This window comes from Melospiza melodia, chromosome 1, assembly GCF_035770615.1.
Source record: "Melospiza melodia melodia isolate bMelMel2 chromosome 1, bMelMel2.pri, whole genome shotgun sequence".
Classification (NCBI taxonomy): Eukaryota; Metazoa; Chordata; class Aves; order Passeriformes; family Passerellidae; genus Melospiza; species Melospiza melodia.
Genome location: NC_086194.1, coordinates 128,583,900 through 128,872,257, shown reverse-complemented (window position 1 = coordinate 128,872,257; position 288,358 = coordinate 128,583,900). Strand labels below are relative to the sequence as shown.

General features: G+C 39.2%; 1 protein-coding gene across 1 annotated transcript; it reads left to right on the top strand.

Annotated features, from left to right (window-relative positions):
- The first annotated feature begins 139,879 nt into the window (after positions 1-139,879).
- CDH2 (cadherin 2) lies at positions 139,880-255,634 on the top strand. Its single transcript, XM_063167915.1, has 16 exons — positions 139,880-140,039; positions 151,950-152,061; positions 217,366-217,592; positions 219,420-219,566; positions 220,651-220,806; positions 222,175-222,319; positions 223,375-223,547; positions 228,431-228,568; positions 228,930-229,115; positions 231,030-231,286; positions 232,623-232,765; positions 233,957-234,190; positions 234,510-234,743; positions 235,980-236,119; positions 246,972-247,136; positions 254,214-255,634. Exons 1-16 carry the CDS (start codon positions 139,965-139,967, stop codon positions 254,418-254,420), a joined length of 2,739 nt encoding a protein of 912 aa, XP_063023985.1. The 5' UTR covers positions 139,880-139,964; the 3' UTR covers positions 254,421-255,634.
- Positions 255,635-288,358: the final 32,724 nt, after the last annotated feature.

Below are 288,358 nucleotides of genomic sequence, written 5' to 3'. Positions count from 1 at the left end.
CCACTATGCATCGTCACTGTGAATATAGCTTTGGATTAGATTTTTAGGTCTCTTAAAACACAGAATGGTAATGTGCAGGTCATTAGAGATGGAGACAGATCAATACATCACGTGTTAACAGGTAAAGTGGAGTCAAATAATTCCTTCCACTTGAATTTGATATTAAATTTATTACTTCTTTTCAAGTTCTAAATACCATTGACACAAATATAATTAAAAATTTTTTGATAGTACAATGGTTTTTAACTTAACAGGAAAAGGCAAAACATGATTTGAAGGCTGGAACTCCAATGAGGCACAGAGACCAGTATTCTGCACATGAAGAAGGGTGGTACAGGTCATAATGCTACATTTGTGCTAAAAGCTGGTATATTTTTACAAAAAAAAAAAAAAAAAAAAAAAAAAAGAAAAGAAAAAATAACTGAATTTCATCTCTGATTTTGTCAACAAACTCCAGCGTCAGATAAGTGAAGTCATTCATGTTAAAATTTTCATAAATGACTCTCCTAATTTCTAATTTTCTGAGTAACCATCTTAAAAACATTGAGCTTGTTTTTCAAAGGTCCTGAATAATTAAAGCCATGGGAAAGACACATAGAAAATGCTTTAAGCATGCTAAAGTCTTTGAAAAATCAATATTTTGTGATACAATGTTTTCAAGTTTTAACTGCAGCTATTTTGGTACACACCTTGCTCATATGCAAATGGAGATTATCTTCTTACATTACTTAATAGGCATTTCAATAATAAATTCATTACACATATAAGGCAAAATTTCTGCAATACTTGGCTACCTTAGAAAGTCAGATGGAAAGCTGGTAGTATTTTTTTAACACATCATGTGCATTCAGAATTCACGTGCATTTCCCTGTGGCTGCACGTGAATTCTGTACTTGTATGTCTCCTCACACAGCAGTGACATGAGAGAACAAGTTTCAGACCTATTCCATCTCTACTTCATTATTTTTTTCCATTTTTTCTTTATACACTGGTTTTCATGGAAATTTATTTGAGCTGATCACTCATTATATACAGTAATCATCACGTAGTGTTTAATAGCTTTACATAACTCTGGTGGTGCTTAGAAATTCAGGAAGGCATAAGGCTCTCCAGTTTCATCAGACATGTTCTGGGCAGACAACAGTGTGTAGTTAAAAAATATGATACTGAAACAAAGAAAATTACATTCTGTCCATTTTTCACTTGAAACAACAGCCAAACACATTGCTTATAGCAGTCAATTTGGACATTTCTAGGGCCCTGAAGAGAGATGGGAAAGCTGTTGGGCAGAGCCATCAGGTGCACTAATGAGATAAGGGAGCTGGAGAGATCCTTTGAAAATAGTTGTTGGAGAGGCTAGGAGGAGGGAGTTTGGAGGTTTGGGTTTTTCATTTTGGGGCCACATATGCTCCAGGAAAGATTCATATTTACTATCTCAAAGGAACACACATAGCATACCAGTAGGAAATACCAAACAATCATAAGCAGTGCCCAGCAACTTCTGCTCTCAGTGGATGTAAGTACAGAGATGATGAAAAGGCTGCTAAACACCAAATTTAATAACACTGACTCTAAAATAAATCACAGTACTCAGTTCAAGTGTAACCAATATTATCCACATTCTTTTGGCAAAATAATAAGAAATTATTGTCAATTCTGCACAGACATTTTAAGACAATGTTGCCTTTCCTTCACTTCTAGAGGAGGAAAAAATGGTGTGGAGATTGTTTAAGAATATTTTTTCCTTATCAGACATTCCATAACTGACTAACCTGCTTATTCTCTTGGAAAAAAAAATAAACCAATAAAAACAATTAGTTGAGGTGAAATTATATGTTTGACAGTTCAGCATAAGTTCAATTTTTTCCAAAAGTGGATATACTAAACTCTGTGGATGAGTTTAAGTAATCTAGATTATCAATGCAAGCTAGAAATTACTCAGGAAAATAGACATTTTATTTACAGAATTATTTAATTTTTTTTCTCTTATGATCTCTACTTGCTTAAAACATACACAAATTGTTCCAAAATCATACATGACTCAGAAAATTGGGATCTGAAAATTTTTCAGTATTTCTTTTTAGTTTGCAACCTTTTTCTTACCAGTCAGTTCATGACCATTAAATTTTATATGTATTTTCTTCCACTAATGATGACAGAAAACTGATTCAGAAAAGTAATTGTGCTGGATTTCTTCAGTTTTGAAGAACATTTCCACTTTTCATATGAAAAAAAAAAAAAGAATATGAAAAAAAGTCACACATGCTCTTATGTTGTTTCAAAGTCAATGCTCTTTGGATCTTTTGTCTCATAAACCTGTGGGATTTTCTGGAAAAAATATTTACACAAATAAATGCTTTGCATATTTTAAAAAATAAAAATAACTCATTATGCTTTTTTATGACTATGAGATAATCATATCTCTTTTGAAACATCTCTATGCAAGTGTAAACTACAAAATGCTCTCAGATCTTTAGGAGATCAAAAAGCTCATAGCTTTGAAAGTCAGTCTCAGTTAACTGCAGAAACTTCTACACATTTGGATATTTTATGATTGTTAAAATTTTGAATATTTAAAGACAGGACTAAGATTGGCAGAAAGTGGGGTAAGGTACTTCTTGCATGTGTTTGTGCTAAGGTACTTCTTACATGATTTTGTGTTCAAAGGAGTCTAGTATACACATCTGCTTGCAGAAGAATTAATTTTGGAAATCTTAGCCAGTAAGAACATTAACCTTTTCAGGCACTTTTAAATAGATTTATTCAGAAATTCTTTCCCTAATGATCTCACCCAGGATTTGCTTTGACGTAACTGGGGCTTGTGTAACGAGCTGCTGAAGATGACTAGATTTGCCCTCATTCTATCTGAGGAAGAATATTTCCTCCTTCCATCCAAATGAGGTCCTCCCAGACCAGTCTATTAGGCAATGAAAGGAAGAATGGGGTCAGCTAAAGATGGCAGAACACCATGGAAAACTAATGTCTTTTGAGAATAATGCATTACAAGATCTTCTGATGAAGGAAAGAATGGACCAAACCCTTTTCCTCTCTTCTCTTCTCTTCTCTTCTCTTCTCTTCTCTTCTCTTCTCTTCTCTTCTCTTCTCTTCTCTTCTCTTCTCTTCTCTTCTCTTCTCTTCTCTTCTCTTCTCTTCTCTTCTCTTCTCTTCTCTTCTCTTCTCTTCTCTTCTCTTCTCTTCTCTTCTCTTCCTAACAGAAAATTAGATTTAATAATTATGTATTTGAAATGCAAAGGCAAAAATCATGTCTGTCATGTTATTTCACTTCTAATTTTCATCATGTCTGAAAATTACGTCGTGTATATTTTTGTCAAAACTTGAATCAACACTAAGGGCCGAGGACACTATAATTGACTAACCCAGCAATGAACTTATCTATTCTTTATTTTCCAGATATTATCACCTAAGAAAAAAAGAAAACCTTATATAAAAGGAATACAGAATAAGAATATGGTAATGGGAAGAAGCCAACATAAACCAAATCAAGGATCAGCACAATATCTTAGAGTTATATTTAGTCACACTCAGCTGGGACATGGAAAAGGAGACTAATTACAAAGGTTAGATGGGTCAGAAGTTAGGAAATTAACCTTAGATTTAGAAGACTCACATTCTATTCCCTACTGTACCACAGACTTCCTAGGTGAAATTGGTCAAATCCTTTTACTTCTGTCTTGATTTCAATTCTTCACATGCAAAACTGAGGATAATAATACTTCCCCCACACATTCTGTTAATGATTTTCATTATTTGAGTGTTACAGTGGTTTAGATTGTAGAGATTCGGGTAAAGGCAAAGAGAAGGACAAAAGAAACGGTGTTTTTCTGAGAAGCTGAACTGCCTACAGAGAAAAAGACTCCAAAATAATTATAACCATTAAGGCAAACTCTGCCTTCAATGGGTTGCAATTCAGATAGCTGAAATTTATGCTGTAATGTCATTGTAGGTATTTATTCCCTTAAATCTCCTCTTTGTTTAAATCAGAGCCCTACCATTACTTTGGCCCATTTTTTTGTGCTGAAATAGAATGGTATTTATTAATAGGTTGTTCTTTTAGTTTAAGTCTATAATTTAAAGTAACTATGAAAGTCAAGATTCAGTTAAACCTGCATCCAGAAGTTCACAGAAGCTCTGGTAAGGGTGGCACCTTTCTTGAAAGTGTTCCTAAATTATATCAATTGCATCGTTTGTGGTATTATATACACTTAACAGTTTTCAAAGAACTAGCTGACAATTGAATCTGTTTCTGTACATTCACTTAATTTAAAATATATATTTTCTCTGTCTTATATTTATTATTTCAATATAGCTGATAAACTGCTGAGGCTGAAATATATCAGGCCACTATGAATCCAGTATAGCCAGGACAGTTCATAATTGCATCAAATTGCATGATTCTTCCTTTAAAAAGCCAGTCCATGAAAAGACATTTCACAGGGAAAGTTAAGGATAGCAAAAAAAAGACCAGCCAATAAATTAATTTATATGCACACCCACAGACTCTTTTCTACAGCAAATAGAGAGACAGCTCAGCTATCTACAGCTTTCTCTCACCTTTTCAGTACCTCTGTGTATCATTTATCCACATGGGTATTCCAAGGGGTAAATGGGAGTGAGAGCAATTAACTGGGCAGTGCAGCCTAATGGAGTTGTGGCCCTCGTTGTGTTCCCCTTATTTGTGTCCCCTGCTCCAATTCTGCTCCTGCAGAGGCACCTGCCCAAGTGCACAGCACTCTTCCCTGCTTGTGCAGGTAATGCTCTTCATGTGGCCTCTTAAATGGAACAATTATCCACAGGGAAGTGTGTCACACTTCAGTTAATGATGATGCTGAAGCTGGTAAGGGACAATGCAAAGGTTAACATTAACATTTTGCAGCCGATATATTAACAGTATCATCCTGTTTTCCTGGGAAAAGAGCAGTGGTTAGCTTGGTTGTGGTCACTATAAATTTCTGTAAAATGAAGAAGATCCAAATAATAAATTTAATTCAGTCAAGAACTCACTAAACAACATCCAAAGACAGGGGAAAATATTTCCAAATTTCAAAAATTTATTTCATCAGGTGTTGCGGTGTGTCTTAAGCTTCCGGGTCCCTTCCCCAGGTGTGCCAATATCCCCCTCTCCCTTCCCCCTCACGCCATGCTGAGTGAGTCCTGTCAATCAGGCTTAACATTCCAGCAAGGCGTGGTGTGGTTGGTCAAGTTCAAAGGATGCCCCTCAGGCCTGGGGGTCATTGGCCTGTCTAGGTGTCCCTCGTCCCTTGAGACCCTGCCCCTTCCACCTGGTTGGTGGTTACCTGTCCCCTCCCCTCCCCCTGTCCCTGAGCTTAAAAGGTGAATCGAGCCATGCGGTCCAAGATTCTGTTGGAGCAGTTGCTCACATTCAGACCTCTGTAACCATGGAATAAACCTCTGGACATTAAACCCTCCAGCAGAATCCTCTCCTTTTTCTCTTCACCATCGCCTGAAGCTATTCCTCCTGAGGTAAACGGGGCTCCTAACAAGCCTGGACTTGTTCAGTGCCCAGCTGCAACCACCAGCAAACCAAGGTATCTCTGGGGTGATACACCGCAGTTGCTGCCTTTGGCCCAGCAGCGAGGGTCAGACTGGCCCAGGCACAATCTAACTGGTAATATTGGGATTCATATTCCAACAATCAGGTATAAATGTTGATCTCAATTTGATAAAACCATCCCTTCAATCCACCCCCCAGAGACTCCTCATGTAAATCAACTATGATTTACAGCTTGTGCAATACTTTATGCCCCTCTGATAAAGTCTAAGAGTTACAGACTATTGAAATCAATTAAACTACTTTTCACTCTACTTTAGAGTAGGCGATAAGGACAATGCAAAAGTTCTGAGATTAAGTTGTTTATTAAAAGCAAGAATCAACAGAATTAATATGTAATTTATTTCCAAATATTATGAAAATGCCTACATACATAATAATTACAATGGTATTATAGGTTATGTCAAAATGGTATGAAAAATCTTAGAGATTAAACACATCTAATCAAAGATTTGTAACATTTTATAATAGAGATCTAGCAAATTTCCATTAGTCTATAAAGAAATCTATAGGTAGGATTTATAAAATACATTCAATTTTCTTTTCTGAATTCATGAGTGTCACTATATAAGAGTTTGCATCTTAAATGAAAATAAAACACAGAAATTCAACCACACAATAAATATTGCAGAAACGAGACCTTTTTCAATACCTGTGAAAGCCTACAAAATAAGGGTTTTAATGTAATATTCTGCATACTATTTGATACTTAATTTTATTTTTATTATTCTTATTATATATGACAGAAAATTCATTAATTTAGGGTTTCTGTTGACATTTTTGTCTTTTTTTTTCACTTTAAGCAGCACTCTTGCATGCTGCTCTGAGGAAGGTTTGAGAGTTTATGAGTCTTGGGTTTTTTTAATGAATATTTGAAAACAAACAGCTTCGAGTAGTAAATTTGCAGACAGATTTGCTCAAAATATCTTTCCTAAAGCATAAGAATAGATTGTTTTCCTTGGTTGTTACTCCCAACTCCCACTCCAGTAGCAGATCCAGCATATCCTGAAGACAAGACAGGACCCAAGTGGAAGTACAACCAATATACCAATGACAAAAGTTGTAGTTCAGAAAAAAAAAGCTGAAATAGATCTCCTTTGCACCTACACACCTAAAAAATAATTTTAACCCAGTTTTGCCATCTGAAAATACTTTCCTTCCCCAAATACTTTTTCTTTTATTCTTTATCTCATACAGTTTTAAAATAAGAAAGGCAAATCTCTGCATTGGATTCCATTGCTTCCAGGACTGACTTGGTGTGAGTCAGATCTCAAGACCTTGAGTGACAGCAAACATACCACTCAACACAGCTCATATAGCAAGAACTGACCAGGTGTGAGAGTCTGTCAGAATTTTCCCTCATCTGCCTCACGATTGTCCTTGGGAGACCACTGAAGAGAAGACCCCCCCCCCCCCCCCGTCTATACCTGGCTCTGAAGGAGAAACATCACACGCCACAGCCCCTGAGACCTGAAAGCTCAGTGTTGAGCCATTGTTTTCACAGGTGTTGTTTGCTGTATGCTAAGAAGAGGGCACCGTGCCCCATTTGCAACAATAGCAGCTCTGGAAGCTGTCCCACCTCGTGGCCTGGCTGACTTCTCCCGAGTTTCAGGTGGTCTCCCACTGAAGACCCTCATCTGTTTTACAACCACCATGACAGACAGACTGAGATGTGAGAAGCCTCTTCATCAAGGACTGAGACATGAAACTCCTAAAAGGCCCCTCTGCTCCTTCCAAGGACTGGGACTGAAACCCCCAGCCCGGGGGAGGTGTGTGGGGAGGCAAGCTGACCAAAGCGAGATGTTTGCCTGCAAGTTGTGACCACTGAACCAAGAAAACAATGGCTCTCATTTACTGCTGAGAACATAGACTACCTGTTACATCTATCAAGCTCATTTACTGCTGAGAACATAGACTACCTGTTACATCTGTTCCCTATTGTATCTGTTTCCCCTCCCTCACAATTTTCAGTCATAAAAACCTCTGAGTTAGCTAGAGCCTTTGAGATCTCCCCAGCGCAGCAGGCGGACCCTCGGCTGGACTGCGCCAAAGGACTTCGTCTCTGCGTTGGTAGCTATATCCCCTCTCTCTCTCTCTCTCTCTCTTTCTCTCCCTTTTTCTTTCCCTTAATCCCTCTATCGCATTTTTGCTGTGGTTATTTCAATAAAACTGCATTTGTTTTGATTATCACTGCAAACTCCCTTGTACCGTGTTGGTTTTTGCACTCTGAGATCATTCCTACAAACCATCAGGTCATCTGTCCACTAGGACGGACCCTGACACCAGGGCCAAAATCATCTTTCTAGTTGAGCTCATGTTGATTCTGCTTTGTAAAGATTTTGTGTACAGAACCAAGAGAGCAAGGAACTTAAATACAACAGATGGCATGAAACCTAGCCCAATTTTAACTTAAGGTACATGGTGGAGTAACCCAAATGGAACATTGATGAACCCCTCATATGCTGTGTGACTTGCAAAGGACCAAAATCAAAGCCACAAATAACTGTAATTTCTTAGGAAGATCCTTAACATTTACTCCTAGCCATTGGGGATTTTGTGCAGCTGCTGAAACAGTACCTTGTCCGGCAATATTCAAACTGACAGCAGCCATCCACAGCAGTAATTGCATATAGCATTCCCTACAACAGAATCAGAGTTGTCCATGTTTGACCCTGGCATGGAAGCCACTCATAAACACACAAACCCTCGTTTAAGCAGCAGAGGGATCGGGAGGAGGGGGAAGCTCCCAGCTTTACTCCCGCCAGAACCTGGCTGTGCCGCTTGGCTGTCGGATTTGGCTGTGCCAGCTCCCACCAAAGGGGAGAGAGACAGGTAGTGCTGCCCTGTGACTGAGAGTGCTGCAGTGCAGGTCTGGGTAGCCCCCTCCAGAAGCAGCAAGATCTCCTCCTGTACCCTATGTGCAACAGTGGCTGCCAGGGCAAGGTTCTGTCTACCTACCCCAACACAAATTTACCTATAAAAGGGTTCTTGAAGCCATCTCAGAGCAAAAGCTGTATTCTCTCAACATATCCTTCCTCCTTTCCCTTGGTGAAACTCATTTTTCTGAGTTAAAAGGGAATATATCTTATGGTGTAAATTGGAATCCAGACTAACATCTCTCTAAAGACGCTTATAATCAAATAGCATAAATCATATAGTTAACCTTTTGACACAGCAATTTTAATTAATACATTTTTAATCACACATGACAAGTTGTATCTCCTAATGAGTGATGACACTGGCTAGAGAAAGAAGTATGCATTGGGTCTCAGAAATTTTGCATTAGGCATGGCTGTGTGGATTTTAACAATCACCTTACTTCCCCATTCAGGAAAGCTCCTGAGCCAAAGCTTCAATACAAACATATGAGCTGCCTACGGACATTCTAAAAAAATCTCTTTGAATCAAAGTCTTCACTTCCAGGTAGCTTTTTTCTCAATATGGACAATAGAGACTACTTAATCTAATTGCACTCTCACAAGAACAGAAGGATAATTCCTAAACTCTTTGGGGCTAAAAGATGTCACTCGCACTTTCATCTTGAGATAGTATAATTACTAATCTCTACAGACGGGTTTTTCTTCTTAAATGCAGTGAAGGAAGATGCAGGAAAAAGTTTTTATTTCCTTGTAATGTTAGTGATGTGTTTGATGGTCCAGTTCACTAGAAGATCAACAGCATGTGAAGATTTCCCCAGAGACCTTCATCGTTACTGGTGTAGATCTCACCACAATTCAACACATTTATTGCTCTGTCTCTTTTCACAGATGGCTGTGACACTAGTTTTCCTTCTTGGCTTTTTTTAGCAACTGTACTTTAAAGAAAACAAGCTGGACTAACAAATCTTGTTAAGATTCTAACATAAAGCACTAAAAGGGTAGGAAAAAATCTCAGTTAAAAGTGAAATGTACCATATGCCCTCGAACAACTATGCATCATTTAGAACGGCCTTTGTGACTGTCTTATTGTCCCCAATTGCACCTGGATGTGTGTAGAGATAAAACTTTCACTACAAGCCGTAAATATCTTGCTTTTCATTATTCTTTTTGTCAGTACAGAAAAATACTTCTTTTCATAGTTTTATTTCTGAGAGATTTTATATACAAAAGCTGTGCAACAGTTTCATAGATATCCTTTACTATGAACATTTTTAGTTCAAGGATGTAAACTAATTTTAATTAATGGGAACGAGTTTTTAAACTACTTCCCTTTTACAGGACTTACTAAAGATAAAAATGATGTATGGAGAGTTGCTCTCTGAGTGTGTTATAACCCTTATTTGCATAATAGAAGAGACTATGCATAAACTTAAGAGTAATCATAAATGTATATTAATGAAGACATTTATAGACACATGAAAATGTATACCACATCAAGAAAAAAAATCTAAGATATTAATGTTGACAGATTCAATACAGATGATGTAATGTATGTTAATATTATTATAAACCCTTATTGTTATTCATAGGCTTATATTAATATTGTCATTATGAATCATATTCTGTCAGTTCCCATGAGAAAATAAAAATACATGATGGCAATACACAGTGGCAAAGTGGCATTGTCATGTTTATATTAATGTCAAGTTCAAATTAAAATTAGTTCTAAAATTAGTGACAAAGACATTGTTTTTGCATTTAAAAACAATCAGCATTCATGTTAATGCTGCTAATAAATTGATATTGAAATAACCAGCTTCAATAACTATAGATTGAATGTGTTTGTTGTCAAAGTAAGTGGAAATATAAGCTTTTGAAGTTGTCATTACCAAGAAATGAAGAAGGGAAATTATGTGCAGACTCTTTGCTTATGAATATGATGGTCCCGATTCTTTTTCCTGATGACATTTATTTTGCCCTAGAGTTGGTTTACGGATGTCACCCTGTTCTGTGGGGTTTTTTTGCTTATGCCACAGCAGTCAGGTTCAGGACTTGCTGAAGGGCATATATGGCTCTGATATCAAAACAGAGGGTAGTCACTGGGTATCATAGGGTTGACTGAGCAGTACTTCACCTTCCTTCACCTCAGTTTCAGCTTTGGACCACATGCAGTGTTGAATTATCTTTGGTCCAGCCTGCTGCAAGAGGAATCATGATGCTTGTTTGCTCCATTCAGTTTGCTAGGAAACATTTAAATGGGAATTTATGCTAAATATAGGGGGTTTATTAACATGATGATTGAAGTTGTTTCACCTTTCTTCTTCAGCCCCGTGCCAGTGAGGAGTTGTTTGTTGTATACATAGTATAGCCAGCATTTTTGTTCACTGTAGGCACAGATTGTGGTAACTGGGAGTGGGGCTGGGGCTGAGCCCCATTCCCAATGGGCTGTAACTGTGTAGGGCAGGTGAAGAGTGTTGAGGGCAAGGAGGCATGGAGTGCTGAGGTGTCCTGAGCAATCACAAAAGGGGAGAAAGGGCACACAGGTGTAATGCATGTAAGAGAAAGGGTGTAAAAGGTTGTACTGAAGAACAAGAAAGTGCTGATGTTTGACTTCTTTGGTGTCAGTCATACCTCCACCATCAGTTCTGTTTACATCAGGTAAAATAAAGTACCCAGGGTTTGCTAATACGAAGCAGAAACCTGATCCTTTCACCACTTTTTCTCCTATATTTTATTTTCCTTAGGCCAAAAAGAGATAGAAAAAATTGATATACAAATAAGACTTGGTATATTATCATTTCCCAGACAAAAGCTAAAACAGTTGTAATACACCAAAATATATAATGAGCACCACTTGTGAGAATCAGAGTTTGGATTTAATTATGTGGCTAATTTGAAGAGGATTTAAGAAAATCTAATAATTGATCCTTTGAGAAATATGGTATCTATACAGGGAGAGGTTAATTTTGAAGTTGAGTTGTATATAGATTTTCATGGATACAGCATACTTTCTGTACCAAGCAGTACTTGCAAATGAACATCTGTATACACAAAGGACTTTGAATGCATATAAGAAATTATGTCTTTATACAGTAATTTAATTTTCTTGTTTACTTTCCATAGATACTTCACAATGTAGATAGAACTTTTCATATTATTCTACCTATGGAACTTTTCCTTGTTTTCATAAATATTTGGGCGTAACTAAGGATACAAAAATCTATACAATGAGAAACTATGCACAAGATTTATACTTTAATTTTCTATCCATCTTTCTATTCCCTGACAGGTTACATTTCATTCAAGCTATGCATTACTAGTGTCACAGGGGTATTGATAAAAACACAAAAAACCTGCATAGATGAAGCAACCATACCCAGTTGTTATCCCACTTGAGAAAAAATATCTCACTCTCTTTTACATGAATGTAAACTCTCTAGATTATTGCCTTCTCTGAGTTGAACTGAATTCTGCAGTCACACTGGTTAAAACCTAATTTAATCTGCATGGGAAAATTTATTTCAAAATGTAGGCTAATTAGTAGTCTGCACTAGTGTACAGATGCCCTAGGTAGTAAGTGCTCAGAAACATTTGTGAAAGATGAAGAATTCAAAAAGATATAACTTCAACTTAAATAGATTCAAAATGAGAAAGAAATGTTACATCAAATCCACCCAATAAGAACTGATAATTTTGTCTGCAAAGCCCTAATCTTGTTTCCTATTCAGGAAAAGATGACCTCAGTAATGCATAGAACCCTGTTTCAGACAAGTATTTTATTGGCATAATTATTTTAATAATGGAAATTATCCCACTAAAATATATTTACAAAATCAGTGAGTAAGATACCTCAGAGAGCTTCATCCTTCAGTCTCTTTTAGAAAAGCACTCCTTTTAGCCTAGAAGCACAGATCTTTGTATCAATGTCTTGGCAAAAAATAAAAAAGAGAACTGTATTCTAAAAAGTATTTCTGAGTTTAATTTTCTACCTAATGTGCAGGAAAACAATCAAGGTCTTTTCTTTAGGTGTATTTTCAGACTGTCTTGATTTGTGTATGGATAGCTCTCACATTACTCAGTGATGGTGCCACATTTGGATCATGCCTGTTCTGATACCATCAAAACTGGAGAAAAAGACATCATTCCCTCTCCTCTTTTTTTTCTGCCCATCCACCTTTCATTTCTAGGGGATGAGAAACCATGGCTAACTCAGGGAAAGGAATGAAGCACAGACAAGCTACACAGCAATCTGCAGCTTAAGCCTGGCAAGAGATCAGCCTCTAAAGTGCTCCCTTTCAGAGAAGCAGCTTACCTACCTTCCATAAGTATGTGAAAGTCTGTTTCTTTTCTACGTTTTGTCAACACTTGTTTATCTCATCCTACCAAATCTCCTTGAATTGAGTTGTGTGTCTGCAAAATGAATCCAAAGCTCAAACAAGCCATTGACATTCTCTGCTCCCACCCAAGAGAAGTTTCATTTTTCTGCTGGCAATGATCCATGACATTTAAATTCTGTCTCCCACAACAGGCTTATAGAAAACTGCAGAGAGAACTACAGGGCCAGTGCAGGAACCACAACTTTATCACTCTCTTTTAAAGGAACTAGCAAAGCCGGTCAGGATAATGTGAATTTTTGTTTACTAGCTCATTTCTTGACTTTTTACATGACTGACTTTGGAACGTGCTGTAGTATTTCATTTTCAAGATCCAGGCATGGTCTGCAGAACAACAATAATCTCCATGATGGTGAAGGAATAACAGCCTTGAGACTATACATGAGTTTGTCGAGAACCAATTTTAGACCCATTTTAGCAAGGCCAGCAGCTGCTGTTTTAAACAGAAGTGAAAAGGGTGAAAAACTCCCCCAACCAACCCTGGCTCTCAGCTGGCTCCTGCCTGGACATGTTCATGCCACCACTGGTCCAAAGGGACTCTAAAACAGACGGTCTGGCTGTCTGGTGTATTTCTTCTTGCTAACTCCTAATGTTAACTCAAGGCAAAGCTTCTCTTTGATGTGTCGCCTTACGAAAGCAGCATTACCAGAAAACTTGTCTCTGGGGTCTACAGAAATTCAAGTTGTAGGGAAAATAAGTCCAGACTTCTGGAAAATTAATTTCCTTGAAGAGATGTCCCATTCAATGTCACCTGATAAAGCTCCTATGATTTCATGGCACAAGTCTGAGCATTCAAGTCTTCTTCCCACTGACCTTTAACTCATGCTTTGCATTCCATATTTTTCCTTTTACATCTGACTAAAAAGAAATTATTTCTTGCAATAATTTATGAATCTGATGAGGAGCATATAGCTACAACTTTTCATCTTTCCTGCAACTCACAATTTCCCTACCTCTTATATTTAATTGAATATTATTTATATAATAATAATACTAATGAGAATGAGAAAGATATGCTAAATGCATTCTTATTACTACAAATTCATGATTGCTCCCTGACATATGCTCTCCAGGGTTTTCCTCAAACTTGCTGTAAAAATGTTGGCATTCCCATGGGGAAAATATTACCATGAAAAAAAATACACTGTTTTCATATGCAGCCTATATTTATTTAACCATAGTTAAGCTCAGATATTTTTCTCATCCTGCTTCATAATTATATTTGTCATGTATGAGTTCAATTATTTCCACATTTGCTATTGGGCTGAGTAAAATAGTAGGGACCTTTTCAACGTTCCTCATCTTTAACTCACTCTCTCAACCACTGCAACTCTGTATTTATTGGTACCCTTCTGTAGGTGGAGGAACAATAGTGCAGGTGTGATCTGGCCAGAGAGGTTTAACCACAATGCTGCTGTGCAAGTAATTGTTCCATTGCTTTACTACACAAGATCACTCTGCTTTTTATTGGCCCTGCAATGCATTACCAGCTCCTTCCCACCTATTTGCTAGCTGTCAGTCCCAGATCGTTTCCAGCACAAGGCATTTCACATATCTCCTTGAATATCTGGGCTTTGGAAGCATTTTGGTTCTGTTCTACAAACAAATTGCATTTTTCTGCCTGACCATGTGTCAGAGCATCCACTCATAGGAAAAAAAAAATCCCAAAACTTTTAGTCACTACGACTAGGGACATGAAAAGAGTAATATTTTCTCTGGCCAGTACTCTTCTGGTGAGATTTACTTGCTTTTCTCACCATTCTGAAGAAGGAGAAAAGTGTTATGTTCCATATTTCCCAGACCCAACAATCCAAAGAAGACATGTGTGGCCTAATTAGCACTCATCAACTCCTTATAAACACATGCATTAATTATCACTGAAAGATAACTTGATACCATAGAAGACCTCGTGCAAATTAGGCAACACTGGCTTTGCAGTTAACCTAGTCATGAGTTCTGTCCACCTTTCAAACTCTTTTTTCTTTTCCAAGTATCTAAAGAGTTTTCAAGAACAGAAGGAAAAGGAAGAATTGTACCAAGAAACTTGCTGACCCCGAGTGATTCTGAAGACAGACAAATCTCTTTTCTCTTGGTTCCTATGGAAACATCCACCTCTACTCTCCTTTATCACCATATACATTATTTCTCATGTCTCTAGGTATTTTCTTTCTGCTTCCCAAAATGCTTGAATTAACTATACTCTCCATATTTACTCCTTATGTGATTTGACACTTCCCTTATCATCGATGGAAGCACTCAGCAAGATTTTGAGATAATCTTTCACCCACCCATTGGCAAAAGCCCCGTGATTTCACTAGAGGAAAGGATGGACTGTCAGAATTTCTACACAAACCTGTTCCTATTTTAGATGTGCTTCTTCCAAAAAGACCATGGGTGTTCACCACTTAGGTGAACTGCTGAAGGCCAATCTACCGCAGTAGGATGAACTGCTGAAGGCCATTTGCACCTTTCTTCACCATCAAAATCACATCTTGCCTGGGATATTAACAAAGGTAATAACTGTAAGCACATAATTATGTGCATGTAGAAATGTGAAATACAGGTTGGAAAGACAATGTATTGCTTCTTCTTCTAGAGCAGAGTGGTGCTTTTGATAGGTTCACTACTTTAATTGTACCTTTAGGAAAAACACAGTGTCAGAAGAAAACATTACAGACTAGGAGTGATATTACATACAAATCATTAATAGGTCATTTCAGTACTGATGTATTTCCTATTAAGTTTAAATGAAGGGGGCACAGGAAGAAAGAAACCCTTTTCTGAATGCCTAAGTCTGAAATAGTGTTATCCTGTATCTACATGTGAGTTTTTACATCCCCTGATGAAAAGCAAATTTTATCTGACTTCAAGATAAATGGTTCTTCAAGTTTTTTGTTTATAACACTACTTCTACCTTCCCTAAAGAGAACTGTCTTTACCAAGGATATATCATCAATGAAAATTACATTGTGGTCTCATGAACCATTTTTTCAGCAACAGTGCCTGAGTGCAAATAAAAATGTATGGCTGTGGATAAAGAGAGAGAAATGTTTTAAATTAGTTCTAATAACAAAACCGATTGCAACACCAAGTCATGAAATTATCACTAAACAACAGTGATGGAACTGAATACTGAAGTGTGATAAGAAAGCAAGCTAAAGAGCAAGTGTTGGGCATATTTCCAAAAAAAAAAGAAGGCCCAAGTAACCTTCAACTTCCTTTCTTTTTGCACTCTTTGCATTCTTACTAGATGATGTGCAAAGATAGAAACATTCATCATTTTAAAACTTGAGAAAATTTCAGAGAGGGCTTGTGTTCGGGGGCACATAAGTCTCAAGGTTGCCTTTTTGCCAATGTGCTGTACTGTTATTACACTCAGGGTGCCCTGCTGACAGTCACTGTTCTGCAAAAATGACAGAAAATAGGGAACCAGAGTAAGCAGTTTCGCTTCTTGCACACAAAATGTCAACTTAGCTGTTATCTTATGGCCTAAGTGATTAGCAGAAATACACAATCATTTCTGAAGCTGTTTACTGTATCTGCCACAGAGGCAGCCAAATTCCCAAGCTATCTGAAATCCTCTCCTTCCAATTCTCAGGGTTGCTTGCTTATATTAGCGATGATGCCTCAATCTCTCACAGTGATTTTGCTGCCAAATTTTTGTGTGTTGCTGCATTATTTTCTAACTCACTTCCCTTTAAGTCATGTTCTCTTTTACCAGAAGGTTGAAGTGATCGGGCACTTTTCAGTACAAAGCCACCAGTCAAATGTTTGTTGCATGATTTAAACGTGGTGAGGAAGAGACTACCTGTATAATTCCATTGTGTTGTTTACTCAACATACTGAGATAAAGTCCCTAAAGGCACTGCAAGCATTAAAAAAAAAAAAGAAAAGAAAAAAAAAAAAAGTTTTTTTCTTTTCTCATTCTCTTACTCCCTCATTACTCACTGGGCTTTCTTCCAAAATTCTGGAGGTCAGTGTGAGGGGTTTTTTATAACTTAATGCTTAGAATATAAATCTACACTTGTTTTTTCTTCAAGGAAAAGAAAATAAAATGCAAAACATTTCTCTCAGTTATAGACTTTTCTGAAGAGAAAGTTGGATTCTTAGCTCCTGTGGGAATTACATTTTCTTTTCTCTCTTCAAAATGTGTCTGGTTTTCATAAGGCCTTTAATTATCTAATATAAAATTGCCTGATTTGTCTTTTCTAATGTCTCATTTAAAGCAGAATGGCCCTTCTGACAGACTGTAGCTAAAGTAATATTTTATTTTTTTAATTCTGAGATAATTTATTACGATAAATAAATTACTTTATTATGGTAGTGAATTGCATTCATAATTGCTGTTTTATTGGCTTCAGGGCTCATTAAAAATATATGTTTCTGTTGTAGTAACTATTTTGCACCAATGCATCTTAGTACTGTGCTTTTTAAAAATATATACTATGTTTGTAATAAAAATACTGAATTTATATACTATTATTCACCTAGGTAGAGACAAGATCATCTACAATACATACTTGTGAGAGACTCTGCAGAGAATCTTAGCAAGAAAAAAAGAGGGTTAACATTCTTTGGGTGGACATGGGACAAACTCCAGTACAAGTCCTCTGACCCCTTATTCTTTCTATGAAATTACATCCAAGCACCGTCTTCCACTAAAAGACTATTTGGAAATTGTATTATCAAACTTTAAAGAAAAGCTTTATCTAGAGACACCACATATGTATCAACACTCCAGGATTTCTGAAACTGTCATCTGTGGAAATCACAGGTTAAAAACATCACCACACCCTTCTTTGTAGTGTACACATTTTTTCATCTGTTCATAGTAGGGATATGATGGAACAGGCAATAAATCAGACTCTAAAAATGGTGTTCTATAGAAAGGGAATGTGTTTGCTGTTTATATTCACATAATGGTAAACTGAAAAAAGGGTGTCATCTTGCAGAATTTCTCTCTCATAAGTGTGTATCACACTTAAGAATTTTATGCTGAACCAGAAGTATCTGTGAGAAAAAGGCTAAAAACACTCCTCCAACTTTTGAGCTTTTTTAAAAAAGTCTTTAAGAAATAGTTCACTGTGTTTTGCTTCAGTGATAGTAGAAGAAAAACCTCCGTGCAGGTTTACCACTGAACAGCCACAGTGGTATTTGTTCCAGACTTAGGTGTGCTTCCCACTGACTTTGATTGACAAAGGAAGTCAAAGACGCCTAAGACTTTTGTTCCTCATGGGATCGACCAAAAAACTTTGATATATCTACGTTAGGCAGAACAATGTCTGTTCTGAAGAATTTGTCCCCAAATGTATCATCCAAAATCCCGAGCTTTGAGCTGTGCTCCCTATAAAATATGAGAGAATCGAGTGCCTTAGATATATGATCCAAAAGCTCATGCCCTTACCTTGGGAAGCAATCAGACAATTAAAATAGAAATCCAAAGGTGTACATTCTGGGGTTTTCTCATCATATTGATGCCTGTCGGCCAGGACTGCCCATGACATAAGGGTAGTCATGGAGCATTGCTTCCCTCCTAACACTTTGCCTGAGCATGGGTTTGTGGGGTGGGATGTGAGAAGTCCTTTTGGGCCAGTCAGTTTTCATGTGGACAGTTTTCACGTGGACATCTCCATGACATGCAAAGGAGTAGTTATTTAATTGCCTTAGCCAAACATGGAACCAGATATGAGGTGGTTTCCACACGAAAATGGTTGGGGATTACACTGGACCTGAAAGTCGACATATTTTGCTGTGTAAGATCTGGAAAACTCTTGGAAGTAACTTATTCACCCACAGAGAGCAATGTGAGTACCTTATTAGTCACCTCCTGACCAATGTTCTTAACCAGAGCAGTGGCAGAGGCCGTGCTTTTAGCTTTGAGGAGAGTGCCGCTGTACAGGTTTGGGAGCTGAGCTGAAGGGCAGCCTAGCTTCATTCTCAAAGTAAGAGCTAAGCAGCAGCAATAATGAGCAGGATACACTTGTCCATCAATGGCAAGCTAACTGCAATCTTTTTAGTGACCATGTGTAGTGGCCAGGTCATGTTTCCTGTCACCAGAAGGCGAGAAAAAGCACTCTACAAGTCCTGCTCTGAGCTGAACAGTTCTCAAGTAGCTCAGGCTGCAGATTGCTGCTTCCTTAGCAATTACATTCAGGAGCGTTCCCCAATTTCTATCTTAAAAGTCAGCTGCCAGTTCCAATTGCCAGTTCTTCCCTTCCACAACTTTTCAGTTAATGAACTGATTTCTGAACTGACCTGGGGTTTGCTTAACCATAATAAGAAAGTTCATTCAAAATAGAATGTTGGGCCATCTCTAACTCAGCTGATAAAATCACTCCCCTTGCAATGACAGAAACATCAATATGTAGAGAAAGTAAGGAGAGATTTTAGTGTTATTGAAACATTAGCCTTGGATGCTGGGTTTTGGTAATAAGAAAATTACTCTCTCCCTAGCAGTGTTAGGGCAAAAGGTATTCAACATGATTACATTGCCAGCAAGAAAATTGACATAACAAGGTTTTCTGGCTTTATAACCTGTGTCCACTAAAGCAGGTAATCGAGCTGCTAGCCTGGTGAAAATTACCTGTTTAGTGATACTCAGTGGTAGCTGAATTCTAATGTAAACGTTTATTTCAGTCATTAGTTTCAATATCTTTCCTATTTGCTTTTCCTAGCGGTGACGATTTTGTTTGTTGAGTTTTTTCATTATCCTTTATTCCAAAACTTGAGTCTTACCAGGCCAGAGAATCTCAGGTTAAAACAATTTATGATCAGATCTCATCACATTATAACACCTCTACCTTTCTCAAGTTTCCAAATTTACAGACCTAGAAAGAGATGGTCTGAAAGAGATTAGTTGGATTATTAGGAGTCCAGATTTGCAGATAAAAAGGCTGGGGTTTCACCCTCCCAACCCTCGAAAGAGATCAATTCTTCTAAATCATTTAGTAGGAAAGGGATTTAACTGAATTGGTGTTCTCTATGATTTTACTTTATGGAATCAGACCAGTGGAAGAAGACCTATGTTACCAATATGGATTTAAACAGTTTAATGACCATATAAAATTCCTTTACACCATTTACATAAATAATGCTTGGGCTTAAAAAAAAAAAAAAAAAAAGAACCCTAATAAATATTAGAAAGAAACAGAAAAGGAAAAAAAATGCAGTTTGCTAAAGTTATCACTGAATGTAAAACTGAGATTTCTAAACTATAATTTTCAAGTAGCATGTGCCACTGATCCATTAGCATGCACAGAGTGCAGGTCGTCACCACGTCTTAAGGCAGATATTCTTACAGGAGATTTTCACTACAGCCAGTCTTCTGATGGAAAATTTTGAGTTTTAAGCACCCATTCATTTTTCCTTCCTTGGAGACTCTGACAAGTAACAGTTTTGTGATATTTGTCTATTTGGAACCTGGTAGAAATTAGCAAGATCTTTCACACATATCACATAGTTTAAGGCAAAGATTTATTTCCTGGTATTTTTGATAATTCAATTGTGCTAAATTATAAGGTGAAGTTTTAATGACACAGAACTCTATTCAAGTGTTGTCAATGTTGTTGTTCTCTTCTTTGCAGTTAATTAGGGTTAGCTTTAAAATCTCGTCAAGGTCAAGTATTTCTGATCAAATTTGAAAAATAGATTGACAGGCAGTACTGGACTTTTTAGTAATAGCATTCTCTTGCTTTTATATGATTTTGGATTTGGAGATCATTTTTCCACATGAAAAATGACATGGAAAATCAAAAAGTTACACAGATCTCTTTGAAGTTGCTGTTTATATGATTTCCAGCTATATCAAAGACACCTAAAGGATACTTTGTGAAAAATTCTTGGTACAAAGTAGCTAAAAGATTTTGGTGTAATGGTCAACATTTTGAGATGGTGAACGAACTGGTAAAGCAGATGGTGGCTGATGTGAGAGGCAGCTCCAGCACATATAAATGTTGAAGTCATTGAAAAACATGAGTATGAAGGGGCATGAAGCTTCTACTTTATAAATATATAAATTTCACTGACATTGTAAGAAAAAAGTATTGGAACAAATTTGCCCTCCCCAGTAACCCTCCTCTGTGATATATACCTTGATCCACTACATGAAACCACAAGACCAGGTATTAAAATGGAAAATTTCCATTAGATGTGATTCTAAATGGCTTAGAAGTTCTTCAAAAACTCTTCTGCAAGCCTCATCTAATTCTAAATTAAAATCCATGCTTGTCTGTCTTTTCACCTGAGATGAAGGACATTACACCAATTATTAGGCATCTCTGGCCTCCAAAATAAACCTTCCTAGAAAAAAGAGATAGGTCTTGTAATCTGCTACACCATATGAAAATTAAATATTTGCTTAATTTTGAAAAATAATTGGCATTCTTCTTTTTAGAAAGATTTTAGCAGTGCTGGAAATTGCTCCTGTAATCTAAAGTAGAGGCCAGAACCTCAACTAATGTAAAAGATTTTCAGTTCCATCAAATTCAAAGTTGCAAGCCAGTGTACCAATTCTGAATCCAGTAAAGCTGTATGTTAAGCTTCATTCTATTTGTGGAAATGAAAGGATGAATATATGATGTAGCCAGATTGCTCCTTCCTAGCATTGTCAAAATTGTACTGATGTTGGCAATACAAGTCTGACCAACCATCTTAACAAAGAGAGATTTGTTTAAACCAAGTATGTGTGTGCCTTGCAGGCCTGTCTCAGAGAAGATAGCAATTTCCTCTTGCCCTTTTTCAGTACTCTTTATACATAGTTTTATGAAAAGCTATAATATTCCCAGAGACATAGAAAAGATCCAGCCAGTCTTACTTACTCAGAACTGAAAGTTTTAAGGTTAGTCTTGGGGGACATTATTACACTGCAGGTCAATAATGCCTCATAACCTTTGCCGTGCCTCCTGAGGGCAAACACACATATTGTGATACCCCATCCTGCTCTGCTACAGATGAAAGCCTTTGGAAAGGCTGGCTTAAGGTTAGGAGCTGCATGAAGGAATGCCCCCAAGGATGCTCTGTTAGGGCACCAAGCTCCTGTGAACAGCAGCAAGTTTGCCTCCCCTGAACCTTCCTCTGTGTACCACTTTATCTTTGAAGCAAAGGCACTAAAGGAATTCTTGGCTCTAACCGGAGATGACAAAATGTTTTAGATCCATGCTTCCCAGACCAGAGAAGCATCTGGGGCTTCTCTGCTCATAAACATGACATTTCAAGGCTGAGAAAGAAGACACTGGGTGGGAGGGTTGGTTTGGGGTAGGGAGGCCAGTTTAGGTGGGGGTTTAGGTTGGGGAAGATTGAGTTCTATTCAGTTTAAGATTGACTATGTTCTACTCCATTTTGAAGTTTGTCAGATAAGGATAAAAACTGCTTTGGGAATTTTTCAGTGGAGAAACATTTCCATTTTGTAATGTACTTATTTCAACAACCTTATCTTAACCTCCTGAACTAGAATGGCCATTCTAGATTTTGCTTCAGCGACAGGCTAGCGTGATAAACTCAGTTTTTAAGTTACAGTCTATTGGATTATAGAAGTGAAATTTAAAATAGCCATTTGACTTATTGAATCATAGCTAAAGGACACACTTGAAATCTAAACTACATTTATTGTGTTTTGTGCTTACAGTTTCCTTCTTATTTATTGTGCATTTTGGTAAATCAGGATGTCATATTTCCTTTCCAGTTAAAAATGATTCCATTATATTGAAAACTAGAAATTATTTTTGAATTGAAGGGAGCAAAAAAAATTCTGCCTTGCCTCACAAGTCCATAGAAAATAAAAGTAAATTAATATCCTCTGTCTTCTGCTAATAGCAGAAATCTTGCTGCAAAGTTAACCTTCCTATGTAGGCTGAATTGCTTAAATTCTAAAACACTTGGATCATGGGTCCATTTTCACTTATAGGAACCACAAAAATTAGCAGAGAAAATCATATCTTCAGCTGACATAAATAAATTGCACTGAGCTGAAGTCTGTTGTTCTGTACTGATCTGTACAAATTTCAAATCTGGTCTTTTAATGTGTAGGAGGAAAAGTTCAATAGTTCAAGAAGTTTATATTGCAACAAACCTTTCTGATTTGGCTGTAAAAAATCTGTTTCAGAACCAGTCTGCTTCTAACTATCAAAGTTTGACCCCAAAAGTTAATAACAGTGCATTGCACGCCCAAAGTAGAGGGTTTAAAAATAATTAATCATTTTGAAGGAGCACTGTTGCCATATTTTTGCAGGGTTTTTTTTTCCCATCTACATTTCCTACCAAAGGATTTTCTTTCAGATTTGGAAGAGATACAAAATCTAAACTACCTTTTTGTTTCTCTGGTGTTGCAATGTCCATTTCCTTCTTGGTTAAAGTAAGGTGCAGCTTTAATGCTTTCTCTAGAATCAAGAGAAATCCTTGCCAGCCTCACAGAAGTAAACACAATAAGGATCATACTAGGAAACATGGACAGAAGATACCAAGACATGTTGATATGGTGTTGCATTTTCTTGTCCAACTTTAAATAAGAGACAATTTGCTGTTAATAATATGTTTATTTTCTATTAGGATTAATTACTTTTGTCAAATTGTTTTTCGGCTCACGAAGGCACCTTCTGATTTTCAGGCTGCTAAGCACTGAACCAGGACTATTACATCTCAAGTGCCAAGTGTTTGTCACCTAATCATCCCTTCTCCACACAGTTCTAGGACTACACCTCATTCAGGAATTTGGAAAACTTGTTCCATACTCTATATAAGCCCCATCTCCAAACCAGTCCTTCATTTCACAGCAGAAGCCACTGCAGGTAGAGTCTCACACACCAGAAACTATTAAACTCAAGTTTCTTTAGTGGCTCCGTGGGACACAACTAGGCCCAGCACTTCAGAAAAGAAGGCCACTTATTTAATCACCTAAATGTAGAGTTAAGTCCCTATTGTTGAGAATCTAGGCTGCAGAATATAAGCCATTTTCACAGGGACACCCTGGCCCCTTTTTCATTGCTCTAGCAAACAAAGCAGCTGCCAATCCAGCTGGGTTTATGGCTCTGTTGTATTACTGGAACAGCAGAAAGCAGCCAAAGAACACTAGTGAACGTGCCCATATATATAAAATACCTCAACATTGTCATTTTTTAACTGTCAGATTTTTCAGATGAATAAATTTGTACCTTTAATGTTGATTGTGTAATGGACAAGGACAGTTAAGGAAGAAATTCCTGCTTTCTTTGCCTTTCCACTACAGAATCTTGATTTTTCTAGCAAGAATTTGCTTTCCTGAGAGCTACCTGTCTGGAACTTCTGGTTGCAAAATGATGCCAATATATAAATGATTTTCACCTTTAGGAGTGTGTTAGAATAGATAGCACAATAGACACTTTCATCATCACCAGTCAAAGAGCAGATAGAGAGTAACACTCTGTACTTTTTCAGCACTAGGAACGGTGCCTGTGTGAAGGTATCACAAAGCATTCTGTGATGGAGATGAAAAAGCAGGTCTGTCACACAGCTGAAGGTTTATTCAGCCATACTTAATGTCCTTCCTGTGATAAAGGGTGTTCATGCACACTTATATGTGCTATTCATATGGAGTCACACTCTGAGAAATAATCTGTCATTTTGCACTCGCTTGAACATCTCTCCATCAGTTGTTTGCAATCATTTAACTATTCCTATTTATTTGGCACACACATGGGGGCTTAATTTGATAAATGTATTCACAGCACACACAAAATTGCAGGTGAAAACTTTTAATCTGATCAGACCTTTGCCTTATTGTATATCACAGCTGGCACACAGCCCTGCCATTGAACATGTCAACTCCATAGTTAGAAACTAGTTAGGCAGTAAGCCAAATCACAGAGCTATACATTGAATTGCAATAGATATATTCTGACTACATAATTGGTATATTCTGTACTGGGAGCAGTCACTTCACAGTTACTTCATTTTCCACTTTGAGGCAACAATTCCCTAAAGAGTATTTCAGTGCAAATATATTCACAATAGAAAAAAATCATAATAAATAACAAGTAGTAATAAATCACATATGAAACATTAAAAAAGTTTTAACAAGTTGTACAATTTTCTGGAAATGTATTCTCAGTGCAATATACTGTCAGAGGCATTAAAGAGCTAAAAATCTATTTATGCTAATTATTTTTGTCACTAGAAGGGAAGCCAGCTGGGAATAGTCACAAACATAGATATGGCTTGTGTTTTCTCCTCTAACAAAAACATGCAATGGCCTTCCCAAGGGGCCCAGTACGTCACCACAACTGCTAGCAGCAGCCAGCACATACACTCTATGAAAACATCCATGTCTTTAGCTATAAATCATAACTTTTGTATTTGCTTCTATTGCAAGCAGGATGTTTCCACTTGTTTTTAAAACAAATACAACAATTTGAATATTTTACTTCTATAAGAATCAAGCAGTTTTTCACTTCAGCAGAAAGAAGTTGGTGCACAGCCATGACAGCATCACTTTTTGATAATACCACTACAGCTTTCTGTCCTACTTTTGCACTTTTCCTTCAACTAAGATTTGCTGAAACTCCTTAAGCATACTCCCATTTTCATTCTTTTTTAAGCCAAACCATCTCTTTCTCTGCAGATGAAAGAAGGATTTGTGTGAAAATATTTACAGCTCCCTCAGCTGCTCTGATAATTTGTGTTAGCTGCCTTTTCATCCATCACTGACCCAAAGAGCTGAAATCAACAGAAAAAACTTCCTTTTATCATTCTCCTGGCCATGCCTCTGACATGTCTTCTCTACCAGAGGCAGAGATAGTTCCCTGGGCAGAAGATGGACATCTACCAAGGGAAGCCCAAAAAAAATAGGAGTACTTACATAATGCAGACAGTAGGAAATGTGTGAATTTCAGTATCAACACACAGCAACCAAATTTCTGGGTAAGTAGTAAGTGCCAATATAAATGACTTAGTGCTGTGTGCCAGCCACACCAGACACCAGTGATAGGTACTCTGCCTTGGCCATAAATATCACTGTGAGGTGGCAGGGTTTGGTTTTGGAACTTTGATTGACTGAAAAAACTCTCAAGAGGCAGAGCAAGAACAAAAGGGCATTTATTAATATAAAAGTAGCATTCAGTGGTTGTGCCAGGACCCCTTCATTTATTCAAAGATAAACAAGAAACAGTTCCTTCCCCACAGATACGGTAAGTTATGGTCCTGATTAACAGCATAAATGGCCACGTGCATGTTTTTGTTCCACTGTAAATGTGAAGTTCCAAAGGATGAAGAGGGGAGGATACATCCTAAAATTAGCTATATGTTCCAATATGAGTTGTAGGATATTTTTCTTCACCTTGAATAATATTTTATTGTTTAAGTAATACTGCTGGAATGCAAATACATTGCTATAATTTGGAGACAGACAGATAGATAGATAGATAGATAGATAGATAGATAGATAGATAGATAGATAGATAGATAGATAGATACTATCCACACATGAGCAAGCCAGCCCAGTTGGAACACAGGGGAAAAAATTGTGCCAGCTATAATTCCATGAGCTGTATTCAAGATATCCATGCTATTTTGAAAACTCAGCTATTAATAGCTATATGTATATTTAATATTATGCCCCTGTTAGCATATGTTAAAAATTCCAAGTCTTCTTTTTGACAGTAAAATTGTCATAAATTTACTTGTTTGACTTTAGGGAAGGCTGGGGTCTGAAATAGCAGTGGTGTCACAGGTTAAATCTCCTCCAGTGTGTGCCTGCTAGCTGGGTCTTCTGATCATCAGCTGAAATTCTGGGGACAGGATGAATGGTGAATTGAATTTCTTTGCTGTCTTTCCCTAACATATGTGTGGCATCACTAGTTATATCCTGGGTAAGGTATTCAGTGCATTGAAAATGCGCCAAAAAGATAATGCTGATAAAAAAACACTCAGAATAACTGGCTGAATAAGCAAATCTAAACTCTTTTGGGGAAACATTATTTTGGACTTTAAACATTTTCAAAATGTTTAAAGATTAATCTATATAATTTCTTAATTGTTTCACATTATTTAGAAACACAACAAGTACAGCGTACAGTGGGAATAATATTATGTCTAGGTGTAATAAGAATAATATTGTATAATTCTGTAATATTTTAAAATATTCTATTTATTGTTTTATTGCCTAAGTTTTGATAGCTCTGATTAGTTGATTTTTTTGTTTGTTTAGTTTTTTTTTAAATCAAGACATCCTCAGTCTTAAAGTTTTGGCTTAAAATTTGTGATAGCAAATTCCATTCCAAATTTAAAATGAGAATTTTAAGAGCAAGTTGAATATTCATTAATTTTATGGGCATATTTTATAAAGCAGAAAAATACTGAATATTCAGAATAAAAGAAATTATTTTTTTCTTGCCTTTTCCTACTTAGAATGAGGATTTAGGAATAACATAATTATATATTTTAATATAGTCTGTTACAATCCCAACCTTGATATGATACATACATAATGCTTACTGTACTACAACTCTGATTTTATGATAAACTGTCTGGCTTTTTCAGCTCTGATATGATATGTGCTAACCACTGCTGGGAGAGGTTGCCTAAAGGAAAATGCATTTCCTGGCAAAATCATCAGGAATTAGCCTGCTAAAAAATGGTACATGAAAAGATGATGTTGGAGGAGAAGTGGTCTTTTTGTGACAAATTCAGCCCTTGAAATACCTTGATAAAATGTAGTTTTCAGTGAAGTAATCCACAGCCTTGACCTTCAATGTTATTCTATATTACCCCCTAATATGCATAATGGCTCTATGTTTCATCAAGAGAAGTTAGTCTGTTCACAGCAATGCATGCACCTGAGTACTCCTAATTTGAAGGGATGTCTCTGCTTTTAAAACTCACAGTCACCTTCTCCTGCAACACATGGGAGTTTTCCAGCCTGAAACACGTGAGTGGCAACATAAATAAGTGTTAGCATTAAATTCAGATGTCTCTGTTCCAAATGTCTGAAACTATGTCTAGTTCTCTGCTTTACATCTACACATGCTAAATTTCTCTTATGTACCAATGTTTATAATAAGAACCTTTCCTAATCATTGATGATCAGAGCACAGGGCATTCTCCAGGCTGAGAGACCTGGGCTTGTTCAGCCTGGAGAAGAAAAAGCTCTGAGGACACCTTAGAGCACCTTTCAATACCTAAAGGGTCTAGAAGAGAGCTGGAGAGGGAGTTTTTACAAGGGCATGTAGTGACAGGACAAGGGGAAGCAGCTTTAAACTGAAATGGGAGTAGGTTTAGATCAGATATTCGGAAACTTCCTAGTGGAAACTTTCTCTGCCCCTGGCAGTGGAATTGGGATTAGATGGAACTTTAAGGTCCCTTCCAACTTCAATCATTCCATGCTTCTATGATTGTAATTTTCTGTGATTTGGGGAGTTCATACAGTTTACTGCCCCCATCCACTGAGGTGGTTTTACTACAGCTGTGATGGGCAACTGGCAAGGAACCGAGAAGCTACATAGCCTTATTTGATTAACTTACATTGCAGGAAAGCTTTGAAGAACATAAACTTTCTTTACGTTTTTAAAATCCAAATTAAGCATTGTACTGACAGCTTGAACATTTTCAATGGATGTCAGTTAATTAACTACCATGGCAGTGAGTTGACAAAACCCTGTTTCCTTTAACAAAGAAACTTTAGAAGACCCTTAGTGCATCTTACTGCCTAACAGAAACATCTGCATGAATTCTAAGCCATCTATCAAACAGGCGTCTGAATGCTAGCCACAGTTAAGCGAGCTACATAAAAATGTTATACTATGATTATACTCATTCCATGACAGGAAACTTGTTTATTAATATGGGCTTTTAAATGCCACTCCACAAGTTAAAAGCTTGATGCACATTAAAATACAGCACATATTTCTACGCTGGATTTCAACATATATTATTCAGCACTTGTTACCTAATAAAACTTAACTTGTTTCTTCAGTGAATGTCTTATTCTCTGTAACTACAGATTTTTGGGTTTGGGAGAAGAAGAGAAAATAATGACAGACCATAAGATATCTTAGTGCTAACTCATGAAACTTTTAAACAATACTTTCCCTGTTATAAGGGCCTTAAAAAAGGAAAATTCTTAGTTTCACTGGTAAAATCTTGAACAACATTCAAGTTAATATTGAGCCATGTATTCTTTTTTTTCCCTTCGTTTCTCTTCTGCTCATTTTTAGTTCTTGAATTTATGATAATCAGCTCTGTTTCTTTCTTTATATTTGCATTCTATTTTTGTAAGGGATGCTGTCTTGGAGCACTGATGTTCAGAACTGAAGGGTGCCAGACCCAAATCCCACGCTGTGCGGTAGTCTGAAAGATTATCTTCCACATTACAGTGATTAAATTAGACCAGACAGTACCACAGACCCTGATGTGCATGCAGTTAATACTTTGAAAGGACAGAAACTGTTCTCAACAGCTTCAAAATTGTCCAGCACAGAGTAGCTGCTGTGTGGGCTTTTATCCTCCTACAGATAACGTCAAGCATATCTACTGCTGTGTGCATTCTGCAGCCTTGATAAGAGGAAGAAGAAAACTTTTCAGGACCACAAGACATAGTTAAAACTAGGGCTTTCTCTCTGGCAGATTTTTGGGATTAAAATAGTATTTTTTTAATTTTATAGATATTGAGGCCATAAAAGCATTTGGATTTGGTTTTTTTTCTGGAGTTCCTACTAGAAAAGTCTATGGAGCTGCAATGCATTTAATAATTACATTAGTATTAAACAACTAGAAATACAACCACAGTATATAGTGACCTTAGAGATAGGACAGATAATTACTGTGCAGTGACAGAGGAAACTTCAGACAGCAAAGTTGTCTTTACTGTTAGTGATAATGCAGCACATTTAAGTTATGTAACAGATTTATATGTCAAATTAATCTTTTCCTCAGCACAGTCCTAGGAAAGCACCTTTGTTTCTATGTACCCTCTAAAGTACCTGCCTCTGTAAATCATGAGTCCACGTTATTATTAGTCTTCTGCATTTACTCTGTAACATTTCAGAAGGTGGCTTAAGCAAAACGACCTGAAGCACTGCAATGCATTTCATGGACTTGAAAACACCACTGGAGGGAGAGGAAGGAAGCAATCTATTGCAAATGCCCACCTATCCTTTTTTCATTATTATTTTGTTTTGCTTTACTTTATTGGTTTTGTTTGGGGGGTTTTTTAATGTAGTTTTCACCTAAGGAGATGAAGGCACTTTGATGAAAAACATTAACAGGTTACATAGTCTCAAATTAAACACATGAAGTGAGTATAGCAGGAAGAGGAATATCTGTATTAGGAGGCTAAAATCCACAAAGAACCTGTCTTGTGACTGCTGCTTTGTCTTGATCCAGTTTTCTTTGGCAGTGAGGGCAACTTAAGTCCCTCATGTTCCCAACAGTCCTCACAACAATTAGATATATTTGTTCGAGGAGATTTGAAAGGTTTGGGAAAACTCTTTGCTGTTGTTTTGGCATGTATTTTTTAACCAGCAAGGCCTCATGAAGCTCAGGAACCTCAGGCCTGCTCAAGAGCCTGGCGCCCCAGCCTGCAGCAGCACAGCTGAGGCAAAAGTTGAACAGAGAGGCGGCAGAGGACAGAAAAGGTCAAGGGAAGAAGAGAGCTCAGCTGAGTAACATAAACATGTAGTTACAAGAGAAGTCTATGGGCTCATTTTTGGCAGCCAGTGCTTGGCCCTGAGGATGCCATCAGGCTCTGAAAGCTCCTCTCACCCAGTGACTCCCCACCTATCCTCAAAGTCAGTGCTGACAGGGCACAGCCACCCTGGGACCAGGGATCAGGATACTGTGAGAGGGCTATACAGGATGAGCTGCTGGTCTCCCCTCCTCCCTTTTTGCTCCAGAGCTGCATTTACACTCAGGTCCTTGCCTGAGCTACTTGTCTGTGTGTCTGCACTGGCTGTGTGTCTTGCTGATCCCGACCTTGATTTATTTCCAGGGTTTCCCTGGATCTATCACAGAGGGATCTGAACTGGGGCTGACCCTGGTACTGTCACTGGATCTGTTCTGCTCTTCTTGCTGGGGTCCCACAGGGCTGCATCCTGTGTGTGTGAGGGCACTGCCACACTGTCACCCCCACACACAGCTCTCCACTGCTGCTGGTGCATCTGGCTCTGCTGTTCCCTGATATCCTGCTTCCCAACTGCTCCAACAGAGGCAGCAGGTCTAAGATATGTCTGCTGAAGGCCTGCTCTTGTCTGTGCAGTCCTCTCCTTTACCCACAAACTATGGTACTTTTCTAACTCTTATAAAGCCCCTCATCCAAGGCAGCTCCAATAAATCAGTGGTTTTATTGGCTTGTTTTGTTTTATTTTGGCTTGGTTTTGTTGGGTTTAACCTTGCTTTTGGCGTGAGGGACAAGATAAAAAGAAGTTATTAAGGCCAGCAAGTCATTTCTTAGATCCCCTTAGCTGCAGTGAGAACAATCATTTAAGGCTGAATGAAAGCTCCTATGCAGGTATGAAAGTTATTTAGTCCCTAACCCAGCTTAGTCCTTAATCACAGAAATGAACTGAAAGAAGACTGACTGAAGATTATGGTACTTCTGTTCAAATTAGTATTTTATTAGTTATTCAAAATAGATCAGCTGCAACAAGAGTTCATAAACTAACTCTGTAATACATTTAGGTAGAAGGTTAGGGCAGTAATACATAAGCAAAGACAGCTGGATTAATAAATGCTTGTGAAGAGAGAGAGCAAAGTCTTTTAAATTAAAAGTAAACATTATTTTCTCCCCTTTTTTTTCTGCCAAACCTCTAACTAAACTTGTTCTAAACTCACAAACTATTCCAGTCAAATTTGAAATTATATTGTGCAGCAAATAAAAAATAATTCATTTTCTCCTCTGTATTTTCAAGGTTTCAATGCTGCTGAAATAATCCTTTGTAGATACACCTCTCATAAGTGAGACTTTCTCACCAGCAGTAGCTGCAGGTGGCAGCTGTGTTAAACCATTGGAAAGGACTCTGGTACTTGATTCTTTCCCAGGTAAGCTGAGGAACTTATTTCCCCTGCCTCTATCCCCTGCCTCCCCTGCAAAAGATTGTTACAGGGGCAGCAGAGAAAATAGTATGTCTACTCCTGAGAGCAGGTCTACTCATAACCAAGGGAAGCAAGTTAACTTATCACATATTCCTGTTTTAAACTTCCAAGCAAACATATCCCTTGATGAACTGAGGCAGTAACTTCAGCTGGAGCTGGTACCTGGGTCAATAATCTTTCCAGTCACAGTTCCCAAGTCCAATACAAGTTCTGTAGGTAGGGTAGGATAACTTCACATCATCAAGTAAGCTGGCTAAGAGAAGGTAATGCTCTTCATGTGAGATAGGCACTGATCATTTGTCTACTCCTAGCTAGTTTTCAGTGGTGTTCAAGTTAGCTGTTCTTATTTTGCATGGGAAGGACTTGGGAACTTCCCAGCCCTTGTGGGCAACCACCAGACTTTCAGCTGAGGTTGCTGAACAGCACAAACCAGAGAAGACAATGACCTTGTACGCTCTGCTGTGCCAGCACTGCTCCTTGAATGACTGGAGAATAAGCCAGTAAAGACAGTCAAAGTAGCCCTTTAAAAATAGTAATAATTTAATAAAAAGCAAAATGTTTAGAGTGATTTTTCTCTCTGAATGTTTAATCCTGAAGTGCATACAGGTGCAGGTGCCAGTGAAAGAAAAGGAATGGAAACATCTTTCAGGAGCTGCCAATAAAGGCAGAACCACGGACACGCTGAGTTAGACTGACTGAAATTGTCCCCTCTGGGGACACTAATTTCCAGCTGCAGGCACTAGTCTCTTAAAAAACCATACTTCAGTCACTTGTGATTCTGTGACCATAACCTGAGGTTAATGGCTGACATTAACTGAGTCATGGTTAATGTCATAACAGAGCTGGCATTCAGTGTAAATGACAGCAATTTTAGGCAATGTGTGTTCGAGGCAAGTAAACATTTCCAGACCAGGTCTCGATTAAGTTTCTTGTTTAGTAGCCATGATAAAACACCCTCACATATTTATTAATGAGGCTGATGGATATGAGCATTAATGAAAATGGACAGGTAGGTAATGAGGGAGGTACAGTCAGAACACAGGATTAAAGTCAGGTACAATTAGAGTTCAGCTCCCTAGTCAAACACAGGCTCCTTTGGGGCCCTAAGTAAATCATTTATGCACAGCCTCTCAGTTTTTAAAGAGAGGATAATAATATTCATTATCTTCACACACACATCTTGAGAGTATGAGCAGTTTTACTGTATTTTTTTTCCTTAATTCTCAGAAGTGCCCAGTAGATTACCAATATCATGATTACAATACTGGGCAGAGCTGGAGACAAACAAATGCTGCATAAGTTTCTTCACAGAGCTCTAACAACATATTGCAGACATCTTTAGTCCTTATCAGTTATGCTATTCCACCTTAAGCTTAAGACAAGCTGCCAGGAAAATACCTGCTACCTGTAGGAGTGATGCCACATCATGAGACAAGGTCTAATGCAGAGCTGCCTTTAAAGACCACATCTCTGGGAGTGACTTGAAAGCCTCAGCAGACAATGGCAGCACAAATGTCAGATATCCTGTAAAGGAGAAAGCAGAATACCTGCCCTACCAAAGGTTGTAAAACAGAACCAAAAATGCAGAGAAATTGCAGGATAAGGAGAGGAGGGAGGGAGTTAGTGAGAGGAGAGAAACTACTACATCAAGCCATCTGGATTAAAACCAGATCCATCATTCTAAATTGGTGCTTGAGTGCTGAGCAAATGAGCTAAAGGAAGAAGAAAATCAGTGTGTTTGTATAGCTGCATCGTAGGGCATCAAGGAAGTGCTGGTTTACATTCTAGGCAGAGGAAAGTCTGTGCACAATCTATTATCTCTGGCTGATATTATGAAGCTGTTACTAAGAAGTGAAGTGTATTTTGGGATATCCCTATGCACATGTACTGCTGACCAAGGTCTGCATTACAGCCTATCCAGAACTTAGGCAGCAGTTAGTAATTAAATCTTAATGGTTATCTGCTGAGATGAAAACACTTGGGGCAGAAGAAACTGAAGTTTAAGAGGCTCACTATTCCATAGAAAGAGAGTTTGGAGCCAGGAAGGGTTACCACAGCCAAAATAAAGATATGGAGCACAGAAAAAAAAAAAAAAAAAAAAAAAAAAAAAAAAAAAAAAAAGGGAAAAAAAAAAGAAGCAGGGTGATAGTGAAGGAAGTAAAGATAAAGAAAGAAGATCCCTGTGGACAAGCCAAACAGGAGTTAACACATGAACTGCAGAAGCAGCTTAGGTTGTCACAGAATGAAAAGAAACTCACACTGGGAATATAAAGAGGAGTTGTTATTTTAGGCAGGTTTGAAGATTTTCTTGCTCTATTTAGCAGAGAATAAAGATAATTTGTTTACAGCACCACATGCACCTGAGAAATGGGCTGCAGCTCAGCATGTTCATGCTAGATAAAAATTGGGAAAAGGTAATCAGAAGGACAAATCTCGAGGACTAAAGTTAATCCTAAAACTATACAGATTTTGTTCAGATTTCAAGGCTTAAGGCACACATATTTTAGTGTCTGGTCAACGTCTAGCCAGGCAGCTTAGCCAGATCTAAGACACAGGGGCTATTTATATAAATACATGCCTTAAACAACTGAGCTTGCACGTTTCCTTGGTACAGCATCCACTGTAACAGAACTGTCCCCCAACCATGCTTCTTTGTGTACCAAAGTCTGTCCAGAAAACAGGTGAATCCCTGTGGACAACAATCCATTTCTCTTCTTTCACAGCATTTTCTCCTCAAGTAATCTGGCTTTCGGTGATAAACCTGTTGGTCATCTTTTAAATGCAAGAAGCATCAAATCAAAGCAATTCAAAAACTTTTTTTGCTTTGTTTTGTTACATCTGCAGCATTATTCCAGCTAGAGTGAAACTGCTGTCAATTCAGGTGCTTAGACTCAAGTGCCTGTGAGAAGAGACCCTGGAAAACTCACAGCTCCAGGAACAACAGTAGATCACAGAATAGCTGGAGTTGGAAGAGACCTCTGGAGTCCATCTAGTCCAACCACCTGCCAAGGCAGGGTCACCTGCAGGCGGTTACACAGGAAAGCATCTGGTGCGTTTGGAATGTCACCAGCAAGGGACACTCCAAAAATGGGAGGGAAGGTGTTAATAAAAAGCATCTCACTCATCAACCACCATTCTAAGACTGGAAAGGGATGTGGAGGAAATTTTTTTCCCACAAGGATAGATATACTTACCTTTGTGAAATTGAATAATTACTGCTTCAGATTTTTTACTTTACTGCCAAATCTGGTTGAAATTACCAGCAGGTTTGAAAGTTTGAGAGAACGCTAGTACACATTGCAGCCATGTAACCTGTACCGCCTCAGAAATCTGTATACAATATCTTGAAATTACCTTCTCAAGGATGTACATAGAATCCTAACTCATATTCTTTTTTCAGTTAAACCTGTATCAAAATAATCTGTTTTATGGTAAAGATTGCTGCTTTGTTCCTTGCTCTAGTTTCTATTTCACTTAGCCTACTAAGCTCAAGGAAAGCTCAATCCACTTACAGCAGAAGTTAAAAAACACCAGGTGTTTCACTATCTTTGTTCAAACTTGTTTAAGGAAGAAATAGTTCGTGCCATATCCCAGACTAATCCTTCTCAGGAAAACTATTTGTTTGGTGATTTTCAGAGATGCTGAAAGGAAAAAAATACTTAATACTTTAAAAAAATACTTTGAGCAAATTGGTTTTTCACTTAAAATTCCGTTACTTCCTTCAGAAAGCAGCTCTTAAAATCAAAAGAAGAATCAGCTTCTAAAATCAAATTGGAGACAGACCCTGCTTCTGAACCTGTCAGCTTGCAATATCTCAGAAGTTGAAAATCCTTGCAGCCCCAGAGTCATTATATCATTCCAGCTCGATTCCCTCTGGAAGCAAGGCTTGAACAGTTCCACTGTGTACAATGTGTGTGTACACATTTGAATCCTGTAGCTCACGTCAACTGTGAAGCAAGGTGGAAAGCACAAAGATAATTTTCTACAAGTTTCTCATAAACTGTCAGCAGAGAGAAACTCTCTGCATGCTCTGGCACATCCGAGAGACCACTTCCAACATGAAAGCTCACTCTATCAGACTTCCAGAGTCCCCACTGCAGGACCACTGCAGCAAAGATCCCAATCAGAGCTCCTGAATGATTAGAAGATACAAAATCATTAGCAAAAAGTCCAGCACTCTCAGAATAACTTGTTAAAAGTCAAATATCTCCATAAATATACAGTTTGAGCATCCTCTGCTTCCTTTCCCACTGCAGGTTGGAGTACTGCCAAAAAAGAAAAAAAAAAGAAAGATGAAGACCAAAAAACCTATATAAGGACTTCAAGCAGGTTCCACATTTGTGCTTTTGTGATTTGAAACAATGTGGTGCTCCCAAATGTAAATAAAGATATTTTTAACACTATGTTTTATTTCCTTCCTCTCAAATGTGATATAATAGTAATGGTCAGAGTCTATAAAGCACGTGCAAATTTTGGAGCCATAGGGAAGAGCATGGAGCTACTGGAAACTGCTGGTCAAATTACTTTGTTTAGAAAAATACATCCTAGACAGATGCATGACTCATATCCACCACCATCTGTTAGACGGAAATAAGCCATCTTTGCCTCATTAAGGTAGAAATTATCCTCTTTTGTAGTCAAAGATGACCTACTGACCTGGACCCCAACAGCTCAGATCAAGCAGGCTGGGACAGTTGATGGTATTAGGATCATTTCCTTGCCACTCTAAAGAAATTTAATTTAACCAAATTTCCACCCTCTACTTCTGAAATAATTCCTCCAGGTCACAGCATTAGGATTCATAACCCTCCCTTCTGTCCTTGGTTGAAGGCAACTAAATGGCATAAACTGTAGCAGAGCATTCCTAATCACAATAAATCCTCATCTCTCCTGGAGCCTGGTGAAAATCCCCTGGATATGGGAGTGATGTGAGGTGAGATTCACAACATCTGTGAGGCCTAAAGACCAACTCTGTGGGTATTTCCAAGGTGTCAGCATCCAGACAGCAGGTAAAACTGTCGGACCCATGAGGAACAAAGCCAGAGGATCACCTGCTTTGCAGCTCTCAGCCAAACTAGGGACTTGCCAGAACCACTGACCTTAGGAAGCCCATGGGCTGATGGCACAGAGATGGCTTTTGCATCCAAGAATTCAAATTCAGATTCCAATAAAGGCATATTGTGCTTGCAGTCTGTGTAGGTGAGGGCTAATTTTATGTGTGTGTGCACAAACTAGAAAGGGTTGTATTTCTTGACCTTCCTCAGTCCCAGCACCGTGTTATCATTTTGTGAAAAAAAAAATAAATAACACAAGATGAGTGCTGTTGAATGCAGATATCCAGCAAAATTGCTAACAGCAACTGTAAGCTGGTAGAACTACAAAACAGTCAAATATACAGAGAAGGATGAAGTTAAGGTTTCTATTCCAGAATTCCAGTTGTTTTACAGTCTACTTTCCATTTGTGGACTCTAGTTCCAAGCACAGACTGTAGGCTGAAATACTAGAAAACACAATGGCTGAGCTGGGACTATCTCGAAATTATGGACTTTTCTATCATCAGAGGTACAGCATCCAGTTTTCATAACATCAAATTGCTTCAGAAAAGGAAATATACATTCTCTTGTTGCAAATTCTGCCAAGATTACCTCCCCCCGTAGATCAATTTCATAGCTATGGCCACACTACAAAGAAGATTTGCCTGTCTAATTCACAGATAAAACAATTGAGACATTATAAATAAAAGGTATCTAATCTTTACAACCTATGACAATTTAAATGCTGAAACATGAATCTACCTTCTTTTCTCTAAGACTGGTGAATTATGAGACCAAAACTTTTCTCTCATTCCCCACCATCACCAACCACCATCTCAGGAAAAAAAAAGGTTTAAACCTGCATTATACAAAATACCTGAGCTGTGCTGGAGTGTGTCTGACTTGATGCAAACAAGCAAGCACAGCATGATTCCTGCTTCCTAGCAGTGTACAGCCTAATTAGATGGAGACCCAAAAGTTCTTGTCAACTCCTGCACCAGGAGAACTTTTGTCTAGCTCTTCACAAAGCAACAGCATTCCTGTGATGCCTTAAGTTTTAGTTCTCATATTTTTCCAATTCTGTACTTCCTTAGTATGTAACTCTGAAATTCATACAAAGTGTTAGCAAGTTCTCTTCACAGTTTAGTTCGACAAAACAATCCTTTTCCAGCCTGAGAACCAAGGACACCATTGCAGCTTCAGGCCCAAAAGTACAAACATTGAATTGAGGAGAGTAAACCGGAGGATGGGACTTCATGACCTGAAGCTGTAGTTAGACAATTAACCCAAGCATGTAAATGGACCAAAACTTAGAAAAGTGTGAAAACTCATGACCAGGAGTCCATCTTGGGTCCACATTGGGTAGAGCCATGGCCAGGCTCTTGTACTGCCCAAGGTGTATCCTTTGAAGGCCTTTTAACAAATACCTACTTTATTCCTTTAACACTGTTTAGCCCCTGTTCCAGTTACCCTCTCAGGCATCACCTGCACACCAGAAATGCAATTAATTAGGATCTCTGTAAGTATGGGAAGAATGGCCAAAAGGTTTTGAAAGCTCAGTATTGCATGCAAAGATATTGAATACAGCAGGAGACCCAATGTGGTTGAAGGTTTTGGGATTTTCACCTTGCTTAGGCTGGAATTTGGAAAAAAAATGGGATGTGAATATCCCAGAAAACCTTGGGTGTTTTTCAAATAGAAAGCCCTTCAAAAATGTTTGAAGAATTGCCAGGGACAGTTCCACTTTTCCTTTACTGTCCATCAGACCTTTCCCATTATTTTCTGTCAGAAGGTGAAGAGAAGGGATAGATGGATAAAGAAGCCTTGTGGAAAACACATTTACTTGTTTTGTTTTACAAAGTTGTTATCATGTTGTTAGAATTAGCATAATTTTAATTAGGCAGAGACAGGAGTCAGAAGCTGGCTTCCAGCTGTGCCTGTGCGCTTGCAGGGACAAGCTATACCTGCTAACCACAGGGGATTTGCACGTGTGTGTGTTTGGAAATGATCTGCAACATTTTTGAAGCCTTCTTTCTCAAGTCTGACATCCCTGCAATGATATCCAAAACAGAGGCTGAGTTAGCCTGAGCCTGGCGGGACATTTCAGTGAGATGGATGAAAGCTATCTTGGCTTAGATGAAAAATCCACAACTGAGACCGGGAGGAGACTTTTTTATGAACTCCTATACTGATTGCTGATACCAATACTAATACTCTTTTTCACTATTATTTTCCATATTAGAAAATCTCTCATTTTCTTCATCTCATAGTTCTTTGGGTTCACTGTTCCAGTGCTGAGCTTTTTTCTTCCATGTAAGCATAAATTGTTGCTGGCTGACTGCAGTCACATCTTTAAAGCTCACTCCTGCAAATGCGCAAAGAGCTAACTGCTCTGAATACCTGATGTTCACGGGGGTTTAGGTCTAAACTGGTTTTCTAGCCCTTTAGGCACAAACATTTGAAAAATTTGTTCCTAAGAATGTCCTTCTAGTTGAATAATTTTAATCACAGAGTTTGGAGTAGGTTTCTTTTATTATTTCTTCTCTTTTTTCTTTTTACCTCTGTTTTTTCTTTTTCTTCTTTTTTTTTTTTTTTATTGTATAAACACTTGTGCGTGTGTGTGTGTGTGAAATGCTACTGCTGTAGAAAGTGTGACATACAGTCTAGTGCAACTTATCAAATCCAGGCTGTCTGGCAGTCAATTTCCAGCACATCGTGTTTGTCTCATGAGCTGTGACTGCAGCCCATATAGTTTTGATTTCTAGATCTCGTGACTGACCACATACAGCTGCTGTTTACAGAACTGTCATATTTAGGCAGAGGGTGTTAAAGCAAACCTTCTTACGCTATAGAGATTAGCTTGCAAGAGTTTAATGAGGGAAATAAAACAGGAGCAGACTAGAAAAAGTGTCTAGGTACTGCAAAAGCTCTGTGTTAAAAAAAGCAATAAGCGCATATACAATACACCCACACACTCAGAGAGGTGGGTGCAATTATATACTTAGGTGCATATATAGAAGCACATTTCTATGATCATTGAAAAAATAACTTTAATACTCATGAATTGTATTCAGTAAATAGCATTCATATTCAGGTTACAATCTGTCAATTAAGAAAGTTATTCCAATATATTTTGCAGTCAAAGACATATAAATCTCACTTGCAAACAAATCCCTCTTTTATTTAAGAAAATATTTAAGAGCTGCTTCTTTTACTGAACTCTTTTTCTGCCAACGCTTTTATAAGAGAAGGGTACAGTAAGTATCCTAAACTAAGAATTAGAGATGATGACATTCTCTTTCATTATCCAGGATAATAACCAATTTTCATTCCTTGGAAACAAGCAAGCCTTCAACATATAAAAAGATGCATAATAGGTGCTAGGATCATCTAATGTTTCTCCTAATTTCCCTTTTTTTATGGATGACAAAGTTACACTGTGGATAGAAGATTATTTAGAACAGAAAATAAGATATCTTGCAAGTAAGATCTTTAATTTGATTTTAGAAATACTATTATGCTTTCAAAAAATGATACTGTCTTGCATGTACTGTCAGAAGAGGTATTGAAATTTGCAGTTCTGGAGGTGTGCATTTGTTCCTTTTTAGCTGATTATAAAAGCATCTATGACTCGGAGCCCTCACCTGAAATTAAACAGTGCCTTTAGCAAGCAAATGTTACAGAACCAAGAAATATTTTTTAAAAACCGAAAAATGCACAATAAAATTGTGGATATATAACATTACAATCAATTTTATCCATTATAAAATTTATTATAAACATCAGTAAGAAATAAATAGAAAATAATTCACTGGAAAAGGATAGATGGAAGCGGCTAGTTGATTATTTTTATAAGTCTCTTACCCCTGTGCAAATTTGCTTTAAATAGTAGCTTAGTTAGAGCCAAACTGGCAGTCTAAGAACATCAAGATGACAACTCATACACTGTTACTGCTTTTAGAAGAAGACAGAAACTAATTTTAAGGGGTTACATGTTATACAGACTCTGTCTGGTTTGTCTCCCAGAACCAGGTAATTTCTTCTCCTAACCCATTTCTGATGCAAGCCCAAATTCAGGAAAGGATTTACAATTCATTTTAAATAGGTGAACAGGGTCCTTTGAAGGACCCTTTGAAGGACATATTTGGTTTCTTTAAAGGAAGGAGAAGGCTAAAGGACTAGGAATGGATTTACCAGAGTAATAAAAATGTCACATCAGTGCTTCCCTCCACCCTCTCACCAACCCCGGATAAACACTTTAGTGCCATCTGAAACTGTATGCATGACTCCAGCTGTGCCATTCCTCATCTCCATGCATAATGGTGGCCTCTCAGTACCTCTCTGATTTGAGACATTTGTTCTTTTGTCCTCTGTGCTAAAATTGCAGGATGTGCTTCCTCCTTCCAGCTTTGCAGCCACAAGCTGACGTGTAGAAGAACTGAGGCATCAGGTAAATTTCAGGACACATTATCACCAACAGGAAGAGGAGACATCATTCAAGAACTTTTCTGCATTTCAGAGAACATGTGCTTAAATGACATTTGCCCATTACCTAAGTATCCCAGCAACAAGTGAATAAACCCTGTGCCCTTGTTCCCAAACATGTATGTCCATATTACATGAAGCTGGTCATATGAGTGTAAATATAATTTGCAGACATAAATAATAAAAAAAGGTAAAAAAAGAGAAGCCCCTCAAGAACCAAAGGATAGGGGGCATATTTCTTTTGGAAACAGGTGTCAAATCTGATAGGGAAGGACAAAGAATAGATTCAGGAACAGGATCAGCAGAGATGAAAACTCTGGTCAAGAAAACAACAAATACTATAAAAGCTATCAGATGCACTGCTTCTAGTGGTGACAAAGATAAAATGAGTTATTTATTATGAATTTCACATGCATCTTATGTTTGTTGCACACTTAAAATCCATCCCTCTACTCAATCATATCTCTTTTGAAACACAATTTGCTCAGCAACTGTTTCCTACTATTTTCCCCAAATAGTCTAAAAAAAATTCATCAGAATATAGGAGCCATACAGACTTCAGTATATAATATGTTCTATTAAAACACAATGTTTTTTTGGCTTTGACAATTCACTGGGTGTTAAATTATTGTTTGAAGTAGCTAAAGGGAATCTAAAGGTCTACTCAAGAAAAGTTGTTCTTTTGTTGTTGTCAATTGGTAAAGGACACTAATAATGGAGAATTAAAACAAAACAGCAATTGAGAACAATAAAAATACATACACCTGTTCTATCCAAACTGAAATGCTGCTTGTCACTTAGCAGAAAAACAAATCACAGTACTCACAAAATATTTTCTTTACTGGTATGATGAAGAACCTTTTTTTCAAAGGCAGATGACTGGGATAAACATTTATTCTGGTGAGCCTAGTGTAAAATGCCTAGACTCTTTAGAGAACCATTAAACAACTAAACAGACTGTGTTTCTTTTGAATTTGAAAAATTAGAAGACAATTTAGAGTCTGCAGCATAGTAGCTGCAAAGTAGGACTATGCCACATGTAGGAGATAGACTGAAGCTCAAAACAGGAAATCTTGTCCTGGAAGCATTGGAATTTATTGCATAGCAGTGGTTTACACAGCATTCTGCTACTCAACACCACATCCTTAGCCTGTGTAAAATATTTGGAGGATTTGATAGCCCAGAGCTCTGACTGATTTTATTCTTCACAACTGCAGGGCTGTGATCACAGAGAAGTAGTGGGATGTCTCCTGTGCCTGGAGTGTTGGGAGGGAAGGATGCTTTGGGAAGGACAGGCAGGGGAAATGATGAAGGAGTGTCACCCTCTACATCAGAGATCAGCTGGAGTGCAGAGACCTCTGCCTTGAGATGGATGGGAAGACAACAGAGAATTTCTTGGGTCAGGATCAAAGGGAGGGCAGGGGCCGGTGACTTTACAGTGGGCATGGTCTACAGGCTGCCAGCCAGGAAGACTGAGTGCCTGAGGTGCTCCATAGACAGATAAGAGCAGCCTCACATTTACAGACCATGGTCCTAAGGGGGAACTTGTGTTGGAGGGTCAATACAGCAGGTCAGTAAATCCAGGAGGTTCTTGGAACACAATGACGGTAACTTCCTTCTCCAAGTGACAGAGGAACCAAAGGGGAGAGGTGCTGTGCCAGACCTTGCTCTCACCAACAAGGAGAGGGACTGGTGGGGAAGGTGAAGCTCAAGGACAGCCTTGGTTGCAGTGACCACAAATTGGTGGCATTTGAGATCCTTACAGCAATGAGGAGGGCTCAAAGCAAACTCCCTATCCTAGACTTCAGGAAAGCAGACTTGGGCCTCTTCAGGGATTTTCTTGGTAAGATACAATAAATCCCTGGAGGAAAGAGAGGCCCCAAAAAGCTGGTTAATACTCCAGAATCCTCATCCAAACTCAGGAGCAATGTATCCAAACAAAGAGGAAGTCAGACAAAATCTAGAAGGCCTCTATGGGTGAACAAGAAGTTCCTGGACAAACTCAAACACAAAAAGAAAGTTTAGACAGGGTGGAAGCCAGAACAAGTAGACTAAGAAGAACACAGTGAAATTGTCTGAGCTACCAGAGATCATGTTAGGAAATTTAAAGCCATGATAGAATTAAATCTGACCAGGAATGTCATGGGTAACAATAAAAGCTTCTGCAGATATGTCAGTGATAAAAGAAAGATTAGGGAAAATGCTGCTTGTCTCCAGAAGGAAATGGGAGACCTGGTTACCTGGAATATGCAGAAGTCTGAGGTACTCTGATTTTTTTTTTGCTCAGTCTTCACTGGCAAGAACTCCAGCTACACTGCACAGGGTGAGAAGACAAAGGCAGGGACTGAGAGAATGAAGAACTTTCAGCTGTAGGGAAAGATCAGGCTCAAGAATATCTAAAGAACCTGAAAGTGCACAGTGTGACCAGCAGGTCAAGGGACACAATTCTGTCCTTGTATCCTGTGCTAGTGAGACCCACCTGCAGTACTGTGTCCAGCTCTGGGGTCCCCAGCAAAAGAAGGATGTGGACCTGTTGGAACAAGGCCAGAGGGGGGCCATGAATATGATCAGAGGACTAGAACACCCCTCCTGTGAAAACAGGCTGAGAGTGCTGGGGCTATTCAGCCTGGAAAAGAGAAGACTACAGTGAGACCTTACAGAGAAATTGTGAACGTTCCATTCCTGGAAGGGCTCAAGGCCAGGTTGGATGGAACTCTGAGCAACCTGGTCTAGTGGAAAGTGTCCCTGCCTATAGCAGGGAGGCTGGAACTAGATGATCTGTAAGATCCTTTCCAATTCAAACCATTCTATGATTTTATGATTCTATGGGAAGTGACTGGTTTTACAATTAAGTAATTCCAAATATTTCAGCTGCTGCAGCGGTTAAGATCTGTTCTTTATTCACCAGGTAGGGCATAGTCTTCACATTTAGACTAACATCTAAAGGGAAAAGGTATCAAACTGCATGACTGAAAGCACTACTAATCATTTATGCATACTGTTTGGAAACAATTCTCAGGTCTGAAAAGTGCCTTTCGAATAAATACAGACCAAGGAAATGTAATCATCAAAAACGACTTAGACATCTCACTCTTCAAAAGGAACAAATTATCATCATGACATGTAATAGCTCTTGAACAACATTCACATCCCTGTCAGGGGTTTTAAAAGATTGACAAAACGAGATGTGGATATTATTTTTTTTCCTAAAAAAAATACACATACACGATAACAGTTTCCTGGCAAGCTGAACTTCACAGTTTTGTAATTTTTTTACAGACTGTCTTGATTTATAGGAAGTGTTATCTCCAGTATGCAAGCTACAGTGCAAGGGGAAGTGCTTTCTCTGGCCATGCACAACTGACCCAATTCTTTACATGTGGAGATTAAAAGCAAAGACTCTGGAAAAGATTATGTTGACCCCCACATCCGGGTTCTGAAAGCTTCACAGCACTCCCAAGTTATGAGTCCCAGAAGCCAAAGCTTCCCTGGGACTAATCTTTCCCTTTGGTATCTGTTAAAACAAGAATGAGACCATTTCAGGAAGCTGTTTGTTTCATTCCATATCCTGAGGCTGAAGCCCTGGGTTTGCTAGGGGAGCCCTTCAGCAAGCAACCTTGGAAGAAAAAGAACTATGGGAAATTCTCTCCTCCCTCTGGGAGACCACCCACACAAGGTTGCCCCACTGATCCGAGGTTGAAAGGCTGTGGTTCCCCCCTCTGCCACAGAAGTGTGTCCCAAAAGTCACACCAGCAGTCCCAGAGCTGGCTGGTTCCTCCTCCGCCGCTCCAGGCAGCGTGGGAGACAGGCCACGACTGCCACGGCCTTGCTCCTCCCTCAGGCAACTTCGTGCTTCTCTTTTCTGTTTGCTCGTTGGCTTTTCTCCCAGTACCAGGGGCAGCTCTGAGTTGTCAGCAACTTATCACAAGACAAATATCGGGCTTCACTTCTCCTACTCCCACCCCGGCTGCTTCTGCTATTCTGCCCTGGTTCCCAGTGAGAAGGGGAAGGCATGGAGGAAAAGGAGTATCTTTTACATATTCAGTGCTCTGACCTTTGCTACAAGCTGGTTTTTGCTTGAATAATGTGGATAAGCTATCAGCACAGTGTTCCTCTCCACAGTGGTGGCCAATGCCTCAAACCCACAGATATCCCCCTCTCACCTCAAACTGAAATCTGCATGCAGCATACTGAAGGGCAATAATAACAATGGATGTATTCCTCAGAGTCAGTTTTCAAAGCACAGAGAATGAATGAAATCCCCATCTGTTGCTTTATATCCTGCTGCTTTAATCCCCTGAATCACTAGCAGTGCGACAGGAACTGCTGGACATGTGAGAGAGCCATCCCATCTCCTTTCAGCCACACTGCCACGGCTGCAGGAGGAAAAGCCACTCAAGCTGAAAAAGAGGGTGGTGGCTACAGAGAAGTCTCTGTGAGGAGTTCTTATCTCTGGAAAGGACTCACTGGTCTGAAATAGCCTGGGACTGTTGATCTCCAGGGCATGCTACAAGAAGCATTCCTCTGCTCATACCATTGATGACCGTGACATCTTCAGAAAAAGAATTTGTGCCAGGTCTGTGACAAGTGAGGGAAGAATGTTGCCTGCTGTAAGTGTTGACAGCAAATTGCCAGGTTTTCTTACTTTGTCTTTATATGTTGTATTGAAAGAACCTTTGTGTACATCCCAAAAAGGTGACATCCCCAATGTGCAGACAAGCAGTGACTGTTGTGCCTCGGTTTCCCCCTGCCATCCTCCTGTGGTGTCACTTACTTTTCAGTTGTTATTTACTGGAATTGTGCAATAGGCTCATGTGTCCTTTGTGCAGGTATATCCACAGCATGGACACCACCTGTAGCCATAATACTTTCAGCTCAGCTTTAGCCTTTAGGCACTAGCAGCTTTTCTCTTTAGTAGGGCTTGGAACAGGTGTCCTTTGTTCCCTTTGCTTTAGTGTGGAACCTGTGCTGCAGGGAGGGACATGAAGGAAGGGGATGGAAGGGTGATTTAGAAGTGAAGCTGTTAAAAGGGAGACTGGTGTCTCCTCTCAGTCTCAGGTGGATTTCCTTTTGTTTAGTCTAACAGAAGAGAATCATATTTCCTGCTCTGCATGCACTAACAAAAATATAAGAAAACAAAACCCCTGAACAAAGGTGTTGAGAGTTGTGGGATTAGTGGGTAAAAAATGAAACAGGAACAAAACAGCCCCCCTCACAATCCCAGCTTCCTTGGATGGCACGAAACATCATAAACAAAGTTCTACAGCTAATGCAGTGCTGATATGCAAGGATATACAGTACTGCCCATAAAATTAGTCATGTGTTATTGCACAAAGTGGTGTGTTCCATAAGAGCTGCCTATTTAGCAAGCTTGATCAACAACATTAAATATGAAAATAAGAAGAAAACATTTAACATTGTTGAAAAGTAATTAAAAATATATTTCACCATATGCTTCCCTGCCATTACTTCATTTCAGCAAAACAAATGCCTGGAGCATTTATTATCCCCCATCATTTTTTAAAGAGGCCTAATGTTTCCACTTGGCACAGGAGACATACAGATAAAATGAATCAGCCCTGAAATGAATTGTGTGAAATGCATTTTTCTGAATTCAAAAAGCTCCTCTGTAGTGAAAACATGCAAAAGTATTTCCATTTTCTCAAAATGCATATCTGGAAAATAACTATTTTTTGCTGGTTTTGCATTGTAATCTTTGACACAAAGGCAAAAATTCTTTTAGCTTTATTAGGGTTCTGCTCCAGTTAGAGTCAGTTTTACAAAGTTCAGGTTACTAACACAGCCTCTAAACAGCCTTAGTATTAAAAAAATAAAACAAAATAAAAAAAATAAAAATATAAATAAAGTACAACTATACATCAAAAAGCTTTCAAAGCACAACTAAACTCTTGAGACTAAGTTCATCCACTGTGCAATTATGCTGTTTCCTGCACTGTGATGCCAGGCATAAATTTGACCACAGGGTTTTAAAAGATAGATTATATGCAATTTTATTTTAATTCATGGTGGACAGAAGAAAAAGGTATCTTCTTTCATAAGGATGATTCAAAGAGCAGTAGTTTGCAGGGATGCATTTTGAGATTTATTTTCAAAAGTGATGTATCTCTGGCCAGTTAAAGGCAGGGAGGGGAGGGCAGATATTATTCTTCAGAAGAATAATGGATTAATAAAACAGCCACTTAAAAAAAAAGTCCTTGTTTGTGTCAAGTGATAGGAACAACCATAATTAATGAAAATAATTTATAAACGCAGCTGGATAAAGATGCTCCTGCTGTGTAGTTGATGTGCCAGTTTATTCATTACTGCCACTGAAACACACGCTGTGCCTCTTTGTCTTTACACCAACTCCTTTTGAGCGTGTGAAACTTGACCCCTCAGCCTGTGTACCAAAGCTCTGCCATGCAGGACAATTCACTGGCACTGACCTGGCACGTAGCTGTGAGACAAGTGACCTGAGACAGAAATCAAACACAGCCGGTTCTTCCTGGCTGACCGGAGGCAAGGAATGCATTGGAAGTGATGTGAGAAAGCCCTGGGATGCCCTGAAATGGTCTGTAACAGTCCCTCCCTTTCTGGGAGCAATGAGGGGAGACAGAAGCAACTGAGGAGGAAAGAGTATATTACATTAGTCCAAAAGATCTGGCTTCTTCTGTCACTTCAACGAAGGAGGCACAGAGAAAAATGTGGTAGGAATCAGGGAAATGTGGATAAGGGCTTTGGGTCTTTTAGTAGACTCAGCAGGAGCAAACTTTTCCACAACACCACAAAGCCCATAGCAACTTTTCCATAGCAAATAACAAGTCTTTCCTTCTCCCTTCTTCTATTCCACCCAATAATGTATTTCAGTTCAAACACCACATTCTGTTCTCATTTGAAAAAAAAAAAATAAATGAAAGTGCAGCACTGGCTTCAAATGATATCTACAAATGAAAAAGCTGGATTGAAATGTTTCAACTGAAAACCACAATGGGGCTTGGTAGCCTGGAAACCCTGGAAACTCCCAAGTGAATTATTATCCTTCATTGCTGACCACCATTAAAGAACATGACCGGGAGAAATGTCTAAATATTATCAGATGCATAGTGAAATCATGATAGCTAACAGAAGAGTGTGCTTTGCAGCAGATGCAATTTTGTTTTGGTTCCACATGACAGAAGCTGGCTCTTCAATCCAAGCTCTACAGATGGGTTCGTTCAGCTCTGGAAATCCCTTTTTAAGCAGCACTTTATCAGGCAAGAGTACAATACTGATGCAGAGAGAAAAGGTGATGGAGCTGGGGAATGTAACAGATTTCCATCTTTACCAAGTGACCAAAGGCCTATGCTGATCAATGAATCCCATCAATAAAGTAATGTATTTTGAGCACAAGGGTCATTTGTCCTTTGCAGAAGAAAATAATCTGGGCTTGAATGAGCTTCTTTAGCACTTCCAGCTCATGATTTGATCTACTCTTAAAAGTTTTGCTAGCATTACTCAGCAGAAGAGGAGTATGAAAATAAATCACCCTTAAAACCAGAATATAGAGACTTAGTTCCTCAAAACACAGATTTTATTCTCTACTGAAAGAGGAACAGTTTTACTAATGGAAGTTGCATTTACACTTAAGAAACATGCTGGTGTCAATGGGTATAGCTATACTGGTAGACCATTGTAGATGTAAACAATCCCTATGAAACAAATTAAGAATTTAAGTACAGATCCTAAGAAGTTTACTTAATATTTGCATAATGATGTGAGATCTCCAAGTGAAAGGAATGCTTAAATGCTGCCAGATTGACAACTAAAAAAAAAAGAATATTTGCTAATTATTTATTTGCTAATTATATATTTGCTAGTTATTTGAAAAATCTTCCAGTATTTTATTATGTCTAAAATAATCCATAATCTTCTAAAGACTCAGCATGCTGTATTCATAGTACAAAGCTGAAAAGCAGAGGAAGGGGAAATGTCAACAACACTCGGCATGGCCACTCCCCATATTAGCTGCATATGCCTAGAAAAGGCATTCCCTCCATACAGCCTGGATAGAAGTAATACATCCTGGGATGTATGTCCCAAGGGCCTCTCAGCTTCCAGGGCCCTGACATTGAATAGTACAAAACAGCATCATAACAATGCTATATCTATTCCCCAATTAGTGTGCATACTATAGATATTAATGGAAGATATATTTTAATTAACTAGTTTTTTTAGCTACTCAGAATGACTGAAGCTCACTTTTCTCCACCAAGGACGTATATTGTGTTAAGTATAAATTAGCTCTATTTTGAGCTCAGAAACTGTGCATAAGACTGCTGTCGTCCATATTTAAAAAAAAAAATTCTGCCTGAAAGAGAATGAATAAATAATTGTCATCTCCTGAAAAACATAAAAGCAGAGGAGGAAACACATATGTGATTTGGAAACAGGATTACTCATAGATTCAGAAGTAATAAATCCAATTACCTTGCTTGATTCATCAATAAATGGGAAAGTAGTATTTGTTTTATTATCAAATTAAGTTATTCTTTGGAAGTAATCCACTTAAAATAATTGTTTCCTAGCATCAAGGAAAAGTAATCAGTAAAAAGGAACATAAAATGTCTTTCTACTGCTTTCTGTAAAAGGCTTTTTCACATTTTTCTGAGCACAAGATAAGTCCATTATAAACAGTGGAAGAGAAATTCAAGGAATCCAGATAAGTAAATGCTGCTTTTATGACATCTTTTGCTCTAACTGCATGGCACAGTATTTAAAAGCAGAAGTTCTCACACTCTAGATTTAGAATAAAATGGTCTTCTGGGAACTCTGCAATTCAGCTACTGTTGAATTTTCTGTCCTCAGTGAAGCAATGTTGGTGAAACCTTTGACTGCCAGGGCTGAAGTATTCCCAAAAGCATCTTCTGCTCACAGGACGTTACTCTCTGTGTGCAGAGTACAAAAACATTGGCAATACTGGTTCACCAATATTGGCACAACAAATACAGGTTCACCTGTCTCAGGAGTAATGACTTTAGCACAGACAGAGGGAGATGGAAAAACCTACAGCAAGCTATCTGTTGTGGCTAGAATATACTCCTGAATTTCTTGTCTTATGTGCGTGGAACTGGCAAATGTAATATAAGGAGCAAAAAAGATAGAAAAATTCTTAAAATCTTAACCTTTCTTTTTCTAAATCTCCTTTCTGCAAGGCAGCAATGTCCCCTACAGTCTTTGAACTCTCAAACAGTAAGCCATCTAGAACACTGTCTCATGTTCAGAGTTTGGTATGCAAAAGAATAAAACATCCCTCTGCTTATTGAAAAGGAAATCATAAATCCCACCAATGCAGAAAAGGCTTTTATTTGTCATCAAAGAACTGATTCATCTCATGCAGAGTGAGATTCAAAACTTGGATTACAGAGATTATCTGGCAGTGACCAGAAGTTTTTGCATTCACTGTATTCTAGCAAGACTAAGTTTTTTGTCCATCTGCTAGGGAAGCCTTCACTGTGTTTCTTTGTGAAGAGGTGAATCAACTTGCATTGCCATGCTAGACACACCAGCACAGAGTTTAAGACAAAGCTGTGGCTCACTGATGATAAATTAATTTTTAAATGAAAAGTTTTCTCACTTTGTACAAGTCACAGTCTGGAGCAGCCTTCTGACAGTGTAAGCTCCAAGCAAATGGACAGTTGCAAACAATAAATAAAGGTATTGATTTATGGCAATGTCTGTGGAAAGCACCATGGTGTGAGAATCTGTTTCCATGACCCAGACACTCCTTTTTCCCCTGTATCCCATGCTCCTAAATTGCTGGGAGCTGCAGGGATGTACCAGATCACAGTTCTCCAATGAAAGCAGCCATTAACCCCTCAGAGATGCAGGCTGTTCAGCTCTCTACTCTTGCATATATTCAAGCTGGGACCTAGCATAGTAATGGACAAGCCGCTGAATCCTTTGGAGTTAATTATTTCAGCTCAGCAATCTGTTTCTGAGTGTCACTAATATTAATGTGGAAGTTGTATGTTCTTGTCTAGGACTGTATTTTTAGCTGGCAGAGACCCATCTGAAGGCATAGTTGGCTGTCTAGGGTAGGAACAAAATGTCAAACCATCCAACATCTAAAAATATTAATGTAATTGCATGCTGAAAAGTGATAACTGAGTAAGTAAATACAAATGGATGTCAGCTTCAAATTGTGAAATATGCTATTCTATTTTTTCTTGCAATTGGCATCAATCACTTTAATTTTTTATGATTCAGTATCCAAATGTTTTTTCATACAACAGTAAAATATTTCAGCTTAACTTTGAATACCTTATGAAATAATGCATCTGAATACTTAACCACAACAAAAAAACCCAAACAAGCCAGCATCCTAACACATTGTAATATTTGTAAATATTTACATATTTTAAAATAATAATTGTATCTAAAAATACTAAGTTCAAAATCTCATTAAAAACTCAGGTGCTAGCATAGGGATTGGATTTGCCACTATAAACATTATAGGAACATTATAACTGCACATTCTGCTTCTGAGATAGTTTAATCCCATATTTCCTTTTAATGATACTCATTCTCAAATGAGATTCCTATACTTTGAAATTTTAGGGAGCCTGAATTCAGCGGAGAACTGTTTAGATCAGAATAACCAATGATGTATCAGAACAAAAATCTAGGATAGTTAAAGGGAGGGAAAACCAACAGTGATTAAAATAAATGAACAAAGAACAAAACTCATAGATATAAATTAAATCAAATACCTTTAGGCTCCTGTGAAGTCTGAAGCATATCATTACAGTCTAATTTCAGGGAGAAAAATCCGAAGAGGAATTCTGCAGTGATTCTAAATAAAATATACTGTGAGGACAAGGATTAACCACAGCGCACTACATAAAATATTAAGCTATTTTTGTCATCTGGATTCTATGATTCCATATTTTTCAGTTCCACTATAGGAGCAATTGTGATGTTTTTTCTCCTCTTCACTACACTTACATGATTTTTCACTGAGAATTCATTTCAATAACAGATCAGAAGCACCTCTGGCGTGTGTACACGCACAAGAGAGTATGAGCAAGAAGGAGTATTATCCCTTGCAAAATTCTAAATTCTGAAATCCTCCATTATTTCCTCACATGAAGTCCATGGCTCTCACTCTTTAAGTTATGCTATAGACAGAACTCAGTGCTGAGGAGGGTAGCAAAAAGAGACTGAATCTAGAGAGTGAGGACCTGGGTCCCTTAGCACTTGAGGGACAAGGCTTGATGCATCTCTGCTAAAGGAGCTGGGAGAGCTCTGTAGTCCTAAATCTTGTTATGTTCCTCACCTGCAGGGGAACTCCAAACTGAGTTCTGGAATACCCAGACTGCTCTGCAACTTTCCCACTCCTGACTTCCTCAGAAAAGGAAAATATAGTTGTGACTGAGGTGAGAACTACTGAATGTTTCAGTTTGTGTGCAGAGGGGGAAATCAAAGGACCAGAACCCAAAGGTAGAGCCTATGTGACAGGGCAGACATTGAACCAAATAATTAGAATTGCTTTGGGCAGAAAAATCTGGCCCTTTCCCACCTTATCCTTAAAATCTGAAATCCTCTAAAAAGACATTATTAACCTAAAAAGGTTAATAATGTATTTACTAATATTTCCATTATTTGGACTTCTGCTAAGACACTCTTATTTGAAGCCAATTAGCCAATTCCCAACAGTGTGAGTGATCTTAGGGCTTCTCATCCCTAGCTTGTCATTTCACAGAACTGGGCAAACAGAGCAGCAATTAATCAAATATGGGATTTATGCTTGAAAGGAGAGAAATTATCAAGGCAGACTCAAAATGCACAAACATTTTTGTTAAACAGCAGTTTACAAAACCCTGGGTCATACACAGAGCAATGAGTTTTCCTGCCAAAGGTAAAGTTCTGGGTGCATTCATCAATTCAGACTTCATTATTTCCTAAGTACTTTGTGGGACAGAAAAAAAGCCTGCCACCATTCGTCTGAAGAAGGCCCCCTACAAGGGTGGAACTCACGCCCAGAAGACATCAGAAACCTTAGAATCTCAGTGCTTTCAGAAACCCGTGTGGAACTTGTCTTTTGCACTCTGTCTTTCCTCAGAAACTCACACAGAGCAATCTCATTTTTCCCACCAGCATGGAGAAAGCAGATAGTCACAGAGATCCCTTTCTGTCTGTGATGAACAGCTGCAGGTCCACAGATGTTGGGTTTCATTTGGTAGAGCTCACCATTGTGTCCTCTGTGTTAAAAGGTGCTGAGCTGGGGTTTGATGTGCTGTTGTTAAGTGGCATAGCTCCATTTGCACTTCTTGGAGGTCTGGACCGGTTTCTCTGTCTGGGTTTGTCCTTTTGCTAGCTGAGCTCAGTGAACTTAGGTTCATACAGAGAGCACAGGCTTTGAAGTTATCTGAGGCAGGTGTCAATGTTATCATCAATAGCACTTCTGACACATGACTTCAGCTGGGATTTTAACTGCATTTTTGCCAATACACAATCCTTTAACTTCCTCTAACTTAGCATAATTGCATTACAGGAATTTCAAGGAGTTCTTTGAACCAAGGTACAATTAACATCCTTTCAAAGAACATTCCCACCCAGCATTTACCCTAGGTAAACTTCCTTTCTGAATAAACTCTCTGTTTAAGTGTAAATCAGCTTTTTCACTTGTGGAAACAGTTTCCAGTCTCTTCTCAAATACACTTTCACACCAAAACCAGTCTGCAAGGCTTTGCATGTTACAAGGTACATTTTTAGCTAGAAAGCAGGTAAAAAAGTCAAAGATTATTAGAAAATAATCTTTGCCTCTAGATCATTTCCCCATGAATTCAAGCAAGAAAAGCTACAGACAATGGATTCCTAGGTAAAAAGATACCAGTGGTCTTCCACTTTTAATGTAATTTTCAAATTGTCCGGAGAAATCCTTACTGCAAGCTTCAGTTCACTGGAAAACAAACAGCAGCTGTAGAAGACAGAGGAAAACCAACCTGAATGAAGCAAAGACAGGATTATCCTGTCTTCTGTCCACTGCTGAGCAAAGAGGAGACTTCAGCCTCCAGAGCTGTCATTTTAACACCTCTGTATAGCACTAAAATATAAGTTAAGAAAAATCCAAGTGTATTAATCACTACACAGTGTCATTTAGGGTATCATCTGACATTAGCTAATCACGCACATCCTCTTCCCTTCCCTAAGTCAGGCACTGCTACTGAATGGGAGAAGATAAGAACCCTGTTTTAAAAGGATTTTTTAAATGACAATGTTCAATTTTATCATTATTTTTAGGAAAGAAAAACCTTTATAAGCCTTTTAAATAACAATCCACAGCCCTGTGGTAACAGGCTGGCAAATGTAGGTGAGGGTACTGTGCTATAAGAAGCTTTGAAATGTCATAACAAATTCTCTCCTTTCCTTTGCATCTAATCATGCTGTGCTCAAGCCATGTAATTTCTAGAGGCAGCCCATTCATGTGCTGTGAACATTTATGAGTTTATACATCATATAGTATTTATTAGAATTTGGATAGAAACCCAAGAGTTTTAATGGTGGAGTTGTATCACATTTTGCACACACACAGAAGAGCTTGAACGACTGCCTCTATTTTTTTCTCTTGGATTATCAAGGATTAACTTAATGATTTCTGTGGTAAAAAAAATCCTCATAAAAGGAAAGAGAAGGAAAGGAGAGTTTTCATCATATTTAAACAAAAGAAATCATTGCTAACAGCTAAGTAGATGTGATGAAAATATAATTTCCACAACTTAGAAGTTCAGGTTGTTTTTTTCCTGAGCCAAACGTTCAGCCTTTAAATGTCTTTGCATTGGAGATCTAATAAGCTTCATCTCTTCTCAGAAATACCTGATGCTATGATTAAAATACAACCTCCTTCAACAAAGGTCTTTTAGTCAGGAAAACACTGTTCAGGGATAGCACATAGCCACTTATGGATCCCTCAAAACACCACTTACCTGTCAAGCCAGGGTCACACATTCGTTCCTGGACTGCAAGGGAAGGTGGGCACCATTGGATAATCCATATCCAGAGTTCAGGGCCTGGAATAAGAAATCTTAATGATCATTAACTTCTGAGTTTAGTGGCTTACACTACATATTGCGATATTTCTTGTTTGGGTCCAAAGCAATGAAAGTGCTTATAAAGTTCATCCTACATCTGGCAAATACACAAATCTGTGTTCCGGAACTAATTCTGTCAAAATGGAGTCAAAGGAGGATTTAGTCAAGTGGAGTTAATAAATTCACCAAGCCCTTATGATCACTATAGTCATGCTTTTAGAAAAGATCACAAATCTCAAAGACAGCTGCTCTCAAAAAAAAAAAACAGAAAAAAAACAAATAAAGCGGAACAAGCTTAAGCTCCCAGAAACTTGTTTCTTGCTGTGCTAGTCCAGATTGTGTCTGGGGTGAGAAGATAAAAAGCACTGGATTCACACTGCTCCAAAATTGAAGGAGAGCAGGGGTGAATCAGGCCATTAAATTTGTAATCAGATCTGCTGATTGTCTGTAGTGCTTTTAGTTCTGCTTTGTTTTAAAATAACTGGAATTCTCTTTCAAAAGAGAGCATATACCTCAAACAGGCTAGCAGTCCTGGAGAGCTGCTTGAAAAAGATAAATCCTCAGATTGTCAGATAATTTCTTAAAAATTTCTATTCAAATTATTCCATTACAAAATCCATGTCAAAACATTCCTGGGAGAGGTTTCAACCAGTGAGCATTTCTTTCCCAGTGAGATCAATGTCTTCCAACCTGTTGCAATGGGGAGTGTTTTGGTTGGGTTTTTGTTTGGTTTATTTGTTTTCCATTTGCACTGTCAAATCACACCTGCTGGTGCTTTCTTCCTTCCTTCCCAGGCAAAAAAATAAAAAAGAAATACCCTAACCTTTCTCAGAATTTATTTAGCCAAAAGGTTCAAATTTTCCAATGAAATAGAATGGATTTCATGCTAAAACAAATGTTCATTCACTTACCTTCTCTCATGCTTGTTTCCACAGTCATTTCTTTGTCAGAAAGACATTAAAATAAAATTAGTATTTTAAATTACTTATATATATATATATTTATACATAGATATGTTTACATTTGTAGACACACATGAGTTCAGATATGAGGTTAAAAAGTTTTTCAATTGCAGACATAACATACATTGGTAAAATTGCCCAAATAAGCACCAATAACAAAGTTAGCAAGTCCTTGCTGGGAATAACCTTAAACAACACTGCTTTAGTCATTTGGTGGCCAACCTTGGAGTGGAGACAGAGAGCATTATGTATTTCCCCCACAGCTATGGAGTCATTTGTCGTGTACATTATGAGTATATGGAAAGGACATTCTTTAAACAAAGGCAGCAGGAAATAAAGTCATCTTCAATCACTGTCACGAATATTCTGCTTAATTGCTGACGACTCTTTTCACTGCATTGCAATACCCAGTCTGCTGTCTTGCAGCCAGGCATTGCAACAGATCAAAAGCTGCAGTGGGCTCTCACCCTTCTCCAGAGGTCCAGAATCAAGAGCAGAACCTGCCAGTTCAGACCAGTAACTGCCACGGGGCGATGACGGTGCTGCAGGAGGAAATTTCTCCCTGAGAAGGCACAAGACAAATACCCTTCCCACTCACTCTCCCGTGATTGAAATGACACATTGCTCCATCTTTCTCTTACACATGACTCTTACAATCACAGCTCATTATCCTTGACCTGTCCTTAATGCTGTAGTAAGGGCTGAATAGACTTTTTGACTGCCCTGTTCCCACATAAAACTTCTGCTTTTCCTGTCAGAAGCCATATAGGTTTTTAATGTGTCTACATTGACAATTCCAAGAGACCTTGGCTGTATCAGCAAAGAGTTCTGCTCTTTTAAAAGAAATATCCTCTAGCCTTGACAAGAAGTAAATAGATGACCTAAAGCTACCTCTGCTTTTCTCCTGTGTTGGACATCCAAAGGGAGATCCAGAGTCCGTGTCTGGTTGGCCATGGAAGAAATGGTAATTCTGTCCTAATAAGGATAATAGGCAATTCTGGAGGGAATCCAGTCTACAGGGAGAAGAAATCAAATTCAAAGACCATGCTGTTGTTGGTTGCGACATGCTATGGTTTTCCTATTTTAGAAAATTCCACATTCCTTTGAAGCACTCACAGAAACATCTGTGGATTTGTGGGTTGATCCTCGTTAAATGTTAACTACTTTATGCCACAGAGCAGGATCTCTCACCAGACCCTGTCATCCATTTGAACAAAATAGTGCAAAAGAAGCAGGGTAAGTTTTGAAAAGATGTCTATCCAAAACTTAGTAAACATAAATAATATATTTCTTCCTGGCCTTGGTCTGCTTTAACACAGCAGCAAAGTAGCAGCCTTGCCATTGCAGCTGAGTGCAGCTAATGGTCTTTTTAGTCTAAATTACAGTTGGTCCCTCTAAAAGTGTGTTTCCTGCCAAGTGTGGTTTCACAAAATGCTGAGTCAGAGGAGCTGGGGGAGGGACCAAGAGCAGCAGCGGCAGCTGGATCCGGGCCCATGGCATTAGTGGCACTTCTAAAAGAAGATTAGGAAACAAGAATGTTCCTGGGTAAAGGTGCAAAACTGGAAGGCAAATAAACTGTAAGGCAGGGTAAATTACAGTGTGTCATTTCCCAGAAGGGGATGCCATACTATAGTTGCTTGATGACATATAGACTAATGCCTTAATATTTTGGAGTTGGTCCTTTAAAATATTCATGTGCTTCCTATCGGACTAAGGACTCAGATGCAGGTCACCATACATCACAGTGGTCTGCCCCAGGAAATTTGAGGCAATTTCCCTTAGTTCAGGGTTCTACAAGAGAGACTTAAGCAAGGCAGCTCACTTTATTTTTTGCTTGAGGACACACACATTTGCAGCTATTGTGCTCCAGTTGATAAGCTGTGGGCTGTTAACTCACACACTGTTAGTATCCAGTGAACACCAGGTCTTGTGAGGGTGTTGGCCAGTCTTCTGTCTTCCAGCTAGGATAAGAAGCTGGACCTCATCTACACAGACTTGCCCTCAGCACTTCCACCCAGAACCATCTCTGAAAGACAGAAGACAACAGGGGCACACAGGCAGCAATGGCAATGATGAGATGAGATGAAATATCATTTTCTTTTTTGCATTTCATGTCTGAAAATGGAAATAGGAAAACGGTAAGTGAGTTGGTGTGAAAAGTAGTTTAAGCAACTTTCAACTTCTCTGGCCACTTGTCCTTGTTCCCTGTCACCCTCAGGTGTTGTGACTGCCCAGCATAAGTGGGAGCACAGAATGAACAACATAAGGGATTACATGCATTTGCAAATTAACCCCCACCAAAACTCCTTGTTTTCCACCCAGAAAAGTAATTTAGCTCCATGTACAAACTCCAGGGTCAGTGTAACAAATAGGGCAAGAACAAGTGACTGCAGGGCTGTTTCAGTCAGCACAACAATGGAAAAATGTCCATGTAACCACAACCACCTTCTTAACTTTCAATGTCTTTTCCTGCTCCAAGCTCTAATCCTAGCAACCCGTGACCTGATCTTGTTTCCACTTCAATAAACTGTAAATTTGCCATTAACCTTGATATAAGTAAGATTGATTATTGATATGTAAAGGATATGATTTTCCACATTTCTTCAAGGGTAGCATCAAGGAGTACATTGGCATTAGTGAGTCCAGGGCCTCTCACTGGCTGCCCTGTAGCAGATACTTGGTCCCCGACGAATCAGAGGCCAAACTCCACAAGCCCACCCAACACCACAGCACCAGAGAGCCAGGACTCAGCAGACTGCAGGTGATCCCACAGAGGGACACATTACTCTTCTGCAATGTGACCCTTGTTTTAGGGCAGAAGGTGTGTCTGTCCCATGCACAGGGTGGGGTCCCACAGCAACTACTGCCAAGTGGGGGCTGTTCTGCCCAAATCCTTCCACAAAAGAAGGGCCACAGAAGGAGGAAGGGAAAGACCACATCAGCAATCACAGAGAGAGCCTTCATTTGCAGTGAAACCACATGTGTAGGCTACCAAGTTCAAAGCAAAAAAAATACAAATTTGCTTGCAGCTTTGCCACAGGCAGGGTGCCATGGCCAAGAGGACTGAGCCTGGCTTAGCCCTGCAACCTAACACAACTGCTGAGCAAATTCTTTCCCCAAAGCAATGAAGAGGCACAAGTGCCCCTTATTGGTCCTTTTCATCTCCATGAAGAAAGTAATCACAGCAAGACCTCCTTTTTACCCGGGTCCCTATTGCCTCCTGACCTGTTTCTCAACTTTGAAAGGGGTTAGAGCTTTCAGAGCAACCTGCTCTTTCTGTTTCTTTTTTTCTCTCGTTGCTCATACTTTAAATGGATTGCTGATGCAGATAAGCAATACAAAGGGAGAAGGCACTCCTTATGTTCTGTTATGCATCTTATGTTCTTCTCAAACACCATTTGTGGAACAGAATCACCAACACTGACCTGGAGAGATGGTTTGAGCAGCCACTAATAGACTGATACAGTGAAGGTTCAGCTCTGATGTTGATGGGTCCCTTTTGGAGCCAGTTATACAATGAAATAATAATAATAACAATTTCTATAACTGTTTTCTGTATCATACCTTTTCTTTCAGAGTTCTTAGGTTTTGGTTGGGCTGCTTTTTTTTTTCAGGAGATATATTTGTTGCATTTAGCTGACTCTTGGCCCAGATTTTCACTTGTAAAGAATGTCACAATCTAACAGCCTAAATTTATTCATGCTTGGTTTATTTATTTTCTCTAAGGAGACATTTTGCATATCAATGGAAAATACGAGGGTGTTTCCCTCAAACCATTTATTAGAGTAACTGTTAAAGAACACTGTTCACAGTGCACTGAGGAAGCAAATGATACAGACCTTTTGGGCATTCAAATGTCAGGCTGGACATTTGTGTGCTGCAGGAGCAACCTGTGGGCTTTCTGCCGATGGCTCAGCTCTATTTTACATGTACTTTTTATCACTACATTTTATTGTTGTTCACAGTAGCTCACTTATACATTCCTTTTCATTCCTTAATATTTTTCCAGATGAAAATCTGCCTGAAGCATTTTATGTACTGATAGATGTTCTCCTTTCTTTTGCTTTAAGTTTTATTTCACTTTTTTGTAAGAAAACTAGACAAAACTGGTAAACTGGGGTATATAAGGACAACAGAGATACAAACATCTAGAGAGAGAAGTGGGACTATGGCTCAGGAAGGGAATTCAAGTTTGTACAAACACCAAGTGAAGCAGCCTTGGAGAGTCCCTCAAAAATGTAACTGCTTAGTAAGCTACTTTGTCTGCTGCTGGCTCCTTTACTTCTCTTTCCTGTGCATTTCTAAGTGTCCTTCCACATGTCTCCCTCATTTTTCCTCATATCCTATCACGACAGAAAGGTAACAAGGTGCAGGGTCTCCAAAGCGAACAGACAGATTTGTGCTGCTTCACAGCTGTCAATTTTGTTTGGATTGTGTTTTTCTCTTCTGTCCAATTTTCAGCCCTAGCTGCTAAAACAGTTCAGAGGAGCTGACAATTGTGCACTACTCTGTTAACAGGGTGCAAGGGCTAAGAGGAAAACACCCATTTTTCTGCTTCCAAAACTGGAAGGCACATTGATAAACATGCAACCAGTGCACTGCTACTCACAGAAACCAGTTACAAATGGACTTTAAATCTCTTTGCTGTCTCACTTCTTCTAGAAGTGTTAAAGATGTAGCAATGTAAGACCTGGATTATGCAGAGACACTTGGAAAAGTTATGGCCTCCTAATAGCCCATTTAACATGTTAAATGAGCATAAATAAATGTAGGATTGTGTGTTTCACAAGATTTAATTTTATGCTAGTTTCTGTTCTCATCGATTTTCCCCTTTTCTCTCCTTGAAGAGCACCCATAAAGTGATACCCTATAGGCTCAACTTCACATCCTCATAAGGATGCACAAGGACAGTTGACTGCTTAAGCCCCTACATTTTCAGCTTTAAGGGAAAGCAGGACTAGAATACCAATGTAAATGGACATTATTCAAAGCAGCTGCCTCTGGGCATAGCAATCCTGCCTCTCTGCAATGAGCTCCCTCATTAGCTGGCAGGTAGGAAGGGGTGAGGTTGGGAGGAGAGGGCTAGCTGGTGACTATTGGCTGGTGGAGATGTCTCCCATGGGCTCTTTTGGGATGCTGGTGGGGGCTGCTGCTACCTCAGAGGCACTTGAACCTTGAAATGTCAGAGTTTTGTCTCATCTCATTTGTGGACTGGTTAGCACCTCTGGTAATTTTCAGTTAGTAAGAGCAGATAAGGGGACGAAGCACAAAAGATCCATTTTGAAAAATAAATGTGGAGTTTTAGTCAGAAGGAAGGATTCGAGTAATCATATACTTGTACAATTTTGAGATGGCTGGGCTTGGTGCAGGGTCAGAGATCATAGTCCCTATGGCATCTCATGATGGTTCTATATTGGCAAAAAGTGGTTTGGTTTCTTTGCTTGTTTGGGTTTGGTTTTGTTTTTTTTCTTAAGTAACTCAAGATTTTCCCTGGACTGACAAATATATGGGTTTGACTTGTTTCTCAGTAACACAGATTAATGATTAGTGGTATCAGCTAACTTCAGTAAGTAAGTTTAATATATTTGAAATCTGATTTTCTTTCTGAGGTTGTTAAGAGGTTAGTTAAATACCATGATGACTTCTTAATAGTTTGTTAATACCATGCTGCTTTCTTAATATTAGACCTTACAGAATAGGTGTCAGCATAGAATAATATCCATTCTATGCTGAAATCATAGAATCATAGAATTGTTTAGTTTGTGTAATCACGTTTTTTTGGACAACTCCTAGTATTCCATAATCCTTTATGGAGAGTGCACAGAGTTTCTTAATAGCAAACAACATTTTTTATAGCTGGCCCTGATCTGGAGCATTCCAAAGTCTGATATTTATGGGCAGAAGAGAGTTTGATGGTGTTCCACTAAGAACCAGGACAACCTCTAGACATAAACCTTATTTCACAGACTGAGCCACCTGCGTGTTATATTTTGTGTTAACTTTGAAACCAGTAGACAATATATTTTAGGTAATGTGTCATTAAATGTAGTACCTTTTCAGATTAATAGTGTTATGCATTCCTCATTTTTATGTCAGGGTTGCCCCATTGATCTTAAGCATGAAGTTAAGGTATACTAGGGCCAAATTGACTCTTGGCATTCCAAGATACTTAAAAAAGCCTTGTAACAGCAGCTGAGGATTTCCACACAGGTTCTTTCACGCGCTGCTCTTGTACAGTAAGAATGAGGTAAATAGAGCAACTTCCTTCAGTGATTCAAATGGGTGGTAACTGCCCCATGGGACCACTGCAAATTGGCAGAGCAGACCAGACTTGCTCCTCCACCATTGCCCACAGGGTCTGATTTCCCTTTTGCCTCCTAAAAATGGAGCTTTTTTTTCTGTGGAAATGAGCTGGCCATAAAGTGCAACAAGGAAATAAAAGGGTGACAGGATGCATTTTTTGATTGTTGGATAGCTGCATTCATTGCTGTGTTTCAGTGTGGCTCCAAGAAGTGTTAGTCAGAAGACTGGTGCTCTAGACGTGGCACTGCCAGCTGCATTCATCAGGCCTCCAAAGAGGCACAGAAAGCTTCAGTCCAGAAGTATTAAACAACCTTCAGACCCAGGGCCTCACTAAAATTAATGAGCCAAAGTCATCAGCATGCTCTGGCTGTTCTGCACTGCCCCAGCTATAGAAAGAAGATATAAAACTAGTCTGATAGGTCAGACAAACACCATTTGAGTTTGCTTCATATTTCTAAAGAAGGACAGAGGAGCTGGAAGACCGGACCCAGGATATTTCTATATATATATTCAAAGTCATGGTGGTACTTAATTACTAATGTTGCCAAACGTATTGCAAAATGTAGTAATATGGAAACCATGCAAAAATAACATATCTAGGTTGTTCTCTGCCTTAGCCTGCTAATATGGGTTATACTTTATAAAATATGTAATTATGTTTCTGTGCATGGCAGTAAAATATAGTGACAAGTTTTCAAAATCATACATTACAGTGACATGAATATTCTTGGTTTTTGAAGGAATTTGGCCATAAAATTACCTTTTTCTCAATAGAGATGAAAATACAACTTGCTAGATCCACAAAAACATTTAAAAGCCATTGGTCAATAAAAATCAATGAGTAAAAGAGTTTAAATGGCTTTGTGGATTCAGCTAGTAAGTAAATTACAGAAGTTTCACTTCTTCTAGACTCCTTATTACAGGTGGAAAACAACATTGATTGCAGAATCTGTAAAATATCAAGAGGACAAGAGGAAAACCTTCCCATGTTGAGATTTCTGGTATCCATAGCATTAGGGTTATATCTCCTAAGTAACATAGTTGGGTTTTTGAAACAATTTCTCCTGGTTTTCAAAAAGGAATTTGTGCTTTCAGAAGCAAAGCCTTCATCATCTGATTCCTCAGTTCATTCAGGAAAGCATATGGAAAATACACACATCAATATAACAAGCAATGGTTTGAAGCAAAAGTAAATGTTATAATTGAAGTAGATGGACAATTGAAATCTTTTCTGAAGTTTTCACACTTTAGGAAGAATTGATCTCTCCCTGAAGTATTTCCAGCCCCTGTGGATTTCAAAATGGCTTTTAGATACATGACTCCATTGTCTTTATTCTCCACACACATGCACAACTTACCAACATTTTTATTAAAATGTTATTCACATGAAATGGAAGGAAAAAATATCTCTTTGTCTGCTCACCTTTTATTTCATACAGAGAAAGTAGAAAGCTATGCTTACTAGGTTAGGAAAGACCTCATTAAGTCAAGGCACTGAAATATCTGCAGTTTAACCTGTTATGGAAAAGGAGGACAAAATGCATTCACAAATAATATAATCATCACATCAAAAAGAGGTTGTCAGATAAACTGTCGCAAACAGCAGACAGTGAGCTCTAAGTTTGAGAAAAAACTCCTGAGTAAAGGATCTGTTTTTTTCCCTCCTAACAATACTACAAATAAAAATAATTCTGAAAGTTCATGGAATTACACCAAAATGGGATAAGAAAACATCAGATTAATAAAATGCCCACTGCATCAGCTCAAACAAGAGATTCCAGATGGATTAGGAATAAAGGCACTTTTGAGCAGACCTCGCCCAGATTGCAGGCACATTCCTGCCACTGTATCTGTAACATGCCCTGCTCTTTTCAGCAGCCCTTGCAGTGTGCTGCTCCTGCTCCAGGTATGAGGGCAGCATCCAGCATTTGGCTAGACCATCAGAGCAGAAGCCAGAGCAGCTTCCTGCTGAGCAGACCTGAATAAAATTGTCCAGAGGACTTTTGCAAAAATTAGTGATCTTCAGTAAAATTACACAGCAGACCTTGGTAAAAATTAATTGTATAGTCTAGCCTAGAGCTCAAAGGAAAGCAGTACCAAATGAACAGCAGCAGAGTTTGGCCCACATTGGAAAGAGCTGATTTTAATGCTGGTCAAAAAATAAGAAGGATGGTGGGGGGGAAGTGGGGGGAGCCTGAAATTTATTTTGTTACTGATTCCAGCAGGAAATGAAAGCAGATCTTTCTTTTAAGGCTGTTGTTGAGTCATACTCTTCTGAAATTTTCTTCTTTGTATTTCTGGGAATTATAAGCAGTGCCAGAATACCTTCTTGTTTAAACAATGTTTTGGATTGCCAAAGTGGTGAGGAATGTGTGCCACGTCACACGGTTTCTGTAATTCTGCATAAAGAAGTAGATGAGGCTGGTTTGACCGCTGTAGAAGCCTCAATTATAATGAAGGTTCCTTGTGTTTTGTAGCACTATAATCAAAAGGTTCTGTATAATTCAACATCACTAGAATAATGGCTGATTTGAGAAAGTACAGGGATACAAGTAGGAAACTGAAGAAATTAAATTCAGCAAGACTCTGTAAGACTTTAGCGGGATTATGGAAAACACAAAACTATTCAGGCAGCAGGCTGGGTTGCCTAGAAATGGGTAATTGTTTAAAGTAGTTAAAAAAAGAAGTCATTTACACTCCTGGGGCCTTTATTGTTAACAGACTGGTTATCTCTTAATTTTTTACCTTTCTCTAGGTGCAGGTGATCTCCACATAGTATAACCAAGTCACATCACTCTGTAAAATAATATTGTTTTGTGCAGTAGATACCCACATTTCCATGGAAAGGGATTCATTTTTCAGAGAATTATAGCCTTTGGAGAGAGAAAAGACCTATTAGGTCATAAAATCTGTCCTTCTGCCAGCACAGGATTTGTTGCATCGTCTATGTATATTCATTAGTGTTTTGTTCAAGCTGTTTCTCAAAGAAGCAAGGGGACTTCAGTGCTGAACCAGGGAAACAGAAATGTGGCTGAGTTCATCTCACCAGACAGTCACCCCTTATATGCTCTCTCCCTTTACAAGTTTTATTATTTAATACAGATTTTTCACTTTCAAAAATGCTTCTGTACTAGCCAAATGTTTATTACAATTACATTTTAACTTAAATTAAAAATTCATTCTCTTTAAGACAGCTTTGTGTCTCTTATTTAGGCAAAATTGAGGTTACTGAAATTTAGGAAAAGAAAATCATTCCTTTCTGAACTTTCCCATGTCTCTGAATATGGTAACCAGGGTGTAGGGGTTGGCAGGTGAAAACTTTGAAGAAAAAGCCATGTACGATATATCAACATGGCTTTTTCATGTTGCATCAACGATGCAACATTTCACCTGACTGTGTCTTATCTGAATTTCAGACAAATCTGCATTATAGAAATTTATCTTCATTTTTGAAGAAGCTTCAACTTATGCTCTAGAGCAAATGATAAATTGCATATTATAAAATCAAGCCCAAATAAGGCTCAAGATCAAGCATGTATTAAACTGTTGTTAAATACATTCCTAAAGGAACATGAGAGTTCAAGAAAAATAGAATGATATGTACAATTTCTTGTCCTCATTCATAAGTGCTTTTCAATATAAAAACCTACTAATTTCCTCAAAATCCAAATTTCTTCCATGGAACTCAGCTCAACTATGCAAATATAGAAGGATTTTTTAATAAGCACATAATCATAAACCTCATCAAACAAAATCACAAAGAATTTCACATAATTGGATAGTAGACACAAGTCTTACTTTCTGATAGCTGAACTCAACATTATTTTGGCCTTTTTGTAATTTTAAAATGGGGTTTGCATGAATTTCCGAAGTTGTTTTCAGGGTTTTTATTTTTCCATTTTTTCCTACAGTTTTGGATGATGATAAAATTAATATGGTCTCACTGATCTAGTGATAATCAAAGTCCCCCATGTCCACACCAGCCACTCAAATCGTCTTAGAGATTACAAGGGGATAAAATTGCTAAGATAATTTTCTTGGCTCCTTGTCCACAGAAATAATATTTTTGTAAGCCAATTTGTTTTGTGATCTGGCCACTTTGTGTTGATCAGTCCTCCTGGTATTTTAGCACCTTTCTAAGAGAAAAAATCCTGTGCAATAGTATCGAAGAGTGTTGGTTGTTTTTTTTTTTTCTGGTGAAAGAAGACCGGAACCTACTGCCATCTTTGGCCACTACACTTTGTCATTTGGCTTTGTGAAAAAAAGGCAAACATTAGCAATTTCAGCCTGACCTTGCTGAGTATAATACAAACATATTCAGCTATTGAAAAATCTTTTCAGTGGCCATCTAGAAGGACAAGCAGGAAAGATGCCTCCTGTGTGTGTGCTCATATATAGGAACATACCATACCTCACGGGTCTGCATGAACTTTCAGCGTGCTATTAAAAAGGTTGCAAGGTTTATAAGGCAGAGGTGCTTCTAGATGGTATCATATTGGCCAGTCACACTGGTGCTGTAATCAACAAAATTGCTCAGCCTGGAGCACTTTCAGCATAAACAGAAAGGTGGGACTGACAAGGTGTTTTCAAAACCCTCTGCTAGGAAACATATATTCCTGGTTATTGAAAAATCAGATCTGTCAAACTTTTGGCTTCCTACATGTCTGTATTCCCCCAGGCTTCCAGGGGCAGGTTTCCAGCCAAGATGATGAAGATTGAAGGTGGTTGATTGTCTTCACAATAGCTGGTGGATAGACACTCTGCTGAGGCCTGCCTGTCACATTATTTTTATAGGTTCTGACAACAGCACAGTTGAGTTTATGAAACAGATGATTCATCCTATGTATAGCTTTTTCTGTGCCTGAGATATATATGCATATGCATTAAAAACATGGTGGGAACTGTTGTCACAGAATATGCCTGCCTGAAGAGAGACAGTAATTCTTCTTGAAGGGGAGAACCCACAGAACAGAAGCAACACGCTGGCACTCTGAAATGCCGAAATGCCATTCTAATGAGATAAGCAGCATTTAAAATTTGTGCTCCACTGTATTTTCAACTGGATTATTTTCTGTGCATCTAAAACTTTATTAGCGGTGCAAGGGTTTGTCTGGGAGTAACGTGTGTTTATTGGTACACTTTTTACAGAAGGAAACATGTTCAAAAGCCCCGGCAGTCTGTTCTTTGCTGAATGACGGTCATGCGGGATTTACAATCGAATTGTAAGGACAGGAGGACAGGAAGAATACAAGTGACAAATACAAGAGTCTCTCTGCCAGCAGGGAAGAAGAGCTGTAATGAGCAAAACTCCCAACTTGATCTAATTTAGAGCCAAGCAGAGCTTCAAGAATGTGTGGGAATTAATCTTTTTATTTATCCAGAATGAAGGAGGAGAATTAAGGGTAAGCGGAATAGCACTGAAATGGACAGATTTGTATTCCCTCCTGAAAAACATTGCATCTAAGTGCCTGGCAGCTAAAGTTCATAAGTGCAACAGCAGATTTTTAAGAAACTGTAAGAAACTGTTTGTTCTTTCCAGATGGGGGATGGGAAAGAGGGTCTGGATTTGACCAATAATGTGATCATTGTTGAAAATCTACAGCAGTACAAGAAATGAATGGAGAATTTAGTCTTAAGAAAAAGGAAAATAGAAAAGTAAAAAAAGAAGAAAAGAGTAATGAGTTTTCCTGACTTAGGCCCCAGCGAAGCAAAATGTCTAATCAGAGAGCTAAGGATTTGCAGTGTTTGGCCTCTCAGCTTGAAAAGATGTGATCAGCATGCTAGCATGGTTGTGGTTTCTGCTCATCTGGGTTCCTACAGCTTCCAAACAGCCATATCAAAACTCCACTTCTCTGCTCAAGCAATTCAGTTTCAGCCTAAATAAAATTAAATATATGAATGACTCATAGAAATAATTCCATGTTGGGAATCTCATAATGTCACTACTGTTCTTTGATATAAGCCGGGTCACATAGTTGGACTTAGCTTGCACATAAACTCATTCCTATATTTGCTGGCTTTTTGCACTCACATGCATTTTTATGCCCCCTTCTCCACAAGCTTCTCTCATCTTTCCTTTTGGCAGCTTGCCAGTATAGTAGCCAGATCCCCTATTATATGCCAATTAATCCCCTCTTGATGAATTTGAGTAATTTGTATTTTATTGTACACAGTACGGAAATACATCAGGGCAAAATGTAGTATAAATAGGGCAGGGGTCAGTCAAGTATAAAGGCTTTTTTGTCCTCTACTAGATGCGTATTTATCATTTCAAATTAAAATAACCAACATCCTGCTACAATAGCCTTTTCCATTATGTTTTAAAAGCTTTTTAATATTTTTTCCCCCATCAAAATGCTGAGCGCAATTTGCCATGTTTTGGCTTTGAAACATAGAGATGAGATGTAGAGTTACTATACTGTGCAGGTCTTACAACCAGAAGTAATTGTTTAGTAGTAGTATAATAGTCTGCAGTCAATAAAAAGGCAATTGTCTCCAAGGAGGATTCTGCATACCTGTGGCCTCTGCCCAGAGAAGAGCAGGTTTGCTCCTATTAGCAACAGACCAGGAGAGTTGTGTGCTCACACCAAGGCAGGGGCACGTGTGTGAGCCACAGCCAGAAAACATTTTAATTGGATGCCCAGAATGGATTGTCAAATCCACTTCTGCTTAAAGCACATACATAAATCCAGCTGAATTTACTGACACTGCTCCAGTGAGGTAAACAGGGTGCTCAAGCACAGCTGAGCTGAAGACTTTGGCATCCTCAGAGCACACTGTGACTGAAGTGACAAATGGTCCACAATGCGTGAAAGAAAGATTTTGCCTTAGCTTTTCTTTTTCTTCCTTCCTTCTATTCCCCTTCATGCTGCTTCACTACATATTTACCCTCTCCCATCCATTTCATCAGATTCTATGATTGGTTGATCCCTAGGAAAATTCCTCCAGCTTGCTTTACAAACAGAAAAATTGCATTTTTCCCAGATTGTGTTCTGCCATTGTATTTTGTTGAGGTGCTGTGCTGAGCTCCATCACCAAAGCCAGTACAAGGTGGGTAACCAGGAGTAAGAACAGAAAAGAGCTTGGAGGAAAGGTAGGGTCTTCACCCTCATAGCAGCTGACCTTAGTTCGTATCAGGTTGCATTAGGTACTCTTTAAAAAAGTAATGTAACTTCTGAAACTGCAACATAGTGCCACCTCTTTAAATGCATTTATGTTTATAAGGACATTGGATGAACTGATCTTGTTAAGTCCAGTTCCAGTTATAAAACCCTGTAAAGGCATTTCCTTGCATAATATTATTATGATGCCTAGATGCTTTGCTCAAAAGTCAAAAGGAATTAAAGATCTGTTATGCAGCAAAACTGTGTACCCAATTAGAATACATAAATTGTTCAGACAGAAATGTCTGTATGTTTAAGAATAAGAAGGATTTAACTTTTAACCAACCTTAGAACACATCCTTGTATGTATCCTTTACTTGTTAATCTGATTTTATTTAGTTCTAAAAAGGGGCTTTGCATGCTAATTCAGATTAATCAGGTCTGACTGCATGTAATTAAAAATTAGTAAAACAAAGGCAGACCCTAAATCAGTTCTTAAAGAACATCTTCCTTCAACTACAAAAGATTAGACTTTATGCATGAGTAGCTCTGAAAGGAAAAATAGTTATTATTGAAGAGTATGCTAACATTTTATCATTAAAAAATGAAGCACGTTTGCCTAACAAAATTAAATGATCCAGACAATAAAGCACATTTGCTGAGATCGAGAATGATAAAACCAACAGTAGAGTAAAATCCAATGCAAAAAATATTAAAGCCCATTACTGCAATGAGCTTTTGGCAAAGGACCTCTATGCGATAGAGGTCATATAACATTTCAGTGTTTGCACTGGATATAGCCCAGGGAATTAATTCCAAACTTACAGTGGAAAGAATTTTGGTATTTTTGTGTCCTTCATAAAAAATGCAACCTGCACCTTAAATTGGATTAAAATTAGGAAATTTTCCTTAATTACCTATTCTTCTTTTTGAATCCAATGAATTTAATTAATTAATTGAATTTTTAAAATCCATTTTGAAATTGAGAAACCTTTTTCACCCAGTGTAGTTTACTGCAGTTGGATGCTAATATCACAGCAAAATACTAGAATTTCCAAAGCTTTTTTTATAATTTCTTTAGATTTATTTTTAGAAAAGAGAATATTTGAAATTCTTACCAAAAAAAAATTGCAAATTTCTGTAAAACAAAAAGCTTCATTACAGGGACAATGAAATGACAAGAGCAGACACACAACAGTTTCTTTCACAGCTAAAGTCATGTCCTTGGTTATTTTATGTAAAAGGAGAAAAGGAAAGTTAAAATTCAATTGTCTCCACAAACAGTCCTTCTGCCCTTTGCAAGTCCCATTTGTGTTACTAAACATCTTTCAAAGGAGTCTTCAGCCTGCTCTTGTACGCAAACAAGAATTCCCCTGCTCCCCCCATCTCCGCACAGGTTCCAGGGCCAGAAACATCAGCCCTGGCAGCTGCTCTGACGGCCACAGTGAGGTGAAGATCATATTGCCAAGGGAAGTGCTGCTCTGGGACCTGAATAGAAACCACTGTGGATATTGTGGCCCGTGTAGGATCCTCTCCAGGAGCGGTGAACCCGCATGCTTGGCTTGCAGTGGTGTCTCCTCAGCAAATGAAGAAGTTCTCTGGTGAAGGGTAGGGCACTTGGCAGTCACCTCCAGCAGCTGGCATTTATTTGCCACAGCTGGGAAGGATACTGCCCACCAACTCAGGGGGCAAATATCCCCAGAGGAACAAGAAGGGAAGAGAGGCAGTTACTAAATCATCCTTTGAGATCAACCACAGAGTGTAGGCCTTTTCCCATAATAAGTATCTATTGATGCTAAAAGTCCTGCATTTTCACAAAAACAATGGAATTCAATATATTAAAATCAGCTCTTCATCCAGTCTGGAAAAGTATTATTTACTTCTTTGGAGTCAGTATTTTAAGATGAACACTGTCTTGTCCATGTTACTTTCCAGTTATTAATGGCTGCTGCAAGCTTTTGTCTAACAAGGGATTTCAGAATGCGACACAGCTACAGTTGCACATATGTTAAAATACAGAGCTTAAATTTATCTCAGGACACATAAGACATCCTCTGGGAAAGCTGCACAATGCAACCATGCTTTCTATTTTTGGCAATAATTAAACTCTGTGAAGAGTTATTAGACTAAATGACACTGTAAACCCCAAAAGCAAAATATCTAACATCACAATATGATGTTCTTAGTCCTGTCTCATACCTCATTCTTTTCAGCTCTACTGCAAATGAAAATTAGAGTCAATGGAAGCTAAAAAGGTATTTTATGCATGGAATAACATATCAACTCAGTGAGAAAATAAATCTGTTTACCTTTTTCTGTTTAAAAATGTAAATTCTTCCTGTTGCACAAATTTGTAAAGTAAAATTGCTCCGTACTTATACATCTCTCATGCTTATCTTCTAAATCAACAGTGATAAAACCAGATTTTTGAAAGTAATAGAGTATATAATAGGAAATTCCCTTTGTCACTTGCATTAACACAGTGCAATGAAGTCCAAAATATAAAATATAAACTATGATTCTGACAATAGTCACTTGGAAGATAAACTTATTCTGGATTATATATCTTCTTTTAAATAATGCATCACACACTTTTCTGAACCACTGCAGTTCCTTCTCAAGGTGTTGTAAAAGCTGAACAACCTGAAGCATATTTATACAGATTAAGTGGTTTCTAATACTCCAAAGAGCACTTAATCTGCATGAATGTGCTTCGTGTTGCTATGTGCTTCTAAAGCCTGAACAAGGAGCCTAAGTGATTCTGAAAATCTGCTGCACATTCGTGTTTTGATAAGTCAAACAAAGGCAAAAATGGAAGAAATATGTTAATTGGCCCTGGCAAGCAAGACAAGCAATTGGCAATCAGAGGCTTTCCAGACTGAGCTTCTTATTCTCCAGCCACGTCCTTAAAATGTCTCAAATTATACTAATAATGCAAGTTATTATGCTAATATAGACTCAAAAATGGGATAATGCTGGAAATGATGTATCCTCGATAAAAATGTTCCATAATCACCATGACTAATGTTTATTAAAATGCTGCCCTAGAAACTGAAGCAAAGGCCAGCTGGTTTACCTTAAGGGTTCTGCTGTGGCATTTTTCAAATATGCTGTGTTTATCGCTTTTTCTAGCAGACAATCTAAATGAGAAAACCGTGGTAAAACACTTGGCAAAAAAACCTTCAGATTCTGACACCTTCCTCTGGCAGAGCCCTGAAATGGTTATTCAATAGACAGTTAACATATCTATAAGGTATGCTGAATGTGAAACACACATAAAGAGAATTTCAGCATAAAACCAACTGATTCGTGTATCAGTTCCAAACTTTGCCCAGTGTTGACTAAAATAAGGGGAAGAAATTACAACAGCAGAATCAGCACAAAACTGATTGCTCTTCCTGACTAGCGTGGGGGGACAGAGTCAGTGGTGCATTTTGTTGCAGATGTCCTTCCTCTACCACTGTTTGAGTTAAGGACACAAGAAATGTCTTGTGGTGAGCAGAAGGAAGATATTCTCCTACTCTATTTGCTTGTGGGAGATGAAGAAACTTGGTGGTAGGTAGGTTCTGAAGGCACTGTGGCATATAGGAAAATTTTTAGTCATGTAATTCAGGCTGTTATGGAGGCTAACTTTGAAAGACTATCAGTATGAGGTTCACTGTTTAAGTTTAATCCAAAATAAATGCAAAGGCATCAGCATTTTTTTGTTGTTGTTTTACTCTATGCAAAGTAATTGTGTGTAGGATCTTGTAGAACATGTAACAAATATTCAGTACAAACTACTTTTCCAGCAACTGGGTCCCAGAGCTGTATAAATATCTCCAGAAAGCAGTGCCCAAGGCTTTAAGAGTATGTGAAATGAAAAGGATACATCTGTCAGCTGGTGTGTAGCACAGGAGGCAAACTGCTGAGTGAATTGGCAAGGGAGAACAGAAGATGATAATGAAGACAGCACTAAAGTCACTGGAAGAGATGGAAGGTAACATTTGCTGGTCTTCAGTTCAGCGTGGTTCAGGGCACTGGATCTTTTGGAATAGTTCATTGATTCCTAAGGCAAAAAGGTACTTTCTTCACAGAGTATTTGTCCCAGATATCTTCTACTGACACCTGTCCTGAGAGACAGAAACAGTTTTCCAAGCTAATAAACAATTCACAAAGTGCTTGCCACAGTAGAGCAAGGAGTCTTTGGGGTTCATAAAGGACTAAAGTAATAGCTGTAGGGTGAAAGAAAAAGCAAATGAAAAATGATGTGTGGCTCAGAGTTGACATTTCTTTTTCTTGTTTATGTTTTCTGTTAGTTTATTTACTGTAATCCTAAAACAGCACAATAAGCTGACCCTAGGCTCAGGGGGAAAGGGAGGTGTGTCATAATATCTTTGGAAAGGAAAGCTACAAGTCAAGAAAAATGCAGGCAAATAAATGGATGCTTCAACCCAAACAGGCTACAATACTGAATAATTTACACAAATACATTTGTGTGGAATGTGCCCTAATTCCAGCTGTTCAGAAACCGCCATATTGAACAAGGGACAGGATTTTCTACCCTGACACCTTAAAACGTTAGAGGTAATAACATCAGTGCAATGTGCAAAGCATGACACATACCAAACTGCCTCTTCCTCACATTTGTCACTTTAATGAAGCCATAAAACTTGGGCATGCAGTGTGGATGAAGGAATCAGTGGTGTTTCGGTTTTTTTTTAAATACTTGGGTGGAATGTGGCTATTTTGTCATGAGGCTGGATAGGTTTATAGGTGCAGCAGAACAGACAGATCTCCACCCTTTTTAGTTATTCAAGAGTTGGATGTTAGGATAGAATTTGGAGCTGTAAAAGAGTTTTCCCTGCAATCATTAGCACCATCTAACTACTGTTGCTTGAAAGTTTTGATATGCCTTAATATGACCTGTCCCAGTTTAATTCTGCAGGGCAGCCAATTCCTAGTAAAACCTTTGGCTTTTGAAAAAGCAAGCCTAAAAGTCCAGTGCCATAGAACTGCATTTTATTTGCATGCTGTAGAATGGCTTCTTTTGCATTTCCCCACACACTGGTTCCAAAAGAAATTAGACCATATGGTGAGCAATTTGCCCATGTGCACAATTTACCAACTTTGCCCCTAACAGGTGGGGATATCACAGCAGGAATGGACTAATGGGATTTTTGTCACTCAGCTGTTTGCCTGCTGTGAAAGGGCACCCTCCCTCACTACCAGCCTCCATCACTCCATCCTCCAGACAGCTGAAGTACTAAGTACAGCATGTTGCCTGATGCTTGCCCATCTCTTCTATGCCACCACTAGGTTACTTTTTGACCTGGTCTTTTCAGTCAGTTGTTTAAAGCTTCCTCATTATCCCTGTCATTCCTGTCTTCTAAACATACCAGACACCACTTCTGCATGACCATGCTTCTGTTCCATTATCACCTCCCACCTCCACAGGCTCTGGGCCTGCCACCCTGCTTTCCAGCGGTGCAAACACCATGATTTTCCTTCCAGCGAGCTGTCAGGGCCAAGGGGTCCTACCAGATCCCAACACATTCGTGAACTTTATTTTTGAGTGCCTAAGATTGGCAGTGGACACAGGGAGCAGAAGGTCCTCGTACAGCAGGGAAGGATCTCATTGTCACTTCTCTTTGTGTGCACCTCTCTTAACCCTGGGAACAGATCAGAGCACAAAAGGTGTTCAAAGCAACAAGAGTGCTGAGTTCACCAGTATTTTCATAGCATAGTTTTGTAGATTATGAATTTTTCCAAAAAATTCCCCCTTCTTCTCTTACCTTGCCTTTCTGGTTGAAGCTCTGCCAAGCTAATGAATCCAACAAAAGCGAGAAAAGCAACATAATAATCCAACCGAGACAAAGTAGTTATAAATGATTACAGGCAGCTCCAAATTCAATCTGCTGTTGTCCTGGTGACTGACTGGGAAGCAACAATAATTTTTTTGTTTCTTCTCAGGCTGCAAGATGTCACCCACAATAGTCTGTCTTCCCTCTCCCCCTTACTCAGCCTTCCATTTCTAGCCCTTGATGTTTCTCCTTTCTCTCAATCTGTTTTCTAATGATACACCGCTGGAGTTAAGCAATCCTTCAACTTTCAGTGCTACCTGCTACTGTACCTTTTCTTCATTGTTTCATTTTTTTATAAGGAAAGCTCAGAAGCACTGGACCTCTGAAGAGTTCCCTGCTCCCTGCAGTTCCTGCATTTCCCTTTTTACACACTGTCATGCAGCCCTGTGTGACATTAACTCAGTCCAGGAGCCAGTAGGCCACTTTGTCACCCTGCTGCTTTGTGCTCCTTTGACTCCTTTCTGCCAGGCACACCAGTATTTCTACTGCCCAACTCTGACTCGGAGCAAACGAATAATGAAGCTGACCTCATCTCAGAAAATAAAGCAGTCTTATACCAGGACACATGCTAGCAAAGGTTCTCAGAACTCCATTTCACCTTGGCTTCTCCGTTTCACTGCTTCTTTGCTCCCTCTTTTTAATTTTCACCCATCCTGTGCAAAGAAGAAATTTTCTAATATATATTTTTTAGAATCCAAACTTATTATCTTTGTGACTTTCACTCTCTGCTATCTAAGAATTTTTTTAAGTTTTCATGTTTCCTGTAGAACACATAGAAGTGAGGCAGTTTGCTTGTTCTTCAGTTGTAAGAGCAATGATGGACACTAATATATCACATATTTACTTAAACTATGTCAGTACTCTGTCCTCCATCAAGAGGGAGTATAGAAATTTTCCTAGACAAAGCATATATCAAGTATGAAAAATTGCAAATAGAGAATGTGTGCACATTTGATGCCACAATATGTTAGAGTAAGGTATTTATAAAAGCAAACAAAGATATGCAATTCCTGTTGACCTACTTAGCTGCCTTTGTTTCCTTCAAAAATTTCCTCTTTCAAAAGTGAAAGCACTATCCAAGAGTATTAAAACACACTACATTTAGGAATTATCTGCAGTGGTGGTGTAACACTCCTGTAAGGCAACATTTCTAAAATTTGACATGAAGAAGGCACAATGTTCTTTATAAAAGAGGGCTGGGCAGATGTTGGTTCAAATTGTCCATTGCAATAGGATCTCAGTGCCACGTGTTAAGACAAAAAAACAAAAACAAAACACCAACCAAACAACAAAAAAACAAAACAAGAGCAAGAGTAAATTTCTTGGAAGTTCACAGTTGGGATTTTAAAATGTCTGACTCCAAAAATTAGTTGCACAGTTATAGGTGATTACTCACCTTAAACAGAGAGAAATTGCAAAGATGGCTAAAATTCAATTCAGCAGAGTAAATACTTGTAATACAGCTATATATGGAATAAAGTTTTCTTTAAAATTCTCCTGAAATATGTGTTTGCCTGAACACATATCAAATTTATATCTGAGATCAGAGACAGACCCAAGAAAGTCATGCCAGTCATATTCTTGGCAGCCATCAATAGAGTAATGCTGTCAAATATGGTATAAATTTCTTATTAACACATTGTACATTCTGCTCCTCTTGCCTCACCCACGGCCATGCAAACAGGAGTGGGTGGAGGCTGGTGACAGCTTGGTCCCCAGGCAGGGCCAACAGGTGGCTCTTGCACATCCAACAGCACTGAATGTGTCAGAGGCCCCTCAACAGAGGGGCAATCACTGCCAAGAAGAAACAAATGCAGGAGAGGACTCCTTCAGCTAGTGTAACACACCAAGGTGTCAGAGAACAGCAGGAATAATCCCACGGCCTTGGTGACCATACCATGAAACACAGCTGTGAGCAGAGGATCCAAAAAAAGAGTCTGGCAAAATGACAAAGAAGGGAAAAAAGCCAAGGAGCTGCATCCAAGAAAAGCGGCAAAAAACTAGGTGGAGAATCAAGAAGAGATTTGTTGTCATTGATGTCAGCAATTAATGGTACACTCTGCTAATATTACTCTGCTAATAGCTTTTTGCTCAGCAACAGTGAGGTTTAAAATGATTTTGAGAATTCCCATCTACCTTCCTTTCCTACTGCTATTTTTCCACACCACACCCTTACTTTTCCGGGCACTGTTGCTTCTTGAACCCTGAATAGAGGAGTTGCTCCCACTTGAAATCTTAACCAGCATAAATGACAGTGAAAAGAAATGCTGTTGTGGAAAGAAATAAATGAAGAGGTGATGATTGCTCAAGACAGCACTATTAGAATGTGAACTTGCCATTCTGTCCTGTGTGCCTTCACAGTTACACTTCTTTCCCCAGTACTGCTATGCTCTGCTCTGATCCCTTGAAAAGCTGAAGTAGAAGGGTATAATCAAATGAGTCACCCCTGTACCCTCAAATGAGGGCAGGCAGGGCTCCTCAGGGAGCCCAGAGAGACAGACACCCACCATTCAGGCATCTGAGACCACCTCTGCTAGTTGCTTCCCCCAGTCAGAAACCTGATTCAGCAGGACAAGCCGGAAAAGTCGATGGAATAGCCTGACATTCCCCTCTACACAGACACACAGCTTCAAAAGCAGAGAGGAAAGGCAGCCTCACCTTCCTGCTTCCCTCCCCAGGGGCACCTAACCAAGGGGTTGGTTGTTAATATACTCTTTGGGAAACTGGGGTCCTTAAAAATACACATTAAAAATGAAATGGCCTGATTCACATTTTGGAAGGTGCCCCTTACAGCTGATACAGATTGGTGTGCATCAAGAGCACTTTCAAATAGAATGCAGTAGCTGTTCCTGGTTTTGGGATTGCAGGTGGGCCAGATGCCTTAACTGGATGCCTACAAAAGCAGATGCTGAAAGCTGAAAAGAAAGCAAACTTGTTCCAGAGAAATAACCCATTGAGAAAGACCACAGAATCCACAAAGTTCACCCCTATCACCCATCATGGTTTAACCCCAGCTGGAAACTAAGTACCACACAGCCACTCACTCACTCCCACCCCATCCCCTGGTGGAGAGAAGGATCGGAAAGAAAAGGTTAACTTTGTGGGTTGTGATAGGAACAGTTTAAAAATTGAAACAAAATAAATTGCAGCAGTAGCAGTAGTAATAATAATAATAATAATAGTAATAATAATAATAAATTTATAATATATGAAACCTAATAATAATCATAGCTATTAAAAAGAGAGAGAAGAACAAAACCTTCCCCCAAAAATGATGCACAATACAACTGCTCACCACCTGCTGAGAGATGTCCAGCTCATCCCTGAAAAGTGATCAGTCCATTCCAGCCAACTTCCCAAATTTATATACTGGGCATGGCACTTCACGATTTCATAGTGTGGCATATCCTTGGGCCAGTTCAGGGCAGCAGCCCTGGCCATGCTCCCTCACAGCTTCTTGTGCACCTGCTTTCTGACAGAACAGGGGAAAACAAAAAGTCTAGGACATGGAGTAAGCTCTGCTTAGCCACAAGTAAAACATCAGCATGTAATCCACATTATTCTCATACAGAACCCAAAACACAGCATTGTACCAGCTCATGGAAGAAAATGAACTCTATCCCACCTGAAATGGAACAAGGACTGCCCCATCACAGCTAGACAGCCCACTAGCAGTTCTACATTGCACAAAATCCACCAAAGAAGCACCTTCATTCATTGTTGGCCCCAAAATCCCAGTTATACCTATATATGGCTTCAGGTTTTTCCAAAAATCCAAGCTGGATGCAGCCTTTCTGAGAAACCCTGTGTGCACTCTGTATCACAGGAGCTGTCCTGGGCCCTGACCTGGTGCATAAGACAGCTATAGGACAGGCTGCCTTGTGGGTCACACTTCCAGATAGTCCTCCAGAGCAGGTGTAGGTGGTAGCATAGAAGGGAAATGCGATTTAACACAAAAATTTTGTCCATGAATTTAATAGGAACAGATCTGCTCTTTGTAATAAGTATTTCTGCTATGCACTGATTAGTTCAGATATGTGCACACATACGTATTTACGCGCACGTGTCTATGCAAATATACATTTATACACATTTTATATTATAACAATTTCTTATGTATAATGTCTTTTCTAAACAGATGGTTGCACAGAAAGATGCAACGAGTTTGTTGGATAAGTACTAGACCTGTCAGTTGACACACAACAATATTTTTTATTATACATTCATCTTATCTTGCTGTAGGTTTGAATCGTAAACAAAAGCTAACATCAACCTGTTCCAGAGTATCCTAAATGGGAATGATTTAAAGCTACTTAGGAGAAGGATCACTCACTTTTTGTTGTGCCCCCACCTTATTTGCAAGTTAATGCACACAGCAGACCTTAGGCAGCCTTAATTTAGTTTGGTCTCTTAGCTCGAAAGTCTCTCATCTGTAGACTGCCATTCAGCACAGCAGGGGTGTCAGGTTCTCAGACCAGAGCAACTCCAGTCCCTCTAATTATTGAGTGAACTTTGTCTTTGGCTTTCACTGAGGTAATGGAGCCCACAGGGAGCAATGATCAGGTCTGAAGTATAATGAAGGTCATTCTCATCAAGATATTTATTTCTTTAAATTAATAAGAATGCAGCAAAACACTTATCCTGAGCTGTAAAGACACTTATGTTGTATAAGAGAGCTACAGATAAAATTGTACTGCATGAAGAAAGACTAAGAACTTCTGAAATGGAATATAAAGAAATCTGCATCATCTGCACTGCATGTTACCCATAAGACTCTCCAAAGTCTCATTTTACCACTAGTGTATCCCTGCTGAGGTGACTGACATTCAGCCTGTGGAGTGGGATAGCTGCTTAGAGTTTCCCAGGTTTCCCAGGTACAAGCATAGATAAGCAGACAGAGAAGTTTGAAAGACAAACATGGGATAAAAAGAAAATCTTTGCGAATCACATTCACTCTAGCTTAGTCAGCTGGGGAAGATAAATCAGCTGTACAAAACCTGGCTGCATTTGTTGTCTAGACAAAGTTAAGCTGGATGAAAAGGTATATCCTTTCTTCTTTTAGAGAAGGGATGTGTTTGTGGAAGCTACCGCTGAGATAACCCTGAGGGATGAAATCTCCCCTTTGCTCACAGTGCAGAGAGCACACATGGAGTAAGTGGAATTTTTGAGACTCCCATGCTATGGGGAGACCTCTACAGTCATAAACTCAAGGTTGTGGACTGTTAATCACAAAATCTAACAGGAATATGAGCATAGGGAATAAGACTTTTATTTTTTTTTTAAGACTTGGGGAGCAATGATAGAGAATGTTATGTTTCAAATAGTTAGGGTCAAGAAGCAGGTGCATGGTTAGTGGTGCTAAGGACTGATTAACTTTCAAAAATCTTCAAAAAGCATCAGAACACAATTCCAGTTAGGGCTGCAAATCCAAGCACTGCTTTGGGGGCTATTGCAACTGATACCAAGGTGACTTTGTGTTAAGTCAATATGCTTTAGCAGACTCCTCTAATGAAAACAAACAAACAAGCCAACAAACCGGCTGCTAAAAATCACCGCAAGGAAAATGTCATTCCAAGGAAGTCGAAAGGGTCTTTGTGAATGAAGTTTTCTTTCACAATATTAAAGACATAACATGCCTCTAAGGTCTGAATGGGGCACATGGCAATGAAGTTGATCCTGTTTTCTTTTGTTGTGGATTTTCAGAGCTCTACTTAATTATTCTTTCCTCTTACACTGAATAAATGAGGACAAAAAAGACCTTTGTGTGTTCTAAGTAATTGTAAGATAGACAAGGAAAACATGGCATGTAATTTCTTTCAACTCTTAAAGGCTCCTAAATAAAGTACATCTTCCACAGTGAAGGATTCACAGTAGCAATGAAAGACCTCTCTGAAGGACCCAGCTTTCTTCCAGAGAGGATATCATGGTCTGTTTCCATTCCTGCACCTTTGATTCAATTAGATATTATTCAGAGCATGCCAAATCTCCACATTTTACTGTAATATTAAAATATCAAGCTACCAAATAGTACATTAACTTTTAAATTCTGCCTTTGTCTTTTTCTTTCCTTTTTTTTTTTTTTTTCCTGTTACAAGGGGATTTAAAACTGATTTTTGGTTTGGTTATGGTGGTCTTTTTAACTGCCTGCCTGCTTGATTCCTAATCACAATCCTGCTCACATGACTTTTGGACAAGCTGACCTTCATGTCCGTATGATTTCATAATTGCAACCTATTCTGATCCTTCAGACAATGCATCCTGACTGCGTCATGCAAGCTGGGAATGTTTTCCTCTTGTGCATCTCCTAGCCCCCTCCTCACAAACAGAATCTTCTGCTCAACAGAAGTACATCCAAGATTTTCTTCAAAATAAAACATTTTCAAATTCATTTTTCTGCCTGGGGTTTTGAGATAATTCTTTTCCTCTGTTACTCAGAAAGTTCTGAAGATTCCTTGTTTTACAGATATAAATATAGGTGGATTTCTCTCTCTCTCTTTCTTTCTTTTTTTTTTTTTTTTTGGTAAATCTCTTCTATTTTGTTTCCTTCTAGTGTCTCTGTTAACTATTTAGGATATTCCTTTGTAGCCTTTTTGAAATGTGACAAGCATTGTTCTCTCTTCACAGCTCAGAATTGAAAGTAAAATTTCAGTACTCTATTTTGCCACATATCTGTCACTCATAGAAAGTAAGGTAGCTGAGATGAAAATAAGTGCAGCTCTATTGGAAAACTCTGAACACCCTCCAGTCCTACTAATTCCAAGGGAACTGTAACCTATTAACAGCTCTGAAGACTAGTTTTGTTCATGCAGTCCTTTGCTCCCCTGCAAAGCACATATTGAATGCCATCACAGTGGCACACACTGAGTGACATGTGCTTCACTTAGAGTGGGTTTAAAATTGTCCCTTTGATTTTACTTAGCAAAATCCTGTTCATAATGTCCTTTTTTGCCTAAATTTCAATTACTACTTCCTGAAGTCCCTACTCTGTTTAAAGAAGGGAGGACTTTCCTCAGATTTGTGAAATGGACAGCTGAACTATGATTTCTGCAAGTCCAAAATATTGTTTTGTAACCCTGACAAAGGCTAAAAAACATCTTCAAATCAGTTTTGAAAACAAGCTATTCTACTGAATGTTTTTAAATATAATTTCATGTAGCTCTTGTTTCTATTGCATCTTAAGGTTCATAACTAACTCTTCAGATGGTTTAAATTCACATTTCTGTTAGTTCTAAAGAGACTTAGCTACATTGCACTAATTGAAAATCTGGTAATTTAAATATATAGCATTAAAAAAGAAATACATATCTTTTATGTTCTTCTTTTCTGCACTATCAACACTTCCTATTAAATAACCACACAGTGTTCTTTCGACTACAAAAGATGCACACATCAAAACCAACCAAATCAGTGAAGAGTTTTATTTGCCACAATATCTTTATGCATTTGGACAGAAAGGAACTTATTAATACAATATAATTCTACACTGGAAAAAATCAGACTTGAAGCTATCTAGTTTTTCAGGACCAATAATGGTAGTGTTAAAGTCGAGATAACATAAGCAATTGTCATCCTTTGACCAAGCTTTGAACTTATGCCTGCTCTATGGTCTTCCACCTTGGCTATACCAGTGGAACAAGATAAAAGAATATGTTTTCAAATAAAAATGAATGTTTGCAAAATGTACCATTGGATTCAAATACTTAGCAAAACTTCTGACCTTCAGTCCTGCTGAACTCAAAACACAAAGGCAGCTTTGAAATGCTGCAAATTGGGCCCAGCTGACATTTAAACATCAATTCTGAATGTGTCCACACCAAAATATCGATGCATCAGAACTGGGGCTATTGATTCTTTTCAACATGTTTCAGCCATCTGCTTTCCTTCACTTGGTTTCGCTTCTGTCAGTTCTTACAATGAATAGACTTTGGTTGGGGATTCACATGCAAAGAAACCTCTTGTTTGAAATAAAAATGGACCAAATAATAGTGTTTCCCTGAAATTGTTGCCCAGACCTTGTATGACCACAGTTCTAGCTCTGCTCACTCAGCCCTGCTAACAGGAATGTTCTATAAAACAGCTGTTGCCTCTGAAACTCCTGCATGGAAAGCCCTTGCCCTGAAAAACGGGTAGAGTCCAACCCATGAATTGCTGGGTCCCTGGGATTCCTGATTTTGTGTTTTGGGGCTGTATGGAGTAATAGCAGTGCATGGTTTAGCCTGGGCTTTTGTCTTCAGAACTTCCCAAGCCATCACTTTGGACAGATCACTTTTCACTCCTCTGCCAAGTCAAGCAGGATACCTTAAAGCACCTTGGCTCATCTTCCTCTGTGGTCATAAGGGAAAGGAAAACTCTCCTGGACAGAAACATCTACAAGTTTCATCAAAATGTCCTTTTTGCCCTCCTCAGCTGTTTGATCCCTCCCTTCTGTCTCTTCAGATCTTGGCCTCTCTGTCCCATGACACAGAAGTTCAGTGCTGAGGACAGAGGCTGCCAAAAACACTCAGGATTCACCTTGAATGATCTCTGAATGAGGCAAGAGCTCAGGACCAAGTCAAATCCAAATTCACATGGCTGGTGATATTTTTCTCTCATTCATGCCTAGTGCATAATTCTTTAAAGAGATTTTAAACATTCTGGGAGGGACCTCTGGAAGGGGAAGCTGAAAAAAAAGCAGGAGAGCAGTAAGATAGGCACCTTAGGTTGTAGGTCTGAAGAAGACAACAAAAGCAGGGACATACTGGAGTAGTACTGCAGGTACAATTATTATTCTGCCAGTACCGGCAGGTGGGGTGCTGCAAGGGAATGTTTATTTGGCCACGCATTTCTGAAATCCATTTTGATTATTAGTGCTAAATTAAGCCTTTAATTGCTGTTTGTTCTTGGGGCTTTTGGCTTTCTTGTTGTTTTTGTTGGGTTTGGCCTTTTAATAATTTAATCTGGCTTTTTTATCTCTGAATGCTGGCAACCTGTCTGGCCATATGGCATTGGAGAACAGTTCTGTTTGGATCCCATTGTGTCCTGCCACTTTGCAATCAGATATGCCCAGGTGTTCTGAAAAGATGCAGGCAGATCTTTGTCCCCATTTTATGAATGAGGAAACTGAGAAGGAGGTCACAGGGTTTGCTTGGTCCTTCTTGGGACACAGCTCCTGGAACAGAGCAGCCACCCCTTGGCACGCTCCCGGCTGGAGCAGCACTGTTGCCTGGGATGGCAGCATGAATGGCACAGGTGTGGGGGAGCCAAAGGTAGGCACAAGCTGTTCAGTTTAGATTGCCATCAGGTTTTAAGTGCACCCTCCACTTTGCATTTGAAAAACTAACTGATTGTGCTATTATGTTTCTCCTCACTTCCAGATGCATGCAGCTGCATTTCTGCTCACACCAGACAGTAAGGAACACAATCTCCACAAATCCTAAGTGTTGGTACTTGTCACAGAAAGGAAAAATACACTGACTCATTTTTTTTGTTTGTTTGTTTTTTGCTTAACTGATTTATGTGAAACAGGTAAAGAAAAGAAAAGGAAAAAAAAAGAAAAGGTGGACGGAAACTTTCAGGTAAATTAAATTATGTAGAAAAACAACAAAAAAGAAAAATGAAACCTACTTGTAAATCTTTGAGACCTGGGATATAAAGAGATGTTTGAAGCCAATGGATAGCCTGATGAGTAGGTTTCACTACCTGATCTCCATCTCTGTTTTTAACCTATTGTCCTAAACCACTTCATCTGAAAAATGATTCAAAGAATAAACACATTCCTAGCTTTTGCTGTTATGGCCCAGTATATTTAGTCAAAGAAATTGGGTCAGAGTACTTTTTATTTTCTTTCCATTCTACTAACTCAACAGGATACTGGCCACATTCCAAGCATGCTGAGTCCCATTCCAGATTTCATAGGCACTGAAAAAAATAATACCAATGAAAAAATGGACTGTGGATGGCTCAGCTGACACAGCCACAGGCAGGAAATGGCTGGTTGTTGCAGCATATTATCCACAAAGCAAGGCAGACTGTAAGTTTTGTTATTTTACATTTCATCCTGCCAACCATATCTATTGGTTGTCGCAATCAGAGCTGCTGCTGCTGCTGCTTCTGCTGCAGGGTAGAAAGCAAAAAATAAAATAACAAAGATGGATCAGCAAAAGCTTCTGCTGGTGCTATGAATGCACACAGTGGAGCAGTATTGGTATAACCTGTTATTGGCTTGATTAAGTAATTGGTCTCCGATACTTATTTTATTGTACCTTTTTAGGTAACAGTAATTAAAACTGGTCAATTGGAGAGAAGAAAGTTTTGTGACATAAAATAGCTTGTGAAAGAGACATTATGAAAGTCTTTTTGGTGCACAGTGGAGAGGCAAAGGAGCTATAGCTATATACATGTGTGTGTGTGTGTGTATATATATATGTGTGTGTGTGAGAGAGAATATATGTATGCATGGACATTATGCATGTATATACATATACGTATATATGTGGGACTAAAAGCTCCTGAAATCTAAAAGCATTTTCCAAATATTATCTTCTCTCCTTAGTCATCTTAATATGATTATATAACTAAGCAATTTCACTATAGATGAGGAAGCATTGTACACCTACTCTTGGCATAATGATAATATACAGGAGGGTGTTGGAAAAAAAATTAATAACTAATTAGCTTCACAATATCACTCCTGAATAAAAACAAAGGTGTCTTTTCATTTTGAATCCCTTAGAACGATTTATGTGAAAGGAACAGCTATTTAAAATCTTCCCTTTTTTTCCCAATTGTTGGGATTTTTGGCAATTGTATTTTTGGTGTGTGTTTCTGTCAGCCTGGACAAAGAAGGCAGAGAAGTTGACAGTCTAAAGAGTGTGTGTGAATGTATGTTTGTATATTGGCTCGTGTAGGTGGGCTGGAGGGGTAGACAAAAACAATGGGAATATTTTAAACAGATTGGATATTTAATTAGGAAAGATTCAAAGAAGTTCAGATGCTGCAGAGAGCCTCATAAGATTCAGTTGCTCATATTGCCTCAGCATCCTCCAATGCTCCCATTTAAACCATGGAGAAAGCACCCAATAGAGCTGGGACAGCAGTGACTCTCAGTTTATGCACAACATTACACACCAAGACACAGGCTGTAACCTTCTGTAGAATCACAGTGTCTCCAGCTATTGCTTGAATTAGTTGAATGACTGATCTGCCCTCAGTAAGTGCAGAGCAACTTCATGTTCAGTGAAGCAGCAAACAAACCCAGGGATTTTCCTGGCACTCCTATCAAAAGGTAAGTAACGCCATTATGCGGGTAAAACTGAGGCGCTGGGAAATCCCAAAGTAAATCACAGACACAACTGGGAATAAAAGCTGGACTTGCCAGTTCCCAGGCTTGTGCAATAACAAGTAGAAATCTCATGTCCTTTTAGTCAGTGGGGAAAAACAGCTGAATTCCCATGAGGGAGCTGGGAATTACTCAGTATAATCCCACAATTAAAAGCCAATACTTTTACTAAGATAAATCCTATTGTAATACACTCAATCTGCAAAAATGAAGCCACAATGAAAGAAGGAACCCAAACCAACCTGGTCCATTGTAAATGAACTAAGGTTGTTAATGGTTTATTCACACTTACTGGGCTGGTGTCAGACAGCACCCCTGTTCTGGGAAAGCTTGTTAGGACAATCTCACAATCATTAACAGGGATACACCTCCAGCCTCCCACAAGAGAAGCACTACCTTATCAGAGGTAAAATGGATTTAAAATAGTTGTAAGCTATAGCCCGTGAATGCTGCCGGGAAATATATAAAATCATTTTGGGATTCATTTTTCTGATTCTTGTTTATTCTTTTCTTCTGGAGTAAAAAAATATTCTGTATAACCAAACATGTATCCAGAATGCACTGCCTGAAGTCAGGATGTTTTTGGCAGAATTTGGAATACAACCCTAATCCCCAGTTCCCGGCACTCTTTTATCAGTGAAGAATTGCAATCAAGGCCTTGTAGCAGCAATCAAACAGAAGTGATTGTCATGAGAACAGAGCACATGGAAAAGTAGGAGAAAATTGGATGGGACTTAGGACGAGTAAGAGATAAAGAGGTGTTATTGAATAAAACCAGTAGCAAGAATTCCTGACCTATTTATGGCAATTTGATTAAGAAGGTGAGAGGTAACTATCAAAGTGGGGAGATGATAGCTAACAACAGATTATGGGAGGGTAAGCATTGACACTGCGTGACTCTGCAGTGGAGTACACTAGGTGGGACTTTTCTCTGTTTTAAAAAGCAGAAGCTTTTTTTTTTTCCAGGCTTGGGGTTTTTTTGGTTTGAGGTTTTTTATTTTGTTTTGGTTTTGTTTTGTTTGCGGTTTTGGGGGTATTTTTGTGGGGTTTTGGTGTTTTTTTGGTTCATTTGCTTGGGCTATTTTTTTTTACTCTTTTTCCTTCCAGACCTGTCAAAAGAGTGATTCTGCTACCTTATAAAACCAGTGACATTTGGAAGCAAACCAGGCACTGAAAGGGACAGGTTTGGTGCTTCCGGCTCAGCACCCTCAGCATAAAGGCCACAGCCTGCGGCATCACCCATGCGGAGAAGGTGATACACAAGGTCTGGGGGACTCAGTCACCTGCCTCTGAGCTTGCATGCAGCTGAACTGGCATTCACCCCTTATCAGTGCTCCCTCCACAAGCCCCGTGTCCAGGTCAATTAGAGGGCAGGGTCGGAAGTAACACTCACCAAGCCGAGGGCTGTGCGATGACTAACCTTGAAATCAATCAGGGTCTGAGGTTTTCCTGAGCTACCAGCCACTTCAGCCTGATGCAGACTGAATCCTAGTTCTTAGGAAAGAAAAGAAGGAACTGGTTGGCCAGCCCAAGCCAGATAGTTTACAAGTAACGTCAACTGGGTTTTGCACCAGCATTGTAAAAGAGCTTTCCCCACTCACTTGTATAGAAACCAAGCATTGTGCGACTGTATCCAGGAGAAACAAAGCTGCTTAAGTCAAGGAGCCATGAGTAAAAATTCAGGTTGCAACTTATCCAAATGCTAATATTAAATGCTGAAATCAGTTGTCTGTAAAGAAATCAGGGCAGTCCTTCACGAGTGTGACCTGAATTTTATTTCTTAGCTTCAATATACTATAAAACACCTCCCTTCCAAATAGAGTACATACTTTAAAAATCACACTTAATTTTGCATTTTCACAAAATCAGAAAAGGAATTACTAATGTTCAACATATTCAAAAGAAGTAACTCTTCACAGTCTGTCAATTATAGCTATAACAAGAAACTTCCAAAAATAGTTATTTGGAGGTGACTGTATTTCTGTGGTGAGAAAAGCGATTCCCATTGCAGCTTTTGCTCTTTGCAGGAAAGTAAAATATTCCCTGGAAACACAGATTTCTCCTCCTTTTTGGGTTTGATGGGTTTTTGCACAAACACATTTATCACGAAATGTTCCTGGTCAAGAAAATTTCAGCAAAACAGTCACAATGTGTTTTCAGTCTCTGGTAGATCATGCAAATTACAGGACAGCTTTTTGGTGCATTTTTTGAGTTACAGAATAGGTTGCAGGGAATCAGACACATGATTTAACATATGTTAGATCCTGCAGACAGATTTGAGCTTAGCAGTAAGCATGTGGCTAGTCTAATTTAGAGGAATTATAAAATTAGGCAGGACTATTTCTAGGATTGGGTAAGTCATTCATTTTTAGACTCACAGCATTTGAAGAATCTGATCGCTACTTTATTTCTGAAGGATAATTCCCTTCATTTTGAGGCATTAACTAGCTTACACCAATCGGTTCCTCAGTGTGAAAGATAAGTGTCTGCTCAGGACAGCAGCCTGGGCTCCTTAATTCCTCTGAGTAATGAAATAGCAGCAGATGCAAGGCCAGCAGTGAGACAGGGGTATTTGTAAAGCATGGATCCATGTTTTGCACTGTATCCCAATACACCTGGCCAGACACCTCAGCTGAGTGCCACTGTCTCTGACAGAAAACAATTCTGTTCTGCTGCTACGGCAAATAGGAGCAGTTTCTGCATGAAGCCATTGACCACTAATAAACATCTAAACAATCAAGTGGGTCTTGCTTATCCCTTGTAGCATCTTTACTGCCTGGGTGGTTTTGCTGGTAAAGCTTCTGCTGGCTTCAAAGGGATCGGTATTTTTTTTCTACATATTTAAAGTCATGTATTGCATACACACTGTGTTTATCTAAGAAGCACAGGGAAGGGTAGCACGGCATAAATCTGCCACTATTTCATGGATAACCTTGGATTAACCTTGGATGATATTCCAATTTATACAATTTTACAGGCTGAAATTGCCAAACAAAGACATGATTTTAATAAAAATGTTATTAAATCCTTTTTTCGCTTTTTGTCTATAGAGTATACATTGAAAATAGAATCAGACCACTTTAGCTTAACCTTTTACAAGCCTATACCACAACAGAATAAAAAGGCTTCATCACATGTGGAATTTGGCTTTTATTTATAAAATGGAGCTTAACAGTGAAATAATCCTACACAATGTAGCATTTTTGCCAGCAAGATATTTTATCACCTTCTCTTGAAGCTCACAATAGAGAAATGACAAGGTGAAAGGGCAACTGACAACCATCTTTACCACAGAATTCTTCAATCATGCTTTATCTTTGGTGGTTTCTTGTAAAAGAGAAGTATCAAAAACTACCATGCAGATTATAAACCTTTCTGTGGACTACAGTAAACAGACTGCTACCTTAAATGCAAGTGTTAACAAGTGTCATTTACTATACTTCTCAGAAAAAGTCTGTGCTTTTCTGATTTTTCTTTTCCAGTTTAAGCTGGTTTTTCCTTAGGGGCATCAGGAATAAGTTGTTGCTGGTGTATGAGAAGAAATTATTTTGTTGCTGAGCTCAAGCTCCATTTCACACTGCTAGAAGCATTACCCACTCTTTCTGAATCATAAAACATGACAACCCCAGTTTCCTAGCATGACATTTCTCCATGAATAAGGTTTAATTGCCAACGAGAGGTCCATAACTTCTACTCATCAAAAATTTTTTCATCAATTACTGCTTCGTGGAACAAACATTGTCTAAGCTTTTAGTCTAACTTCCATTTGAAAATTGCTTCAGGAAAGTTAAAAATGTCACAAGTTAGTCTATAATAAACCCACAGCTTTGTATGTGACAAGGCATGACAACTCATTGCTGTAAAGAAACTCTGAACTAGCACGTTCAAAAACACATGCCTGCTAAAAGAACATTAGATTTTCACCACATGCTTATACTGGTTCTATACCATTGCATAATTTTTCTTTTGCTTCTTCTTCTGTTTATATTCTCTAAATATCCTTCCTCCTTTTCTAGAACTTCATTTTCCCAGACTGGCTTCTTGAACAAGCTCTCCCTTACCAAAAACTTGCACTAGCAAGAAGAGAGGAGAGGCATAGGCAGGGGGAAAAAAAATGGTCAAGTGCACTCCCCTAACAGAAATATCTGTCTAACCCAGACTGTGTGATTACCTGATAAAAAAAATATTTGTAAACAAACATCTCAGGTTTTTCAAAATGTCAGAAGTAGACACTGGGTCTAACATCAGGTAAGAGTGGTTCAGCATCAGGTAAGAGTGCATTAAAGTAATTACATTTAACACTAGTGCTGATATGTCAGCTGATATTTCTAGTCAAAAACTTAATTTTTCCAAGTGAAGTCTAATAATTTTGGCATGAACAGATTGATCTAAATACAGCTTCTGTAATTCAATAATGTTCATGATAAGAAATTAAGTTTCCCATTGGCTTTGCTAGACTGATGAGATACAAACTTAAAGTAAATGGAGCCTGTGCATCACTTTTGGCATGGTTTTCTCCTCTCTCGCACTGGCAAACCCCACAACAAAATTGAATTGGAGGATTTTTTCATCCACCTGAATGGGATGGGACTGGCAAACCAAAAGGTTGTATAAAAATGTCATAGAAAGGAATGAGGATAATGAATCCCTAATGTCCTAAAAGCAATAGGTTTTTCAATATCCATCTGGGGAAGTTTGAATCTGAGGTTTTAGTGCTCGACAAAGAGATGAATCACCTAAGGATACGTGACAATCAGTTTATCAGCTGGACTAAAAAGCTGAATATTCAACAAGGGCAGGCACACATGGTTAAATAACTCTGCTACTGCATGAACATAGGGCCCTGTTATACGCCATGATCTGAGGTTATATAAACACAGACATGCTCAAGCATTTGTTAGGGTTTTTCATTTTTTATAGCATTACTGGAACCTTCCCGAGAGTGCGGAAACAGCATTTGTTGGAGCCTCATTAAAATAAATGACAATGTTGCTACTTCCTCAGATAACTTTGCTCCTGTCTCAGCAAAGGTAGACTGGTTCTATTACTGGGAAGCACTTTCTGTTGCCAATTCTGTGGTAGAGCAACGGCATTCTAAATTTAAAAATCCTTTGCTATTGATCCATGTTTATCACATAATACTACACTGGCTTGCATTAAACACCAGAGATACATTTTCATCCCTATGAAGGGAATTAAATGCCCAATTCTTATTATTGTTAATAGTTGTGTGCCTAATGCCCAGCGTGCCTGCCTGCAAACATACCCCCTTAATTGCCTAATGTGCAGTCTTGAGAGAAGCAGATTATTCAGCTTTATGTTTCTGCATTTGCAAATGTACTGAGGAACTGGTGGCTGTGACACAAAGAACAGATTTGTCAATTTGTTTATTTTCAAAACAGGACGGCACAGGGTCTTTGTTCTAGCAACTCTTGGCTACAGAGCTGTGAAATTCTGTAAAAAAAAAAAAGAAGCATTTTAACATATGGATTTCTACAGTGTGGGAAGGCTTTGCTTTGCACTCAGGACTCTTTCCAATTAAACTGAACGTTAGCTCAGCCCATTTAAAATGCATATAAATTGTGCTTACGGGTTTCCAGTTATGCTTACCCTCTTTCTGAAAGATACCATGAAGGGCATGAGCAGAAATGCAGAAATGTTTTAACCCTGAAGTTCACAGCTGAGGTTTTGTTACTGGGTTTTCTCCCTCTGGATAGAAAAATATAGATACTTAAAGACCGTATTTAACACTGTTTTTTTGAAACATTTGAGGGAGTTGTATGGTGAAAAGCATATATCCTGAACAATTATTGTTATTCAGCATCACACTAGGGTTAAAACAATTTTGGCTATGTTGAGTAGTCCCCAGAGAACGTCATTAGCTTCAGTGGCACTAAACCTAATGCCACATTACTTCCCACAATGACAACATGAGAATTCAGTTGTATTAGGTGAAACATACCATTAAGAATCGTATACTTGCAAATACACTCCAAGGTTGGGAATAAATCTGAAGATTTCATGCACATGATTTCATAGTGACTGTATCTATTTTGGAATCCAAGGTTTATTGGAGTCCATAACACAATAAGTCACTGTATTCTTGGTAAAATCTTGTGGCTGAAGTTTTCTCTTTTAAAATAATAAAGACATTTCATAGGTTTCTCACAGAAACTGTCTTGAGATTCATTTAGTGCAGATCAATCTGTCCACATTATCTCTATTCACACATTCCAACCACCTCCACTGTCAGAAGGGAAAAGCGCAGCCCAGAAAAACATCTAAACAAATAAATAAATCTCTTTTCCTGTTCTTTGAGAAAAGCAGAATGATTCCTTCCCAGAGAAGCCTCAGAGAATTAGGTGGCTAATGGAAGAAGGATACATCAGCCAGAAGTCTCAAGGGTAACAGGGATGATGAGTTGCTTCCGCAGAGGCAGGCAGAGCTACATCCTGAAACTTTTGGTGTGTCTGAAACCAGCAACATTCCTGTTCTTTCATCTGGGGGGAGTGTTTTGCACAGGGAAGCCCCCTGGGTGCCTCAAGCCACTTCTCATCAGGCTCTGCCTAGGACAGCAGCTCTTGGCTGTATTCTCTCCAGGCTGCTCCCCCTGGGTGTTGATCTCCATGCAAAAAGGTCCCTCCTGCAGCTCACAGCATCAGTGTCTTTATGCTGTGATAAGGTAGGGAGGAAACCATTCTTAGCTGCTTCATGTCATCAAGGCTGAGGCAGGGCAGAGGTTTACAACTCCTCATGTTTCCCATTTGCTTGAATATTTTTTTCATCTCTCAGATGGGGCAGTAGCACACTGAGAAATAAACCTCTTTGCTCTGCCATATCCCTGTAAGTGATATATCCTCATTAGCAACTGCCTGAGCCAGTCAGTCAAGGTTTTCCCAAATGCTTCTTAGCATCAGCTAAGTCCCATAATATTAATACCACTGATGTCTGCTACATCTGCATGGGATTTTAGTGAAGAGAGCATGTTATTAGAAGAGATAGTGCGGCTTTCCCTTCATTTGTTCCTACCCTATATTTGTTAAACCAGGAGCAGTTTTTCAAGTCACACCAATCAAACACAAACATCTAGGACCTAATGTTCACCGTCAGATGCAGAAATCCAGTCCACACAAAGCCAGATGGGTGCCTGGAAGTGGTGTAATGGTACCAGGAACATTAGTTCCAAACCAGCTCTCAAAACCAATGCTGTTGTTACTAAGTGAGTTGTCATTTCCTCTTCACTTACCATGGCAGAAAAACCATTATTTTTTCTGGCACTCATTAGAGGCACTGTTATCTTCCTTGTTATGAATTCCCAGGTTGTCCTGATCCCATAAGACCCATGCAATTCTTGGGAAAGCTCCAGCTTCATTGGTTCAACTGGAGGGGATTTATGGGTGGGAAAGGGGAAGCATAAGATGAGGCAACATATCTCCATGTGAAAATAAATTTATTCTGCTGCACAGGAGTGAAGCGACTCAAAGCTGCCTGAGCAAAAGCTGAAGACTCCTCTAAGCTCCTCATACTACTCTACCTCGACAGGATACAAAGTGATAATTTATCCAAACATTGAAGACAGAGTTCCTCGGCTAGCATAAACAGGAGTTTACCCATTGGCTCTGGCCCTCCTGAGAACAAACTCCCATTGACTGATAAGTGATCCTGAGGATAAGGCACTATTGTTGGGCTGTTTCTAAGAGCTGGCCCTCATAAACTAATCCTTTCATGGGTGCCATAGGCACCACATTCTAAAGCACTAAATTCACTTGAGAAATCTCACAATTAGAAGGCAAACTGACTCACCAATTTCGCCTGTAAAGGTCCTATTTTGCCAACCTATATTTAAGAGGGCACGATATAGGCATGATAAGATTACCAGTGCACAAAAAGATGAAGAAGAGGAGGGGCTACCCCAATGTATTTTCAAATCAAATTTACAAAGGAATTCTGTGTGCTCAAGGGCAATTATAGTCACGCAACTGTAGGTGACAGAAACCCATGACTAATAAAAATTAAATTGACCCAAAATTAATCATATGCAGCGGGACTGATTTGATTCAACCAGATTAGCTGCTAAAATGCCTCGAGAGGGTTGGATTAGCAGAAGATATACCCTTCTATCTCAAGGCTCAGGGAGTAATATCTTACAAAGGCAAATTAACAATAGAATATATTAGTTAGTCCTCTCTTGATCTCTGCAATGAAGAAGAAAACAAGGAAAACATAACTGTATGTGTTGGGTTGTTCCTGCATTTTCAGTTCTTCCATCAAACTTACTTCAGCAGATGCTGCAATGCATGGTTGATAGCAGACTGAGTAGAAAGCAAGAGATCACTCAGTGGTAAGTACAGAACCCCAAATTTTGACAATAAAAACTGGTCAGTCAGGACAGATTTCTAATATTCAATATAAGAATAAGAATCAGATCAAGGAGATGGGCTAAAACCAGCTGGTCTTTTCAGATTCCCTCCAACCTTCTCTTCCATTATCTGAGCAAGTGTTGGCCAAACAGTCTCATTCATAGTAATTTAATTTACAAAAGACCAGGAGACAAAATGGCAAAGCAAAACAACCTTGGATATCCTTACTACCTTATTCCCATCTCTAAATCTAGGATTAGACATCCAAAGGGTTCTGTTCTGATTTATCTCTCCCTAAAGTATTAGTGGTTCAAAAATATAATAAGTATAACCAAAATGTAAAGGGAAAAAATTATTCTTCTCAGTTATCTCAGAAAAAGTAGATACATTAACTCTTGTATATATAGGCTAAGTATGAGTCTGCATGTATCCAATAGCACTTTCAGAGACTTCCTTCTTCCTCCCAGGCAATGGTATGCAGCTGGATTTCTATCAGAGTAAATGACACTGTGCCCTTGGCTAGCTTTAAACATGGAGAAAGCATAACCCTGATATCCCATGGTTTGCTCTTGATTTCTTGTGTTTATTTGTAGGGACCACTAGGGCCTCCCTGTATCATGTAAATAAATAAATGGACGGAATAATTCCCTCCTGCAAAATACAGTTCTGATCAGTATCCATCAGTCATATTCATGTAGCTAATCAGATAAAGTGGGGAAAAACCCCAGTCAAATCCCCACGTTTTCTAAAATGCTGCCAGGATGGAAATATTGCACTAAATAAGCAAAATGTGCATTTTGTTTTCTCATCAAGTGGATCTAGCACTGTAGGAATTTTTCCTTCGGCTGATATAGACTAGAACACCATCCCAAATTCCTGCTCACAAAAATCTTTTAGTCCACGCACTTGTACAGGAATGACACCAGTTCCATAACTCTTTCCCTTCTAGAACATATAAAAATAATTCCTGCAGTTTTCAAGTGCTAGTTAGGACCTGTAACTCTAATGAATTTTTTTTGTAATGTAGCTGGCTAGGTTGCACAATGTCTGGTCACTGTACTGGAAGCTGTTTTTAAATTTGAACCTAACGCGAATTGACTGAATTCCAGGGCCTCATTTATCTGAACTCTGATTTATAGTAAATAGAAAATTTCAGGTTTCATTTCCATAACTCCCTGAAGATGCATATTCTACATAAATTTACTTGCCTGATCTTGTTCTTTTTCATAAACCTAGGAAAAGACCATATTTCCAAGAATAACTATTGGAAATCTTGGGAAAGAAAATAGAAGTGATATGTGTAGATGATTTTTTAATGTTTGGGAGGCATTTAGTTCAAGCAGTAAACACTTATATTTTTATGAATAGTATTATTAAGGATATTTCATGATATTAAGAAAGCTTCATTATTATAGCTTTCCTCAAATTCTCTATTGAGTCAAATATAGCTGTAAAACCTTCAGTGTCTTTGGTACTTATGCTTGAATCATCTTTTACATTTTTCATAAGTCTCAATCCAAAGAAAGTGAAAAAAAGATTAAGTCCCCATAAAAATTATGTCAATTAAAGTAATCTTTTTTTAATCATCTTTCTATGAAGATCAAAATATGTCCAATGTGAGCATGATCTCTGTCTTCTCCTACAGGAATTTTTAGACAAATTTTTAAGCCTTTAGTCACCAATTGAAACATATGTACACTGTATATGGTACACACCACTCATTACAGAGGATTATAGGGAATTTGGAAGAGGGCTCTGGGCATGACCTAGTCCAAACCCACACTCAGAACAAGGCTAGTTTTGGGTGGGGGTGCTCAGGACCTTGTTCAGTCAAGCTTTGGGTGTCCAAGGGGTGCGAGATTTCACAGCCTCTCTGGGATCCTGTCCCAGTGCCACACCACTCTCTCAGTGAAGGATTCTCCCTTTAAACCTTGCTGCACAGTGCCATAGATGCCTTGGCCTGCTGGCTTGCAAAAGGCCTTCTGCCTGCAATGATGTAGATCTCCTTTTCTCATTTTCCCTGCCTAACTTCAATCCTCTTCACACCAGTGCTTTCCAGAGCCTCTGCCATGGTGCCTTTATTTTGTTGCTCACAAGCTGCTTCATGCTCCTTCTCCCAAGCACCTGCAAAGAGTGAGAATGTTGTTGTGGCAGGGGAGGTGGTTTCTGCTGGTGTGAGAGTCACGCCTTCTTCCTCCCCTTCTCCCCTTTTCCCTCCAGCTGTAGCATTTGGATTGCATTAGAGAACCAACAACGTACATCCACAAAGCTCAGCTACCAAGCAGGGCATTGCACCTGCCAATCATCAAAGCACTCCCCAGGCAGTGCTAATGCTCCTCAGCAGGAGCCACCAGCCAGGAGTTTGAGCAAGGGCTGGAGGAAACTACAGAGTTACTGTGGAAAAATTGCTAAAAGGGAACCCTGCTGCATAGGAGGCAGGAGGGTGTTCCTCTGGGGACCCTCATCACTTCTCTTCCCAGCTGGCCCATGAGCAGTTTACCACCACCTTCTTTCTGTCTGTCTGTTTCTTCTTCTCTTACCTTCTTCTTTTTCCCTAGAAATTACTCTGTACACCATCAGCTATGGATGGACCTTGCTGATACACCTCCATGCATGTGAATCTGTCTCAATGCACTTCGTGTTGAGAATATTTTAGTCAGAATTTCCCTTTCTGCAACTCATTGCTGTCATCTTTCATCCCCTTTTAGTGCATGAAGAAGAACCGGGCTCTGTGCTGCCTCTAATGCTTCCTCAGGTAATGAAAGACTGAAATTAGATACACAAATAAAAATGTAGATTTTCCTTGTATGTCACATCCTCCAATCTCCTCAATGTCTTAGCAGCCCTCCTCTGGACTCATTCTATTCTGTCAACAACTCTTTTGAGGTGCCCAAAACTGGATCCAGCACTCCAAGTGTGGTTTGTCAGTACTGAACAGAAGGGAACATCACTTTGCTTAGCCTGCTGAATATATTCTTGCTAATGTACCCCAGCATGTGTTTAGCTTTCTTCCCCTTAAAAACACAGTGTTGACACATTTAACACTACCAGGACTACAAGGTCCATTTCTGAAGAGCTGCTTGTACACCAGTAAACTCCAGCTGGTGTCCATTCATGGGTTTATTCCATCCCAAGCACAGGAATTTACCTTTGCTTTTGTTGAACCTCACAATGTTACTTACTACACACTCATCCAGCTTGTTGAGGTTCCTCCCTGGCCAGCCCTGCCCTGCAGCACAGCAGCTGCATCCCCCAGACTTGTACCATCCATGACTTGCAGAGGACTCATCCATGACAGCCCATCACCCAGGCTCTTAATGAAGATGATGAACAGGATCAACACCAAGGTCAGATTCCCAAGAACACCAGACTGCTGCCAATTCAGCTTCCTGCCATTAACTACTACTGCACATCCAGACCTTATCTCGTCAGTGAAGTTATGTGGATGTTTTTCCAGGGTATGTCAAAAGATTCACTAAATTTGAGGCAAAAATCCACTGCTCTCCACTTATCCACAGAGCCTGCCATTTCACCACAGAAAGAACCGAGGCTATTCAAGCACAAATTGCTTTCAGTAAACCCTTCCTGGCTTCAGAACTCTCTCAGGATTTCCCAGCTGCTTTAGCATGGTGTCCTTAACCACACATTGAAAAAAACCGCTGGGATTCCTCATTTTCTATATTTAATATTCTAGTCTGAGCAATTTTAATGGTATTGTGAAAGCATATAAAGATCATAAAACTTAATGACTTAACATTTCTTAAATTTTCTACCATGACTTTTTAAGATGTAGAGCACAGCACTTTCAGAGGGACATCCTCTTTTACAGCAGTGGGCTTGTAGTCTGCAAAGCACAGATGCTTTTCTTTTAGTGGCTAAGACTATGAAATAAGTGAAATCTTAAGGGCCATATCTTTACTTATTTACATCAACTCATGCATTTTAGCTGCAGTGTAACTGTACTAGTTTATGCAGTTTATGCCAAAGGAGGATCTGGGCTCCAGTTTCTATTTCCAGCTCTGTTTTGCTCATGTGAATGCAGCAGTTAATTCAGAACATATGGAAGAGGTGGGGGAGGGAGCTCCTGCTCTCACAGCTCATGCAGCTAGATTGATTTTTGCTAAAACTTAAAAAAAACACCCCACAGCGCATACCACGTGTGACAAGTCACCATCCTGCATTTCTGATATGAATTATACTGTATAACAAAGTGTGAGTGTAAAATTTAGTAGCACAGCAGTAATGCCACGCAACACTTCACCTGCCTGGGAGTACAGTTATTTCCATTTTCATAGTAATGGGCCATTGTATCCCAAAATGTGCTGAGAGAAAACACACTAATAGGATTTTATGTGAACACTTGGAGAACAAATTTATACAATGGAACTGGACGGGAATTATTTGATTAAATACAAACCATTAATGTTGTAAACAACACAAAAAGATAGTAAACCTAAACTGAATGTGAAATAATGAGAGAAAAATGGGCTTTATATTGCTTAAAATGCACAGGTCAGATCATGCAGCTTCCACAATATCTGCTAAGGCAATTTTACAGTAAAAATGAGAGTTTTCTGGAGCAAAAACAGCTCCATTTGATTGACTGGGAGAGATGTATTGCAATACTGAACATGGGCTCTAGGTTGAGAAAAGTATTTATAACTCTTATTTACCTCCTTCATTTCCCACTGAAATCAACTGAAAGTATGAATAATATACAATTTTTAAATCCAAACTATGTGACTTAAATCCCTTTTAAAAATGGTCTTGAGTTGGAAGTTTTCTTTTTCCCAGAAATGAAAAGAATGAGTATATCACAAGAGGAAAGGAAAGGAAAGGAAAGGACAGCTTATATTTCACAATCCTTGCCTGGATGCAGCCCATTCCCCTGCTTCCACAGATAAGAGAGAGTGTTTAAACAAGCAACATGGCAAAAGCTGGAAGAGACTGGAGAGCCTACAACACAGGCAAAAATACTGCAAATTAGGAACGAACACAATGAGGACAGCAGTTAAGTGCTTATAAATACCCATTTCCTATGGCAAAGCTGTAATCCAGATTCAAAACTGCTCGTTTGTGTCTTTTACTGAATTTTCATTGCATCTCCAGAGGCAGGAAGGCAGGGAGGAGAGATGCCAAAGCGACACTGTGCCCTGAAGTTTCACTACAGCTCTGTGTTGGGTTGTTTCAAGTGGAGTGCTTGAACTGTAAAGGTGCAAAACACAGTTCCCCTCAGGTACTGCTCGCATTTGTGAGAACTGCAGATATGTGACCACCTTAGGAAAGATTGCTTTTTTCTTTCTTTTTTCTTTTTATTTTTTTTTTTTAAGCACTGTCATTCTAGATTCTCGATTTAGATGCCTGACTTTGGACACTAAACAAGCTTTAAGATGTCAGCTTTCATGCCCAGCTTGAATGGGGTTTTTTTGCAATAATATATTTAGCTGGGTCAAACGTATCCCTGAAGTAATTTGGTCTATTGTGCTTACAGTCTGCGTAACTTCTATTTTTTGTTTATTTCTTCTTTAGTTTACCTTTGTTTTTCTACCCTGTGGCAAATAAACAATCCCTTTATTGAAGATAGCTGGAATTGAATGTGAAGACTCATATGTATTACTCACTGAGGGTGCCTTAGAGCAAAGGGAACTACCTTACTTTTTCTATTCCCTCACCAACCTCTCTTGTAATAGCACAGAGCATTGTTACTATCATGGCATGACTCAGAGAAACAGCCAAAGAGACATTTTAGCAGACAGGATAAACAGCTTCTGAGGAACTGGGGCCCTATTTCTGTCTTTTATGCATCCTTTTCAACCCCTTACTGAGCTTTCACCAGATGCTCTTTTCAAATCTCATGAGTTATGGGGCTTCCCTACATAAGAGGGAATGCACTTCTATCTTTTTTCTCCAGGAGACCCTGGAACACATAAGATTCAAAGACAATATTCAGCCAGACACAAATTAGTTTGGGGTCATTTTGAGATTTGGCTTGATCACTGAAGGAATTCAGACTGCATCTCCTGCTAAGCCAGGTTGTTCATCTCTCATTTTAAACTGTAGGTGCTTTCAGTAGTGTGGTATGTACAATGCATCCTGTCAAGCTGATATGAAAAGACTTTCATATGTGAAAAACATTTAGATACAAAATCACCAGGAAATTTGGGAGATGGAAAAATTCCAGCTTTACAATATCCTCCCAGAAGGATTTGCTGCTAAATTGAGATCTATTTGTTTATTGCTTTTTAACTCTCTGTGGGAGACACAGCACTGGGACAATGAGACATACAGATAATGAGCTGGGCAGAAGAAATGCTGTAAGAAATATCCCCAGCTTCAGGGGTTATAATCTCTCACCTTTTTATTTTTTAACTTATTTTTCCTGTAACTTAAAGAGCACTGAATTTCCAGCCCTTAGGACATGACTACTACCTCTACTACTACTACTATTGCTGCTGCTACCAATTATTATTATTGTTGCTGTTATTGTTATTATTATTGTTGTTTTTGTTGTTGTTATGTTTTATCCCATAAGAAGAAGAAGTTATGAAAGAAGATTTTCTACGAGTCTCTTCTTTTGCCCTCATGTCCATGTCATTTCAGGTGCCCCCAAGAAATCTCTGTCTTTTGTGATACTTCTAACTTGAAAAGGATGATACATGCCACAGTCACTTTGGAAATAAGGTCAATCAAATAAGTTTAGTACAACCATAAGTAAATAAACAGAGAAACATGCTTAATACGTAGAAAAAGTCTTGAAAGAAGAACCTGGAGTAATTTACCCCATCGAGGTAAGTCCGATCATTCACCAGCAGGACCTATCATACCAGCAGGAATAATAATCTGCATAGCAAAAATATGAGCAAGTAATAAAGGTAGGTTTTGAAAATCTAGATCTACTTTGATCAAGGACTGTTGTATTTAAAACACTGTCAGCTACTAAGACTTAAATCATTGCTGGAGAAACTAAAGTAAGGTCAGAGCAATTGCACAGGAAAAAGGCTGATTTAGGAAGTCAAGACCACGTGAAATGGAGAAGCTTCACTTGTAAAGGGAAAAACCTCCATTCTTGTCAGACTCAGAGTATAACCTCAATCCCACCAGGACCAACTCCCTTAATGCCTTTAATTTAGCAGAAAACATCCGTTTTTAGCTGAGACAATGAAAGAGACACCTCTATAAATTCTATGGAGCTGATATAAATTCCTACCTGCCTAGAATTTACAGCCCTAGTATTAGCATGGATATGCAGTATTTTTATGAATCAGAATTTTGCCATGGTTTAATCATGGAAGACAGGGTTAGTCCATGGTTAAAAGTCATTGAGATCCAACAGCAATTAGAAAAGCCGATGTGGAAGGTTAATAGTGCCCTACTTGGATCTCTAAATTATTTTAAAACTTAAACATAGGGTTCTCTGTCCTCTTCAAAAACACACATCAAACAGATTTCATAAACTTGTTACAGGGCTGGGAAAATCCCTATTCCCTATTCAAATTCCTTTTGGAAGTACTTTAATTTCTGTTTAGCTTCCAGTATCAGAACCTTGTGAAAGCACCCTGCAATATGCATATCTGTAATTCTCTTTTGATTCTAGTATTTGTATTAAACCTCAAGTTCTTTACAAATTCAACACTAGTAATCCTAAAATACATCTGAAGTTACAGAGGACAGCAGCTAGCTTAGAAATACACTGGCATTTTCAGTGGCTTTATGACTGTCTATGGAAGTGAAACCTTTGTTCTTTTTGGATTCAGCAATTATTTATCTACCTTATCTAATTTCTTATCTAACTTATCTCTCTCTAACTGAGATTCCAGTGGGTGGTGTATGGTCATCCAATGGCATTCTTTGTACACTTAAAGTTACATGAGAGTATTTGAATGATCACTCAAGTTACTTTTTAAAATGCTGATGTCACGCTTCTCTTCCATGTGACAGCATGTGTAATACTGAAACAGTAATCAGGACCTAACAAGATATTACAAAACCAACCCCTTTCTCTTTTATCATTTTATGAGAAATTGCTTCAACATGTAGTTGTGAAAGATTTTTCCCAGACCTTTATAGATCTGTTCCTTAGGCTGCAGCTTTTTGCTCTGTGTTAAAACATTTTCCCAGCATGTCTGAATGAGAAACTCTTCTCTTTTCAGCCATCACAGAAAAAAAAAAAACCCAGCAAGTTTCATTGATGTTAAACTTGGAAAGGGTTAGCAGAAAAGCAGTGCTATGAGTGATTTTTTTCTTTTGTCAGATGATAAAACAGAAATACCCCAAATGGCAGAAAGTCCAAGACTGGATTTCTGATTGTGGCAGTTTCCTCTGAAGAGTCCAGTATAAAAATAATGTCATGTTCTTCATGGACCTGTTGTCCCACAATCATGGCAGTCCTTGCAATTGTTAAGATGTCTGTGTTCAGTCAACATTCCAGATGAAGCTGGTGAAGAAAAGTGTAACTGTTCCTAAGTAACCATTTACGCACTGCAGAGTGTGCATTTGTCAGCCAACATATACATACCACGTGTAGCCGAAGAGCTTTAAGGCTAGGAACATTTTTGAGTGCTTATGGATAAAAAACTACACAACTGTACATGCCAAGGTAAGCCCAGATGTGGGTCAGCTGCACCATGCACAGCAGGGCTCAAGCAGGCATCAGCTCTGTGATGCAGGAAATCATCACATGTTCATGGGTTCACACACATGTAACCGTGTCAGTACAATTGCATTCCCATCAGCATTTTTGAATCACATATGCACTGGTTTTGATGCTTCATCTGACTTTGGGAGACACTGCTTTCTCTGAGACATTCAGATACTTGGTCTTTCAGGCATTTTGTGAATACTAATATTAGTATCACATCTTTGACTCATTCCTCAATTTACTTTTTCTCTAACTAACCTAAAAATTGATAACTTTATGATAAGTATATGCCTACACTAATTTTTTCCCTCCAACTCACTCACCCGTGCATGAGGGGCCATTAGCAGCTGAAGCAGCAAACATTAACAGGGAGTAGCTTTTATCAGAGGAGGGCAGACTTCTTATTTACTTCATATACAGCAGTGCTGTTTGTCCTAATGCTCTCACTTTTATTGCTAACAAGAAAAGCTTAGGATTGACATTGAAGGTAATGACTGACAGAACATGCCAAGTTAATACCAATAACTTAGAAGCAGGATATAAGCAGGCTGGCAGGCTCTAGCCTAAAAGGCACACAACTCCTGCTACAAATGGTAATACTCTCTCTCACACAAGGGAGCCACGCCCATCATTCTTACATTATGTCTTTCTTGGTTTCTAATTGTACTGGCATTACATGACACAATTCCTTCGCTCCAAAAGCTGTATTTTAGATTCTTTGTCTGTCCAGAAGGAACCAGTTGAGAGATGAATATTCTGGTATTCTCTTTCACTGCTGCCATGACTTCATGAGAGATGTCATGTCAAAGTCACATACAAGCTGTGCTCCAGCCCCAGTTGCCTTCATCTTTCCATCCCCTTTTAAAGCCTGTAGTTGTAGCAAGACTGGAAAGTCTTGGGTGGCAGAATATCCCTTCCTATGTGCTTGTGCAACAAAGAGAAATGGGCTCCTATCCCAGCTGAAATCTCTGGATGCTGTTTTAGGCCACAAAATGCTTTTGGATCTTGGCCCAAAACAGATAGCAGCGTACACAGGGCTATAATAGCGCAGCTCTGCCTTGTTCTTTTTCACATGTAGCAGTTTCCTTGACACTAGACCTGATAATTATTGAATGAATGGCCTCTTCCACTCTCAGCCCACAGCAGCCATTATCCTAATTACAGTCAAGCTGGAATCAGGAGACAAAATCCCGCAAAATCAACATCATCAAGTTATACCTTCAGCACACAAAGCTGCAACCACTTAATTCGAGTCTGGGGTGCGGTGTAAATCACCTCAGCGTATTCCACCTGGGCTTTGGGCAAATTCCACTCAATTTTTGTAAAAGCTTGAAATGTATAAAACATGTTCATTAGAATGGGGTTATTAGCATGGCAAAAATCACAGTTTACTGGTGAGAGGGGTATTTTAAATCATGGCTAGGCAGAATTTTTCTTTCAGCAGACAGTAAGTAACTCAGAATCCATTAACTTCTGAGGACTTGCATCTTAAAAGAAAGTTACACATGAAAAATGAAGAGTACTATATAGTCTGACAGATTTGGATTCATATGGATATTTTAATTTTCCAGCAAGCATAAGAAAATGGTTAGCAGGTTGCATACTTAGGCTTCCATATTCCATATTTGCTGGAGCAGTACAGACCCAGATACAGCACTATTACATGGTTTATTCTGACAACACAATATGTAATGAATGAAAGAACTGTTACCAAGGAGATAATTGGACTTGAACAGTGAGAATGTCTCAATGTGCCAATTTTCAACATCAGTTTTTCCTTTGCTGGGGCTGTGAATTGTTGCTGGCCACATTTTTATAATAGCAAACTACTGTCTTTATCTTATTTTTGTGTGGCAGATTCCATAGTCTAATATACTGCTCTAACAGGGATTTTATGCAAAGCTTGATGTGCTATGTATTAGTAATCTTTAAATAAAAAAAAAAGAAAAAAGAAAAAAAAAACACAATTAAAATAAATTGAGCATCAGTAAGGAAGGCAAGTTTGCAGACACATAAAAAAACCCAAAGTAATATTAGTCCAGATATCCTCACAAGAAAAATGGAGAGTGTATAGACAATATTTGCAGGAGGCAGGAATGGTATATGTTGATGCCATACACTGAAAGGAATCTTGCCTACCTGTCTGGCCAGCCTCATTACCATGTTATTCTCTAGTCCAATAACTTTAAATTCTATTACCATCTACATACAAATATATTTTTCTAGGCCTCTCTGATACTGACTTTTAGCATATTATCTGTAAATGAAATCTCTTTGACTTTTTTCTTTTTTTTTTCAAAACCAGCTTCAAAACAACAATCTTCTGAGACATGCATATCACACAGAGTATAACAAATTGATTAAATTGCCTTCTTCTCAGTCTATATCAAAGCACAAATACTAAGCTTATATGACAATTATTTTTAATCTTTACTGATGTTTGAAATTTGGCTGTTCACCATGCAGAGGGGTGTCCCCATTTGCCTTATTGTTCCCTGTCCTACTTGTTGAAGGTGAAGCAATCAATACCACTGTTATTTTCATTATCAACAGTAGCCTATATCCCACATCTCAGTGTTCCTAAGTTTGTGTATCAATAATGCCTCCCACACATGCAGCATTTGGGAATAACTGAAGGGGCCAACCCAAAGGTTTGTCTTTAGTTACTGCCTTAAAAATTTTCTTGCACCTTGCTAAAGTTTCTAGTAGTGTACTTTTAAACAGACATTTTAATTATGTCTATTCATGATCATCTTCCAATACTAGCAGTGCCACCATTTCCTTCCTCAAAGGCTCCAACTGCCCCCTTGAAGACTGACAATCCTTCAGATCCAGGGGACAAAATGTTCCTGCAAGTCTTCCTTAACCAGCTGCAGTCTGACTATGCCATGCTGGTAAATCCTGGTGAAATGAGCAAGATATCCCACCTCCTTCTGGCTGCAGAGGGTAGGCAGTGCTTCCAGGAGCAGCTGCCAGATGGTCTGTGACGAAGCAGCCCCTAGAGAAACTTGGAACTCAGGAGCAGCCACATCAGAAGGAGGAGCAGAGGAGGGAAGTCTCAGTCAGTGCACCCCCTTTCACAGTTTGCCCTGTGCTGCTTCTCCCCATGCTGGAGTCATTCATTCACATTGCTTTCCAGCCTCTAGAAAGTTGCTCTAATTTTCTGAAGTCCAATGGTTTGTTATTCTCTTTTTCTGAGGATTTACTGGCAGAACTAGATGCAGAACTAAAGGGGCCTGTCTCCTCTGTTCAGAGAAAAAACATCCATACATTCTTCAAAGTGCCACCATGCCAGAAAAACACATGGAATGCCCAATCTTCTTGAATACTTGTTTCTCACTCAGTTTCCCCCCCTCCCATAGTTTCAACCAGTTTCTTTTCCCTCCTATAGTTTCACAGATTTTCTCTCTGCTTCCAGCTTCCTCTAATAAACCAGTGATACCTTTTCTAACTGCAAGTACATGGTTAATTATAGGAAACAAGGACAATTACTTTGTGAACCATAAAAAATCAGTAAATAGCTGTGGCTTTCAACACAGGGGCTGCTCTGTCCTCTCAAGAAAGAAAAAGCAAGAATAAGTAGGGAGCATCATTAGGTTCACTCACAACAAAACCCCCATGTGGTAAAAGAGCAGCATGTAGGGAGAGCACATATAGTCTCTATAGGTTTACTGGAGGCAGAACGCCTCTGTGTGCTCTCTGCCCCATGTTTGAGAGTTTGTCCTGTTTGACAAGCAGTGGGTATAAAGCTGCTTTACCATTTGGCTTAGTTTGGCTTGATATCCTATTTTGTGTCAATTAGTGGTGGGAAGTGCTTAGTGTGGTCTGAATGCAACAGAGGAACCAGAGCTAAGCACAGACCTCCAACTTTTTTCCTGAGCCTCCTCAGCTCTGTGAAACTGCCCTACTAATACTCAAAAGTGATGCCCACATCTCCTTAGACCTTGACAGATTCTCTTTATTTTACTTTTAAACTCGTTAAAGCGGATGGGACTAAGTTCCTTGTCAAGATAAAACCTGTTAACTGGGGTCATTCTATCACTGCTTCATTGTCTTGGCTACCCACTAACCTTCAAGAGGCTTCACAAATGTGTCCTGCTTCATAGCTATTGAAATTTAACCAGTGAGTCTTTGAGTGATACAGATGGGCAAGACAAAAACTTATATTACTTCTTTATTTTTCTCTCTCCAGATTCACAATAGTGAAACTGAGACAAGAATTCAACTCAGTGTAGCCACTTTATTTTTACATTTTTCTAATGCAGGAAGTTCTCCTTTTCATCAGGCCAAGAGAAATAGATTGTTGATGTACTTATGAGAGAGCTGCACACAAAGTGTATTCTGATATCATCTTCCAGATTCACCAAAGAACATTTGTCATCACTTCTGATGGAATTAAATTGTGGTTGCATCCAAGGCATCGGTTGAGGAATAAAAATGTGGAAATTCATGCAGAAAATACTAGTATCAACATTAGCATGCTGAAGAATGTAATGATGCAGAGACTTTGTACAGACAGAAATACAATATAATCTCTGCAGACAACTCTTATTGTCCCCATGCAAATTAAAGGGAGATCAGAGGATTTTATGGTATGGAAGTAACAGTAAAATAAGGTTAGCATAATAAATCTAAATCCAAAATGAAATTTGGGAAAACTTGGGTACTAGTAAATTTAAATGTTTTACTTCATAAAATAAATTAATTCTGATTTTGGCAAATTTTTAGGTTTTGTTATCACTAAGGAAAAACAAGCCTCAAAATGGAAATGCGCTCAATTCCCCTCTGATTTCCAATGCCTGGTCAAACTGCACTATTAAAATTTTGGCCAATCAACAAGTATCTCTTCTCCCCTCCCCTTCTGGCGTCTTTTTTCCCCAAACCAGTAATTATGCTGTCAGTTGCCTCCCATTTCTCTCCTAGGTATTTTCTCAAGGCTTGTCCACAGTACGGAAATTTATGATACAAAGAGCTGTGCTGGGCTTCTAAGGACGCTTGTAAAACACTTCACATCCATACGCCAAAGTGCTCCAAGTGGTTTGTATTTCTGCCAAAAAACACTTGGACTTTTCTTGTGTTCAGCAAGGGCTAAACTTGGCTTGAGGCCAGTAGGGACAGCACTAAAGGAGATAGGATGCAGCACTCATGCTGCAGCCCTACAGAGGCACTCTGTACATTCCCAGAATCCATCCCCTGTCAGAACTACACTGGGAGCTGGGAGATGGCTGCCCAAAGGGCTCTGCAGCTGAAAAGCCTTGGGGATGTAGGCAGAAATGCTCCTATTCAGAGCAGCAGTCGGCAGGATACCTCTGGATATTACAAATAGTTAGCATTTAAATCAAGGAACTGAGATAAGCTTAATAAGAACCCTTCTAATTATCAGGGTATTAGTAAGGAAGTGAGAAAATGACACAAGTAATAGAAGGGATTGCTGCTGCTCACCCCCTGCCCTGCCTGTCGTCCTTAGCCGTGCATGCAGTGCTCTCCCTACTTTCCTTTCAGTCAGGATCTAGAGAAGCAACATGCAGAAAGGAGGGAGGAGGGGGGAAACTCACATTCAAAATAGCAGCAAAGAGCTCTTCTGCAAAGTGTGTCTGGAGGTACAAAAGATACAGCTGGCAGCTTGCACTGCTTTACTGAAATAATGAGAGTAGAGTTGTACAAACAGCTACCTAAAATGGGCATTATTAGTTTTTTTTATTAGGGACTGGGCGGGAAAACAAGGACAAGCAGCACTTCCTTGTGCTTTGTTCTTGTCACTTGACAGCTTTTTTTGTCCTTGAGATATTCTCTCAGGGGGCAGGGAGTACACATGACTCCAAGTCACTCCAGGATTGGGAGAGGAGGGTGAAGCTCAGCGTATCAAGGAGCATGTGTCTGCAGCAAATTTAATTGTTTAAAATAATCTAGAATAATTTTGCCAAGAAAGTGAGATTTAATTGTAGAGAAGAATTAAAACTAAAATTAGAAGGGATTTTAAGTGTCATTACTTAATTCCCTACATAACACATTAGGCATAGGACAGGGAATCCTGATTTAACCTAATGATGTGCAGACTGACCAGATTTTCAAAGTGAAATAATGGGGTTCCTGTGGGGGGGTGAAGGAACTGTGTTCAGCCACAGAGATTTGGAGTAAAAATCAGTGCAAAAAAGGAAAAGACAGCCTGCTTCCCTTCTACCATGCTGTACTGCTCTACCTGTCCTCTGCTCCACTTGTGAGCAGCACAGATTCCTCAGTGGACAAGCCCCATGACAGCAAGTAACAAGCAGTAATGTTGATGGGGCAGCAATGCAGGGTTTGCTGTACTGATGAGATTAACTGGAAAGCAGGCAGGGCTGAGCAAGGATCCAGTTTGCCCATCCAAGAACTCCCTGTCCAAGAGCTGATGGCTGCAGTAAGAGGGACAAGACACACTGGTAAATACCTTTACATTCACACATATCCACAATGTACTCACACAGAGTCAGACCCACCTCCTCACTGTGTTGTGCAGGTCACTCCACTATAAAAGCCTTATTTCACTCTCTAATGGATTAATCATATTCTTTCAGTGATAACTATCAGAAAGTCTCCATCCTGTGTGTGCTGACATCTCATGTCAATCTCAACCACCTTGAGACTTTTTCAAAAAGCAAAACTGTTGGGTTTTGTCCAGTCCTCTGACTCAGCATCCTTGCCTGAGGGCACAGGACATCTTCACCTTAGCAGCAGCTGGGACATTGTGAGGGGCTCTTCAGCTCTCTGTTCTTTCATTTGAACCAAGGCCTGCTGACCTAGCAGGTTGTGTGTTACCTTAATGAATCATTCTTCAAAGAAAACTTTCCTATTTCTCTTCCCTGTACTCCCTTTCTCAGATGAGCCTCTCTTCCCAGCTCCTCAATTACCATAGACGTTCTCGTTTTCTCCAAAATCACTGCCCTTTGTTCTGCCCAGGAGACCCCTGTCAAAGTCCTGGACTGGTGGTGGTAAATACCTCCATATGCTTTACAGACCTTATACTGTCTGTCACTTGAGCTGTTGCATAGGATATTTGTACATGCTGGTTGATAAGCTTTTCCCAGCCAGTAATGAGAAATTTTTATGTGTTGTTTTTTTCCCCCCTCTAGAATCCCTCTTTTGCACATAAACAATGAAAGCACTAAAGCCTCCACACTGAACTGGGGCAATTTAATATCTAAAGAAGAATAAGGTCAGGCTTGAAATAAGGCTTTCAGTTTCTACAACAGATGTAAAACACATGGGGGACTGATGGGACAAGCTGGAAATATGCTATGATGGTGAGCTCACAAGTAGGTAGCACCTCTGAGACTCATTTGGTATACAATAACACACCAATGCCATCCTAGAAAAATACTACCGGGGTATTTAAAAATGTACTTAGACACTACATTTTGCTGGCTTGTTTTGCCTTCTGTTTGTAAAATCCAGATCTTGCTGCTCTGTTTCCCACAAACACAGTACTTGGTATCTTTTGCCTGCTCAGGCAAATACTAAAAACAACAACAACAACAATAATAATAATAATGATAATGGTCACAGCAATAACAATAATCATCATTACATTTACCAGTTCAAGACTTAATTACTGTAACCATACCTTTTCTGATCTCACTAAAGTCCATGTTACTTCTATTTACTTACAAGGATGTTACTGCTTAAATCATACTTGTTTACTCCAGTGGTGTAAAACACTGGTGTTTACACCAGGGCTGTACACATTCCTGTTTGAATGCATTTGCCTCCCATTTCTTTGCTACATGGACTCCCAAGTCTGCTTCCCACGGTTTTATCTGACTTCAGTATTTAGCCACCATTTACTCTGAGTACTTTATATAAGCTTTGGAAATCCAGAACTCACATTATTTTCACTGCGCGTGCTGTAATGCTCCAAACACAGACCAGGTCCAGGCAGGGCTCTCTCAGAGACTACTTCTTTCATTTAAGTTCTGCTGGAGGTTTCTTTTAGGCAAAAACATGGACTTGGCTTGCTCAGCCTGGGGAAGGGAAGGCTCTGGGGAGACCACTGAGCAGCCTTCCAGTACCTAAAGGGGACCTGCAGGAGAGCTGTAGTGGCATCATATAGTGGGCATGTCGTGACAGGACAAGGGGGAATGGCTTCAAACTGAAAGAAGGTAGGTTTAGATTAGATGGTAGGAAGAATTTTTTTACTGAGAGGTTGGTGAGACACTGGAACTGGTTGTCCAGAGAAGTTGTTGATGTCCCACACCTGGAAACGTTCAAAGCCAGGTTGGATGGGCCTTTGAGCAGCCTGCTCTAGTGGAAAGTGTCCCTGGCCTGGGCAGGGAGGGTGGAACTGGGTGATCTTTATGGTTTGTTCCAACACAAACCATTCTATGGTTCTATGGAAAAAGTTGTTCTGATTCAACAAGAGGAAATGAAAAGCAAAAAGAAAGAAAAGACCAATGTTTTAGCCTGCACCAGTTGCTCCCTGACAGCAGATAAGACTCACCCAAATAAGCTGCTGATTTCTCCCACACTTTCAAAGGCAAAATGTCTTAATGAAAATGCCAGTGAAGACCAAGCCTGTATCATTTCTCATCCAATTCATCACTGTCACAGAATGGTGCCTAATGGATACAGAAGGGGTAAGCAGGTAGAACTCTGTGTTTTAAGCTGCATTTTGAATATCACTTGACATTATAAAAGTTGAAACATTTGCAGTAAACATTTCTTCATATTTATCTGGAGATCTAGATGAAAGAGAAGGAAACATAATCAGGACACAGGACATTTCAATGTTCACAGAATCAAGGAATCCAGCTATGGGAATCTGACCCAGGGATGTGAAAGCATGAGGTTAGAAGAGAAATTAGACCAATATTTCTGTGATGCACTGCAAAATGTCTAACATTAACAATTTCACTACACTTCTTGAAATGAAAAAGTTTAGATTCAGAATTCAGACAAAAACACTTTTCTCATTGAGAATAACAAGGATATCAGTGTAAAGATGCCATATGTTCTTACATCAGAAATGCCTCAGAGACTATCATAATTTTCAAAAATTCTTCCTAATAGACCATTAGAGCAACAACAGCTTACCTCAGCTAAGTACAAACTTGTCTGCTTCTTTTTACAAGGGAAACAATATGTTTCTCAGAAAACATTATGCTGTTAGTATAGTTTCCCTGAAGACACTCTGAGGGTCACCATGAAGGATGTTATATTGATACAACTGTCTTTGTAAATGTTTTTGAATCTCCAAGTGTCCCAGGCAAATTCAATATTTGATTAAGAGAGAGACACTCAGTTATTTGCAACGTTTGCTACTGCCTGAGTAAAACAAAACGCCACAACAATATTGCTGCAAGTACTGAAGGACTGCAGAAATACCTTCCAAGGACACAAGAAAGATCAGCGGTCCTCAGAGAAGCTACAGGCATAGCTCTCATTTTACCATCTATTTTTCAAAAAATTTCTCCCAATTTTGCTGCTGAAATTAGAAAAAAAGAGGCTGTTTCTTGTAAACTGAAACATTTTTTCTGATTTAAAAGGATACGTTTCACTTGGGTTTGGACGTTCTCATTAACACATTTTGCATTGCTATTTTTAACTTATGTTTTAAAATAAAATGTTTAAGGCAAAACAAAATAAACATTTACCAAATATTAAAATATTTTAACATTCATCAAATAAAATAACAAGTCAAATTCAGCAGAACTTTCTTTTAGCCATTGTCCAAAAAGCATTTTCCAGCAAAATTTGACAAGCATTCTCAACTCATCTCCATTGCTGTTTTCTGAGCTAGCATCACTGCGAACACCAATTCACACATTATCAGATATTATGAAACCAGAGATGCCCAAAATATCAAGAGAGATTTGGTCAGTCTCCCTTACTCTTCAGCTGGCAGCAGAGGGAATCCAGCCACAATGCATTTGGGATAACAATAGATTTTCTGCTGTGCCAAAGCCCTGGAGATCTTCCTGACCGCTGCTGTCACTCCTGCTGCTGAGCGGGTGCCAGTGGGAGGCCAGGGGTGAAGGACACAGCTTGTCCCCTCATCCATCGCAGCAGTGAGCCTCCCTCCCCGTGGCCACCCTTTGTCCCTTCTCTGCCCATCCTGGGGACAGGAGAGGACGTTGGCCTGGCCCCATTTTCCCCTCTGGTCGCATAACTCTGTTTTTGCCATGCAGCTGAGAAGCTGCGAGCTGGCGCTGCGCCAGGTGTGCTGTATTGCTATGCTTTGGAGGTTTTCACAAGGATGAAAGAAAGCATTTAGGGAGGTTCCAGAAACGATGCTGATGGCTGCCATGCTAATGCTTGTAATGAATTCTAAATTGGTAATGGGACCACTTATGGATAACTAAAGGCTTATTCACTCCTCTGGATATCTGTTTTTTTTTTTTTTTTCCTTTACTACTCTTTTCTGGATTTAGTGCCACTATTCGCTTGGCACTTTCTCTTCTCCATTTATTTCCAGTTCTTTTACTTTTCTACTGTCATTTCTCATGCTGTGCTATTCCTATAAAATTATAATCTTTCAGGCTCTGCACTTATTCTAGTGGCCTTACTGCAGCAAATCTATGCCCTACTAATCTCTAGGTACTATTGCTAGTTCTCTTTTCCCATATGGGACTTATCCCTCAAGTTACATGATTTTGAAAAAATGCAGTATAGATAATAACATTTCTAGGACAACAAAATTTCATTTTATTCCCACTGAAAAAAAGAAAGCAAACTTCATTCATACCACCTAGGGATGGGTGATATAATGACAAGAGGTAAAATAATAGGTGGTACAATAACAAAGGATTGCATTAATGGGCAGCAATCATAACTGACACAGACCTGTAGTTTCTGGCTGATGCAGTTTTAAATGATGTTAGTGTTGATTGTGGTGTGTCTTTTTGCCTTAGGAGATGCGTGTTAAGTATAAAGGTTTGCAGTTAAAATTCTGTGAGGCGCAAGACTCCTCTGGAACATCTATCATGTCAGCAGAACTGCTAAAGTGTAACTCTGGTCAAAAAAAAATGACACTATAAAAATTACATCTATCATGTACCCTATTTATTTTCCCTTGGTGATTTCCAGATTAAATCTGCTCAGTTTAAAAATAAAAGAGACTTTTTAAAACTTCCTTTTTATCCAGCCGTCTATGTTGCCTGCTCAGCTTCTGCCTAAAAAAAATGAAACCATGTTCCTTCTATCCCATACATCATTTTCCATCCACTCACAACAAAAATTCTCCAGCTAAAATACACGTTATGTTTAAACAGATATGAAATGAATCAGAACAAACCATATATCACTCACCTTTCAGATTAAAGTAAAACCTGGGGGGTTTTTTCTAACCAGTAAACCACAAACATGTATAGATGACATGGAGTGATCAAACTTGTCATTTTCACAACAGCAAACTGTAGACTGTTTCACACTAAATATATACCTAACTCAAGCTACACATTTATGCCTCTCTCTATATATACAGACACATGGGTATGTGTTATGTATGTATGCATGTAATATACACCCGTGTATTTCTACACATACATATTTGGATATGCTTTCAAGCATTGTCCTAATCATAGGCTGTCAATGCTATTCAATATCCCTAAAATACTTGTGCTGACACCTCCCTAAAATGTCCTTCTACAGGAAAATTTGGGAAAAGGACAGTACCAGCCTTTACCAGCACCAAATGACTGCAGCCCTGCACTACTTTGTGTGTGTTGAAAAGCATTAGGATTATTTGTATCATTTCCTACCCCTTTCCTACGTCTCCTATTTACTGACATATTTCATTAACTCTCTGTTTTGATGTACTGAATTGTGTCAAACAGTGCATCTTTTCTACTTACAAGAGATAATACAGTTACCTAGTCCTTGTTATCTCTCCATAGAATATGAATAATCATGTTATAAAACGTGTTATAGCACCAAATTCATTTGGCTAGTTAGCAGGTATTTTTTCCCATGGCAAAGGAATATTATTTGAAAAACAAAATAAAATAAACAAAAAAACTACTATAAAGAATGCTGCATTTAAAATACCTGGATTATGGAGAAAACAAGAAATGCAGGGTAAAAGATGGTATTTCAAGAAAAAAACTAACTCTACTTCATCTTCAGCATTAATGGCTAGAATGGCAATCAGACTATCTCATTTCATGAATGAAGTATAGCCAAATGCAGATGAATCAAAGCAAGGCAAAGGTCCTGCAGGTAAACAGAATATAATTTGTGGAGTGTGCTTCGCCATGCTTAAGTTCATTTTGGCCAGAAGTATGTGTGTGCTGTTCAACCTGACCCAGTTTTGGAGGAGTACTTTGCTTGTACCAGATTTCTCCACAACTTAATTTGTGAAATGTCTTTTCTATCAATACTATTTAATGATGTAAATGTGGTGGTGGTTCATCCCTCCATCACAACCTAGAGGAAAATGACACCATCATCCATTGTCTCGTCTCATCACAACATTATTGCAGGAAGTTATCTGGCCAGGAAATTATCAATCCAAAGAAAATAGTAATAGCAATAGTAATGGTAATAGTAATAGTAATAGTAATAGTAATAATAAATCTTAAGCACATGTTCTCAATAATGTAACCTACCATATGTACATTCAATCTATTTTTCACTTCTTGTGCTGGGTTACAGTCTTTATTTTCCAGACAAGATTTGGGGTGGAGCCAAGGCAACTAAAAAATCACCTAAAGCTCTCAAATAATGACTAATGGGTGGTAGTATTATTCTTCAGACACAAGGGCAGTTTTATGACAGAGGTAAAGCTTGTCTGTGCAGGAGACACAACTCTTTAGGGGTACCTGCAGGACTATCAATTAAGCTACCACATGAAATAATGGCCTTTACAAATCTTGCCACTTTCTTCTACAATTGCATGTGATCAATGTTAATCATTTCATTTAATGTAGTGCTGGAAGGTGAAGGGGAGAACAGGAGCTGAGATAGAATTTAAGCCTCAATTTGTCTATATCAGTGGTTGGCTTACAATATGGTCTTAATGTATTTGTGTCAGTTAATAAATTGCTATAAAAATTTACTATAAAATTGAGTTAACGTTGACGGCATATATCTGAAATCTATACTAAGACATACTCTTACACTGTTAAAAATTAAAACTGTATAGGAAATAGTTTAATCATCATGAAAAAGGTCAAGATTTTATAATCTCTTCCCACACCAAATCAAGAAAAAAATTAAGATCTCAAGAATACTCAGTACAATGCAGCTCAATTTAAACAATCCAACAGTGCAATAAATTTCAATAATGAACTTATTTAAAAGGTTTAAGTGAAACATTCAATTGAAAAATTATTGACTCATGAAATTATTGATTCTATTGTTTTATAGACAGAGCTTTGTTTTGCAATTTTTTAAACTTTCAATTTCTTGCCAAAACAGAATCTTCCACAGGAAGTGGTTCTGCTCGAAAATCACGCTCAACAAAGACCTCTATGTTTTTCTGCCCAAAACTATCGTACACAATATAGTCAAAATGGAGCTTAGAAGTTCGACATGTATAAAAATAGAAAACCCTAAACATTAGTTCTAAAACCTAAACATCAGCTATGGATGACAGAGAAACCAAATCAACTAATTGCTGGTCTATGATGTCCAGTGAAATCGTGAAATAACCTGAAGCCATGACTGATGCATTCATCTGGCTCTTCACCTTCAGTGGAATATTTATTAAAGGAAATTACTCCCCAGAATACATAAAAATGCCTTTTTCTTCCTCTTTCTGGTGAAACAGGAGCCCACGTGGCTGAAGTGTCCATGCTAGATTTCCTCACCACTCTGTACCCTTTCGGCACATCCCCAATACTTGCTCTCTTCTGCCATAAATACTCTCTCAAAGCTCTTCTCAGCACTCCCTATTTAAATGCACACCTGCACTGCCACTCTTCCATATTCTGTGCTTCTTACCTCTGCTATTGTTTGAAATATCAATAAAAACACAGAGCTGAAACTTTCTTTCATTAAAAGCAGGTGCCTTTTCCTAGGGAAAAAAAGAATTATTCCCTTTCAAAATGGCTGCTGCTTCCCACTGCCTCCAGCAATACTGATGGTAAGACATGTATAAAGACAGAGGCTTCCTACCCTGAAAGAGGAAAGGGTTTTTGGAATGATGTTCGTAAAAAGGAATTAGATGTAGAAATGTGTATCTGCTCAGATAAGTGTAGTCATAGATTTATCCTGGCTGTACTCCAAGCTAGGGAGTTGTGCGTGTGCTTCGGCTTGGCAGCCAGAGAGGCAAATTAGAAGAGTGTTAATACACTCTGCTTTTCAGCTTTCTGCTCCAGGTACAGCTCTAGACCAGGCTGACTCATATTTGGGAAACTCAGAAAGAAAGATGAGAGAATAGTAGGAATATCTGGTACAATTTACCCTCAACTATGAAGAAAAAGATCAAGAAACAAGTTCCAGAATTAAAAAAAGCCCCTGATCTGGTAGTAAATTTATGGCAAACCTCACTGAAATGCACTTATTCATAAGCAGCAGCATATTAGCATTCATAAGTAGTATGACGTTAATATTCATAAACAGCATCATGTCATCTTAAAGTAATTAAAGGAATTTAAGTGGTGAAATTCTTAGTTTTAACATGTTAACTGTGAGACAACTTAATGATAGCAAGAACTGTGGCCCAGCTTTGATTGTCAAGCTCTGAGATAGTGAAGATGTCGCTGCACGTGCAAGTGGACCATTGGTGGGACGTGACTTCAGAGGTGACAAACAGCAGCCTCAGAGTGGCCAGTGCTCTTAGTAACCTCCAAGGTAACCCCACAGAGACCCATCTAACATCTACCTTACCTGGGTGGCCTCTAGCTTCATCCTCCTCTCCTCTTCCAGTCCTTACCATGAGACATGGAGATATGTGAGCCCTCAGATCACTATTCCTCACCTGTTCCTTGCACATCCTCTTTTCCTCTGCTACATTAGTTTCCATGGACATAGAGAATAACCAGCAACTCTTTACATATTTGAAGTTTGCAATCATGTCCTTCCCCTGTCTCTTTTCCTTATGGAAAATATCTCATGATGCAGTCTTGCCTGGAACTTGAGTTGTTTCAAAATCTGCATTACATTCATTCTTCTGCTTTTACACCCAGAACTGAACTCAGTCCACTATCTAATACCCTATTTTCATTAAAAATACTGTCATTTTCCAAGTATGTACAGCAAGATTTCAGTTCTTCCCCCACCACCTTTATTTTTCTTCCTTTGCATAATGCATGTAGATTTCATGATGTTTAAAAAGAAAAGGACTAATTATGTGCAATGGAACTCCAAATAACACTTTCCCTGATTTAAAACTCAGACTTGCATTCTTTAGGAGTGATGTCCTCCTGCGTTGTTGCTAGTTGGGATGCTTAACCTACCTCCTACTTTTAAGATTAAGAGGCAGCCAAAGGTACACCCACTACCTGGATGGAACAGTATGATGAGCAGCTGTAAGCATTGCTCAGTTTAATCATCTTGACCTAAGGCTGTCACTATATCACTGCAGTTACACCTAGCTAAATAAAGCACATTGCAGAAACTTAGTTTATTTTTCCCAGACCAGAACTGGGTACAAGTTGGTTTACCAAGCATTGAAAGTAAAGACTAAGAGGTAGTTGAGAGGAAATGTGGGTATATGCCTAACCTTTTATCTTTTTCCTGCTTTTCTATGTTCTGTGAATGAATGCATGAATGCATGAATGAATGAATGAATGCCTACAGTTGAGTAATTTTTACCAAGTGTGCTGATCATAGGCTCTTTGACAGGAAAGATTTTGCTTTTACTGTGTATAAGTAGATCCATAATGCCAACACTGTTGAGAATACAGTTATGGGACTCCAAGGCTTCATCTTCTGTGATGGGTGAGGGAAAACAAGCCTGTCATTTAATGGATATCCTAACAGGATCTAAAGCACAGTTTGTCATGCAACCATACCAACACACGGATTTTCTGTGCCAGACACTTAAAAGAAACCTGATCTAGTTTGTACGTAGTCCACAAATACCAGATTTCGCAGGAAATTCATAAACATCTTTCTGGGAGCTACTTGCCAGTGTGGTTTTGAATAATACAAACAACTCAGGTTAAGCACATCAGATGCAAAACCCTTCTTGGTAGAGGGATAAGGGTGTGATTTGAGAGCAGTCTCAGTGCTGTTTCAGAGCTGTATGCATTATGCAGCATCACTGGGTGGGCCATAGAAGCAGATTAGCTGCTAGAGGCACCATGCTCCCCTCTCTAGCTAACACACACAACTGACACTGTTCAATCCAAGAAATTGAGCCCTTCCATCCTCTCAGCAACCTTCCCTAGAGATTGTACGTCTTATATTTCCCACTGACAACAGATTACCTCCTCAAGTCCCCTTCTTTCATGTAATATTAGAACTTTTCAGGGCATGACAACCTATAAATGCATCATTAGAAAGAAAAATAAGATAGAAAGAAAAATTATTATGCACACCTACCTGATCTCCAAACACTAACAGTTTTGGTTTTGCAGTTTTCTTTTCCCAGAAAAACACAAAATTCAGTTTTTGCAGTTGCTTCTGTGGGTGGAAGGATGCAAAAACACAAGTAAAACTGGCTTTCCAACAAATGTTCTTGAGATTGGGTGTACTTTAATCTTTTTTAGAAGTTAGAAATTCTCCTAAATTTTACCTTGTTGTTGAGCAATTCATGTTTTTTTCAGTACAAGATGAAATGATGTGAAAGTCTAAAAGCAAAAGCAATGTACAGAAAAAATAGTCTTTAGAGCTGAGTTTTCCTGCCTCAGCCATCTTGAGGATGCTGTTTTATTTGCCTTTTTAATGTATTAAAACTTAAAGGGCTATTATTACTAGCAGCATTATGAACATGACAACTTGTCTGTACTGCAGTTTTATTCGTAGAAAATGTGAAGATGGTTTTGGCAATGGTTGAACAGCATGTTACTGGACAGCCAGTACAGAGATATGAGATATTGGCAGCAGCTAGAACAGCAAAATGGCCACTGAAGCATCCAATGATAAAAAATGTCTAAGCAAATAGATCTTCCAAGAATCAATGATCATTAAGTTCAGGCATTTAAAAATCAACAATTCAAGAAAAATGTCTGGATTTCATATTTTTCAAAGGAAATCTTATCGCTGCTCTGTATAGAAATTAATTTCTGCATTGAAAAACAGGACTTGTGAAACTTGAAGAGAGAGGACTTCTGATCACATTATGGACCATGTGACAATATACTGGAAGTAGAAAGGAGAATAATTTTGCTGTTCATCCTGCCTCAAGTTTAGAAGGAAAGAGTATCTACTTTTGATCCAGTTGTTTGCTGTTTACAACTAATATTTTTTGTAAAGTTGTACTGCATAGCAGAAAACTAGAAGAGATGTGAGACTGTGTGCTTGTACGGGGCAATATTAGCTCATTTTTTAAAGACAAATCCTGTGACTGAATTACCTTCACAACTTCAAAAAGTAACACAAAATGGCAGGAGTTTCTAGACTCTACATCTCTCTCCTTCAGACCATGCTTTCCACGCCATAGCTCCAGCTCAAACATTTACATTTGCTGCATGAATGCCAACAAAATCCCTGACAAGTCTGGTGATGAGATGGGAAGAATGATTCAAAGGGAGACTTCAGTGTTTTGAAGGTGCTAGTATCTACTGTTAGCTCCTCAATTAGAAGAAGACATATTTCAGTCAAATTGTGAAAACCAATTTAATTGTTTTGTCATTATAAAATTTGTTTCTCCTCTATGATGGAAACCTGTCCATTATTCCAGTCCTGTGAACAAAGGGAAACAGGAATTTTAAAATCTTTTACGCTCACATTAAATAGCAGGTATGTGGAGTAAAGATGGAAGAGATACTGAAGATCTAACAGGCTCACATGTAACTTAAAGAGCTGAGATTAAAGTGGCCTACTTAACATAAATTTTACAACAAAGTAATACAAAATTGTAGCAAAGGTTTTCAAGATTCTTTATGAGTGTTCTTCTGTATTTATTCACTTAGCCACCAAAAGCTTTTTAAACAGATTTATATGTAAGTTATTTTTTTTAATAAAAAATTTTATGGCAGTTCCAAGTTGTCTGGTTTTATTTAAACCTCATCAGAGTGTTCCAAAAATAACTGTAATGTAAGTACTTATCAGAACTCCAACAACATAAGTCAACATTTATTTCAAGTACTATGTAATGGTGGACTGCTGGAAAGGCCTGTATTAAGTCTTATTATTACTCTAACTTTTCTAAAATTTGGGATTTATGAAATTTGAGAATACACAGGACATCATCTACTCAATTTACAGAGCCTCCTTTCTTGGTTGTCTTAACAGATTTGTTCAACCATAACATCTCCTGTAGTATCAGTCTTAGCAGGCCAAATCTTATCAGGCCTGCTAAGATTCTTGAAAATAGAATCAATATAGTCCCTGTTCACCATCCTTCTTGAAGATGAAGAATAACTTCCTACCTTCACTCCCCTTGTGCAGTATAAAGATTCTTCTTTGTTTACACAGTGCTCAGAACAAAAAGGCTCTAAACTCAGCAAGGGCCTGGTAAGTGTGCCAGGAATAAAGGCATGTCAAAAGGCATTTTGGAAAGTTCATTATTAAGCTGCGCTTATGTTCCATCTTCCATGGAAATTTTGTATAGTCTTTTATAACTTTTGGATATAAAGAAGAGCGGGAGGAGGGGAAATCAGCCCACAATTTTATTTGTTGTTTTATCTAATGCTGAGTTATTTTGATTTGAGTATCTTGAGATTTCACTGCATTACGAATATACAGTGTAGGAAAGAGAGAAAGATGGAGAAAAAACTGCAGAGAAGAAAAAAATGAGAGAGTGTGAACACAGAATATTTACTGAACGTGAGCTTTTTTATCTGTTAAATTGTGACCAATTTTCAGACTTGAATCAGACTGAAGAACTGATTTTGCTGTAAACACATAGATACACAGACAGCATAAAGTGAGGCAATGGCTTCTTTCCTTGAAGTATGCTCAGACTAAATAAAGTTCAGTTTGGTAACACTAGAACAGTACAAGAAAGCTTATACTTTTCCCTTGAAGAATTAAGCAGTCCAAAAAAACACTCCAGGAGGCCTGAAGAGACCCCCAAGTCTACATACTAAAATAAAAATCTCCATTAATGTTTTCATTTCTATTTCTTAATCTAAGAGGCAAGGTTGGAGGAAAGGCTGGAGGCTAGAACATTATGTCTTATTCAGGTTTACAGCATCTACAGCAAGAAGAGACCATCTTTGGAAATGCACAAAAAAAGAGGTTTTTCCCTGGTTTCTTTTTTTTTAACCTGTTAATTAAAAGGTGTCCCAGTTTGTGAAAAATTTGGGAGGAAACTGATTTTTTTTCTCCTGGAATGAGATCGCAGATTTGCATCACTGCAAATTATTGTTTGAATGTGAATAAGTCCTCTTGAAAAAAAACCAACATTTTAGCTAAGCAGCTTGTTCAGTTTTGGTCCACACCTTGCTTGTAACACTACTTAACCTTGGTTTTAATGCAAAGCTAGAATATATTGCCTACTTTTATCAAAAGCCAAAAATAACACAGCACTCTGTATTTTTCTGTGCAAATATTGTTAAAGCTGGGGGATGAAGGGAAATAAAACTGACCTGAGCAGAATGAAAAATTGTGCTGCAATTAAAAAGACTCTGCTGTGGCAGAGAGAGAAAATAAGAAAAGGAAAAAATACAGCCGCATGTAAGAAATAAACAGCAATTAGTGAATGAGACTATTGCTGCTTAAAATTGGTATTTAAAACTTGGAAGAAGATGAAGCAACTTTCTTGTAGCATTCCTACATTAACATGTACAATGAAACTTCATATCAGCAAATTGCAGCATAAAGACGTTAACGTGTTATGCTACCATAAAATAGCATGAAAAAGTCTTAGAGGGGAAAAGAAAGGAATCTGGGGGAGAAAGGTTTCTACAGTTACACAAAATTATTTATTTTGTCTCATGTGTATTTGGCAATGAAGATTTAAAACTTAACAATGACAAGTATTGCAGCTAATGTTCTAAGCAGAGGTATTTATATTACTTAGGTTTCTTCTTATTAATGTTAGACCTCTGTTATTACATAGAAAAAGACAAATCCTGTAGAATAACAATAAGTTTGCTTAAAGAGTGTATTTTTGGTAAAACAAGAATGCTCCTCTAAGAGTACTTTATTGACTTTTAAAATGTTCAAAGTGCTCTCTGTTTTGGAGGTAGAAGTTATATTAATATTAATCTAAAATCTTCCTAGTATTTCTTTTGCTTAAAACAACAAAAGTTGGAAGAGTTCAGTTACTGTAATGCATAATAATACACCTGTCTTCAAAATGTCTTTCAAAAATGTTATTCTTTGAGCTGGCAAAGCCCCCACTCTCTCTGGAAATTGTTTCAAACCCCATCCTATGTGAAGGCCTGCTTTAGCTGACATTTATGTGATTTCCTTCGTGGACATTGTAGGGAGGTCACAGACCAAAATCCAAGTGTTTGTTTTTCATTCCTAATAGCAGAAACATTTTAAACATAAAGCAATCACTCTCTTCTTCAAGAAAGGTAATTTATCTCTTCCCTTAGCACAGTCAGATCCTGGAGACTTGCCACTTCAATTCTCTGAGATTTTATAACCCACACTACAATATTCAAATAAAATTTTATTGTATTGTGAAAAGGGGAGGGAAGAAGAAAAACTGTGTTAGCACTGATTGAAGTTGAAACTTCAATCTGTGAAGGTCAGAGAATTCAAAATAGCTTCTTATATTATCTTAATCCAGCTTCAGTGTGTGAACATGTAAAAGTTTATTTTAAGACATCTGTGTGTTCATGGAACAAAATACCATTTTAAGTAGTCTGAAAATAAACTAATTTCAAGGTGATCAGGATTTCACTTTCAAGAAAAATGTGTAAAATGTAATTGACTTTTCCTTATAGATCATTATGGTAAAGCTGTGGGCTCCTTGCCCATGTTGTTTGACAGGCAAAGTTGGTGTTGCCCAAAATAACTGACTCAGGAAAACTTAGACTTGTTACCAAAGGTATTAACAGTATGAGTTCCAGTAAAGCCTGGAAGCCAAGACTGTGAAATCCAGACAACTTATTTAAAATGCACCCTTTTCAACTGTCAGCCATCAATTTAAAAGGCAGCTAAACTGTCTATTAAGTCATCAAAGCAAATCAAATGCCTACTGTCTTAGCATTTCCAGTGTTTTCCCTAAAATTAAACTTTTGTACATTCTTTAAAGACAACAGTAATCATGTCATTGCTTTTGGACATAATGTCCAAAGCTGAGCATGTTTTAAAAATTAATCCTATTATTCTGTCAGACATCTCTCTCCTTTCATCAGTTGAAATAATAGCCTCCTGTAGAGAGTCAAATCTTTTTTTTTTATCATTTCAGTGCTAGCTACAATTAACTTTGTTATTTTAAAGAACTTACCCTCTTACTGAAGAGGCCTGAAGAAAAAAAGTCTTCAGTTAAAAGGACACCTACTGTCAGAATTGTTAGTCTTTTATGAAAATTGCCTCATGTTATGCCTTTTCAATTTAATTTTTTTTTGTGAGTACAGTATGTAATTCATACACACACATGTGAGTGACTGGATCACTGAATAATAAATATTAGACTTTATTTTCTGCTGTAAACAAATTGATTGCCTATAGCAACATGTCGCTTCTAGACTGATTAAGAAAAAAATAACTACAGGAGTCTTTAACACAGAAACTTCAACACCAGCCAGCTGTCCAAGTCTAATCACCTTGGCTGCATTTGTTTAATAATGTAGGAGAGAGTTCCTCATGCTCCATTTGCTCAGAATGTAAGAGATACTTTCAATGGAGCTGAATGAAAATTAGGCTGAATTTAAGGAATTAGGATAAATCCTGGCCATAGAGGATTAAGGCAAGTGAAGGAGCATCTAAAGGGCAACTAAAGTGCAGTACAGTAGAGGGCATGCTGTTCATTCCCTGCAGCTGGGGCCAGAGAAATGGCAGATCCTCAGGTCGTGACCAGTTTAAGAAAGAAATTTAACAAAGTCCAGGACCCACTCCTAGCAGTAAATGTTACTTGAGCTTCACCAAGGAGAAGCAGAGTTCAAATGTGACCATTTGAGCATATGCTCAAAATATTCACCTCTCCTTTTTCTTTTTTTTTTCTTTTTTTTTTTTTTTTTTTTTTTTTTTTGTGGTGACCTGTGGATTTTATTAGTCAGTTCATCCTAAGAGTAGGCTTCTTCTGTGAGTCAAAGAAACTGCTATCTCAGTGCCTAATTTCCAGGGCATTTAAAATGTCTGATTTTTTTTTTCACTATACGGTGCCTGATTTAACACGTAAGGAAACTTAAAGCTTTTATAATAGAGTATTACCAATTGAAAAATTTTGGTCATAAAGGTAACAATGTAATGGAGGTGCAGATTCTCTTATCCAAGCCTGAGACCTTTCCAGCTTCATGGTTATTAATTTTTATGGTGATTACAGAAGTAGTTTTGTTATTTCCATGTTTGAACTGTTGGCAAGACACTCAAAAAGACATTGCTTAATGCCTTTAGTATAACACAAATAAATTTTTTTTTTTTTCTTTTTGGGAATTTATTTTAAGATTCATTTGCTCTTTAAGGACTAATATCTTCATCTCTTTTCCATGCACTTCTCCACCAATAAGGAGTAACAGAACTGATTGTTACATGGTTAGAGATCTATAAAACTATTACGGTTGTGTAGATAGATGACTGTATTGGCTGGCCAGAGTTCTATTTCTGATTCTTCTATCCAACAAAAACAGAGAGTAAATGGGTTTGGTTTCTTTTTTTTTTTTTTAAGTGAGCTCTTTTTTTGGGGAGGGGAGGGAGGGAAGAAATGTTTGGTTTTGGTCTCTTTTTGTTTTATTTTGGATTTAGATAAATCATTACCTGGGTGGAGTGCCTCATGGTTACAGTATTACTATTTCATTTCCATTTGGTTTGAAACAAACAAAATCCTTCATTTCCTTCACTGATATCATATTCAATATTTTGCATTAGGTGTTTTCTTCAAGCCCAGCATGACATCAAGAAAATGAATGCTGTCCTTCAGTTGACACTGGCAATATTTAAATTTTTTGCTAGGATTGTGCAAAGTGTTCTTAAACTGTATTGGCACCATACTCCATCATGACTTCATATAGCTAGGATAATGTACATTATTTTGCAATAAACACTGACATAATTCTAGTCAATGGGATTTTGCCTTGTAACAGTACTTAATTGGTGTAAAACCACACTGACTCCAACTGCTTAAATGATCTCACTAAGTGGCATTGAGGTTAATTTTAATCTTGATTCTGTTCTTCTGTGGTTTATGGGGCTGTGCCCAGTTTTTAGAAAAGAATGAGCCAGGAGAGAGCCACAGCAGTCAATAAAATAAACTTTCTCAGTACTACAACAATACTTCCTGGTACAGATCTTAGCAAACTATAGTGGGTAAAAATCATCTGAAGAAATGCTTCACATACACCTTTCTGAGATTGCACCTGCAATTGACCATACACAGCATGGTCAATTAAAAACCATAAATCAGTTTCAGCACAGCAATTTCACAATATCCAACCCAAGTGGGTCTGGGTCACTTTAGGCACCAGCCTAGAGTACTCTCACTGTAATGAGACTATTTAATGTTAACTGCTTTTTCAAATGTGCCCCTCTGTAGTCTGAGGAAATGCACAATGGTACGATGTTCCACCACATACCTCTATCCTACATGTTTGGGTTCTCAGTGCAGGATAGTCCCTGAAGACAAGAATTTCAAACTTTGACTCAAACTTACACTCTCCTTGTTTTTTAGATACCCATTACTTTTGTCATTTCTGTTTTTGAATTGGTTTCAGGACACTTGACAAAATCTTGAATAATGCTATGAATATAAATTTTATTTATACAAATAGGCTGTGTCTTCACAACAAGAATTTTATAGCACATGGATACCACTGTGCAGTATTGTGTACCTGCAGATGTCATGGTCATCTGGCTCATGGAAGAGGAGCAACAGGCTCCCTATGAATTGCATTGTATAGTTGCATTCCCAATGCAACTATATGACTTGTAGAGGGATGTACATGACTAACCTTTACATGGTTTCAAGCCTTCATCTTTCAAAATCTTCATATACAGGACAAAATATTTTTTTTCATTTTGCCACAGGGCCTCATCAGTTATTAAGGAAGGTCCCCTAAATTAATGTGGAAACATCAACATAGCCAGGAACTGGGGGGTCATCTTCAACAGTGTTCAAAGGAAAATCTGTTCTTTGGATAATCTAGATATTAATGTTGCTGAGAATTCACACCTCACTAGGGAATATCTGATTTATTTTCAGTTCCCCAGCATATGGTGCTTTCTCTGTGTTCCACAGACAGCAAAAAATAATAGTTTGGCTTAATTTTGCTCAGTTTAAAATTGGAAAATGTTTTTGGCCCACTTATGGTTAAATGCTGTATTTTTCCCAAGGATATGTGGAAAGAACTGTTTTATTCAGAAGGAAGGAAAGGAGGATTAAATGATTGCTGTGGGAAGGTCCTATAGCCAATGCCTGAAAAGGTTCTCCCACTAGTGACAGCAGCAAAGCTTGGGGACATCCTGCCCAGCCTTTGCTGAAGAATTCCATTGGGATAATTTTCCATTAATTTTTATCTGACTCTTTTTATCCAGTTTGATCCTTTGGTCCTAGTGTAGGAATCTATTTGCTTCTCAGTTTTCTCTTTATGGCTTTCTTAGAGCAAATATAATAATCTCCCAAACAGATATTTTCTTCTTTCTTTTCCTGTGGAGATGTCTACCTCTCAATGGAGAAAAGTACCCCCCCTTTATGGAAGCAGCAGCATGAAAGAAACATCCCAGGAACTTGGAGACCCCTCTCCATAATATCAGTGCCAACAACATAAAGCAATCCTTTTCCCACTTTCCCCTCAGTTTTTGGGGAGCCATTCCCGGCTATTCTTCTACCTTAGCCTTTCATTTGACATCCCTTGAGAGGCTGAACTATGTTGGAAATCATTTTCTTCTTCCTAAACCTTCTGTGACAGCAGCCGGTTGTTCAACCAGGGATGTGTTAGACTGGGGGCTAGGCAAAAAAAAAAAAAACGTAAAAAGTAGTCCTAAATTTGAGGGTTGCTACTACCCTTCAATCTTGTTTTACTTTTAGGATGTTACCCAGAGATAAGACTTTCCTGACAGATAGAAGGATCTTACTCAAAACAGACAATGTATAAACTGGATAAACTGGAAAGATGAACAAGGGTGCTCGTTATCATGATCTTTTCCTCACCTTACTCTCAACCATAGATACACTCTAGATGCTAGGAAGAGTAAAGTTAAATGCCAAATATCTGAACAAGCACAGGAGATTTTTTCTTCATTGGAGTCTTTGCCTTTAGTTTTCAGTTCTTTTTTATTATACCTGCAAATTATTAGCAAATACACTGTAAAATTAATAGCATTTTGCAATAGCTGTATGAGGCCAAGCAATTTTCAATGTCCTACATGTCTGAATTTTCTCTGTAATGTGATTTTGGCTGTTTATGTTATGGAGCACATCACCTTGAGTGCCACCATGCAGCACACACAGGCCAACCAGGAGATCAGGCCCAGCCAGCCTGAGTTCATGAAAGCCAGGTGCTGCTTGACTGCCCTGATCTCCTGTTATGACAGAGTGACCCACTTAGTGGATGAGTAGAAGGCTGTAGATGTTGTCTACCTTGACTTTAGAAAAGCCTCTGACACTGATTACCACAATATTCTCCTGGAGAAACTGCCTGCTCAGGTGCCGTTTTCACTGGGTAAAACCCCAAGAATTGTCCAGACAGCCAGGCCCAGGGAGTGGTGGTGAATGGAGTTACATCCAGCTGGCAGCTGGACTCAGAGCTGGGGCCAGTCCTGCTTAATATCTTTATTGGGACTGAGTGAATCCTCAGTCAGACTTAAACAATTCCACGATTCTATTAAAATACTGTCTCCAGCAGCAAAAGTATTGCCAGAGTTTTGTTTCCCTAGCACTCCTCGAGAAGAGCCAGTACTGTGAGCAGAGGTGTTGAGTCATTATATGGATGTGTATGGAAAGTGGGAAAAAGCCACTGAAGGAATGAACCATTTCCAAAAGTTCTATGTTGCTCCAGTCCAGGCTGAAGTTTATGGTGTTTACACAGTGCCCTGACTCTAGGGAAGTAACAGCACTGAGAAGGAACAGATGTAAAGCAAAGTAATATGCATAAACAAATCTCCAAACCAACCCAAGGCCTGTAATTTTATGCATACAATGCAAAGTTACAGTCAAGGATCATATCAATTGTGGTTTTGATGGATAACTAAACAGTACATAATTCTTTGGCTTGACTCAACTAAGATCCAGACTCCTCACAACTGTGGTACATTCATCATCATAAGTCCTCTTCTGTTTTTCTCATCCTTCAGTTCTTTTGTTGCAATTTCTTAGCCATTGACACAAGGACTCATATTTGGAGGGATTCCGTCACTAGTTCTGAATGCCTTGTATATGTTTACAATTTACTGACTCATCTCCAGGTGGGATTAGACATTCTTCACTTCAGAAGCTTAAGATATGTTCAAGCAGAATCAAAAGGGACATGGCTGCTTTAATGGATATGGAAACTCAACATTATTTATCAGCACTCCTGGCTTCCCAAGGATATTTATTTGCAAAGGCAATCTGGTGATGACTCCAAATCAGTGTCAGGAGAGAGTACGGAGAGATATAAAGTGATGAGCGTGGGATGGAAGTGGAAGACTGCCAGGAGTGGAACTGCAAAGAATGTATTTACAAAAGCTTCAGTGCAAAGGAAAATGAGGGTTCCTCCTGGCCCAAGAGCAAATGCTGAAGGGTGTGTTTCTCAGCAAAGGATATTATTCTGGGAAACTGGTTCTGATGGGGGGTCATCTGGTAACCCAAGCAAGGGTGTGATGCAAGGGTTAATATGAGCACTGTATCTGCTAACATGGGAGCACTGAGTAGGAGTCTGGTACATGTATTACTTCTGTTTTTCAAATTACTACAGCTGGTGGTAAAATACAGCATGCAGTTCTAGTACCAGCATTTCAAGCAGCATGTTAAAAATTAGAGGGTCAGGGGAGAACTGGAGCATTTACTAAATTATTGGGAACTATGTATTTAATGAAATACTCAAAGACTTTGATTTAGTTAGCTTAATGAGGAAAAGTTTCATCTTATCAAAGGTAACTGGTCTGTTCCAATACAGTGAAAAGACACATGAAAAAGTTAACTCTCTCGGTGCTGAAGAAAGTACCAAGAGTGAATGCCAAGAAATTACACAAGTTAGATAAACATAGCTTACCCATTACTTCCCTGGAAGGGCTTAAGGCCAGACTGGATGGAGCTCTGAGCAATCTGGTCTAGTGAAAGGCATTCCTCACCACTACAATGATGTTGAAACTACATGATCTTTAATGTCCCTCCCAACCTAAACCATTCTATGATTCTATGACATTAATCTGTAACATTTTTAAAGAGAAGGGTAACCATCCACTTAGTACAGGCAACATCAGCAATTTTTAAATGAAAATTGAATTTTTTGTAGAAAATAATAAATGTCTAATTAGGCAGTAACTTCTGCTTTGTTTCCAAAGTAACAATTTTAAGGCAAATCACTAGCATGCATAAAGAATGCCTGACAACAAAATCCTGTTACAACAAATACTGAAAATAAATACATTTTCAGTATTTATTTTTCTCCAAAAACTATTCTTGGCTATGCAACAGCCGTGGTACAACGTAGCTACCACGGCAGTAGTACAAAGCTCAGCGCTGGATGCAAAATCCTTCTGCAAATCAAAGTGAACACTTGGGTGTTTTAGTCGGTGCTGAGCTCCCTGCTGTTGCCTGCAGCTCGGGAACTGTAAGCAGACGAGGCTGCAGCAGCAGCTCACAGTGCACCCTCTCCACAGTGGTTCAAAGAAAAGCCTAGGTGGAAAAAGTGGCTGTCCCTGACTTGTGAAGCAAGACTTCTCACAAAAGAACTGCATTTCACTAGGAAAATATAACTAGCAAGACTTGCCACTCTAAATCAAGCTTCTATGTCTGCCTCAAAAACATCCCCTTGCTCTGCACAAGTTCTTGTCCTTGTTAGGAAAACTACTAGGCAATATTTTTAAGCCTGTGCTTTGATGAAGTCAAAATAAATTATTAAAATGGCCCTTTCTGACTTCAGAAAATATAAAAAAACCAATGAATATTATCCATTAGAAGCAAAGAAAAAGATATTTTATTTTAAAATCAAAGAACTAAAGTCATAGATTTTTTTTATTAGCTAGTTGTTTTCAGAATCTGCACGTGTACTGAACTGTGATCTTTAACACAAAAAATAAATTAGCGCTACAGCTAATAACGAAAAAAAATCAGTTCTTAACTTCAACTCCTAAATACTTTCTTTAAGATTCTGGGAAAAAAATCTGGACCAACTTTCAAAGTTGACAAGCCCTCAGGAACTCATTCTGATCCTGAGGCGAGAAGCAGCAGAGGGGCGTTTATAAGCAGGAAGAACACAGATTTAAGGTTTTGACAAAGGAGCCCTGTCCCATCTTGCCATGACAGTTGTTAACACCTCAATCCAAACAACCCTCCCACTCTGCAGCCTCAGAGTCACCATTACTAATCACAGTCACCGTGCCATTCTCTAACCCAGTGCCTGGCAGCTACCGGGGCACCGCTCAGCTCGGCAGCTCATGTCGCTGTTGGAGCATCTGAACCGACACACTGGTGAAGAGGGGGACAAGAACATGTTCCCCTCAGCTCTGAGGATGGAGACCTCTTGGGAAGAGACAAGGTGGGCAGCTGTCAACAGTAGCAAGCCACGGTACCACAGGAAAAAGCCCCCTTTTTTTTTTTTTTTTTTTTTTTTTGTCTTTTGGTTTGGTTTTGTTTTGTTTGAAGTCGCAGACACAGCTGTGCCTGCAGAGATGAGACTTTTCACAGGATATACCTGGCACTCTGAGGACAAAAACCCAAGTCTCCAAGCTGCCAGGGCTTTAATATAACCAAAGGAGAATATTTTTCCCCTATGAATAAATCTTTAGAGACTTCCTAAAGTTCAGGTTAATGATCCGGTCTTGTAAATTCAGACAGCATTTGGGGATGATTTAGGCTTGCATTGCTGCAAAACATATAGAAGATCTGCAAAATTTCATTTTAAAGATGAAAGCCATTTTTGAGTCTTACTAATGTAAAAATGATTCAAAAAGTAGGAGGAATTTTTTAAAAATCATCAGATTTTTCTGCAAGTATGTAAAATATTTCTCCATGGCTACTTCACTGCATGTCTAATTTTAACTTGGACTGAATTTTTGCAGACAAATTGTAAATGCTCTTAATAAGAGAACTACTATTATTAATATACTGGTCAATAAAACCAATTTTTCAGATGCTTGAATCCACAATTCCCTGACCTTCTAACTGTTCTAAACTTCTTAATCCTTCTGCAATTTTTGAGAACATTGTCTGAAAGGGGAGCAACAAATTCATGAACACAGACAGCACCTACTCTCTCTCCCATGCTTAATCCAACAGGAAGTATTGTTGGATTAATCCAACAGGAATTTCAGAGCATCTCTTCCATATCCAAAATAAGGGACACTGACTTATTCTATGAAGATGGCTTGCTTGCACAATTTTTGCAAAACAGCAGTTGTTGGGGGAATAGGAGGTGTATTGGATGCAGATGGGTATGTCAGGGGATATGGCTGTGAAACTCTTCTGAACTGTAACAACATAATTTTCAGATCTGTAAAAATGCCAGATTTTGGCCAACTTCAACAGCAATTGAAAAAGGCACAACCTCAATGTAAGGATCGTGCTCCTCCTGAAGTTAAGCTCTCTGCTTCAGAGCCTGGAGTAAAACACCTGAAATGGTAGCAAGAATTTTTCAACAAAAATAAAATTACATAATTTCCCTGATCTCATTCTTCTAAAAGGACAAAGTATTTTTTGAAAGCTTTCAAAAAGCATTGGCTTGAAACAGAGAATTAAAACTTATTAACTAAAGGAAATAATACAGTAAATGAAAATAAGATTTGGTGGAAAATATTAGACATATCTAAATATAGGTTCTATTTAATAATGAAAGTGACAATCCACACGACAGCTCTTACAATTTTATTAAAGCAAATTATTAAAATTTCATTAAATTAAATTATTATCTGTCTATGCTGGTTTACTACAAACAACTAGGGTTACATTTTCTTAATTTTTATTACCAAGAAGTCAGGTACAGTAAGATTTATCTTTTGGAAATTTCTTTGTTTGTTTTTGTAGGTGTCACATACCTCTTCATAGAAGTCAACAGCTTCATTCACACCAGTGAATTAAGGTTATGGCTAAAGAGGGAGTCTGGGACTCTGCAGACTGCATAAATCAGAAAAAAGTCAAGACTTCTGATTCCAAGACAGTAAAATTAATACTTTATATTGTTGGAAAGCAAACCAAGAAAAAGGAAATACTTCAAATCATAAATAATTTTTAAAGTATTTACTGAAGCTAGCTTTTTAAGAAGCAAGTTCACCTCTTCCTACTGGCCTGATCAATATGAAGCAGCTCTGTGAAACTCTAAAACTTTCTTTTGCAGAGATTAGAAATCATCATATGCCCTTGTTAGAAGTCATCATCCTTTCAGTCGATCATCACTTACAGGTCGATCATCCTTTCTCACACCATATGATTAAAGCCTTGTTCTGGAAAAGATTTTTTTCTTTTTTTTTTTTTTTTTAAGATATCCCACTGAATAGAGATGCTATGCTGATCCAAAGGTTTCTATCTTGATTTTCAATAGAAACTCTCCATGCCAAACAGCTTGAAGGCAGTGGGCAGTGATGCTGAATGAGATTCCTGAAAGAATGAAGCACAAGCAATCAGCTTGAATATGTTGATCCCAGACCTTCACACTAAGGGTATAAACATGAAGCCAATTACACAATATGCAAATATATTGTATCACATCTGGATTACATATGCTCAGTTTCTTCTCTGTAGAGAAATCCTTTACAAAATTCATTAGCAATTAACAGAAGTATAACTATGGTGACAATTTAGCTACCAGAAAAGGGAAAAGAAAATCCCTTTCTACAAATAATATATATATATATATATAATATATATATGTATATGCATGTGTATGTGTATACACACACACTCACTTATGTATATCTTAATAAAAAGCTATTAATGCTGCTGAGGCTTGCTAAAGCAGAAACAGATCTGCTGTATGCTACATTTTTCTGTCCTAACCCAGCTGATTTTCAAATGTGAGCATAACAGTACACGAATGCTGCAGCTCTCGTCACCTTTCCATGTCTTTCATTACCTTGATTTAAGAAAAAACTGGAAAAATATGTAGAGCTATGCATCTTAAGTAATGATAGGGCCAAAAAAGCCCACCAGGAAAAACTGTTCAAATTCTATAAGGAATTACAAGATACAGTCAAATAAATATTATTTACTTACAGCTAAGACCACCTTTCCCCCCTTCTTTCTGAGAGTATGTCCCTAAATAAAATGACAATTAGAACTTTTTGGGGGTTTAGTTCACATAGGTGATCAACATGAAAAAGCATATTAAAAAACCTGAACACTCAGACCAAATAATTCAGGGCCACACTTATTTTACTGAAGTTAGAGAAAGACAGCAGCACTAACAATAGCATTTAAATTATTCTAATTTTAAAAATATTTAAGCTATTTTAGTTTCTGTGCCACTCAGTTTTTCTTACCCACTTGATGCTATCTATATAAAACTTCATTCTTCTTGGCCATACATGATTATTTACTTCCTAAAGCGATAAATCATTTTCATATGGTGCCAACAACTAACAGTCTTACTACTCAGAAAAACCTCCCTCCCCTTAGGAATTTCACATGTGTGAAGTTGCTACAGAGAATATACAAATATGCTTTTTCCCCATTGCCTGTCACAGACTACTCAAAATAAATCTGGAATCGTAGGATGACAACAGAATCCAAGTTTAAAACCACTGTTTTAAAAACTTGGATTTTTGTTAGTACTTCTTTCTTTTCTGTTAGGAGAATTTATCTGGATTAGCTGATGGTGCATGCAGCCTTTGTGTCATAGTAAAAAACATTCACTGCACTTTCCACCATTGTGATAAAACTCATTAACAAGCACTGGACATCCTCAGACCCATTAATTTTGTGATTTATTTTGGGGGTTTTTTTCTAGACAAATAAAAGTATTTCTTCATACCCCATGAAGAATACAAGAAAAGTGGACAGAAACTAACATGCCCTTAGTACTTTTGCTCAATGCATTTACACTTCCATCTTGTAAATACTTAGACATAGAAACAGGAGTTTGCATGTGTGCAGCGTAACTCACTAAAATCACATGCATACATGTCAGATAAGGGCTTAAACTGTCAGTAAAGTACTTAATTTGCATAATTTGAATCGAGGAGAGAAGTAGTAGTGGCAATACCTGGCAGATTAAATACAAGAATAGATCCACAAGGGAAAGGGTCTCCTTTTCCAAAATATTTCAAGCCATGAGCAATCTAGTAGGTTCCAAATTGAAGGCATTCTTTTTTTTTACAGAATTTTTATGAACCTTAGGAATGAAAATTAATTTGGACAAGTTGAAAGAGAAATTCAACTCCATGACTAACATGGGAATTACCCTAATCCTCTCTTCAACTCAATCATGGAATTTTAACAAGTTTTTCTGGAAGCCCTTGAGATCTCCTAGCTTGAACATTAACTTGTGTCCACTATTTTCATACTAGTTAAAACATATAAGTGCAATCTGAGGCTGAATTAGGAGACCAACCCTTTGAGTTCTAAATCACTTGTTTGAATCTTAGCCAGAAATTGCCAGCTGGCTGGCTTTTGCATGATATACATGAAAAAAGTTGACGATCTCATCTTAGCAGCAGTATGAACTCTGAATTTCCATCTATGCCTACTTAATGCTAGATTATTTCTGTGTGGAAAAAAAAGAGGTGTTCTCTTGGTCTTATGCCACAGATTAAGGATTCCCTGAGGAGTCATTCATGTTTGGAGACAACGCACAGGTTTCTCCTCTGCTCTGCTCTCCCAAACAAATGCCTCTCACCATAAAGGGATGTGGTGCAGAGATTGTACCTCAAAAGGTACTACCCACCCCTTTTCTCTTACCTCCTTATCACAATACCCAGAAGCAGGGAACTGTGAGCCAGAGGAAACTTTGGGTTTTAAGTAAATGAGGGAAGCCCACTACTTTATTCAAACTTGTTCAAGGCTAGAAGATTCAGTAAAATGATGTTGGTGAGAGCAATTTTTCTGCCAGTCTTACTAATCCTGCCAAGTAAATTTAAAGGCAGCAGTAGAACCATAAGAAGCATCAGCCAGAGCTCAGATCTGGTAACTTTCCAGATATGCTGCAGAGCCTTTAGTTTTTCAGGCCTTTAGGGATGGATGGGTTGAAGGATGTGAGGGGGCAGGCTCATTTCGGTGACAGGTAATTATTCTCATCGGACAGCTGGTTTATGGAGTAGTTCATAATGTGTGCTGTGCATTCTGTAAAACACTTGTAAAAGTGAATAAATGCTCAAATACAGCCATTAGCAAATGCTAATATTTTGCCTACTTATCAGAAAATACAAACAGGAATCTGCTACCCAGGGAAAGTTACTGTTTCATAAGCAAATCCAAGCATTTCTCCTTAGAACTGCTAAAAAGACTGAACACATGCTCCGTCAGGTGCAAAACCGGGAAACTCGTCCTTGTTACAGGATATAAACATCAGCGGTGCCCTTCTTGCTTACTTTCCCTCAGGCTTTGGCTAAATTTTAACCCAGAAACTCATGACCAGCCGTAGTTCCCTCCTCTCATCGTTCTTCACAACTCTTGGGATCGCGGCAATTGCACGGGCTACAACTTTAAAGAGGGCGCGGGGAGGGAGGGAAGGAGGTGGCGGCGGGGGCTGGCTGCTTTGCTAGCTGAGGCCGCCTCTGCTCGGCTGAGGCTCGCTTGGTGTCTCAGCCTTGCAGGTGGCGTCTGGCTCGGCCGGTGCCCGGGCTCGGCTCTGCCCCGCGGAGGCGGCGGGCGGCGCGGCTCCGGCTGCGGGCACGGGCGGGCGGCAGCGCATCCCCGCCGCGGCTCCGGGGCCTGCTCCGCCTCCGCCTCTGCCCTGCCTTGGGTGCGCAGCTGCATCGCAGCTCGCCAGTGACCGCTACTTTCAATTCCCCGGCTAATGAAATCAGCATCGTAAAAGCACGTACTTACCCCGCCTTTCCCCGACAAAAACACAAAGGCAAATCCGCTGTTTCCTTTCAAAACATTGAGCATGACGGTTTGCGCTATTTTCTAAAGGAGGGGGGGCGTTGGGAAGAGTGTTTTTCTTGCAAGTTCGGGTGTAAAGATGCTTTAAAATTAATAATGCACCATTTTGAATGAACGCTTCATGAGATTGCTAGGGGCCATACGAATACCTACGAAGCCTCCCCTTACTATATCCCAGGATGAAAGCTCTGATGCATAGACACAAAACAACTTTGCCGACTGGGCGAGCGAAAATCCGTGCCAGCTCGGCAAATGACCCAGCACTTGGTACTCGCTTCTCTAACTGTTCGCTCAGCCGCACTCCCCAGCTCCGTTTCGCACGCTGACATTTTTGGACCGGCGGACTGCGGACCCAACCAAGCTTTGGAAAACATTAGCTAATAAAATTCAGCAGGTAGTTTAGAAAAAGAAATATGGAATGAGGGGGACGGAAGGTGGCTAAAGGAAAAAATAAAAAATTAAAAAAAAAAAAAAAAGAAAAAAAAGGAATAAAAAAGAGGAAAGCTAAGCAGTAACAGCTGAGCGGAACTTGCCGAGCTGCCACCACCGGGCAGGGCCGTCCCACGGCACCCGGGCTGGGCACCAGCGGCGCCCCCGCAGCTTCTCATTGCACCGACTGTGCCCTACCGGGCACGGCGGGGACGGGTTTTTCCTTCCCCAGAAAGTTCTCGCCCCCCAAACCATTGCAGTACACCAAGTGTGTGGGTTGGAATTTATTTCTTTCCACCGCTCTGTAGCTGTTGGCGTTGCGGGGTCATCGGGCGCTGCCGCCTGCCCCGCTGCCCCCAGCGCCCGCTCTCCGGGGACCGAGGAGGGGCAGCACCATTCGCAGGCACAGCGGCGAATTTCCCCGGCGCTCACTGTGCCGTGCCGCTCCCATTGGCCGTGCGGCCGGGGAGCGACGGGAGGCGGAGAGGGAGCTGCCAGCAGCAGACAGGCAGGCAGGCACCGGGCGAGCGCGTAGACAGGCGCACGGCAGGCAGAGGCTGCTGGGGTATTGTTATCATTGTGCTTCGGAGGAGAGCTTTGCCTGCAGGGGGAGGGGTGGAGGGAGGAGAAGAAAGAGGGAGAGAGAAAGTGCGGGGCGAGCATGCAGCAGGGCTGGGGCCGGCGAAGCGGCGGAGCTGGCGTGCCTGGGCTGAGGCGCTGAGAGGAGCCGCCTGCCCGAGCTCGCTGGGGGGCACCGGCGGGAGGAGCGAGGCGGGCACGATCCAGGCGTGGGGAAGGCTGCCAGCCGAAAGGAGCCGCCGCCGCACCGGCCTCGCAGCAGCAGCAGCGACTACTTCTTTCTTATCTCCCAGCCTTTGTTTGCCCATCCTCCTCCTCCTCTTCCCTGCCCACCCTCTGCACCGCGGAGGGGGCTCGGCCCAGAGACAAGCAGGCTGACCCAGAGCTGAGTTTCACCCATCCTCCGCCCCCCGCGCTCTCTCTCTCCGCTGCATCGCTGCCCATGAGCTAGAGCGGCAGCCGGCTCCGGCAGGCGGGGGCAGACGCCGACCGCAGCTCCCGGCAGCTGCCGCTGCCCGACCCTCCCCGCCGCTCCCCTCGCCCCGCTCCGCGGGCTCCAGCCGCGCTCCGGAACTGCTGGGGGCCGCCCTGCCGCCGCCCCTCCTCGCCTCCATGTGCCGGGTAGCGGGAGCGCCGCCGCGGATCCTGCCGCCGCTGGCGCTGATGCTGCTGGCGGCCCTGCAGCAGGTAAGCACCGCCGGCGGGGAGCGGGCCGGGCTGCGGCTCTTTGTTCCCCCGCGGGCGGCGATGCCCGGGGAAGGCGGGAGAGCCGGGGGGAGAAAGGGGGGGGGGGGGGGATAGAGCAGGCAGGCTGCGCTTCGTGGTGGGGGTCTCGGGGAGGGTGTAGGGGAAAGCGGCCCCGCTGCCAGGGTGCCCCGGGGTGGCTCGTGGCCGCTCGTGCAGAGCCACCTGCTCGGGGCAGCCCCGCCACCGGGCTCCGCGCCGCGGGGAGAGAGAGAGAGAGAGGGGGGGGAGCCCCTGCCCGGGGCCGGCTGAGGGAGAGACTGGTCCCGAGACGCGGGAGGTGATATGGGGGCACTGATCTCCCCTCATTCTCGGGAGAGCAGGTGCCGCGGGACGTGGGGGGGAGCTGGCTGGTACCCGTGCGCCTGGCAGCACCGCGGGAGCGCGGCTCCGCCGCGGGCGCGGGGGACAAACTACCGGAGTGGGGGACGGAGCGAACATTCCCCTCTCCGTCCCGCGTGATGAAGGGCGGGCTGTGGAGCCAGAGAGGTGCGGGGCAGAGAACAACCCCCGCATCTTGGCTATCCCCAGCTCTCTCGCCCGCTAATCCTTTCTCCGGGAAGAATTTAATCAGCCTCCGCCTGGGCGCTGGGCTTCCCCACCCCCTGCCGCTAACGGGAATTTCCACTGGGACGGGCTCGGGCCCCGAAGTGTTTAATTTATTATTATGAAAGTCCTGCTGCTGCCTCCCCCCGGCGGCCTTGCCGGGCGCTCCGGGCGGCTGACTGACGGGGTCCCGGGCAGGTGGTCGCGGAGCAGCGCCGGCACCGCTAGCCGCGGTGCGCTCCCAGGGGGTGCAGAAAGTGGAGGTCTGGGGCGAGATGGGAGTCACCGGGATGGTGTGGGGAGGACGGGGAGACGAAAAAATGGATCCCGTTGGGGCAGCAGGGGCAGTGTCCGCGGGGTGATGGTTGGAGTCCCCTCGGGCGGCGAGGAGTGTGCGGAGCGGCAGCGGAGCCGGGGCACCCGGTGGGTTCCCCGTTCGTTTTGTGCTCGCTGAGCTCGTATCCGGCGCTGCGCCGGGGGTGGAGAGGGCGGTAAGTCCGAGGGACAGATGGCGCAGATCATCGCCTCTTAATGGTATTTACGATTGGGGCATTTCTGTCGGGCCGGGGAGCGGGTTGAGGCGAGGCCGGGGTGCCGGGGCGGGCAGGGCGCCCTCCCGCCGCGCCCGCAGCGGCTGGCGCAGGGCAGGGGGGGCGGCAGGCGCAGCCACTGTCCATGGTGCGGCCCCGCTGCCTCCGCCGCACCGGGGCGGGAGGAGCCCGCCCGGCCTCCGGCTCCTCTCCGCTTCTCCGTGTCTCTGACGCTCCTGTCCCCTCACGGGGTCCCCGGGCAGTTGCGTCCTTCACGCAGTTTCTGAGGAGCTCTCAGGGGCTGACGATTTGCTGAAACGCCGCTCCACGGCAGCCGGGCATTTTCCCTTGAGCCCCAGGAGGACGCGCCGGGTGGCTGGCGCGACACGGGAGCGTCCGGCTGAGCATGAGCGGCTGCGTGTGATAGCAGACACCCTGTTCAGAAACTTGTGTGTGCCACTTACCGGCTGTTGTTGTGTTGGGTTGGTTTTTTCGTGTGTGTTTCTTTTTTTTAAGTCCTTATGTGCTGTTTACTGTATGTGCTTTCAGTTCTGTTCAGTCTTCCTATCTCAATAAATCTTTAAAGCACAAAATCTGCAGTAAGCTTTTATTGCATCTTTTTTTTTTTTTTTTTTTTTTTTCCTTCTTACCCAAGGCAGGCTTGAAATTGAAGCACAGGCTATGAATTAAGGACAGGAACTAGCCGTGTTGCTTTTATATATCACTCAGTGTCACTGGCACGTTATGGTTGGGGAATCCAATTTCCCCCTTGTTTGGGTATCCATTAAATCAGGTTAGGGTTGATTTTTAATAGCGTGTAACAAAATTGGAACTTGAGTATGAAATCAGATTTACAGACCTGTATCTGTACCACACTTTCATTTTAAGAGCTCTTTTTTTCCTTCTCCCTTCTTCCATCATGCATACTGCAAGAACCTGCACCAGCTAGATGCATTGCTAACTTTTTCCCCTGTTGTCACACCTCCTACTTTTGGTTTGTAGGAGGTTATTTGTATCAGGTTCTTCTGAAACGTTGAACCTTTTCACTCAGTTTTTCCTCTCTGCAACACGGCATCTGTCTACCTTTATTTTCTAGAGTATTAATCAGTTTGTTAGTGGTATAGAAAAGCTGTCATTATGGAATTACTTGAAAAATTGTAACTGGAACCAGATTTTAAGGCCAGATCTGTGGATGTTGTTTGTGTAGAGGAAATACAGCTTAAGAGTTTTGGCAGTGTGTAACCTGCACAAGAAAGAGAGGAATGAAAACTGCACTCTCTTTTGCTGGTTAGCATATCAGTATGAGTCTGGGAGTATTACATGAAAAAAATTCTGACAGAAGATAGGATGAAAGGAGTGAATCTTGTTTTTCTGACTAAATCAACAGTTCCAGTCCAATGACGGAATGGGAAAGCCAGTATGAGTTTACTATTAGAAATAAACTGGAACACAAATTAGAAATGAAGTGCTCAAAAAGGAAATATGTTTCTTTAAATACAAGCTGATTGAATCACTATACATGGATGTTGTCTGTTTCTAAATCAAAAGCAAGTAAACAATAAAGCAGGTTTTGGAGGCTTTTGAGCTTAGGTGACTGGTTTGAATTCGAATTATGATGACAGAGGACGTAAGTTATTACCCTCTGCAGGCAATTTTGGTCTTATTCCAGGTCTTAGTGAATGTATCCAGGTGATAAAGCTACTACTCTAAATGACACTCCTGTTAAGCTGCCTCAGCTGAGAATCCAGCAATGGCATTTCTTGCTAGTTCTACCCCTGCAGTAATTACCCCCAGCAGCAGTAGTCTCTGGCAGAATTGGGGTGAGGAATATTAATGTAGTTTTGTGGAGAAACAAGCAAGATCTCCTATTGGGGGTAAATCTTCTGTGTCTCGCAATATACCTGTGTCTTAGACTTACTTTTTTTTATCTGTATAAGCATGAGTTTTACAGTGTCTCTGATAAATTACTCCATTAATAGACACCAACACCATTCAAAGTACACTGATTGTAGTGAATTGAAGGCATTTTGTGACACATTCATAAGCCCCTGACCAGAGTAGTTATGTGGGGTATCTCAAGCTTTTTCAGTGTAGATCTTCGTGGTCTGGTTTTGTTTTGTCTTCAAAGATTCCATTGGAAAAGTTAAATGTGGCAGGGTATTGCAGCAGAGAGCTCTCCAATCCTTGTCTCTCTTGTCTAAGTGATAGTAGTAACACTGACACATCCTCAAAATTCAGATAATTGCAGAGCTAAATTTCCTTAGATATTAAACTGAATATATTATTTAAATATATTTTGCTAAAATACTTTTTTTAAAAACTCCTTTTTACATCTATTATAGGGCAGATAAGGTTGTGTAATTCAGTGAGTTTTTTTTAATTTAAGTCATTGGTTGACAGAACAGGAGATAATCAGAATTTTTTTAATAAGCAAAATTATCTGGACAGATATTCTAGCAAGCTCAGAAATACATACTCTGCTTATGTACCAGAGGGCATATATTCTTATGCTGTTGATCTATGTATTTGTGTTTTCTAGAGAACCTTTGTCATAGTTTGACACTGACACAATGCCAGTGCCCCCATGAAAATACTCTCTCCCTGGTGTCTGCTGTGAGATGTGACCAGGAATAAGCAAAGCAGGCTCTTAGGAATAAAGAAAATTTTATTTACTAAACTACAAGGGAAAGGAAAAAAGAAACACACACACACAAGGAAAATTAAAATTTCACAAAAACATTTTCCTCCTCCCCCCACCAAATTTCCAATACAATACATCTCCCAAATCACCAACTCTTGGTCCGGCACCACCCTTTAGAATACTCAATCCTCAGTTTATCAAGAGGAGGAGTCCTTCTTGTGCCATGGGCTTCATGTCACACGTGGCACAGCCCGGAGATCATTTGCCATGGTGACATCTTCCTTCCATGCCCAGTGCTCTCACCACTGTGCATGGACCAGGGCTGCTTCCAGGGTTCCTTTTAAGGATGCCTTGTCTCCTTCCAAAAAGGCACAGTCCCAACTTTGGGATATCTGTCCCCCCCATGTTTTTTGCACTCCCTGGGGCCGAGGGGTACCCACACTGAACCCTCCTGGCTCTGAGGCATTGCCCCCCCTGGAAGCAGTCTCTGTATCACAAGGAAACAGTCCATGCCTATACAAAAAAAAAAAAAAAAAGAGTCCAGCAAAAAATGCCACTCCATCTTCTCCATTCTTCCAACATCTCTCTCTCTGCCCAGACCTTCATCACTCTTCTAGGAAGGGTTAATGTTCTGTAAATTTTCATTGTCCACAAAGGGGTTGAAAGCTCCCACAAGCGGCTGGACCCATCTCAGCCCTGCTGCCGCACATATTTATCAAGTTTCGAGGTAACTCCCAAGCTCTGTCTCTGTCTCCCAGAAGGTGGAGGGGGAATACCTCTCAGTAGTTCTTCCATGCTTCCACCCTTGGGCCCCTCAGGGTCAGGCCCATCTCTCCCAGGCCGCGTGGCTTTCCTCTCCCCCTGCCCAGCTGTGGGGAGGAACAGAACTCTCTCCCGCTGGAAATCCAAAGAGAACCTTCCAGGGGGGAGCCCTTCTTTTAACCCTGTGTGTTCTCAGAGGCGGATCCAAATCTCAGTGGCCAAACCAGGTGCCAACATTAAAATCTGAGCACCCATTGGTTTGACAACAACCTCCCAGAAAACCTGTTTCATGTTAAACCACCACAGCCTTCTACTGCTCTCTCTCTTCCAGGGTAGTACTGCTACCTAGGCATGCAGCTCAGTGTGCTGAAAAGATGAATGTATAGTTTTGATACCAGCTTTTAAAATATTTACCAAAATTATCACATTTTTGAGCTACATCGAGTCAAGAATGTGTAATTCAAAAACTTCCTGTTATTTTCCTTTCTGTTTCTAGAAGTTGAAGGACTTCCCAGAAACATCATTGGACAAACCCTGTCATGTTCTATCTTACTTGGTTTCACTGATGCTTTTATATCAATAATGTATTTTATTACTTCTTTTAATAACTGAGCACTAACACATGAGACAGTTTAGTTGTGACAGAACTGCATGTTTATATTTAAAAATAGCTTGAGGAAGCTGTGAGTAAAGTTATTTTTACTCAATACAGACAGTATTGTGTAAGGGACTTGTCATGTGGTGAGGAAGAGGAATTTTTGAATGGCTTTTCCTGCTTAACAAAATCATTTACCAGTTAAACTCTGTTTTTCATTGGTTTTGTAAGTGTTTTTTTAGGTTAACAAAAAAGTTCAGAAAGCTTGCAATAGTTTCAGTAGTCAGCAGCATTCCCATTAGAATGAGAGTGTAACTTACCTCAAACAACGTACACACACAAAGCACAAGTCTATTCCCAAAGGCTGTGCAATCTCTAATGTTCCCTGGATTTTTTTATTTTAAATTCTTGTTATAGAGGGTCTCAGGATGAAAGCTGGGAACCCATAGTGGCCTTATGGAGTAGCCTGTGTGCTTCCATTAACCCAGTAGCCCCAGTTGTGTGTAAGGTTCAGTGAGACAGATTGCAGAATAAGCTGATGATCCAGTAAGGATCATCGAGTCCAGCTCCTGGCCGTGCACAGCACCATCCCCAAGAGTCTCACCATGTGCCTGAGAGCATTGTCCAAAATTTGGATGGAGAATAATGAAGGCAAAAAGAATACTTGACATCCTTTGCAGGAGCAGTGGTAAAGGACTTCTCACCTGCCACAGACTGAGACTCTCTCGTTGGCCAACATTGGCATACAGTGAGGTGAATCCTGAGAGGAAAGAAACATGAACATTATTGCAGGATGAGTTCAAGGAAGATCTGTATTTTCCTCAAGTGCATTTGTAGTTTGTGAGTGAGCTGAGAGGGACCTTTTTCACCTGGGTGTTGAACCATGTTGGTGTTCACCTTGAGAGGTATATAATCCAAGTGTGCATGATTCATCATTTGATTTGATCCTGCACTTCTTGCTGAAAGATCATGGGAGCTCTGTCTGAATAAAGAAGGGAAATTAGGCTTTCTATTTTTAAATGACTTATGAAAACAGATACAGTATCAGCAGCTTCCAAGATGGAAGGTGATTCGCTGCCAGATCTTTTCAGCATTTCACTTAAAGTATTTGGTTTTAGTCATTATTCATATATTTAATTAAATACCATGTTTCCAAAAAGTGTGTTTATCCTCTCCTCGAGGCACTCCTTGACATATTTAAAAATATATATTTTTACCAAGACTCCTCTAAGGACTCTCCCATTCCTTTTAATTAGCATATAATTATCACCCAGCAGCTGAAGACATAGTTAAAATTTTGTGATCCCCCCAAAGAGGCATTTCTAGGCCTCCCCCAAAGGTCAGAAAAATGCAGCATCCTCCTGTATAGAATAGCAGCAGTTTTATGGACTGAAATGTTCAGTGTGAGCAATACAATGGGTATTACCAAATCAGAGAGATGTCATTTCTTGTAGAGAAAGTAGAATGTGTGGTCAAATACCAGATAAAACTTTTTAAAGTTATTATTAAAACAATTACTAAAACTTAGACATACAGAAATTTTAAGATATCCTTCTCTGAGCTGTGGCTTGCCTGAGGAACCATGTGTTTTGGAAGAAGCAGCCCCTCCCATGTTCTCCTAGTTGAGGGAGCGGGAAAATGCAAACTTGGATCATGGGTTTGAGCTATGTGGGGTATACTAAATAATTGTCTTAATTTTTAGTAGAGCAAATGAATATTGTCTCTCATTTGGGGTTAACAGGATAGGTAGGCTGTGAACATGGTTTGTAAAACTGAGGGATGAACAGATGCAGAGCAGGGCTCGGTGGTGCTGGTGGATGGGAGGCGGGACATGACCAGGGAGAGAGACTTTTCACATGCACATGTAGAGATAGGATAAGTAGGAATGGCACAAACTGAAAACAGTGGGTTGAGATCAGTTACTCTTCCGTGGGAGGGTGGTAAGGCTGTGGAGCCAGTTGCCCAGAGAAGCTGTAGATGCCCCATCCCTGGAAGTGTTCAAGGCCAGGTTGGATGGGGCTTTGAGCAAGTCTCACTGGCTTAGTGGAAGGTGTCCCTGCCCATGGGCAGGAAGGGTGAAAATAGATGACCTACCACCCTTTGGTGGTTTAAGCCAAGTTGCTTTAAGCCAGATAGTAGCATTCAAATTGTGTATTCTCTTAATTTGGGAAGGTGCTTGAGAGCTCTAAGTGTTGGTTTAAGAAATTGGATTTTCTGATCTAAAATTTTGTGGTTCACAGCGTAGAGCACTGATTAGAAGTGAAGATGGTGTAACGAAAGCCCTTTCTGCTGTAACTGAATGACCTCTGGGAGGATGTGGCCTGGCACCCACTTTGGGAGCTTTTGGCTTCCAGAACAACTTGAATGAAAGGCACTTTTCTTTCTCTCTGGTTGTACTCTATGGTTGAAAACAAATTGTGCTTGACTACTTTTGCTGAAGTACTGAGTACTGTGAGAGTATAAACTGTTGGCAGCTTTGTTTGCAGCAAAGTTGGGGATTTGAGAGAGTTGCTGAGCATTTTGAATTCTAGTATCTAAAGCTTTTCAAAGATGTTTCTATCATCCAGGGTATCTTTCTTTTGCCTTATGACAGTAAATAGAAAGTAGTTACTAAATAATACCACCTCGTACAGCATATCCCATTGTGTCAGATAATGTCTATACACAAAACTAAAAATGGACAGAACAATCTCTAGTTTTTAGAGTTCTCTAGAACCTAAGTTGCAAGTGAGTATTGCGTATCATCCTGGCTTTTAAATTAATGAAGAAACACCCAGTCTTTAAACAGTCACAAATGTTTCTGTGATCTGTGCTTAAGTTGAATATTACTGTGGTAGTTGTGAATGAATGTTGGTTATTAAGGAGGAAGAGCTCCAATACCCCATTCTTGCTTCATCATACATATAATTATGTCAGACATTGTTTTGAACTTCACACAATAATGTCCTGTGATTTGGCTAGACTTGGCAATTGGTAACTGTACTGTGTTCAGTTATACTGTGTAGGATGATATTTTCTTTGATACATACCCTGCTTGGTTTCTCATTTTACTACCTAGACTTCTTTTTCTATAGGACTAAGTTACAATATAAAAGAAAGCAATCTTCCAAAAACAACATGCCTTGTTAAAATTGTTGTTAAGAAATCTTGTGAAGTAGTACATGTAGATGCAAAGTAGAAGAGACTTTGATATTTCAGATTGATAGCTACTACTGAACTGCAGTGGTGTATGGCATATGCAGAGGAGCTGGTGAGATGCATTTTGAAGTACATGTTTCTTTAAATGGATATTTCCAGATATTTGGAATTTTAAATGTGTCTACTTTTTAAAAACAATGGAAATTGGTTATGAGTCCAGATCTGTCAGTACTACTGAAGAAATTCTGCCTGGCTCAATGCTTGTTTCGGTTAGAAACTTTTCAAAACTTTGAGGCTTGTTTTGTTGGAAGACTTTTACTGGTGGTATTACGAAAAAGATGTAAATGCAGATCCCTTAGAATTATACACTTGAAATTGTAAACAGGTTGCTAATGGTATTTTTGGTTTCAGGTTTTTTTTTGGTGGGCTGTTTTATTTTTCCTTTTTTTTTTAATCTAGCTAGAATACAGCTTTGGAATTAAACCACAGTTTTCATATCTAGGGATGAAACTAAAGTAACAGAGGAGCAGGATGTCAAAACTTCAGGTTTAACTGCCTAACTATATCAAAATGGTGAATTCTTTTAATTGATTGAATAACAGTTTTGACAGAAGACTTCTAATTTACATCATGTTGCTTCATAATTGCCGTTTTCCTGTTGCATTTATATTTGAGATCTACAGTACTGAGTTTATATGCATGATTTGATACCATGTGTGACTATCTCTCTAGCATCTGGAGATGGTAATGCTTATCACTCATTTAGCAGTTAAAAATGGCTAAACAAGTCATAAAGAATGAGGAAAGCAGAATAGTTTTTCAGAAGTAATTTTATTTTGCCATCACAAAGTCTGGTAGTGCTTGAGAGGAGACTTTTCCAAGTGCTGAGCTTGTTTAAAACTCTGTGACTCCACTGAGCAGGTTTTATGTGGGTACAAGCTAAGGTAATTGCTTTCTGTCTTAGAAAGATCGAGTTTTTTTAAAGGAGTGTCCTTCTGCAGATGAATGTACAAGTAATATTATCTTAAATTTGAAAGTGTCTTGGGAATTGTACTAATCACACAAAATCCTGTAAATTATAATAATGTGTCCCATAATCTTCACTAGCTTTCGCCTTTTGCCCCAGATAAGGGGATAAAAATATTTCGGCATCCTTCTTTTCTTAGAGTTAAAATGGTTTAAGTCTTGCAGTACTCTCAGGCTGAACTTAATGTGACCCAGTGTGTCTGAAGTTGCAACTTCTACTTAATTCAGAATGCTTAACACAGGGCGATTAAGAATTGCTGAAAATTCGAATTCTTCCTTCCCTTGTGTTTTTGTTCTGAAACAATCTTTACAAAGGGCTGTTTTTGGAGGGCAGAGTACAGTCTTTTGTTTCTGGATAAAATTGATGGCTGCAAATGAAAGAATAAAGAAGGCTCTCTATTCATGTTCCCCAGCCTTTGTTTCAGTGGGCATTGTTTCAGTTTATAAGAGCTGTTTAGTACATATAGATTACTGGAAAGGCTGAAAGATTCCCAAACACATCAGTGCAGTCTTGCTGAAAATCCTGCTATCTCCTCAGCTGCCCAGCCAGTAGCTCTTGGTTTCAAAGATACCATGGAAGACTTTATTTCCTTTTCCACCACATTTCTTTGAAGTTGCCTTTTCTGCAGTAGTTTAAATGAGTCTTACTCTTTTCTTTCATCCAATGGAAACCTTATCAAACCTGTGATTTGAGTTCTAAAGCTGAGGAAACTAGCTGGTTAAAATTTTAGTTATTTTTGATTTGCCATCTTTTTATCTTAAAAACTCAATATATAAATAGACTGTTGGCACATAGCTACAGATCTTGGTTCCAGTTTTGTAGGGAACATAGTTCCATGGTAGCTAAATTATTGCTTTATTTGCTTTCTCTTTAGGGTCTCCATATAAACATAATAAACTACTTAAGCAATTGTACACAGGTGAGATACCCATGTAGATCTTAAATCACAACAGTTTAAGTTAATCTGAAACTTGATAATTACAAGTTCTGTTACTGAGGGCATACCAGGATAGTGCATTAACTTGCAAGTTAGTAAATTTTAAGTTGTTTTTGCTTTTGTAATGTCAGTGTTGAGCTGCACAGTTAGGATGCTGTTGGTGTAAATGCAATGCAATGCAATTTACAGATGCCTCCTTGTATTAGTGATAAAACTGTTCCAACAGGGCTTGACATGCTGAGTTTGGCCATGTTTGTCAGTGGAGAGATTACATTTCCACCTAGTCCCTTTTCCCTGAGGAAGCCCTTGTTGTTTGAGTTGCTCCTGTCCCACCTCTGCTTTAATGCTCTTTCCCTGAGGTTAGTAGGGTGAATGGGTGGAACACCATAATCTTCTCTTTCTCCCTCCCTTTTTTATTTTTTCCTGTAGGGCTTTCTTTGCAAGATGCAGGGATGCTTAAGTGGCCTTGAGTCAGTCTGCTTGATGGAAGCCCATCTGGAAAGCAAACAGGAAAATCTAATTTAAGTCTTGATCAGATTTAAGTATGATATAATCACACAGTTGCTTGTGCTGTCCAAGGCCATATATACTACATCTGGGCATGCATGTGGATAGGCCTTCGTTTGGCATGTGAGGTGTTGGAGGTTGTGTGGGAGCTGTCACGATTTCTTGGCTATATCTCAGCCCAGGCTGCAGTGGGAGCTGACCTCTCTGCTGTAGAGTGTGAAAAGGGGTTTGCCAATGTACAGTCATGTAGCCACATGTAAGGTGGGCCATTGTCTTGTGCAGTACTAAAATGAGACAAAACCAATCCACTGAAAAAAAATCTTAATCCGTTGCCACAGAAAATGTTTGGTTTTGGTTTTGTTTTTTTTTTCCAAATAGGCAACAAGCTTTCCTGGAAAATAGCTTTGCTACCAGAACTATTTTACATGGAACATGGAGAACTACAGTACAAACAAGTTTCCAAATGCTGTATTATATTTCTTAATGGAAAGGCATTTATGAAGCTCTTTTAAGAATGTGATTTGAGGGTAAACTTTTTTAATAAGTGAGAGAACAAACAGTTTCAGTGGCTCAGCTCTTCCATTGTGCAAATTTAATGAGCTGCTCTCCTTTTAACTTAATGTCCCTTTGAAATAGGAGTTGCATTGGAAACATTTGGCTTTATATGGTATCTCTTTGAACACTAACACAAATGTAAGTTCTCTTAAGTTATTGCAAATGTAACATTTTGTCTGAGTTTACTTGTTCTGGTGCAGCCTCACGTAGAAATATTCTATATAAAGCATTTTACCCCAGTGATCCCTTCCAAGCAATCTGGCTGTGAAAAAGTTGAGATGTGTTTTGTGCAACATTTATTTCCAGAGGAAGGAATGTTTTTGTTCCCTTTATGATTCCCCTTCAGTCTAGGTGTCTGGTTTAGTGGAAATGTTCAGTTGTCAGAAGAATCAAGATGGTGTATTATTTAGATCTTACCAGACAAGTGGGATTTGTTCCTTCCATTCCAGTTATCAGAAAGATTAACCCTTTGCCCTCGCAGTCCTAATTGCAGTCGTTCAGAAACAAAGATTCTGCTTGTACAAGACAGCAGCAAAGTGTAGTATTTGCCAGCTGGAATGTTTCTCTGGTGAGTCTGGGTTGCAAGTATTACATACATTTTGTTTTGTGTTTCAGGCACCAATAAAAGCAACCTGTGAAGATTTGTCATGCAAGACTGGATTTCCTGAAGATGTTCACAGTGCAGTAGTCTCAAGGAGTGTACATGGAGGACAGCCTCTTCTCAATGGTACTGTTAGAAAACATATTTTGAACTTTTTTGTTTCTTCTAATTGTAGCCATAACTCACCCCGGAGCATTTTCATCCTTAAACTCTTTTAGGAGAGAACATCAGCTGCTCTGTGATTATTTCTTGGTCACTATCATAGGACTTGGAAAATCAGTTGGCATTAGGGGAAGCACATGCACCTGTGACTGTAATTTGAGAGCACTGTGTGTTGTAATACTTCCCATTATTATCCTCTAATTCTTGGCACAGCATTCCCAGTGACGTTTCTTACTACCATTGACAGCGTGTATGCCATGAGGAGGTAAAGAAAGCTTCCCTTTCGCTTTACCTCTCGTAGAAGAACTGCAGTTACAGCCAGTGCTGGTGCTCATGTTAGTGCAGAGATAGTTCCCTTACTGCCTTTCCGTGGCAGTCTGAGGAGAGACAGCAGTAGGAAGCAAGCAGTGGGCTGGGCAGCAGCACGAGCGAGTGCCTGGTTGTCTGTGAGCCCCTGGTCAGTGACCGCAGCGCTGCAGGCTCTGTGAGCAGGCGTGCCAGGAGGGGCAGGACCGAGCCAGGGCTGTCCCAGGGACAGTGCCCTGCTCTCTCACCCTGGCACCTGCCTGCGTCCAGATGGCACCGTGCCCAGGCTGGGGATGGCCTGCTCCGTGAGCACGAGCCCTTTCCTCCGCCAGGGATGCCCTGCAGTCAGTACACCTGCCCAGGTTTGTCCAGGCTGGGAATTCAGTTCGCTGTTCTTTTTGTGTCTCTGTTTTGCAGGGATAGAGTGGGACAAAGAGCCAGATGCTCTGAATGTTTCCTAGATTTCCCAGCCAGTTAAGTTTCAGTGTATAAGCTTCCAGAAGTACAACGTTTTTAAAAAATTTGCATTAATTTGTCTGTTTTCTGAACCGCTAACATAATTTTTTAAATCTAATTTGGAAATTGTGGAACTAAGAACATCAATTTTAGACAGTTTCAAATACAGCTTAAATAAGGACTAATTTAATTTAATTTGTTGTTTCTTTCACATATAAATTTGGCTACACAGTTCAAGAGATTTAAATGAAAAAAATTCTATGAATCTGCAAAACAAATGAAGTAAAAGCTGTAGTCTTGATTTTATATGCTTGTATGTAGCAGTCTCTCATTAATTATATTTTACAGACCTGTTTTGTGCTTTCTTAGAAGCATAATGGAAACTTGAATGCAGGATGAATTGATTAGCTTTAGTGTATTTAAACTTGAGTTATTAAAGCTTTCTCTATTCAGTTTCATGAAAGTACATTCTACCAGCACAGACTTTTCTTTTATTAAAAGATGGCTTAGAAATTTATGTATTGAAGTAAATGTTCTGCCAATTGAGAAAATAATAAAGAGGAAAGAGAATATTCCTCACTTTTCCACCAAATGGGAGTTAATAGATGGCTCTCCTGTATACTCCCGTAATAGACACCAGCATGAGAATGCCTTGGTATGTGTTGAGCACAGGCAGGGTGCAGAAACAGGGGTGCAGAGCACAGCAGCCAAATGCCTTGCAAAGGTGCCACCTTGAAATACCAAATCTTTGTTACAGGTTGACTGTCATACCATGAGTTGCCTCTTGAAATGGAGATCACACAAGTTTTGAGATCTGCCCTGTTCTGTGGAAGTTCTCTTTACTCTCTATGGAATCAAGGCTGTTGCTGCAGTTTTTCCCTTTTCCCACCAGTTAGGAGCCACAGTAGACTGGGCACTAATTATCTGTTGTCGTTGCTCATGCAAACCTGATGATAATGTCTGATCAGCTTTAACTGAGTCTGAACTAGTAACATAGGATGACACACTGACTTCCTGTCTCATTATTCATCCCAGTCCCACAGTCCCTTCCCTTGCTTCTCAGAAGTGAGTGAAGCATGACTGTTGGTTTGTCCTTGAATGATATTAAAATGCATAACATTTTAGGGAAGTAAGAATTGGAAACACTGTATGAGGCAAACGGTATGTATCACATCATATCAGCTGGTTGAAAAATGACCTGGGGGAGTCTTTTTCCTGCTACCATTTCCTCAACTGAATTACTGCAGTGGTTAATTCTTTTGAAAATTTTGACATGCTTAAAAGCATATAATTTGCTGGTTACACATAAACATACAGTCCATCATTGCATAGCTTTGACTTAAATTTAATTACACTGTCATTTTGAAATACTATTGTTGTCAAAAGCCTATTTTCTGGTTATTAAACTAGATTCAGATGATGCTGGAAGTTAAGTATAGTTTCATGACATTTGCTTCGTAGGGGTAATCATGTGCCTGATTCTGATCTCGGCCGCCTCGCCTATCTAAATGCATGGAATTATTTAAGTTGGAAAAGACCTCTAAAACCATAAAGCCAATCCATTAATTCAGCACTGCCAAGTTTACCACTAAACCACGTCCCTAAGCACTACATCTGCATGTCCTTTAAATACCTCCTGAGATGGTGACTCCAACAATTTCCTGGGCAGCCTGTTCCAATGCTTGCCAACCTTTTTGCTGAAGAAATTCTTTCTAATATTCAATCTAAACCTTCCCTATGGATGGTGATGCCAGTTTCCTTTGTCCTATTACTTGTTTCTGGAAGAAATGACCAACCCCCACCTCATTACAACCTGCTTTCAAGTAGTTGTAGAGAGCAGTAAGGTCATACAACTGGCCTTGGCTCACTGATCCTCTGTATTACCTTCCTGCCCTCCAGCAGATCAGCATTCCTGCCCAGCTGAGGTGCACTTAATCCCCTCATCCCCATCTTCAGTAAAAATATTGAACAATACTGGCCCCAGCAGTGAGCCCTGGGGGGCACCACTGGTGCCAGCTGCCAGCTGGATGTAACTCCATTCACCACCATTCCCTGGGCCTGGCTGTCTGGACAATTCTTGGGTTCTTAACCAGTGAGCACTGCACCTATCCAAGCTTTGAGCAGGCAGTTTCTCCAGGAGAATACTGTGGTAATCAGTGTCAGAGGCTTTTCTGAACTGTCAGTGGACAACATCTGCAGCCATCCACTCATCCACTAAGTGGGTCACTCTGTCATAACAGGAGATCAGGGCAGTCAAGCAGCACCTGGCTTTCATGAACTCAGGCTGGTTGGGCCTTATCTCCTGACTGTCCTGTATGTGCTGCATGGTAGCACTCAAGGTGGTGTGCTCCATGTCCTTCCCCAGCCCCTAAGTCAGTCTTGTAGCTCTGCAGATCCTCCTTCCAGCTTCTTGTAGCTGTGCATCCAATTTACTCACCTCTGTCCAACTGTGACCTCCCTGGTCATCCAGGACTGCTGATAAACGATGGAAGGTGGCTTGCTGAGCATTTCTGTCAGTTCCTTCAGTACCTTCGTGTGGATCCTGTCTGTCTCCATAGACTTGTGTGTGTCTAAGTGATGCAGCAAGTCACTGAGAGTTTCTCCTTGTGTTATGGGGGCTTTACTCTGCTCCCTGTCGCAGTCTTCTAGCTCAGGGGTGGGGTACCCAGATAACAATTGTTGACTGGACCACGGCAAAGAAGGCACCAAGTACCTCAACCTTTTCCTCATCCTTTGTCCCTATTTTTCTACTCATATTTGATAAAAGGTGGAGGTTCTTCTTAGCCCTCCTTTTTCCTAGAAAGATTGCTTTTAAAAATTGTCTTTTTATAGTAATCTGTCATCAGATTATGTTCTGTTTGAGTTTTGGGGCTTCCAGTTTTCTCCCTGTATAACCTTGCAATATCCTTGTAGATACTTATACTAGTTTCTGTAAGTTTTAGAGATGAAGGCTTTAATTTCCTTTGGTTTTGTGCATTGATACCACCAGCACAGAGGCTTTTTGGACATCTCAGATATCTATGGAGTAATTTGACCCTAACTTGATGCTTTCTTGACAACTTCCACATGTTTATCATGTGTCTTGTTTATTTGCTTTTGTTTAGTACATTGGAGGACAGGCTTCTCTTAAACTCTTTGGCTTCTGTTTAACTAAAACTTAAATAAAATTAGAATTATCATATGACTTGTTGGTCCCTGCATTCGATTTGTTACAGTAGCGTAGGATATCTGGATTTTTAAAACTCTTATTATAAAAAATTTTCTTGCACTGCACTGTACTGTTTGTTTTTTGAAGACTTTTTTTTCACCCTCTATTCAGATGGTACTTGTTTTTGATGGAGGATTGAACTTGTTCCCATTGCATTTAAGAATAATTCATAATGGCTTTGTTAATTCATATGGCTAGGACACTATGACAGCATCTACTGATTTTTTTTCCTTTTTTTGCATGAGGGCATGAGAGGCAACTACACATTCAGCTTTTGTGCAGGTGTTCAGTTGTCCCAGTACATGAAAAATTGGTGGAGCAATATATATTCAGAAAAACTTACATTGGAAAAGGGAAAAAATGCTCCACATTTATTTGGGGGGGGGGGGGGGCGGAGTGGTTGGGAAGAGAAAGAGAGCTGCCCTTGTTGCCCTTGCTTTGAGGATGAGGAAATGGAGAAGATGATTCCAGTTGAGAGGTCACAGGAGCTGGAAACTTCTCCTTTTGTAGGCTGTGACTGAGCTGTGTAGGAGTTGACCTGCAGCATCTAGGCTGTCCCCTATTGCCTCCTTCTGGCTTTCTGTCACCAGTGCCCCCTGGTCCTGTGTCCCCCTGGAACAGACTTCCCTGGTCATACCCTTGGAGACTCTTGGAAGCTGATACTTTACAATTTGTCTCGTACAATGTCTGGCAAGTCTGACTTCAAGACACAATATGCTCAGGTCACTAGATACATTTAAGATAAGTCCTATAGGCCTAATACTAAATTTATTTACTATGTTTGACATGTCGTTTCACTTGATACCAGTAGGTTCATTGAAATTACAGTGGTTTTTACCGAGGAACTAGGTGACCTCAAAACTACTGCCTTAATTTCTGTAAAGGGAGAAAAAAAATAACACTTTCAGAAGCAAAATTAAGAGAAACTTCATTCATTGCTAAAAATTGTCTTAGTAATAAACCCATGGAATTACTTGAGCCCCCAGCTCTTTTAAAATGTAATATACTTTGAAATTTTTTAGGACTTAAATCCTCCAACATTTAAAAAAGAAAATAAGTAATATGCAAATAAGTCTCCAGTCATCAGCTAATAGAAGTAGATACCTAACCCAAATTGAGGGCACAGTACTTAGGACTGGTTTCTGTAAATAAAATGTGATTACTGTTTGGAGAGCCATAAATAAGATGTAGTGTTAGGAGAAGAAGAGGTTAGGTCAAGAGGGACTTCCGTTTAATATATTAAATGCCCTTGCTTGAACTGGTTTTATCACATTTTTTAGTTCATCTAGGGAAAAGTACTTGTGGCAGTTTGATATGTCCAGCATGTTTATCTAATCTTTGTTCTATATCCTGCAAATTTTAAGATACAAATAAAGCATTTTCAGCTAAAATCATTCACCTCAAAAGGTTACTTGAATGGTTTGCAGAATAATTTCCTAGAGATTCTTATGGTGATAATTATTGTAGCAGTTTCTTATCTCCCAGAGATGTTATTTTAACATTGTCTGTCCTGTTACTAAATGCATGGTTTTAGTTGTCTGCTAAGAAAATTCATTCCTGAACCATTAATTCGAATGCTGTGTAGCTATAAAATATTTCTGAGGTCTTTGTGCTGCACAATGATAAAGAAAAAAAAAAGTGTTTTGGTGTTGATCACAGAGATAAGCAGTGATTATTGATGATTAACACTGCAGTTTCATTTAAGCCACAGTAAGCATCAGCTCTGCCAAAAAAGGCACTCTCATGCCTTCCCTCCTCTTTGAGCCTGGTACCAAGTGCTCATGAAACCATCAAGTGAACGGGGTTAGCCAATTTATCTGGGGTAAACTTTCACTCCCACTCCTTTAGACTTTTTTTCTGCGTGACCTTGTGGGCTTAAACAGGCCATGGTGTCCCTGCTGCCTTTTCTCTTCTAGCAATGAAATCCTTAGAAAACAGTGTTTGTTTTGATGCTTTCAAACTGAGTGACAAAACTTGGTTTTTGCATTCCCACAGACTTATACTGTAGATTAACATTGAAAATACCAGTTGGTCCCAACCCAGAAACGTGGTGTTGTTGGGAGTGTGGCCCTCAGGCATGGCCGGGTGTTATCATTTCTTCATGATGTAGTGGAGGGTTACATGGATTCTGTCTGTCCCAGGTGAAGCTACTTGGCTTTTTTGCTAGTGTTGTTTTATTATTCTACATGTACAGATGTCTACCATCAGCTAAGAATAAAATTCCTTTTTAAAAAGTCATAATGCTTAAAACTGAAGACAGCAGCGCATCTTTTAAGGTGGATTAACTGTAGAGCCAAGGAAAATGTTCTTAGAAGAATTATATTTTCCAAGAGAGAAATTAGTCTTTACCCAGGAAAAAGATTTTGGCCTTTTTTTTTTTTTTGTCTTCTATTAAAAAAAATGAAAATAGTAACCACTTTGTTTGAAGTCTCCTTGCCTTAAGCAAAAAGATAAGTTGACAAGTTCCTTCCAGGCAGACAGCCAAACAATCTCAGATAGATGGGGTCTCTCTATGAGCTGCCGGCAAGCTGGGGAAAAATTGTTTCAATTCTTCCCAAATGTATTGTTTTCTGAAATTCTTTTCTTGTACTCTTCACCCTGTCCCCTCTTGCAAAAAAAAAAAAAGAAAAAAGAAAGAAAGAAAAAGCCACTACAGCCTACCATCCCCTTCTAGTTGCTCTTTTAAGCCTAGTGGGAGTGATTTTTTTTTTCCAGAAGCTTCTGTTGTTAAGATATTTTTTCCCCCTGAGTTATGCTTAAGATTTAGTAGGTTTAGTTTTGCCCTCTTCTTTGAGAAGCAGAGTAAATTCTATTGCTGTTACTTGGTGATACTGTGCCTTGTCGTTTTATTGTATGTTACAGTTGCATTCCAGTTCTTGGTTTCTTGCCTTTTTAATCCTTTTCATCTTCTTTTCTCAAACAGTTTTCCTGTTTGTACTCTTTCTATACCTCACAGCATCCTAAATTCTCCAGTGTCAGTTAGGAGCTTGCTGTCCTGGATTGGAAGAGCTGCTTTTGTTTGCTTTCAGTACGCTAGCACAGTACCTGTTCTGTGATACCAGTTGTCTGTTCATGTACCAACCTCTTAATCTATTCTTAGATACTTGTCCCCTGAAAATTATAGCTTTCTTTTGCTGAAGCAAGAGACTTCTTTTCTTGAGATGTAGTTTCCTTATTCCCTTTTACCAGCTGCTTAAGCATGGATTATATTTTAGAGTATATATAGCATATATTCACCTTACTGAACAGTGGTAATACACTATTTGAATGGTGACTCCTTTTTGCTTTTTTTGTCTGACTTATATGTGATACCTGATTTTAATTTTTCAGTATTAAACTACTGACCATAAGTTGGTATCATCTCAGTTCAAGCTTGTGTGTTTAATGTTACATACATATAAATGGAGGATAGCATAAATAATGAAATGCAGTGATGTTATGAATGTGTGCAAAGGACTAACATTTTAGAAACATAATTCTGTTATCCCTTGGTGGACTGTAAAGCTCTTGTGGAATTGTATGTAGTATGTGAATCAATTTGTATATGCAGTATCAAAGAACATATAACTTAAGTTCTAGGTAAGAAGGAATTCTAAAAAAATCTAATCAAAATGTACTAAATAAAATTTTTACTTTTCATGGATTATTTTAAATACAGGTTGAGAATACAGTTTATAGTAAAATCTTAAATAAACTACTCTGTCCAGTTTTTCCAATGAAGAAACATGATTCTCTCTTATTTCCTGGAAAAGGAGCACTGCTTCTGTTTCTCATGTAGTGTCTTATAACTCCATCTTGATAAAGAGAAAAGTACACTTACAGAGAAATTATAGAAATCTTGAATGGTTCCTGTGTTCTGAGATCTGTAAATTACTATCTTAGTTAATTAGTCCAGTTCAGATAGTAATTTCTGCCTGTAGTCCATTTACTTGGAATGCACTGAATTAATTAGTATTTATTCCCTTTTCCTATATTCATCTGGTTACTTGCGAGGGTCTCAAATGTAGTGTTCTTTCTGTGCGCAGAAATCTGAATTACAGCGGCAGAATTGGTAGCTGCCTCAGTAAGCTCTGAGCACGGCTCAATGAAGGATGGCAAAGGGGATGTTTCTTTCTGCCCTCTGAAGCTGGCTCTAGCATTATAGTCTTTCTAACACCATTTAGTGTAGCCTTAGTTCAATTTTAAGCTACACCATCTGGCTTTGATTCCCAGGGGGCCATTATTTTTCCTGGAATCATTGTAGTTAGAGTATTCTTCAATGCTGACCAGTGCTCTAGGGAAGGCTGGAAGGAATGGTGGCTGCAAAGCTGTGCAGAAAATCTCCCCAGCAGGCAAAGGTGCCCCTGGGTGTGGGTGATTTATTTAGTTACAGAAGAAGGTTGCTGTTGCATTCAAGAGCTGCATGGAAAAAAATGTTTCTGTGTGGTGCATAAGTATATGGAATATATGGAAGAGAAACTCAGGTGAAGTGTTCTGTGTTAGCATACATGATGTGAGAAAATGGTATTTATAATTAGGAATTCAAATTGTCACTTAGGACTACAGTACATCTTCTGTTGACTTGTCATTTGTCTAACAACCCAGAAGACAAATTTATGAGAGCATCCTACTGAACTGATATTGCAGGAAATATCCTTTATTGCAAAACATATTACCATACTAAATACAGATAAACTCTTCTAGTATTTAAACACTTAAATACCATATTAAATCAAATACTACTGCCTTGAAGACTTGGATGTCAGTCAGCAAATCCCAAGTACGGTTTGAACTGCTCTGATTTTGGTTGAATGCAGTGAGGCAGATTTTATTGCTTGGGACATTCAATGTGAGGGCATTTTTTTATTCTGGAAATAATAACTTTTGGAAGAGTTTACTTCCAGGCTTTCACAACATGTCCTAGGCATTAGAGCCAGCCTTGCTAAACTCAGGAGAAAGGAGGAGCAGAAGGAAGGTGCAAAAAAACATGGTCAGATTTTGGATGGAAAGGAAATTTGCTGGACTTGCTATTATCTTCTAATTAGACTCTAGAAGGAGCAACTGGCCTTTGGTACCCTGTAAATCTTTCCAATTTAACACAGCACAGATGGTTTTCTGCTCGTTTCCATATGCCCTCACTGGTTGATGTGTCCTCCAGAGGGTGGAGAAAATAATGTTGGGGGATAAATGGAGTGAAACACTGAAGTGCCAAATGGAGCTGAGGCTGGGGAAAGGATGGAAGCAGAAGAGTCCAGGTGATGAAGGATAATGAATGGAGGGTGGAGTTATGAGCCCTGGTGTTGTTCAAGGGGGAAGGGAAAGCAGAGGTTGTCCACAGGCCTAGAAAGAGCAGAGAAGCTTCACATTAGTTGGAAGAGGAGGCAGAAGCAACCCAAGGTAAAAAGGAAAATATCTTGGAATACTTTCAGATTTCCCCAGGGCATCCAGTTTGAGCTAGCCTTGGACATCCAATACCCATGCTTAAGGAAATGCTGAGGACCCAGTAGAGCTCACCAGTATGAAATAAGTGAGCATGTAATGCTGAGAAGCTTTTCTAGGAGAAACCACCAGGCCTTCTTTACATAAGAATGAAAGCACAGTGTCCCACATCTTCCTTTTTTTTTGCAATTTAAGCTAAAAAACATAATTATTTGAGTATTCAGCCAAGATCAGAACATGCACAAGGAAAAGCCTTTTGAAGATAAACTGATCTTATAGCCAAGACATGAGGTTAGCTAGAGTACCTACAGCTGCACATCATGACTTGGCCACTGTGAAGTGGTATTAAAACCCACTGCTGCTTTTGTTACAGATGATTTGGTACCACCAATATTTTTTTCATTTTTTCTCACCTTGTATGTATATATGTGCAATTTAAGTGCATATGAAAACACCAGCCTTAACTAATGCTAGGAGGGGATATATCCAAAATATAAATCTTTCCTGTTGTTGCAAATGCATTACAATGATGTGGCTGCAGGATGAGTGAGTTTGATCAGAAAGATAATGCATCACAAAACTGTTCCTCCTTTTTGTGGGCTCATTCTCTTCTGGGTCAGGTTAGTTGTTGATTTGCTGGGATCTGCTGTGGAAAAGGAGATAAATTAATGAGAAAAGAGGTGTGTCAGTGGTGATGAGATAAAAGGAGGTCATAACTGAATTAAACTCGCTCTGTTAGAGTCTCTGGTAGGTTTTTTCCACCCTCTTTTCTCTCTGCAGTGCTTTCTTCCTGCTGTTTTAATATATTCCAGGATTGGGCAGCTGAGGATCAGTGCCCTGCCATCCCTTGCCCTTGATGGCTGCTGCGTCCCAGCGCTTCCCAGGCCCAGCAGTGAATTGTGCCTCGGCTCTGAGCTGGGTTGCAGATGACAGCGAGCAATCCCATTAACCTGCCAGCCTGGCTGCAGATAATCCCGGCGATCCAGGGCACCCAGTGCTGCCCACCCACGGCTGCCATCCCTCACCCTGCTGGCTGCAGTCCTGCCTGCCTGTGGCCACTGATGCTCTGGGCAGAGGAGCAGCACAGCACGGCTCAGGTGCATCTCCTCCTCCTCCTCCTCCTCTGAGCTGACTGCAGAGCTCAGAAACTGGCCCATTTAGATTTATTTTTTTCCTTCTTTTTTGCCGTCTGCTGTGTTTTGGCAGACCTGTGAGCAGTGGCAAATATTATGATCGTGTCTGCTTGCCTGCAGCTCCTTTTTGTGCACTGTGCTGCCTTTTGAGAAGTAGATTTTGTTTGGTTTTGAAAGTTAATGGCATATGCCTCTCAGGTTGTAGAGAGAAGGAATTATTTAAGGCCCTCTGTGAGTTCCAGTTTAACATTCTCTTAAATAGGGAAGTCAGAATCCCTAAAAGCACAATTTATAACATAAAAGCTATCAAAATAGCAGTGCAATCTGTTAAAGTGTTTAAAAATTTGATTCGCTGCAGTTTAAAATGTGAAATAAATGTACACTAATTGTTTTGAATGGAGATGAAGATGGTGTTTGAAGCCAGTCTTTAAAGGAATTAGTGAGATAGCACTGCAGTTAATGGTGGAGCACTATTTTCCTGTAATGGGCTAAGCAATGTTCTCTAATTAGCTTGTAAATTGATATTCAAATACAAGTAAACTGGCAATCAAATACAAGCAAAACATCTATGTAAGTAGACTTTGACGTCTGCATTTAGCATACCTGTATCAAAATCATGTGTGGGTAAACTCTTGGTTGTTTTCAGCATGGAGCTTTTATTAATGGTGGCTCACTGGTTACAGTAGGTCATTTTTATAATTTAAGCGGAAAGAGGAAAAATAAGTTCCCTTTTTTTTTCCACAAGTGAATGGCTCTTAAACATTAGTAACATAATACTAAGTGTGGATGAGCTTTTTTTCTGTCTTCATTTCTTCTGGCTCTTGTCAGCTAGTTGTGCACATAAGATTTGATACATAGCTGAGTCAGTAGCAGTCACTCTGTTGAGTTTTCCTGGATTTGGGATCATATTTATGTTCATTATTAAAATTATTGCTATATGGTATAGCCATTTCATTTTCAATCCTTGTGGCAGAAACTGGATGCATAAACTATTAGTGGTGTTTATGTTGTAAGGTTTTCAGTGGTATGTAGTACAGGGTCTTAAACTTGAATGTCTGGCACAAGTAGGTTTCTACAAAGGAGAATCATAGAATGGTTTGGGTTGGAAGGAACTTAAAGACCATCTCGTCCCAATCCCCCTGTCATGGGCAGGGACACCTTCCACTGGACTGGGTAGCTCAGAGCAGCATCCAACCTGGCTTTGAACACTGCCAGGAATGGGACACCCACAGCTTCTCTGGGCAACCCATTCCAGTGCCTCACCGCCCTCACAGTAAATTATTTCTTCCTAGCCATACAAAAAAACTGGTGCATAAGAATTCTTGCTGGAAAAGGTAAACAAAAATCACACATTTAAAATTCTGTTTTCAGGGTCTATATTTAATGTCTATATTTTCTAGTCTATAAAATATCTCTCACTCGCTGATACCTCACACACTGATACCTTGCTAACTACCCTCTGCAAGAATATTATTTACTGACAGAAGTGTGAACTGTGTCCGTGGGTCAAGTATGTGGTTTTATCAACCACCAATACTCCATCCATCAGCTGTTAGGGTGTTTGTTTGGCATCATCTTTTATGCTAAAAGTTCTTTGGAATGTACTTCCCTAAATCAAATTCTTGTCACTCTGCATTCATTAAATCCAATTAATGTTTGTGTAGATTTAGCTTTCAGTGCTGATTATTGTCTGAATTCTTCAAGGGGGAGAAACTCAAACAAAACCAAAACAAAAACCCCCCTTTGTGTGAAGTGTTTTCTGCAAAGCACTAAGTATGCATTTTATACTGTAGAACTAATGCATCAGTGAAAGTCTTGACTTTCCAATTCAGTATGTGCTTTTCTGTTCCAATAGCCCCAGTTTTGCTTTGCTGTGCTTTAGTGCATGTATGTGCTTTTATAAAAAAATTGATCAACCAGTTCTCAGGGGATGGTTAATGGGGGAGTGTAGGTCCCTCAGAGGTCACAGGTTCAGATCAGTCTGTCATCTGCATCCAGTAGCCAGTGACTTATAACTGCTTGGTAAGTTATGCAAAAGGAGCTTTGGTTGATGTGGTTTCTTCTGAAGGAGTCTCTGTTGAAAAGGTACTTATTACACAAGAGCAGAAATACTGCTGAAATTAGTGGAAACTGGGTCAGCACATGTAGGCAGGGAGTGCTCATGTGTATGAAGGTAGCTGGAGAAGGTCAATATCACAGTGCTTTCCTGACTGGGAGAGAGAGAAGCACTGAAACAGATGGGAATTTTAACCTCTGGAAGTGCATTTATGCAGAGCTGTGATATGTTAGGGCAGTAGCTTTAACAGCTTGGGGTCAAATAGCACATTTAGTGTTTTAGGTACTGCAGGTGTTTTTGCCTATGTGTATTTGATTCAGTATGTTTACCAGGACTGGAATGAAGTCTGTATCACACGGAAACTTCAAATACAAATTAACAGCAAAAGAAATCCCTCTCATCCTTATCCTGTGTGTCACTACCTGCACTTCTGACCATGCCAAGTCTCATTTAATTAGAATCTTCTTGTTGTGCCTGTGTGCCAGTTAATTATTTAAGAATGATATGTGTCAGGATTTATAAAAATGGATCTTTTTTCCTCAGAGAAAGTGATTATATCAGTTATTACAGCTGCAAATGATCTGGAAGTTATTTCCTCCTTCCAGTTTTTGAAACAAAGTCTCTAATTTACAGATGCATGCCAAAAAGCCAACATAGTGTGGCTAAAATGGAAGATTTTTGTTAGCCGTCAGTGAGTTTGCTGTTTAAAGGAAGCAAAGCCTACAAAAGCACAGGTGCACCTGGCTTTAGGAAGCAATTTTGCAAGAGACATCCCAGCAGAACATGGCTGTTCCAGTCTGCTGGGCAGGTTATGGTGCACTGATGAAGCCTGGCTTAAGGTGGCCACTGTCTCAGTGTCTGTAGGTTTTATATTGCAGCTGATTTAAACCAAAATAAAAGTTATTGAATCCTAACAGTATTGAGTTGTGTGTTCCTTACAAAACCCAACGATAGTATACAAAGATTCTTAGTTTTTTAAGCCCCATCTATCATGCAGGACATAGATAAAAAACTGAAGAATCTGTCTCCAAACATTTGTTCCTGTAAATGACTATCAACTTTGAAAAGGTGCCTAAAGTTTTTGTAGGGTAACCAAATAAGGTCTTGGACATGGCTGCTTTTAATGACTGCTTGCTGTCTGCTCAAAGATGATAGTGTGACTTCTGTTGCAAACAATTTAAAAATTGTGACTGTGAGCCTAGTAGATGAGCAAAGTCTGAAGGGCTATATATGTATGTTCTAGTAGCAATAACTTCTTATAAAGTATTTACACTTTTGTAGAAGGGGTAGAAATAGATAAATCGTTTGGTAAGCTGTTACATCAGTGTTTTAATAATGTCTGTCAACCATGTATATTTATGATGCAGAGAATTTTCCAAATAATGGGCAGTGTCAAAATGTCACTGCAGGTCAAAACACAGGTTTTTTGTTTGTAGGTCTTTGTTTTTATTTGGTGTTAGAGTTCTAAAGTCTCTGTATTATTATTTTAGTAAGAATCTTACTGTCTTACATTTTAAAATTTCTGCAAGCCATGCACAGGTCTGCATGCACAGGATAATTAAGTTTTGAGTGTACCATCCCATGAACTGAGAGAGAAGAAGGTCACCTTTATGCCACAAATGCAAACTGTGTCAATAACATTGCTCATTTTGTGTCACATACTTTATGTTTAATTTGCTAATTTTGCCCAAAAATTTAAAAAAAAATTTTAATATATAGTGATTGTTTTATTAACAAAATGGTAATATTAGACAAGTCTTTAGAAAGACCTGGAGATGCCAGGGAGACAGTGGGGTCTGTAATACTCAATATGGGAGAGACAGATGGTTTTAGGTTGTTTCAGAATGTGCCCAGTTACTTCTGATAATTTGATTGGGGGATTAATTTATGCACAGTCTATTTGCTGCTTTTCTGAATGCATGTGGATGAACATGGTATATCTCATCTTTTTAACTGATGCTCCTACTAAACATTCAAAATACATTTTCCTCAATATAGCAAATATTTTATTCTGTAAAATTTTTTTGCTACAGGCTGCAGAATTTTTAGTGGTTCTGTGACTTGAACCATCAGGTGCTCAGAGCCCTCTGAGGTGGATGTTGCAGGTTCCAGGCACTATCCGTGGCTCTTAAAAAAAAGTTAAATCTCTGTGATTGAAAGACTTAAAGAGTGCTGTCATGGGGGATATTGAAAATGGCTGGGAAGATTAGAAGGCCAATTTGGAAGACTGATAGCTCCAAGTTCCCTCATTTCAAGAGTAACAGTTCCCCTTATTTAGAGGGTATAAGAATTGCAGAGCAGCATCAGCAGCTCCCAAATAGAGAAGCATATCTTGGTAGTGAGTGACAAACACAAAACAGATGCACATTAAAATAGGGTTTGCTGATAACAGTCCTGCTTGTGAATAATGGTCCTACTGTGGTAACAGTCCTTACTCTGGGAGAGTCTCTCACTCTGCCAGACCCAAATGCATTGAGGAATTCCATGCAGAAGCATTTGCATTGCTGTGGATGAGGTGGCTTTATAAATTGGTCTCTGTTTTTGGTTCTGTACAAGGTAGTAGGACCAAAGAGGGGTGGGCTGAAAGAGGTGTTTTGAGGAGGGACTGAATGGTACAACTTTCCTGATATGAGTCACACCCAGTGCACATCTTCCCTGGTGACAGAGGAGCTCAGGCAGATGTTATTTCTCAAGTGTAAGGTGTAAATCCTGTATTGGAACAAAGTGATCTAAATTACCGTGGGACATGGCAGTCCCACATCTCTTCCTGGCCCTCCCCAGAGGTCCAGGTGCATGTTTTGTCCTTGTTAGAGTGGTCCTGCAGACTCAGTATGCATCAATGCATTGGTCTGATCACATGGCAGGCTTTCACTGAAGTGACAGAGAAGTGATATTCCTGTGGATCAGCAGGATGGATGAACTTGTCCCACAGCTGCACTGCAATGGCTTCTGAGAAAAGAGGGATATGGGACCATGGGCTGCAAGACCACATCTTCTAGCAGGATCTTGTGCCTAAATAATTTTAATTGTCATGCCAGAAGTGATTCCAGCTGTGTTTGTAAATATTGCTCATTTTTACTGAGATCTTCATCTCTCACTGGCCAGCCATACTGGTTTGCTGTCCTTTTAAATCTGCAGAACCAGGGTGGTTGATTTGAGCATCTAATATGTAAATCAGATGACCTTTTCACTGTGATTACTTTTTTTTTAATGAATGTATAAATCATGGATATTTTCACCATTAGCTCAAGCCCTTCTATGAAATATGAGAACGATGTGCAGCATTTTAATCTTCAGTCTGTCCAGTCTCTCTCTCTGCCTTCCCACACCTCCATACTAACAAGCCAGCATTAAACCCCTAAGTAAGTGGCGGTGTCTTCAGACAGGAAGAGTCACAGGCTTATTGCAAAGAGAAAATGAAGCAAACAGAGCTGACTACCGTAGCTGTAAGTCATTTTTGCATGCAATACCTGTTGAGCTCTCTTTTGTCACCTGGGGTGGTGTAAAACACGACAGTCTACCAGGGCTGCTTCAGGGGCTTCAGTGGCATTCTGGGTTCCTCAGACTCTTCCATGTGTAGAGATTTGAGGGCTATCTCTGCTGGAGTCTCCTGCTGTACCAGAGGATGCTGTTGCCTTGGTGTAGGCGTGCTGGCTCTCTGCGGGAGGCTGCCATGCTGCTGCAGGGCTGGTGATGCGGGCTGCCTGTCTGCGCTCTGCCTCCCAGAGCCTCCCGTGAGTTATCGTCGATAAAGATGTGCTGACACCAGGGCAGCAGCAGCAGCAGAACTAGAGCAGCGCAAGGATGTGCGTGGTGGCCTTCTGTCAGGCCTTGCTCGTCACTGTCCTTAGCGAAGTCAAGATCCGGGGTTGGAAGTATTTTGTGCTGGGAAGGCAAAAGAGCCCCAGGGCTCTTGGTCACACAGACCTTTGAAGCTGTCCTCAGGAAATGGTCTGCAGTGCTTCCTGTAGTGAATTCCTTGCAGGCTTGCTGCCTGCTGCTTGCTGCCTGCTAAGGCTGAAGTCTTGTTCCGCGTGTATGTACTGTGGCCCATGGGATTAAAAATAGACACATTCTCCATGACTTGTAATAATCAGTTTGATTAAGTTTGGCATGAAAACAACAGGAGTGTTTTCTTTTAAGTTGAAGGCTGTGACTTGTTTTGGACAACACTTCTAAAGCTTCCCATTAAGGGAGGTAAAAAGCAAACCCAGCAGCCTTGTAAACTGTCTACTATGAAGTTCTTTAAATAGCACAGTCTATCTCTCCTCTTAAATTAGTGGTCAGCTTAAAAGTAATTCATCAAAACCAGTGGATTTACATAAGTATGTGGTATAAGACAAATGAAAACTAGGTCTGGAGTTTCTGAGAATACTTGAAATTCAAGGCAAATCTGGCTAGTCTAAAATCAACCACAAACTTTGTAAGCTTCAAGTATTTAGGGGTTTGGGCTTTTTGTTGTTGGTTTTTTTTTTTTTTTTTTATTTTGCAATATCTCAGCTGGAAAAGGGAAATTCTGTAATTCTGCTATGGATCTTGCATTCTAGAAAAGATTTGCAAGTTATTTTTGTGTATCCTAAGTGAATGTTACAAGGAATGACAAGAATGCTGGCTTTCTGTTCAGGGATGAATAGGCGTGAAGGTGTATCTCGAGATTGTTGTGTGTAATGAAGAAAATGTATTGGAAGGCACTAATGTGTTTCTTCAGATAAAGATTTTTTGATACCTGATTTTGTTATCAGTGGTCAGGAATCTTTTGGTTTTACTTAAAACTTACATGTTTTACCATAAAGTTGTTTAGTTAGTACCTTTACTTTTTAATTAGAATATTGATTTGCAGTTGCATAATCTGAGCATCCAGAGTTATATTAGTATTTCCTGCTGGTTTACATGGATAGTTTTATTTGCCCTTGACTTGCAATGAGCCTATGAGCTACAAGCTATCTGTGTGCCCATGGGCAGATCCTGATTCTAAAAGTGAAAACTGACAGCTGTGGCCAGAGGGGTCTTTTCGATGCAATGCAGTGTGGCTTTGCCAATAATTTTAATTTTTCTAAGCAGACTTTAAGGGGGGGATCAAAAATTTAATTAAGACATTTCTTTTTTATTATTTTTTGTACATCTGAACTATTTTGTGCTCTTATGTGAACATTGTGAAAATAAATCTCCAGTATTTAGACAGATGTAGTACAGAACAACTTCCTCATCTGAATTCAATGACTGCCTGCCTTGCATGGGTGAATATTTGTTATAGTGCAAAACTTTAAAAGTAGACTGTAATACTGAAAAAGTAGAGCAATTTTAAGGAGTATGAGGAACTTAGAAATGTTCAGCTTTTGTGAAATGCTGTGCAAGGTACTTAATATGAATATTACATTTTACAAGAAGCAATTTTAATACACTTGCAGCAGTGCACATATTAAGCAGAGATCAATAAATAGCTTGTGATAGTTAATGTGCATATCAGTTTTACTGAAAGTATTCCGTGTGAGGAAGGAGGAGATCACAAGAAGATAGAAAATTATTTGATTAATTTCATTATGGGCTTTTATTTTATTCCAAGTTACAAATTTAGGAAATCTGTGACATGATAAAACATGGAAATCTGTAGTTCCTGCATACTTGCCATTAAGATTGGTAATAGATGTTATTTATGTAACTTTTTTGTACTTCTGTCAAAATGCAGTAGACGTGAAAACAAGGGGCATCTGTTATTCTTAAATGGCAAATGCAGTACCTCAATAGTAATTAAATTATATAGGCTCAGCTCTCGTTAGGTGAATTGGTTTTTTCTCCTTTATATTATTGAAGCAGCAGAAAACAGTGAAATTTAATCACTTACTGTCAATACAAAAGCTCTGTTCAAAAGCTTGAAGTGAGTTTTGCTTTCTAGAAACTGGTGGTTAATACCAGAGATGAAGTGTACCATGCAGTGGTGGACAGCGTCTTGTGAGCTGATTCAAGTATAGGAACTGCCTGGAACTGCAGGGAACATCACACTTTTTTTGGGAATCCTTTCACTTTATAGTCACTGAAGCTGTAGGGAGCAAGAGCCCACATCCTGTTGTGTGTCACCAGAAATGCCAAAGGTTTATAGGTGATTTGGAGGTAGAGGACTTGCTTGTAGGAGAGTTTGGATGGAAGACTGCACTGTCCAAAAGGGTCTGTCCCTTTGCTCAGCCACCCTGCTCCCTTGGAGAATTTACTGAGTGCTTTCTCCATCTCCATCTGTCCTTATGCTAAAGTCTCTCTAAATTTCTAAAGCCGTAGTTTTGGGTATTTGGAAGCACTTTTAAAGCAGTATGACATTGACTTAAGCGGGAAGCACAACCTTGGAGGAACAGGTTTTTAGAGCAGGACGCCAAGAGTGGTTTAAAAAATGCAGGGCAGTGTTCATAGTTCAGAGCAATTAAGTATAAAAACTTTCCAGTAAAAATGTTGAGATTGGAATGGGCTTTTCAATAATGCAATAACTCTGCCATCTACTAAAGCCTTTGATTAAAAAAAAAAAAAAAAAAAAAACAAAAAAAAAAACCACAGCCAAGCAAAAATACTCCCTGGTTTTATGTAATGTGTTCTGCAGCCTTTGTCTTTTGTTTCATGCTGTTTGAAAGCCTGGTAAGCAATACCAGTTATTGACACCTAGTCCAGTTTTTCATCTCCCATTGTGATCCTTTGCTTCTAAAAGGATGTCATCATTGCATACAGAGGAAGAGTAGCACATGGATTAAAAATTACTTACCTAAAGTGAGTGTAAGGCTAGTTGGAGTACACCAGGTTGCCTTTACTGAAATATTTTCTCCTTAAATCTCATAAGTCATCACTGTTTGTCATACTGCTTGACTTTGCATCACTGGTCAAGGTAGCTCCTGTCCTGTGAGTCTGAAGGGCTGATCTAGAAACCTTTTGTGTATTGTGCATGTGGGAAGGAAAGCTTTGGGGTCAGACAGCCCTGAATGGAACCACATGTACGAGGGAGGCCTTGCTTCCCACCCATGGGCATGGTGGCATTTCTGTGCCACAGGGGAGGGAGGACACTGGGCTTGCTGAGGCGCAGTCTACCACCAGTTCTACCAAGCAAGGATAATCTCTGTCCAAGGAGATGAGAGCTGTGCTCCACCCTTGCAGTGGGAATGAAGGCACAATAGCGATCTTCAAAGTCTTGGAATACTTGGGATGCATTTTTTAAAAGTGTGTTTTAAAAAAGAATAAAAAAGTAAGTATCAAAGATGATCTCTATATTTAAGAAGGGTCTAGTTATAGGATAAGCTTCCAGAGACCATCTGAAGTAGAACAGCCTTTAAAGAAAAATAAGTCTTTTCAAAGAGCAACTCTCTGTTTCGCCCAGAAAAGACAGTGTAAAGAACTCTCACAATAAAGTTTTCTTACATATTTGGGTGAAATAGTCTTTTATAAAGATAAGTGAGAAAGATGGGGAAATCCTCCTCTGCTCAGCAGAGGCTGGAGTTGAAATACTCATTGAAGATAGATTTTGGTAACTGCTAATCTTTTGCTGGCAGTATTTTCATCGTGGGGAAAGCTGAGGATGGTGCTTTAACCTTTTACTTTCTTCTTCCTCTTCTTTTCTTCCCCTCTATTTTTTCAGCCTTTATTAATCTAGTGCTAGGTTTTGGAGAATGAAGATTTTTGTTGCTACCAGGTACTGTCTGTTCTATGATTCAGTTCTTACATTTTTGTCTTTATTTTCTGCAACTTTAAAAAAAAAAAATCTAATGAGTGAGTTCAGAGAGAGACCAGAACTTGCACATGCATCAAACGTCTCTTTGAATGCCACAGATACCGAGGCTATTTTGGGCAAATGAGTTAAGAGGTGTGGCAGTGAGCTGATGGCCCTTATCTCTGGCTCACCTCCGTGTCAGATCTGATGGGACCTGGGCGTGCAGAATGTGTGCTGCATTCCCAGATGCTGCCCTGCCACAGCTGCAGGGAGGTCAGATGCTGGAGGCTCCTCTGGTCATCTCCAGGCAGCTCCCAGGATGGTAATAGCAGAAAGTGTCTGTGGTTTATTTTGGTCCAGTGACTTTGTCTCTGGCCACAAAGCAGAGATAGGAAATCAAAGAACTGCATGCCTCCAGGAGCCTGTAGTGGGTGTGATTTAAGTTATCTGCAGGGCACATAGTGTTCCATAAACTTTCATCATATGGATTCTGGCTGTACTTTCTGCTAGATCTAAAATTAGTTGGTAGTCATTATTTCTTCATGCATTAAGTGAAGATGTAAAAGTGAAATTTTCAGCAAAAATTAAGACATTAAGGGAAACAAGCAGTGCACATTTAAATGCTGAATGCTTCTAATAGCAGTGAGTAGCTGAGCATGTTTCTGTGGGCATCCTTTACAGCTAAAAGAGTCGAAGAATTGGGGTCAAATCCTGCCATGCTGGATGAACTTAGTTATTTCTCCACTGCCAGAGTCTGTAAGATAGAACAATCAAACATGCAAAGGTGACACAAAAAATACTCTTAAAAGAAATTTAAAAACCTTAATTAAAAACCATAACAATGTGAGTAAAAGTCTAATGTTTTCTATTTGTCCATCTTTGTAAAATAATGTAAAATGATCCTTTGACTAGTAAATTAACACAGCTCTTTAATATGCCTAAAGAAAATATTTAAGGGGAGGAGAATACTACACTGAGGGTACAGCACCCTTAAGTTGATACTTTTTATGTACTAAAACTAGAAATTGTGAGAATTCTGGCAGTGAGGTTGAACTTTGACAACAGAAATTTTTTGTGGGTGTTGAGGGTTTTTTGTCTTCTGTGGATCCAGGTTGCTGCTCAAATATATTTCCGGGGAAGGTGGGGGTGGATGGCCTTAGAATGTTGTTTCTTATACCAGCTGAACAGTGCTAATTCTCTAGAGCCTTCTTTGATGTTCCATCCCCCAAAAGAAGGCAGTGCTCTCCATTTCTCATTGCTAGACCTGTAAAGCACTGGCAAGTATGGTTCAGAGGTCTCATACAGAGTTAATACATGAGGCAGTTAATGTTCCATTGTATTAAAGCAAAGTTGGTCTTCTATCAACTTTTATGCTCCCTAAGAGCAAAGAGGCTTGAGTTGGCACGCTTACTTTGCCATCTGTAGTCTAAACAGGGATGTGGTCAAGAAGGAAAGTTGAGAGGAGCATGTCAGGGATTTAAAGTTCTTTCATATTTTTCCAGACAGAATTTAGTTAGGAGGGATCTTTGTGGCGATGCTTTTTTTGTTTGCAAAGCTCTCTGACAATGACAAGCCCCGGGTAGTGCAGGCTGTCATTTTTGCTGTCCGTGGTCTAACCATTGCACAGTATGCATATTTTGTGATGTCTATAATCTTCTGACAGGCCAGAGCTGTTGAAATGCCATGTAAAGTTCATTCCATCCTTTTTACTAGTTAGCTGAATTTTCTTCAGAAAGATGGTTTTGCTTCGTGGCATACCTTGGAAGACATTCTCTGCTGTTTTCTGTAAGAACTAATGACAGTGTTACAAAAATAGCCCCAAACTTTTGTGTCATCTTGCTCCACTCTTCATTTGTTTTCAGAGTGGTTGCACGTAGGCTTGAACTACTTACAGAGTAGTTGCACGTAGAATTGACCTTTTTGACTTAAGTTTGCTTCATGCAACAAGAGGCTCTGGAGTTACTTGAAGGGCTCTCAAATCTGTCTTCCCTATACTTCCACTATATCCATACCTCACTGAAAGCAGGACCCAGCCCTACCCCTCTGCATGTTTTCATCCTGCTTTCCTAAATGCAGACCCCAGCATTGCTTTTGCCTCAGTTCCTGTTGTTGTCCTCTTCGGTATCCCCGACCTGCTGAGCCAGAAAGGCCTCATCTTTCAAGTGTGTACCTCAAATGCACCTTTGCTTCAGCTTTGTCAAACAGCTTTGAGCAGTTTGCCAATGTCACACAGCAGCTGACAACCTCCTTGTGCATATGCTCGAGTGGTGACACATCCAGAAGGTGGCAAGCTGAATGCTACCGTTCATTGCTAGTTTATGCCCAAAAAATTGCAGGAGTAAGGTATGTATTTGAGTGCTGTTTCTTTTGACTAGATCGCTGAGCAGATAGACCTTTCTGTTCTTGCAGAGTCTTCCCGTGTTTTGAGCCCTGTGAGCTGTGTAATTCTGGGAGTTGGGATATCAAACCCATGTGAGTTTTGTGTGCTGAGAACTGGTCATCTCATAAGGCAGCGGAGCAGGGATTGGTTTAAGTTCTTCCTCAAGACTTATATGTAAATGCTCTGTTGAATACTAAAATTATTCTTAACAAGACCTGATGTGCATTTGTGAGAGTGTAATGAAAGACCAGAAGTTCAGGAATTACATAGCAGAGAGGCACAAATGGTTCTGCAGGGATAATGAGAAGTTACGCCACAGCTTTCTCCTGCTCTCTTGGGATGTGGTGCAAGACCAAAGTTAACTCATTTTCTCATAAGCCCTGTAATTTATCAAGTTACTTAGATGTTTGTGGTTTTCCTTTGTAGGATGCCATTCCATGAGATGGCAGTGCTCAAATGGCTGTGCTCATTCTTAAAGTGAGATTACAGGATGGGGAGAAGTGGCATCAGTTTAAAAACAGAGAGGGAAATTCTGTCCCTGCTTTTAACTTTGCAACAGTGATAAGGCTAAGTAGACTGAAGTCAGCCTACATTTTAAGCTGGTGACATGGTGTGGGAGGACACTCTTGACTGGTTGATTATATGCCCAAGATATCCAACATGACCAAGATAATACGAGTTTTGAAAAGTTTTTAGATAAATGCTGTACATTCTTAACAGAACAAACAAAGCACGAAAGTCCAACACCTTTGTGCTCAGTGCAAACCTGATTTTTTAGAAAATCTGGGTTTGGATTTGCTGTTGAAATCTCTCCTAATGGGATAAAAGAGTTGGGGATCGACTGTGTGGTGAAGGCCTGAGCACCAGCCCACCTGGGTGCCCTGGCACTGGCAGAGCCCCAGGCACGAGCAGTTGAATTTCGGCTGCTGCTGTTGCAGCAGCTGGACCTGTTTAGCTGAATACTCTGCCTCTGACTTTCTTCAAAAAAAAAAAAAAAAAAAGAAAAAGAAGAAAAAAAATCCGCTCAGACTGCAATTTGGAAAAAAGTTCATGAGCTCATATGTTAGGAATGAATAAATGTCCAGAAGAAGTTTATACTTACAGATGTTTTGAGTGTCAGTAGCTTGCAGGGCTGCTTGCCAGGAAGGGACCTCTTGGTCAAACGCCAAGACTAAAGTGTTAGAAAATGAGTCGGTTTATTTCTTCACCATTTGTCATGCTCATTTGGCATATATAGGATTATTTTTATTATTTCATTGTCTAGCAAACACCTCTCCTCTCATATTTTTTAATTCCCAAACACCCTGACCCCTTCCCATCAGCTGTGGGCTGTTGTTTTGTTTGTGGACTGAAACGGTGCTAGAGAATTTTGAAATAGCTTCAATTAAAAAAAAATCTGGATAATTGCATTTAATTAACAGCAGAATAATATGTATTCTTTAAACAAGAAGTTCTTTCAATATAAATCTTGTCAGTAACTGCAAAAATGATACTGAAGGAAAACTACTATAGCTACAGAATTTGTTAAATTTGTCTTGGTCTAACGAGCCAAAATGCACGGAAAATTTTTTACTTAACCTTTTCACCAAAGTATTGCCTCAGAATGAGACATCTATAAACAGAAATGCTGACCTTTGTGCAAGTGGGCTAAAGACATAGGTTATATGCTGTTTTGGAAACATGCATTGATCATATATATAATTATCTGTGGTATGTTTTTCATTGCATAAGAATTAGAAATTTACAAACAAGCACAACTTCTAATACAATAAGATAATTTTTGTAAAGCTAATTTCTAATTGATGACAAAAAAATATTCTTGGTGAGTTTCTTTTACAAACTATTTTTTACAGCTATATTAACTTTAGAAAAGATAGAATGTTGAATTTCTTTAATGGTTTGTGTTTATAAAACCATTGTTTTCACAAGCTGTTGACTTTCATTTTTTTTTTTAATTAAACTTTATTAGGATTCCATGGTGGTCATTTTGGCACCAAATCATGCTTTCCTCATCCACATCAGCTATTCAGACATAGGTTAGAACTTCTTGGTGTCCATGACATTTTGAGAGGTTAATTGTTGTAAGGCAGTGCCTTAGTATCCATAAAGGAGGTGGCCGAGATGCCATGCTGTGTGGCATTGCAATAACTTTCTTTTTTTTTTTTTTTTTTTTTTTTTAAATCAAAAAGCATCCTTGAAATGCATAATGTTAGCGCAGGAAAGCAAAGATCTATTTGACTGAGGACCCTTCCTCCACACTTTCTTCCCTTTTCTGTTGCGAATCAGATAATCTCATTTCTGATGCTGCTCAGAGTTCCAGAACATAAATCTTAGTAGACTAAATGTTCAGCTGCATCTAATGACTTCTGTGTACTTTTGAACTGACTGCATAAATTATATAGTAGAAGATTCATGCGCAAAATATACAAATACTGAGTAGCAGTAAATGGGGTTTGTGGATGAAATTCACTCCATGCAGATGGCCCATTTAAGATGCTTCTAGTTGACAACCTCTGCCAGAGGTATGTTTATGGGAGGAGGGAGGGTAGTAAAGGATGAAATGTAATTTTGGCACTGTCTAAAAGGACAGTAAGTAAGCATCTTACTTGACAGCCTGTCTAGGATTTGTGGATCAGATAACTTGGGTGCATGTCTTTCTCCTAGTTTTGCATTTGTATTGGAGGCTGCAAATAAACATTACTTAATGGAAGGAAAAGTAAAATAATGTGAGTTTTGTTTAAGAACTCGGTTGTTAAAGGGGGCAGTAGTTGTCCTGAGGGGTGATCACAAGGTACTGAGTGCCATCCCTCAAACAGGGTAAAATCTAAGTGTTATCTGGTGTGTGGAGCCAAGGGATGCTATATTGAATAAAGATTTAAAGTTAGACTTGAAGAAAGCAAATTTAAATTCTGTGAACTGTACCTAAATTAAGGGGAAAATCAGAGGGGATGGTCAGAGCGGGCTGATGGCAGGGCTGTGTGGGGGGGAGCTCTTTGGCACAGCACCCTGTGGTAAAACTGGCAGGCAAAAATGATTACATTACTTGTTTAAATAAAATTGACCTTAGAAATAATTTCTTTTTATTGAGAAAAAAATCACCATATAAATCTGACATTATTTGGGCCCTGATTTCTATTTACAGCTATTAAGAGGTAACTATCACATTTAGAGGAAAGTAATGATGTTTTCGCCTTCTAGACATAATTACTGTAAGCAGCAAACATCAAAGGTCAGTGTTACCAGAGCATTCTTTAGGATTTTCAAATAAGCCATTATTGGTTAGGAGGCTATATACTGAGTTGAAAGCTGTGGTATATGTGGGTTTGAAACGGAGAAATTAGAAAAAGTCAACAGAGGATGCTCCATTCTGGTGTCACCCTGAAGTCAATGTCTGTGTGTATGTATTCTGTAAAGCATGTCTGTAAAAATGGCTTTGTGCTTCCTGATGTATTGTTCAGCAGTGAGATGTGCATCAAATATGCTTACTGTGCAAGTTTAATTATGTTCCCTCTAACTGCTAGTCTTGCATTTTCAGTCTGGAACCTAAGTTTAAAGTGCATTTTGCTTTATCATCTTCAATAGTAAATGTTGTGTGGATTCGTCTAAGCCTTTATTTTTGCAGCTCTCGTCCTGGCAGGTTTGCCCAGTGGAGTTGTTGAGGCCATACTGGAAAAGATGTGCTGTATACTTATAAATAAAAGAAACTGTTTTCTCTTGGTGCTTATATCAGCCATCCCATCACCATCCAAAAATAATTTTGCTTAGCATTCCCACAGGTATATTGGCTTCTTGCATTTGGCTTGCAGTTTACAATCAATGCAAAATTTGTTCAAGAAAGGTTTTTTTAAAGCTAGGATGCTATAATGCCATTCTTCACCTTCCCTTTTGTATACACAGAGGTGTCTTCTTCATCTTTACAAAGTGTGTATCCAGCAATGCATTTGTATATTTGTTGTTTGGGGCTGTTTTGTTATTTTATTTGGGTTTTTTTCCTGGGTGATTAGGTAACTTCTCTTATTTTTAATATATTTATTTTTGTATCTCTCTCTCTAGTTTAGTGAAGCTGAGAATCCCTTTCAAAGACTAGATGTAATTTTGCTCTCCCAGAGTGTTGATGTTGCTAACCTTAGCAGATACCTCATCCTTGATCCTGTGGAGCTTTCATGAGTGAAACATAGCCAAAAACCTGATCTTTTTCTTTCCCCCTGATAGGTTTTTGAAACTGATGCTAGTTAGAAAGCTGATCTGAGGAAATTCCTACATGGAAGTACAGGAACTTCTGGAATTTAAGCCTTTCTGTCATTGCTCTATCCTACACTTGTTTGGCACATGCCTGAATATGCAGGTTCAGGAGCCTTGCTGTTTTGTCTCTGCCCTGTTCAGTGCAATCTCTGGAAAGTGATTCATAAAACGTTTTTATGGATACTTTTCAGATGATGATGTAACTCTTATTCACCACTTAGAAAAAACAAAAAATGATTATAGTCTTATCCCTCTCACATATTTGTCTGTGGTAAAATGTTTGTTCATCCCCAGAGAATGTCAGAGTATTGCCTCCAGATTCTTCTGGTGAAGTAGGTAGTGTGTTTGCTGTTGTTTCATGGGTTTATTGTGTGTTTTTTACTCAGGCATTTTGGTTTTTTCATGTTTTAGAAGGATTTTCCAAAGGATTTCTTCCTTTGCTATTCCTGTTTATTGACTCTTTAAAAAAAAAAAAACAAAAAAAAAAAAAACAAAAAACATCTCTTGTGTGGCCAATGTGCTGGTTCAAGACAAAATTTAGGAGTAAACGCCTAACAACACCCCTGGACTGCTGGTGATAAGGCTTTCTAAATCCATGTTTTATAATTCCTGCCCTACCATCAAAGCCTATGTGGAAAAGCACCAAGATTGCAGAGAAGAAAACAAATCTGCAGGTGAACACCTCAGACTGGCTTCTGTCACGTAGGTTGCAAAGAGCCGAGAGCTGCTCTGACATGAAAGGCTGTTGTTTTTCTGGAAGTGGTGCGAGGTTTTGGAAGCTACCAGAGTCAGGGGAAGTGTTACTCTTTCAAACATAACTGCATGTTAAGTGATTCTTATTAAAGACTCTTGCTGATAGTGTGCTTCCATTGTTCCTATCCTCACAGGCTGGTGCACTCTTGGCACCCTCGCGGGTCATGCAGCCTCACAGAATTCCTCATCCTCCTCCGCACTGTGTGTCCTTCAAATACTTTGCAGAGGATATCATGCCTCCCTCAGTTGTTGCTTCACTGAGATACGTGATCCATTATGTTCAGCTCTTTAATCATCCGATATTAGTTGCTCTTGCCAGGCTGCTTCTTATGTTTGTTGTTGAACTTCCTTTTGGTTTGTCTTTATCCTTCTCTTTTTTAGACTTACAGAGACAACAGATTTGGATTACTGTTAGGGAGGATAATAAAATATGGCTAATAATAACTAATTTTTCTACCTCCAGTCTTACTGGATGACGTGGCCATATGTTAGTTTTTATTGTTTTATGTCATTAGAAGAGGAAAGTCATGTTTAGTATTGCATTGACTTAAAAAGTAGCACCTGCATCCTTTGGTTGCCGTAAATGTAAGGGTTTGTTTGTTTGTTTTGTTTGTTTTGGGTTTTTTTTGTTTTTTTTTGATGGAGAGGAAATTGATGTAAAGAAACACAGCAACTTAGCCATTAGTCCAGTTATCAGAGAGGTGGTAGATGTGTAGTCCTTTTGTAGCTCTATTTTCTTCACCTGGTAACCAGTAGTCACTTTGTGTGTCTGAATGGTGTTTTTAAAACAAAGATCAAGGAGCAGTTGACAGACAGAATGAAAGAAAGAAGTTTTTACAAATATGTAAATAATAACTCCTATTCCAGTGAGAACTGGTAAAATTTTTACACCAAGTTATAGAAGAAATATGTGTGATTTACTGCCAGACATTTTATGTCAGACAATTAAAATTATTTAGGAAAGCTGGGTATCTGAAACAGAATTGGAAAGCAGATCAGTCTGGGGAATTGTCCCATCTGGCAGATGTCTGCAAGAAATCACTGCAAGCAAGGATAATTTATTTTTCTTCTTTCCCCCAAATTATATATGCTATTCCAAATTTAACAGCAGCCCTCTAAGAAATATGTGGTTTGAGTTTCATTGTTCCCACTGTGAGTGCCTGTAAGCACCATTGAGGAAAGACAGATTTCCAGACTGAAGCAAATAAAAGGATTATTGCCCTCCAGAATTGTTATTTGATAGGTTAAATCTCACAGTCCCAGGTTTGGCTTTTCTCTGGTTGAGCAGAGTTATTGAGCAACCATGACTTCTTGCCTCTACAGCCAGATGCCTTTTATCAGTTCTATATCTCAGTTGCAATGAGGATAGCTATTAAATTACTGTGATTTTTGCTTCTTGTTTTTATGTTTTGAGAGGTCTCCTGCAGATGTGTTAAGAAGCTGTCTTACCAGGAAACTGAAGGTTGTTGGAGAGGTACATGTCCAGTGGAAAATGTTTTAGGCCTCCTCATAAAGGGGAACAAAAAATCCAACAGCTGCTTGTTTTTGTGCGTCCCTGACTCTTTTCAGATATCTTCATGCCCATTTTTTCCCTCCTCTGAAAACTGACTTTTGGACTGTGAAGGAGAAAAAAACAAGTGCAAAAGTTATCATTATGTGTATTCTTTTTGAATCTTTAGCTTCCTTTCTGGAATTAGTGCCCCTTCGAAATCCTGTGTTTCCTTTTTTGTGACTTGCAGTTAGAATATGGGAACATATAATCACTGACTGGTAGTTTGCCCTCTAACCAGCTTCAGTGAGTGAAGTAATACTTTACAACCCTGTTGGAAGTACAATTCTAAATGTTTTCTTCATCTTTAAAGATTTATTGCTATGAGTTTTTTTAATGTAAATCACCAGATACCACAGTTTATCCAAAACATTTTTCCCTATGCTTGAAACATCCCATCTTGATAAGATGTTAGATGCTGGATATTTATTTATTACTAGAAAAATGCTGTTTAACAAAGTGTATTCAGAATAGCAAAGGTTTTTTTTTTGCAAGCATACCCATTTTCTTTGCATGGGAAATAATTTTTTATGCGCAGTTTATTTGCCATGTTCTGGCTTTCTACAGCATGATTATTTCCTCTTTTAAGTCATTAATATCGTATTGTATCTACTATCACCTGGAGAGTAGAACAGTTCCTTATAGTAAAATGATAACTGGTTAGATTTAAAATTATTTCATCTATAAATCTTGGCATCTTTATAATTTTTCATACCTGGAAGAATCAATGCTTAGAGAAGTAATGTATATTATATGAGGCAAAAAAGAAATCCTGGTAAGTGTGGACCATGTGAATGAGAATAGTTTCTCTGGAAGTTTAAGTTCAATATTTCCAAGACAAGAGGTTTTCTTTATTATTTTTTAAAAACCATGGGCATATCCCACTAGCTCTGCACAGAGGGGAGAGAACTGAGGAACTACAAAAATAAAAACCTTCAGCAGAAGTTTGGAGTAGTTTCTGTGTTACAAAGACTAAATTCCATTAAAGACAACTGGCCCACCCTATAGTGAGACAGTCGCTTACCTAATGTAATAAAGACTCTGTTATGCTTTAAAAAAAACCTAATCAAATAATACTTAAGCTAGAGAAGAACCTTTCTGGGATACTATTTTTTTTTCCTATAAAACAGCAGTGCACTTTTAGAATTAGTTTATTGTGTTCTGTTCTTGTTCCCATGCTGGTGGAAGTCATGCTTAATTTTGGCCAAAATGAAATACTGCCTTTATTTGTCTGCATGTTTTTGTTTCTGAAATGAGCACCAGAGAGAGCCATGTATTATGCAGTATATTTCTCTGCCTCAGTCATAAACACAATGTTTCTTGCCCTCACAGTCTCTTCAGGACATACCGGCGCTGTACTTGGTCACATGAGGAATTTTAGCTGGTTTTGGAGCTATGGGACACTTTAATTGTGACCCAGGATTTATACTGTGCTCTGCAGTAGTGTGGAAACATTACTCAGTTGAGTCCTATACTCATCAAATGTGTACTGTGATGTGAATTCTGCTCTGGAGGCAACAACACACTCCCTTTCTGAAAAGAGGTTTTGCATGTCTCTGTTAGTATAATTATCCAGAAATCTCACAAAGGAACAAAAAAGCCTGTGTTTCAGCATGTCCCAAAATGTTAAAAAAATGTATTTTTAAATGTGCTTAGTGTTACGTTTCAGATTTTTTCCAATTTTAAGTTGGGATCTCTTAGAAAGCAGAGAAGATTGGATGTTTCAGTGGTCAACAATATCTCCCTAATAAAAGCCTGGATGAGCACCCTAAAAGCAGTATTTGGGTTTGATACTGGCAAAAATGTTCATATTTATTTCATTCTTCTTTTAATATTATCATGATGGTAAACTTCTTTGCAAAAAATTTATTACAATTCAACTATGATTGAAAGGAGAGGTAATGTTTAAAAGATGGATCTGGTATCCAGCTGTCGAATCTTGGCTCTTTACTTAGTATGACTGTAAACACCTGCATGACACCTCTTGCTCTTTACAGGAAAAGTACATCTTTCCCTTTTCTCAGACATGGAAAAATGCATTGGCCACAGTTTTGATCTTCAGAGCATTTTCACATTTTCTGATGAAACCATATTATGTAAAGATAAACTAATACCACCAAAAAAAAAAAAAAAAAGGCAAAATGGCCCCACTGATGCCTTTGTAAAACACTTAATTTGATCTATTTGTAATTCATTTTGTTTCCTAAAGAGAAGCCTTATAAAGCAAAGACTTAAGGATGTGGAAAACAACACTGATTTTAAATTGAAACTCCTGTCCTCATGTAATGCTGTGGTAGCACACGTTTTGCTCTGCTGTAAAATGCTGCATCCATTATTTTGTGAGTTTGGCTTTGGTGCAGCTGCATTGGGGCGCAAATGCAAAAGAAAGGAATCTGACTGAGCAATTAAAAAGACCCTTTTGTAGACATGAGGCCTAAAACTAGTTCTCTCCAGCCTGAATTTTTGTTGCTGTTATTGTTCCTATTGGTCATTTGCTAAGTATAGGAACAAAAGGGTTTTTATATTTGAGGTAAGAATAGAGTTTCTAACAAGGTGGAACCAGTAACTGAGAATTAAGAACTTGGTGTTTGGAAGAGCCAGCAGAAGGGCTGCCCATTTGAAGACATCTGTAAACACAACAAAACAGACAATTTTTTTAACAGTGTTCCATCCATCTTTATCCCTGTTTCAAAATAAAATTTTCCACAGATTTGCAAGCTCTGCAAAGTTAAATAGTAGACTACATTGCTGCATAAATGAAGAGACTTGAGATTTAAATTGCAGAAATGAATCCTGTGTGGCATGTTTGTCTACCATTAAAATTTTATTCATCACCACTCTTAAATTTTAGGAGTAGATTCTTCTTATACACAGTTAAACTTTGAGCTACATGAGTATGCAGGCTTTTATATTCAGTTCTCATAGTGAAGGAAAGGTAAGATTCTCACTGGTCTAGTACAGCATGCATTGAAACAATCTGAGTTTAGCACAGTAATGATATCCATTGACACGCTGTCAGTCTGTCAGGGTTTTCTTCATAATTCAGTTTACTTATATGAATAATGCATAAAAAACATTAAATTATAGAGCAGAAAATAATGTGGATGAAATAAATGTTAAATTTGTAATTACTAAAGTTCTTTGCAAATATTGAAGTAGTAAATTATGTGTAGCTTTGTTGGTCAAACTTATTTTTTATTTCAGGTATAGAGTCATGCAATCTGTCATGCACCTTCCACTGTGCTTTTTTGTAGAAATACTGTGTATACTATTTCAAAAATATCTCTTCCGGACAACAGTGCACTGGGAATTTCTGAGAAAACATGGTACACTTTAGCCTGAACATTGTGCTGTTAGCAAGCAGAGTGGTCTCATCAGCAAATTTCCATTTCTGGACTATAACTGTGTGCTCATATTGGGGGAGAGCAATTCTGGAAACAATATTTCATGTTTGGTGTATGTTTTTGTTAGCAGTTTCCCTCCCCCTTGTCTTTTTATCTGCCCTGTGTACTTCTCCAGTAAAAATGCATTTTACATGCAAATGATAAAGGTTGATGATAATCAACCTTTGCAAATCCATTTGACTCAGTTTGAAAGGAGCAGAACTGGAATGATTGAGAAAAGAGGAATGGGATCCTTGACAAACTAATGATACGTGTTTCTTGATATGTTGTCTTTTTTTCTATATTTATGTATAAAGAAAAATAGTGTGGGGAAAAGGAAAACTTCATCTCTTGCTTTTGGTGGTTAAAGAGACTGCAGTAGTTTTACTAACATACTGATGTTTGATTAATCATATCTTTAATTGATTGGAAACTTGTATTGCTTCTGAATGCAATTGTACTTACTATCTTAGCTCATTACCAGTATTTATTCAATGAAGATTAGTGGGATATGCTTAAATCGCTTTCTATATATGTTAAATTTCTTTGAAAAGTACATTTAGTAAGCCATTAACATGGAAGAATAGAATAGAATATTAACAAAATGAATGTTTGACAAGTATTCTTTAAACGTACATTGTTTTTTCATTTCACATGGCTGTAAAATTAAAAGCGCTCTTAATGTTCAGTTTTAACAAATGGTGCTTTTATCCAATTGGAAAATAATCACCTTTTCTTTCTCTTAAGGCAATTAAATATTTTTACCAAGTAACTAGATTATTAACTTAATGTACCTCAGTTATTTTGACTGACATGAGAAGAAAAGACCTGTGTAGGTTTTGCTTAATATATTTAATCTGTTAAAACCAAAAAACCCTAAAAGTTTATGCAGTAAATCATAATTGCATTAATTTTATAGTATAAAGACTATGAGCTTGGGATTTTGTCTTACTAGCACAAGTTTGTGCAAAAAGAGTGATGTAGAGGGACTGGGGAGGTAAGTCAGAACAGCTGAAAGCTAAATGCCATGCCAGTTTAAGCCGTTGTTCATGACATTTTTAGAAAGGCTGAGTTTGAAGTTAGTGGCACCAGTATATATGGAAATGTAAGTTGCTGTGGGTAAGGTGACAATACTGACACAAAAGTTAATCTGTGAAAGTTTTCGTACAAACTGGATTTCAATACTAGTAACTTCAGTCTAAGATTTTGTTTTCACTACTTCACACTTTAGGTGAACTACAGATAAAAATGTGTAGGTAGATTTAAAACTATTTATGTATCACTTGACATCAGGTATAGTGGTTGAACATTAAAGATTCTTATCCTAAAGTTAGTCTGGAAAAAAGAGTTTTTAAATCTCATGTTACAACAAGCATATAGAATTGCTTTAATACAGAGATAATTCTCAATCTTCATTGTACCTAGTAGCCCACAAAAGAGTCTGTATTTGTAACTTTCTGTAAAACTAAGCAGGAAGGCCCAAGACTATGAAGTAGAATAGAGACAACTTCTTTCAAGGATCCATTTTAATTGAGTGGGTGTGCAAGTGGAAGCATCCATTTGACCACACTTCCAAAGTTATGGTATCTCACATGGACTTGAAAGAACAAAGTTGTGTAAGACTGTAGGTTGTTGATCTACCTGGTCCTTCTTAGGTTGTTTTCTTGTCTTTCAGCTGTAGTAACAAATCAGTATTTGCATACTCTGTGCATGGTCATCACTGTCTATATAACTTTTAAAACATGACAGTGAAAATATGATAGAAGAACTTGCCTTGTCTTTTGAGATGGTTGTCTTGTCTTTTTGAAATGTTGGTATCTTTATACATTTTGGGGTTTTGTGTTATTATGGTTCAATTCACTGGATCGGCGGCAGTTGCTGCTTTCATGGAGTGAGCAGCTCAGTTTCTTTTCTTATGTTATCGTGCATGCTTTTGTTCCTACATAGTTGGTTTCTTTGATAGCCTTGGTTTACCTCATGACATCTTGGTGGTTCATCTTGGATGAGCAGCAGAACTGCTTTATCATGCTGTTCTTTGGGCAGATGTGCAGCTCTTTGTGCGCCTGCCTTCCAACTTTCACACCGCCTTTTGTCCCTGTGGCGTGGAAATTGATCCCTCCTAAAGGGCGCTGTCAGATTCAGTCAGGGAGAAAAGGATACCCTCCCAAAGCTGGAGGGGAAAATCAGCGGGTCCCTAAGGATAAGCCTGTTTCAGCATGGCTGCATAGCTGAAATATTGAAGCTGGTGGCTCTGTGTGTGCCATCTTAAGAATTTGTCAGTGTGAATAACCCCCGACCCTCCGACTGTATGCAAAGCAAGGCCTGAATAACAGCTTTGTGCTGCAGGAACTTAACGCGCGGAGCGGGACTAAAAGCAGGGTTTCATTGGTTATTTCGGACATTTAACATTCTAGTCTCGTAAAAGAAGCTCGTTATGACTCAGTTCCGTTAATTAGACGTAAATTACTGTCTTCAGTGCCTTAACACAAGGGAAGGTAAGGGGGAGTTCTGCAGGACCAGAGGATGCAGAAATTGCAATTAGATGGGGGCTTGGGCTGGGAAAGGGTGGCTGGGCACAGGCTCCCATTGAGCTCAGGGGCTCATGCTGAACAGTGTGTGCAAGGACTGAAGTCAGAATAATCACTTTTTAGCCTCCTCCCAGATTTGTTGTGTTTCATTCCAGGATGACTGGTGTGGCTGACTCTGAATGATGTGATGAACAGATGTAGTTCATCTAGTAAAGGTTTTATCTTCTGTGGAAAGCTTTAAGCAATCTCCGTTTTAAAAAGGCGATTAGCCTTTAATTCTTAAAAGTTCAAAGGGACATCCAAAGTATTCCCTGACTTCTCATGGTCCTGGGCATAGCCATGGACTTCCCATAGTATTTATCATCTCTTTATCATGGACAGGCTAAAAATATAATGCCTATTACATATTGTCTAGCGTACCCTGTCCCGGAAATTTTGTGTTTGAAGCAGAATTGTAGAAGCATTAAGGAGATAAATGAATTTACATGTGTCTCTGTTCAAGAAGAGGTAATAATTTGTTTTGAAGCTAATAATTATTAAATTAGATTTGGTGAGTTTTATTCCATTGCTTGCAAAATGAACCATTTGAAAAATGTATTACTTAAAAGATGCTTTATTCCATTGAAAGGGATTTCTAAAAAACATTTTGCAGTTGGTTGATTCAAATTCAGAGATGAAAGGATTGTTTTCCATAGTGTTAACATGGAAATGTTTATTGCCCACCCTTATAGTAGATAGCAATAGCCACATTCTTTCCTCTTCACTATGATTTTGTCCAGTGGTAGCATTAAAAAAGCATCTGACTCAACAGTAGTTGCAGTTTTGTTCCCCTCTCTAGAGTTAAATTCAGAAGTAACATATTAACATAACATCCACAATAGAGTAGCTGACTTTTTGACAGACTGATAGAAATAGAAGTACTTAAGCATAATTTCATTTCTCTTTCAATGTTAGTAGCTAATGAGGAAAAGTTAGCTGTAGGGACTTAATGACAGGGCAGGCTCACCGCTGTAAGATTAACACAGTGAATAATTTTTTGTTCCTGCATTGTTATCTGTCCAACTGTTCCATGAATACCTTTCAGAGCTGAGCAGTAAATCTGCCTGTAACTTTTACGCTGTTTCTCTAAGAACAGTTTTCTGTTCTTGTGGTAATAATGCTGGTAAGTAACTAGGCTGGTTATGTGTAGAGAAGCTGGGATTTGTGGTCTTGCCGCCTGATGATTAGGCTTTCTTTGTTCCTCAGAAAGCCATTGAAGTATTAATAAAGGCTAAAAACAGCAGGTTGCTCAGCACCAGTCAGAAGCCAACGCAGCAAGGAGCAAGGGGCAGGCAGGAGGAGGACTCAGATGGATTTGTATGTAGATAACAAAATGTAATTTCAGGCCTTTCTGGGATAGAAAATAGTATAGAGTTTAAAACCTATAATGAAATGGTCAGTTTGGGCGACTGACACCTAGTGTATTAAAGAATACATTGGAAGAGTTTACAAGTTGGAATATCACAGTTTGAAATGCAGGAAACACAAATGTTGCATTTCTGTAAAGGCTGTTGGTAAAGAAAAACTATGACCCGCTCCATTCCCCGTAATTCTTTTTGAGTTTATTTTTAATTGGTACTCATTTTCTAACCCTTGAACTACTTTTGAAGTAACAAGCTAAAAAAGACAAACAGTTTCACAAACATTAATATTCCAGAGGCCAGTGTGATCCTCAGGCCCATACTTATCTGCAGGCGTATTTGCTTCTGTGAGTGCTCAGAGTGACTCTTACAGCTATGCTGTTGTAGACTCCTAAAACCTAAACTTGTGAGGTGTCCTAGAAAAGCAAACAAAGTGTTTTCTTTGAACAAAGTGAATTGTTTTGTTCTTATCTAAAACTGTTTGGCTTGTAAATCCCATTTTAGCCTTTTCAGTTACTTCAGCAAGTTGATAGGGAGAAACATTGTGTTCTTCACTATGCAATCTTACTCATTAACTGTGGTCACTGTAAATCATTGTCAGAGTGACAATCTGTTAGTGACAGGACGGAAGATACCATGTTCGCCCATGCAGCTGGAAGGGCATAGCTGTTACCACTGAAGGTCATTTCAGAATGCAGAAGGAACAGAGGGTATTTATTTTAGACAATTTTTGCATGACCAGTGTTAGATGTGTCATGTATTCAGATTGTAAGAATGCTGTCCACAGATAAGAACCACTTTATTTTTCTCACTGCAATACTGCCAGCTGAAAATAGCCTTATAGATGTTTTTGATGTGATTCGTGTATGAGGCAGGATAGAATTCCGTGCTGATTCTTTCTGCTCAGCCAGTTTACCATGCAGACCATTTAGTGAAATGCTTAATAAAGCAACTCTTAGAAACTATATAAATAATTAGAGAACCAAATCCTCTAGCAGAGAACTAGTAGTTTTGCTGTAACAACCTATATGTCCTTCATGTCCTTCAACCTATATGTCCTTCATGTCCTTCTGCATCATCTGATTTTAATACAGTGAAATACATAAACTTAGTTGAAGTCTTGCATAACTTTAGTTAAAGACTGTAGTTATGAGATTTCTCTCTGCCAGCCTGGTATTCCTGTGTCCTGTTTTTCTCCTTCCTGTTAGTAAGTAAAATAATGACTTCCGAAGAGGTTGAATCAAATAATTAAAAACATTCTTAGAATAAATGAACTTTATAAAGAAATCTTGTATGTTAAAGACTTTTTTCCTATTCTCAAAGCACAAATAGCAGGGACACTTCTCTCATATATGTTTGGATGGACCACCTTCCATAGATCTTCTGCAGTTAGATATTCTTCTAGAGTGTGTGTGATTTCTTCCACCAGCTTCTCTGAAGGGCTCAGCTTCCAGATAATTTTGCTCCCTTGGGTCTGTGTGCTTACCTTACCTCAAATCTCAGAAATTTTTAAAGAGAATAAATCCTCATTCTCTCAAGAAAGCAATGTCTCTGTTTAAGTCTAGCTTTTATAAGACTTGGAGTGCAAGATCATGTATTTTTGTTAGCTGGTACTGAGCAGCTGGTACTTTTTGGCCTCAAGTGGTGCCAGAGGAGGTTTTGATTGGATTTTAAGAAAAGATTCTTTGCTGAAATTGTTGTCAAGCATTGGAACAGGCTGCCCAGGGTAGTGGTTGAGTCACCATCCCTGGAGGTGTTTAAAAGACATGTAGATGTGGCACCTAGGGACATGGTTTAGTGGTGCATTTGACAGTGTCATGTTAATGGTTGGACTCAATGATCCTAAAGGTCTGTTCTAAACTAAACAATTCTTTGATTTTAAACCTGGATGGGTCCTGATTGGGGAGTGCCTTGTTACAGTTGCTTAAATTCACAGAATTGTTTTTGGCCACTTGGACATTTTAAGAGAAACTGTGTGTTTTCAGTGGGAAAAAAAAAATCCAACCAGCCTTATTGGCATCTCTTCCCTATTGACTTCCTTTTGTAATCACAAGTCCCTTTTTTTCTGTAAACATACGAATTAGAAACTTCACACCATCTTCTAACTGATGTTTGTTCACTGTGCTTTAGTCTTAATAGCTTCCCTGCCACTGCAGCACTGTCAGGTTGTACCAAGAGAGAAGCAGAGCCTCCATGAAGTGCAGCCAGTGCTCCTTGGGGAGTTGTGTGCAGTGCTTAGTGACACAATGTCCAGTCCTTAAATTTCAGAAAGGTGTATCTTCCACAAGTTGTGGGAAGCAGAGGAGAAGGTAAAGTAATCATCAGTCTGTGTCTATTTGAGCATCTTCAAATTTGGGTGTGGGTTTGTTGGGTGATTTGTTGGGACAGCAGCAGGAGCTGGTGGCACAGTTTGCTGACAGCTGCTGAGAGCCAGACAGGGAGCACAGTCAAATAGCAAAGCAGCATCCCTGTGTATGCAGTGAAACTAAATGCATCACAGGCTAATGACAAGAGGAAGCTTACATTTTTTATCTGATTCATTATTCTAAGAATTGCATTGTAATCTCTTCTTTCCAGTGTTAGTTCCTGTCTGCTTCCATCTGGCACATCTTTTCATATTAGGTCTTGCACCCTTGTTTTTCAGTCTTCCACTGTTATTTCTATTGCTGTTTCATACTTGGCTCATCACAGTTTTCTTCAATGGCCTATTAAAGCTTCCCTCTGGATTCTTCCTGCTCTGTTGGGCACTGCTGAACAATTTATGGGAAGCTTCTCATTTGTGCCTGCCAACTGCAACGCAAACTAGAGAAGGCATTGATTGCTCCTCGTCAAGTGGCCGTGCTAATTGTGACCCACCCTGGCTGTGTCATCAGGGCTGTTCCAGACCCAGGGTAGAGCCTTTGCCAGGCCAGCTGGTATCCATTTGAGGTCAGGTCTGGTGTCTGAGTCCCCAAGGGGCAAGTACACAAATATCTATCTATAGCTCAGTGAAAGGATTATATCAGATCAGAGACTTTTGAAAGACTGGTCACCCTCAGATGCTAATTCTCATCTAGACTATTTACCTGTAGGCAGTCTCAGCCTCAGAACTGTAAACAAATATTTCAGTAATTTTTCCCTCTGGATATATTTATTTATAAACCACTTCTGATATGTTCTGACAGTCTCTCTCTCCTTTTCAGAAACACTGCCTAAAAACAGGCCCTTGTTTTAGTCCAGTTAATCTTATTTAGAACAAATCTGTTTCAGTATAGCATATTAAATTTTTATCAAAAAAACCCCAAACAACAAACAACCACAAGTGCAACCAAAACAAGCATTCTTCCTCTTTGTAGATGGCTGGCTGTTCTTTGACTTTGTGGAAATACTTGTATAGGTGGATTAGACATTTTTTAAAAATAGACAGTATTGGTGAGGTATGGAGTTTTCTTGTGTCTTCAACTGATACCATTATCATCAGCAGTGAGTATGTTTGCTGGGTAGATGATGCCGAAATACTTTTATCATTTGAATATACCCTGCAAAAAATTCATTTAAGGCATTTTCACAAGTCGCTCTTTGTTCAGTGCAAGGTCTCCAGAAGTATCAGGAGAAGGTGATGTAAGCTGGGAAAGGAGCCCACTCCAAATGTACATCTAGAACCACTTGATCTTTGATCTTTGTTTGCTGGTGGTTTGCACGTAGCCCAGGGCAAATCTTTTGACTTTGTATGTGCGCCTTTCTTTGGCTCCAAAATAAGAATACTTGCCCAGCTGAGAATAACATTGGAAAGATTTTAAAACAAAAAAGGCTTTGTCTGCCACAAGTCTTGTGTCCTTTTTAAAAACGACATGAGTTGGCCAAATGAAAGATACTTCTTCATCTAAAACTTATCATTCATTGTTAATCCTCTAGTCTGTGTTGTCTGGGCTCTGGCTGCTCCAGTGAAGAGGGAGTTATTTTTAGATGGCAGGTTTCCCAGTTTGTCTTAACCCTTTAGCAGAGCAATTTGTCTTTCAGTTGAGTACAGAAAGTGTCCAGATTTTGAGACACATTTGAATTTGCTACAGTTGGTTGCAAGGAATTCCACTATCTTCAGCTAGTTGTTCTTCTCTTTAAAATGTTTACATTTATTTGATAAATTGAGTAGAAAATGGGGTAAAAACATGCCAGATAATTTCTGGAAGTCTGCTTCTGAGGATCCCCTGAAGACAAACCATTATATGAATACCACATCAGCCGCATCCCCATGTCAAGGACTTAAATTCACAGTTAGCTTAGGGCAGAGATAAATAGCACTCAGTGTCCTAAGGCATTGTTATAAATCCATATATATTTAATAGTATGTGTGTGTAGGGCATCCGTGTATGTATAAACAACACAAATGTCCTATGATACAGGAAAACCTGTTAGTTTACATTCTGAATACATTCTGCATTTTTCTGTATCCCCTAACAATAATCAATCTTGTTAAGGGTAAGCTGAAATTCCAAAAATACACTAGCTGATGGTCCTTTTACAATATATGTGAGGTTCTCTTGTGTATGTAGTCCTTGTCTTTGGATAAAGTCCAAAGAAAACATTTGTAATGCTGCACGTTAATACAGAAGGTGTCAATTCTCTGTCTCTTATTTTTCTGTTCTCAAAATGGAAATTGAACTTGTAATACCAATTACAGATACAGTCTTTGAAAAATCAAAGTTGTTAATGCAGTGTTATTAGCTGTCTAAGAATTTCGGAGGCTGGAATGTGACCACTTTTCAATAAGTGTAGCAGTAACCTCTATATTTTGAAGTCCTGGATGTTGAAATAATTCCCAGCCATCAGAAACTTGAATGATTTTCCTATGAGAACTGAAGTGGTTCTGAGTCCTTGAATAACTTCACAGGCAACTAAATCTCTCCTGTGAAGTGTATTTAGTTGCGATTTCACCTGAAAAAGGAACTTTTCAGACTTTGTGTTATGAATGTTGCATTTGGCAGGAGGGAGAAACATTTAATTGTTAATGTATAGTTTATTTGACATCACTGAGTTTAAGCAGTGATTTACCCCCAACTTCATGAGTTATACACACCTATAATTTGGAATCAAATTGGAAGACTGTTGATTATAGAACTGGAATTCCTGTTGCTTCTGCTTAGCAATCTGTTACGCACACAGTCAGCATCCGTAATATTTATTATACACCAGGATTCCCATTTTGTTTTTCTCCCCCCATACATATTTGCTGTATGTTGGAGCTTTGCCTCTCTGTTGCTTTCTGTACAGTAAGACATCTGTGAGTATCAGTGGGAGTAGAAGAGAGCTGGCACTACATAATTCTAGTGAACTTCTCTCTGCTTTGGTGACACAATCCCACAGCAGGAATACAGGCTTGTTTTGCATTTCTTTCTGCATCTGCACCATAGAGAAGGGATTTAGCTGAAGAAAAGAGGGAAGGGATATAATGCACAGATTTTAAAAAGTAAGGGGAAAATGAGCTAGAGGAAGCAATGTTCAAGTATAGTATTAAGAGCCTGCTCTGATGGGTTTGAAGTGATTTTGCTCCTTTGGAAGCAGATGACTAAATAAAACAATCAGTCATAGATACCTTCTTAAGTGTCTCCTACCAAATTTTTTATCCTGCCAGTCTCCACCATAGGAATAGCATGGATGTAAATACCAGCTAGAGCTATGAAAGTGGTGTTAGCAGCAGGAGTGTAAAACCTCAGTTTTTCAGCTGCTGTGAAAATACACTGAGATGTGTATATGGACTGTCCAGGACTGCATCTCCACAAGGATTTATACATATGTCCAGTTCAAAGCATATGAGTATTTGTAATAATACAGATTATTTTAGTGGTTCAGGCTTTTTTTTCCAGTCAGGCAAGTCCTACAGCTGACCTCATGGTGTTTTGTATTAGCTAAGGCTGCAAAATATGTTTTTTGATTGTGTAGTATAATATTTTGTGTGTTTACATTACAAATGTCATTCTTCTGTGATCATGCTTTGTTCCTGTAATTCTGACTTTATCTGTTACAATGAAGGTTTGGCTTTAGAAAATTGGAAACAGACTTGTGGTTATAATTGTATCCATAAACCATGCAGCCTTTAGTGCTCAAGTCTAAATAAAGAACAGAATTCTCATAAAACAGAGTAATGGAAGAAAGTAGCTTCTGCTGCGAAAAAATTAGAAAACCTGTTCTATTTAGTAATAAAAGTTTCAGTATGTTAGTTTGCAAGTATTTATTGTGGTCATTGATCTTGTGAAAACTTGATCTATTGGCTGATTATTGCAAATACAGAAAACATACAGAGATTTATTGTCCAAATGTGAATAGGTTCACAGAGTTTCACAGTCTTTTATGAAAGAAAAAAGGAAGAAAATATTCTAGGTTCTGGTTTTTACAGCTGTGTTCCTTCTTGTTGCTTTTTGGTTTTGTTGTGTCAGGACATAATAGGCAGGTCAGTGATAACTCTGAAATTCAATGGTCTTTTTAGATAAACTTCATAAAGCCCTGCCCTTAAAAAAGTCCTAGTAAACTGAACTGCAGTGATTTTGAGCTGGGGCAGAAAAAATGTGCTTTGAAGAACAAACCTCTAATTTACTGTTTCCCAGATTTGTGATGGTGAAATAATTTTAATAAACATCCAGTATGGCATGTCCACAGTGGTACAATTCAGCTATCAGTAAAAGCATATTATCTATTCAATTTCACTTGCCTGTAAATAAATATGGTAGATCTTAATTACAGTTTGCCTGAAAAGTAGAATTAGAACTTGTAATTTTTGATTTCTTTTTTGGTCTGGGAGTCAAGAGGAGATTTTTTTTTGTGGTTTTGAGATTTTTGACTAGCATCTAGGGAAAAAATTCTTCTAGCTAGAAATTTCCTTACCACAAACATATATTGTGGTCATTGCCTAACTGTTTTACTAAATGCCCATGGATTCATCATGTAAAAACATCTTGTGCCCCAGTGCCAGGCAGCATACAGAATGAGGTAGGCTGCAGATAGGCATCCAACCTGAAAAGTGATTTTGGTGCAAAAGCATACACCAATGCCTTCTTTGTTCATCTTCTGGTTGTTTTTCCTGCCTGTTAAAATGTGTCTCTAGTGTGATGTCGCAAAATGGATATGGTTGTTCATTAATCTCATGCAGTATTTCACTTATTTTAAAAATAGAAGTAGATGGAGAAGGGATGTTGCGTATTGTGTTCTCCTTTGCTCATCATCATCAAAATCACATGGTTGGTGTTTTTTTAGCCTAGTCTTTATTGTTGGCATCAATGTCTGATGATGATAGTACAGCTTTACTTTTTAGTTCCTATAAACTTCACAGAAGTCATGATTCCATAAGTGCAAAATCCATCTGTATCGTATTGGAGGACCACTCTGTGGCAGGAAGGGTTTTAATTTTACTAACTGAGTAAAATTAATTTTTCCTCACAAATCATACTGAATTGTACTGTCACAGATGCTTCAGGTACATGAAGTAGCTGCACCAAGGAATAGGCTCTTCAGATGAGAGGTGTTTTGTCTTGATGTTTGTCCTGGTCTGGATATGCCCTAGCTATGTAATGACTGAAATGAGATTTAAAAATCCATATTGTGGTATTTTTAAATTGTTTTATTTTCAGTGGTCCCAAAAAACCACAGCTGCTGTCAGCAGTTCAGTTAATTCAATGCACTGTTTTGCATTTAGTGACAAAACAAATGAGCCAGAATTAACGGAGTTGGTTGTTTTAGCACTACTTCACCTCTGATGTGGAAATACACCAGCAGCAATTGCTCCCATCAGGTTGAGTGTCTTTTGCATTATTTGACCTAGGTTTTCTGCTGTTGTCAGTCAGACGTATGAGAGGGTAGCAATTATCTACTACAGATACACAGTTTTACATAAAGGCATTGAGAGAACCTCTAAGATGGTGGTGGTGCTGATTATGTCAATATTCCTTTGTCAGGTGCCTATTTCCTATCTATTTTATAGCTCTTCTGAAGAGACTTGAAAGGCAAAGAGTTATCACCTATCTGGGTAGCCTCACTGCTTCCCTCCTCTTCAATCCTCCATGCAGACAATAGAGAGGAGCAACATGAAAGAAGAGGAGGTTATGATGTGGAAAACTACCAATTTTTTCCTGCTTCACCCATCCTGCTGTCAGAACGAAATGTTGATATAACATGCACAATTTTCAGTGTACTCACAGAATTTGAAAGTGGGCATATAAAACTCAGCAGGCTATGAAATCAGGAAATTTATAAACTTTCATGCAAGCAGGTGGCCTGTGGCAGGGTGAGACCTTCCATCTCTTCTTGGGAGAAACAGTTACAGCCCCTGCGCTCTATCTGCAGGTAAGAAGTCGGTATCATCCTTGTCCTACAGGAGGGTAAGATGTGCAGAGAGGGAGGCAGACCCCTTGCAAAATATTGCACTGTCAGCTAAATATTCACACTGTCCAGCTAGACCTCAATGATACAGAGCTTAATTCAAGGCTTGACAGATGCATGTGGCTCTCTACCTAAAGCTAGTATTTACTATTATTGTCATGGCATCCTCTGATGTAGTCTAAATTGCATTATTAGTGAAAAATATTACAAATTGAGAAGATTCTTGTACATGATGAACAGAATTCACTGTACATACTACAGTGCAATATACTGACCAAGTACTATCTTCTTACAAAGCTAGAATCTGACAGTCTAGTATGGGAGTTGCATTTCAGCCTTACAAGATGCACTCGGTAATTGGAATAAGAAGCATTCACTGCTCATGGTCTCTTTAAAAAAATAAACTTCTGTCAAAATTCTTTCCCATGCTTACCTCAGTTACACTGAGATAGGACTTGGAGTTTTCACAGTTACAGCCTAAATGTCACTAGCCATTTCTCTCCTAGTTACCTCAAGGTACTTTGCTGGATTTCTGCTTCAAAGTTTGGAAGGAGCCTAGCAGAAGAGCACTTAAATAATTGGAGAGAGCCCCCAGAGCAGCTCCAGGGCCCTTGCACAAGCCAGGAGAGACTGCTTGCTTTAGTTCTCTTAAAGACCCTTAGGTGGAAGGATTTGATGCTTGTGCAGGGCTAAACCTTCAAAGTGAGCAAATGTGAGTCTCATTTGCTAGAGTTTCCATGTGGAAGGCTCCTGTTTCATGGGATAAAGGGTACTCTGAGGCTGCATGAAACTCCTAAGCAAGTGCAGATTTCGACCTCAATAAGTTGGTCCTGCTGCCAGCATTCCCCGCATACCCATCCCAGGGAGGCCCTCCTCTGTAAACTCCACATGAAAGAGAGCAGACTAAAAGCCTTAGAAAGTACATCCAGCTTTTTGTTTCCTTTGTCATCAATACAGTGTGTTCTGGTGTCTCCAAGACAACCATGTCTAAAAGGCTGACTGCATCTTTCACTGCTGCTCTATAGCGAGCTTGCCGAGATGGGCTGTGAGGGCCAACCTCTAGCCAGTTTTTATCCATGGCTTTTCTGGGTAGTGCCTAAGTTACTTTATGTGCTTGCTTTGGTTTCAGTTTTAGAATTAAGCTCTGGTTTATCAGATACTGATTTTAAAGATTCTGTTTTGGGGTTGTCCCAGCTGATGTTTCTTTGAATAGTTGTAAGGAGCAGCTAGGATGTTCCCAGTAAGGCATGCAACAATGCTGGCTTTCTTTGCATTTCGGGTCCATTCTGCATCTGATAATAGATGCCTTCCTGCCACTGAATAGAGATGTACTGAGTCTTGCATTCTCTTTTGTTGCCCATGTGTGCCGCCTCCTTGAATGATTACTGGTTTCAAATTTAAGTTGAGAGAGTCAAAATACCTGGTTTTCTGATTTCTGTCTAGTTGTCTTGTCAGTTTGCAGATTTGCAAACCCGCACACTTGGGGGGAGGAGATGAGTGCTTGCTCACGGTATGTGTTCTCTGAGCAACATCATCACAATCCTTTCCCAGTGTTCAGCTGCCCCAGATCTGTGGCCTCTGTGTCCCTTTCCGTGTAATGTACTTCTCTGCCACTTGCTTAGTGAAAACTGGTTAATGGAATACGGTTCCATGAGGTCAGGGGCTTTGGGAATTACCATTGTTCAGTTTCCTTACAGTTGTCTAGGAGAAGCAGAATCCAAGGCATGTTTCTTCCAGCTGAAGTGAAGAGTAGTTAAAGATAATGTAATTATTTGTGGTTTACAGCTGCCACAGTCAAGAACACCTCCCCTTCCCTGCCATGGGCTTTGTCAAGGTAGTTAGCATGGTTAAGCATATGCTTAACTCTTAGAGCAACCAACTGTTGCTGTCACTTTCCGGAACGTCTGAGACCCACATGCTTAGACAAAATAAAAAGAAATAAAATTCTCTGGTAGCAAATTCCAGCCTGAGTAGTGGCAATTCTGTTTTCTTGGCAGCCTCAATGTACTGTAAAAAATATATAGATAATGTATTGCAAAAATATGGAGATAAAAATCTAGATAGATAGCATGTATATATACTGGGAAACCTTTAAATGGATGCATCATCTTTAATAGTGTTTGTTGCAGGCTGTTATTTATTTGTATGTCTGAATCCAGTATCTTAGAGATAAAATTGATTTCTGCAAGCACTGTATTGGTGTACTTGAAAAGGATAACCAAAGACTTGCCTGTAGACAGTAAGAAAGGACTGTGTGAATAGGACAGCATTGGTGGAGGTATAGTCTGCAATAGAATGAATGAGAGCAAGCTGTGGTGCCTGTGACCAGGGCCGTGTCTAACTTGGCAGAAGCATTCTCCCTTGCCTGCATGCAGTTGGTGAGACCAGTCATGTGTCCCCCTCAGCACTGTGTGGAGAAACATTTCCCCTGGGTTTTTTGCCAGGTCTCAGCAGAGCAGTCAGATTGAGAGGCGAGAGGATATAGTATAAAGGAGGGGACTGGGATGCTCTTCATGCTTGGCAACCTTGATTCCCGCACACACACAACCTCCTCCTCCCCTTGTTCTGTTAGTCATCAGAAATTTTAGGAAAAGCCACAGGAGCAAATCCTCCATTGGGCGGTAAAATTCCAGACATCAGAAAATGTTTTGGAGCTACTTTTCATTTCCCTAGGATGTTGTCTTGCAGTTCTCCTGCAGACCAAATGCCGCCAAATCAATACCAATGTGGTACAGAGAGTTTTCTAGGATCTACTTGTTTCCCTTTAGCACTTTGCAAGTACAGTGAATATTCTGGAAAAGCTGGCCTTTGGTTGTTGAAATTTTATTTATTTATTATCAATTTGAAATGCATGTTCAGAAAGATTTTTCAACTTTCATATGAAATCGCAAGTGAAGATTCATGCATTTTTCTGTAGCAGTCTGTTCAATTTTTCCTTTCTTGCCTCATTCAAAGCAAGAATAAATAATATCAAGATTGCTTAACGCTTTCAGCCTTTGAGGTGGTTTTTTTGTTGTTGTTGGTTTGTGTGGGGGTTTTTCTTGTTTTTGGAGGTTTTTTTCAAAACAGCATGAAATTACATTTCCAGTAGACACCGTTAAGAGTTCTAACTAAGCAGTAGAGTAAATAATACCTAAAAATTGGAGAGGGTGGGAGGACATGTGACTTTTAAAATATTTTTGTGGAGATTTAAATTTTATAAAAACTTGCAAGAACTTAAGGTTGGTATGGTTGGTCTTACTAGATTAACAGGCTTTGGCTGGTTGGTTCAGGCTTTTCAGGTCTTGCTTGAATTCACTGAATTCGCGTTCAGTAATAATGTGGCTGCCATCCTTTAGTTGTTCAGTTGCACCATAAATAATTTGTTTCATGCATGTTTAATGTTTTCAGTAAATTGACTGATGTGGGTGGGCATTGAGTTATGTAATAATGAAGAACTTGAAACTATAATTAGTTTTAATCTACTGTGCTATCAAAATAATCTGTAAATTAACTCACTTTCTCTGAGTTACTGTTCTAAGTTGCATTTAATAATTGCAGTTCATAATCTGTTAAATTTTTGATCATTTCAGTGTTTCATGTTTAATGTTTTCATTTGAAAGGTGGATTGTTTCTCTGTAAATGGATCGGTATTAGCTGAAGCCACCACCTTCTATGAATGTAATAATTTACAATTGACTTCAGTTTTGACAAAAAAATGCACGTTTTCCTAGATAAAGTTTGGGGGGGGAAGATAACTGATTATTTCAGGTTAGTATGAAATTATTCCCTGTTGTCACCAGCTGTGTTATAATCTCTTATTTTACATGTACTAATGGTACAGCATAAGCCACACAATGGCCCACAAATAAACTTCACAAATCATGCTTCTATTTTTATCATCAGTAATGCCTGTAGTGGGCACTGTCATTTAACTTCTACCTTGCTGTAAATAAAACTATTTTTCAGCCATATATTGCTTCCTTAAACTTGCCATGAAAATCTTTAGCCTGAGAGAGATTTTTCTCATGAGGAATCTCTGTGGCATTGTGGTTTGCTGTGAAGGCGAAGGCGGATTCTTGCTCCATTTGTAAACCTTTGCAAAAACAGCTTGCTAAGTGGTTTTGGAAGAATTTGTTTGCCTGCTTTCTGTTTGCTTTTGAACTGGCTTGCTTAGCACTCTTGCTAGAAGTGTTATGTGGAATAATTGGGGAGGGAGGAAAGAGAGGAAAAAAAAAAAAAAGTGCCACATGTAGCATAGAATTTGGTGGACTTGATAAAGAAACAGACCTAAGACTGCCGATTTCCCTGGACACCCATCAAGTGCAAACATTTTTGTAACTTTCACTGCCCAAGGCAAGCTGGAAGAATTGCCACCCCTCCTAGTCAAAAGCCACTTGCACAGTAAACAGAATAGTCACTAAACAATTTGCTGCCCGTGATATTTTGGTGCCCTGCGTGACCCCTTGTCCCGCCTGCGTGGCACAGCTGTGCCTGCAGCAGCGTCACTGCGGAACTCAGGGCTACGGCATTTGGGTGGCGTGTGGCATCACATTCCTGAGCTCCAGGTTTGTGGGTCGCAGCATAAATTCCTCACCCGAGCAGAGGCTGAGATGCCTTCTCTAAATGGGAGGACAGAGGTTTCTGTCAATTGCAGGAGGAGCAGAAACTGCTTGTGTATAGGCTCAGGTGGTGCTTTCCGTGTGAAACAGCCCAGCTCAGATGTGGCACCAGAAGCAGTGGATCCTCCTCACCTCTTACCTCCACCTCCATCTGCAGGGAAACTCCTCCTGTTGGCCAGGGAGTGATGTTCCTTGGGGTTACCCAGCAAAGCAGCATTCACAGGGGCAGGGATAAGCTCATTCCCTGCCTCTTTCACTGGATGGTTTTATTTACCTTAGATCGTGTTTTATAGTAGCTGCATTTGAAGCCCTTAAAAAGTTTGGGTGTTTTTTATTTTAATGTATTACATATTGTAAGAAAAGGAAATAGTCCTTTACTATATACCATTACTATATGTGCATGATGTTTATGAGTACATGAGAAATGCAGATGTGGTCCAGTAAATGTATTAAAGTACTATATCAGGAAACCTAAATGCACCTTTTAAAACCTTGGTAAATTTAATTTTGGGAAACAGTGATAATTAAAAACACAGCATTAAGCAGTATCAAAATTGTGTTAGTTCTGATGAGCCAGTTCCGTAATTCAAAGTTATATATATGTTTCTTGACCAGGCCTTCTAAATGTTTTTCAAACTCAGATGAAAAAAGGAAGGGACAATGCCATCTTTTTTTACTTTAATAAGAGAACTCTCAAATCTCAGCCTTCTGCAGCTGATGATCACAGTGAAGAAAAGTATCAAATATTAGCAAATATTTCAAAAATAAAATGTGCTACATGACTGAGAAGACATTCTTGGGAAAAGATGCACCCTGTCCATTTTTATCTAGAGAAATTAGATCTCTTTTTTGGTCTTAAACATGTAGTTTTTCCTTCAGATAAATGAAAATCAAAAGCTCACCTGTGCTTTTGACCTGATGAGACTACAAAGAAAAATGGTTCTCTTTGACAAGAGAGGAAACATTGACACAGATCATATTAATTTATTTTTTTCTAAATAAAACAACAAAGATTTCATTACATAGTTAAAGTGGTGACAGATTTTCAGGACAGTATTTTGAGAGTAATGCTGTGTTCCCTCATGCATTTCTTAATTACTTCAGTACAACTTTCAAATTTTTCTTCACAGACTTTGGTGGTGATTTCTGATTCCTTTGTGGAAGGTTTCTGAACTTATATCTTGCCTGCTTTTTAGAATTAATTTAAGAATAGTTTCTGATTTTTTTTGTAAACACAGCATGAATTGTGTTTGCTTTTCATCCATCATTAGATAACAGCATTTCTAGTTTTGATGGGGAGAATGCATTTGATCGAATAGTGGAAAGATGTGATGTGTCCAGTGTTGTTGTCCCCTAAAATACTCAGGTGAGGAAGATGTTTTTAAGACATTGTTGTTTGTCTTGGCTCTGACACCCTGCATCAAGGTTTTGGGAAGACCATTGGGTCTTCTACCTTCAGAGATTTTTCCTATTCTCTTTCCATCTTCCCCATTTGGGAGAATGATAGAACAAGCACCTACATGGCAATAGTACTGCCCTGAAAAACATGGGCACATTTTATGGCAAACACCTCTCAAAGACATGTAGCTGAAAAATGTGAAGGCAGAGAATAGGGTTGTGTTGTGTGTAAGAAGGTAGGCTGAGAAAAGAATGGTGGAGTCAAGCTGTATTAAGGATATCAATTAATACCAAAACAAGCTGACATTGCAATACTTGGTAAAAGTGCAGAAATCTACTGGATCTGAAGGTAAACTACTATAAAACCAGAGTTGTGTAGCGTAGAGAGATATGAGTCAGTTGAATGTGATTTGAAGACAGAACTGAATGCAATTACTGATTTTTGTCATGGATGCTTGTTGAGAGTAGTGGAGATAAATCATAGCTCAATGACTAAAATTTCACATCTCAGGTTCTGTTACCTTGGTCCTCAAAGAAAAATTAGAATTGTATATTGGAGACATCCAGCAATAAAAGAGTTAAGGTAAAATCATGTAGATTGATTATACCATTTGTTTTGAAAATCTGTAAGTTATGACTATAATGTACAAAATGCCAACAGATGTACATTAAAAATGACATCTCTGCATTTATAAAACAAAAAATCCACACTGTAGTGAACTTTATAAATTTTTAACTTCTAATAAGGAACAGCAGCCATGTTGTGTGCTTATGAGCCAAAAATCTGATTAATTTTCCCCAAATGCCTTTCTCCATACCCAGGGTACCGTATGTATTTCATTTGTGGCATCATGTGTATGTTCCTTGATATTCTTTTTTGATTTATGACACTACTAAGCATGAATCTGTTAAGAACTTCACATGAATGTTATTTTATGACATCATAGCATGTTGCTTTTTGTAACATCATTAAGTTATGTACACAGTACCACAAGGATTATTGAAAAATGGACTGGACCTCAAAATGAAGTTCAATTTTCAGTGACTCTTTGCTTTCCCTTGGCAGCATATCAAAGCAAAGTAATAACATTTCAGTGCCAGTATTTTAAAATGTAGCTCAGATGTTTATTGTAAGGTCAGATCTGTTCCGTTTCACTTGCTGCTTCCTCCTGCTGTGGGAGAGGCTGTTTTTAGTTTGCAGAAATCCATTTCTCATGGGAAGGTGAGCTTTAGATACCATGATCTTGAGCCCTGAGAGGCAAATCAAAATAGCACATCACTCATTTACTGCAGGCATTGCCTAACTTAATAAGAGTTGTTCTGGACTCCGAGTGCTCAGCTGAGATGGGCAGATCAAATTGATTGTATTGCTTGCTAACCTGTCTGATTACCTCATCAGAGTGTTGCACCAGCCATGTAGAGTCTCTCCACTGGCAGGAAGGTCTTCAGTGCAAAGACTGAGCAGCCTGTCCAGACAAAGCTGAAAATGTGGTTCCACGTGTTCTGGATAGTGCCTTTTGGACAACTACTGAGCCTGTGTTTGCAGGATCTCAGGATGTGTTCCTTGGGAGCCTCCTCCTGAGGGTAACTGAATTCCTCACCTTTACGATAAAATGGGGTAGGGTGATGTCAACATGGATCTATGTTCCAGTTACAATGTGCACCTTTTAATAGAGAGTACAAAGTAGTGCAGAATACCTGCACTAAAATTGCTTGAAATTAATAGAATGCATTTAGCTTTGGGGGCTATTTTTTGTTATTTTCAAGGTGTGCATGTGCAAGGGGATGGTTTGTTTTGTAGCTTTTTGTGATGGATTAGTTTGTGGTTTTCAGGGTGGGTTTTTGTTTTAGTGGGGGTTTTTTGCTTTTTATTTAACTTCCTAGAGCACAGCCCCAGATCTTAGTGAAATAGATCCTAAATATTGCTGTAGAGACTCCAGTCCTTGCCTATGGATGCAGACTGGCCACACCTGCATGCAGATGACTGTCAGTTCCCTCTGACAGAGGTGAGAGAAGAGAGCAGTTTTTTATCTGCCACTCACGAACTTCAGACTCCCAACATCTGATGACAGGTTGCTATTTCATGCTCTGCAGTTTTGTTTCAACAGAAACTCAGTATGCTGTTCCACTGAATGACTTTGTGTTCTCCCTGTTAGTAACACTATTGCATTTATGGACCAAAAGCATATTCACATGCCCACAAAGACACATCTGGAGTACAGTATTAGAGAGGAATTGTGCATCATGCACCAAGAAAGGAAAGAATTTTGCCGTGAGTAACTTTAACAGTCTTTCAGATAGATCATGAATCTGCTTATATTAGCCATCAAAGCACAGCATTTCGGTGATTTTTGCACAAGATGTTCACGGTAATGCTTATCCTAAGGAGAAATATCTCTGGATCAGCAGTCATTACTGTAGAACACACTGGATAGTATTTTCTGAAGTATACAGCAAGCATAGCATGGCTTTCTTTATTCCCTTTGCAAACTGGCATTGTTTTTTGGGAAGAGGAAGTGAAAAGAGATGCTTGTTCTCGTGAGTGAATGCCACAGGTGTCTTTTTGAGGAATTCAAACATTTAGAGGAAAATTGAGAAGAATACAGATGGCAGTTGAAATAGCCATTGAAATGTTAAAATGTTTATTACAATGGGACTTCTCCATTCAGATTCCTTTTGGAAATGAATATTTAGTATTCTGGTAAGCAAAACAAGAAGTGCCTTCTATTGGAATAACACAGTACTTGGGTTTCTAAAGGAAGATTTAGTTCTATTTTTGTGATGGATTGAGTCTGCAAGTTGCTGAGTGTTTGCATTGTTCAGGTATTTGTATTATGTTTGATTCATGTAAATGTTAGAAATTATCCAATTTTCACCTTGTACCCAGGACTCCAAGACAGGGAGCAGTCCTGTTATACCAGTTGCTGTAGAAATAATCCCCAGACACTTGGGATGCAGTCTGGGCATTTGGAGGGTGTTGCTGTGTAATCTTTGCTAAGAAACTTAGAATGTTGTGACTAATAAATGAAAAATTAAGACTGCATAGAGTGCAACTGCTCAGTGCTTCTCAGCAAAATAGTCTTGACTCAGACAGTAATAGGTTAATTGCCACATCCAGAAATGAATCCTAATGATTCCCTCTAGGAGCCATTATCACATGTGGGGTTTTCATTGAGATATTTATAACTGTAATCTTTGGTCTCAAAGCTCATGTAACTGTTCAATCCAGCAAAGGGGTTCAGAAAGGTAATACCCTGCTCTCATCCTTAGGCTTTGCTAAAAGTAGAATTTTCAGTTCTAGTTCAATCAGTCAAGCCCCTGCTATTTTCAGGCATTATTCCAATCTAACACAATTTGAATGTCAAGTGTCTTGTGTTTTGTGCTCACAAGGCCCACAGGAAAGTCTAGACACACAAAAAAAAAAAAAAAAAAAAAAAGCTGCATTTATCATAGGAAGAGTATCTTCAAATATATCAGAAGATCCATTCTTTTTCTTCTCTGTTCTTCTGTGACTAGACTGAATCATGATTGTAAAACAAGAGTCTGTTCAGCCAGGTCTGTCTCTTTTCTTTCCACCTGGAATAAATTGCATAAATTTGCACAGCATTGCTTTGGCATAGAATCCTAAAGTATGTTTAATTTTGCAGTACTGAAAGTTCCCTCTTGAATGAAGTCTGTCTATATTTCTCTCATTTGTCTGCAAATTGTATCCAAGGATTTATTTTCTTTTTGCCCTTCCTATATTAATCCTGGTACCATGTTGTGCTGCTGTCATGCTTGTCTGCATTTTGCTAAGAAAACGCTTTTTTTAATTTTTTTTTTTCCTGGTGTAACGCCTCTTTTATTTCTGTCAATTCTATTACTGTCAGTCTGAATTTGAGGGGCTTATCTGAGCCTTGTAATTTTGTAATGCCTAGACAAGATATTAAAAAATCAGTAAAAGATCTTGAAGGAAAGTAGTATCAAATAAATTTTGACTTACACTGTGTCACACATACACAAGTAACCTCATGTTGGTCATTCTAATGAGTTTGCATTGTATGGTGCAGTCAAACATGAAGCAACAGTGCTACTTCTGCTTGCAGCCAGTGTTTGTCTAACTTACCTACAGTCAGGTGGGCCTTACGTGAAATAAAAAAATAATTTAAAAAGACTGAAGTCTGAGGTCTTCACTCTGCAGCATAGAAAGAAAAAGTCTAAGTTTCTTCTCTTTTGTTTTTCCTTTGGTGCTCTTGATAGTTGGTGACTTTGCAAGGATGGGTGGTTTTCATCTCATTCAGAATATGGTTTAGATAGTCAACCAAGAAGATAAAAATAATTAATAATTGTTTGAGAACATTCACCAAGTGCCAGTCACTAGGAAGTATTCCAGCACTGGATTTTTTTTCCCGCTTATTGGACTTATTTTAGCTCTTGAGGAAAAAATACATAATATATGTACTAATTACTCTTTGCTCCCTTTTGTGGGCTGATGACAACATTAAGATTTCCCTATGATGTTGCAGTGCTTTAAGTGAGCTTCCATAGTCAGCAGTGTCAAGTAATTTCCTATTTCTAATTGAATCTAATTCTAATACTAGTGATTCTTCATTTATTTTTAAGGCATCTGCACAGATACATTGGATTGAGGGGGAATGTGAGGCATATTCAGAGAGATGCTATAACAAGATCTGTGAACAACCTAAATAATAATCTTTAAATATATGAAATCAGGCATCTTCTTGATAGTTCCCTTGATATTTCCCCCTCTTTAATGGTAATCAGTTAATTAGCATGTCACCTTAGCTATTTTAAATGTTGAAAGCAGCACACAGAGGGAGTGAATACCCATTTAGGGGTTACTTTCACCCACAGGTACTCCCTCATAATATGATAGATGCTGACATCTTATTGCAAAAGTTTCATACCTTCTTAGTGATTTCTCATAGGCAGCTCATCACAGCACTGACTCCTTCACAGCACAGCCAAAAAAACCACCAAAACTCTCTCCTCACTCAGCTAACTCACTCTTTTATAGCACTCATCCTTATTGGACACAGCTGTGGCCTGTTAAGGGCAGCCTAATCTTTGGTGATTAGTACAGCTGCAACTCCTCAGGTGTGAGATTACCTTCTGCACTATCTTTATTTTCTTATATTCTATCCCTCCACAGATGGACATGAAACTTTTTGAGTCCTCTGCTTTGTTATGGGCAGCACTACTGTGGCCTGGCTGGGAAATACTCTGTACTAGCCTGCACCAGTCACCAAAAGCTTTTTCTGAATTTTAAGGTCACATATCTCTGTTTAAGAATAATAATGATGAAAACCTGAGGTCTGACTAGATACTATTAAGCCAACTAGTTTTCTGCCTGAGGCCTACTGGATATGATCCAGTGATACTATAATCCGTGGGATTTATGGTTTTTATTGCTATCTAACCACATCAGTGTAAATACTGCTGGGCTGTGTCTGCTGTCTCTTCCACCCCCTTTGGCAACTGGCAGGTTTCTTCCCCTTGTTTAATACAAAAGCACAGTGTTCAAGCAGGATATTTTTTCACCATTATCCATTTGCTAAGGAAATGAGCATCCCTGCGTAACAGGGGGGTTCTGCTTTGAGATCAGGCATGCACAGCAAAATGCAGACAAGCTCTTTGCTGTGGGGATGCTGCTGCAGTTGTGTCCATGTCCATTGGCTGGAAGGTTCTCCAGGTTCCCCCCAGAGGATAACACCTTTCATCTTTTAGCAGAGAAGCAGTGCACAGAGCTGTCACAGTAACTACAGTATGACTAAGGACCTTTTAAAAGCCATAAAGAATAATTGCAACTTTGGAAAATTAGACCATAGTATGCCCAGAAGAGTGACATGTGGGAGAGTGACAAAAGCCACCAGTGTTGGGCAGACCAGACAGAGGAAGGAAGGAAGCAGAGGAAAATCTGCATTGGTGTTTGTGGAGGGTCGTTGCATTCAAATGTGTGCTGGTTTGTGAAGCTGAAAGGAGGGTTTAGGGAGGGTTGTCCCCTTTCCCCTTGAAGCATCCATAGCCACATGGGAGGGACTGCCAAATGTGATCTCTAGAAACAGGTGGTATCCTGGGGTATGCAGCAGAATACAAAATGTTAAGCGTTCCCACATCTGCTTCAAGACTTGTTTTTTTTAATGGATTGTTGAGAGGAGTGCTGCCATTTTGTCAGTGCTGGGAATTTTTGTTTGATGCAATGCAATTCAAGTACAACACTCACTTCTGCCTGAGCAGTCCTGTAATTTAATGAGAAAAATCCCTAACTTTATTTTGTTGTATTTTCATGGTAAGAAGTGATATATGCTTCTCTCCTATGTTCTGTTGTTGTTCCTAAACCCCTTTTAGTGTGGGGGCTTAAGCCACTGTTTAGGAGCTGCTGACTGATTGAATTTATAAAGTAGATCATCAGCTCATTTGTAAGTATGCACTCATTTGAAATTTCAGCAAGTTCTGGCTTTTTACAGAAACTGTGGGTGCCTGGATATTTAGTTTGTTAGTTAATTTGTTTATTTTTGTAAAGACAGCCTCCCATGATCTTTCTGCCTAGGTGTGCTCCAAGCCTGAGCTGCAGCCTGAAATTAGCAACGCTCTGATGCCTCAGCACCTCTGTCAGGGGCACAGGTGAAAGAGGGGTCAGGAAAAATGGGAGCATCAGGGAATAAAGTAAGGTTCTTTAAACTAGAAAACAGAACACCTGGAAAGGCAGGGAGAAGGAACAATAAAGAAGAAAGAGAGGAGAGCTAGGAAAAAAAAGCCTGAAACCTGAAGCCTAAAAGGACTTCAGGCCAAGAACAGTTAGCATAGAGAACATATAAAAGCATCTATTCTCTGTTCTCACTTTCCTTATTGCTAGTGAGAGAAAAGGGGAAAAAAAGAGCTAACTTTTTTGGCATTTTCTAAAGATAGAACAAAAGGAAAAGCAGCTTATCCAGTTTTTTACTAGATATTTAAGTCATTACTGTAGCACAAAAACTGCCCTTTAATTGCTGCACTGTAATTGTAGGTATTTGTTTCTTACACTGCTTAAGGTCACATAAAAACGAATAGAGGTAAAAATAGGTTTGTGTTAAGTGCCTCAATTTTGAAACCTTTTTCTGCTAGCTATCTGCAGAGACAGTACTTTCCCTTTAGTCTCCTGGTTTGACTGTTCAGTAGATACATTTTTTAATTACCAAATTGGATTTTAGCAGGTGTAGTCAGTTGATGCATTCTGGGTATAAGAGATTAGTGTTTAATCCTTCTTTTTATTACTGTGTAGAATGGTATGCTGGGGAAAGTATTAAAGGTGCATTGCATACTCCAGAGTACAGAAATGACATTTATTACTGAGTTTTCTTTCAGCTAGCATCATTTAGAAAAAAGCTGGTGCAGAACTCTGCAGGGGCCTATAGGCTCATCTATAGTGAAACTGCCTTAATACAGCGTGGAAGAAAATGGAAAGAAACCTTTTTGTGTTTTAAAACAAAGGCAGTTGTCGAAATACAAGTACTTTCCTTCTTGAAGATGATTATTCTCTTTTTCTACATTTTACTTTTTCTAAAATAAAGACAAAAGGGATGTGAAAAGCACAGATCTTTGTGCCAGTGAGTGGTAGAGGCAAAGACTGAAAAGGGTCAGTGAATCAGATATAATTTGGACTCTGTTTGAGATACCAGTCCTGTGTTTTGCTGATGGCGGGTATTCCTGTACTGAAAAGCTGCTGAGGATTTCTATCGAATAGAAAGAACATTATCCCCATTTTCATTCTGGCATGCCTGTTACGACTTTGTTCTGTAAACAAAGAGGATTATGGGAACTGGAAACTCGATGGCATTTTATTAAAGAACTGTGTGAGTCTTTCCCTGTGAATGCAAGAATTAGGCAGTCTGGTGATAGCTACCTGTGAAAGAAAATAGTTTGAAAATAGACCTTAATGTTTGAATTATTAGGGCTCATAAGGAGGCATTAAGGTTCATAAGGCTTCATGAATGTAGGAAGGAGCTTTAGTACTTCCCAGTTGTACCTTGCAACAAAATACTTTTAAAGAAAAACTTTCACAGTAATTGAACAAATTAGGAATGAAAAAGAATATGTTGCAGAAATAGGGAGAGGGAGATTCATGTCCAGTGTTCTTCTGTCATGTAGACTGCCAGATTGCTTTGAAAGTGTGTTATTTTAGGAAACGTACATATTTATTTATCTATTTAGAACTAGCAGTCTCAGTACTGGGGCAGGAGGGAGAATTGCACTGAGTCATAGTTGGGGTAACCAGTACAAATTACGTTTACCAGCATAACATACAACTTTTATAAAAAATTAGGGTTTTTGAACAGTAGACTACTTAACATCCTGTTTCCCCAGAGTAAAGTCATATATCAGTACTAGGTTTTACCTAATGCCTGCTGCAGATCACTCAAACTGCTTTCAATTAATGAAAAAAGTGTACAGTATGAATTAAACCTAATTCTGCAGATCACCTTTCCTTTTAATTACTGTTTTCCTAACTGAATAGAAAATTAGGAAACAGTTCAGCGTGGAAAAGTGGGAAGTTGAGCTGCTATTAGTCAGATCATGAAACAACTAAGGTTGGTAAATAGCTTGAATACATCCTCAGTTTCACCTCAGTTGAAACCACCTGATTTGACACTTGTTCACTGCTTGAGAGCCTCATAACCAGACTTGCCTATGGAAGCAGACCGTAGAGATGTTGAAGACAAGTGTAAATAGGATTTAGAAGCAAATGGGCTGTATTTGGCCCTCAGTAAGTGGCAAAACTCCAGTTGGGCTTGCATGACCTGCTGAAGCAGCCCTCTACTCCAAGTGGGCTGGGGTGGCAGAGCACAGGGCTCAGCGCAAGGCACAGGTCTTCAAAAGCAATTATTGAATTAGCAGGCTTTGGTAAGTAGCTGTCTTTTGACAGCCAGCTTTCTTTTCAAGTGTCACAGCTTGGTTAGTCCAGCAAGGCTCAAAATGAGTGGTGCTTTGAGATTGTTGGATGGTCTGGAGTATGGAATAATCTGCAGGTCATAAATGTAAAAGCAGAGAAGAAAAAGGGATTAGGAAAAAAGACTAGAAGAAATTCAGAAACAATGCTGGTATATGGAAATATCTCTAAAGGATATAATGACAAATGGAATTACAGTACAGGTAGGGAAATGCCATTGCCTGAAATAACCTGATTATATTTCATATTTATTTTGACTCGGTAATTTCCGTAGCTAATACTCTCAGTTTGCAGATGCAAACAACATTTTTCTGGCTGATGTAGACAACCCATATATCAGAAAATCAGATATTAAATAATGTTTAATAAGATTTCAAGATGGTTTCAGGAAGTTCTAAAATCAGACTGAATTTAAGGGTGGTAATGGAAAAGCCAAGTTAAAATGCATTTTAGTTCTTTATGATTATAACAGTTTGCCAGGATGTCAAAAACCCAGTTCTTTTGAAGGTCATCTATAATTATAGTAAAGGATGTCTCATGGGCATTACACATGCCACTCCAACAAGCCATGAACTGAAATATGAGCATGTGCACTGTGCCAGTAGGACTAACAGATCATCTTACAGATACAGAAGTAACCAGTATGAATAAATTACTAATTTATAAAGTTGGGGGGGGGGGGGCATTATATGGGGTTTCTCTTGTAGTTTTCTCTTGCTTCTCTCTCTGAGAAGTAAGGACTTGTTTAATACAGAGTGTTCTTGGAGAGTGTTCAGATATTAAATATGCAGATGGCTAGACAGTTCAAGCAGAATGTTTCCATATAGTTTCTCCATCTGTCAAAGGTAAAAGTGGTATCTAGTAGGTAGTTGTACCTAAGATACTTTCTTATTCTGTTTGTCTGTTGCAAAAACGATTCCAAGTGGATTAAATAGCTATAGGTTTTCTGTTTTATGATGCACACTCTTAACTGTATTGCTGAAGTACGTGTTGTTAGCACTTGGCATTTGTTGCAATTTTCCATGAGGTCTGCTAAGTGAGCCTTTGCCTTGAGGTTGCTGCTTAGGCATTGAGAAGAGCATTCAAGAGGAGTAGCATTCCAACAAATTTACAGAAGGAAACACACTAATATGCATGTATGCATGTGGATGTTATCTGGATGTGAATTGAATTATTTTCTAAGTGCAGAAAATCCAGATGGCAAACTCAGTCTCACGATCAAAATGAGTAATGAAAATTCTGTATTAATATTCTATGTTGCACATGAATATATATGTTCGTGAAATATTTTACAGTGGGCTATATTATGAAGAGCAATTTTTTTGCTCAGCCCTTGTTTGGATCAAGTAATTCTGATATTATTTTCCTAGGACAAAAAGAGCAGAAGCACATTGGCAAAGAGTGTAAACCAACATGAGCAGCTGTATTTTATAGATACTATGAATCATTCATCTCATTAGCCCTGAGCAGGAGTGGTGGGGATCTCTAGTGCACTTTAAATGAATTTGCATGTCTACTTGTTAGCGTTTTGTACACTACACCTGTATGCACATGTTGTAAGTACTTCCATGCAAGAGTGTTAAACTGAAAGCTTCCTTTAATATCATGGAGCTGTAGAATTTCATTGTACAATGTTGTAGTCTCTGAGGTCCTCTTCTATTCTTTACTTAATAGAATATGCTTGGCTTGTTTTTAAGACAAGAAAAGACTCAAATTAGGAAATTAATGGTCTTTTGTCTTGGGGTATAATATTTAATAATAGTCATAAGCTAATACTGAATACAATTTTTCTTCTGTTTAAAGACCCTACATTTATAAACCCTTGTGCAAAATCCTATTTTGAGCCTGAGAACTGAGTGCATTTACTCCCATGTTGCATATTGCTGCTTTTATATGACCAAAAGTGTTCTCTAAAATTGAAACAGTTATCTTTGAGTTTGATTGAATACTTCCCAGGGCTTTCAAATAATATACTTCTAAAAAGCAAATACTTTCAGAAGATGCACAGGATCTCAAAAATCCATGAGTTATTTTTACAGATTATGTTACTCTTATCTGATCATTTATGCAGAGTGTTATGAAAAAGCAGTAAAATCAGATACTTGATTACTCTTCCTATTGCATATTAAGTAACTAAGATTCTGCAGATTATATCTAGTTAATCTTTTTTTTAAGTGGAAAAAAAAAATCTGAGATTGTTCTGTCAACATAAAGTGACTTGTGGAAAGTATGCCTCCCTTTCCTGTGGTTTTTAGAAAAGAACATGGTTGCATAAGCAGTCATTATTCACAGTAAAACAAAAAAAAATATTTCCTGTAGCATTTTTGCAAAAAAAAAAAAAAAGTCTTTGCCTGAAAACTTACTGTCAGAAATCACTCTTTGTTCATACTAGTTGAACACTGAAAAATGAAGCAAAGTGATCTAAATCGAATTTACAAGACTGATAGCCATGTGTTTGGGGGGAGAGTAGCTACTGCACAACCTGTACTCTGTCAAGGGAATTTAATTATAGATGGTTATACTTGACTATAATTCGTTAATGTGTGCTCCTTGCAAAGGGAGAATAATTCTCACATTGACAATTTTATATGTTTTTACCAGGATACTGTCAGAGGAAGGGATTTTCATTGAATTTCATAATACAGTTGCCTGGGGGAAGAATATCAATGAAGTGGCTAGCAGGGTGGTTTTTTTGTTTTATTTTTGTGCTGCTGGAGTCTGTATGTAAGGAGATGGGGGAAAAGAAATCTTCTTCTTTACGAATTTGAATATCGAAAATAAGAATATATTCTGTTACTGTGCAATAGTTAGGAAATATTTTTATAAAATATTGGTGTGATATCTTGGTCTTTCAGACCATAATGACAAATACTCATTTTAGCTTTAATATTCATTTTAGCTCTCACCTTTTTGAGAAACAGTAATGATCAAAGTTTAGATTAATCTTCATTCTCTTTCCCACTCTTGTACTTCTCAGAAGTAAGTCTGAGAAGAACCAGAGATAGAGCTGACTCTAGAACTGTTTGTCCTTTTGGTCAAGACACGTTTTTGAAAAGCAGAGTTTGAGAGCAGTTGTAGCTGAGATGAGATGAGAGGTTAGCAGAGGCACAGAGCTATGAGTTATATTGCTGGCTGGTGTTTTTCTGGTTTGGTTTTTTTTTTCACTTATGTGAACTGTTTCTGAGAGGTTTGTTTGGGAACAGTGGTGGCACTTTAAGGATGCCCAGCTTCCTCCATGCTTGGGGTCTGAGTTGTGTGTGCCTCTGTAACCTAGGCATTAAATTCTTTTATTGTTAAATGTAGTGACTTTGGAGTAAACTGTTCTTGGACATCTTTTTATTTCTGTGCTGGGCAAGAATTACAGAATTAGGACTGTGATAATTTCTACATACTGGAGTAGTTGCTTTAAGTATTAGCTTTATATTCTTGGCTTAGAGTCTTGCATGTTCTCATTTGGCTGCAGCATTTCAACCTCGAGTTGCAGTGAGCTGACTCAAGCTGCAAGGCCCATGTTAGAAAAAGCAGGGCGTCAATGGGATGGTTAACATCTGGGAACTGGAACTTCGTCCTGCCAGTGTTCTCCTCCCATGTTACCTGCAAAACAGAGGATCTGACATCTCCAAATTCTGCAGATCTGTAGCCTGTAGATTATAGGGAAGGAAGTCATTGTACCTGATAAAGCAGGTAAGATGGACTTGAGGATCCATAGGAATTCTTAAATATATGAAAGCTTACACTAGAGGCTGAGTATTTACTAGAGTTTTAGAAAACCACTCTCTTGGCTTATGAGGAAGACCAGAGGCAACCTCTCCAAGGAGGATCACAGGAGCAGCCCTGCTGGTGAGGCTTCAGCCTTTTACCCAGGGAGATTTGTTCTTTCAGAATCAGTGCTTTGTGGACGTGGCATGCTCTTCTCCCCAAGGGGAGGCTGTCTTTTCACAGGAAAGGACCTTCAAACTCATGGATCTGTCTGGAAAGAGCAGTATCCCTGCTCAGTTCAGCAAGATTACAGTTAAGAAGGTTGATGCTGCATCATTTATTTAGAGTAGTGCTGTGCTTTGTCTCCTTTTTTATCTGATGGACTCTTTTGGACTCTTTAAAAATACTCTAAATGGACTCTTTTCTGTCAGGAGAGGGCAAATGGGGGATTCTGGATAACTGGAAGGGTGCAATAAGGAAAGAAATTTAGTCTGTCATCTGAACATCAGCCTGGTCCTTGAAGTTCGAATACAAAAAAGTATGATTCTTCTTAGTACCTTCCTGAAAACAGTGCATTACAGAAGAAAGCACATGATGCATGACATTTAGTAGTGATTTTTCTTGAGAGGGACCTTTAGGTTTTGAAACTAAATAGTTTTTGCATGGTTTAGCTCAATATAAAAAGTGCAATAACTGAAATGAGGCATAAAGCCTCATTTCATCTTCATCTTCACTATGTGGATTTCAGCACAACCTTCATAATGGTGTTTTGCACTTCTATTGCCCATGCAATCAAAATATTTCATAATGCTTTGGAAACATTAAAGAGTGATCATTGGTTATAAAAGCACACTTTCATTTTTTTACTTACTATTATTTGCAGTAACCCAGAAGATAACTGATGGTGAAAAGAATTGGGTAGAGAAAGCAGTAACTTGTTACCAGTTCTGTTTTGTGGACAACACATCATTATCTCTACATTTGGTTTTACTGACTTCTTCTTCCAGTGTGTGTCTTTCAGACACAACAAAAGGAAGGAGGGAGGAGGGAATTAAACAAGAATAGGTAATCCCTGAGAAGATAAAGGGACATGTGTGGTACAGAACATAGCTTTAAAAAAAACCAAAAACAACCCAAAACCCCAAACAAGCAAACACAAAAACCCAAACCAAAAGAAAAACTCAAGGTCGTTAACTTAGGTTTTCTCTGTGAGGCATTTACTGACTCCTCCATATTGTCAATGAGGGACAAGGAAACTCAGTCCCAGAGCTCATAAGAAATCTTCCTGAGATGGCACAGCTGAATCACAGGCTGATATGGGCACATAATTTAATATTTTTAACATATTTCAGGGTTTCTGCCTTACCCCCATTGGCAGAGAGAGTGTGCTGCAAACACAGTTGTGTTTGCAGTTATGGTTGCAGTGTAACAAAAATTTTTGAGTGTTTTTAATGAACCAGCTTGACTGGATCTTTGGGAAGCTTGAGATGCAAATCCAACAAGCAACCAACTGAAGTGTACCATAGGACATGGAAGGAACTGGTTTTCTTGCTGGTGGTGGGGTAAATTTGTAGGCAGGAGGCTGTTCCTGTCTAGGGTTAAAATCTCAGCCTAGCAGTCCACAGAAGAATATTATTGTTATGGACTGACTGGTAAAGTACAAGTTCTACCTTGTAACTGCATGTGATAATAGCAGTAACAAGTATTTTTGCTTTTGAGTTTGTTCTTAGTGCATTGATGTCACAGTAAATTCAAGTGAGCCACTTTTTCAATTTTGTTTTGTTTGCCATTTTATGTCTGTTTTACAGTGAGGTTTCGAACCTGTGATGGAAACAAAAAAATACACTTTGGTAGCAGTGAGCCAGAAGATTTCAGAGTAGGTGAGGATGGTGTGGTCTATGCAGAGCGAAGCTTTCAGCTTTCAGCGGAGCCCACAGAGTTTGTCGTGTCCGCTCAAGACAAGGAAACCCAGCAAGAATGGCAAATGAGGGTGAAGCTAACCCCTGAACCAGCCTCCACAGGGGCTTCAGAAAAGGTAAAACAAGAGCTCAATGCAGCCTCTATAAATGTATCTCCACAAAGAGGCATCAAAATAGGGGTTTAAATTTGCCCGTCATGCACCTCTCCATGAACCAGCTTATTAATGGACACCTAGTGCATGCAAAGCTGGAGCTTTAGAAGGAACTTTGATCATCTTTTATTCTGTAGTTTTGCTAAGGCATGAAAAGGCATGCCTATTTAACTATATAGGATTCTTTGTGTTTGAGCTTTTTATTTGTATAGCTTGAGATTTATACCTGAATTTAAGTCTCACACAGCCATTTCTTTATTTTAAATTGCTTGAAAGTATTATAGTATTTATTCAAGCAGTTAAATATAACCACAAAATAAACAAATCTGTGATAGAATGCATCAGTCAAATTTATTAGATGGGAACTGTAGATTTACAGCAGTAAGTAGGAAAGCACTTCTGGCAGGGAATATTGGCTTTGTCTTGTCCCGTCATAATCAAATTGGAGACGGTAAATTATTCATGATTCCAGCAGTCCTTGGTAAGGAAGATAGTCTCCCTCTGCTGGAAGCTGCCATAGGATAAACCAAGAACTGTAACAAAAATCAGACCTAGCAATGTGCAATTAGCAATGTATTTACTTTAGAAAAGCATATTAGGTTGTTTACCTTTTTCTGTCATATTACCTGTTGCCTGCTGCTTCTTGCCTTCTCCTTAGTGAAGGAGAAGTGTTAGTCTACAGATAAAGAACAAAATTTATTCATAGATTAACGTACCTATAATAGGTACACATTTAAGATTTAAGCATCATGTTAAAAGTAGGTAATGTGGTTATGCAATACATTTTTCCTGCGAACACACTGGAGACCACTGCTGTGTAATCCTCATTTGTTTGCTTGCTTGGTGATTGTGTTAAATTTGCTAAGGCATGATTTTAACAATGGAAATACTGTCATTTTGTTCGTGGAAGCATAGTAAAAGAGCAGATGCTTAGATGTGCTAGTGCATGCCCTGTTTATTCAACACACACTATTCCAGTGTCCTTACCATCAACAGAATGTAGAGGAGTAGAATCTGGCCTTCATTTGGTGTCTGTTCATGCTCTGCAATGTAGTTGCCTAGATTAAAATAAAGTTATTCTTTTAAAAGATTTGGAAGATGTTTTTGTCACCCCGTTCCCAACCTTAAGCAAGCTAGCTGTGTGTGCTGTCATCCAAAGGATGAAATGACTGCAGATGTAGAAAGGAATAGGAAGGGAATGTTGACACCTAGCAGAGATTAATGCCCTGTGTGTAAAGTGGGTCATCTACTGCATCCATCATGGCTGACATAGGTTTAAAATAATTACAGCATTAATTCTATGGGATTTAATAGGGTCATAAATATTTGAGATATTCCTTACCAGTACGTATTAAACTTCTCTTGGAACTCAAATTGCATTATAGCACACCCAGATCTAAATTTAGAGTACAGTAGCACATTACCTGAACTGAAGCTCTAGCTAATGAGAAATACATAAAGGCATACTATTAAATTCTGCAAAATGTTAACTACTTCTCAGAAAGTGCCAGATAGTATACACAGTAGTGCCATGTTATAAATGGTTTATAATTCCCTTTCTCTTCCTAGTTAAATAAGGGGAAAAAAGGGGGTCTTAAAGTTTGGCAGTGAAATTGTAAATGATATTGGTTATTTTCAAACTGCATTGTGAATGCAAATAAAACAGTTTGATGAACACAGAGAAAGGACAGTCTTTCAGTCAATTATGTAATTGTACCTGAGTTACTTTATAATGTCAGCTAGTAATTCTCCTTCTAACATGTGCTTAATTTTATCTTGTACCTGGGAAAGGACCAAAGGAAAATTGAAGAAATCATATTTCCATGGCAACAATACAAGCACAGCAGCCCTCTGAAGAGGCAGAAGAGAGACTGGGTTATTCCTCCAATCAACCTACCAGAAAATTCCAAAGGACCTTTTCCTCAGGAATTAGTTAGGGTAAGGAAGTTAATAGAAGTGTGTTTTCAGTGTCCCTCAGAGAGCTCTTGAAGAGATTTTGTGTAAATGATGTCTTGTTCATCATCCAGACATTTATCAGAGTCTTTTGGGTTGGTTTCTTGTTGCTGCCTGTGCATTGCATGCTGGGATGCGTCTAATTTCCTGGGGTTTAACTTGTTCCTGTGCATCTCTACTGGTGGAAGATGACCTTGTTTTGGGTGGTAAGTGTGTTAAGGGGCATCTCTGCTGGTGTCTCAGGAGTTTTCCAGTCTCCTGCACTGGAGTTCTCTGCCTGGGAAATGGTGTGGGAGTGAGCAGGAAGCAGAGTGCACCAGGAGACCAAAGGATATTGTATCTGATGGGGTGAGGACAGCAGCTCTTCCACAGGATTCTGCTGCCCAGAAGTGGCCACTGCAAGGAGCCACTGCAGGAGCCAGCCTCCTCTGGGCTGGCTTCCAACCACGGTACTGGCTGGTCATGATCAACTTGTTGGAACTTGGCAGAACATCAGCCCAAGCTGATAGGACACAGCTTCACTCTGTTCTGTCTTATGTGTGCGCTGGTGATTCAGCTGCTCCTCACAGATGCACTGCCCTTCAGTTGTTTCCTTGGAATATGAAACAAGTTCGATGTTTAAGCAAAAACTGCAAGTTTCTAAAGAGCTGGTTTGTCATGGAAGAGAGCCTGTAGCTTTGAGCTGAGAAGGTGTAGGAGAAAAGGGAAAACACAAACCAGGCTTTGAATTTCACGTGTAATTTTATGATACTAAATGTTTTCTCTAAGATCTAAACAATTCTGCCTAAAGTATTTGCTTGTTTTTGTTTAACACAAATAATTTTTATTTTGAGGGATAAACAGGGATAATTTTACATTTCTGAATATCCTTTGACCACTTTTTAACGAAGAGTGCTGTTAAGAACTTCAGGCTTTACACCAACTCCGTACCATTTCCAGAATAATTATTTTTGCAAGTACATCTTAAGGAGCAAGGAGAAGATAAATAGAGCTGCTGCCTGTCTCAGCAGCAGTCGCATCCTGCGCTTGTTTGTAGCTAATGTAAACGTTATCTTTTTTTGACACACAGATCAGGTCTGATCGTGATAAAAGCCTTTCTCTGCGGTACAGCGTGACTGGCCCAGGAGCTGACCAGCCTCCCACAGGCATCTTCATCATCAACCCCATCTCAGGACAGCTGTCTGTCACAAAGCCTTTAGACCGGGAGCAGATTGCTTCTTTTCATGTAAGAGTTTAATTTACCACAAATCAGATTATCAAATTGAAGATGAACATCTGCTTCAAACATGACTTGAGCAGCCAGCATTTAGTTTTGTATGAGATATGATTTGAGGAGTTTGTAGCAGATTTGTATTTATTGTACTTAATAAGGCTAACTCTTACTATATTTAAGCAGCTTAAATACATTAACATACGTAAACAGTGATTAAATGTATTTAGGTAAAGTAATTTTAAAATATGGAAATATGGGTACTGTGGCTTATATTTCAAGTACAGGCCATTGATCACAGTCTCCACTGAATTGTATACTTTCCAGAAGTTTATTTTTAATTCAGCAACTTAAATTAGGATGTGACTGCTATTAGAATTGCAGCAGCAGCTGTGATTTGAGAAATGGATGGGAAGAATAACATACCAATTTTTATTTTAGGGCCAAATCTAAGCATTTTAATAGAATTGTAAATTAGGCCTGTCAGCTTATGAAAATGATATTCTTTGCTCTAAAGAAATTGAAAAAGTAGACCACAGATTCCAGTACCAGTGGAAAAGGAAAGTTGCAAGGAAGACGGGGAGAGCAGGCTGTGACCTAAAGTGTCCTGTGCTTTTGGGAAACCGTGCTGAAATCACCCAGCTCCTGGAGAGAGTTTTCCAGCATGTTGTGGATTAAAACACTCCTTACCTTGTGTTCTGGGGAGATCTTTGAGTGCTGCTCCCAAACAGAGGACACAGCAGGAAGCATCTGGGGGGAGGTGTGGGTGAAAGGCTCTCATACAACAGCTCTAGCATCCATGAGATTTTAACTGAGAATTTGACATTGGCAATTCAGGATTTTACTGACTTAGGAATTTACATTTATATGAGTCATTACCAGAGTGGTGAGTTAATAATGCCATTTTGCTGCTTTCTAGTAGCTTTGTAGCCGTAAGATAAGTGTGTGTGTGTGTATACATGATGGGCATCAGCAGGACTGCTATAGGAGAAAGTTGCTCCTTTCCCTAGCAATGGCCATGCTCTGGTCTAAATACACAGATTTGCATTTAAATCTCCACCTTTTTAGGGAATGTTTTCTAATAACCATTATTAAAACCGGAATTCTATATGACAGTAGGCACTAGTAGTGATCAAAATTACATGATCTAAAATAATTTTCATCAAATCAAAGAAGGAAGTCTGCAACTTAGAATAGTTTGGAAGTCTGAACATCGGTTCCATTAGCAGCTTGGAAATTTAAAAGGTCGATATGAGGGAGCAGTGGCAGATAAGAAAATACACTGAGCTAAAAATGTCTGGCCTGAAATTTCCTGTCACTATTATTATATCTATTTGCACTTGTATGTTGTGAAAATTCTAATACTTTTAATGACTTTTGCAGCTGAGAGCACATGCAGTGGATGTAAATGGAAACCAGGTGGAAAATCCTATTGACATTGTTATTAATGTCATTGACATGAATGACAATAGACCTGAATTCTTACACCAGGTTTGGAATGGGACAGTCCCTGAAGGATCAAAGCCAGGTAAGATCTGGGCTTTTGGGAGGCAGAGGTATTATTTTGAAGTATCATGTTTACAGTGTCATTTTGAAGGTGTGATGAAGGGAGTGCCTTCAGACCTTGTAATACTTTGAAAGGTGTCTTTAGTGTGATGAGCAAAATCTCAGATCCTCTGTCTTCTTATTTCACCCTATTTTTAAAGCACTTTTTAGCATGCTGGGATTCATTTCCAAAAGGCAAAATTGCTATGTGCATTAACTAAAATCAGGGGAGGCTTTAGGGATATGACTTCTGGTTTATGGTTTTCAAAATCCTAATTATAACATCACAGTTCTTACATTTATTTTTATGATGGACACTGATGTTCATTTAGTTGACAGGTCAGGGTATAAGAGACTTCTGGAATGTCACTAGATACAGTTCTAGTTCTGATTCCCAGAGGCTTTGCAAACACTGGGATTTGAAATCAGTGTCATTTGAATTCTTGAGAAAACCTAAGTGTTGTTCAGATCTCATTAAAATTCTAATCAGCTCAGACTAAAGTTTGCACTATGGCTGAAACCACTTCCTTAATTTGTCAGAAGTGCAAAATGAAAGGTTAGCACCAGAAATGTGTTTCCTAACTTTGCAGTGTTTACTTGGCATTTGAGATCTATCTCAAAGACTTTTGAAAGAGTATTATTTATATTGATTTTCCGTCACTATCAGTATGTTCACCAATTCTGAACAATAAGTATATTTCCTTTGGCCCAATTAATAACATAAGTATCTAAACATGAAATGTTCTTTTGTTACAGAAATGTTATTTGTGGCAGAACTGTAGAGTTTCATTGTTTATGTAGCTTCTTCAGTTATAAGCAAATCTAGTCTTTTATAAACATAGAGTATTTTTATCTCCTCTTATGTATTTTAATTACTCTGTTGGTGAGTCTTGATTTTAGCCAGTTTGTTTTAAGTAAAGAAAGAATGTGCAGATTTTACCAAAAGAAATATGCGCTTTGACCACTGCTTGTAAAGTGATCTTGTATAATCTGAGTATAAACTGTTTACATAACATCAATTATTTGTCCTGCTGCTAGGGACCTACGTGATGACTGTTACTGCCATCGATGCTGATGATCCCAACGCCCAGAACGGGATGCTGAGATACAGAATCTTGTCCCAGGCCCCGAGCAGCCCCTCTCCAAACATGTTTACAATCAACAACGAAACTGGTGACATTATCACTGTTGCAGCTGGGCTTGACAGAGAGGTAAGGCAGGTCTTAATCCTGTGGGCTGGGTTGAACTTAATATTGTAAAGATTATGGCTCAGGGTGGTGGGTGGATGAGAGGGTGAGTGAGGAGCTGGACGTCAGCTGACAGTGCGCACCTGCAGGCTGTCATATCCAGGGCTGCAGCAGAAGCAGCGTGGCCAGCAGGTCAAGGGAAATAATCTCCTCCTCTGTTCTGCTCCTCCGAGACCCCTCCCTGGAGTGCTGCATCCAGATCTGGGGTTCTCAGCACAGGAAATAAGTGAACCTGCCTGGAGCAAGTCCAGAGGAGGGATGTGAAGATCATCAGTAGGTTGGAGCACTTCTTCTGTGAAGATAGGCTGAGAGAGCTGGGGCTGTTTAGCCTGGAGAATAGAAGGCTCTGGGGAGACCTTATTGCTGCCTTCCAGAACCCAAATGGGGCCTAGGGGAGAGCCTGGAGAGGGGTTTTTAATAAGGGCATGTAGAGATAGGACGAGGGGAGGTGACTATAAACTGAAAGCAGGTGCATTTAGGTCAGATAAAAGGAAGAAATTCTTTACTGTGAGGGTGGTAAGATGAAGGCACAAGTTGCCCAGAGAAGTTGTGTATTCCCCATTTCTGGAAGTGTTCAAGGCCAGGTTGGATGGCATTCTGAGCAACCTGGCATAGTTGGAGGTGTCCCTACCCAGGGCTGGGTGTCTGCAACTATATGATCTTTAAGGTCTCTTCTAGTCCATACAATTGCATGATGCTGTGATATATTTCTCCCCCTCCTCTGTCTTAACTTATTCCCTTTCACCCTGTTGACACCAGCTATTTTCCTAGTCTCAGAGTACAAAAGCTCAGAGGAGAGAAAATTATGTTAGGGATGATAATTGGACCTCTTTGTTCGTTCCATACATGTAGTTACTCCTGGCTCTCTGGGGTCATGGAAAGGATCTTATCCAATAAGCCTGTTAGCTCTTAAGAAACAGATACATCTAACAGATGCACACTAAGGCAGAGCAGTGCAATAATAATAATAGCAAAAAGAAATAATCTGTCAGTAATTCACTGCTACGTGCTGAGCAAGGTGCATCCTGTCTAGACAGTTCTTCACTGTGCCCACCACTGGAGAAGGAGCGTGCCAGATCCTTTGCTGTGAGTCACCCATCTGTGAGGTTGGGAATAAAAATATTTCCCTCCCAACTCCAAATCTGTCACACTAACTGTGCTTTTAAACCACTTGAAAACTTCACAAGAGATAAGCATTATTTTATAAACAAGCTATAAAATCCTAACAAACCTCTTTTGAATACATCTTGTTTCAACTTCTGTATTACTAACCTCATTTTAGCTCATTAAATCTGAAGTACTGGGTTTGCTGTTCATCTTTTAGCTGCTTGTTTATAGTTATTTAAAATGGAGAATAAAAATGCTTTCTAAAGTTCTGTGTTTGCTATTAATATTCTAATGCATTTCAGTTTGAAAGGGGCAATCAGAAGATTTGAAAAGCTAAACAGACTGTTAGATATTGCAATTAATTTTTGAGGTTTTATTAACATTCATTCTATTTAAGTTGGTTTTGAAGAGAAGGGATTTGAGCAAAGGAAAACCCTGAACTTTACAGTATTGCCCTGTTAAATTAAAAGAATGATGGGCAGCTTTGCCCTTGTTTTTAAAATCCCCTGGTCATCTTTGACAGATGAACTTTCAGAAGGACATAGCGATAATTCTTGAGGTTTTATCACTTGGTGACTAGCTGTACTGGAGGGATTTAACTCGGAAGAAACCAGCTGCCTGTGGAGCTTAGACCCTCACATTAACAGTTGGAAAAGCCTTGTCATTCACCATCAGTTTTCCTGATGGATCACTCTGCTGACACCCAGATGGGTATATATAAACATTTCTTGAACATGTTGGATATTAATGATTAACATTAAATCATTCAAATGTTAAATTAGACTAATATGAAATAAAATGGTTTCCTTCCCAAGCTTTGCTTCCTCCATTTCCTGAGTCATTTTGTGGAAGTCAATTAAATTAAAATGACTGGGAGTCTAGAGAGCCAAAGTTGAATTGTCTTCTGACAGTGAGCTGGGGAGTGCCTTGTTGTCCATGTACCCCAGCTGGTCTGCCCACTTCTGCCTTTCCACTCTTTTCTATAAGTCTTGTCTCACCTGATAAAGCTCTAATTAAAATCATAAAATGCTAGGCAGAATTTTAAATTCTTAAATAATATGACACATTTTTTATGGGGGCATAAGTGTTGTAGGCATTAAAAAAAAAAAAGTGGTTCCTCTGATAGCATTCCTCATCTGCTGGTATTTTAGATTAACATGCACAATGCATTATCTGTGCTAACATGCACAGGAGGAGATTTGCTTAGGTAAGGAAACTCAGCTTAAGGCAGAAGAAATCTTTCATTTGTTATCTCAAAAGATGCTGTTTCATGAGATCCAGCTGCTCTTATTTCTTCCATTATTGCTGTGGAATTCACTTCAGCATTAAAACATCTGCCTTGCTGCTGGAGGTGCTGAAGAAGGCAGGCAGGGTACTTAAATTTACACACTGACATTCCTGCCTCACGTGAGGTTAATTCAATGAAGTGCTCTTTTATTTGGCCTGTGTTGAAGTGGAAAGATGTGAACTGATGAGGTCTGCGTTCTTTCTTGGAGCTGCCAGTTTGCTTTTAGATGTGTTGCTGCTAAGTCTCTGTGCAGGCTGCTGACACATGCTCCACGGCTCATTCCTGGCTGCTTCTCAAGCCACAGTAAAAAGAGACCACCTCCCCCAATTTCCCCATGCCTGCAAAGTTGTGTGCTTGTTGATTTCTGAAATTTCACTCTCAGCACTTGATCTGCTTTATGTGAGTGCTGGAAAGAGGGGAAAAAAAACAAAGAACCGAACAAAAACACTGATCTGCTGTCTTTTGGTGCACTTTCTGGGGAAGTTTTTAGTGTGCTGGTTCTGTTGGAATTAAGTAAGACTACTGTAAGGAAGCTGAGTCTCTGTGTAATAATAATGGAGTTTTTTCCTTAATGAAATTTGCTTCTTGGGATCAATGTATTAAGACCCAGATGAATCAGAAGCACCTGCTGTTTCAATAACATAGAATCATATGGCAGTGAGATTTGCTTCAATACTGCTTTAGATTTTATTGCTTCACAGTAAGTAAAGTATGATTTTTACTTGGATGAAAGTGGTAAAAACATTTCTTTGATTCCCTCATGACTGCTACTCTTACTGGTGTCATGAAGGAAATCTTTAAGATGTTTAAAGCCTATTGAAGGTCAGTTTGCAAGTATATTTTCCAAGTCAGAATTCCTATACATCTATGTATCTATATTTATGCATTATTAAACCTGTATCCTGCACTTCTGTAGACTTAATACTAACTAGTCTTGCTTTTTTAAGGAATTGTGGGATGCATATGTAGCAATTCACATTTGGGGTGTCTTGTAAGGGTTTCTGTGTGAAAGAAGGTATGAGCATAAACCGTTATCTTCAGTGGGAGATAAAGATCCATAGAGCTTATTTTTAAAACTTTCTATTCCATGACTCATTGTTGCTGCTTGGAAATGTGCAAACCGTTAAACCTCTCATGTCTGTCTTACTGTCTGGCCAAAGTTTGAAAGAAAGCTAAATACTACCCATGGAATTATCCTTTCTTATTTGTTGTATCAATACCTGTAATTCCTGGTTGTAAATGGTGTGATTCTAGGTGTGTCCTGCTCAGAGTCAGGAGTTACACTCTCTGATCATGATGGGTCCGTTCCAACTCAGCATGTTTCATGATTCTATAAATTGTTTCCATGAGAAGTAATCTGTCATATACCCCACTCTTTAGACAGTGGAAGAAAATAGTGTACCAAGTGGAAAAAAAACATAAAAATAAGCTCTTTTTGAATTATTTTTATTTTGCCAAAAGCGGTAGCAAACTGTTTGTGAAAGTGCTGTTTCAAAGTAATAGCAGCTCCTTGTGTTTGTGTCCTTTCTTTTGGGAAGAACTGGATGGTAACACTTCTCTGCAAGGAAGGACGATGAGCTGGAAGAATGAAAGAGCATGCGCAATATTTGAAAGCAATGAGTTAAAATAAGCTAATAAACTTTTCAGCGACTTTATACAGAAAACATCTTTATGATTTTTTTTTTTTTTTTAATAGAACCTGGTCTAAGTTGTTTTAAGCAGCTCACCAAGCTGAGGTCAGGTCTCCACCAGGCATTTTGGGTGCTTAGGGACGCTGCTGGCCCCAGTCCAGCTGTGAGGGGGGAGCGAGTGCCCAGCTCGAGGGCCGTTAGCAGCACTGGGGGGAGAGGGGCCCATGGCTGCCATACTCAGCCAGGGTATTTAACATTTATGGAAATAGCCCGTTTGGTGCTTCCCTCCCCCTTTCCCCAGTGCCCTTACTCGTCTCTGTTGGCCTCGACATCTTTGGTTTCCATAGAGATCACAAGAAGTTGCCGCAGCAGTTTTATACTCAGGCTTGGCTGAAACAAAACCTTGGCACTTGTGGCCGTTTGGCCGACAAACCTACCTTGGCTCAGTGCTCTCAAATGCTTTTGAGGACTTTCCCTGTTTTAGTATAAAATGCACTCTGGCTCTCTTTGCGCCGTTTGAAAAGCATTGTTAAACCTGTGATCCTGCATTAACTGTCTAAAGTGGTTTGATTTATTAGAGTAGGAAGCAGTCAGCCTGTCCTAACCTTGATGGTCTTTCAAGAAGTAGTTCAATATAAGCAACCTGCTGCTGTATCCCTGTGGCACAAACTTTGCTTGCTCCTGTCATTTTGGGTGATGCTAACTAGAATAAACAGTGTGATAGCCTCCATTGCTTAGCAGAGTGCAATTTTTGGGAACACCTGCTGTCCTATGGTAATGTTAGTTTTGTCTAAAACTTATGTTGTCATTTTGTGTTTTAGAAAGTACAACAATATACATTAATAATTCAAGCTACGGACATGGAAGGAAACCCAACATATGGTCTTTCAAACACAGCAACTGCTGTCATCGCTGTGACAGATGTCAATGACAATCCTCCAGAGTTCACTGCCATGACTGTAAGTACAGGATAGGAGTTACTGAAGGATGTGCATATTTATAACCCTTCTCTGTTTCTCTCATTATATTCACAGACAGTAAATATTTATTACTTATTAAATACCATACTGGCAGGCAGAATCAAAATATGTGCAGAATATATATCCCTTACATGCTGTGTTCTGCTTTTGACCAAAAGGCAAAAGCTGACAAGGGAATCAAGCCATTGGTTCTCTGGGTGGCCTCAGGTAAACTTCATTAGATAAATTATCAGAGCTCCAGTGAGGAGAGGTGGGCTGCCCCGCTTTGATGAGTGTTCAGCCTGGTGTGGCCCATGCGTGCTCCCCCAGCTGAGGTGGAGTGTTTCCATGGTTTCTGCAGTTCTACGGGGAGGTGCCGGAGAACAGGGTGGATGTGATCGTGGCGAACCTGACGGTGACAGATAAGGACCAGCCGCACACGCCGGCCTGGAACGCCATGTACCGCATGACCGGGGGGGACCCCACCGGCCGCTTCACCATCCTCACCGACCCCAACAGCAACGACGGGCTGGTCACTGTCGTAAAGGTAAGGCCTGCCCGCCTTTCAGAGACTTCAGCAGAGATGGAGGAGGTGGGAGAACACCAGAATGGGGGGAAATGTGAATTCCTGAGGCCAGCATGAATCTGGAATAAAATGGATGCTCACCTTTTGGAATCAAGTCTGTCTCTTCGAATGTTACCTTGCTTATGCTATCAATAGTATTCCGCCTGCTCAGTTTTAAAAATCTGTCCAGGTATTAGAAATTGCAAATCTTGAATCTTTATTTGCTAAAAGTTAGAAATTACTCTGTGGAAAAGTGTCTGCTTAGTATTTTTTGCCAGTCTAAACAACTTCCTACCTCCTCAATTAGTAGTCATGCGTGTCGTCTGCACATTTTATGTCAAGATCTTCCATTAAGGAAGAGATACAGGCAGTCAAAGCACAATCAGAGAGGAAAAAATAATAGGTGGGAGGGTACTTCTACAAGAGACATTTAAAGACTGGCTATTTTTAAAACCTCATTTAAATACCTTTTATGGAATAACCTGTCTATCTTCATTCTCTAGCCAACACAGCTCTGGGTTGAGGGATGACTTATTTCAAGTGATAATAACAATGTGATTCTATAATTAAACCTGCCAGGCAGTAGCCACCTTTCCTCATGACCCACTGATAAATGTCTCATCTCTGAGTTGGCCTGCTCTGGTTTTGGCTGATCCGTTTCAAAGTCAAATGTGCAATGCCAGTAATCCCATTTGGAAATTAAAAAATTCACTTTTCCTTTTCTTTTTTTTTTTTTTTTGTTCTGTTTTGTTTGATTTCATTTTGTTTAATTTTATTTAATTTCATTTTGTTTGATTTTAATCCTCCCAGTATTTAGGTGACAAAAAGATAGAACATACATGCAGCATTAATAGTAATTCACAGTGGGTTTTTTTTAAGAACTGTCTCTGGTTTATAACTGCTCTTCCCCAGAGGTACCAATTGTTGCATTGCAGTCTTCCAGGAAGAATTATGTGAGTGTCTGTGCTTTTTAGCACTCCTTTAAGTGCCCAGACATGGGAAGAGTTGGAAACCTGCCTACAGTTTTTATTGGCAGTGCAATGAGTTATCTGTCAACCTGTAATGAAGATTAGATTGTCTCTTGTCATTTACTTCATACTGTCACATGCCAACTGCCCCAGTAAGGTACAGGGTTTTCTTCCAATCTGGGATCTGTGTGAGTAGTACAGTGCATAGTACAAAGGGAAATCCTGTCTCCAGGAATGCCTCAACCCTGTGCAGCATGACAGAGGAACTCTAGATTCACACTGTTGTTACTTCTTCTTAAGTTGGAATTCTGGCTCAGTGAGGAACTCTCCAAACGGAAGGTTATCTTCACTGGGAAGATGGAAGCTGTAGGTATATCAGAAACCAGGCTGACTGGGATTACCAAGAGTCTTTCTAGTGGGATGTTGAGGACATGAGAATCTCTGATCTATGGGAATAGCTATAGTCATGAGCTTGTTTGAAGGAAACTTCCATCCTTCCTTCTAACAGAAAGAGGCAGCTTTCTGTCCCCAGGAGAGATCATCAGAAGGCACATGTGAGTGCCTGGCACAAGGCCGGGAGTTTCTTCATCATTTTGTGATTAAACTACTCGTTTCCTCATTTGTCTCTAATGGCAGTACCAGAGTAGGTTAAATCCCAGAATGATTTCTAAAGGTTTCTAGCTCTTCTGACTTCAAAACTGCTGCTGCTGCTGTGTGCAGAACTGAAACCGCCACATGCTGCTAAGCAAAACCCCCAGCGCATGGGCTTGTGTTGAGGTGATGGTATTGTGCTCTCTTCACACTCTGTGCTCATTTTTCAGAAAAGTACAAGTAATCTTCAAAAATGTGCTTGAAATTTAAAATGTTGCTGTGTGTCTATTGCTACTGTGAGCGAACATTAACACTTCCTGCTCTTTGCTCTTCCCAGCCTATTGACTTCGAGACCAACAGGATGTTTGTACTTACCGTAGCTGCGGAAAATCAAGTGCCTTTGGCTAAGGGGATTCAGCATCCTCCTCAGTCAACAGCAACTGTGTCCATTACAGTCATTGATGTGAACGAGCCCCCATATTTTGTTCCAAACCCCAAGCTCGTGCGTCAGGAAGAAGGGCTGATGGCTGGGAGCATGTTGACAACTTTTACTGCTCAGGACCCGGATCGTTACATGCAGCAAACCTCCCTAAGGTCTCTATAAGCACTTTGCAATGTCTGTGTTATGGAATGGGTGGGGAGCAAAGAAGTGACTTGTGAAATGACTGAATGTACTCTAGCACACAGCTACCCAACATGTTGTGTGAGTTTTGTGCTCAAAAATCCCTCTCTCCAAAGGGATTTTTGGCTGTAGAGAAGGTGAACTGACCAGGTGTGTAAACTGGGTCATTTCCTCATCCTAAGTCCCATGCCATCAAGATAGAAAGCAGTTATGCATCTGTGGTAAAGTATATGTTCTATCCCAGCAAATTCAGTCAGGGCAGGCACATGCTTGTGTGAATTAAAATCATTTGCAATTAAAATTCACCAGTAATTTTCACATGGATTGTGGATAAAATCTGAAGGGTTTTCTTTTCATTTTTTCTCCAGTAATGCAAAGTGGTGGTGTGGTCTGTCTGTGAATTCTTGTACGGACAGCTTTGATCATTATTTGATCATAATTTTTCTTATGCCTAAAACTTTTCTACACGAGCGTACCTCATGTAAGAAATGGGCGTTATTTGCAAAGCTAAAGCTGTGACTCCCCATGGGTCAGGACTCACCTGTTCCAGCTTTTTTTTTTTTTTTTTAGCTCATGTAGAAGAAACTCCAGAGCTTATGTTCTATCTTTCCTTCCAAAATCAAGATGATTGCAATTTTATATTCTCTTGATTTTTTGGTTAGCTGTTTGTAACACTTTGCTCATTTCTGGACATAACCATCATAGAAATGACAGTATGAGGACTTCAACATTAAGAGAGCTTGCACCTGATTAATGTCAAAGACAAAATTTATCAGATAGAAGAATGGTGTTGAAAGACACTTCTCTTTCAAATTAAGATGAAAAACATGCAGTAAAACCAGGGCCTCTGAAAATGAAGTAATACTGAAGTGCTAGAACAATATGAGTTAGTGCAACTAACACTATCCATTTTTACTTCTCTCCTGTTCTCAAGCACTCTGACAATATGAAAATTAGTATGAATAGCTCTGTAGGTGTAGAAAAACCAAGTAGGATCCTGACTGAGTATTTTAATTGAGTCTGAGTATTAATGTTATATAGTTTATGGTAATTATATTATTTCCTCCAGTTACATGATAACTTACAGGGCAAGGCACTTGAAGAATCGAAATGCAGGACTGGTTTTAATATGTATTTCCAAGAAATTTACTGACAGGGCTTGATAAATGGAAATTTATTATGAAAAATAAAATACTATCTTTAAATTCCAAAAATATGTTCAGAATACAAATTAAAGTACTAATACTGTCTTTGTTGCTAGCATTTATGTTGGTAGATAAATAACATAACTTATGATTAAATACACAGGTACTCAAAACTTTCAGATCCTGCAAACTGGCTGAAAATTGACCCTGTTAATGGACAAATAACTACTACAGCTGTTTTGGACAGAGAGTCAATATATGTGCAAAACAATATGTATAATGCAACATTTCTTGCTTCTGATAATGGTATGTATCAATATTGTGGATTTTTTTTCAAAAAGCTTTTCATCTTTGTGATTGAATGGCATTCAGTTTTACTGGGGCAGAAAACAGGTTATGCTTAGAATACATCCCGTTGGAAATCTGTATTACTATCAGACCATGTATAATTTCCCAGCTACTTGGGAAATGGCTGAAGAATAATTCTCTGAGTTTATAGAGAAACACAGTCTTGGTTACATTAGTTGAGTTGACAGCAAATTGAAAAAGCCCTGCATGGGAGTGTGGTAGGTTGAGTGAATGCACAGCATGAGTGGGCTTTATGGGGGGGAATGTGTCATTGGAGGGGCTTTGTATTTTCCCACATTCAGGCTGCAGCAGTGCAGAGGGAAAAGTATCTTTTTGTTGTCAGTTTGTTAATGACAATTAACACTGCTCAGAAATGAGTCCTTTGATTTCAGCTGGAGGGCTGTACTGTTCATAGCTGATAGCAGAAAGATGGACAGGCACAGTTAGGGACATTCTCACATTATAAGGGAAAACTGAAACACTGGGGCTATTTGCCTTGGAAAATAGACGTGGTAAAAATTTCTGAACTGGAAACTATATCAGCTGTTTCTGTACTTTGGCTCTGTTCTGGAGAAAAGGCATAAATGGAACTGGAAGATTATGGGAGGTGGAATGAGAACCATTGCTAGTTATACTGAAAAATTCAGTGCCAAATGATCACACCAGTGTGATTCCAGCAAGATTTATAGAAGCATCACACATTCGATATGGATGGCAGGAATGTCCAGAAATAGCATGATGAAACTCAGTATTAGAAAGAATTTAAATAGCACAGTTATGGTAAAGAGTGATCTTAAGCCTTCAAAGTTAGGAAATAATTTTTCCAGAGAACAACCATCCCAATTTTGCACCTTCTTTGAAGCCTTTGATGTGGACCATCTCTGGAGATTTACTGTCTGTCTGGTCAATGAAGTGGGTGAGTCCATGATCTATGGATCTGCAGTTATTTGCTGAATTTTGCTGAGTAGGGCCATTTTTCTGAGTGCAGACTACATAAGAATTATTGTGTTAGCAGGGCCAGTGACAGTGTTAAATTGGTTTTGTAAAAAAATCCCAAAACTGAGGTAAACATGTAAGTGTGTTGCTACAGCTTCGTTTAAATAGCTTTGCAACTGGAAACAGGCTTAATGCTATTTTGTTTTCTTTTAGGAATACCCCCAATGAGTGGAACTGGCACACTTCAGATATACCTGCTGGACATCAATGATAATGCCCCCCAAGTGCATCCAAAAGAAGCCACAACTTGTGAAACACTGCAGCCTAATGCTATTAACATCACTGCTGTAGACCCTGACATAGATCCGAATGCGGGCCCGTTTGCCTTTGAGCTGCCTGACACACCTGCTAGTATTAAGAGGAATTGGACCATTGTTCGAATTAGTGGTAATTAACATTGTGGAAATCTTCATAGTTTTAAAGAAACTTCTGCAAATATCTTCTCTGTGGTATTATTTCACAACGTACATGAGTTTGGTTGATATGAACAAGAAATGACCTTAGTGTAACTTCTCCAGAGGAAAAGAAATTTTAAGAAAGAAAAGATGGTCACAGCAGTCAGGAAGTCTGTTACCCTGAGTATCACATAGCAGTTTGAGCAAGAAGTTAACCCCGAGCTGAAACACGAGCTATTTTTGCCAGTGCTATTTTAATCCCATGTGAGCAATATATTACTTTTTAACCAGCACCTTATTTTCACACACAGGTGATCACGCCCAGCTCTCCTTAAGAATCCGGTTCCTGGAGGCCGGCATCTACGACGTGCCCATAGTAATTACAGATTCTGGAAATCCACACGCATCCAGCACTTCCTTGCTGAAGGTGAAGGTTTGCCAGTGTGACTTAAATGGAGACTGCACAGATGTTGACAGGATTGTTGGTGCAGGGCTGGGCACTGGTGCCATCATTGCAATTCTGCTTTGTATCATCATCTTGCTCAGTGAGTAGATAGCTCTCCTATTTTTAACTCCTTTACCCTTGTTTTGCAAGTACAATATTACTTATTTTAGTATCAGGTACCTTGACAAAGACCGGGGAGCTATTAAAGGCTCAGGTCCAGGAATTGTTTCTGCATGTTTCTGTGTTTTGGACAAGTATGAAAACTTCCTGATAGTACAGGATTTAGAGTTGGACAGAGTACAGCTAGCACCTGTTTGGCACTCAGAGTCCTGCATTGGGTTTGTGAAAGAGATTTTCCATTGATACTCATGGACACTTGTGGCATTACATCACTGAGTGGCCAGGTTGAAGATGTGATTAGTCCCCAGGCTTCTAATCTGTCTTGTGCTGCCAGTACTCTGCAATTTGGTGCCACCCATAGCAGGTAAAAATGCTTTTAAGGAGTGCTCTGATGTTAATACTGCTGTGCTTCAGATTAATGCAAGTAGGAATTGCTGTTGCAAAGTAATGCATCAGAGCCCTTTGTGTAAGGCCTGACGAGAAAGACAGGTGTTGCAATGATGTGTATGTTTAAATACTGCATAAAGCTGTACTAGTATTTTATTTTGTGTGAGTAAGGGAAGTGACTAAAAATCATGAGTGTCTGTCCAGTGTGGTAAATTAGATAATTAGATTAGCTAGCTCTCCTACACATTATAGTTAACTGATTGCCTATTGTGGTGGAACACAAGGGAGAGATTCGCCTGGTCATAGTACACTATGCACCCATCTAGAACATAGAAAATTATGGAAAGGAGTAATTAAAAAAAAAAAAGAGCCTGGATAAGCACATGATTCTCCACAAGCACGCAGTGCATTTACTTTCTTGATAGAATAAATTTTTAAAATGCTAGGTATGAAACTAACAGAGCCTTATTGAAGGAAAGATTTCTTTCTGAATATAGTGGTTTAGGAAGCACAGTCTTTCTTAATTCTTTTCATGGGAAGTTTATTTTGCAGATGTGGAATGGATTTGTTCCTTACAACTTTGAATATGTGATTGATTGATTGATTGATTTCTAAACCGAATTGTCTATGGTGGTCTGAGTTGAATCTTCTCTTACTTAAGCTGCCTTCTGTCAAATTATTAATTTTAAAAACCTCCAGAACAGTCAAATCCAACTTCATTGCTTTTTTTGTTTTCTTCTTTTAAATCTTCACATTAAATTCCTACAGTTTTTATGGCTGTAGTTCAGAACTAAGGTGTGGTTTTATCTCTTCCATTTTTGCATTACAGTTTTAGTTTTAATGTTTGTGGTATGGATGAAACGCCGTGATAAAGAGCGTCAGGCAAAGCAGCTCTTGATTGATCCTGAAGATGATGTGAGGGACAACATTCTGAAATACGATGAAGAAGGGGGTGGAGAAGAAGATCAGGTGAGGAAAGGTTAATGGGTTTTATGTGTAGATTTACACTTCTCTCTGCACTTTGTTTTGTTTACATTGAAACACTCTAGTAGGTAGCTAATTTTTACATTAAGTACTGAAGGCAATAACTTTAAATAAAACATTGCTTTATCTTTTTCTCTTTTTTTTTGCCATTACAGATATACCAATTGCTTGCCATTAGGATAAGATGTAACAGCAGTATCTTGTCCTCTTGCAGTAAAAGCATTCTGACCAGATTCCAGCTAAGGCTGTTATATTTAAATGAAAGTTAACATTTACTGTCATTGCTGTCTGTAAACTTTCCTCGCTCCCTGTCTGGGAACTTGTACAGCTACACAAGTGCAGGGTGCCTAATATCATCTCAACCAAATACAACCCTTTCTTGGTGGTGGGTGAATGCCTTTCTAGATAAATAGTAATGTTGGCTATTGACAGATTTGCCACCACTGGGATTTCAGGCTTGGAAAGCATTTAGGTTTCAAGTAGCTGTCAGGGCACATCTGTGTTTATTCAAATGCTTTCCCAGGCAGGTGCCATGTGCATTTACTCTCATGTCACCTCTGGTTGAACCACTGCTGATATGTCAGAGGGCTAGGAGTGATGTGTATATGCTAAGAATAGTGGCTTTTCCCCCCTCTCTCTCCAAGTTAGTGGATTTAGAAGCAGTGTGATTTCCTTCCTTTAGAGGACGTTTATTAAGTGTGTTATGAACATGACAAACAGCAGATTTATGCACATTATCAATGGTAGAAGTGAGTGTAGTAATTACAAAGAGAACAGTGCATATAATAGAGTCTAAGAAATTTTCCAGTTAAAAGCCTTGAAAAATTAAGTGCAATTCTTCCACACATCCCCAGTCTCAGTCATCTGGCACTTGAGTTATCTGAAAAGTGTCTCCCTTCACTGGTACAGACTTCTATAGTTTCCTTCTGCTCATTTGTTTGTTTATCTGAAATTTGTGTTCCCCTTAGTAATTTCCATGCTTCCTGCATTTCCCCAAGTACTGTTCCTACTTCCTGGCTTTTCTGCATAATGTTCTTCTTAGGCAGCTTTCAAAGGAAACTTCAGTTTATGCAGTTTTGGAAAAATGCTTATGTTAAATAAAGTGAAAACAGCCTTTGAGTCTATGCATGTATTCCAGATATTTGTACATAGTTTCAGTACAAGAACTGCATCCTGTTCATGCATCTGTTGTTGTAGAGAAAAGTTGCAGTCTTAAAAGAAAATTAGGAAAACTCAGTCCTGTGAGAAGTAATTTTCCAGTTCACATATTCCCAGCTCCATCATCCCGAATTCTCTGGGGGATCTGTTCAGCAATTGTCATGGATCTTTGATTTTTAATTACTGTCCACACAACCCTCAGGACAGAAGTGAGTTAGGTTCACTGAGTATGCTGCATTGGGAAGCCATAGGTGATGGTAGGGTAGCTTTGGGTGGGATTGTGCTGCAGATCAGAAACATGAACCACAGTAACGGTGTACGATGAGAGCAACACAGGAATGGTTCCGAAGTCTCTCCTCTGCCCTTGTTGTGCTGTGCTCCTCTCCAGCTGGCAGTGCTGTCTTTGTGAGAGGTGCAGTCAGGGTGGTGTGGCAGGAGGCAGTGAGCCGTCCCGTGGGTGCCGCGGAGACGGGCGCGATGTAAAGCGTCCGTAATCGCAGCGAACGGGCGTGCTGCGCGCAGAGAAAGGAGAGCTGCCAGCGGGCGCACTGGCAGGAAAACAGTAAGGAATGTGGAATTAGGACCATTTCCTCTCACAGTGGACATAGAAAGCATCTAAACACAGAGAATTGTAAGGGCTTTACAAAAGATTGAATGATTTTTAGTCACAAACCCCCTTCTTACTTTCTAAATATGAATTTTAAAGCCACTACTGCCACTTAGTTATCTTCACTGCAGCCACTTTGTTCAGGTACGCAGGTCCCCTTTTTGATCCATTGACAATAGGCCAGTCTCTGGGGGTCTAAAACACACTTGTACATTCCAAATGTAGAATACATGTCCAGAAAAGAACAGCTTGTACAAAGTGTAACAAGCTTTTGTGACCATTTCTAGTGTAGCCAGTTTTATACCACTGGTGGCAAAGTGGGGGTAGGTTCTCCCATAGCTTCAAAGCTAGGAAGTTGTTCCTATGCAGAATGGATGAAGAGAGAGCACAAACTTCTCATCTTTTTTTCTTGTCTACAATGGATGATGTAAATATATTCTGTCTTGCTTTTCAGGGAGATTATTTTACTTTATTTTGGTCAGACATTTTTTTAAAATCTAAATTCTTCCTGTGCTTAACTAGATGGTAATTATTCTTAGATTTGTTTCTTCTTGTTTCCCTCCTGGCCCCCTCTATCTTCTGTGCCCAGAGGAAAGAGGGAGAATGATACTTCATTGGGGTTTATTTGGTTTTGCACACATTTATGAGAGATTTCAGAACTTAGAATGCAGAGCTTTTCGAATGTCCCAACAAGTTCTCTGCAAGCAGTAATATCATTTTTGCAAACCATGGCTTAGCAAAATACTGCATAAGCAAAGCTGCGTGCAGCACTGTGGGGAAAAGATATTGGCTAGAAAGATCTTTGTGTTTTTGTCAATGTTAATGAAAGTATTAAAGTTTCAAAGTGAGTGTTCTGAAAAAGTATGGGACTAACATCAAAAATGTATTTGCAGAATGAGGCCTCACAGGGTAAAACTGCCACTGTTCTATTAAAATCAAGAAAAATTGCTTTGTGTCAATCTTGGATCCATAAGTCATCAGCAAATTACAGGAAAATGCTCTGCATCAATATTAACTTTTTTTTATGGTGCACCATACCTAAAATCCTGAGGACTGATTAAACAAGCAGCTTCAGTAGAAGGCAGTAAACAAGGTGACTCAAACACAGAGCCATCCTGCCCAGGGTGCATCTCATGTGGTGAAATAAAAGGGAATTTTAAAGCCTCGTGTGCATCTCAGTGAAAACAGTATTTTAAAAGCTTCAGACATTTTCATAAAAGGTAAAGTTACTTTTATTGATAGCCAGCAAATTACTTTTTAAAATCACATGCTTCTCTAGAAGGACCGCTTGAATATTTACCCTGTGTGGCCTGATATTTCCCAGATGTTTAGGTTATTTGAAGATGAGACTGTTAGAGCTTGAAGGTAAGTGATAGAACTTAGGTCTCTCTGTATCCTGAAACAAATTAAATTTTGGAGGTTTTTTATCTTAAAATACTTATTTATTTGAGAGGTTTAATTTATTTGTATTGAAACTATGCAAGTTGGGGTTCTTAGCTGTCATGTCAGACCCAGAAACTCCTAAAACATGTTCAGCAGGTTCCTTTCAAACTCTCCGTACATTCTATCAGAGTGATGTCTCCTGTAAGAAATTAGATGAGTTCAAATTCCAGCAAATTCCTCTGAGTCACAGCAACTGCCAAAAACAAGTTGGAATTCCTCTTTCATTTTTTGTTGGTGTGTTTGGTTTTTTTTTTTTTCTCCTGTGCCAGCAATTCCAAGGAATTATGAAGTGAAATCTGTAATAAAAGAGCAGTTTAGTCCTTCGTGAAGGTCTTCTGTTAATCCCATTTGAGGCCATCTTGGCCTGCTTTGTTCTGTCTGACAGACTGAATGCTTGTCAAGAAAATTGAGGATCTTGAATGATTCATAGTTGTCTTCTACCCTGGCATGATGTACACAGGGTTGTGTGATCTCCACAGCAGCTGAGAAATATGCTATTAATTCTGTAAGCCAAAAAAGCTTTTGATCTGTGGGTCATAACTGAAGTCATCCTGCTCGCCTCCAAAGAGCATTGTCAACACTGGAAGTGTTTTGGACTTTTTTCACCTAGAAAAAACAGGCTGAAGAGCAGGCTCCAAAATGTTTACGGCACTCCTGTTGTTCCAGGCAGCAACTGTCTGGGTTTTCTGAACAATGAATGTACCAGCAGAATTTGGGGATAAGGGAGGAATTAGAAAAAGCAGAATTATTCCAGGTAGAAAGCTTTGGATTCCTCTCAGGATTCTGTTTACTGTTTTCTACTTTCAACAGTTGAGCTACCTGACTTAGAGGAGACGGGCCATGAGAGGGTTTGAGTCAGCATCATTCTGCAGAAGTCAATGTGACTGGTTTGGGAAGGGGAAAAGTGTTGGGGTTGGGGGTTTTTTTTTGGTGTTGGTTTGTTTTGGTTTTGTTTTGTTTGTTAAACCCTGGTGTTTTGTTTTGTTTTTCCTAAAATTATATCTGAATCTTAAACTCCTGCGGGTGAGGGACAGTATAGTTTTTTTATATTCTGAAACAGAAAGTTCAAATTAGGAAACTGGAGTGAGTGCCTCTCTTGACTATTAATGAACCTCATGATCCGTAACTTGTAGTTGTTCAGCAAATGGGGAGGTGTGAGGTGCAAATGGTGAATATTCTTTCCTGATATAATGTGCTTTGAACTTGTAACACCAGTCTCAGTTCCAGAGAACCCAAACCTGCTGCTGACTGAGTTTTGGAGCACTTAGCATGTGTCTGCAGTGCAGTTTGCACACACAGCACATCACAACCCATAACCATCACTAACTCATTTTTGTCACATATCTCGGGCCATTTGTGTGACTTACATCAAGGTGATGGGTGCTTGACTGGGATGTGTGCAGCATATGTTAGCCTGATAACTGTGATACTTTTTTTTTTTTATCTAATTGCTATTGTAATATGTCTCATTGCACAAGATGATTCTCTCCTTTGAGTTCATTTCTATAATGTTTTCTGAATTTTAGCAATACTTGCTCATGCAGGTAGTCCTGCTGAAGCAAGTTGTCTGAGCAAGTGGGTGGTATGCTTTTAAAGTATTGCAGATGAGCTGTTTTGAACATGTAGGGTAATCTAGCCCTCAGATCTTTTCAGCACTAGAATTTCAATGCAGTGATTTTACTATTATTCTAAGTCGTTTACTGCTGAGGAGTCTTCATTGTCCTTCCTACATCAGTTTTTTTTACCTTAATCAATAGCTTGCTTTTTGTCATATTTTTTACATATTTACATAGAGAAAATCGTAGCATTTAACGCTGTTAATCACATTAAAAATAAAAGATGAATGGTTTATTGTATGTGTGCAGGATCTAAATTCTGAACAGAAATTGCTCTTTTATAAAAGGGTAGCTGTGTCCCAGCATTTATGTGTCATAGATAAAAGCAAAAGTAGGTAGTCCATCTGAATTTTTGTGTCTGGGTTTTGGGGTTCCTTTTCATATTGTCATAACTTTCTGTATGCCCGCATTTTGAGATAACATTAGTCTTCTGTGCTGGATCTTTTTACTTTGTAAACATGATAATGGTCCATACCTACTCCATGAACTTTATATATCCATGTGATTAGATTTTCTTTTTCACCACCCTGAGTGTTAATGAGATAATATACTCTCGGTTTTTAACCTTCATTTTGCATTGTATTAAGAATAGAGCATGTTTTATGTTCTGAAATTTCAAACATAATGAATGAAATAAAGGTTGCTATCATATTCCCAATGAATATACAATGCTGTAATTAAAAGGTAGTTATTTCAGGGATTGTGTTTGCTTACTAAGACATTAGCTTCACTTTTTTGAATAAGTGACTCATACAGTGCTCCTGTGGAGGAATTACTGTCATTCCTTGGTGAATCTTTATCTCGTGATGTGAAAAGTAGTATTTTCATAATTCCATTACAAAATTGTTTTGTTTTATTTTATCATATCTAGAACCTCTGCCTGTTACTGCATTGTATCTGCAGCTGGAGCTTCACTTTCACCTTTCTTATTATGAAAAAGATAAGCCAGCTTCTTTGTTATCTTAAAAATTATTAACTTGTAGTACTCCAGATGCATCTATAATAAAAACAAATGGGAAAAGCAGTATGGCAGAAAGTAATCTAAAAGCAAGTGACAAAGAGCAACTGTTGGTGTAGGCATTTTAACTATCCTCCCACCTGCAGCCTACATCTAGTCAGTTCTCTATCTTTGCTTTTTTTGAAGTCTCATAGTTTCAGGAAATGTAAGATTTAGGGGAGGTTGTAGTATTTTGCAGAACTCAAGCAATGTTTTATGTGAAAATTTCTGATAGCCTTTTAGGATGATGTTTGCTGGGTTTGGGGGTAGAATATATAGCAGGATTGGTTTTCACATTTTTTTTTTTCCTTCTTTTTTTTCAGTGGGAACATGCAGGAGTAAAATATTTCTTTCCTTACTTCCCCATCTCATTTTTCTATTGGAGTAGACAGTAATTGCCTTTGGGACAAAAAGGCAAAGCAGAACACGGGTTTTATCCATAGGTACTTCAGAGTCATTATTAGTTCTGTTCTCTTCAGAAAATAAAAAAGCTGGGTTTATACTAAGGCTCCATCCTCTAAAAGGGGCGGGTAAAATTCAAATTTCTGCTACTCTTGCTTTATATGCACCTAAACCACTGCAGCTGATTGTGTTCAGTGAAAGACACAGGTCTTACCATCAAATTAAGTCAAAGTGATCTTTGACAGTTAAGTTGATTATTTCTTGTATGGGGATAGAGCTGAACTTCCATATTTCTTTGCAAAGGGTGCATCCCTTGAAAATGAGAAACAGGTATAGTGGTTTTATTACATTATTCATGTGTCCAGTCCTGTGTTGGTGGCTAGGCAAAGCTTTCCTTCTGCAGAAGGTGAAAACCCAAGTCACCCCTAGAAGTGTATCACACACAGTCTCATGACCCGCCAGGAAATAAACCAAGAGCTCCGAGACAGCAGAGAAGCCAGAGTCATAAATCATTAATGAATGTCAATCACATTCCAGGCACTAGGCTGTGGTAGTGGAAAGCTCAATTCAGATGTAACGTATTAAAATATTTTCTGCGTGTTCCTTTCTCAAAAAAAGTCCGTCCTGTCTCTGCAGAGCGTTTTATAGTTTTAGTTCATTGTCATTTCGTTGTGTTGTTTGCAGTTCTGCATCATAACATTCCAGGATACATTCATACAAGGCAGTTACCAGTTACTGTAAACATTTTTTACTTTGTTAGGGTTTTTTCCAAGAACTTAAGTAAATCTTCTAATTTAGAACAACTAGTGAGGATGACAAAAATAAAAGATGTTTAAACCATCTCCTGCTGTAACCAGTCACTGCTCTATGAGTGATTATTACTCAGGTGCTTTTCAGTGAATAGCTGCCTTGCCCAAGAGGAAGTTGTTTAAGGAGGAGATTTTTGAAGGCTGCATTGTCCTGTTCTTTCAGTGGTTACTGGGGAATGTAAAATGGCCTTTTCTTCTGTTCTGGATGTTTCTTCTATTCAAGTGGAGGTACTTGAACTGTGCTTTGGCATACTGTGGGGATGTTCTTAAAGAAGTGCTTTGAGGGGTTTTAGAGCCTTCTGCATACATTTTTGGTAATTCATAGGGCTTGGTTACCTGATTTTGACATTTAGCATTTTTCACTGCGATTGCATGTTTCAGGAATATAAGGTTTGAACTAGTAATGGTTGAAGTCTTTTCTTAAAGCTTGTTAGAACTAAGTGAAGAGCTAATAATTTCAATATTGCAATCAATTTGGAGGGGAGAGAGGGTTAATGGGGTTTGGGGGGAGAGGTGGGCGGTGAGATGGATTGATTTCACAAGATGCAACTTCTGATAAAATGTCCTTCTAGCACTTTAAAGTTCTCATCTCTTTAACCACCAGTTATCGAAAAGGCAACCAAAGTTTCTCCAGTGATAACAGATCCCTTCATAAACAAGCAGAAAAACAAAAAATCATTCAGCTTGCTTCACTTACATCCCTGTTGTAGAATGTGAGGTTTCTGTTTCCCTGTTGACTGTAGATTTGGACTATCAGACTAGTTCTGGTTTCCAAAGGCCTGAGTTTTTCTAGATGCAAAATGGGAGCAAACTTGCGTATGTTAGCAGTATTACAGTTGAGAAAAACGAAGTAGATTCTCTCTTTCATCAACAAATTTAAGTTTGCCCAAAAGTTTGACAAGGAGAAAACTTGAATGAAACATCTGTTTGAGTCTACTCAAATCCAAACTGAAGGAAGGGATTTTTTTCTAGAATTGCTGGAGTTAGGGCTAAACAGCCCTAACTAAATAAATACTCTGACAAAAATTGGCAGCTGTATGAATTAGATACTCACAACTTTCTCTGAAGTACATTTCCAATGGAGGGCCAAGACTTTTTCCCCAATGAACTGCCAATAATCCATAAGCAGATTTTAACTATAAATAGGTTATATGGGAAAAGACTGGAGCAAAACCAAATCACTGTAGAATTGTGGTCCTGAAATTAAGAGTTAAAATGATGACCCAGAATACTGATCAAAGCTGTCTGTCCCAGCCTATCCCACCATGTTTTGTTCTCTCTTTGATGTGCCAGTTTTCCATTTAGCCGTCACTTCTGCAGTTAACTATCTTAACAAACTCTGTTTGAGGCTAACCTTTAAGTCCATTCAGGAGCTTTAGGTAGTGTGTGAAAAGCTTTCCTGTCTGTGAAAGCAGCACTGAGTGAAGAGATGGGACCTCAGCACCTCTAAACAGCTTATGACCTGGCATTTTAAAGCATTTTTTCATCTTTTATGTTGCAATAATTGAGTAGAGTTACTTTAGACCGAATGTTGAAGCAGCTGGGGTGGTTGTGTGGTGCCTGGCACTCAGTGGGTTTGGGGAGGTGGTGGATGGGCTGGCCATTCCCCACTGGTGTGCAGCTAGTACTGGTTTTAATGATAGGAGGGTTTGAGAGTCCACAGTAGTATATGCAGTGGATCTTCTTTTCACATCCAGACACTATTAGACCTGCAAGATAAATTTTCTCTGATAGAAGGCTAAATGACAGTGTCGTAAATTACCCTAGAAAAGAAAACCAAAGTGGGATTCCACATAAGGACACGTTCTGCACTGCTGCTACCTCACAGATGGCTATCTTTGCTGACTTTCTAGCTATTAGAGTCTGCATATGTCTCAAACTACTAAATACATACAAAAGGATGCCTTAGATGTGGACATAATAGACTGACAAGCTTGATTTATATTTCTGTATTAGCACTAACCAGTAAAAGAATTGTATACAAATGTGTGTGGGTGAGGAAAAAAATTATAGAGTTGAAATGAATAGAGATGCTCTTCTGCTTTTAATACATTGTTATTTAACCATACCAGTTTGAATTCCTCCACAATGAAATGCTTAGATTTAAAAAAATAGGTATATTTTTCATTTCTCCCGGTTGATGTTTCTCACCTTTATCTTTTGGGTGGGTATGAAAAGCACTCGTGTTACATATTTATAAATTCTATAAAGTACATTCTTCTCTGTTTGATAGGATTTTCTGATAGCATGTCTCTAAACTATTTTGATTTATTTTACGTAATAAAAAGGGAAAGGATAAAAAGTTTGTTTACTTTTCTCTGATTCATACTGCTTCTTGGAGATCACTTATTATTCCATTTGGTACATGAAGTACCGAAGGGTAGGAGTTAAAGCTGTGCCCCAAGGAACTTGTAATCTAATTAAAGCATATGAAACTGCATTCTCAGATCTCAGTGGAGCTGTTCCACCTTTTTTGACTATATATTTGTGTGCAGTCATCTGAGAACGCAAGTAACAAATCAGAAGGTGTAGTGGATTTGATAATCAGTTGCAGTTCTCCCCAAAAACTACCATCACTGCTGTCAAAAAGAATTCTTCTCCTGTTGAAAAGTCTGGGTTTGGGTCACAGGAGGTCACAGTCTCAGAAAGGATCTACATCCTGTGAGATAACAGCAGCAGTAAAAGCTTGCACTCCTTCCCTTAGGAGCCAGTAAGGATCTAATGAAAAATCGTCTGAGCAGACAACTTCCAGCAAGTTGAGATTATAAATAAGATTCTTCCCAGAACAGCACTGTTCAAAAATTGATATTTTTGATGGGTAGAGTAGCCTGTTTAGGATGTTCATAACTGCTTGGATTATTTGTGGGGCAGGGTATCTGGCATACAGCAGAGTTGGCATGAGCCCCCATCTGCTGGTAGTTCTTGAATGGCTTTCATTTAAGCCTTGAAGTCCAGTTCTTTGTTGTGCATTCTCACCAATGCCCTGTGTGAAGGCATCAGAGAACACGACTTTCTTCTAGACATGGCAACAGTGAGGAGAATGATAATGACGAAATGCATCTCACTGTGCAGAGAGAATTCAGGAATATCTATGTTGAATGCATAAACATTGATCTAATTAAATTTTTCACATACATACATACTGCTTATTGGAATTCATACTGCTGTGCTAACTTCATCAGTCTGCCAGAGTTTGAAACTGCAGCATCAAGTACTTAATGAACAGATTCATGAGTAATCTCTAGAAAGTGCTTAGAATTAAGGCCAAATCTGAGGAGCTTTGTACTTCTTATGACATTTTTCACCCTTTGGCTTTCATATTATGGGAGCCACATAAAATCAGCAAGGAGTCTTAAATTCATTCTTTGAAGGTATTAGAAAATACTGCAGAACACTGTGCTTGCTTTTTTCTCAGAATGTATGGCATTTATTTTCTTAGAAAAATAAGAGTTGGATTTGGCATCTTTGCTCTGTGCTGTAAATCATCATTACTAGCTAAAGTGTTTAGTCCCTTAATAGTACTACTCAAATCCCTGCTTCTCAAGGGAAAACTTATGAGAAGCTCTACAAATCTGATGGAATAGAATCAAACCAGGAGATTCAGGGAGTATAAATCAAATAACATCCTGTTGGTATGCAAATAGCAGTGTTATTGACTTATCCTCAGTAAGCATTACAATCCTGAAAACAGGACTTCTGGTGAAATGATACTTTGCATTTTCCTATTTTTCCCTTCTCATGTTTCCCCTTGACAGATATTGTTTGAAATTCTGCTAACGTACTGTGTCTGTTTCATATTTTGCAGGATTATGACTTGAGCCAGCTCCAGCAGCCTGACACTCTGGAACCAGATGCCATCAAACCTGTTGGAATCAGACGTCTTGATGAAAGGCCAATCCATGCAGAACCTCAGTATCCAGTCAGATCAGCTGCTCCTCATCCTGGGGACATTGGGGACTTCATTAATGAGGTAAAGAAGCAGAGAAAGGTTTCCTCCTACGATCTGATAAGCTTTTATATTTTGTTTATTCTACTCCGCATGAGTAGCTGTTATGTTAGAACATAATAACTTTTTAAAACTTCCTCAGACAATTAAAATTGTCTCACTAGACAGAAGTAAATACAGTCTTCTAAAGTACAGACAAATTTAATTAACTCATTCAAACAGAAAAGGAAGATATATCAATTAACTTCTGTGCATCCGTATTAATTACATTCATAGTATGTTATCAGCAGCAACCACAATATCTCCAAGCAGGATTATGCAATGGGTTGCAAGTAATAAACAGAATAACAAAATTGTATGTAGCCTAAACTAATTTATTAATTCACAGTAATTTAATAATGGAAGAAGTTCATTTTCATTCTCCTCATACATTACCCTTTGAATGCAGATAATAGTGGAAATTCAGTACCTTCAATAAGACCAAAAGAATTCCGTCAAATACGATTAGTGAGCAGGGCAGCTAAATTAAATGTTATGTAAGTGCATTTAATACTTGTCTTGTCATAGAGCTTTCAAAGATTTTGCATTATCTTTGATTCTTCAATCTAATAAATGTAATTGAGATTCAGACTATACCAGAGTACTGATAGCTCTGAAAGAAATTATCCTCATTATTTTTATCACTGGTCAGCCTTAAATCATTGGTGTTGTGGTACTTATGATAGAATGTGTTTCTTGTGTTTTCTGGTTATAGGAAAAAAAAAAGCTAACCCAGGATTTACTTTTATTTTTACTTTATTCTGTACTGAATTGTAGTAGTTAATTATTTCTCATATCTTCCTTGTCAGCTGGAGCTGGACACATATTGCAGAGTATTGCAGAACAGTTTCTGCAAACGTGTTTATTCTTGTTTGCCTTGAAGAAAAGTCATGCTAATATACTAAAGTCTTTTGTGTTAGAAAGCTGCAGAAAATTGAATTTGCCCCTTTTAAGGTATACGGTGATACAATTGTCAAAAAACTCAGAGGGGAGTTGACCAGCAGGAAATGTACAAATATTCTTGTAAGACATTTTATTTTAAGAGACTCCAGTTTTTGCTTGCCTTACACTTCTAAATATTGCAGTTATAATTGGCTTCTGGAAAATAGTGGAGACACAAGACAATAAAAGACCCGCATTGTTGGCCAAGGCAGTGTACAAACAAGAACTTCTTGTGCTTCCAAACAATCAGAATTCCCATCCTGTTCTCACACAGCTGTGGCCAGACAGTGCCCACCTGGCAGGCAGTAGTGAAGAACCCTGTTTTGTGTTGTTCTCAAAGCAGCCAGGAGGCTCTGTTATGGAGCAGAGGCAGGGAATGGGTCTGATTCTGCTGGAGGGCCAGAACGGGGCCAGAGGTTGTCCAGCCTCCTAAGACTTTTTAATGACTTAACAAGCTGTTCTTGCAATATTATTTTTCAGTAGGTTATCAGTCTTGCAGATGATAGCATTAATGTGTACACATGGGGCAGAAGAAACAGTGCATGCTGTCTTGATTTAACCCCATACGTTTATATGCGCTACAGACGAGCATGGGGTCATTTTCTTCCTGCTGTCTACTGTACTGTATCAGTATCTCCCTTTATGCTTCCCCTTGCCATCCACCAAAAAAGAAAGCTTCTCCCAGTTATTCATACACAGTGAAATAATGTCATTTATTAAGAAAATATGTGCAAATATATATGAAGTTAAAGAAAACACTGCAATTTTCTTGTCTGCAAGTTAGCTCAGAATTAATTATATCCTCTGATTGAAAGGAACTGTGTGAGGTAGTTTCTGTGTTTTAAGGATTATATATTTAGCTTGTCTTCTTCATAAGGGTTTTTTTTCCTGAGGATTTTACAGAAATTGTTTTACTGTGGGGCATTCCATCTAACCCTCTCTCTAGCAGACAGTAGCCACCCAAAGATTATCTATGCTCTGTTTTCCCAGAAGACTGAGCAGAATAGGCATTTTATTTCCCTAAAATAGTGTCAGCTTAATTTGTGTTTTCTGTAAAAAATTTCCCATGACAGATGTGATTCTAAATTGTCTGCTGGATGTGGGAGAAAATGGGTCTGTCTTTCATAGGAATATTCCTATGGAGATTGTTACAGTTAAATTTCAAAATTATCAGTGTCTAGAGTATAAATTTTCAGGCTGCACAGGTTTTCAGGCTCTCCAGAAAATTGCACCTGCAGTCCTGGTATGATTAAACTCAAGAAACTTGGTAAGTTTCTCTCAGTTTTACTTGAGGTAAATTGAAAAAATATCTTGAGTAAAGCCTGTACCAGACATTTCTTAAGGCAGTTCCTACAGAAGATAAGCTGAGCTGTGGAAACAACATAGCAAGATAAGAAAGAGCAAAGTTCATATCTCTCTGCATCCAACTTCAATATTATTAGACGTAATTCTTCCCTTGAGCATCTCTAACCCAAACACCCACCAAACTAGTCCAGTCCCTGGCTGAGCAGGGAGAGGCTGCTTTTGGACTGTCAGCCCTTCAGTAGCAAAGTCTGCATTAGGCCCTTGGCTTGAAAAGATGCAACACTTTCGGAGATCAGTCCAATATTTTGGAGGACTTGACCCTGTTCTAGGAGATGTGGGTCACTATGGGCTTTTGGGATGCTGGTCCACATGTGGAAATTAATTTAGTCTGTTGAATGCTCACCAGCACCTCAGACACACTGTTCAGATTAGCTTCTGAATTACCTTAGCTGTTGACAAAAAATTGATTTCATATACTGGAGGGTTTAGCTCCCATTTCCAAGCAAGCCATGGGAGTTTTCTTCTTATTTTCCTTACAGAGTCATAGAAACAAAAAGAAAAAAAAATATCCAGTGGGTCATTTAGGTTTTTTCCCTTTTAGCAGTACTCCGTTTCTTCTGATATATTATTTTCTACCTATCATTCCTTGTATTAAACCTACTTAACTCAATGAGACATACATAAGTAAGAGTATTTTGTAATGTTCTGGTGATTTCTCAGTTGAAAAACAAGTTAGAATTACAATAAAAAGTCATGCATTTTTATAACACAAAGTTGAGATAACACGTACAAAGCTATGAACTGTTTAAAACAGGAAGGTTCCAGAGGTGTCTGATAGTCAAAATAGGTTTTGCAGGCATAAGCTAAATGACCTCAGGGACTTTCTTGTTTTGTCTGTTTCAATGGATAGATGAATCTGTAATTTAAGAGGGGAAGGGAAAAACCTCCTTTTCTTCCAGTCCAGTGTACAAACAAGTCAGTGAAATAAGTCATGTGTTATTAAGAATCCTCTGTAGACTTTGTTTTCCATTTTGAGCCTTTCAAAGCCTAACCTGCAGAGTGTGGAGCATAATTAACACTTAGAATAGTCAAGATTCGCAGGACAGTATAAATTAGACCTGTTTGAAGTAGTTTTGTTAATCCTGTTTTCAAGACCCACCTATATAGTCCCTAGAAATCTCAAGAAAGTTATATTGTGGTGGAGAATTTGTGGCTAAGAATATATTTATAATCAATAGAGGACATTGCCTGAGGTAAACTAAATTTAAATTGCAAACTAAAGGTCTCATCCCATGGAGACATGGAGGACCCTCAATTCATTCTTAGTAAATGGTTATTGATACAGTGCACCTCCATGCAAAATGGACTCCCTCGATGGTTCCAGATATAAACCAATTTGTTTTTTGTATTTCCCTGAAGATCTCTGTTCTTCCTTTCCTTCTCATCAAAAGCCTGCTGAATCTGATTAGGTAGTAGGATTAATGAAAATAGAAGCATTAGATTTTGTAATGTTCTGTGTTAGTTCAAAATTTGAGAGGGTTGCTTATCTTTAACTTGAGTGAAATGGAGAATGCCTGCCTGCATTAAGGCACGTTTACTGTTGTTCCTCAGCCAAGGCACTGTAATTTCTCCAGTTCTGCCCCTTATCACCTCCCTAGTGAAAGCTCTACTATGTATATAAAAGAGGAAAAGGAAATAAGTGAGCCTGTCCAAGGTCTCAAGCTGGCCTCTCTGTTGCTGTGGCTCTGCTGTGACTGCTTGTTGTGCACTGGTGGCGTAGCACACGTAAAGAAATGTGACAATTCACTGTCCCAGCAGGTTCCCCTGCTCCTGAGGATGTGCCCCAGAAATTCTATTGTTGAATGAGCTTCTCACTCTAATGAAAACTTTGCATTTTCAGATCAGGAAACTGTAAACCAAGTAACTATAACAGCTCTGTTGCTCTGAGGCTCTTGAACACATCTGGTAAAAACTGATACCTCTTTTCAGAAGTGACTGACAGTGAAGGTCTTGGCAACAAAATCAGTAGTAGCCACTCCTGGCTGCCATTTGTCATCTTTTTGGTTGTGCAGATGCAGCAGGCTGTGTATCCATACCACCTCTACCCACTGAGAGGGACAGCATAATAAAAGAAAAAAGGTGGCAGTGCTGAAACCAAAGGGAGCTTCCAAGCTGATGGCGCTGCCAGGGCTGTTTGGCATGCTGTAGAACCCAACAGCAAAGAGCAGCATTACACTGGGTATGCTCAAAGAATCAGCTCAGCAGAGGGAAAGAGAAAACATTGTAGTACTTCTCTCTCATTTTAGTATGTAACTTGTGACACAAATATAGCAGAAATCTTGTCATTTGAAGAGTTAGACACTAAGTTCAGTCATTACGCTGTGAACCAGGAGATAGGTGAAAATGTCAGTGTAACTTGTGCTCTGCAGTTGAATCAATACTTCCAAAACATGACCCGTAGCTACGTTCTCTGAATGAAATGGATTACACTGCCAGCACAACCTTTGAGAAAGTGAATTTGTTAGTGAGATCCTATCTTGTAAGTCAGTAACTCAAAACCAGTTTCCTTTTCTGAAATGCTATCATGATAGCAGCAGCAAATTGAAAAAAAAAATTACAACTTCCCCTTTGGAAAAACAGATGGAAAGAGGCTGCCTTCTGCCTTGTCATGGATGACTGATAGGTATCAGAACTTTTGCAGTGCTGTAGGAAAATGTTTTGTTCGCTGATTTTTTAAAATAAATTGGTATCCCATGGTTGGCTGCCTATTAGTAGACAGAACTGCAGGGAAATAACATTTTGTCTCCAAACCAACTTTCTAAATGACTTTCACACATGGATAGCTGGCATTCGTACCTCAGCACTCCTTACCCTCAGCTGGCATTTATTCTCCTTCCCTGTCACCTGCGTTCCAAACACGTGGGTGTCTGGCACCCCAAGCAGGGTTAAGGAAAGATCTGAATACCATGAGGCCAGTTACTGCCTAAGAAGTAAAGTTGTCTTTGTGCTTCAGCTGCAGAAAATAAGAGAAAGCCCTAGAACTTCCCCCTTGGAAGCTGGATAAGGGATGTCTTCCAACACTTGCTGTTGCCTTTTCAAAATCACACATCATTTTTGCTTATTATGGCCATCAGGTTTGAAAATGCCAGAGAGAGATAACAAGCATCACCAATTATTCTTATCTCATAATTCAAAATTGCACTTTAAATGCAGGCTATTAATAACCTGTTTGATGTTGTTGTACCACATGGAATGGACATTTCAAGGCCAAAATTTGTTCTTGATTGGAGGTCATTGGGTTGATAAATATGCTGGGCTTTTCCACCACTGATTTTGAAATTATTTTAGGTCCATTTTGCACAATTCTGAATTATTTAAATAGGTAATAAAGAGCCAGGATTCACTTCTACCTTTTCAATGCCAAATGCTTTAATTAATGGGTTTAATATGTATGTATTCCATAATACATATTTGTAGAAGAAAAATCAGCTTCTGGTTCCATTTTGTCATATTTGGACAGAACACAATTGAGAGTGAAATGTACTTTTCTAAAACCAGAATATATTAGATAATTTGAAGGAAGCTTACTCATTCCTTCAAATAAGTAGGAGTATAATAATGCCATTCTTTAAATAAATAAACATTAAAAATTAAAAGTAAAACCAGCACAAATATCACTGGTAAAAATTAATAGTGAGCAATTTAAAATCCTAGCACAGCCTTATGGAATTCTGGAAGATACATTATCCCCTGTCAGTGGCTGCCAGAGTAGATCCTATTCAAAATGGAAGATCTTGAAAAAAAGTGTTGTTAATCCCATGGAAGAAACTATGAGGTTAAAAAAATACAAATCATAAGAGAACTTTTTGGCTTCAGGCTTTTATATTCAGCTTGTAAATCTTCCCCAGATAAGCACAGAGAAATTGTCTCATATTCTAAAGTTAGTTACTCATACAAGCGCTTAGTTTGGACTTATGTAACAAAACAGAGAATGTAGAGGCTTTTCTCTGGAAGAAGTGTGGTTCTTTCCTGGCTTTTCCTCCTCAATTCCTCAGCATTTCCTCCAATTCATTTTGTGCTGCTTTTAATTTTGTCTATTCAACTCCATAGACTGAAAATGTAAAAATGCTGATGGCCCACTGTTCGTAACTTCAGTACTTTGAAATGAGGAAACAAAAACAGTCATCATCTTGTATTCAGCTTTGATGTCACTGTGTGTATTTTCTGAAGAGCAGGTGGATTTCATGGGTGGATGTGGCAAAACATAAAAGGCTTAAGACAACATACCATATATTTTTCTCACAGCAGCCTACAAAGGTACATGAGTTTACAGGACTAACTAAATATGGATTTTGGCAGATGCAGATGGACTGCAGGCCAGAAAAGTCAGTGGATATGCTGTTGACCATGTGAGATGGCTGTTGAAGTGAATCTCTGCAAAAATGCTAATTTCTCCTTCCTCATCTGTCTAACCATTCCCACATTGCCCATGGCACAGGTTGTGGGCTGTATATCTCTTAAACTGTTTACTTACTAGCTTCAGTCCCAGTGCCTTGATTCTCTCTTAAGGTTTTGTTAGGGCTGTGATTGTTGCTACATTCAGAATGTCCAGTGCTGCAATGCTGGAAACCTGGTCATTCTAAAAGGAGTTACAAAAATGTAAATCCTGTTTTGCACTGAATGGCAGGAGAGGAAGAACTCTGTTTTCTCAAGTGGTGCTTGATAGATAACTGCACTGCAAATATACCGGATGTGCTTTTGTCTCGCTCTCAGATACAGAACTTTATCTTCTTTTTTCCCCTCTCCTTCTTGCAGGGACTTAAGGCAGCTGACAATGACCCTACAGCCCCACCGTATGACTCCCTCTTAGTCTTTGACTACGAAGGAAGCGGCTCCACTGCTGGATCCTTGAGCTCTCTTAACTCCTCAAGTAGTGGTGGTGAGCAAGACTATGACTACCTAAATGACTGGGGCCCACGTTTCAAGAAACTTGCTGACATGTACGGTGGAGGTGATGACTGAACTTCAAAGTGAACTTTGGTTTTGGACAAGTACAAACATTTCAACTGATATTCCCCAAAAGCATACAGAAGCTAGGCTTTAACTTTGTAGTCTACTAGCACAAGTGCTTGCTGAAGGCTTTGGCTTAGGCTGCAAACCAATTTGGGCTCCGTGGAATATCAGTGATCCAATGCTGTTTGGAAAAAAATATTGAGCTCAGTTACACTTGAATTTTACAGTACAGAAGCACTGGGATTTTATGTGCCTTTTTGTACCTTTTTCAGATCGGAATTAGTTTTATGTTTAAGGCTTTAATGGTACTGATTTGTGAAATGATGCATTAAAGAGACAAAATATGTTGGGGTGGGGAGGAGTAAGGTGAAACACAATATACTTCACAATGCTTTTGTTACATCGCATTGCTTTTATTAAAATAAGGAGATTAAAAATAAACAAAAAAATCCTCATGGAACAATTTTATTATCTGGGAGAGAGGACCATGAGGTGGAACAATGTACATTACTTCTAGTTTTAGATGTTAGGGGACTTTTTTCACTAAAATTCTAAAAATTATGCAGCTGGTTGCAAATAAAGGGAGTTTTCATATCACCAGTTTGTAGCAGAATTGATTTTTTTTTCTTATGCTAGAATGTTAGACACATTTTGGTCTTAATCCATGTACACGTTTTGGTTTTTGTTGGTTTTTTTTTAATTTCTAGTATTTTTTTCCCACTTCACTGTAAAAAATGGTATGTGTACATAATGTTTTATTGGCATAGTCTGTGGAGAAGTGCAGAAACTTCAGAACACGTGTATGTATTATTTGGACTATGGATTCAGGTTTTTGCATGTTTATATCTTTCGTTTATGGATAAAGTATTTACAAAACAGGTTGCAAACAAGTGACATTGATTCAATTGTTGAACTGTAGTTAGAGTACTCAATATTTTTTTTATTTTTATTTTTATTATTTTTTTTGGTTTGGGGAGGGAGAAAAGTTCTTAGCACAAAAAAGTTTTACATAATTTGTACCAAAAAAAGGGGGGGGAGGGGAGTTGGCCTGATACTGGTGGCACGAGAAAATATACAGTATGTTTTTGGGGTGGGAGGGGGGGAAGGAGCTTTCAAACTGGAGAGACTTCTGAGAACAGCTTTGCCTCTGTATTGTGTACCAGAATATGAATGATACACCTCTGACCCCAACGTTCTGAATAAAATGCTAATTTTGGATCTGGTGCTTGGTTTGGCATTTTTTCTTCCACCTGAGCAGCCCTGACTGCAGTAAATAAAAAGTACCCAAAATGTGTTTGAATTCTGTGAGAAGTTGTGTGTGCTTCTTTGGCGTTTCCTACTGCCAGACTGAAAACAAGCTGCATGTAGAAGAAAGCCCAGCACAAATTTGGGAGTTAAGTTCCCAGGTAAAAGCAAAGTGATCTATGCTGGGATTTCTGGGAATTCACAATTTTCGGTTCCCCGGTGATGGCTAGCTCTTTGGTTTAACGTGCATTATCTAAATAAGAACTTGCATAATTTTTGGCTCATTTCTAGACTGACAGTTTAATGGATGTGTGATTGTGCTGCAGGTTGCATAAATAAGTTGCAGATGGTGGCAGTCCTCTGCTGCCTGGACTTTCTTGTGCTGAAGTGAAGACAAGCCCCTGGTAACCTGAGTGCACATCAAATCACATCCTTCATGAAGGTGCTTACATTCATGGAGGTCTATCAAAAAGCCCCATGAGGAGATTTGTCATTAGTAAATATGCTTCTGACCTGTCACCATGATTTACTTGCAAACAAAGCAAGCATAGTAGGTACAGTTCTGTCTTGGTTCTCTTGGAGCAATCTGCTCAGGTTTAATGCCTATATTTACAGACATTAAGGACCCAGTTGTAAATGGTGTGAGCCTCAACAAAATGAAATGCTCTCAGTGGGCAGGGAGGGGAACCAGGCTCTGGCAGCAAGTTGATCTGGGAGGAAAGCTCGTCGCTGGTGCCACTTCAGTGCTTCCTCAGCACTCACACCATAATTTACATAATTTGACTTTGGGACGTAAATCCCAAAACCGATTTGGGGAGCGTTAACACTGCATGGGGAATGTCTCCTTTTTTTGCTCCTGATGAAAGGTAGCAATCCTCTCAGGCTGGGATATACTATTTCAACTTTTGCACACCTGGCTATTATTTATATAATGACTTTGCAACTATTACTTAATGCTGTAATATAGCCTTGATTTTTGAGTAATGTGTCAAAGTTACCAACAAGCACTGTTAAGCTATTTCCAAATTCAATTTGTAGTATACAGAACAAAGGATGTAGATCAGGACATGAAAATAAAGTCTGACCATGCATAGTTAAGTAAGGACAACTTTCATAAAGGGCAGATTTTAAACTGTCAATGCATGTTAAATAAGCAGAAGACAGCTTTTAGCACACAAAATTATGCAAAAATGTATTTCAAGCGTATGATCTATTATTGTTACTTTGAGCCAACAAACTGAAAATGCTAAATGAACTTTATTCATTGACATTGAATGTTAAAAAACACACTGGGAGAGAGATCTGTGAAAGATTTCCAGTTTGGGCTATAGCACAATTTTTTGTTAAAAGTGGACAGAGGTCATCTTTTGTAAGCACTTGGCTGTTCTGCACAGCACTAGGAGCTTTATCTTGATCAGACAGACAGCCAGCTCTACAGCTCCTTTGAAATGGTAGCAACAGTTCTCAGACCTAGTGACAGTTCAGCATTAGGTCTGCTGAACAGAACAAAGAGATTTTATGCATCTCAACTGCTTATAGAAGAAGAAAAAAGATGTTTGAACTGATCATCTTTCATTGAGTTTCAGATTCATCTTTATTCTAGCAATGTGCAGCCAGGTTTTGTACCTGTGATACCTGCTTCAATGCCCATCAGAGGGCTGCACTGAGGGGAAGGTGGCTGAACATTGGTTGGGCCCTACAATATTTTTGAAAAATGGAAATTTTGGCAGCCTAATTTGTAAATAGCATTTGGTAGCAGCATATATTACCTCTGCTTTAGAGACACTGTATCCAAGGGAAGTTACTGACAAGAAATGAGGCTTGAGCAAGTTTGACCTTTCAGCCTTTCTGCAATTTATTATTTTCTTTCAATCATAGTCTTTCATAGCCTATATCCTTCTTGGCTTCAGGGCTAATAAAGGTGGGGAAGAGTGGTTTCAGGAAATAAACGCTGGAAATGGATACCGATGGCCTTATGGCAGATGGGTCTGCTCTACTGCATTTTCTCTGGGATTGCCAAATATCGATAGGCTAATACTCATCCCATAACAGTCTAAAATGTACTCACCATGCTCCCTCCAGGTAGTTGAACTCTGAAGTGGTTATTTTGGTACTAAAGTAACAAAGTGACTAAAAGCCACATGAAGGCTGCTACTTGGGAATTTTCTTTCTTGGTATGCAGCACTTTTTTGGACTAGACTAATGTTACCCAGAACATTAACATCTACTTTGCCATGGTCTCATTCACCTTAACACCTGAGGGGAAATATCTTCTGACAGCTGACGGGACACACAATCCCCAAAAGGGTCTCTAAAACCTTTCTGTAGTTACTAGAGATGTCTCATGTAAGCCACTTCCAATTCTTCCTTTACACAACTACTCCTACCTCCTAGGGAACCTTTCTGCTAGGCTGCATAATTTTGACAGATATACCTTTCTGGTTCAGGAGTGTGAAAACAAAGTTCCAGCTTTTACCTTAGTCAATATTTATTAGTCAAATAAAAATCAGAAAAGTCAGACGAATGCTTAAATACCTAATCCAAAGTGGTATATTTTATACACAAATTTCAGCCAGGGATGATCCACATTTGTATGGTGTCCTTATTTTTTATTTGTTTTGCATTTGCTTAAATAAACTTTAATGTTTAGTCTCTCTCTAGACAAGGATCTTTCCTAGGAATTTCTTCAAAGCATAGGATAATTTCTCTTTACTTAATATATGTCACAGGAATAACGAAAATATTTCCCTTTAACAACAAAGCCCAGCTGGGAAATAGAAGTGAGGAAGAAAGGCCAAAATAAAAAGGCTAAGTGTTCCCCACAGGGACCCAAGGTGCTTTCCATCACACAGATAGGGAAAGAGCATCCCATTTGTTAGGGACCCTTTGATGAATCAGTGCAAGACACACTTCAGCCCACCTGTGCCTCTGTGCTGGCCAGACATCTTTTTGGGTGTAACAGAGACTTGGACATGTCCCTTCTCTGGAATTCTCAGTGTCAGTGCTGCTTACTGTCATGCTGGGTTACATTCCAGCACTGTGCTTTCCCAGTTTTCCTCCTCAGTTTACCCAGGTAGTTGAACAGTGCCAAAACTCACGCCAGGTTTTATGTAACCTTCAGTTTACAAGCCACAAAGAATCAAGGTCTTAAGTCTTGTTTTGGTTTGCTTGTTTTGCTGCAGGCTGGAGCGTGCGTTCTCCACACAGCAATAGCTGGGAAGGCTTTGTCTTCTTTTTCAAAGTTCAGTGTCCTGATCGGTATTTTACCCCTGTAACCTCTGTGGGCTTCTAGGACATCTGAAAATGCAGCAATTGCCAGTGATACAGTAGGCACTTATAATCAGATTTCACATTTATGTGCTCTCTTGACATTTCTGCTGCAGACAGACATATCCTGTGGTGACAACATGACCCTGCAACCCCATCCAGAGAGCTTTTTGGAGAGATCAGTCGGGGTGAGGTGGTGGACGTGTGCTCCCTGAGCTGCTCTCCTGTTGCTCTGGCTGCAGAGAATGCATTCCTGTGTGTGTAACTCTTGCCTTTCAGAAGATTTATGCAGGTGTCTTGCCACTCTTCTCTGAGCACAAAAAAGCTGCCCATGTAGGACGCCTGGAATGCACCCACACATCTCATCTCCTGCATGCCTTGCCACCTCTACAATCATTTACTGCCTCAACAAGATGGTCATTATTTTCTATTTGCTTCCATCTTTATTCTTCTCCCCCAGCTATGTTTCAGAAAATACCTAAGAGCATTTGTCTTTCATTAACAAAGGCAATGAACTATGGTTTATTATTCTTGTTGCTTGTGGCATTTCCCATCTAATACGTAGTTTTTAAACCCTTTTGCCTTCCATGCGCAAATTCTACTTTCTTAGTTCTCTTGGCAAGGCTGAGAAAATGCTTCCACTTTTGTTTCCGTTTGTACTTACCCATTTTCACTTTTAGTAAGAATCTCTTTTCCTCTTGTTTTCAGACCTTAAATCAATATTCTGTGAAGAAACAATGACCAATCTCTTCTTCTTTAAATTGGCTATTTTCCCCTCCTAATAGAGAACATGCTTGTAGAGTTCCTATTTTCCTGTGTTGCACCCAGGAAAAAAGTTAGATTTTTCATTGTTCAAAATGGATTTTATTTATTACTATTTCTTAAAATATATTCATTTTGAGAGGCTTTTTTTCCAAGCACTAGTGCACAAGTGCATTTTTAAACATCATTGTGGTGCGCATTTATGCAATTTCTTGAAATCACCTTCAGGTTGTTCACTCCCTCCCAAAGAGCCTAAATACTGATTCTGAAAGAAACATATTTTGCTCTGGGTATGAATAAGGAATAGTAGCACTGTGCAAATTATTTTTATATTCCTGCTTCTGAAGACAAAATGTGTTGATATGGTATGGGTATATACAGACTGAGAGATCCATGGGCCCACCCGTTCTGGGTTCCAAATTACAGAAGTTTGATTATTGCATTACATTTGTTATCTGCAGTACTGCAGAGTGAGCTTATAAAAACCCAGCTGTCTCTGTGAGCCATAAATCCAAAGTAATGGCCAGATAATCAAAATTATATTCTGATTCTAGAACATTCATTACTGGTGGCATTGTGTGAAGCAGTTATAAAAACAAGCAGTGTGCTAGGATGATTAGAGGGAATTACACTAAAAATGTAGAATCATTGCTGGTGTGTTACTTGAAGTTAACAAAGAGCAGTTTGCTCAGTAAGGGTATTTCAAGATAAACTGAGAAATAAACAAAAATTTGTCTTTTAGCCTGACCTAGTCAGGAACCAGTATTCAGAGCCCTATCTTTCTGATAACTGATTTCTCCTCATTTGGGCAAAATGAAACTAAACAAGAAAAAAGGCCAAAAATAGTCAACCCAACCCTTAAAAACTCTTCATGGAATGGGAGAGGCAACTTCAAAGACCTGCTCTGCTGTCATGTTTCATAACAAAGAATTCCAGGCTATTGCCAAGTTTTTTGATCTTCCCAATTTTTTGCGTGGCAAAAGTTCACACTGACTAGAGACCAAATTATCTGCCTGCAGAATGTCTAAATCCAAACTCTAACTTAGTGTTAGTTACATTGGTGTTTCCCATTGTTCCTTCTTGGTATGACTCATTAAATACCTAAGAAAATACTGTAACACCTGAACTACTGTTTGGGATGTAAAAAAGCCCCAGCCCACGCTCAGGAGCTATGCCTTGGTGTTTTATATGCTGAGTGAATGCCATTAATTTGAAACTAATGAGTTTTTCCATTAACGTCTTGTGGAAATCTCTAGATTTTATTGTGAAGGAAACAGTTCATAAGTCCTCTGCATTTATTCACAAAATGAATTTTTTTCTGGTCATTCCCACTCACCCTTCAGCTATTTGAAGGCAAGACTTAAATGGCAATAAGATTTTAATATGGGTGGATGACCACAAGGAAACCTTTTGAGCCCTAGCCTTCAGGCTTGACCTTCAGAGGCTGGAAAGCAATCCTTTCTGCTGAATAGCAGTCCATCAGGTCAAGTTCTCAGGAAAAATGTTTTTCCTTTGAAATTGAGTAGTGTCAACATATATTGTGGAGCAGTGTGTTACAGAGGGTAAGTGAGAGTGGCAGAACACAGCCCTCCCAAAATGGGTTCGGACCCAAAACTCCTGAGTCAACCCAGATGCTCCCACTGGGGATGCCCCCCAAGCATTCAGCTCAGGAAAATGTTTACCATCTGTATTATTCCTGCAGCCATATTTGATAGCATTTGAAGATACACAACCTTGAATCACCAGGAATGTATGCATGAATACATTTCTTCCAGAAAATAGAGACTGACATAACAATTCCAAGTTGTTATCAATTATCGGTTGACTTCCTTTTGAAAAATGTCATTTAATGACTTCATATTTTGTAATAACTCACTGTATTCACTAAGGTGCTGTGTTTGCTGAACTCTGGACTGTGTTGTGATGACAGGTGACCCTGTTGAAATGAGCTTTTACAGAAATCTATTTCAGATCTGAGTATTTGGAAGAGAATTTTGATGGCAATTTTGTTGGCTGATGATCTCAAAGACCACTAGGCACTCAGACTTTTAGTAGATGCCACACGAATATCTGATCAGCTGTCATTCTAGAGGAGAGGGAGAAGATGATGCTGTTAAATTAGATTTTAACACTGCTCCACTCATAAGTACAGTAGGAAAAAACATAAAGTAAAATGCTGGGTCATGAGCTAGATGCTTTGTAAGTATTTATTGTAGGTCTGTGGGCCACCTGCACAGTGATGGTGATTTTGCAAGGATAGGATTCATATTAAGTCTCAAATAAAATACCAGGCTTCTCTGAAGATCATCACAAGGCTAATTGTCCTTTCAATTCACATGAACATGTTTTGTTTCTGCATATTTATGCCTCTTATTGCAGGGGAGATTTTCTCCACTACTTGAAAATCCTTAGTGAGTCTTAAGTGTAAATTTTTGTTAATTGAATATAACAATATTCAGCTTGTTTACTGAATAATGTGGGATCTCTGACAAAAAGAAAATGTTTGTGAATGTGCACTTAACAGAGATTATAATGAAAGTAGGTAAAAAGCACAGATTACCATAGCACCCCATCAACAACACTATATAAATTTGCCCATTGCAGACAGCTGAGGAGGTTTTTCATAGTAGCAGCCTCTTATTGTGACTTTTATTTTAATTCTAAAAAGAGTCAAAATGGGTATAATTTTAGAACCAGACAAGTAGAGAGAGAATGAGCACTTTTTCTGTGATCTTGAAGATTTGGGTCTTGTGACCCCCCTCAGTGAAACTAAAATTGCTAATGTCAACCCATCTTTGGCAGACAGCACCTCGCATTGATTTTATACATAATTCAGCACAATTGACAGCCTTTTCAGGACAAGCAGGAGACTGATATGTTATGGAGGCTAAATTGCTTCTCCACTCTGTAAAAGGGGATCTCTAGAGGCCATGATTTGTGTTTAATGGTGTAAAGAGTTGGAACTGTGAAGAAGTTGGACTGTGTTATGGCTGATGTGAAGATTCTCACAGTAAAGCAGTGGCACGGTAACAAACTGCCTCCACTGAATTTCTTAGTCTTGTAAGATATAAAAAGAAACCCTTTTCTCCCCTCTGTCTTGCCCCAAACTGTAGCAAAAGAAGTGAGTGCATTACCCATGTTTAGCTTTGCACATGCAGTACCAGATGTGTTATCTGTGCAATCAGCTGGTGACCCAGCCATGGTGAGACTAACCAGGCCATGAGAAACAGTGCAGCATCCTTGCTGATGCTCTTTTCCTTTGTCACCTGTTGAATTGCTCAGAGAAATGAGCATCTGTGGGGTAAACCTAGGCATAAAAATGAAATTTATTCATTTTCTCTAACTGTCTGTGTCTGAGTTTCCACCAGTGATCCTGGACGTTCTTTCTGAGATCTTTCCAGGGTAAGAGCAAGTGCTCAAGAACTTCTTCATGAAGTGCTGCTAATCCCCACCCTCCTTCACACCACATTATTATTAGCCCCAACCATCCTCAAAAGGGCTCCCTGTACAGTGGCAGGGGCAGGCAGATGTGAAATAATAAGACTAAGGCTGCATTTTTTTACTTCATCGTCTCTTAGAAAAATCTTGACTCCATGGAGCACCTCCTTTGCCAAAGAGCTGGTGCACAGCTCTCACCTTGGTGGCCACCCAGACTGTCCAGTCTCTGGTGTCTGTGCACCTTGTACAGGGCCAAAACCAGAACAGAAGAAACTTCTATTCCTGAGCTGGATTTCCCCAGAATCCCCACTGTTAATTTGATGTCCTAGCAAAACTGTCTCGCAGTTTAGGAACAATAGTAGCAGAGACACATTGTCCTATCTTATTTTCTTTTTTTTTTTTTTTGTTGTGTTTATGTGAGTCACTGACGCACAGAGTCTGTGTTCGTTGATGGTATGCAAAATTCAGTGCATGCAAGAAACTATTCTTGCAGTGTAATCAGATAATTAGATGTTTTGTCGCTGTCTTGTGCTGTTTAATATCAAGTACTTTGAATGACAATATGGCAGCTCCTTTCTAGCAAACTTTACAGGCTGCTTGTTGCAAACTGCAAGTTAAACTTTAATTGGGTGTCCTGAGATTTGCTACTAGGAAGGTAATAACCTCAGCACAATAACACGAAGCTGCATCTTTTCACTGCTGCCAGTGTTGTAAATAAAGGCTAATTTTCCAACAGACTCGCTCTTTCTTCAGCAATCAGGTATACCAAAAGAGGTAGAACCTTTTTCCATTATTTCTGCAGACTGTAATATGCAAAGACATGAGCAACCCAAGTGGCCTTGTGTGTGAATGAGTATATGGGGGTGGGGACTGACAAAGGAGAACTACATTTTGAAATAACAACATTAATTTTATTGAAAAAGCATTGAGTTGTTTGCCCTTTTATTTAGCCTTTATGATAGCAAATAGAAATAATTTGGCTCGCCAGCCAGACTTAGAAATGTGGAGGTAGAAAAAAAGGCAGCCCAAAACCTCAGCGTAATTTTGAGTCAAATGAGGTTTGGATCAAACTCAATGCCATTTATTTTTATATACTCCTTCCATGCAGAGTATTACAAAGCAGTTTACAGGGAGAGTTAATCATCAGAAGCTAAAGGGAAAAGTAAGGTTTTTAAAAGCCAAAAATAATTTGGTAGCAGGGAGGAATCATGGGGGCTTTTATTGGCGTTCTGAGAGAAATGAGAAAAGTTCCAGGTAGAGCACTTTTTTTTCTGGTTTTTGGAAGGCAAAGTCCTGTATTCAGTCGTGTCAGAAAATGGCACATTCTTTTTAATGACACTATCTTGCGTGGCTCATCTTGTCAGAGAAGGATGTCAGTGTCACCCAACCTGAGACCTGCTCCAGTTCTGCTCTGAGGAGCTGCCACATAGACTACTTGCCATAAATAGGAAGGAGTATTACTGAGATAGAGCTTCATACACTGCAAGAATTGCTCATTTTTGGGGTTTTTTTTTTCACCAAATAAAACCTGGTATCCTCAAAATATCAACTTTATCAATTTTGAGGTTAAATTAAAAAAATAAAAAAACAGAATGCTGCTATTGTATTATGGTCTTATAATACACATACCCTGACATGTATTTAATATTTAATAATTTATTTTAATAAATTGGTACCATTTAATACTTTGTATATTGGGAAAGATTCTCCGGTCTCCTGCTTCAGTTTTGCAAAACTGCTAAAGCCATTCAGGCTAAGCTTATTTACACTAGCTAAGAATTTTATTTATTTCACTTGCTTTGTGTTTACAGAAATCAGATATCTGTATCATTCAATTGGTGTCTCTCACTGTGGGGTTTTAGTGATGCAGGATGTAGAAGGAGCAACATGGTAACCACATCTAGCCCCAAAATGATGTGTACCTTTGGAGTCACCACTTCCTAGCTAACTTTCCCTCCAGACTCTCATGGGCTGTCCAATACACAGAGTGTTTTCCAGACCTTCAAAACTCCTCAGGCAAAGCAGAATTTTCACCTGCTTTGTCTTCTTCTTTATCTGAGATCCTTCCTTGAAAGATCAAAACAATTTGTACTGCTCTCTATGTTATGTTCACTGGTTGGTCTTTGTCTTACACTGACAGCTTAGCCTGGGACATACCTCGGACACCAAGAGGAAAACAGATGTGAATGCTTTCAGCTTGGTTTGGTTAGCTTAAAAATTTAACCAAGCCAAACATTTGTTGCTTATCAAATTCTCCAAATTCTTCCAACATTTGTATTTATGAAGCGGCCTGCCAAAGGATTTGATGTATGAGTGTCAGCTTGAGGGGGAGACAGGGTCCCACCAGAGCCTGGAAGCTGTTCAGCCACTCCTCAGGAAGGGAAAGGAGGTGTGAAATAGTCGGGATCACTCACAGCCCCACCGTAAACAGAGAAAAGGGAAGGGAAGGGAAGGGAAGGGAAGGGAAGGGAAGGGAAGGGAAGGGAAGGGAAGGGAAGGGAAGGGAAGGGAAGGGAAGGGAAGGGAAGGGAAGGGAAGGGAAGGGAAGGGAAGGGAAGGGAAGGGAAGGGAAGGGAAGGGAAGGGAAGGGAAGGGAAGGGAAGGGAAGGGAAGGGAAGGGAAGGGAAGGGAAGGGAAGGGAAGGGAAGGGAAGGGAAGGGAAGGGAAGGGAAGGGAAGGGAAGGGAAGGGAAGGGAAGGGAAGGGAAGGGAAGGGAAGGGAAGGGAAGGGAAGGGAAGGGAAGCTGCAGGGCCCACAGTGATGGGGTACAGCAAGGCAGGGTGCTGCCCCTTAGATAGCCCTGGCCAGGAGAAGAGGCAGCCTTTTGTGCTGCACCCTGCTCAGCTGCTTTATCCCCATGTGGGAGTTGGGATGTGCTTCATTCTCACTGACCAGAAGCACGGGGTAGGGTATTGCAATAGAAAACTGTTAGTCTAGATCACAGAACAGGTAAGAAGATGCAAAATGCTTTTTCTTTCGTGTGCTTTTGTCACTCATTCATTAAGGGGTCATTTCAGGAAGCACTGATTATAGCAGATGCTATGCCTCAAGCCTCCTTCAAAAGCACTTTTAAAGAATATTGCAATTCCATTCATAATTTTTCTAAATTACAACCTCCGACGACATAGTTTTTACACAAATGTAACTTCACAGACCTTGACATTCACGTTTATCACCACAAGGCAAATGTTGCACCCAAAACCATCCATGATGATGGCATTAGATTGTGTGTGATATTGTGTTACAACACTTGTGGGTTATTACAACAGCAGCCTCTGGATGTTAAATCTCTTCCTAGTTCAAACTTTTTTTTTCTGCCAAAAGCAATTTTTGCCTCACCACTCAAAGCCTGAAGGTGCTAAGATTCTTTTTCATTCACACATTTTCACTTAAAAATAAGGGTGCCTATTACAAAAGTTTGCAGCAGTTAGGAAATAAAAAAGTTTGGCTGTAAAATTCAAATAAATGAATGCTTGCAATGAATTTTCTAGCTCAGAAACTTCAGAAAACTACTGCTGGCTCAGATTTACTCTGTGATCACACAGATCATGTGAGGTCAAAAATGTACAAAATGCCTCTATTTACTTTTATATATAAGGTTCTTCTGAAATTTCAGCCCTCACATCCCTGTCCCCTGTGTTTCCTTTCTTTTCAAACTCATGAACTTCCAGATTTATCTGTATCTAGTACAAACAGATCTTTAGGAAACTGGTAGGGCTGTGAATCACCTATTCAAGACAATCCTTCTTGGTTCAACAAGAAAGCAAGCCACTTGTAGTAGCTTTTGTTCTTAACCTTCTACTTTTCTCTTAAGATTCGGCTCACAGTATTTTGATATCAGTGGCAAAAAAATCAGATTTCTAAGATTTTCAAAAGTGTCCTTGATGACCACTACATTCCAAGCCAAATACTCTTTTGCAGTCTTAATAAAAAACCATTTGGTCTATGGTGCATGAGTTTGGTAGCAGAGAGGGTAACAGGAGTGATCTCTCTGAGAAGAAACCAGGAGTTGTCCCCATGTGTGTCTCCCCAGAGACATTTCCAGCTGGCTCCAAAAAGGATCTGCTGCTGCTCAAACCTGAGCCCCTCAGCAGCCCTGGTGGCATCTCTGTGATAACATATTTATGGAGAGTGAAAAAACATGGTGCAGCGGCTGCGTGAGAAAGGGGAGTGCAAAACATTTGCAAAACCAGCCCTGCAGACACCAGTGTGAGGGAGGAAGGAGAGGGAAGAGGTGCTCCAGATGCTGGAGCAGAGGTTCTCCTACAGCCTCTGGAGAAGGATGTAATGGAGCAGGTTGTCCTCCTGGAGCCCATGGAGGACCACGGTGGAGCAGGTGAACATGCCCTGAAGGAATCTGCAGTCAATGGAAAGAGCCCTTGCCAGGAGCATGTTGTCTGGAAGGAGCACCCATGCTGGAGCTGCTCTTGAAGATCTGTACATCCTAGGAGAGACTCCATGATGGAGCAAGGGAAGAGAGCAGAGGAAGGAGCAGCAGAGATGAAATGTTATGGACTTACCACAAGCCCCATCCCCCATTCCTCCCTCCCTGCTTCCTCCAATAAAAGAGTCAGGAGTGAGGGAGTGAAATTGAACCTAGCAAGAAGGAGGGATGGGGGAAAGTGTTTTAGTTTTGTCTGTTTTTCTCACTATCCTACTCTAATTGGCAATAAATTAAATTCATTTTCCCCAGGTTGAATCTGTTTTGCCCCTGACTGTAATTGGTGAGTGATCTCCCTGTCTGTATCGTGACCTTGTCTTATTTTCTCACCCATGTGTAGAGGAGGGATAGCAAAAGTGCAGCTGGGTAGGCACCTGGTGGCCAGCCAAGGTCAGCCCACCACAAAAACATACCACCAATAATATCAGAGTGGCAGTATCACAGCATCATTAACTTTTTCAAACATAGATAGAAAGAAACACACAAACACACATCACTTAGTTCTCTCAGCTCTGCAGCATTAATAGAATAGTGAAATATCCCAGGAATTTTGCAGCTTTAAGGATTTGAGAGAGGAGAGGCCAAGAAAAAACAACCCTGAAGGGAAGCTGATGAAACATAACCAGGAGATTGAATAGGTTTAAAAAACCAGCAAGTGGTTTAGAACTGTAATGAGGAAAACAACCCTTTGGTTCAAAAGAAACTGCTTGTCCATTTGCAGGATAATCAATATCTTATCCTAAAACATCTGTGAGCAAATAAAAAAAAAAGAAAGAATACTGTATTCTGGAAAAGATTTGCTGACCAAGCCCAAGTTCCATCAGAAATGGAAGCATAAATAACTTCATATTGATAATGATTCTTAGGGAAAAAGAGCTGAATAAACAGCACTGAATAAAATGTAAAATTGCATTTTATCTTTCTGCTTTCTTGTAAAACTCTGTGCTAGCAGACCTGGACTGTGTCTGCCTCTAGCATTTGATCAGAATTCTATCTCAGTCAGCCTTTTTTATTTCCCTGCCTTATTTTAAGCATAATTATCAGATTGATAAATATGTGCATGAAGCATAGCATTAGCAGAGCCTGTGTTCTGAATTACTGTGGCATTGTTGCTTCTAGGGAGCAGAGACAGTTTAGGACCAGAAAATGAGCATGTTTCACTGAACAGATTATCTTTTTCAGCTAATAATAGTTCATATCAAATACCATTTTGTGAAAGATAGAGACCAACTTGCACACTCTCTGTAAAAAAGAAAAAAAGTGGAAAATGTTCCCTACAGAACTCACATATTACAAAATCAATTTTGCCCTAAAGGACAATTTTAAGAGTAATTTCAATCCTAAAGTAGGTTTGTATGTTGCTGGGCTACTTATATATTTATATCATAGTGAGCAGTACAAGGACCCAACTGTGCTCCCATTTCAGGCCCTGTGTAAAATTCAGCTTAAACTCACAGTAATGAAAATGGAGACTGGATTGTTCACATCCTGAAAATTTTTGTCTTGAAAGTTCCAGTTAGATCTTACAATACATGCACTAGCTTGAACTAAACATCTAAGTCTTCCAGGACATCAAGGTGCTTGGTCTTTGTAGTTCCATTACAAATTGTTGTTCAATCTGATTTCTTCTCCACAAACCAAGGTTCACTTTCCACGCCAGTACTCCTAAAAAATGTCATCTTCTCCTTGGTAGCAGAGACTTTCCTCAAGGCAAGCTTAGCTTTGCAACTTTTAGGAATAGTTCAGCCTTTTTCTTGTAGAGGGCAACAACTTTACTGCCAAGAGAAAAGGATGAGCTGTCTGAAACAACAAGCTACATCCCACAAGTTCAAATCCTGCACACACTCTGGTATTGGACACCGTAATGGGATAGGAGGGTGATTTTTAGCAAAGCATCAACTACACTTCATGTTTCTCATGGAGTGCTCTTTCCCTCTGATATTTATCATGTCAGATGGGCAGTGGTGACAGCTTCTCAGTAATTGTCCTCCAGCCCTTGGTGCCTGCAGCACTGAGCTGGCTGAGGGGGCCAAGTGCTGGCTGACAGCTGAAGGCTGCCCAAAACATGAGAAAAATAAGTTTCTGAAGGAGACCTGTGTGGCCAATCTCTTTTTAGTCTCAAAAATGTGTTTTAAGCTGCTTAGTCTAATGAGAGCAACGTTTCCAGCCTAAGCCTTCCACAGGCCAGTATGCTGACATATTCATAGGATCATGGAATCGTGGAATCATGAAATCATAAAATCGTAGAATGGCTGGAGTTGGAAGAGACCTTAAGGATCATTTGTTTTTAATCCCTCTGCATTGGCAGAGACATCTCTCATTAGACCAAGTTGCTCAGGCTCCCATCCAACCTGGCTTTGAACAGTTCCAGGGATGGGGCATCTACAACTTCTCTGGGCAACCTGCACCAGTGTCACACCAACCTCATAGTAAATAATTTCTTTCAAATGTGCAATCTAAACCTACTCTCTTTTGATTTAAAGCCTTTGCCCTACAACTATCTGCCCATGTAAGAAGTCCCTCTCTAACTCTCCTGTAGCCCTTTTAGGTACTGGAAGGCTAAAAAATTGCATCTGGAGGCTTTAAATGGTCCAGCTGAAAGGTCTTGGACATGTGTGAGCTGTAAGATTGGGGGAAAAAAGTTTTTTGGATGTACTACAGTCACATACAGAACTGTCTTTTGGAAAGTTTCAGCTCCTCCCTTCACTGGGTAAGGAAAACCAGGTATTTTAGCAAAGAGATACTGAGCATTCTCAACCACTGGGAAACTGTTCACAAGCTTGTGTCCCTGGCTTAAAGCATTGTCATGTGTTACAGGAAAAAGGAGAATATCCAACAATGCTGTTCCTGCTCCAAAAGGGCTTTGCATTCTGTGTTGGTTGCATTCAGAAGCTACACAGACTTTGGTTGCTTGTGCAGCCCTACTGTCTGTATTACTGCACATGTTTTCCAGTTATCCAACTTCTGTGAGAACAGAAGGTCAGAAGACCATTCTAGATAAATATTTTTGTCACCTTGCACTTGATAACTAAGCTTTCCAAAGGGTAAACAGCCATGATTTCATCATCAATCTTGAAACGACAAGGTTCTGAAGTGCATGGAGTGCATGACATGTTGCTGCAATATCAGGGGCAGAAGATGAGCATTGACAAATGGGGCAGAGGATAATATTTTGATTGATTGTTTGCATAGGAACTTACTGGTGAGGCCTGAGAGCTTTGATAAGATGCAAAGATTAAGATATAAAATTTAAACTCAAGAAATTATATTTCTGTTGCATTTTCTGGCAGAAAATGTGGATGGAAGAGAATATTGAACAGTACAAAAAGACAAAATTCTCTAAGAAAGTAATTCCAAATGCAATAATAAACTAATTAAACACTGTTAGAAATATAATAAAACTAGCACTGTCTCCCAAAGACAACCCACTGTCTTAAATAAGCATTTTAATAATCCTCCTGGGGATTTTGGTACAATTTTGTCTGACCTTTAAATAAAGACCGCCAACACAGCAATTAAATATGATTGGCCAACCTGTGTGAATTGTCTTCAACCTAGAGTCAGTTCTCTTTATTTTGTTTCTTGCTTCCTTCATCTTTACTTTCAAATACAGCTGTCTTTTCAGGGAACTTTTTTTTCTTTATCAAAATCTGCTGCATTTTTCATTCTTCCTGTGGCTATTGGTCTCTTGTTTTATTCTCCCTAAACCTTTTGTAATCAGCTCCCGATATTTAGAATTTTTTTCCTTTGTTAGAATCAGCTTGTAAAACCAAAATATTTTTTAGCACTCTTAGAAATTCATTTAATATTAAGAAAATAGATGATTGAATTCACTCCCTGTATAGCTACAATCACTTTCAATGTACCTTGTGGGAGGAAATTTTTTGATACTGCAAGTGTTGTCCCCTTGCACTGCTGCTATATCTGGATCAATTGAGTCTCCATGTTAAGACTGATGGAGATGGGGTTCCATTCTTGAGAACATCCTTGAACAATTACAGTTGTTGCAAGATTAGTTGAGCCAAACTGAAAATGCATGCACAGCTGTGCATGGACAGTCATCCTCCTCCTGGATTTTCTCTTTAAAAGAAAAAAGGTGGTTCTTCCCTCCAATACCAAATACTGTTCCAAGCTTGACAAACTGCAGCTGACAACCACAGCCACCACAAACAAAAATGATCTGTCAAAAGAAAAGAGATTTTGGAGTAGTAGTTCGTCAGCCTTAATTCATACTTCTAAAGAACAGGGATATATATACAGCTGCTTTGCTGTCAAAGACATGAAGATTTGGAAGATGCCTTTTTTTCCTCCCACATTTAACATATGTCTTAGCCATGCATAAGACTTTTCCAGAGTGGAGGAAGCCTAAGAGGAGGAGGAGGGGCAGGGAGGAGGCAAAATTTTCTTCCTTTCCAAGATGCAATCTGAAGTGATTCTAGAAATACTCACTTTAGCTGTATATATTTTTGAAGATAAGACTTGTTCATATCAATCGAAGCAGAGTGGCAGCAGCCGAGTGGATTGCTTCAAGTAGCTCTGCTTTTCACAATCTGATGCAGCCCTTTGATATGTTTGTTCAGTTGTAGAGGGGCTCTAATGTCACAGGCACAGCTGGTTTCCCACTCTGCTATCACACTTAACAGTGGGGGGCTCTCCTCCACTGCAGCTGCCTCTAACATCAGTACCACAGGTATTCCAAAGGCCCTGGGTTTTCCGTGGGCCCCTTGCCTCTCCCATTTCACCTCCATCTCACTAAGCTGATAAATAAACTGTTCATGAGGTTTCTTTTTTAAAAAACTTAATTACTCAATACTGGTGATTCCAAATGAACGACATCTTGGGAGCCAGGATGGAGATATTGCAACTCTATTAATGGCAGAGGTAAGCAAAGAAAGGTGGTGGAACCAGGAGAGACCTGGACAAAAAAGTGAAAGCACTGAATGACATCCAGGTAGAAAGTGATGCAGAGCTAGTCATCTGAAGAAGCAGAGGGAGAGAGTGGCATGTAAAATTCCAATTTTCTGCTTTCTGAGCTCATTTTAACCTGTTATACACAGTGCTGCAACTGTTAGACCTACTAAGCCATTTCCACTGACAGCAATGCCAACCATTCCATTGCTTCCATGAGAATACAGCTAGGCTGATATAAAATAACTTTACCCTAGAAAACAACATTTTGAAGCACTTAATTTACATTTTTAAAAGTTTGTTTTGTGGATGAGTGGATTTTGTTGACATCTCTTTGGGTTTCAGCTAAAACTGAAGAACATCTAATTTTCTGTTAAGATTAGTTAAATTCTAAAACATTTTTAAACTAGAGAATTAAAGAATTTTAGAATCATTTTTCTGCCTTGAGTAATACAGAAAATATAGAAATTAATCTTTTCATAGCTGCCTTTTTATTTTAAATTCGTGACTAGTGGAGGTTTATGGCAACATTTTTGGCAAGTTCTGAATTGTCTTGTATCTCCTTCCATAGCATAAGACAAATGGCTATATATAGTTCTTATCTATACCTGTTGAGAGTGGACAGTCAGTAGTTGTCATAGAGAATGGTTTGGTTGTATTTATGTGTCAAATGTTAACTGTTCTGGAAGCAATGTGTCTGTATCCACCATAAGCAGTGCTGGTCATTCTTCAAGATCTGAATATTGAACAGGACAGTGCAGGGACTGGTGCAGAACCACTCTATCCTGGACTGACTTTCTTGGCCTGAAGACAGTAGGCTTCAGCCTTGCAATGCAGGATCCACCCTCTCATGAGTACTGCTGAAACTCCACGAGAAAGGAATCAGGACCTCTGTCCCTTGTGATGGAGAGTGCAAACTCGGGTGGCCAGGTAAGTGCAGCCTACAGAAATAATGGCACAGAGAGTCTTTCAGCTGATAGGGAGATCTGAAACACCTGCAGATATTGTAAGCAAACTAGCTCCTAACCACATAAAGGCAGAAATCAATGACTAACCTTGGGAAAAGCCTGGGACTTGCACAAGGCAGAACTTTCAGACATAAGAAGGAAAATAAGGCCTCTTTTCTGAAAAGCGTTGTAAATTCTCTACAGTATGACAACATCATCAAGTAGGTACATCTATGAGCGTGTTCAACAGCAAATTTAGCAAGAGAAACTTGTGCATGCCATGCAGCCACACTCTCACAGGCTGCTTATACCTTCCCACCTGAAAGCTGTTCTTTGGAATGTGGTTTTATCACTTCCTCCCGGCAGCTGTGTAAATCCTACAGTCTGATATTCTGGCACGGGAGAAAGGACTTGAAGAAGAGGAGGTGTAGACTACACTAGTCATTCAGTGGATAAATGTGTCAGCAGTGAAGTGCATTGAAAATGATGTCTCTGGGAAGAGTGCTAAGAAAAATAGATATACTCTGGTGGTCTGTAGCTTCTCCAGAAGCTTTTTCAGTCCCCTGATCAAGCTGCAAAACAAAGAATTTGCATCTTTGGGACAGAGAACCTGAGAGTATGGTGTGGTCATGAGAAGGTGTTACAGAAGCCAGTGCAGTAATTCCCAGCTTCCACATGGTTTTAGCAGGCAGACAGACACAGCTAGTTTATAATTGGCCTTCCTTGGACCTCAGAGGCAGGCCCCAGACTGCCATTCGAAAATGCTGCAATGTAGGGGGATACAGTATGGGTAAATGAAGGTGGTATAGAATGTAATCTTACCCCCTAAAGAGTTGCAGCTGAACCAATTACAAAAGATTAGGAGCAGGCCTGAGGTTAACAGGCTACACCTGTAGCCAATAAGAAGAGTGTTATAAAAGAGTGGATTGGTGGGAACTGGAGTCAGTTGGCTGCTGTGAGGACAAGGAAGAATTAACGCCTAGAGGAGTTGCCTACAAGAAATATCAAGGATGTACAAAGCTCTAGTGATATGGAACCTTTGCAATGTAATGGCAATAGAGTTCTTGTGCTGTAATGACAATGCTGCAATGCATAATAAAAAGAGTATGGGAAAACTATGGCAATCTACATTAGTGGTGGCATCCATACAGTGGCCATTCACAGAGCCAGAGAAATTAAAGTAAATATAAGAAGCCTGCCAAGTTGTTCAGAATGAATGCACACATATTCTCAAGTGTTAGAAACAGACAAAAACATTATATGTGTCAAAAAACAAATAGATTGCACTAAAAAGTGGTCATCAGCCTCTCTAGGAGCAATTTAAATTTAAGATGCAGATGGCGTAATCTCCACTATGATCTTCTGGAAAGATTTGACAGAGGTGGGTGCTTTGTTGACTGTTCTTGCACAAGGTCACAGAGCTGACTGTATGCTGTTATCGTCATTGTGAAAAGGAAAAGAAAAAAAAAAAAAGACATTAGGAGGAAAGGCAGGCTTTACATGACTCTCCCAGTCACCTACCCAATAAAAATTGTACTAGTTGAAAAATCATCAGGCATTCACTATCCCAACTGTAGATGCTTGGAAAAAACCCAGTGGGATCCTAGTGCTTTAATCATGCTATTGATCTCCCTTTACCTACATCATTATGGTATTCTGGATTTTTTTTTTTGTCTGTGTGTTTTTTTTTCTTTTTTACACAACCTGCTAAGATTTTGCATTCAGTTTCTGCGTAAAACACAGAGGACCAAATCTGTGATCTTTTGTACAGCTACACACAGCCCACACAGCATTAAAATGACCATCATTTTGCTAGTCATGTCCTGTGTGGGTGGCAATATGTAGAATTATCCTTTAAAGGCTAGTCTCCCTCAGTTAACCCAGGAAGGAACAGTAGACCAAAATAAATAGCTATGTTCTATTTAACATTTCTCAGAAAAAACCCCTATGATAAATTACAGAAATTACATCATGACCACGGAGATAGTAAGTGAATAACTGAAATGCATTGTTTAAGTGTACCTGGTTTATGTTTCTAACTAAGAACTAGTTCCCTATTTCATATTTCTGACACACAGAAGTCTCTGTTAAACATCCAGACCACCTATTTCTTCAATTAAGATGTGAGAGCTAGCAGTACATATTTTGTGGCATTTTAAATAAGCCCTTTAGCAGGCCACAAAAGATCAAAAACCAAAAAGTAATATAGTTTTACTAGGAGGTTGTTCTGGCATTTATACATCATGTTGAGTACATCAGAAAACAAAACCAGTTTAAGAACAGTTCTGTTCCTCCTAATGCACCAAGCAGGGCCTGAAATTATTCACTTTAAATTCAGTGAAAAAGCTCCATTACGTTTAATGTGTTGCATCAAATGTTGCTGACTAAAATGTCAATATTTACAGTTGCCACCAGGAAACATCAAACTGTCACAGCACTTGCCTTTTGACAGCAGCAAACTAGCTCTCCTTGGTTAACACCACATGGAAAGTGCTGGGAATAGCAGTCACAGTAGGGATAACAAAACGCTTGATGAAATCCAGGCACTGAAATCCACAGTGCTTTTCTCTTCAGAGGCACTCCTAATGCAATAGGTCTACAGAGGCACAGTAAGTAACTCCCACATCAACCTCTATTACATAAAATAATTAAGTCTACATCAATGATTTGGAATAAGAGACCATTGCCACAGGATCAATGTTGTGCACTTTGAAGAAGAACAAACCTGAGCTGCACCATGCCATTTATTTTCCATAAATGCTTTGGCTTTGCCTTGCTGTTCTTGCATCTGCAGGAGCCCATTATCCTGGATAATATTCTGTTCCATTGACAATTATATCTTATTTCTGTCCTTTAAGTAGCTGCTGCTTTGAGGATCTCTCATTATGTGATGCAATTTTCATCACTGAACTTCCTTTAACTTTTACTGCCAAGAGTACATTTTTATATTAACCCCTGCAAGTATCCAGAAACACCAGCTTGGAGTCAGCAATCTGGTAGAAATTTGATGGCTGCAGCACGATGATCACTGCACAGAGCTTGGGAACCAACTGATTTGTATTTAAGTGGTCTGCAGGGACAATAGAAATCCCAGCACTCAGTAGAAAATGAGTATATTTAGGCTTTTCCCACATGCTGTGTTCTCAATAATACAAGCTTTCACTAAAAGAAAAAAAAAAGAAACCAACTTCTAGCCCTTCCAATTGCAAAAATAGTCTTCACTAAGTAAATCCCATCACTGCTGTTTTGTTGAGTCTGCAGCTAGCCAGACTGAAACAATAGCACCCAAAGAGCCCACAACTCCCTGGTTGCATCTTAATGGGCTGTTTGTTAACTTCAAAGCTGACCATTTAAATGCTAACATTATTAGGCAAGTAATACAAAACATAAGCACCCAGCTTGAATCATTAGCATTTAATTGCCTAACATTTTCTCTTGTTTAATCTACAGCACTGTGCAAACTGGTCCTAATTTTGAACAGTGGAGCACTCATGGTTATGTTGCCCTGTGTGGAGGGACTCATGAAGAAAAAGCAAAATATTTGAGCTTCCAAAACCCTGTATCTTTTAATGCCACAAACAATGCAGCTTTACTATAAAGTTTTCTCAGCTCTTATTTTTTTTTCTTTTATTTAGGTTCTTTTCCTTGACTGGAATGCTTGTTACCTAGTCTGGGCAAGGACTGTTGTTAAGAAGAGAAGATTCAGCTGCTAATGAAAGAGTTCGGAGTTGTTTCCTTTATTCTTTGCTTGAGCAAATGGGAAAAAAAAAGCCCTTTCTACTGCTTTTCCAAGGTGGTGTAAAGGTCACTGACAATAGCTCCCCTATAGATGCCAATGTGTGACATTTTGCCTGACTAAAACAGAAACATGATAAGCTATGAAAAAATTCAAATTCTTTTCTAGATAAAGCTGTTTCTGAAACGTGACTTGTTCCTTAAAATAAGGTACAGAATTTAACTCTTATCTTCAAATCTTATCTGAAGCTTAAAACGTGTCCCCTGAATATAAAAAACCACCAAAAAAAGTGAAGTAACACAAATCATGTAAAATATATACAATGAAACCTGGATAAAGACCAATAGGCTAATGTCTAAATGGATGATTAGAGTAAAGTGATGGTTTGAAGTTTCAGTTTTTAGCAATTGAGATCAAGCCTGGAGTGTAAGGATGGAAATTCCATCAAAGCCACTCTCTCCAAAAAATAATCCCCAAACTCCTTTTTTTTTTATCGCTGAGAGACATGTTATTGTTAACTTCAGGAGTAATAAGAAAGATGATAAAACCAAGCATACATTGTGGTGTATTTTTGACATTTTGTCCTCTGAGATTTCCATTCTTCTGTTCACTTTTTTCCCATGCTTCTCTGGTGTCTGGTCTTCATTGTTAAAAAAACAGGTTTTTTTACTCTTGTTCTGAGAAGTGTTTTCTATCCCCCCCAAAAAAGCATACTCCATTTTCTCTCCAAGTTAAATTCACCTTGACCAACACTATTTCCCCCATGAAGTTAAGACTTCAGTAAATTTACCTGGCAGGAAATGCTACCCAACTGATCCTCATTGTGTGCCCTGCAATGAACTTCCCTGCAGTTCAAAGTACAACTTTTTGTTGTTGTTGTTAGAAAAGAAGCCCTGAGATAGATGGACATATCAAACCCATGTATGCAGGAGAACAAATCTGCCAAGTGGCAGGTTTAATACTTTTTTTACATGATATGGTCACTCAGAGATTAATTTATGGAAGATTATTTTATCTTAAACCTGTAGAGCTCTCTGCATTCACCATTACACAATGTTAGCCTGTAAGCATTACACTGATCCATTTGAAGAATTTTGTCTCTGGACAAACAAAGCATTACTAGGCAGATTTACCAAAAGAGTTACAAGGTGCTGATTCCAGCCAGTCTTCAAAAGAAGCCAAAGATGATTGTTGAAAAAAAAATTGAAATTAGTGACTGCAGGATTGGAGTTTGGATGAGAACTCAGGCAGATGTAAGCAAAAAGGATGGAAAGGCAAAAGAAAGGACAGAAAGGCAAAGGGTCCTAGCGACTGGACAGAAAACTGATTAAAGGGTTTCTTCATCCCTGGCTGCCTGTAGACCTTTTCCTTTCTCTCATCCATAACAAGCAATCAAACAAATCCCTCTATCAGTCTGCAGCAAGTTACACTGCATGGCAATCCCTTTTCCCATTCTCAAGCATGGCTTTATAAAGCCTCTTGTTCTTCTGGAGAAAATATGTGCTGAACTTCTGCAAACTAATCTCAGGCTCTGGTGGTTTCACCCCAGTTTGGCCATTTTCATTACACTGACATTTTCAATCCACTCTTTTCTAAACACAGTCATTGGAATTTTATGAATCATCTTCTTGGAGAGTAGCATAATATTGAGATGCAGTAATGGAGGGTGCCAGCAGATGGTGACATATGTAAATTTCTATAAAGATTATGTGTAACAAAAGAGTCTTTAGAGGAGGTGCAGATACTTCATGTATTTCTGCTTCCATTTCTTGTAATGCTCAGGGAAAAAGAAAATCTTCTTTTCATTATTTCTATCTTGGCCTGCTACAGCCGGTGGCAGCTGTTTGGGGACCTATTTCTACCACTCAGATAATTTTGTTTGGCATTGATGCCTGGGTAGCTGCTGCAAACCATCTTGGAAACTCCTACAGAGTGTGTCTACTTTATGCTTTTTTGCTGAGAGTTGTTTGTTTTTGGTTTTTTTTCTTTTTCCTTTGGAGAAGTTATTACCAAGTGCACTGTTTACTGTTTATTGTCGATATCACAGGGGAGACAAAATGCAAAATAGATGGCTGTAATAGCCACAGGGTAGCATACTGGGGGCCAACAGAGGAGAAATGCTAATCACATCTCCATTTCCTGGCCCATATGGTCAGGGCTTCAGTACACGATGGTTTGAAATGCTGTTATGAGTACAGGCTAATATCGATTCTACAGAGAAGACTTTGGCAAATCTATTACCAACCCTCTTAAATTGCACCTCACTAACAATTTAGGGTAGCCACTCATCCAGAGAAAAGAAATTCAGCAGTGGGCTTGATGAACTTGGAGAAGAGTTGACCTTATAGGAGGGGGAAAACTTTGAAACGTCACATTAGTGTTTTTTCTTGGCAAGAATGAACTGCATATCTCTTCTGAGGGAATGACTTGCTCAAACTGCAACCCTGTCCTTGTATCTCAAACAGGTCTAGCTCACTCATTCAGTGTGAAAACCCTTTTGGCCACAGAAGGCATTTCTGCCTCAGCTGTTATTGTCTCCCATCCACCAGAAGCTTTCACCCCAAAATAGAAAGGGCCATGTGTTGCCATGCCAGTTCTCTTCAGCAATCTTTCCAAACTTCCCTTTCTGGTGGTTCAGATGAACGGGTGGGACTGAGAAGTGGGTACCAGTGAGGGACAGGAATGTTCTCTGAGGCTTTGGGGGGGACAACAGGAGGGCAGAGCAGGCAGGTGAAGGCACCAGTTTGCCATCCTGTGCCAAAAGTGGTGCAAGCTCATCTGCTGGAGCTTAGCAAGGCTACCCACAGGGCTGTTCTGTGTTAGCACTAACTGGTGCCATTTGAAAACAGTGGAGAAAATAAAGCAAGTAGCCAGTGGTAGCTGAGAAACCAATACATTCTGCTGAACCAAAGAAAGATTTGTGCTCCTACCAGGCATTATCCCACATATTCAGATGAGGGAGAGGAAGAACTTGAGTACAGTCAGTAAACAATGGAAATGGACTATGGCAGTAGACAACATTAAAGCGACCAGAATGGAGACAATTTTATTTTCAGACGTGGTCAGAGTCAGCAGTGCACACAACCTGTGTTCCTAATGTGAATCAGGCTGTTTTGAATTCACTTTTCCCTAGTCAGCTACCCCTCCTTGCCCTAAAAGGTGGTCCTTTCTGGTACTAAGCTCTACTGACTCCACAGTGACCAGATATAAGCAGGAGGTATCCTCAAAAATTATTTACTCTTCAGATTCCTAAGCCATGCAGCCTCCTTCAGACGATGGGAATGGAAAGTCCTCTCCATTTCTAGGTACCCCTTGGAGACTCAGGTCTCTTTCCATTCAAGAGCACAGAGGAGCCAGCCACTGCTGCCACTTTAGCATAGTGGTAACAGCAACCCTTTAGAAGAGATTTGCTTTGAAGGCCTGGCCTTAAATGCTTGTAAGGTGCAAATTTAGAAAAAAAGCATTGTGATCTAAATCCATCCCTATTACTGGGGAGTGAGTAATTTTCAGTCTTCGGGATTAAATTTTCTTTAATAATACAAAGTGCATGCTTTCAGCTTTGGAATCATTCTGTCTGGAAAGATGCTTTCTTGCTTCCTGTGCAGTCACTTTTTACAGTATTTTCTATCTCTAGTTTGACTGTCCCTAAAAGGCATTTACTCACAAAGCCACTGCCACATAGCATGTGTTCTTCTGCCTAGCAAGCTGTGTGTCCATTATCACTGATATTTTTGTACCACTCATCATGACCTGAGCAGTTGTAGATTATCCTGAGATTTTGCCTCAATGCATACATTTTCCTGCATCAAAGACTTGTTGTTTTCCATTTATGGCCCTTGTAGTGCATTTTGAGATTGGCTTTTTTTGCTGCATAGCCTTGGGAATCAGACACATACACACACAACGTTGTTTTTCTGTAACAGGCAGCTTACAGAAAAACATATGAAGAAAAATATGTGAAGAAAGACATATCCTAATATGAGGTTACAGAGCACTGCACTGAAGTCATCATCTTGCTCCATTCAGAATAATTCTTAGAGGAAAGTGTATAATTAGGAGCACTGTGTATATTTGGGGAATGACGACATCATCGGCGAGGACGTTGATGATGGAAAACCTAGCATAATTTGTAGTGTGAGTAGGTGTGTACTCTCCTTTTCAGATTTACACTTCTTCCTAGGAATAGATTTGGTAGCAGGGCTGGCTTTGGGGAAGAATCAAGCTGACAACTGTAATGGGCAGCGAAGCAAGTCCCTCAGAAAGGGCTGATCATTGTCCTGTTGTGTGAGAGCAGGGTCATTGGCTGAGCTAGGGGTGTGGAAATAAATCTGCCTCTGGTGAGAAGGAATAGGCAATGAAAAGAAAACTGACTTTGCTAGTTGGGCCTGGCAGGAAAGAAGGCAGCAGAGGAGAGGTGGCAGAGGTAAATGCCACAGCTTCCCTGTGCCAGCACCTGCCTGTTCCACACAGCCTCACTGTCTGTTCTGCACTCCTCCAATATTTCAGTTTGCCTATGCTGCTGATAAACTGTGAGCCAACTCTGTCTTGGAGGCACAGTGGAGTCCTTGCTTTTATGGAAAGCTGTGGTTCTCCTCCATCCTGCTTCATAACACTATGTCTGTGTTTTTAAGGATCAAGTCCTCCAGACCAGGTGTTTTCTACCATTCTCATTTTCCCAATTTTACTTTCACCGTGTTGCAGTTCCATCATACAACACACAAGAACAATAGATTTTTCTGTCCTGTGTCATTGTCATCACTACTTAATTCCTGAGTCTGGAGTCCTGCTGAGGTTCCAAAGCCCCTACTCACTGAAAACAACATCTTGATAGGATATGGGTAGAGTGGGATAATTTTGAGATGAATTGTAGATCTAAATTAACTATGTCTTTTAGGATACATTTTCACTATATGGCCAAGCTGATGCACAAGCTCACCAGTGACTAAAGGGAGAAACTGTGGTAACTTTTCTTCTGACTCCTCTTCTCTCTGCCCTCCCCTTTTCCCCTCCCCATCTCTCACCACAGCAATCAACTTTCCCTCCTGATTCCATTACAATGGCTCATCTAATCTCAAATGAAACTGCTTTGTCTCGTCCTTTTTTGCCATCTGATTGGGCTGCTGTGTCTTGCTGTGTGACTTACATGAGTATGAAAGTCATCTCAAAGTGAGCAGTAGGAGAGCATGGCTAGGAGCAGGAAGGATGGAGATATTCAGGAATGAAGCTAAACCTGCTACTTACACAGTGGTACACTATTGTCTCAGATCATATCATAAGATCAGACTCTAAGTGTGCCATGCCAGAAATCTTGTCATTAATTTGGACATTTCATAGTACAATAGTCACTGAATTAGTTGGGCCGGAATGGACATGGGATGTCTTTCAGTCTGCTCTCAGCAAGGTGAAAGCGACCATTAAAGGTCTCTTTGGTTAAACGTGTGCCAATGGACTTCAGGAAACCCCATTTTGGTTGCAAGATTTGCCTGCTGACAGTCTGTAGAGCATAAAAGTACCTAGACTGACATGAAAGGAAGTGAGTGGGTTCAGCCTCCCTGCAATTTCATGAAAGACATCCACTGTGTAAGTGGTATTCATGGCCTCATATTCTCCTTCTGAATCTGCAGGTTTTCTGAAGGGTTCTCTTGGTACACACTTTCTTCTATAAGGGGTCCCTTGAATGCTGTTTTCCACAGTAAATCCTGGCAGATTTCGCTGAGAGAGAATGCAAAGATGTTCATACCTCATAAATACATAAGGCAAAGGATGTCAGGGAAGGGAAATATTCTCTCCATTCTATAAAGGAAAGCTTTGCTGAATATTTTTTCTCCTCCAGAGTCCCAGGGAACATGTGCAGCAGCATAGCATTGGGGACACCAACCTCCTGAGGCTCAGCCCAGTACCTTTCCTGTAAAACTATTTTTCTTCAAAGCTGCCATCTAGGAGGATTTTGTTAGCTGCTCACAGCTCTGAGATTTGTTGGGGACTTTTGCCTAAGCTCATTCTCTTTCTTGAATACAAGTGTGCATTTGTTTCCTTGATCTGCTATCACACAATTTCCTTTTAAACAGAGCTTACTGTGCAATCTTATGTTAGCCTTCCATTTGTTCTTGTGCCATGAACAGATTTGTCTTTGCCTTGTGTGACTGCACACACTTTATGGAGATTATAGCTGCTCTAGTTTGTGCTATCACTGCCTTACTCACTGCCTTACTGGCCATTATTCAAATAATTTGTAAATCCATTATAAATTATTCTTTCTGCAGGATGTTCCAACATCAGTATGAAAGAAAGTAATCAGATACCTTGCCTTCTTTTGCCAGCTGTTGGGAACACATGATGACCAAGTGCAGAGTTTTCATCTGGGTGCAACAATCTTCTAATGTTTTGATTGGAACATTTATTTTATTCACTCTGTAAGTTCAAAGGTGAATGAATTTTGTTAATCCTATTCTCCTTCACAGTGTGAGTTGAGATTTTCAATTTTTCTCCACTGGAGACCATTTTTCTCTTGTGCTGATATGCACTGAAATATTCTGCCTGGCTTGTTCAGTATTTCTCTGGGAATCCCTCTAATCTTAGCTGCTTGGGTGGATAATTTCACCCATCCACTGTTACTGCTCTCACTTACCATTTGATATCTGACATCCTTTGCCCATCCTCATTTATGTCCTCTTTGCAACTGGTATAGGAAGAGACCCTTTTGACTTCTCATGTTTGCCAAAGTTCATGAGCCTCAGAGCTCTGTGTTAGGAATAAAAGTGGATGAGAGAGCTGGGTATCTCTTAGGTAACACCTTTCTACTCCTATGGCCCTTAATGTTGAAAGAATTAAACACTGGGAGGCAAGGCATTTGCTCACAGTTCAAAATTAGTTTCAGTCAATATTTAGCTTCAAGCTCTTGATTTTTTTTTCAGGTCAGTGTTTCTAGGAAATAAAGAAAGGAATGTGGGTTTTTCCTTGTATTGTTTTACTGTTGCCCCCACTCAAAACCAGTCAATATACCCAACAATGAAAAATGTTCTAGTGACTTCATCTTGGTGTTTCTGCAGGGTAGCAGAGGTATATATAATGGTTGGAAAGAAAGGTGGTTTTTTTATGTGAGAAAGATATGGCTTTTTTACCACAAAGGAAGAGCTTCAACTGAATTCATTGGGGTCCGTGATATTTTCCTACCCTTTAGCTGTACTCTTGGTGCACCAAGAGTGCCCCTTTTGGGAAACATCTACAGTGCCCATTCTAAAACACTAAATTGTTTACTATATTCCACAGTTTGTTTGAAAAGGCAGACGGATTCTCCAGTATTTCACTGTGATGGAGCAGCCCAACTTTCTGCAGCCTTAATTAACAGTAATATGATACAGAAGCAATAACACAAGTGCATCACCAGTAGAGACAGTGACATGCTCTGGGTTTTCAACCTGACTGCTTTTTCTGCTCATCTTTCCCAATGCTAATTCCCCAAATTAACTTTGCAATGAACATTTACCACTCTGGTAATATGGCTGCATCTGCACTCCCAATTATCAGAAGGTGTGGCCAAAACATTTCCTGAATCATCGCCGGGTCTCTGCGCTAAGGATGTGTGAAAGGATTTTGGAAGGTCAGACACTTTCTGTGTAAACAACACTGAATGTCCTAAAATACGCTGTCTCCACTGTGAATTCAAAAACTTTTATTCAGCACTTATGTTAGCAAAATTTACTTGCTTAGAGGCAAGTGAAAGGCAAAGGCAAAGTGGGTTAGAACATGGCCAGACCTAATTCAATTTTGTATTTAAGTGATTGTCCTCAGGAAATTTTTACTTAGTACGACTAATTTTAAAATTAATTTATTAGGAAAGAGATGGGGAAAAAAGTAATTTATATATAACTCAAGAACTACTGCGGCACTGGGATAAAGTGCAGTGCAAAAATGCCTGAGCAACTTATTTAGTGCTTGTAAATAGACTGAATCCTAACTCATGCTTCTGTTTAAATGGGCTATTCCACAGGTCATATTTCTCATTTTCTGCAGCCAACTTGTCACCTGGTTATATTGCAAAGATTTACACTACATTCACAAATGCCAGTTTAAAGTGTCAAGGCTCCTTTAAAAGAAAAATAAAGTTAACCTGGGCAAAATTAATAATACATATTTTATAGCCAAAGAGTGGATTTCTTTTAAGTTTCAGAAGAACTGTGAGTTCCTACAGCCTGTGATTGCAACAATATTTTTTCCTAAGGAACAGAAAGCATTTATACCTTGATATCCAATTCCTTAAGGTACGCCTATACTTGTAAATTTTAGTCTATTTCTTCTCCATTCATTGTGTACTCTGGCAGAAGCTGGGAACTATGTAAATTTTTACTTTATAGCTGCTGAAACACAAGCAAACAGCATCACCCCTAACACCTCCTGTGAAGCAACAGTCCTTGATTATTCTTCAAAATTAAACAAAAATAAAACCCTTATAAATTGGTACCCCAAATTCTGATAGAGTTTCTTTCCACAAGGCACCAGTGTCTCACCACTGTGGTTCCTAATGGCCATACTGGTTTACAAACATTGTCACACATGACAATACTTATAGGCTGAAGATCCTGTAATGTAATGTAAATCTCATTTTCAGATTTTAATTAACAAATAAAGATTGTAGAAATGGTAAAGATGACTGCAAATTGCAGTTCAGTTGTTTTCAGTTGATGGAAGATAGGTAGAAGCTCTTATCAAAACAGGTCGTACAATGCCACTGATGGGCTGAAACTGAAATTTGCAGTGATTTGGAAGATAGGCAATCCTGTTGTTCTGGGATAACATGACCATGATTCACTGCCTCAAAAGCAATCACAGATCAGCAACTCCTTTCTGCCCCCAGCCACTGTATCCCATGTCAGAGTGAAGGTCACAACAATGTTCAGCAGGCTGGTGAATGCCTGCAGATTTTGTGGCTTGTGTTTGTCAGGAGTATGTGAACACAAGTTTGTCGTCTAGTCTGCAAGTGCTCAGGGCTTACAGCTGCAGCTATTATAGGGTAAAAGTAGTTAAGGAAAGCTGTGTCATGGAGCATAAGAGTGCACCCCCTCTCTTTGTCCAAATATAGTTGCATTTGTAGACTAAAGATCCCCTGGGCAGGAATGAATTTAGAGGGCATCTGGACACAGTAGACTCAGGTGAGAAAACTTTATTTCATTTATTGAAAAAACCAAAAAATTACAGTTGAAAGTAGAAAAGAATTTGAGGCCTTACAAACACATAGGTAAATCATCAATTTACAGCCTCTGCTGGCCTTGTGAGGCAATGGGCAGCTCTGGAGATGGAGAAGCAAAGAGTAATGCTCTTCTGCTGCCCTTTGTCACCCACTCATTTTCCTGCCAGGTTGCTTCTGAGTGTCCCTGTTCCAGGGTGGGTCCCTCATGGGTAGGCCTAATTAACTTCTGCCCCTCACAGAGAGGAGGACTTCAAAGGGAAGAGGGTAAATAAAGAAGCTGTGAAGAAGCTCTTTTGGAAGGAGAATATGTCTTCCAGACTGTGAGAGCTGTATCAGCACCAACAAAGCAAAATCAAAAGTCAGAGTGACTTCATAAAACCATGCCATGGAGGGACACTTAGGGAGGGTGAGGAGAGGACTGGTGTGAAAGAACTGAGAAGGGGAGGGTACAGAGCAGCAGAGTGGAGGTGCAGAGGGCCCATGAGAAGAAGATTTAGGGATTGATGTGCTTCTTGAGGAGAGGGATGGCCCCAGTGCTGCTGAGGGAAGACCACCAGCTGTTTGGAGGTGATAGGTTTAGCTCTGGTATTGTGTGTTTGTGTTAGGTTGTGGGTGTAAATACCCCCACACCACTGGTCTCACTGCAGGTTGTGCCGCCTCGTCCCGTAGGGATGGATCAGCTAATCTGGGGTGTTTGAAACAGCAATCTGTTCCCACCTGTTCTGGAGGCCATGGAACGCTTACCTCAGTGGATACTAGACCCTCTTACACCTTGAGACACACTGATACTCTCACCTAACCCTAACCCTAACCTCCTCTGAAATTTCTAGTTGTATTAGTCAACTTTTCAATTTTTTAAAATTTCGTCCTGTTCCCCAAGAAGTGCAGTGTAATATTACTGCTTCAGTAAGAAAATCAGTGGGTATCCCAGGTCTGGAGCCATCTGTACATGACAGAGCTCAGGGAACTCATGCTGAGGAAATCTCTTTAAACTTAATGTTGCCAAAATTCAACTAAACTGCAAAAATTTCTTTAATTCTTTCAAGAAGTAATTGGAAACTTTGTGAAAATTATACTGGTCTCCCATTTCTGGTTCTTTTCTGGGGAAAAAAAAAAAAAGAAAGGAAAAGTAAAAGCTTTTTTCTATGTATTCTGGTTGGGTTTTTTTTTGTTTTTTTTTTTTTTTTTTTTGCTGAACATACATCCATGCACTTCCTTTGGTATAAATATTTAAAATTTATCCTTTGACGGCTTTGAAGAAAATGCTAATATGTATACTTGCCCCCCTCATGAATGATGAATGTCAACATGCTCTAGGAATCATATTTTATATTTATTGCTGCCACGTGAAGTAAAAGTCATGCAAAAGACACAAAAGAAGAAGACTCTAATATAAAAATGTCAAAAGCAGAAGGGAAGCAGGAAGAATGACCAACTACCAACTCTGAATGGAGGCAAGTTCCAGGCAAGCTGACTACAGAAGCGGTAGAAAGGGAAGCAGAAAGGGAATCCCATTTTATCCCTCAAATGCTCTGTGAAGATGTTAGAGGAAGGAGGCAGAGAGGCCTCCCATCAGACAATAAACATAACATCCGTGTTTTCTGCAATGCCATCTGTTTCTGCATCTTGCAGTGCATTGCAAAATACAGCTGCTGCCACCAAATGCCCAGCTAATTTTAGGGTACTTATCTGAGCTTGGGTAAGTAGTCTCTCAGCCTCCATTTGTAGGGGATGACACATGAGCTCTCCCACCTGCTGTAGATTTCCTCACCATTTCCCTTGGGAGATCATAAAGGCAGCTATGCAGTTGTGGGATAAGAAAGAAGGGTTATACAATTAATTAGAAATTGTGAAGTTGTCAGCAGCATAAGCTGTAGTAAGCAGTTTGTTTTCAGTCCAGGGAGGGGCTGGCCTGCAAAATAAATTAAAAAACCCCATCCCTTTGACTGGAAGAGTGCAGCAAATTCATCAATGTTTGTGTAAAGAAGCAAAGGAGGACAAAGCAAAGCTTGTGAA

Coding starts and splice junctions, on each gene's coding strand:
- CDH2 (XM_063167915.1), top strand. CDS start 139,965: ATGTGCCGGGTAGCGGGAGCGCCGCCGCGGATCCTGCCGCCGCTGGCG. Junction 152,062..217,365: donor AGGACAGCCTCTTCTCAATG/GTACTGTTAGAA, acceptor TCTGTTTTACAG/TGAGGTTTCGAACCTGTGAT. Junction 247,137..254,213: donor TTGGGGACTTCATTAATGAG/GTAAAGAAGCAG, acceptor TCCTTCTTGCAG/GGACTTAAGGCAGCTGACAA.